Source organism: Hypanus sabinus, chromosome 13, assembly GCF_030144855.1.
Source record: "Hypanus sabinus isolate sHypSab1 chromosome 13, sHypSab1.hap1, whole genome shotgun sequence".
NCBI classification, from domain to species: domain Eukaryota; kingdom Metazoa; phylum Chordata; class Chondrichthyes; order Myliobatiformes; family Dasyatidae; genus Hypanus; species Hypanus sabinus.
Genome location: NC_082718.1, coordinates 41986009 through 42233336, shown reverse-complemented (window position 1 = coordinate 42233336; position 247328 = coordinate 41986009). Strand labels below are relative to the sequence as shown.

At 39.3% G+C, this 247328-nt stretch overlaps 3 protein-coding genes and 1 pseudogene across 10 annotated transcripts; 1 reads left to right on the top strand and 3 right to left on the bottom strand.

The window, feature by feature from the left end:
* Positions 1-4228: 4228 nt before the first annotated feature.
* bltp3b (bridge-like lipid transfer protein family member 3B) lies at positions 4229-143746 on the bottom strand. 7 transcript variants are annotated; one of them, XM_059987496.1, is made up of 23 exons: positions 143566-143746; positions 106259-106421; positions 88606-88644; positions 82402-82493; positions 81967-82156; positions 81031-81171; positions 79386-79559; positions 76158-76338; positions 74829-74912; positions 62224-62400; positions 60934-61091; positions 55448-55589; positions 53970-54044; positions 52491-52681; positions 50298-51832; positions 37109-37284; positions 35711-35743; positions 29540-29706; positions 27976-28126; positions 22443-22702; positions 19910-20045; positions 9578-9759; positions 4229-5061 (listed from the first exon to the last, which is right to left on the bottom strand). In XM_059987496.1, the coding sequence occupies exons 1-23, from the start codon at positions 143607-143609 to the stop codon at positions 4945-4947; spliced, it is 4608 nt and encodes a 1535-aa protein (XP_059843479.1). In that variant the 5' UTR covers positions 143610-143746; the 3' UTR covers positions 4229-4944. The 7 variants fall into 7 exon arrangements, with proteins under 7 accessions (XP_059843479.1, XP_059843481.1, XP_059843480.1 ...); XM_059987498.1 differs by having other exon boundaries at positions 19937-20045; XM_059987497.1 differs by having other exon boundaries at positions 79389-79559.
* LOC132403486 (receptor expression-enhancing protein 4-like) lies at positions 96305-100658 on the bottom strand (annotated as a pseudogene).
* LOC132403804 (cytoskeleton-associated protein 4-like) lies at positions 143570-175244 on the top strand. The gene is made up of 4 exons (XM_059987503.1): positions 143570-143934; positions 156861-156926; positions 157533-157672; positions 173669-175244. The coding sequence occupies exons 1-4, from the start codon at positions 143697-143699 to the stop codon at positions 174902-174904; spliced, it is 1680 nt and encodes a 559-aa protein (XP_059843486.1). The 5' UTR covers positions 143570-143696; the 3' UTR covers positions 174905-175244.
* Positions 175245-180540: 5296 nt separating this feature from the next.
* On the bottom strand, positions 180541-212868 carry LOC132403805 (inhibitor of nuclear factor kappa-B kinase-interacting protein-like). 2 transcript variants are annotated; one of them, XM_059987505.1, is made up of 3 exons: positions 212338-212868; positions 207087-207204; positions 180541-181549 (listed from the first exon to the last, which is right to left on the bottom strand). In XM_059987505.1, the coding sequence occupies exons 1-3, from the start codon at positions 212541-212543 to the stop codon at positions 180791-180793; spliced, it is 1083 nt and encodes a 360-aa protein (XP_059843488.1). In that variant the 5' UTR covers positions 212544-212868; the 3' UTR covers positions 180541-180790. The 2 variants fall into 2 exon arrangements, with proteins under 2 accessions (XP_059843488.1, XP_059843489.1); XM_059987506.1 differs by lacking the exon at positions 180541-181549 and adding an exon at positions 194501-196244 and having other exon boundaries at positions 212338-212843.
* Positions 212869-247328: the final 34460 nt, after the last annotated feature.

The window sequence follows — 247328 nt, the reverse complement described above, 5'->3', positions numbered from 1 at the left end:
AAAAGATTAGACTACATATATAAACTTACTAATAACTGGAAAAAAGGAATATTGAACTCAAGAACAGTGAAAATTTGAAATTAAAAAATGGCAGAAATACTCATGAAGTAAGGCAGCATTTCGAGTCAGAGACTCATTGAGCTAAACAGCATGGACCAATCATCATAGAGGAGTCAGAAGTGGACAGGGTAAGCATTTTCAAGTTCCTATGTGTCAATACATCTGAAGAGCTATTAAGAAGGCAAGATCACAGATAGATTTCAACAGGAATTTTTGGAGATCTGGTTTGTCATGTAAAACACTTGAAAACTTCTACTGTGGAGAGCATTCTGACTGGCTGCATCACTGTTTGGTATTGGGGGGGCTGCTGTACAACATCAAAGTAAGTGGCAATAGGTTGTAAAATTAGTCAGCTTTCATGGGTACTAGCCTCCGTAGCAAATAAGACATCTTCAAGGAGTGGTGTCTGAGGAAAGCGGCGTCATCATTAAGGACCCCCACAACCCAGGACATGCCCTCTTCTCATTGTTACCATTAGGAAGGAGGTACAGGAGCCTGAAGACACACAATTCAGGAACAGCTTTTTCCCCTCTGCCATCCGATTTATAAATGGACATTGAACCCATGAACACTAACTCAATACTTATTTTATTTCTGTTTTTTGCACTACTTATTTTAACTTAACTATATATACAGTGGCATTCAAAAGTTTGGGCACCCCGGTCAAAATTTCTGTTACCGTCAATAGTTAAGTGAGTAGACGATAAACTGATCTCCAAAAGTCATAAAGTTAAGATGAAACATTCTTTTCAATATTTTAAGCAAGATTAGTGTATTAGTGTATTATTTTTGTTTTGTACAATTTTAGAATGAAAAAAAAAGGAAAGGAGCACCATGCAAAAGTTTGGGCACCCCAAGAGATTTGAGCTCTCAGACAACTTTTTACCAAGGTCTCAGACCTTAATTAGCTTGATCGGGCTATGGCTTGTTCAGTCATCGTTTGGAAAGGCCAGGTGAAACAAATTTCAAAGCTTTATAAATACCCTGACTCCTTAAAACTTGTCCCAACAATCAGAAGCCATGGGCTCCTCTAAGCATCTGCCTAGCACTCTGAAAATTAAAATAAATGATGCCCACAAAGCAGGAGAAGGCTATAAGAAGATAGCAAAGCATTTTCAGGTAGCCGTTTCCTCAGTTCGTAATGTAATTAAGAAATGGCAGTTAACAGGAATGGTGGAGGTCAAGTTGGGGTCTGGAAGACCAAGAAAGCTTTCCGAGAGAACTGCTCATAGGATTGCTAGAAAGGCAAATCAAAACCCCCGTTTGACTGCAGAAGACCTTCAGGAAGATTTAGCAGACTCTGGAGTGGTTGTGCACTGTTCTACTGTGCAGTGACACCTGCACAAATATGACCTTTGTGGAAGAGTCATCAAAAGAAAACCTTTCCTGCGTCCGCACCACAAAATTCAGCATCAAAAGTTTGCAAAGGAACATCTAAACAAGCCTGATGCATTTTGAAAACAAGTCCTTTGCACTGATGAAGTTAAAATAAAACTTTTTGGCCACAATGTGCAAAGGTATGTTCAGAGAAAAAAGGGTGCAGAATTTCATGTAAAGAACACCTTTCCAACTGTTAAGCATGGGATGGATCAATCATGCTTTGGGCTGTGTTGCAACCAGTGGCACGGGGAACATTTCACTGGTAGAGGGAAGAATGAATTCAATTAAATACTTGCAAATTCTGGAAGCAAATATTACAGTCTATAAAAAAAAGCTCAAGATGAAAAGAGGATGGCTTCTGCAACAGGATAATGATTCTAAATACACCTCAAAATCCACAATGGACTACCTCAAGAGGCGCAAGCTGAAGGTTTTGCCATGGCCCTCACAGTCCCCCAACCTAAACATCATTGAGAGTCTGTGGATGGACCTCAAAAGAGCAGTGCATGAAAGATGGCCCAAGAATCTCACAGAACTAGAAGCCTTTTGCAAGGAAGAATGGGCAAAAATCCCCCAAACAAGAATTGAAAGACTCTTAGCTAGCCACAGAAAGCATTAACAAGCTGTGATACCTGCCAAAGGGGTTGTTACTAAATACTGGTCATTCAGGGTGCCCAAACTTTTGCTTCGGGCCCTTTTCCTTTCTTGTTATTTTGAAACTGTAAAAGATGAAAATAAAAAAGTAATATTGCTTAAGATATTAAAGAAATGTCTTCTTTAACTTTATGCCTTTTGGAAATCAGGTCATCTCTTACTCATCATAGCAATAGTTTGCTCAGTGCTTGATAAATAATCTGGATAAAATCACAAATTGTACAAAACATAAAAGTAAAACAACAAATCTTATTTATGAAGTAATTTTGACTTAATATATCTCGTACTGTATGGTTCAGTTAAAATATCCATTAAAATAGTGGCTGCAATTAGCAAATAATTATAGGATTAATTTTTAAGCTATTTTGCATTAATTTTATATGCACAGTTTACAAACATGACAATATATTAATCAAATTCTCATTACTGCATCATGGGAATAAATTTCCTTCCATTTAGGTCATTTTGGCTGTTACTTAAGTCTCCATGTTTACATTTGTTTGACAGTTACTAAATAAACTGCTAAATTAGGAAACAGATAGGAACAATGAAACATGGGAAATGTTTTACAAACCATATTTAATAGATTAGAAAGGTAATAACTGCCTATGTGACAGAGAAATAAATAAATGAACCACATCTCACTTTGTACAGGAACAGTGCACGTCACTAATTGTTCTCTTTCGTTAATTACATAAGTAATTCTAGTGACAAATTAAATTTGCATGTGCTTGTATGGAAGGAATTGCATCACTATTGAAATCTATCTATCCTATCGATCCATTCGATCTATCTCTTTAAAACAGCATGGAACAGGCTCTTCCTATTCACTGAGCCACACCACCCAGCAACCCACATACTCAACACTAACGTAATCACAGGATGATTTACAATGACCAATTAACCTACTAACCAATATGTCTTTGGACTGTGGGAGAAAACCAGAGCACCCAAAGGAAACCCAAACACTCATGGGGAGAGTGTACAGTCTCCTTACAGACAGCACTGGAATTGAACTCCAGAGCTCCTTGAGCTCTAATAGTGTCAGATAACAAGATGGCGCCGGAGATCTTCGGCAATGTTCTGTGGGCTGTAGACTTTGAACTAACTACTACACTAACTCTATCTCCAGAAATATGTGGCATCAAACCAAGGTATATTTTCACTGATTTGAATAAAAACATTATACAATGATACAACAATCACAGGGAAGGAATAGAAAAAAATTAAATAGCTTCATGATATTTTGTTATCAATTTATAGGAGGTGGATGCTGCAAGCAAACCTCAGTACTGCATGTGCCTGTCTAAGTGTTATTGGGTGGAAAGCTCTGCTTAAACAATAATCCATTTGGTGAAATTACTCCCAGAAAGCTCTCGAGTGGTAATCAGTTATAAATGATGATCATAATAAAAACAGCAATATGTTACCAAATCATAATTGTGTGATCTGAAGCAGGGGTAAAGAATGGGATGTGCAAGTGTTGTAAATAGCATAAAAACTTACATGTGATTGTTCAGATAAATAAATGCAGGTACTAGATGCACCCACAATACACTAATGGTAGAGGGAGTGAATGTTTTGGATAGTCATTGGTATGCAGACTGATTCAGCTTGTTGTTAAGCTTTTTAAATTCAGTTGGAACTACATACTGAACCCACGGTAAGTATTGTAACAGACCGTGGCTTGTTCTTTGCATAGATGGAAAAGCTTTCATGAATCGGAGTGATTAGCTCCTGCTACTACAGTACATATTTGTTCTAGCAAGTTTCATGTCATACCACAAGTCTCCCCACCATTTCTCCCGAGGATTTTAACAATAGGACGCCCAATAGTGGCTACATTGAATGTCATATGAGAGTTATTTTTCTTGGTAGCAATGGTATAGACTTGTGTTCATGATTATTATTTGCCATTTCTCTATATTTAAGACTTCAATTGGTCTCCTAATTTTTACATCAATGACAAAATCAATTATTATGAACAAACATGGACTTGGGGGCAAGGAGAAAAGTATATTAGACACAGAGTACTCAACATTACAAAATAAAGGAAATGTGTGAATGTATGCAACTATTATGTATTTTTAGTAACAATTCAGTAACATGTAAAAAAAGGTTAAAATGTACTGAGTTAATTTTGCTGTACTTTATTTTGAGTACAATTTTAATACAATTATTTATGGAAGAATTAAGATGCTATGTAAAGATGTGCATCATTTTTTGTTAAATCCATCATTACATGTAAAATGACATGTTAAATCAGATGGACTTTTGCAGAAGTACAAAGTTGAGCAACAACAGTGTCTTCCGTTAATGCATAAAGCACACACACTTAATGTTAAGCTGTACAAATTCTATATCACAGATTTTACACAGAAAAAACAAATACATGGTTGTTAATTACAGTGCAAATTCAGACTCCTCTTCTCCTGGAACAGGATTTTGTTTTAGAAAACAATTCTTGATGGCATAACAAAACTCAAGTCAGTTGTATGAAAGAAATTACTTACCCACAATATTTTATTTCAAACTTTATTTCAAACCCCTTTATGACAGCACTGATTCTAGATTTAAGTGAATATAAACACCATTAACACATGGTGCAACACCTATGCAGCTCAACAATTGTACTATACTTGCCTGTACCGTTTGAATGATGTCAAACAGACCGGTAAGATTTTTTTTCACATTCAAAAGTTTGTCTTCAGCAGACATACTGTTAAGTTTCTCTTAATAAAGTTTGTTCAATGCTCAGCAAGAAGACCGCAAAGTTAAAACAGTGACAGTTTCAAGAAACTTCTGCTTTAATGCAGTCCACAAGGAGTTGTAACTCACTATGATTAGAGTTCAGTTAACCCTCTTGATTTGTTGCAACAAGCTGTCGTTTTCCATCTGGGCCTCAGCAAGAGCCAATTTAGTTTTGGCTAGTTCCTGTTTTAGGCATTCGTTTTCCTCCAAAAGTAACTACAAAAAAGAACAAAAAGGCAATCATGACTTATTTTTCTTTAACTTTAAGTTGTTCGCTAATATCTTCTTCTTTTCCAGTTTTTTTCTTCTGTGTTAATATGTTTTTCATGGTCAGTGTGCACAAACAATTAATTGATTAATTAACATTTCAATGGTTTAGGTAATACAAAGCACATGAAAGTTGACTGCTGATTTTCATTTGCATGCTCTTTGAGAAAGTCAAGAATCAGTGTAAGCCTCCATAATTGTAAATTAGTGGAATATGAAAGCAGAGAGCCAACTGTCTCAACCTGAATAATACTTATCAAATAAGCCCTGTGGTCCAACACATTCATGCTGAAACTTACATCGCTTATCTCTGCCAATGGAATTTGTTCACATTAGAACAATAAATTTCAATGACTTGCATTTCTAGGTGTTTAATGCATCTTAAACTTGGTAGCATATCCCATCACATCTTCTGAAAGCATGTTCCAGATATCAACTAGTGTTTAAAAAGGTAAAAACTTACCCTTAAATCCCCTACCTCTCACCTTAAAACTACCTCCTCTTGCTTTTGTTACCTTAACCACTGGAGAAATATTTTCTTTTTACAATATTTTTATTCAGAAGAAGAAAAAAAAGATTTACAGAGTGCAACACATAGACACATCTCAACATAACTTGTGTACATTCATATATTGTCATAAAATTGATCAAAATGTTATAGCATAACACATAAAGGTATATCACTCCGTAATCAAAAATTTTAAAGATAGGTCATACTTCATAAAATAAATTTTTTTATATATATAAAAAGTCAACCCCCTACCAACTACCAAAGAAAAAAAAGCTGATGGATGATAATGGATAATTAGAAAAAAAAATTCACTTAAGAAGAGAAGTTAAAAATATACATAAAAGTCTGTGCACTGTTAAACTTTATAAATTGGAAAAGTAATTTAGGAAAGGTCCCCAAATATCATAAAAAGATTGTTTCAAATTTAAGACTGAGCAGCAGATCTTTTCTAAATTTAAATACGACATAATATCACGTAGCCATTGAAGATGTGTAGGAGGGGTAGACTCCTTCCATTTAAGCAAGATTGCTCTTCTTGCTAAAAGAGAGGTAAAAACTAAAACCTGTAGGTTAGGAGTATTTAAAGTTATATCTTCATCTGCAATAATACCAAACAAGGCAGTAAGGGGATTTGGGTCAAATTGGACCCTAAAAAGTTGAGAGAAGGTATGAAATACTTCCCGCCAAAACTTTTCAATTGTAGGGCAAAACCAAAACATATGAATTAAAGAGGCATCAGCAGAGTTGATTCGGGTAAAAACTGGAAGAATTACTAAAAACTTCAAGAATTTATTCAAAGAAAACTTAAACCCCTTATTGAATTATGTGAAAAAGACGCTGTCTAAATGGTCCCCTCTTTCTTTATCCCTAATTGGCCGAATTAATTCGATTAAAATGAAGATTCTTCCTAAATTTTTATATCTTTTTCAGGCCTTACCTATTTTTATTCCTAAGATGTACTTTGATTCTTTAGATTCAATTTTAACCTCTTATATTTGGAATAATAAACAAGCTTGTTTAAGTAAAGTTTACTTACAAAGAAATAAAGAGATGGGTGGACTAGCCCTACCCAATTTTAGGTTTTACTATTGGGCTGCCAATATGAGGAATATTACTTTCTGGTCCTATTATATTTATCGTAAAGATTGCCCATCATGGGTCTCCTTAGAAGTTAATTCTGTAAAAAATTCCTCGATTGTCTCTCTTCTTGGATCATATTCTGCTTTTTCAGCAAATAAAACAACAGATAACATAATTGTTCAGCAAACTTTAAGGATCTGGTCTCAATTTAGAAAATTTTTTGGTTTAGCGTATTTTTCATTATCATCTCCCATTCTCCTTAATTATTTTTTTATCCCTTCCATGACTGACAAAGTCTTTAAAGATTGGGATGAATTAGGTATTAAGTGTTTTTGGGACCTGTTTATCTCAGGATCTCTTGCTTCATTTGACCAATTGTCAAATAAATTTGCACTCCCAAAATCACAGTTTTACAGATACCTTCAAATTAGAAATTTTCTACGTTTCCAATTAGCTACTTTTCCTATAGGTCCTGATAAAAATTTACTGGATGATCTTTCAAATTTAAAACCTTTTGTTGATGGTTCTATTACCGGTATTTATAACTTGTTGATTGATTCTAGACAAGACTTTTTAGATAAAATAAAAAAAAGCTTGGGAGGATGACCTAAATTGTCAGATTTCTGATGATAGATGGAATAAAGTTCTTAAATGGGTTAATAAATCATCTTTCTGTGCTCGTCATTCTCTTCTACAATTTAAAGTGGTTCATAGAGCTTACATTTCTAAACAGAAGCTCTCCAGTTTTTACTGGATAAATATTTTGAGCATTAGCTTGTAATCTTATTTAATTCTATTAGGTCATATTTCAGTCTCTTCCATTTCAAGGAAAACAAGTTCAGCCTGTTCAATCTTTCCCCGAAATTGAAGTTCTCCTGTCCAAGCAACATCCCAATGAATCGCCTTTATTCTCCCCAGTCCAATCTAGGCAACTAGAACTGCACACAATACTCCAAATGTTGCCAAACTATTATTTTGTAAAATGAAAACACAGGAGTCTGTAGATGCTAGAGGAAGTCAATGAGTCAGGCAATTTTGTCCTAATCTTTAAGTACTGATGAATGCATTGCAGCATGTTAAGATTACAGGAGAACACTGTATTTGAACAGATGTTAAAAAAAGTCTCCTTCCTCAGAAAGTTTACAGGAGTCAACAATGAAGTGGCTAAAAAGGCCAGTGAGATCTGCAGGTTCTGTCACAGGTAGAGCACAGAGGTTCTTGATGTGGTGGGTGGGTGGGGAACATGGGATGTCTCTCCTGTAGCTTCAGGTGGTCTTCTGTATACTTGCAAAGGGTCCTGAGATTCTCAACACAATCTCAATTTGATTGGTCACAAGCCAAGTATTCTCATAAGACAGCAAAAATGTTATTTTTTTTCCTGAACAGGCTTTATGAATATTCTAAAGTGTTGACTTTACCTTGTAATCTCTTTCTGTGACAGGACTAAAGTAGTTTCAAGAGTCTGGTGTCAGGCATGTGGCCCTTTCATTGGAGCCAGCTGATTATAATTTATAAACTCTCTGCTAGGGCTGTTGGACTGAAAAATTAAGATGATTCTGCTTGTCAATTTGGAGGATTTTGCAGAGATGGTACCTTGAAGTTTCTGCTGTCTGTAGCCATTCTCCCTGGGGTGTATATTAAGAGGGGTATCATTGTGAACACATGTTTTTCCGAATGGAGAGAAGAATGAACTATGGTGCCCATGAGGCTATTACTTCTCTTGCAATGAGCGGTTTATCTGGAACACAAGAGACCCTCCAGATCCTGAAAATGCAGAGCAACACACACAAAATGATGGGGGGAAATCAGCAGATAAAGCAGCACCTACAGAGAGGAATAAGCAGTTGACATTTTGGGCCGAGACCCTTCATTAAGACTTTATCTGGGTACAAGAAACAGTGTTTCAAAGTGGATAATGAATTGTCTGAAGATAAAATTATGATATTCTGGTCAATGATTACATGTAGTATTGCACACTTGAAGGTACAACATATAGCAACACAGATTAGATGGACTTAGTGTTAGTTATTTTCATCAACATTTGAAGAGGGCAAAATAAGTTTTAAAACTTAGCTTAAAAAACTTTGGGACAACTGATTTTGTAAATAGGTTCAGTGACACAAATCTATGACTGTGATTATTGGTTAGCCCTTGGTTAGAGTACTGCCCTACTTGTCAAAAACCTTGGAGTGGATACTGAAGAATTTCTGGAATAATTACAACTTAATTAGATGGAGAAAGCTAAGATAATTTTTGAAAGATAAACAGTTCTCAAAATGAGAAAATCTGCAGATGCAGGAAACCCAAGCAACACACACAAAATGATGGAGGAACTCAGCAGGCCAGGCAGCATCTATGGAAAACAGTACGGTTAATGTTTCAGGCTGAGACATCTATGGCCAAATTATTTATTTGGCTGTCACCTTCATGGCATAAAAAATACAATTGACAGCATGGCTAGAATTTATTTTGTGCCCTGTGCTTCCACTTTCATGTATAAACCTTCTGTCACAGTTGTATTCCTCCATTCCACTCTGCCTTTGTCCATCAACTGTAGTAATCCCTCTCTTTCTACCGGTCATTCTTTCAGTTGTTCAGTTTCAGGTTTTCGAGATTCCTCCCTCTTCCTCTCGCTTGTTTACAATATTTCAAAAATAAACTTTCAAAAATATGCTGTTGGCCATCCTCCACATCATATCCTTACATAATTGTTTTGTTTGATAGTGCTTCTATGAACTACTTTGGGCAGTACTTTGTAAATGTATTTCATTATTATACATTGTAAATTTTACTGTCAGTTTTTACAAATTAATTAAGTACAACTTCTGGTTTTGGTGTAGAGAAGATGTTTGATTTGTTCTCATGAGTGCTTACCTTTTCTCTGGTAGCTGAATTCCCAGCCTCTGATTGTCCTGGTACAATCTGATCCTTTGGATCTGTTTGAGTAGATTGTGACACAAATCTGTCTTCTTTTGATTCATCACTTTTTAAGCATGATAATATTGTTTGCTTTGTACTTCCACTATTTGCTTCAGACTGACTAGAAAACTGGGCGCCTGGGTAAAAGAAACAAATGTAAACAAGAAAGCATCCAAATCTAATGTAAAAAGGTGAAGTAGCTTGTTAGAAAATAAGCAAGATATTACTTTGATCCAGTGATTTAATTTTACAGTTCCAAACCAGATACAAGGTACAAAATATGCACAGCTTACCTTAAATACAATGAAACACTGACCAGCTATTACCATCTATTGGACAAGAATTATTAACTTACACAGACTTTGTACTTGTGCTCAATGTACAGCAAATATTCAAGCCACCTACGAAAGCTGAACTAAATACATACAGAAAACCTGCAGAGTCGTATTAACTCAAAAGATCTCAGCTAAACTGGAAAAAAAACTGATTTCATTAAAAAACGTCTTTTGTATTTTGCTGACAATGGTCATTACTTTTCATTCTCTGATTTTTGTAAAATGTTGAAACAGTATGCAGAACACAGAGATTTGGTAGCATTTCATGATAATCTAAGAGGATGCTGTGACGTGTTCATTAAGTTTCACTTATATTGCAAAGCTCATGTTTATTTAAGACAGATCTCTATTTAAATAAGCTAAAAATTTAGTATGATTAGTACCAATCATAGTGATGCTAAAGTAAAATGTTATCAAATTTGATCACCATTGAAAATTATAAACAACAGAAATAAGCAAAGCTTGTTACAAAATGCACACATTTGGGGAAAAAATAAAATGAATGAATTCCTGTAGATAAACAAAATTGCCAGATGCTTAACAACCAATGCATCATCTTCAGCTCTGACAAGACCAAGTCAATAACGTCCTTAACAAATGAACTTGCATAGCCAGCTCACTTCTAAAATGTCAAACTCTAACTGTGAAAACTATTGTCTGAATGGAATGTTGAAATATAGTTGGTGTAGGAATCATGTATTTATTTTCTGTCTGCTGTATTTTATGTTGAGTGTTTATTATGGGTTGATAGTCATGTGGGTTGGGACATGGTAGAAGTGAAGAGTTTGGTTATGTATTCATGTTTTCTGTCTTTAGTTACATCTAGTTTGGATAGAGCTCGGGAGCGGGCTAGGGGTGGTATCATTTTGTTGACCACTTAAATACATTTGGCACGCTTGGCTAAAGTATGTTTAAATATGCTAAGACTGCTTATTTTGTTATATCGCTAGTTTTAGTTCCATTAGTTTTTATTGTTTCGCTCCTTTTGCTGGTTTCTAATAAAAAATTGAATGTACTTCCTTCAACTTTACAAATTGCTTATTGTGTCATACTGTGTCAACCCCCATGCTTTGTTACTGCGTGGTTTTGGTTTGTATTCGAGTAACTGCTACATTTTTGTCAACAAAAAGATAGTTACATCTCCAGTGTGTTCTAAATGTAAAGTAAATATTGGAACTTTCACCCACTGTTTATGGACTTGTCCCAAACTTCAGGCATACTGGAGTGATATTTTGGGTAAAATTGTAAAGATTCTGAAGATGGAGCTTGAACTGGACCCAGTGTCTTTTCTCTTAGGCTTACCCAGCAGTCATATTATTAATGCACATCAGAAAAAACTTTTTAAAATCCTGACCTTTTATGCAAGTAAGAACATTTTACTTTGTTGGATATCCGATAAGGCCCCTGGACTTTTTGGTTGGCGTAAATTAATCATGGAATACCTTCCTTTGGACTTTTTGACATGTACTGTACACTCAAAAACAAAGAGTTTTTATAAAACATGGCAACCTTTTCTGCAGTATATAGATGCAAACCTGTCTGCTATACTAATAAGGGCTTTTGTATAGGATGTTGTGGTGATGCCTATACTTTGATGGAAGTGTTCTGATAGCTGATACCTGTGAGGGGAAGAAATGTAAATGTAAGTGTATCTGGAAATTGAAAGTTTTGTTAAAAATTTTTTTTAAAAAAGATAGTTACACCAAATGAACACCACAGTCTACGCCAAAGGACTGCATTGGACCCGTTGGCGAAATTGGAATCACAACACTGAGGAGCCAGAAGCAACTTGCAGTAACAACCTTTTATTGATTCATGCCGTTTATTTACGGCTTGAACACAGTTTGGGATGGTCAGCAGTACCAATATGCTCATTGGTGTGCCGCTTGCCTAGGGGTTCGTTGCTTTCTTCTAATGAAGTGCTGAAATATTCTGGTTGCTGACATTTGAATTGAACGCTGTTTGTTTGGTCTGGAGTGATCGCAGCTGGAAAGCAACATGAGTGGAACTGATGCCAGAGACCTTGAAGTCAGGACTAAAAGAGAAATTAAACTTACTGAGAAAGTTTTAAAAAATAGAATCAAAAGTTCTCAAAAGGAATATGAGAAAAGTGAGCAAAATTAAAGATTTAATACCATCAATTATATATCTTATGGGAGATTCAGAAAATGTATCAAGTGCAGTCTCATCTTAGAGTAGAATGGTTTCCATGAAGCTATTGCTAAGCAATATTACATTCTGTTGTCTTTAGTTCCTAACCCAGAAAGAGATAAGTAAACTGAAAGTTTTACCGATAATGAATTTTTTATTAATTTAGACACAGCAGATGCTAAACAATGGCTGAAACAAAGCAATGATTAAGGTTTAAGGTCGAAACAAGTAAAAATGTTTCTCAAATTTCAAGACATGTTTTGACTGTGCATAAAGCTGAGGATCTACAGGATGACATACACCCGAGCATCAGTGCATCAAATGTCCATGCTCCAAGCTTCGCTGCTAGCAGAACATCTTCCTTATTTCATACCTCTTCTGCATGCATTATAGAGGCTAATGGAGGCTAATATAGCTGCATTAATTGCACAGCAATAAACAATGAAGGATAAACCTGTGTTTGAAGAGCAAGAGGAGCCACAAGAAAGAAAAGAAGCAGATAGAAGAACAGCTTCGTAGAAATGAAAAACAGCTTTGTAAAGAAGCAGCTATGAAGGATGGAGCAGCTTAAGTTGCTGAAAGAAATTGCAGCACAGATGGCCAAAGCTAAAATGTGCTATGGGCCTCAAGTACAGTGGATGCTAAAAGTGCTCCAGCAGGACAATCCTATGGTATGAGTTCCTACGTTGATGCGGCACAGAGAACACTCAATGTCAATGTTGATTCGTTTGTTCCTCAGATATCTATGAAACAAGAGTTAGAGCCCTCAAGGGGTAGTTCAGGGTGTTCACTCTCAGCCTGCACTACGGAGGCACTCTGAACCTATGTCATATTCAACAGCTCAAGGTGCTCATTGGGGTTTTATGGAGACACTCGTGCTTTAGATGATAAAGGTCTGATTAGTATTATGGAGGCCATAAGGACACAAAATGAAAATAACAACCTGATTGGTACAATGACAACCCTTTGCATCTTTGCCTAAAAGAAAGATTCCAATCTTTATGGCGATCCATTGTAATATCATGCATTAATAAGAGCTTTTAAGAATAGTGTTGAAAGAAAGACTGACAATTATGGTGACCACCTCTATTTCCTTGAACAGTACACTATAGGTTGCCCTAGAGAGCTTGTCAGAATTTGCCAGCATGTTAATCCTAAGGAAGGATATCTAAAAGCTAAGGATCATTTTGGTTTTGAGCAGAAAATTGCATCAGCCTACATTCAAAAGGCTTTTTCTCGGCCACCTATTAAATCTGAAGACGTGAAGGCTCTTCAAGACTTTGGTCTTTTACTTAAAGGCTGTTGTAATACCATGGGAGAAGTTCAGTACATGAAAGTGCTGGACATGCCTGTCAATATGTTGATTGCTTTAAAGAATTTGTCCCATATGCTTAGGGATCTATGGAGAAGGGTGGTCTGTGAAATACTAGACAGGTACAACTTTGAGGCTACTTTCACTGCCATTGCTGATTTTATCGAAAAACAAGTAAGGATTCCCACCTGATGTTTGGGAATATACAGGATACTACATTACCTGCAGTAAGCAGGGTATGAACAAAACTAAGTTACAACTTTGTTCTAAGACTAATGGAAGCAGCTTTGCCACTACTGTGGCCAATGAGAAGCAAATCTAAAATAGCCTGGAGCTAATGAAAAGGAAATGGTCTCGTCAGCCACAAGGGTTTGTCTGTTCTGTGGGGGTGAACGTACAGTGGATTTGTACCCTCACTTGGAGAAAAGGCCTCATAATGAGAAGATTGCCTTCCTAAAGGAAAGTGGTGTTTGCTTTGGTTATTTGTGTAGAGGACACAACAGCAACGACTAATGGAAGCATCTTTCATGCAAGGTAGGCAGTGGCAAGCGTCCCAGCATGCTTCATATTCGCTGTGACAAAAAGGGTGCAGAATCGTAACAATCTGTGAAAGAATCAAACACAACAGTGAGTAATGCCCCAGTATCTAATGGCCTTATAGGGGCTGGTGATCATGATTGTAAACTACCTATAATTCCAGTACAGGTGAAGTCTAAGAAGGATAACAAACTAGTTACTCATATTTTCCTACATCAAGGAAGTACTGCAGTGTTCTGCACAGTGGGCTAATAAACAAGCTCAACCTAAGAGGAAAAAGAACACACGTTCTCTTATGCACCATGGATCAAGAGAAGGTTGTGAGTAGCCACATTGTTTAAGGATTGGAAGTTAGATGTGAAAACTATTGTGAACTACTTAACATCTATATGCAGGAAAGTACGTCAATTCACAAAGGGAATATTCCTTGTCAGAGGGATCTCCAGAGATGGTCTCACTTAAAGCATGTCCATTTGCCAGAGATTGATTCTGAATTTGAACTGCTGATGGAGACAAGTGCGCCTAAAGCATTGGAGCTTATGGATTTTGGGCTGCTGATCATGAAAAGCACCTTGAAATTTCCCTATCATGCACGATGGTTTTTGTAATTGCCTACATTTATTTCAATTCATAATTCAAGTCAATTAAAATATTGCACACAATGTAAGCTGAAACGTTTTCTATCTTATCCAGGAATGCCTGGGAACACTTAGACAGGGTGGATGCTGCATGGCAGGACAAGTTTTAGAAAGGCTATAAAAGTATCACGCACACACCATTCTATGCATTATGCTTTCATTTATATCGGTTTGCGATCACGTTGATGCACTTGCTCCACACGCATAGCATATTGTGTGTACTCATTATAATAAAGTAATTGAATTTTCAGGAGTATTTGAGATAGCAAAATGCCTTGTCAACATTGCAACAACTGTGATCATTTCTCTTTTATGGCGAGTATACACTTAAATCTCAAAGACTCCTCTTATTAAGAAAGCTTATGGGCTCTGTTTTGGCTGTAAAATTGATGACCAAGACAAATCCTGGGCTCCTCATGTTTGTTGCGCAACATGTGTTGTCGATTTTGAAGTTTGACACAGGTACTTGGAAGTCAATGCCTTTCGCTGTCCAATTGATATAACAGAAGGATCATGTGACAGACTGGTACTTTTATCTGACCAATGTGTCTGGTTTCTCTGCTAAAAACAAAAAATCCATTGAATACCCTAATCTTCTTTCAGGCGTGAGACCTATGCCACTTGATAATAGTTTCTAATACCAAAGCCACTAGAGACACGGAATCTAGAGGAGACAGATGAAGATGCCATGATGCACAAGCCAGGAGTGGAAAGCAACATCGATACTGATACAGATATTGAACCCTTTATGTTGACTGAGCCTCATCTGATGGCTCATTCTGAGTTAAATAACCTGGTCAGAGATTTGGGTTTGTCAAAGGCAAAAGCAGAACTACTGGGTTCAAGACTGCAAGGAAGGAATCTGCGGTCACTAGGCACAAATAAATTCCATGAAGGATTTTGATATTTGAGATAGATGTTTCCCAGAAAAGCTGATACTAAGATAAAGGAAGGCATGTTTGTTGGTCCACAAATCAAACAGGTCATCAATGACAAGCTAATCGAAGAACTTTGAGTGGGACTGGGAAAAAATGCATAGAAGACATTCAAGAATGTTGACGAAAAGTTTCTTCACAACTACAGAGCACCAAACTACATGTAGCTGGTTGACAACATGCTTCAAGCATACAAAATCATGAAGTGCAACGTCACTAAGATTCATTTTTTGCATCCTCATTTAGACTTCTTCCTTACAAATGCTGGTGCTGTCATTGACAAGCATGTTGAAAGGTTTCACTAGGATATAGAGAAATGATATCAGTGCAACTGGAATCCATTAATGCTGGCTGATTATTGTTGAACACCTAAGCGAGAAGCCTCAGACACCAAGTACAAATGAGAATCACCAACAAAACATTTTTTACTTAGTTGAACCATGGCAAATTGTCAGCACTGTTATGCAATTAAGTGCGTTATATTCAATAAAAGTTAATTTGTTTCTTCAAATTCCTATGAGATACAAGTAGTCAGAAATTATATTTGTGCTCAGCTTTAAGCAACACTTTCAGAAAAAAAATACTGTCCAATGTAATGCAAGATTGCTGAACAGTGTGCTTTGAACGTAGGGAAGAGGGTTAAGAGGATTTGTCATCTTACACAGCTTTCATGTAGGATGTCACCTCGAAAGAGTGCCAGCAGAGCATCTGGAACATAGTGTTGGGAAAATCTGATATATTCCACATCATGGTTTTTATCACCCCAGAAAAGGAAAACAGTGTTATGTTTGATTGTGCAGCAATTTTTCAGGGACTATCTCTTAATGCTCAGCTTTTACAAGGAACAGATATTAATAGTTCACTGATTGGAGTCATGACCAGAATCAGAAAAGAACCATTGCTGATCATGATGGATATTGAATCAATGTGCAGATCTACTGAGGTTTCTTTGGTGGCCTGATAATGACCTCAGCCAAGATATGGTGCACTTTGGAATGGTGGTTACATCAAGTTACACCTCTCTGAAGCAACTTCATCACTGAGTTGTGCCAATTTCAATCTTAAGAAATGTGCAGAAGACAACGAAGAATAGTTCAGCTGCAAGGTGGTGGACAAGGTCTTGTATTGCTTCTATGTTGATGACTGCCTTGTGTCAGTGTCCTCTGAGGAAGAAGCCGTGTTACTCTATCATGACCTTGTATCCATTTGTGCTAAAGGTAGTTTTTGACTCACAAAGTGGATAAGCAACACACATAGAAGCTATCTGTGATATCGGAAGAACAAAGAGCAAAAGACATGAAGGATTTGGATTTGGATTAAGATATTCCTTGGGTGGAGAGAGTACTGAGTGTGCAATAGTGTATTCAGTCTGATATTTTCCAGTTTAAGATCATGATCCAAGATAGACCACTTACCAAAAGGGGAATCCTCTACACCATTAGGTTCCATCAATGATCCATTTGGAATCTTGAGTCTAGTGGTGTTATCTGCTAAGAAGATCCTACAAGATCCATGTAAGAATGGGCTTGGCTGTGATAAAGCTATACCAACATCAACTGTTCATCAGTGGACAGGTTGGCTGGAAGACTTCAAGATTTCTGGATATTTGGAGAAGTTACTGCTGAACAGTTACACCACTTTATAAACAAAAGCAAAGATGTCTATGGAGCAGAAATCTACCTATTGTTGCAGTGCTTTTATCATGGGAAAATCTAGGGTAGTTCCATTGAAGTTAGTTTCCATCCCTTGTTTGGAGCTGCTATGATGACAAGCCATATGGACAAATTGTAAAGAAAGGAGTTGTACAGGTAGCTTCAGGGCTCAGTTTTTTGGACTGATACTACTTCTGTGAAGTAAATCAAGAATGAAGCTTCCAGATTCCGAACATTCACCGCTAACAGAGTTTCAGACATTCTTAAGGTCTCACAAGCATCACAATGGAGGTATGTAAACATTTCAAGCTACCCTGTGGACACAACCTCTGGAGGGTTGAAGGTGAAGTCTTTTCTGAAGAATAAGGTATGGGTGTCAGGGCCTCAGTATCTTCTTCACCCTGAAAGTGAATGGCCTGTGAATCCTGATTATTCTGGAGAACTTTTGGTAGATGATCCAGATGTCAAGCAGATTGCTTCAATGAATATCATGCAGATTGAAGAGGAGACGGACATGGTAATATATATAATCCATCACTTCTTGACTTGGATCCATTTGAGGAAGACAGTAGCCTGGATTCTTAGATTTAAGAATCTGCTCTTACTTCTTAGTCAGTAGAGGAAGCAACTGAATATCATTCACTCTCAATCTGACTTGGATGAAGAATACCAAGGGTATTCTTTGGCGAGAGAAAGATTGAGAAGGCCAAAAGTCATATTTGCTGAGATTGCCTCTCAGCGGAGAAGCTTAGAAAGGAGATTGTTGTTTTTTGTCAAAGAAAGAGGTTTCCAGATTCATTTTTGAGTTTACGAAGGGGAGAAAGTGTGAAAAGTAACAGTCATACTTTCAAGCTCAATCCAATATTTGAAGACGGTGTCTTGAGAGTTAGTGGACAGCCCAGTAGGGCAGCTATGCCTGAAGAGTCTAAACACCTTGTTATACTGCCAGTGTACCTTTATATCTCAGATCTCATTCAGCGGCATGTACATCAAGAAGTGGGTCATGGTGGCCATAGCCACATGTATCCAGGTCGCACCAAAAATTTTTGGATTCCCAATGCTAGTACGGCTATATGAAGAATCCTGGCTAAGTGTGTTGTTTGTCGACAGTTGAGGCAGCTCCAGGGTCTCTCCAGATGAACCTCCGTTCACACGTGTAGGAGTGGACCACTTTGAACCTTTTGAGGTGAAAAGCAATAGAAGAAAGAGGACATTTGTATTAATATTAAGATTTAATGTCTTCTATGTTTTAGTAGTATGTAGCTGTAATTATTATAGTGTAATAAATAAGGGGCTGTGATGTAAGAGCTATGTACCTATGTTGTATTGTATACTTATTATGGGTAGTTAGTTATGTGGGTTGGGGCATGGTAGAAGCTCAGAGTTTAGTCACATATTCATGTGCAATCTAGATTGGGTAGAGCTAGTAAGTGGGCTGTGGGTGATAACTTTTTGCTGACCACTTATATACTTTTAAATATGTTTAAGAACGCTTAGCTTAAGTATGTTTAAATATGCTAAGACTTTTTACTTTGGTATATCACTAATTTTAGTTTCATTTGTTTTTATCATTTTGCTAGTTTCTTAATACAGGATTGGAAGTTTTTTCTTTGACTTTACAAGTTGGTTATAGTGGACAGCACATCATAAAGTGTCTACCACCCGTGCTCAGTCTCTGAGCGGTTTTGGTTTGTATTCAAATAACTGCTCAAAGGTCTGGTGTACATTTATTCCTATAAATATCAGAATTAGTTTCTTTCTTTCCCCCCACCCCCACTGCTAATTGATAGTTAAAATTACAATTAAAGCAAACACAAGAATATTTATAGACAGTGAAGTGCACACATAACAGTCATTCTCAGGCTGCATTGTCGCCTGGACAAAGTGCAGCTCTAAGATACTAAGAGCATTGATCAGGATGAGATTGGCTACAAATCTGGAGGTAATCTTTGGAATTGTGGTAATGACAAATCCTTCACAAAACCATAATTTGAACAAGAATGCTATATTCCATGTATATATATTTCATCAGTATAACACATTAACATTAAATAAATAAGGCAGAGAGAAATTTGTTTTGAATGTTCTTTTCAGACGTTGAATGTTCTCTGTGGCCACCAAAGTACTATTTGAAAAGTTGATACTGTTATAATATTGGAAAATGTAACCGCTACAGTTGGGAAAAATGATTAAGAGTTCAATGTTGTTCAGAGGATTAGGAACAAAGTCCATGACCTTTGCAAAAATTGTACTTTTTTTCATCTGAGAAAGCAGATGGAAAATTTGGTTTCACGTTTCATCTGATGAACTTCATATCTGCAAAGGAATATCAGCTTAGATTTTTGGCTCAGGTTTATGAAATGAGCATCATAAAATTTAGCTTCATCTGTGAAGCTTTCATATAAATAGTAAACTGTTTTATTCCATTTAAATACAACAAACTTTGAATTTTCTTTTTTTAATGGCTATATTTCCAAAAATATAATTTTCATGTTATTCTCACATCAGGTGCGTTTGGTACAAATTATCCTAAACAACATTTTAATCAACAAAAAGTCAATGTCAAAAATTGCTGAGAAATAATCACAACCTGCTGCCTTAAAATTGGGCAGGTAAAATTCCAACTACAGTAGTGATAGGCAAAGGAGTTTTACAACAGCAATTGATTAAAAAGTATATTATGCAAATCAAATCACAAACAAATTACAAGCTCATTCTAGATCTCACCTTTCTGCAAAGTAAACAGTTCCTCACCTCCAATGCAATATCTTCCATCATCGTTTCTGCTCACAATTAGATGATCAATCATCAGTTCCACTGGCAGTGGATCGTGGGTGGGTTGTTCACGGCATGGATTGTCATCCTTTGAATGAAATTGTAACAAGTTTTTAGAAGCTTTTATTATAATAGCTAGTTAGTGGAAATATTCCAAAACAACTTCTGCACATTTCCAAAACTACTCAACCAAATTGATCTGGGCTTTATAGGAATAAACCTGATTTTGATTCTAACAAAGCTGTAATCTGCTATTTGCACTGCAGATCACTTTGCCAATCATGGCTTGGTTAGGGATAGTTCATCGTGCTTTCAAATTAATTTGCTTCCACAAATAATGATATAATAAAAGAAAAAAAGAAAACAATTCTGATATACTTTAAATTCTTTGTCAGCAAGATTATCTGCAAGCTAATTACCCATTCAAGAACAGAACACATATTTCATAGTTCGAAGTAAATTTATTATCTAAGTACATACATGTCACCATATACAACCCTGAGATTCATTTTCTTGTGGACATCCTCAGTAAATCAAATAACCATAATAGAATCAATGGAAGACTGCACCCAACTGGGCAGACAACCAATGTGCAAAAGATAACGGGGCAAATACAACGAAAACCTGAAACAATCCAACACATTACAGGATCCTGTTGCAGTTTAACACAATCTGATTACTTACAAGTGGCAAACATCATTCACCAAAATCTTGCTTTAAAATACAAACTCATAAAAATCATACCTTACTAATAAATATAAGCCTGATCCAGTTTTAGAGTAAGAATGCCAGAAATTATATGATGACTGATCCTTTATTACACATAGGACAATCCATAATAATCATTTGGATATAATAATACAGGATAACCAAGCAAAAACAACTTACTTAATAGATGTAGCCATTCTAAACACACACAACTTACAGAAATCAGTAAGTGAAAAACACCAGAAATATGCTAAATTTAAAGAGGAAATTAAGACTTTGGAACATGATCAGGGTAGACCTGGTCCCAATAGTACAAGTGGTATCTAATTACAAATGGTATCATCCCAAAGGCACTACTCAACAGCATTAAACAACTAGGGCTACACAACAATATCTATGCAAATCTTCAGAACGCTACAATACTGAACACCACTAGAATAGTCCGACAGTTCCTACCAATTGAGAAATTGGGTATGCCTGCACCTCACGTTTTACCAGTTCGAGCAGAGAAAAAGAACAATAAATAATAAATAAGCAATAAATATTGAGAACCCAGGATGAAGAGTCCTTGAAAGTGAGTACATGGTATATGTCCATGACACACACCAAGAAGAGCCTCTCCAGGTTATTCAGTATGCTTCATCCTTGAACAATAGGGATTAACTGGGTCTCAGTTTCAAACTCTGATTTGTATTAAATTGACTGATCTCACAGAAAAATAAAGAGCTACAATCCTGCACATCTCCAGACAATAGCCATGTTTTGTATCAGCAGCCACTTCACCTTCCATTCAGATAGTTGCCAGTATTCTTTATCCAGACTCTGTTATAAATAGTAGCCACAAGATGAAATATTAAAACGCATGCAGCTTCAATACAAAATCTGGTGATAAACAGTACTGAGCATTTACTTTAATTTCTTTAGACTGATATTTTGCATTGGAATTCATTAGCCAAAATAGTACAGGATCTTCCATACAATCTTAACAAACAACGTAACCAAGGGCAAACAACAGTATTGCTCAAGCCAGCAGATTAAAGAACTACACTCAGTATAAACAGAGAAGTGTCAAGTAAAATATTTTAAATTCACACAGCAAATTGCCTAGAAAGCAACTGGGGAAAAAGACATGAGAACACAAAAGGGAGGACTCACAAAGAACTAAACCATGAAACATTATCTGATCTAAATAACCGTAACACTGTGATTACCATTACAGACTTTGAAGAACCAACATCTAAGTTTCAGTGCCAAGATTGTCAATTGCAATTAAGATATATAATGCTGTGAAAAGACTCCAAAAGCTAAAACGTTTACTTGTGAACTATTTTCTAAGTTAACTAAAACTGCATACCGTGCAATGTAATTCAATGAATCATGTACAGGTAATGAAATGCCATTTTATGATGGTTTCTGAAAGTAATGTGGCAGTTCATAATCTTTGTTTAACCATGCACATGATAATGGATGCAGCTCCTTTTTCTTTAAAAAAACATAAGTAAATGCTAGTTTGATATTTAGAGTACAAATCCAACCCCTTAAATTCAGCAAGGCAGGCAACATACTAAACCATCAATTATGCCTGTGTAAAATCAAGATCACCATTTTCTAATCCTGCAGAGACTGTTTTCCATAACTTTGCATAAATACTAGCTTTTCATAGACATGATGCTCTGGGAAAAACACAATTTTTACCGTCAATTGTAAAGAAAATGTTAAGGGGGCTCTTTACTAACATTTCACTATACTGTTGGGCAAACGTTTTTGCAGAACATACCTTTAGTTTAATCTTAGAATCAGTGATTTCAATTTTCATGGGGATAATGTCAGCAGGTGCTTCATCTTCCAAAAATATTCCTAAATTTGTGAGGGAAGATATCAGGAACTCTGAGTTGAAGTCCTTAACAATGCATTGCAAGAAACCATTCCGGACTGCAAGTGGTGAATGGACAGCAGCACTAGGCCCACCTTCAAGCCGTAAACTCACTTCAGGTGATTCTTTCTTGCATTCTTGTATCAATGAAGACTGGTGTCGATCTAGCCACAAAATAGAGGGGGGGGGAAGAATCAAAATACAACGTCAAAAGAGCAAGTTCATTGTTTAATATAATACTTCAATAAAAGCCAAGTCTGTGGTTGTATACTCATTTTCTTGCAACCATTTTTTAAAACACTATTGCTTAGGGATGCATTTTCCAATCCAAATCTAGTTTTTGCTTAGTTTACTGATAAAACACAAATTGTCCATTAAATAACGTTTACTTTTCCTCAAATTAGACAAGCACAAATTTCTTGAGGAAGTATGACATAAATTCTCTTACACAATTTCTCTTTTCACGTGGGGTCCCATGGGGCTGACTGAAGAACAAATAGAATGCAATGTCGATCAAAAGCTACCAAAAAATTGTATTATTTAAGTTCAGCTGGTTGTATCAAATCTGATGCCATGGCATTTAAACGTAATACAAAGTGCTGTCGCTTAGAATTTATGACAAACACGAGTAGTAAAGAAGTGAAAAAACATTGAATTATTGAATGATGTTAGATCCCACTAAATATTCTTATTAAGATAACTGTAGTTTTATTCTTTATACAACACTGAAGATCTGAAGTGCAGTTACATAGTAATTCTATTCAATTTGCATGGCTGATGGTATTTTTACAAATTTTGTCTTAAAAAGATAGCAAAAGGTTTGATGCCTAAGTACAATACAGACCATCTACAGGTAATGAAGGGATTCAGTTTTTACAGACTTTCATGACAGTTTATCCATAAATAAGAGAGTAAACAAAAATAGCTCCCTGGTATCATAATTGTAATGAGTGGCATTAAAAGTGCATGATTCCACTTGTCCACTTACTAAAGTTGTGGGGGGGGGGGGGGAAGAAGAAAGAATGGAGAGGGGTTCAGAAGGGGAGAGAGGGGAGATGAGGAGTGGTTGTGGGAGCGGGAAAAACTAATTCTGATGTTTATGGGAATGAATGTATATCAGACCTTTGAGCTTAATTAACGTTACAGGAGCTCATTTGTGTGTTGGGATGTCTATAAATTGGGCATACATAACCTATAACCTGGAGATGGCCTGCGATGCAAAATAGTTTAACATTGAAAGGCAAGTTAGCTTTTCGGAAGACTCCTGATTAATCAGCCGCTGCTATATTAGCTTGTGGTTTTCAATGTCCTGTGGTCTGTAAAAGACTGCACTTAAAATATTTTAAAGGCCCACTCAAATAACTCAATGGAATATGGAAATGACAGACAGGTGCCTGTAATTTAATGAAGGTCAAGTTGACATTGATTTCTTATGTTGTTAGATCATGTTTGAGTGATGGGCCTGCAGTAAATCAACAAAGGAGACAAATTACAAGGATCTGGACCAAGCAATGCTGAAATGGTTCAATCAACAGGAGGGCATTATGACAAGAATGCATGTGTGCTAGGCAGGCCAAGTTCCTTTTGATGCTCTGGAAATTGAGACACGCTTGAGGGGTTCATTCTGTTGGCTGATTCAGTGGGAAAAAAAGGCAAAATGTGCATACAAGAGAAGTTGAGCACAGACAATTCAGCAACTGATAATTATGAGATAAATTCATTGTATTTAATGAAAAAGTTGGAAATCAAACAAACTTAAGATACAAAAATGTAAACATATCATGGAAATACTTACAACAAAGGCTCAATATTCAAGACTCATTGTCATGTTCCAGGCCATAAGAACAGACTAACAAGTGATATACAAATCAACTGGTAACCCAAGACTGCTAAAATAGGAAAACTGTTCTCTTTTTTGAAAACTGAAGCAATTAATATGCACCAGATTATTTTAACTGCAAATAATGGAAATGGAAGAACTGTAGCATTTAATAAAAGTGGTTGCCAAGAAATCTGTAATTTACCTTCCATTGCACCAGTGATCAACAGATTTTGCTGAAGAAAACTGTCATACTGGTTAATAGTGTCCCTCATCATCCTCACAAAAGCATTCTCGTATCAGTAGATGCTAAAATTTTACCAATTTGTTTTACTACCGAAAGCGGGTTCTATGTCCATCTTGGCGCAGAGAGTGATTCCAGCAATTCAATGGAGTTATTAATGTAGTCCAATATTAAAGCAGGTAACCAATTTGAACGTTTGTGAAAAAGCTGATTGTAATTTAGGAAATGTCCAGAGGATGGAGTTCAGTGAAACTTATCATACTGATCAGATCATAATGAAGAGTCTTCCCAGAGTTGAGCATTAAATAAAACTAGGACAAGAAATTTCAGTTGCACACCCAGCAGAAACTGAGTAACAACTGAGGTGAAAACATCTTGTTTTATTTTTATTTAGAAATACAGTGCAGAACAGGACCTTCCAGCCTAACAAGCAGCACTGCCCAGCAACCCATCCAGCCTAAGCAGAGAGGATAATTTACAATGACAAATGAGCCTACTAACCAGTACTCCTTTGTGGGAGGAAACCAGAACACCTGGAGGAAACCTACACACACTCAGGAAGAGCATACAAACTTTCTTAGAAAGGATGCTGGAATTGAACTCTGAACTCCAATGTGCTGAGTTGTAATAGTGTCGTGCTAACTGCTACACTACCATGGTGTCCCTCTCTTTCATGAGATAGTATGTGAAGGCTGCACATTAATCATCATAAACCAAGAAAGTAGTATTGAGCAAAGGGAGAAAAGATCATATTTAATGGTATTGGGTTGCTCAGTGTGTTGAGACACTGCTGAACTACCTCAAGCAGGAAGATACCATCTTCCTGAATAAGGAACTGATTTGATTCATGTAATTAATTTGCAAAAATCAATCATTGAAACAAACCAATATGATCAAATATTTTAATTAGTAATAAAGAAAGCAGCTTGTAGTAGTTTTTATGCATTTTAATTTTTTTACATTGGAAAATCCTTTCTATTCCCCTGTATAGCAGAGAGGAGTCTATTCAGATATACAAACTCAGCATTTTAATTTCAATATGCAGTTAGAACACCCCCCCCATGCATCTAAAAAGAAAAACTATTGTACTTGTATATATACAGTATGTATAAACACTGTTTGACCATAATATTGCACGATGGCAGGGATTTGAGTGCAAATGATTACTGATATACTTCTACTGCCCCACCCTGGAAATTCCAGGGACATGCAGCATTTAGTTACACGTCTTAAGTTCAAAAGTAATACTTAAGTAATAAGTAAAAAGTAATAATGCTTCCCGTCTGGTTAGCAAATTATGCAAGGAACTCTGCCAAATATTAGCTCTTTGCAGCCAAAGAAGTGTACAGTCATACAGCAACACAGTACAATACAGGCCCTTTGGCTCAACGAGTCCACGTAGACCAACAGGCCTACGCAGATCAGCCCAATTTCCTGCATTCAGACCATAATCACTCTAAGCCCTATCCCTCCACATCCCTATCCAAGTGCTTCTTAAACAAAAACATTATACCTGCTTCAATTCCTTCCCCTGGAAGCCAGTTCCATATACTCACCACCCTCTGCATGAAAGGTTGCCTCAAAGGTCCATTTAAGTTGTTTCTGTCCCACCTTAAATATATGCTAGTTTTGGACTCCCCTACCCTGGGGAAACTACTGTTACCTTCCACCCCACCTATGCCCCTCATAACTTAAAAGTATTTATTTAGAGATTCAGCACAGAACAGGCCCTTCTGGCCCAACAAGGTGCTCCAGCAACCCACCTATTTAATACTAGCCTAATCACAGGACAATATACAATCACCAATTAACCTACTAACTGGTACATCTTTGGACCGTGTGAGGAAACTAGAGCACCAGAGGAAACCAATGCACACACAGAGGAACAAAATAACTTTCTTACAGAGGATGTCAGAATTAAACTCTGAAGTCCAATGCTCTGAGCTGTAATAGTATCATTCTGAACATTACACTACTATAGCGCCCCTCATAAGTTTGTCTCTCATTCTTTTATGTTTTAAGGAATAAAAATATATCCAACCCTACTTCTCCCAATAACTCAAACCCTCCAGTCCTGGCAACACCCTTATTATTCCTTTTCTGCACTCTTTCCAGTTTGAACACATTTTTCATATAAGAGGGTGACCAACACTGTACACAGTATTCCAAGAGTGGTCTCCCCAATGACTTAGATAATTGCATCTTAATGTCTACACTCATTGCCTACATTGTAGACACGCAATCCCCTCTGTGATGAAGGCTAGTGTGCTAAATACCTTTTTCACCCAGCTGTCTACAGTGGTGCTAGAAAGTTTGTGAACCCTGTAGAATCTTCTCTATTTCTGCTTAAATACGACTTAACTGTGATCAGATCTTCACATCCTAAAACTAGATAAAAAGAACCCAATTAAATAAATAACACAAAAATCATTATACTTGTTCATTTATTTATTGATAAAAATGATCCAATATTACATATATTTGTTGGAAAAAATATGTGAACTTCTGAGGTAATGCCTTCTACTAAAGCTATTCAGATTCAATGTGTTCCAATCAATGAGATGAGATTGGAGGTGTGGGTTGTAGAGGTATCCTACCCCATAAAAAAAGACAAACAAAGTCAAGGTTGCTGGCATAGCCTGCACTTCTCAAGAAAGATCTGTTAAGTTCGACTAAATATTAAGCACAAAACCATGAGCAAATATATGGAGCTCACAGAACAGGAACAGCTGAAAGACAACTTATTTCAATGATGGAAACAAATCAACATGATGACATACTTGTAAGCATCCAAGAAGAGGAAAAATCTTTTTGTAGGATTTGGAGGGTTGTGTGCTTCAATGACCCAGAGAGCTATGTTGGCTGGAGTTGGGGCCTTGTGCTTTGGCTCTTGGTCCGGCCACCCATGCCAAACAAATCAAAGGATAGAGGCCAGACTAAGATAGGTCCACCGGCTCTCCAGGTTCAGAGATTCAGCTTAGAGCTAACAACCTTGACTAGTCAAAAAAAATTGTTTTGGAAGCACCAACAGAGAATCCTTCTATACAGACTGAGATGGAGGACCTTCATTGCTGCCCTAAACATTAGCACCGTACTGGGCAGGAAGTAAGTATGCTTGTAAAATAAATATGCTTGATACAAATATCATATGGTAGTTTGATAAAAATATAAACTCCATATACAACATATTACACAAAATACATAGAATAAATATGCTGTCCATTAGCAGACCAAACAATTGCAGCTCAACTTTAAGGAAAAAATGTTCATTCCTAAAACTACATTTAACTAATTGTAACTCTATTTTATTAACAGCTTAATGTTAAATACCAAATAATTCCCCCACTTTTGTAAATCCAAAGTATACTACATACCCATGCTACGGTTGCTAAGGTATTGCCGAACACTGATATTTCCATGTTGGCTTGGTACTACTTGATTTATCTGTAAAGACACTGATGTATCCTCGCCCTTCACATCAAATGCACAGCTCACTCCAAAGACAGTGAAAACCATCACTGATACCTGTTCAAAGAAAATAATAATGGTTATAATGCAGAGCTCTTCATACCGCAAACATGTCAAGTTTTTGACAAAGCACATAGAGCTCTTGTAGTGATTGCATGCATCTCTGAATGGATGTTATAAAGAGTATTCAAATGGGAGTATCATCAGAAAAACACTGATGTATTGGGTGGGAGGGTCTTTGGGAGATGTGGAAAAGTGCTTGGTTACATCTGACTACTTCTGCTTAAAATATACACTTCTCACATAACTATTAGGTTTATTGCAAAATATAATATAGCAAATCTCATCAGGCTGGAGTCTGCAGTTCAAATTGTAGGTAATATGCATACAGAGCTTGCAACTGTGGGCAAATGGGCTGGATCAAGCCCATTGATCAAAAATGGCCAAATAATCATACAATCTGATCAGCTAAAATTGCAATGTTAGTTTAACAGTAGAATTGAATACCAATTGAACACCTGGAACTTTTTGTCACACTAACAGTATAGCTAAACATATAAAATTCTAAAGGGATTGAACAGGCTAGATGCAGAAAGATTGTTTCCAATGTTGGGGAAGTCCAGAACGAGGGGTCACAGTTTAAGGATAAAGGGGAAGCCTTTTAGGACCGAGATGAGGAAAAACTTCTTCACACAGAGAGTGGTGAATCTGTGGAATTCTCTGCCACAGGGAACAGTTGAGACCAGTTCATTGGCTATATTTAAGAGGAAGTTAGATATGGCCCTTGTGGCTAAAGGGATCGGGGGTATGGAAAAAAAGCAGGTACAGGGTTCTGAGTTGGATGATCAGCCATGATCATACTGAATGGCAGAGCAGGCTCAAAGGGCCGAATGGCCTACTCATGCACCTATTTTCTATGTTTCTATAACAGGAACTCCAGGCAGGGCCCTTATATCAAATTGTTCTTGGCATCTTGAACTGCTGTATCTTTAGAACTGAAAATGGACTTTTATATACACAAATACTACATAGATTCAGGAACAAAAAGTGCTGCTGCTTGCACTTTTGGAAAAACGCATGCAAGAGGAAAATTGTATAGACTTGCTAAAGCAGATTTAGATTAAACTATAAAATGAATAAACATACAAATGTTAATAAAATCATTACTCCAAGATTATGTTCATTTTCTCAGGTTATTTTAGGAGCAGAAACTTTGATTAAACATGAAAAAGAGTGGAAAGACAGGATATAGATACAGATTGAATGAAAGAGACCTCAAAATTTAAAAAATCGCAAGATTTTAACAGTTTTGACAAATTTTGACACTTTTAATTTGTGCTGGAACAAAATAAATCATTTCAGTTTTTGAACTCTAATCTGCTGAAAAATTTTATTCGAGATCTTTACAGCATTTAACTGACACAATTCTGTACATGAAAATACTGCAAATTCAGAGCTGCTCATGTTTACCAAATCTCCAGGGGCCTGTTCCACACTTTGAGATGCAGTACTGCAGACATCTGGTGATATTCTCCCACAATTCTCAGTCCCAAATGCCCCATTAGCACTTTCTGCTGGACTCTGATCAATACACGCTTCTTTAAGACTAACGACTGAGGTATCATCAATACCAGCATCTGAGAAGATGAACACATACTTTGTTTCAATTAAGCTAAACAAACTTCAATAAAGAAAGTAGCATAGAACTGATTGGAAATTTTGATAGGCAAATTGGAAATGTTAACCCTGAAAGGAGTTATGAAAATTTGAAATGTGTATACACAACAGATTTTTCAGGTCAAGAGCAAGCCTGATCCACAGTTAAACCTAAGTCATATTCAATTTATCACTTATTGTACAAGCAAAATGCACAAGGCAATTTATCATTTTATCTCAAACTTATTCTATTACATAATAAATTCCACAAAGCACATATCGGATCTGAAAGGCAGTATCAATTACATTATTGAAACATGAGTGTAGTTCCAGAAAGTTTACTAGAATGTGAAAATTGAATTCATAACACAAAAATAACACAGTTCTCTTTTCTTACTATCCACAGTGGCTCCAAACTTTTTAAAAAAAAACACAACAGGATGCTACGTATTATCCAGGGAAATTGAAATTTGGATTAAAGTAGCTCAGTGATCAGCAAATTAGCAGCAGTGGATGAGGTGTTATGGATGAGCTGGCCCTTGCGAGGGGGGTGGAGGGCTGGAGGGAAGAAGGTGAATGTTAAATGAAATGGAGGTGATCTAGGATTCTGTCATTGAGAAATTATCCAGGAAGCATTTTGGGGAAAAGAAAATCTCCAAAATTGAAAACCAGGAATGAAGCCTACTAATACACAATAGGGATCCTTGAATTCCACTCAATTAAAAGTTGGCTTTAAATATTTATGGATAGGAGGGTAATTAGGTGAAAGCTGCTGGAGAAATTTGGTATAATTGTTGTAGGCAGAATTGCTTTTTGGGAAAGTAGTTCAGAACGTTGTACTTAAGTCACACTTCCCACAGGTCATCTATACTCCCACAAGTCCTTTTTTCCCTTTTATTACTAAATAATGCCTTACCTACTGACATTTAACTTTATGACAATGTCCCCTTTTGTCTTAAAAATAGTTTTGAAGCAATTATAGTAACAGAGCATATTTTAAATCAATGAATACAAAATAAAAATATGCTTAAAGTGGACAATTTTGATGTTTTGCCTTTTTAAGATGAAAGAGAATAGCTTAATCTGCTATTTGTTAATTCATACTGTTCAAAAGGTTTAGATCTCTGTAAACAAAAATGGTCATGTACATGTCTTATTACATGACAAAAGAACTATCAGAGCAATTAATTGTAGGCAGAATGTCCTAAGCAGCTTCAGAGATAACCTGAAAAATCAGATGTCGACCAAAAGGAATTGATGGAAGAGATGGTCAGTTGAAGAATAGGTGTATTGATAAACACATTGTAATCCCATTGTCATTCTGAAAAATCATTTCCAAAGCTTCTATAGTTGCTCCTCAGTTAAGCTGCTTAAAGGTAAAGGCAGTGTTCTGAGTGTTTTGTGTATTTTCAATTCATGATATCTATATCCCTTTGCAACTTCAATCTCCCATCTCCCTCCTCCTAACTTACAGACTGCAATCTAAAACTTTGTATTTCTTCATTGAAATCTGGAGCCCAGCTAAAACACTGTTATATATTCCTAAAGTGCACCATTTGTGATATCCTATTTGGAGTAAAAACTTTATCTGCCCACTCCTAACCTCTAAACAATACACTGATTAAAGCCCATCTCTGAATCAGTCTTCTATTGGCTATAAGGGAAGGCTTGCAATTCATAAATCTTATTCAAAAATTACAGGCAAGTTAATGCACAATAATATAATGGCTAATAAATAAATTAAATTACTACCACCCCTCCCCTACCCCACCACTGCATTCATATCCTGATTGGAAATTATTTATGATTAACGTTCCCAACAGCATGCATAAATGGGCAAAGAATATTCTCTAACAAGTAGCTGAAACCTGATCAAAAATTCAAATAAGCAACGTGCCCTCAAATAGAATGCAGCTTCAAAACAGTATATTAGATTTCCTCTTTTGTGTTATGAGTACTATGAAAAGGTACCATAAAAAACAATTTTTCAACCACTGAGGACACTGGAATTTTTTTTTGACCTAGCCATCATTCTCCATGGCGGAATAAATATTTAGATGCCAATTTTTCTTCTGCAGGAGCAAACACCATCTGCAATGCAAAAGATCCTGCCACAGCTCCATACAATAAACATAGCCTCATATTTTCACCTGTCGACTGGTGCAAGGCTAGAAGAGCTGCAAGTTGGTAAAAAAAAACCTTTGCCCGCTAGGAAAAGTATGAAATCCAAAGCAAATGAAGACACCTGGAGCTAAACCCAAGTCCAGAAAAGACCTTTCCTTATCATGGATACATCTTAATGATAGTGCACTAAAGGTTTGCAATCTGATAAAAGGAGTGAGAATAAGTTTCATGTACTAGACCGTCGTGGCTGTGAAACAGGCATCACAGCATACTAAGCTGCCAGAGATGCTTTCTAATGTCCTTCTCCCCCCCCCCCCGCCCCCCCCAGTACTGTTTATTTAGCCATATGGCTCTGATTATATGATTACATCTGCGTTGGTAAATAACAAATTTCTTTGTAGGAACTTTTATTGCTGGGTCTTTCTCACTTCTGTCATATTTCAGTCCATCAGCGTGTAGTATACACATTTAACGATATTTGAATGATCTTCATCTGGATATTTTGTATCTTTTACCTAATCTAGGATTTTTATTCTGCTATATATATGAGGAAATTTTTGAATCAACATTGTCAAAAAAGGATTTCGGAATAAAAATTGGTACCGCTTGAAATATATACAAGAACTTGGGTAAAATAATCATCTTAATAGCATTAATCCGACCTATCAAAGATAAAGCCAATGGTGACCATTTAGTAAACAAACATTTAATCTGATCAAATAAGGGTAAAAAATTAACCTTGAATAACTCCTTATGATTTTTTGTAATTTTAATCCCTAAGTATATAAAAAAGTCATTAACTAATTTAAATTTCCATAAATTGGAACCTGTCTATTTAAAAGGAACAATTCACTCTTATTAAGATTCAATTTATACCTGGAAAAATTACTAAACTGAGCCAATAATGATATAACTGCAGGAATGGATTTCTCAGGATCAGAAATGTATAATAACAAATCATCTGCGTACACTGATAACTTCTGTATATCCAACCCGCGAGTAATGCCAAAAACGTTAGGTGATTTGCTAATAGCAATTGCCAAAGGTTCCACAGCAATATCAAATAATAATGGACTAAGAGGACAGCCTTGCCTGGTACCCCGAAATAAACGATAAAAAGGGAGATCTTTGATTGTCAGTAAAAACCGAGGCCACTGGAGTATGATATATCAATTTAATCCAGGATATAAATGTCGGACTAAAATTAAACTTCTCAAGCACAGTAAATAAATATGACCATTCAACTCTATCAAATGCTTTCTCCGCATCTAATGAAATGACACATTCTGTGGTGCTGCGTGAAGGAGTATAAACAATATTCAATAATCTCCTAATATTGAAAAAAGAATAGCGATTTTTAATAAAACCAGTTTGAGCCTCCGAGATAATTTGAGGTAATATCTTCTCCAGCCTGGTCGCCAATAACTTGGAAAAGATCTTGGAATCTACATTCAATAGGGATATTGGTCTATAGGATGCACAGTCAGTAGGGTCTTTATCTTTTTTCAATATTAAAGAAATGGAAGCTCTATAAAAAGATTGTGGTAGTTTACCCAGTCTAATTGCTTCTTCAAAAACACTGCATAACCAAGGAGAAAGAGTAGAGGAAAAAAAACTTTAAAAATTCCACTGTATATCCACCTGGACCTGGTTCTTTCCCGGAATTCATAAAGGAAATAACACCTTTAATTTCTGCATCCGTAATAGGAGTTTCTAATATTAAAAGTTCTTCTGATGATAATTTTGGAAAATTCAATTTCCCTAAAAAATCATGCATGGTATTATGATAATGAGGAAATTCAGAATGATACAGGGAAGTATAAAAATCTCGAAAAGATTTGTTTATCTCATCATGATTAACTGTCAGTTCACCATTCTGTTGACGAATCTTAATAATTTGACGTTTAACCGAAGCATTCTTCAATTGGTTTACCCAATTTATCACTATGTATATAAAAATTGGCATTGCCTAATTTTAGATTTTATTATTGGGCAATTAATATTCGATATTTGAATTGTTGGTTAAAGGATTTGGATTTATCTCCTAGCCCTCATTGGGTAAATCTGGAAACTAAATCTGTACAAGGATTTTCATTGGGTTCTATTTTAGGGACTTCTCTTCCCTTTGCTCTTTCTAATTTGCATAAACGAATTGACAATCCGATAGTTAAACACACTTTACATATATGGTTTCAATTTTGGAAATTTTTTGGGTTGAATCAATTTGTTTTCGCAATTTCTATTGTACCCAATTTCTTTTTTCATCCCTCTATTATGGACCAAGCTTATTCAGCTTGGAAGACTAAAGGTATACTATGATTTTCTGATTTATTTTTGGATAATTGTTTTATGTCTTTTGAACAATTATCTAATAAATATAATTTGCCTAGATCTCATTTTTTTTTAGATATTTACAGATTAGGTATTTTTTAAACACTGTACTTCCTACCTTTCCAAATCTTGTTTCTTCGGGTATTTTGGAGAAATTGTTAGAACTAAATTCTTTTCAGAAAGGTGTAATATCAAATGTTTACAATATAATTATGAAAATATGTTCAGAGGCCTTTTATAAGATTAAAAATGACTGGGAAAGAGAATTTAACTTTACTATCCCTATTGAGAATTGGGATAAAATTCTTCAATTAGTTAATTTATGCTCTATATGTGCTAAACATTCATTGATACAGTTTAAAGTTGTGCACAGGGCTCATATGTCCAAGGATAAATTGGCTCATTTTTATTCCCATGTAAATCCTATATGTGACAGATATCATTCTGAGATTCTTTAACTCATAGGTTTTGGTCATGTCCGCTTTTGAAAAAATATTGGAAAGACATTTTTGATATTATTTCCACGGTATTGAACATTGATTTACAACCACATCCTATTACTGCAATCTTTGGTTTACCAATGATAGAGTCAATTCATTTATCTTCTTCTGCTTGTCAGATGATTGCATTCCTTACATTAATGGCTAGAAGATCATTTTGTTGAATTGGAAAGAAATTAAACCCCCTACCATATTTCGTTGGTTTTCTCAAACTATGTTATGTCTAAATTTGGAAAAAAATTAGAAGTGTCATATATGACACTTCTATTAAATTTGAAAAGACTTGGAGGCCACTTATTCAATATTTTCACATGATGTAATTTGACCCTGTTCCAATCCTACTTATTTTTCCAGTTTTGATTATATATATGTGTTGAGAGGATCGGAGTTGGGGACACTGATGATTCTTCGTCTTTTTATAGATACTATAAACAGCCCTTTTTTTTCTTTCCCTTTTTTCTTTTTTTTTCTTTATTAGTTAGTGGTTAGTTTGTTAGATTAGTTTTTCTTAGGGTAATAATCTTTTTTCCCCTCTTTTTCTCTTTTCTGTTTTTTTCAACATAATATACCTAGTTTTTTTTTGTTTCATTTATATGATAGTTGTATCATTCATGATTTGGGAAGACTTAACTATATTGTACTTATTGCTTGTGTATCTTTTTATGTTCATTTTAACTTTGTAATTTTGTAATCCCAATAACTATGTATTAATCTTATCATGTCGCTATTAATAAGAAGATTGAAAAAGAAAAGGATATTTTGTATCAACTGATAGAGCTAAACATGAGGTTGCACATGTCTCCATTTATAAACTGAGTTGGACAATTTTTTTTTACCAAATCCATAATAGAGACAATACTGACTGATTAAACAAGAATAAGACCGAAAATTTGCTAACAAAAAATTTCTATCTGGAAATATGTAGCATTTTTGGTGAAGAAATGCTTCCTGTTTATTCTGAGAACAGCATCATACATTGATTATTCTGTAAAGGTCACTGTAGACACTGTCCACAATCTTGGATACTCACTCTGATAATTAAGATGTATCTTTTCATCTGTTTCTGGAAAGGGCAGACAAACATTTTTAACCTATATTTTAACCTCCTAGAACAACTAAAACTGGACAATTAATTGCATGCTTCATACTCCATTTAATATTGTGTACTCTTGTAGTAAAGCTAGAGTTTATTCAGAGACATTGAATTGGCAAAGTGGTACAGATACTTGGAATGTACACATGGCAGCAATAAGAGGCAGTGAGCTAGGGGCAGTGAGCTGTACAATAATTGTACAGAATTTAGATTTCATTATATGTAAAGGATAATCAGTAGCTATTTAACCTCTTGAAAACATTCCTCTCTCAAGTTAATTCATGACTCATTTGTGACCTAATATCATCCAATCATCCCACTCATTACATCACTTTACATCCTTGCTTGACAAGATCAATCATGTTCAAAATTAACAAGTGACTTAGCATCAAAGAAGTTTCTACTGTGTCAGGGGTTCCCGACCTGCATTTCACAGAACCCTCCCAAAATGGTAGAGGTCCATGGCATAAAAATGGTTAGGAACCCCTGAACTATACAGTGTATTTTCTAATTTCAGAAAGAACTGGGTTTTTGAAAAAAAATAATACTGGTCTTTCCAACCAGCTTAAAGATTTTTATTTCCTCTGTTAATTTTGAAAACATCAAATTATTCCTTAATCTACCAAATACCAGAAATTGAAACCATTTACAAAGAATCTATTGCTAATAATCTATCCATGGAGCTGATGTTTGATTCCTATAAACCTTGAGATTTTAATTAATTGTTCACTGTACCCAAAACGGGACTCTGCAGCTACAGTATAATCCTGTGCTCCAGTCCACTAAATACAAAAGCTGGCCTTCATTTAAGCTATCAATTTGCTTCTCTATCTGTCAACATTTCAACTTTGCAGACGATTTTGCTTCTAGCTTTTTCAGCATTTATGAAGTTTTCTAGACCTAACAAATAATGAAAATAATGAAATCAGTGTGGACACAGCAATTTTAGGCTGCAAAATAAACATTGAAAGCAAAGATTTTGCCACTGTACTATATATAACACTCATTTTGAATGGACTGTAAAGGCATTAATTGCAGATTTAATGCTTTTTGCTTTTTCTCCAGCCCTTTATCTTTCCTACCCACTTGTCTTCACCTATCACATTCTAGCTATCCTACTTCTCTTCCACCCATCTTTATATTCTGGCATCTTCCCCTTCCTTTCCAGCCCTGAAATGTTGACTGTTTACTCATTTCCATAGATGTTACCTCACTTGCTGAGTTCCTCCAGCATTTTGAGTGGTTAACTTTGGATTTCCAGCATCTGCAGACTTCTCATGTTTACAGTTTTAAAACAAAGCCAGAATAGTCTGAATTTAAAAATAAACAACTTACCCTTTACCAACCAAAGGAGGCTTTCATTTCCATCATTCTCTAATAACTGTTCCTCAAGCAGGCTGCTGTCAATTGATATGGTGTCCAGTGAAATTTGGGATGGGCTTCTTCTCACATTTTTATATGCCACTGCACAGTTAGGTAAAGAGGGTTCTACACGATCCTTCAATTTGCCGCTGATTCATATGTAGAAATTTAAAGTGGAGATTTTAAACACGGATTAACAGAGGTCAAGCTTGTTAAGCATATGAACATTTATTTCTTTTAGAAAATAAAGACTTCTGCATGAATTACTAAGATTGCTACTACAGAAAAAAGTTCCAAGGTAAAAGAAAAAACTGTACTACGCCTTTCTTTTTAGCTTTGCATTCTATGTTATTCCTCAAAATGCCAAGGCACAACCTTCCTTCAGAATTCTGATAACACTTTTCTAATTCTATTCCACTTTTCAACAATCACCAAGGAAATGCAAAAATAGCTTGGCTGAGATATTAGAAGTAAACTCCACTTTAAAACTTTTCCATGAGTAGGATTAACTCGCACCAAATTCAAAACAGGCTACGAGTTCAAGAAAAGACAATAAATGCAGTGGGATCATAAATGAAATTTGAAAAATTGTCTTGTGGTCAATGCAACTTTTCTAAAGCCTTCATTGCTATTTTGTAATAAAAATGGCAGTTCCTGTAAATGCCGATCTGGATGAGTGAGAAACTGATCAAATCAAAATTACTGAACAGAACTGCAAAGGTTAACGTGCTGCTGTGAACTGTTGTCCCACTGCAGTGCTCGAGAATAAGCATTTCCAAGTGCACTCTGCTTGTAAGGACCTCAGAACCACAAGCAGAAAATAATTATCTTCACACTAAGTAGGAGGTAGCAGTATGGTGCTAATTAAATCTCAGAAATGTACCAAGTGCTAGCTTCTCATTTAATCACAATAAAGACAATGTTTGTGTGTTTGTCATTTAGTCATTAATATACTTTCTTTTCAAACACGTTGTCTGTAATAAAACTAAGCAGTATGCCTGCTTTATGGTGACAACCTCATCGCTGGAATCTGAGGCTAAAGACAAGTTTGCATGAACAAATTGCTCAGAACTTTGCAGTGGTCAATAAAATAATAACAAGATTACAGAAGCATTTAGCCTATCTTCAAATCATAGCTATGTCCTTTGTTTCTGTAATATGTGGCTATAAATTACAATAGTTTAAAACCATGCATCTGAATATAGACTCCAATAAATTGTTATATATTTTAATATACATGATCAAAACTATTTGTGCAAATTTATTCTTCATTTCCAACTGGTGATATTACTTGCTGAGAGATCCATTTGCAACATGATGACCAACAGCAAAGAATCAAATAATTTGCGATGCTTATACTGTAATTGCCCAGTAAATTTTGAAAGGTTGTTCAGCAGCAGCATCGCCATGAAACGTGGGGAAAAATGTAACAGTATTTCTCTTCAAACACAGGAGGAGTCTTATCAAAGCACATATTTTACAACAATAGACAACAGACAGTAGGTGCTGGAGTAGGCCATTCGGCCCTTTTAGCCAGCACCACCATTCACTGTGACCATGGCTGATCATACACAATCAGAACCCTGTTCCTGCCCTCTCCCCATATCCCTTGACCCCACTTTCTATAAGAGCTCTATCTAACTCTCTCTTGAATGCAACCAGAGACTTGGTCTCCACTGCCTTCTGGGCAGAGCATTCCACATATCCACCACTCTCTGGGTTTTCCGCATCTCTGTTCTAAATGGCCTACCCCTTATTCTTAAACTGTGGCCTCTAGTTCTGGACTCACCCATCAGCGGGAACATGCTTCCTGCCCCCAGTGTGTCCAATCCCTTAATAATCTTATATGTTTCAATCAGATCCCTTCTCATCCTTCTGAATTCCAGTGTATACAAGCCCAGTCGCTCCAATCTTTCAACATATGACAGTCCCGCCATTCCGGGAATTAACCTTGCGAACCTACGCTGCACTCCCTCAATAGCAAGAATGTCCTTCCTCAAATTTGGAGACCAAAACTGCACACAATACTCCAGGTGGGGTCTCACCAGGGCCCTGTACAGCTGCAGAAGGACCTCTTTACTCCTATACTCAATTCCTCTTGTTATAAAAGCCAGCATGCCGTTAGCTTTCTTCACTGCCTGCTGTACCTGCATGCTTGCTTTCATTGACTGATGTACAAGAACATCTAGATCTCGTTGTACTTCCCCTTTTCCTAACTTGACTCCATTTAGATAGTAATCTGCCTTCCTGTTCTTGCCACCAAAGTGGATAACCTCACATTTATCCATATTAAACTGCATCTGCCATACATTTGCCCACTCATCCAACCCGTCCAAGTCACCCTGCATTCTCATAACATCCTCCTGATATTTCACCTTGCCACCCAGCTTTATGTCATCAGCAAATTTGCTAATGTTACTTTTAATCCCTTCATCTAAATTATTAATGTATATTGTAAACAGTTGCGGTCCCAGCACCGAACCTTGCGGTACCCCACTGGTCACAGCCTGCCATTCCGAAAGGGACCTGTTAATCATTACTCTTTGGAACTATTCCTGAATCTACAGAACATTGGAAAATGATTACCAATGCATCCACGATTTCTAGAGCCACCTTTTTAAGTACCCTGGGATGCAGACCATCAGGTCCCGGGGACTTATCAGCCTTCAGACTCAACAGTCTATCCAACACCGTTTCTTGCCTAATATAAATTTCCTTCAGTTCATCCTTTACCCTAGTTCCTTTGGCCACTATTACATCTGGGAGATTGTTTGTGTCTTCCCTAGTGAAGACAGATCCAAAGTACCTGTTCAACTCATCTGCCATTTCCTTGTTCCCCATAATAAATTCACCTGTTTCTGTCTTCAATAACATAAGTTATTATAATAACTAATATACCATAAAATCATTTACATAAACCAAAATAATGAATGGGAAAAGTGTGATTTCTTAGAAAAGATAAAGGATAGAATGAAGTAATTGTTTTATAAGTAGAACAAAATAAAACCTGAAGAACTGAGACTCCACACTTGTAAGAACAATTTTTCAGTACCAAAATGTCTGGGTCAAAAAGTAATTAGCAAGAGAACCTCTGGCAAAGCCCTTTCCACTGATCAGTGTATTCCTGAAGATCAGAATGCACTGCAGGTTAAATATTGGTTTCTGCTCCATCAGCAGATTCAAGTTATGCTGAGCTGAGAGGCCCCTCTGCTTTGGCTGGATTTATGGGTACAGAAGCATTCATTTGAATGGGGTCGCTGACCTGGATGCAAAATGCAATTGTTTTGTTTTCTTTTTAAATTACTATTAATATCTGATAAAAGTATTTAAAAATGTTTTTAAAACTACTTATAATTTTGTAATTCAGTTGAAATGTGTTCTCAGTTTAGGAAGTTAAAGGAAGACTTTTGACAAAAGCAAGCTATCAGAAGGTTATTAGCAAGTCTGGCAATGAAATCTCAGAACTCACCACTTAGAGTCTAATCAGTACTTTTGAACTGATTTGGAAAAGTGGCTCTCTCCCAGAGGGTCAGAAAAAGTAGTAAAATTGCAGAAGTAGGAGAGCAAACTGGAGGCACGGGCCAAATCAAGCACCATATGACAGGTTAGGCCATTGAATCCTTCGCCTAAGAACTAATGTGTAAGGACAGTGCTCTACACACTGTCCTTACACATCTGAAGAAACATGCTTATGTGAGGAAACTGTCCTTGGACTACAGTTCAGCATCCAACACCATAATTCCCTCCAGGCTTGACAAGAAGCGCAGAGACCTTGGCCTTCACCCTGCCTTTTGTAGCTGGATCCTGGATTTCATGGGATCCAGCCTCAGGTGGTAAGAGTGGGCTCCCTCACACCTTTACCCCTCTGACCCTCAACACAAGTGCCCTTCAGTGCTGTGTACTAAGCCCCCTCCTTTACTTTCTGTACACCTGCGATGGTGTCGCAACCCATAGCTCCAATCTGCTAATTCAATTTGCTGACGACACTACATTGATTGACCTAATCTCAAACAATAATGAGGCAGCCTACAAAGAGAAAGTCATCACTCTGACACAGTGGTGTCAAGTAAACAACCTCTCCCTCAACATTGCAAAAACAAAGGAGCTAGTTGTAGACTACAGAAGAAATGGATCTGGGGTTGAGAGGGTGAACAGCTTTAAGTTCCTCGGCATAACCATCACTGAGGATCTCACGTGGTCTGTATACACAGGCTGTGTGGTGAAAAAGGCACAGCAGCACCTCTTCCATCTCAGATGGTTGAAGAAGTTTGGTATGGGCCCCCCAAGTTCTAAGAACTTTTTATAGGGGCACAATTGAGAGCATCCTGACTGGCCTGGTATGGCAATTGTACCTCCCTTAATCACAGGACTCAGCAGAGAGTGGTGTGGACAGCCCAGTGCATCTGCAGATGTGAACTTCCCACTATTTAGGACATTTACAAAGACAGGCATGTAAAAAAGGACCTGAAGGATCAGTGGAGACCTGAATCACCCCAGCCACAAACAGTTCCAGTTGCTACTATCCAGGAAACGGTACTGCAACCTAAAAGCCAGGATCAATGGGCTTTTTCCACCAAGCCAGGATCAACAGCTTTTTCCACCAAGCCATCAGACTGCTTAATTCAAGCTAACGCTGCTGTATTTCTATGTTATATTGACTATCCTGTTTGTACATAATATTATGAACTACTACAATTGCACACTTGAACAAAGATGTAACGTAAAGATTTTTACTCTTCATGTATTTGAAGGATGTAAGTAATAAAGTCAATTCAATAATCCTGATCTTGTTATGATTGGTAGGCAATTACATATACCTGTACAGGCTGCAGTCACTCAGTTCGCCAAGGCTGCAGAGGCTTTTGAGTTAACAGTCAGTCTGAAGAAAACAATGATCCACCACCAGATGCCCCCTCATGGCGTTTACAACCCACTTCAGATCACCACTGATGACCTTTCACCACAGTTCACCTACCTGGGCAGCATCCTCTCTAACAATGCCACATTAGCAAGGAACATTGACAATCAACTTTCCACAGCCAGCCTTGCCTTTGGGTACCTCTAGAAATGTGTGTGGAAGACCAGCTGTGACTGTCCACAAAAATGAAGGTGTAGAGGGCTGCCATCGTCACAACACTGCTGTTGGCTCCGAAGCTTGGGTCCTGTACCCTAAGCAAATCTGGTTGCTTGAACACTTCCATCAGCACTGCCTCCACTCCATCCTGTATATCAACCTACAGGATCATGTCTCCAACAATGAGGTCCTGGAGAAGGCTCAACTTCTGAGCGTCGAAGCCACTGTGCTGCTCAAGCAGCTCCACTGGCCAGGCAATGTGTCTCACATGGACAACTCCAGGTTACAAAAGCAGTACTCTACAGAAAACTCTCTCAGGGCAAGAGAGATGCCCGAGCCAAGAAGTACAAAGACCAACTTAAACAGCAGCTCCTTCCGGCGAATATCGAGGTCAACAGGAGGCAGCAGCCAGCCTGTGACAGAGGCTGCAGGAGAACATTGATCCACGGAGCAGCCAAGAATTTTGAGGAATCCACAAGAGCGACTGCTGAAGAGAAAAGAAGATGCAGGAAGGATTCTACTATCCAAGTGCCCATATCCCAGCTTTCCTTGTGTCCCTACTGCTCCAGAGCTTGCAGATACAGAATTGGTCTCAGTCAAAACAATCATGCCTTTGCTCCTGAGGACTCTCCTTCCCTCCTGATCTTCACAAGCGAAGAACCAGCCATCATCATCACTAGTATGAATACCAAACGATTCTCATTGACTGAGATCAAACTGAATAGCAATTTCTAGAATTACACAAGTGCACATGGACTGAATCTGGAATCTGTTCCTTAAGGACATGCCCCATTCCTCCTACCTGCAAACTTCAGGACGATTTATATTTTCCTTATTAATTCCTTCATCTATATTTACCAATTCAACAAGAAGCTCAAAATAACAAGTGATCTACTACAGGTATCGGTGATGGGATGTTTATTATTTGTTGTGTACATTAATAATTTGAATAAAATATATGAGGTATGATTCATAAGTTTGCTGATAGCATGAAAGAAATCATTGGTAGTGTTATTGACAGCGAGGACAGTTACAAAAATGATGTTCATAAGTTGGTAAGATGGTCAGAGCAATGACTGATAGGATTTAATTCTGACAAGAAAAGGGTGATGCACTTTGAGAGCAACAATAACGTTAGGCTCTACTATTTGCTGCCTATGATCTTAGATCAAGGGTTTGAATTGATTTGGACATAGAACATTGCAGCACAGTTCAAGCCCTGGTTAATATAATACGGCATAATTTTAAGGTGACTGTTGGAAAGTATTGGGTGGATGTCAGAGGTAGAGTTTTTTTTTAAATACACAAAGTGGTAGACATGTAGAATGTGCTGCCTGTGGTGGTGGTAGAGGAAGACACATTAGGAACTTTACAAAAGACTCTTAAGTAAGTACATGGATGAAAAAAAGGAGGCCTGTGTTAGAGGGAAGAATAAGATTGATCTTAAGAGTAGGTTAAAAGGTTGACACAACATCACTCTCAACTTTTTTTTTTGCCATGGACATCCATCATTAATTGAGGGGTCCATGGACCAGGTTGGGAACCCCTGTCTAACAGAGTATGAGACCTTAGTGCACAAGTCCAGGATTTCTGAAACTGCTAACACATTCAAGGTGCTGCAGATTACAGCACCTGGCTTCAAGGATACTTGGCTTCACAAGGAGGTGGTTATGACACATATTTATCAAACACTTGTTAGGCTGCAAGTGTAATAGCATGGAGACATTTGGTTGTTATGCATCAGAAGGATGCCATGACACTCGAGAGGTAGTAGAGAACATTCACCAGGATGCTGCCTGATATTGGAGTCACAAGCAGAGGCTGGATCAGCTGGGGTTGTCTTCCTTGAGCAGAGATAGCTGATGGGAGTCCTGCGATAGGTTAGTAAAATTCTGAGAAGCATAGATAGGGTAAATACAGAGAAACTTTTCTCCATTGCAGAGCATCTTGATCCAGGGGGCAAAGATTAGGGCAAGCAGTAAAAGGGAATCAGAGGGAGAATTTTCTTGGCTCAAATCTGGAACACATTACCCGAGTGGGTGATAGAGGCAGATACCATCACAATATTTAAATATTTAGACAGGCTCTTCAATTAGCAGGATGCAGATTATGGACCAAGTGCTGGTAAATGGAATTAATATTGATGGGTGCTCAATGGTCAGCATGGAGACAGTGAGTAAAAGGACTGATTTCTGTGTTGTATGACACTAGATCTTTGACTATGAAGTACATATTGAAGTGAGGGATAAATTTATGTCTCTAATGGCTTGATCATCCATAGTTCCTGAGCTGAACAATCCTTAAATGATTTGATAATTTTTCCACACACTTCAATATCCTTTCCTCATTTTTCTTAAGTCTATATAACCATTTTCCCATTCCTTCTCCATTCTCTAAGCTTCTTGTTGGTTTACTTCCACTAGACCTAGGAACAGAATTAGGGAATTCAGCCCAGTGAGTCAGCTCTGCATTTCATCATGGTTGATTCAATTTCCCTTTCAATCCCATTCTCCTGCCGTCTCCCTGTAACTTCTGACATCCTGATGAACCAGGAACTTAACCTCTTAAATATACCCATTGGCTTGGCCTGTACAGCATCTGAAGCAAAAAAATCACAGATTCACTACTCCCTGGCTAAAGAAATATTTCATCATCTCTTATCTAAATGCATGCCCATCAATTCTGAAGCTGTGCCCTCTGGTCCTAGACTTCCTTACTATGGGAAACATCCGCTCAACATCCACTCTATCCAAACCTTTCAATATTTAATAGGTTTCAGTGAGATCCCCAACATTCTTCTAAATGGCAGCAAATACAGGCCAGAGCCATCAAATGTACCACATGTGTTAACCCCTTAATTCCTGGGATAATTATTGTGAAACTCCTCTGGAACTCTCTCCAATGCCAGTACATCTTTTCTCAGACAAGGGGGAATAAAACTATGCACAATACTCCAAATGCAGACTGATTAATGCTTTAGAAAGCCTCAGCATTACATCCTTGCTTTTCCATTCTAGTCCTCTCAAAATGATTGCTAACACTGTATTTGCCTTCCTTGGCTTGGCCTGCAAGTTAACCTTTAGGGAATCCTTCACGAGGCTTCCTGGGTCCCTCTGCACCTCTGATTTTTGAATTTTTCTCCCCAGTTACAATATTGTCCACACCTTTACTCCTTCTGCGAAAATGCATGACCATGCACTTCACTACGTTATATTCCATCTGCCTCTTCTTTCCTCATTCTCCCAAGTCCTTCTGCTGATACCTGCTTCCTCAATACTACCTGTCCTTCTACCTATCTTCATATTATCCACGAACTTAGCCACAAAGCCATCAAATCATTGACACACAATGTGAAAAGACACAGTCCCAACACCAACCCCTGTGGCGCACCACTACTCAATGACAGCAAACTAGAAAAGGCTGCTTTTATTCCCTCTCTTTGCCCCCTGCCAGTAAGCCAGTCTTATATCCATTTTATTAGCTTTCTCATAATACCATGGGCTATTATTTTGTTAAGTAGCTTTATGTGTGGCATTTTGTCAAAGGCCTTTTGAAACTCAAATTATCAACATCCACTGACTCTCTTTTGTCTATCCTGCCTGTTGTATCCTCAAAGAACTCCAACAGATCTGTGTTAGGCAAGATCTCTCCTTTAAAAAAACCATGCTGACTTTGACATATTTTATCATGTGCTAACCGGCCTATAATTTCCTTTCCTCTGCCTCCCTCCCTGCCTGCAATTTTCCAGTCGTCAGAAACGATTCCAGAATCTCGTGATCCTTGAAAGATCATTAATAATGCCTCTACAATCTCTTCAGCTAACTTGTTCAGGACCCTGGCATGCAGTCCATCTGGTTCAGGTAACTTATCTACCTTCAGACCTTTCAGCTTCCGAAGCCCCTTCTCCTTAGTAATAGTAATGATACTCACTTCTGTCCCGACACTCTCGCAATTCTGGCATTCAGCTAGTGTCTTCCACAGTGAAGACTAATGCAGAATACTTAAAGTTCCTCTGCCATTTTTTTATCTCATGTTACCATCTCTCCAGTGTCATTTTCCATCACTCTGAAATCCACTCTCATCTCTCTTTTACTGCTCATATATCCAAAAAAACTTTTGGTATCCTCTTTTACATTATTGGCTAGTTTACCTTCCTATTTCATCTTTTCTCTCTTTATGCTCTTTAGTTGGCTCCTGTTGGTCTTAAGCTGCTTCCCAATCCTCTACTTCCTACTATTTTTTGCTAAATTATATGCTCTCTCATTTGTTTTTATGCTGTCTTTGACCTCCCTTGTCTGTCATGGTTGGTTCATCCTCTCAAGAGTATTTCTTTATCACAGTGGATTTAATTTAGCTTTTTGACACTGAAACTAATCAACAGAAAAAGACTCTTTGGTGTCAAAGTGAAAACAGCTCTCTACAAAGTGATCTAAATTAACTACAGATATAGAACACAAAATAATTGATTACTAAAGTATTCACCCCTTTAATATGAAACACCAAATCATCACTGGTGCAGCTATTTGTTTTTAGAAGTCACATAATTAGTAACATGGAGACCTGTTTGCCATCAAGGTGTTTCAATTGATTGCAGTAAAAGTACACCTGTATCTGAAAGGTTCATCAGTATCCTGGCAAGAACTACACCATGAAGACAAAAGAACATTCCAAGCTCCACAGAAAGGTTATTGAAAAGCACAAGTCAGAAGACGGATATAAGAAAATTTCCAAGTCACAGAATATCTCTTGGAGTACAGTTAATTCAATCATTAAGAAATGGAAATAATATGGCACAACTGTAAATTTGCCGAGAGCAGGCCGTCCTCAAAAACTGAATGACTGTGCATGACGGGGACTAGTGAGGGAGACCTATGACATCTCTGGAGGAGATACAGTCTTCAGTAGCTGAGATGGGACAGACTGCACATACAACAACTGCTGCCTGGATGCTTCACCAGTTGCAGCTTTATGGGGGAGTGACAAAGAGAAAGTCATTGCTGAAAAGAAACATGCATGAAAACTCAGCTAGAGTTTGCCAGAAAGCACCCGGGCGACTCTAAAGTGAGCTGGAAGAAGATTCTATGGTCTAATGAAAGCAAAATTGGGCTTTCTGGCCATCAGACTATACACTATGTTTGGCATAAGCCAAACACTGCACATCATCAAAAATACACCATCCCTACCATGAAGCATGGAGCTGGCTGCATCATGATGTGGGGTTGCTTCACTGCAGCACCAAAGGAAGGCTTGTGAAGGTAAAGGGTAAAATTAATGCAGCAAAATACAGGGAAATCTTGGAGAAAAACCTGATGCAGTCTGCAAGAGAATTCAGAATTGGGAGAAGATTTATTTTGCAGCAATACAATGACACCAAGCGTAAAGCCAAAGCTACATAGGAATGGCTTAAAAGCAATAAAATTAATGTCCTTAAATGGCCAAGTCAGAGTCCAAACCTCAATCTAATTGAGAATTTGTAGCTGGACTTGAAAAGAGCTGTTCACTCATGAACCCCATGCAATCTGACAGAGCGTGAGCAGTTTTGTAAAGAAGAATGGGGAAAAATTGCAGCATCCAGATGTGCAAAGGTGATAAGAGACCTATCCACACACTCAATGCTATAATTGCTGCCAAAGGTTCATTTACTAGTTTCTGACTTGAGGGGAGTGAATACTTACGCAATCAATTATTTTGTGATTTATATTTGTATTAATTTAGAACACTTTCTAGAAATGTTTTGAGTCCTTTCCTGTAGTGTCAAAAAAAAGCCAAATTAAATCCACTGTGATTCAACATTGTAAACAATAAAACATAAAAACTTCAAAAGGGAGGGTGAATACATTTTATAGGCATTGCATTTTTCCTGCACTTTCCAAATATCCCCCAGAAACACCAGCTTTTGCTGCTTTGCCGTTGTTCCTGCTCGTATTCCCGTCCAATCAACTTTGGTTGGCTCATCTCTCATGCCTCTGTAATTTCCTTTATTCCACTTGTAAAACTGATAGTTCTGACTTTAGCTTCTCCTTCCCAGACTGCAGGGTGAATTCTATTGTATTATGATTACTGCCTTCTACTTTAAGGTTCTTAATCAAATCTGTGTCATTATCCAACACCGAATCCAGAACTGCAGTTCCCCTAGTGGGTTGCTCTAAAAAGCCATCTTGTAGGCATTCTACAAATTCCATCTCCAACCAGATTTTCCCAATCTCCCCGCATATTGAAATCCCATATAATTATCAAAAAATTGCCCTTTTTATATACCATTTCTATCTCCCATTGTAATTTGTACCCCGCATCCTGGCTATTGTTTGGAGGCCAGTATGTAACTCCCATCAGGGTCTTTTACCCTTGCAGTTTCTTAACTCTACCCACAATCCAATCCTATTTCTTAGGATTTGATTTCATTTTCTTTTAACCAATAGAACCATCCCACCATCTCCCCCTCCCCACCTACCTGCCTGTCCTTTTGATACAATGTGTATCCTCGGATGTTAAGCTAAGCTCCCATCTGTGATTTTCCTTCAGCCATGACTCGGGGATTCCCACAACATCATACCTGCCAATCTCTAACTGCACTACAAGATCATCTACCTTATTCTGTATACTACCTTCAGTCCTGTATTCATCACCCTTGATTTTAGTCCCCTGTTACACTTTAGCTCATCCCACTGACTGCAATTTTACCTAATCATCTCCTGTTCTTCCTCAATCTCACTACACATCTAGTTGTATGCCAGTGTCCCACCATCAGCCCCTACCACTCCCCTGCCAGAATAGTTTAAACCCACCATAGCAGCTCTAGCAAACCTGCCCACAAGGATATTTGTCCCCCTCAAGTTCAGGTGAAATTTGTCCTTTTTGTACAGGTCAAACCTTCCCAGAAGGGATCCCAGTGATCCAGAAATCTGAAACCCTGCCCCCTGCATCAATTCTTCAGCCACACATTCATCAGTCAAATCATCCTGTTCTTACTCTCACTGGCACGTGGCACAGGCACCAACACCCTATATTCTCTCTTCAGAACCTTCTCCTTTTTCCAGCCAATGTGGTTGGTACCAAAATGTACCACAAATTCCAGCTGTTCACCTCCACTTTTAGAATGCTGTAGACACAATCTGAGACACCCCTGACCCTGGCACCTCAGAGGCAACATAACATCCAGATATCTCTTTCACGTCCACAGAACCTGCTTCCTTCTCCTTCAATTATGCTCTCCTCTAATTATCCCTTATCACTACTACATTTGTCTTCTCCCCACTTCTGTTCCGAGCCACAGAAAAATTATAAAAGTAAGATTTTTTAAGTATTATCCCTTAAAGCACTTTGAACAACCTTGTGCTTGAAAAGTGCTATACAAATAAACTTGCTTGCTTGCTTTAAGGTTTCTTATCCATTAGTATGTGGATTACCATTACATTTCATTCACTACATTTTGGAAGATTTTGCACTGTTGATTCATCATGTTTGCTATGTTCTCCATCAAATTTGAACCAGAACATTAATTTCCAACAATCAACTTTGACAAGGATGATTTCAACTGAAAGTTGCTGTGCATAAGCAACTTAATTAATTCAAATATGTGCTTTACACAAAGTGGCCACTAGATAGAGCCTGCATACTACTACTATACACAAAGCTACATTTAAACAAAATAACTATTTAAATAAAACAAGAAATCACAGTTAATTAGTCAAAAAATATAGGCCAAGAGTAGAGATTTAGATACTGGTAATAGAGCTATTCACAATGAACACATAGACTTCCAACTGGTTCTCATGGTGATTTGTTTAGACTTCTTGAACATTACCACCAAATACAAAGTGGAAATGTGTGCTTTTAGAAATGAAGCAATAATGTCAATTTAGCAGGAGACCAAATTGTTTTCCTTCCTATCCTGAAACCAGATGACATCAAACAATTTATTTAATAATATTAAAAAGGCATAGTAAAGGCCAATTAAAGAAAACATTCCAGATAATGGAAAATAGTTAATAATAATAATAATAATAATAATAATAATAACAACAACAATAATACTGCTCATAATGCATTACTTCAAAGATAACATATTGGTTTCAAATAGTTACATACCTTGATAATGACTGAGCTAACATGAACTTGGTTGAACTTTGTGTTTCTTTAATGTAATCTAAGCTTTGCATAGGATTCACTTCGTCATGACCTGGTAAATCGTTTAATGAACCTACAGTTACATTTCTTTTGTCCTCCAAAGAGTTGGAAATTTCTCGTTGGCAATTCTCCTTCAAAGAAAGTGTACTACATTCACCTTTGTTTATTTTACAAACATTCAATGGGTCCATACTTTGAGAAACATTGAGATCTTCAACATTCAATAGCTTTGTGACTTCACTGTGCTGATCTTTATTTATCAAAACAGTTCCATCGATATCCCCTGAGGTATTCATCAATACTGGAAATTGACTAACAGAAGCATGAAAAGGAGATTGTGAGTTCATTCCCTTAATCAAAGCTGAATCACTATATGATTTAGAAAGTACAGAGTCTACTGGCCTGACAGTACTTTTGTGTGTGTTTTCAGATTGAGCATTTCCAAATTCATTCAGTTGTGTTTGGGAAAGATGATCAGAACTCAAATCACCTTGCTGTCCTTCATTTTCAGCTACCAGAGTTTCTCTGCTTTGAGAAGGTGAAAGGTTAGATTCTACATGACTTGTATTTTCAGCCAAAACCTTATTGTTTGATTCTGCTTGAGGCAGTGGGCGAAGCAATAAAGCAACTTCAGCACTTTTAATCACCAATCCAACAGAAATCTTGGTTTGCTCTGCTGGTTTTCCTGTTACTTTCTCAATATTCTTCTGAAATTGTTCCTGAAGACTTTTAATTGAATGCTGAAGGCGGAGCAAGAAACAGTACTGATAATGATTAATCTGCATGCTCACATGCTTTTGAGCATGTACAAGAACATGTATATCTGCATCTGATGACTGCAAGGATTTCAAAGGTGTAGTAAGAGCATCTAAAGAATTTGATTTACCTAGTCCATTAGTGAGTGGCTCAGATTCTGTACTGTAATAATCCCTCAAGAGCTTCTTATGATGTAAGCGGATACTAAAATCACTGGATTCACTTTTGCGAATTTGAGAGGCAGACTGTCTGGAAGATGGAACAGATTCTTGTGATTTTGCAAACCTATTGGGTTGGCAAACCCAGATTGAAAGTGGGAAAGAATCCACAAATCCCACAGGTCTCCCTTTTCCACTCTTCATCCCTTCATAATCAATCCAAAACTGTGAAAAGTATACAGCCCAGACATCTGTAGCAGCAAAAGTTTTCAATGCATTTGTACTCAACTTTGGAGTAACTAAGCCCTTATAAATATCATGCAATTTGGTATCCTGCTCATGTGCATGTCTCTGAAATACTGGGTGCAATATATTGAAACTATTTTCACTTTTGGGAAAAGTTGTGAATGTTTTGCTAAAAAAGCTATCATCTTTGAACTCTTGTAGTATGGCTTCCAGATCCGTCCGTGTACAGTGTAGCGAGAACCTTGTATTTGTAGCGATTACTTCAGATGTCTGAATAGAAATTGATTGTGGCTGGTCTTGATGGCCATTTGGTCCCATATCAGCTGGAACAATAAACTGAAAAAAGAAAGATATATTCAGTTCAAACAAGAAAGATAAATACTTAAGAACAATTCCAATACTTTTTAAATATGTTGCATGTAAAACTACTATTTTGACTGATCAAAACTAAATCAGTTTGCATTGGTCAGCGTGATAGGTTGAAATCTGATTTAATCCAACCGAGTGGGGCATTACAAGCAATTTAAACATCTTTTATTGTCTGCGTGCTTCATAGTAAGGGGAGTTGTAACAATGGCCTCAAGTAACCAAGTCAGTTGCTATGCACTAAAAATATTTCTAATCAATACTTCTCTACACAAGTGTGAGCGGCAGATGTTGCCAGCAGAATATCATGTACACGACTGAAAAAAGTGTTTAACATGCTACGTGATCTGAAGTAAACAGAAATGATCTTCAACATCACAAATTTTTATTTTGATTCACAGTAGACTCATTAATTTGTTTCTGAGATCATTTTGACTTTTAGAATGATAGTTAATAAAACCAACTCTGGCCTTGAACTTAAAACAGTTAAAATGCTGGATTTAAAATCTTCACTTAAATATGAACATGTTAAGAGTCTTAGACCAACCTGAAGCACAAAAAAAATCTTCTAATGATGATTAATTTTAATGTTTACATACTGTTACTACAATATTACATATTAATATACCTTGAGCATTAATCCATCAACTCGTACATCAACATGGTCATCTTCTTTCCCGCTATCAAGCTTGTAGATAGCCGTGAACTGTTCCAGACTCTGTCGTAGATCTAGTATAAACTGGTTCAACCATAATATGCTCCTGGTATCTAGCGTCAACTGTAGTGCATTCATCTGTACATAAAGATTTGGGCAAGGAACTGCAGACAGGAATACAACATTTTATTTCAATCTGTACTTATCATATTACCACAATATTCAAAGCAAGGTCAATTATGTTAATAAATATAGATTCTAAATTTCACCCAGCTAATCACAGCATTTATGTGAATTATAATCAGAAATTTAATCAGTATTTCTCATGGAATGTGATTACAAATTTCTACGAAAATTTTACCAAAAATAGATTTTGCGATTTCAAAAGAGATCAGATTTATTCATCCGTTATAAAAGGAAAACAATTTAATAAGCTGCAAAATTTAAAGAATACATATTTTCACCATATTGATTTGCCTTCACTATCTAATGTAATACATTACATTCAACATAATTTAAAAGATATTATTTCAGTCACTTTTGTAAATTAAAATCAAGTGCAATTTCAAGTAATCAGAAGCTTGTAGTATGTCAACCTTCAATACAACTACAGTTGAAGTGTTCAGGATGTTGGGTTTTTTGTTATTGATTTAATACCTGTTGAAATCTGTAAGATGAATGAGTAGAGTTTTACATACTGAAATAATCAAGTGACGTGGAATTAGTGTTAGTTAAAGTGGTGCTGAGATTAAAGATCACTAATCTCACTGCATGAGAAAGCAATCACATGTTGAATGGCCTATTCGGCTTTAAATTCTAATGTTCTTATGTCTCGATCAACAGGCTGTCAATATCAAATATTTACTCTGCTTCTTTCTACAGCAAATATATTTTGGACATTAGCATTTTATATCAATATCTTTCAATACCTATAGAACCTTATTCAATACCTCTACTTCATTAAAGAGAATGAAAGGAAACTTTTCCTACACTTCCTTCCAACTGATTGTTGCAAATTATATTTCAATATTTTTGATCAAAAGATTCTGTTGGCTATTCATGATATCTGAGGTTCTAATTTCACTCTTTAATATCCTAAATATGATAACATTTTTATTTAAAAAAAATAAACTTTAAATTAAACATAGCATGTTACTGGATGCATCATATAATTTGAGCAGAGATTTATTCAATTAACATGCCATGATTTACATTAATATTATTCCACGGGGTAAAGCATCTTTTAAATACACAAATATAATTCTCCACCTTTAATACTTCATTGGTAATTAAGCAATGATACAATCTGGTGAAAATCCATTTTAAAAAGATCCAACTAAGCACATAATATATTCCTCCAGATCAGATATAGTCATGCAGAATCATAAATGATACATGATTAACAATCAGCCCACAAACCAAGAAATTACTTTACAGTAATGATTGTGTAACCTGTACTGCAAAGGAGATCTAGGGCAGAACTTTGTTGTAGATTCTTTCCCAACCTGTCCAACACATTCCATAAGGCTATAATGCAAGGTTACGAAAACCAATTTAAAAAGGAATAATAACTACCTTTAAAATACAAGTCATTTTAGTCAAAATATAATACACATAGATAGTATATCAGCACCAGACACGGCCAACATTATCTGCTCAAATAAAACATTTTTGCAATATTTAATCACTTATGCTTATAAAGCATTAAACGCATGTCACAGGATAGCTATATCTAGCAAGTATAGAATTAACAATACAAGTTCATTTCACTTCACTGATGAATTAAAAATATGACACCCCAATCATATTTGTGTAGCATTTTGAAGAAAATACAATCATATTATCACTAGCCTCCGAGTAGGTGTTTGCAGTGAAATGGTGAATGGTGACCACCTTGAAGATCAGTGCAAGGGATCACCTTGAAGTTGTTTGCCAAAAAATAAGTAAGATTTATTACTGCTAGAAATCTGGGCTTCTTTACAGTATTTTTCAGTGGAGTCACAGCATAAAAACAGGCTCTTTGACCTAACTGGTCCATGACGATTAAGACACTCAACCAAGCCAGCCTTATTTGCATACTTTTGGCCCATACATCTTAAAATATTTCCTATCCATGTATCTGCCTAGGTGTTATTAATTGTTACTGTACCTGCTTCAATCACCTGTTCTGGAAGTCCATCCATTTACAGATCACTATGTGAAAGAAGTTTCCTCTCAGGTTAATACTAAATCTCTGCCCTCTCACCCTAAACCTATGCCTTCAAGTTCTTAGTTTCCCTAGGAATAAGGATTCAATCAGTCTATGCCCTTCATGATTTTATACACCTCTGTAAGATCTATAAGATCACCCCTCATTCTCCAATGCTACAGTGAATGGAAATAAAAGGTAATCTTACTAAAGATACAAGCTCTTAAAATGTTTATTGGCTCATTGCATTGAATGGAGTAAATGTTCTAAAGTTCAATGAACAACTGCAGGGGACAGATTAGATTTTATTTTTGTGAATAATAAATAAGATAGTTTTGTTTTAAAAAGGAGTTTGTGGAATATTTCTGAGCTTTGAGGAAAGTCACAACATAGTTTTCAGTAAACATTGGAAGGCTTTTATTTTACTGCACTGTACTCAAGAGGAACTTCAAATCTAAGCAAGGGGATTAAATCATTTCATTCAACAAAAATTAAAGATCCAATATCCATCCAAATATTCACAATAATCTCACTGCTTCTTTCTCTCTAGACGATTAAGGATTTCTACTGGATGTCATCACATTTAAAGGCTGCTGAACAAACTCTTGATAACACCATCTTAGAGTCATCTCAGTCCAATTTCTTCTCCCACCTCTTCACCCCTCCTAAACAACAAGCAGCTTTAAAGGAAAATTCTTTCCATCCCACATATTTAATAAAACAATTGAAAATCAACTCTTACTAGGAAAGTCTTTTCCATCTGGGAAATAATATTCAGTGAATTCAATGTGAATAGCTGCCATTTCTGATGGAAGATATAAAGACTTCTTATTGCAGCAAATCATAGCTTTGGGAGAATCTCTTCGCTGATCTGCTGTAGAAACCTGCAGAAGACCAAGTGAAGAAGTTTTAGCAAGTTAACAAAATGACAATTTCACCATTATAGCAAGGCTTTGGTGCACTACACAAATTCAAATCCATTGAAGAAAATTATGAAACAAAATGAACTAAAATCAATGATTAGTGGAGTAGTACCACTAAAGCTTTGACTGACAATAAAAAATACTGGTCACTAACATCCTTCACTCTTACCCGGTTATACAGAATTCTAATTATGTACCACATGATTGGCCCTGAACAATGTCTAATGATGGAGTGGAAATACTTCACCATGTTCTAAACACTAGCAACAATTTTAATATTCCTATTTATAACAGATTAATCAATGCAAGAACAAGTTAAAACATTCTGCAAATGGCTATTCTTGTAAATTTTAAATAAAACTTCAAGATACAAAGCTACGAGCTGCAGTCTCCAACAGGGAATGTTCTTCAGGTAGGGGGAAACCTCTCCCTAGACAAAATTTCACAAAAAGTTTTGCTTTAAGTAAATAAGCTTAACTATTTTTGGACACCTTATAATATGCAATGGTAAAATTGTAAATATTAACACCAAAATGTCAGTTTCATAGATCTGACTTTGTTTTGAAAAGTAGTTTTCATATTTCCTTCTATTATGTTAATAAATAATTCATCTTATCAGATGTAGTATCTTTAAATATTTAATCATGACATTCCAATGTACAAGAAATCCAGATTAACTATTTAATTTTGTACTGATCCAAGGTATTTCAAGTAAGGTTTTAATTTCTTGTATTGTGCAGCTACTGACTTTTTTTTACAGGCACAAGACAATTGAGTCTATATTCAAGTACCTTTTGTTCAGTGAATGTGCGGGTTCTAGGGGAAATTCAATTTCAACATAAATGTAGGCTAAAAATTCTCTTGGCTGTATTAAAATTGGATTAGGGAGCCATATTGTTTTTCACCTTAAAAATATTGGAAAAGAGATGGTAAAAGCCGACTAACTATACTAAATTAGTTGAGAATACACTTTCCTACAATTAAGCACAAAAATTCTGATTTGATTTTATGTAGAGTGAACTTTGGTTAAATGGGACACATCAGGACCAGTACATTTTGGCCCAATTAAATGGATGCTCCATTAAGCTGAAGTTCCATGGAAATTAATTTAAAACATATATAAAAGACAAACTACCTTTTAACTGAGTAGTAAATTATGTATTTAAATGAAATACAGAACAAATTAGAACAGTAACAATATTACTACATTACTATAAAATCTACAGTTCCTAATAGTTATCGAAGATGGATTCATCATTAAGTGCTGGAGGAACTCAGCAGGCCAGGCAGCATCTATGGAAAAGAGTAAACAATCAACATTTCGGGCTGAAACCCTTCATCAGGACTGGGGAAAAAAAAAGATGAAAAGTCAGGAAGAAATCCCTGCGAAACGTGGAGTGAGGTGGGGGTAGGGGGGGAGATGTACTTCGTCATGGGATACCTGGACTATACCTCTTCCCACCCTGTCACTTGTAAAAAAAAATGCCACCCCCTTCTCTCAGTTCCTCCGTCTCTGTCACATCCACTCTCAGTATGAGGCTTTTCATTCTAGAACTAATGAGATGTCCCCCTTCTTCAAAGAATGGGGCTTCCCTTCTTCCAGCATCGACACAGCCCTCACACGCATCTCTTCCATTTCATGCACGTCTACCCTCACTCCATCCTCCTGCCACCGGGTTCCTCTTGTCCTCACTTATCACCCTATTAACATTTACAGCCAGCGCATAATTCTTTGTGCAACTTCTGCCATCTCCAATAGGATCCCACCACCAAGCACATCTTTGCCTCCCCCCCACCTTCCACATTCCGCAAGGATCACTCCCTACACAACTCCCTTGTCCATGTGTCCCTTCCTACTGATCTACCTCCTGTTACACTTACAAGGATAAGTAACAAATCCCACATCTGCCCCTACACCTCCTCCCACACTACCATTCAAGGCCCCGAATAGCCCTTCCATGTGTGCGACACTTCACCTGTGAGTCTGTTGGGGTCATCTCCTGTATCCGGTATATCAGAGAGACCCAGTGTAGATTGAGAGACCACTTCATCTAGCATCTACACTCCACCCACCAGAAAAAGTGGGATCTCCCAGTGGCCCCTTTAATTCCACTTCCCATTCTGAATGCGATGAGGCCACATTCAGATTGAAGGAGCAACACCTTGTATTCCATCAGGATAGCCTCCAACCTGATGTCTTGAACTTCCAGTAAATGCACCCCCCGCTTCACCATACCACATACCTGTTTCCCTCTCTTTACTTGACCATCACCTCCCTCTGGTGCTCCTCCATCTTCCCTTTCTTCCATGGTCTTCTACCTTCTCCTCCTAGATTTCCCTTCTCCAGCCGTTTATCTCTTTCACCAATCAACTTTCCAGCTCTTTACTTCACCCCTTCTCCTCCCGGTTTCATCTATCACCTACCACCTAGTACTTCTTCCTCTCTCCCCCCATCTTCTGAATGATTTCTTATCTTTTATTTCCAGTCCTAATGAAGGGTCTCAGCCTGAAACGTCAACTAGTTACTTTCCCATAGATGTTACCGAGCCCTGCTGAGTTCCTCCAGCATTTTGTGTGTGGTCTGCACACAGTTCCTTACTGTGTGATTGGATTAGAGTGATGATCTTAATATGAAGCTATCAACTGCATCAGGCTTGTCAACATACAATTTATTCTAATTATATTATTGCAATTCTTCATCCGTGAAAGGAGGAACTCTTAAATTGTTGAAACTAATTTGATTAAGCATGGCCTATTGAGCATAATGCATAAACATTCTATCACAGAATTATTTTCTACAAGATCCCCTAAAAATCAACAAGTTATTTTCCTCCTATCGCTTGAAGGAAAAAAATAATCTGCAGTTTCTGCAGCTCTCAATTAGTGACAGTTATGAACACACTCTTCATAAAGTGAGCATCCCAAAGTCGTTGTTTTTGTTCTAAGGGTCTCTTAGCACATGCACACACTTTCATTAATTATGTATGTGTTCTTGGGGTTGGAGAGATGTTGCCAAAGTGAAGACAGGTCATGTGTGTGAGGGAATAATGTCCACCCATCCAAAAACAGGCAGCTCTGAGAACGGATAAGTAGACTGACATCATCCAGATGACCCCATTCACTCAATCCCTCCACCGTTGGCACACCAAAGCTGCAAAGTCATCCGCAATGCATTTACACACTTGAGTTACTCCAGCAGTACATCCCCAACATTCAATCTTTACCAAAGAAGAAAAGGGTAGCGGACAGATAGTAATGCAGGTATTCTCCAAATCACACAGCAAACTAGCGTGGGTATGAACTGTTTCCCCTTCATCTCAGCAGCCTAACCATGGGACTCTTTACCTAGCAGTAACTTGAAGCAGCTCCACAGAAGGACTATAATTCAAGACAGGAACTTGCCATATCTTTCAAGGTCAATTACAGTGACAACAAATATAGGTTTTGCCAAAAATGGAATTAATACTGAAACTTGATCAAGCCCATTTACCAGTGAAATCACAAAGCATTTTCTGTAAATAAATCATGCACAGACAATGATAATATTTTCCTGAGACAAGGGAATCAGGCCACAGGAAACAAAAACATTATGGGTTGTACACGTCAACCATGATTTAACCCTGTGGCAAAATGGCCTTAATAAGTTCTTAATACACTTTCCTATCATGAATGGACCAGAAAAAGATGGAGAAGGGTACAACAGATGACTGGAAACCTCAAGAAACAGTTATGATGCAAGACAGTTATGAAACCAAATTAAAGATTTCCCTTGAGTAAATTTTCTAATCAAACAAATTATCCCTGACTCAACCATTTGTTTGTTTCACTTATTGTAAAAACATATCTCATCTCCACTTCTGTCTTTTCTCAAAGGAACATTTTAATTGGATTGTTCTAACCTCACTTCATAACTGTCCTTCAAAGTGTCAAGTCACTTGGTGCTCCCTTCTCCAAACCTTTTCTAATGCATCCATCTCCTTTCAAAGGCCAGCATAACAAAAATGTCACACCACATTTCCAGAATAATCCCTACTGTTTTCTATAATGTTATAATTATCTAATGGTATTACCCATTCTGGATTTATTTTATCAATCACCTTGTTATTAAAAGAGTAGACATGAATCATTATCTTGTTTCATACACGGAACAGTACAGCACTAGTTAGATCATTCAGCCCACAGTGTTATGCCAATTTATACTGTCTTCCTCCTCTGCATCATTCCATTCCCTCCATATTTATATGTCAATCTAATATCTTCAAACTGCCTGCTTCCACTATGACCCCTGATCACCTATTCTGGACACCTATCATTGTATGTAAAAATAAAACTAGCCTTTCAACTTGCAACTGTAAACTTAAAACTTAAAAACTGTAAACTTAAAAGCACGTCCTCTGGTGTTTGACATTTCCACCTTACAGAAAAGATTCTGACTGTTTACCCCATCTATGCCTCATAATTTTAACAACCTTTAGATCTCCTGTCAGCGTCTGGACTCATATAGCTTCCTCATATAGCTTATATTCTCTAATCCAGACAGCCTCCACCTCTGCAACATCTCCACAGTCTCCATATTCTTCCTATTACAGGACTACCAGAACTGCATGCATATTCCCAGAGCAGACTGACTAAAGTTTTATATACTGCAGCTATTTACTGTTTTATGCAGCTAAGTGCCTTTGCATCTATTTATATTAAAATTTATGAGACATGTCAACCCACCTATGTAATCTGCTTAGGTTTCTGTAAACACAGCAAACGATTTAAGGTAGAGCAGACAAATGTTGTGTCATGGGTAGATTTTTTTTAAAAACAGACATCGGTACAATGTCATCACACCCAAATATGATAAATTGGATACCACATTGGTTACACAAACTTCAGTTTCCATTTAACATCACCTCCATCTTTTGCTGCCAAGCCCAATGTCAATCTGCAGAGATTATTTAAAGCAATTACCTCGTGAATTTCCCTTTTCACCCTTGAAAGAACATTGTCAAACACTGTTTGAAAATCCAAAAGTAATTCTCCATTTCTATTACAAGCAATTGCAGTCGATTTGTATGACTCAAAATATTATGGGTTAATTAAGATAAATCTGCACTTACTGTAACAGCTTATTTTTAAAAAAAATTCTTAATAGCACCACATTGTAACAATTAAGTGTATGATGAACTGAAATACAAAACATGGATTCTTTAAATATCCCATGTAAAGTTAAACATTTAAGCGATTAAAAAATCACATCAGAATTTAATACGAAACTTGTGAAATATGCATCAGCTCTAAGACAACAAATTCTCACCTGATAAATATTTAGATCCTCCACTCTTAAAACAACACAACTAGATAATAGCTTTGTTCTTGACTGTGGACTAGCTGAAGATGAAACATTAGCAGGACTTGTTCCTTTTGACATCTGTTCTTTCCCTGTAGTAACAGGTTTATGCCTGAGTGTAGTCTCTACATACAGAACAAACAATTAACATACCGGCCAAAAATTCAGTTTCTGAAGTAATAGGTACTGTTCAATAAATTCAATTTTTGTTTCGAACACTTTCCAGACAGACTAGGCAAAGATTGTTCAATCAAGACACATGAAATAAAATGTTTGCCAAAAAAGACAACTCTTTTGGTTGAGATCAACTATCCAGGTGAACAATCTGCAAAGAGAAAATTGTTGTTTTCAATGGTCCTGTTCAAAACCACCCATTTTAAGTTGAGCAAACCAAAGAAAAAGAAGGGTATCAACTTCAAAATAAGCTTTGGTTGCAATTGATCATTCAAATTCTCTATGATGCAAAAAATATCTCAAGTCGGGGAATCAACAAGAGTAATAAGTAGACAGTTCAGATCTATTTTGAAATAACAAATATAGCCCAATATTTACTATTCTTTTTTGGACATTTTTCTTCACAAAAGCACATTTTTCTTTGTTTAAAAAAAAAGAGGAAAATCCATTGTTGTGTCATTACAAGTATATCTAATGGCACATTTGAGCGATTAGCCTTTAATGGGCCACCGGACCACAAATTGGCACAACAATTCACACTATTGCTCTATAGCTCCAAAGATCGAGATCTGGGTTTGATCCTGATCTTGAGGGGCTTTCTGTGGCATATTTTTAGCCTTCGCGTGATTGTGGCACTACCACCCAGGTACTTTAGTCTTGTCCCCATTCTCCAAAACTGTGCTACAATATAGGTTAAATATCTACTATAAATTAACCCCGCATTGAGAGGAGTATTGGTGGGATAGGGAGAGTGGGGTGGCTAATGTTAATGCAAGAGAAGAAAATGAGTGCTTGATGGCCCACATAGATAAAATAGGGTAAAGGACTATGGCTCAAATACTCTCTCCTATAGCTTAAATAGTTAAGCATTCCTATATAAAGCAAACACATTTCATCCTGCCATACCATGCACTGCAAATTACAAGTTGGGTGCAAATCTAGAGCACCATTCCACCCCTCCCCCCCACACATAGGTAATTGGAACTTCGTTTCGTCAATCAAGAGTTTATAATCCCTTTCCCCTACAAACACAGAAAATTCAATTCTTATAATTAACCATGAAAGCATACAGAGAATACTGACCTATTAATATGTGTGGAGGTGAATCATCTGGTGACGGAGGTTTGCTTTTACTATAATCCTTCACAGCTTGCTTCAGCATATCAACATTAGACTTGAATTCTTTCAGTAACTCCTTTGCCCAGTTTGATCTAGTTTTTGTAGACTCATTGTAGTGCATCCAGTGCTGACAGCTGTCCCCTGAAAATGTTAAAAATCAAAGTCATTCATGTTAGTAATCTCCAGTCATTTGATTATGTGTTATTCCCTGCCAACACTCAATAAATGCAAACTCTAAAGGAGACAGCAATTACAACTTCTGAAAGGTCACCAGTATCCAACAGAATTTAAGTGCCTTTCCCACCCACTTCAAAAACTGTAACAGTAAAACTTCTGTCATCATTTCACACCATACTAAGTAACTTACAAATTCACCATCCCATATGCTCCATAGCTGAATGTCCAACCCTGTGAACTTGAAAGCACAAAGGCCATCTCCTTCCATGCAATTGCTCCTAGGTGTGCCCAGGTCCCAGTGCAAGGAATGACTTAATGTTTGGACGATTTAAACGCTAGGCTAGATGGATTGAAAAGGCAGGGTATTAGGAAAAGAAGCAAGAGTTGGGGCGTTTCTGCTCGCTGTTCCACAACGCTTACTCAGCTCTGAGCTGAACTCAGCCTGAGGCCTGCTCCTGGCTCTGTGACATTTACTCAGCTTTGCGCTGAACTCAGCCCAAAGCCTACTCTGTGACGTTTACTTGGCTTTACGCTGAACTGAGCCTGAGGCCTGCTCCAGGCTCTATGACGTTTACTCAGCTGGTGATGAACTGAGCCTGAGGCCTGCTCTGGGCTCTGTGACATTTACTCGGCTCTGTGCTGAACTGAGTCCGAGTTATGGCCAGCTCTGGGCTTTGTATCAATGGACTCACCTCTGTTCTGAATGCTATTTGCTTTCTTTTATTCTTTCCAAGATTTGCATTTTTTGGGCTCTCTCTGCACATTGAGTGTTTGACGGGTCTTTTTTTTATGGTTCTTTAGGGTTTCTTTGTTTTGTGGCTGCCTATAAGGAGATGAATCTCCAAGTTGCATAATATATACACACTTTGATAATAAATGTACTTTGAAAAGTAGTGGCAACTCATTTTCTTACAACTATATTTCTTCACAGAAATTTTTGCAAAGATCTTACAGCAAAAGCTTACCTCAGGCAGTGTTAAACAATCTGATGACTCCCTCAGAACCCAGACAACACAAAGATCCACTATAATTAGCTCATGTTAACAGATTCCTTATTTCTCCAGAAGAAAACACTTGTTGTAATTAACCACAAACGCAAGTTGCTCTCTCATGCCTCAAGGGAATATGTTTATCTATACATGTACCTAGAAGTATCCTCAACAAAAAAAAAGCAGACCACCTCAATTACAATGAAAGTGTGACAGATCCAGCAACTGGCCAATGACCGTAATGTGTGCTATGTCTCAGTGCTGTCAAGACAACCAAGGACCCACACTGTTGTGAGCCAAAAACAATGCGGAACCCAAAGAGAGTAATCAGCTTTTGGAAGGAGCACTTGAATGAACTTCAGCCAGGCTGACAGGAGCTTGAATAGACCACATTATCAACAGAGAAGCAGCAACATCTCCAAAGCCAATCAAGTCCTAAAACAGGGGTCGGCAACCCTTTTGCCTCTGTGGGCCAGATCAAATATTAATGAGCAGATGTTGGGCCAGATAAATGGCATAAAAAACTTGAAATATGGGAATTATCCATTTAAAATCATCTAGTTATGTTTGGCCTCAAATTAATGAATAACGCATGCTAGAAAATCAGTTGTGCTTAACCAAGGATGCCAATTAGTAATCAAAGAACTCAGTTTAGTTGCAATTTATTTCAATCAAGGCATCTTTTGAATCTACTAAAAGGACACAAAGAATCTTTAAACATTAAACGTATGAACATGATGCATAGAATGGTGGTAAATTAAGCATAATAAAATAAAGATAATTTTAATGCAAACAGTCGATAAATCAATGTGAAACTTGATGCTATTTGTTGCTTGAAAGCTTCTCAATATTGGGTGTCAGACTTGTTGATGCCAAGAGCAAGACATTATCCAGATGGGCATCAGTCAATCTTGTTCTCAAATGTTTCTTGTTGTGCTTCATTTTTCAAAAATAATTGCTCACACAGATAAGTGCTGCCAAAATATGATGCCATCTTTTTTGCATGGTCCACTATGTTAGGATACTTCCCACTTGGATGAATATATTTTCTATGGAAGTCAAGCACTGACACATCTTCAGAATGAAATTTCTATCTCAATATGTCGTCACACTACATCTCAATCAATTCCATTTGAAAAATTTCTGATGCATTGTCCACTTCCACATCAAATGGAGTAGCAAACAGCTTGAACTCATTTTAAATCAGGAAAATGAGATGAAAACTCTTTCCTCAATTCTTGGACCATATTCACAAAAATGCCTGGATCTTGTGCTTTACTTTTTTGAGAAGTGAGAAAATGCGCACAATTTTCTTCTTGAAGCTGGTACTCTCACAATTGCAGCTTTCTTTCAAAGGCCACAATATGACCATACATCTCATGTATCAGCTGATTTTTTTCCTTGAAATTGTAAATTCCAGTTATTTAAATGAGGTGTAATGTCCACAAGAAACGCCAAGGTTGCAAGCCAATCAGGATCATGAAAATCTGAAGCATCCTCATTTTTGCTTTCAAGAAATATTGCCACCTCTTCATGCAATGCAAATACTCTCTCCAGTATCGACCCTCAGCTAAGCCAGCGTACATTGCAGAAATAAGCCAGGTCCCCATATTCTGCCTCCGTATCCAACAAAAACTGCTGAAACTGGCGATGATTCAATCCACAAGATAGGATCAGATTCACTGCCTTCACAACAATGTCCATAACATCCTTTAATTTCAAAGACTGGGCACATAATGCGTCTTGATGGATAATGCAATGAATTTTAACCAGTTTCTATGCAATTCCAAGGTTTTCCATTTGTCCTTGCAGCAATGCGATGGTACCTTTTTACTGTCCCACCATTGCTGGTGCCCCATCAGTTGTGATGCCAATTAGCTTTGACATATTAAGTTTCATTTCTGACATATTTTCAACAAAGCTTCAGAAATGTCTGCTCCAGTAACCATGTCCTTCATAGGAATTAATTGAATAAACTCTTCAAAAATTTGAAAAGTTGAGGTCACTCCTCACACAAACACTACAAGTTGAGCAGTGTCTCTCAAGTCTGTGCTCTCATCAAGCGCAATTGAAAAAAATGGCAATTCGTTGGAGGCATCCCTTAAACAACTTTTAACATCTGCTGACATTTTTTCAACTCGCCGTGTGATCGCTCTTGCTGACAGGCTTATAGATGCAAATAAAGATTTCTTTTCAGGACAAACAATATCCACCACTACCAGTAAACATTCTTTGACAAACTCTCCATCTGTAAAAGGCTTCATCTTTTCTGCAATACGTTTTGAGACTTCGTAGCTGGGTTGGGTATTTCCTACATTTTCACTGCTTTTCTTGGCAAAAAATAATGTTTGTTTTCCAAAACTAGCCTTCATTCGCTCAACTTCATCTTTCCTTGCTTGTCTGGTAAACTTGTTAATATTTCCACTATGACAGGTCTTGTAATGTCGGCACTCAGTGTCTACCTTCCTGTGTTTTGCATTCATTGCCATTGGAATTTTTTTCTCGATTTTATTTTAAAACATGAGTTATTCAACAAGTATCATAGCACATGTAAATATCTGGATATTTAGTGTGGATTTCTTGTTAAAGCACAGTGACATTGTTTCTGTTTACACATCTGAACGATCCCATCTGAAAACCTGCGCGTGCTCGGAGAGTATCTAATACATATTAATAAGGTAGTCTGCCTTCCCATCATTCGTATATAACAGCGTTTGGTTTGGAACAAAACAGAACTTGGGGCCAATGTCACAAGACGCCATGCATGTCCATCAGTATGGTCGCGTGAAACACTCAGAAGAAGGAAAAATCGCTCATGGGCCGGATATGCATAGTATCCCAATATTTGGCCGCAGGCCGGTCAAGATACCTTCATGGGCTGGATCTGGCCTGTAGGTTGCCTAACCCTGTTCTAAAACATAGTGAATAGGCACAAATTTTTAATCATATTTCCCATGCAAAGCAGCTGAGAAATGACTCAATTGAGACTATTCAAGAAAAGGGACAAACAAAATTATGGTAGTTAGAGGCATTTTCCTGCTGTCTGACATAAGTAATTATTACCACCCTCTACAAATGTCTCCTTCCAATTGAAGAGTTGCTCCCACAACATGCAAGGTGGATTTTAGCTAATCAGCAGCTCAATGGAGATCATCTTCACCACTGCACCATGGAATACTCCAAGAAAAGTGCTCGAAGCAGCATCAACCAATACCAATAGGGTTTTGTGTAATTTTATTCTTTCAATCAGTTGACTGAAAGACTGCAGAAAACCTTTAATCAAATATGGTTGCACTCAGAAACTTTATTAATTGTATGTAAGTCATGATTCCCACCCAAGGACTGATTACAAAACCTATCTCAGTCCACAACGTGGTAAATCATAACTATGTCAATGCTCCTGTGATTATAACAATTATTCTTGTTGCAATATTACATCTTGTCTCCAAAAAGATTCCCATGAGGTTGGAGCTGTTCCACAAGACAAAAGCAACACTCTATAAAAGACATCACTGATTTCAAAAACATGTTTACCATCAAAGGAAACAACATTCCTCTGGACCAAGGTGCATAACATAGTATATATAACTCACACACAACACATTTTTAAAAATTACTGCGATAAAATTAACGAATAATAAGGTACATTGTGACACAAATTTAAAAGTATACAGTATAACGCTTCTGGTGCTTCATGAGTGTAAAACCTGGGTGGAGGCAAGGAATTCTGTAGTCCTACAGTGAGTTTTCCATCTCAACAATTCTTGTCCTAATGCTATGGTATCTCCTGCCTGATGCTAGGTGGTCAAAGAGATTGTTGGATGGATGGGAGAGAATATTGACAATGCTAAGGGCCGTCCGTGCACAGTATTCCTGATAAACAGCTCCGATGGATGGAAAAGAGACCCCAATGATTCTCTCAGCAGTTCTTGCAATCCTTTGAAGGGACTTGCAGTCAGATGCCTTGCAATTCAAGTATCAGACAGTGATGCAGCTCGTCAGGAGTCTCATGATGATGCCCTGTAAAAACCGGTTGGAATGGGGGGTGGGGGGCTTGGTGACGTCATCATTGAGAATGGCAGCTTAAGTCACTAGCTTCTCCGGAAAAACGCATATTAAACCCCGTTATCCCATCAAATATATTTTTTGAAAAATATTTGAACGGAGAAGAGGGACAAGAATGGGGAAAAAGAACGGAAATAAAAAAAGTGACACTGCGGAGCCTGCATCCGAGAGCAGTGCAGCGAGCGGCTCTCCGACTCGACTGCATGCTAGCGAGGCGGCTGCTGGGCCTCGTTCAGATGAAGCGGCAAATATCTTCGAAATCCTGAAAGAAATAATGGAGGTCCAGGAAGAAATAAAGCAGCAGCTCCATGATATTAAATCAGAGCTCACCAGCGTCAATCAAAAAATAGCGGTGGCAGAGACTCGAATTGAGAAGGTGGAAGATCGCGTTCAAAACGTGGAACGGATACTGAGTAAGACAATAAAAATACTACATCACCAAGAAGGAAAACTGCTTGACCTGGAGGGAAGATCACGGCGGAAAAATATCAGAATCTACAACATTCCCGAAGGAGCGGAGGGCTCGTCTATGACAGAGTTTGTTGGAAAGATACTGCGGGACGCGCTGGATATTCCCTCGGCTATGAAGCTGGAAGTTGAAAGAGCCCACCGCGTGCTCGTCCCAAAACCTACCCAGGATAGAAAGCCACACTCAATAATAATTAAATTCCTTCGGTACAGCACCAAGGCGGAGATTATACGAAGGGCCTGGGGTAAGAAGAGAGTGCTTTTCAACGATAAATTAATATATTTCGACCAAGATTACCTTCTTCCCCCCCTCCCCCCTGCGGTCCTGCAGAAACGCAAAGAATACTCTATAGAAAAGCGAGTACTAAAGCAAAAAAAGATTAAATTTCAAACTCCGTACCCTGCTAAACTTCGAGTGTTTTATGACAACGGGACGCGGTTGTACCAGACAGTGGAAGAGTTGACTACAGACATGAAGGCCAGAGGGTTGCCTGTCAGCGTGACCAAAATGAAGGAAAGCCTGACTGAGGAATTATCCTGCTCCGCTTGGGAAATAGTGCGAGAATCGAGAAGGCAGGAGACGGGAGGACGACGAGATAAATATATCAGGAAGAGACCGGGAGTTTCCTAAAGACAGTCCTCACCCCCTTCAGAAGAGCCATAAAGTTTGGCTAACTTTAAAAATGTTGAGAAGCAAAACAGAAGCAAAAGTACACAGTGATATACCTATCTCAAGAAATACATATTATAATGTGGATTTTATATTACTTAGTTGTTATTCTTTACTTGCTCACTTACTCCCTTTTCCCCACCAAAATGAGAATATATATATGTAATGTATGTGTGTGTGCATATGTGTATATATAGGAGTACACAGGGAAATCTTTTCTGTATAATGGATTTGTTCACTGACTTTTATGAATACTGCAATGGGGGCCCTCAACTCACAAGTAGGAGGGGTTATGCCCCACAGCTAGACATTTCCTCTAGCTCAACACAGGGTCATCTACTAGAGACCTCAGCCTTGGAATCACACGTTTGTTGCCATTTTTGTTATTATTTGCGTTTCTTGGTTCTTATTTGTTCAGGGAGTAGATCGATTAAGTTTTATTCTAATTTCAATGATACACTGACAGACAAATACAGATGGCTAAGGACAAGGTAAAATTCATTTCTTTTAATGTCAATGGGCTATTAAATCCAATCAAATGTAAGAGAATTTTATCCAATTTGGAACAATTTGATTCATACTGGGAAAAATGGTTTACTACATAATGCCTCATAGGCCTGATTTTATTCTCACGAATCAATGAATCTGTTGTACAAAAAAGATCACTCCCCACTTGTATATAGTTCTTTCCTTTGCTTGTTTTTTCTTTCCACTCTTTTCTATAAGTGTGTACCTCAGATAAATACTTTGTGGAGATTTGTGATATATATGATTATATGATATATATGTACAATGTCTGAAATACATCTCATGGAAATGTTTGTTCGATGATGAACTTCAATAAAAAAATAAATTACAAAAAAAAGAATGGGGGGCGGGGCAGGGGAGAGCCTCACTCACCTCAGTCTCCTCAGGAAGTGGAGATGTTGCTGTGCTTTCTTGACCAAAGAGTGGTGTTTAGGGGCCAGGTATGATCATCCATTACGTGCACTCCCAGAAACTTGGTGCTCTTAACTCTCCCCACGGTGCAGCCGTGTATGTACAGTGAGGAGTGGTCAGTCTGCACCTTCCTAAAGTCCACAATCATCTCTCTGGTCTCGTCCACACTGTCTCTCAAGTTGTTGAGACCATTATACCAGTTGCTCAACTTCCTCTCTGTACACCATTTTGTTGTCATTGCTGAGGCCAACCACTTGTGTCATCAGTGAACTTGATGATTTGGTTTGAACTGCAGTGCAGTCATGTATAAGCAGTGTGAGAGCAATAGGCTGGGTGCGCAGCCCTGGGGAGCAACCGTGTTCAACGTGATGGAGTTAGGGATATTCTGCCAACAAGGAGATACAGAAACACCTCTGCATGGCCATCCAGATTGAAAAGCAGCTTTTTCTCCCTGCACTGTCATGCAACTGAACAATGCCCTATTTTAGAGTTGTCCATTTTTAATTCAGGTGTAATTTAGATAAATAACTCAGATGTTATTTTAAATTTAGTTATTGTGTTTTTAGTAACTGAACTGCCATTATGCTGTTTTGCACTGAATGGATTAGCATTGCAATTTCCTTGTCCTCAGCAATGGCATTACAGCTCCAACTAACTAAAACATAGGTCATGTCACAAGCTGAGCAATGGCAGGCATTGATGATGAAATTCATCACATATTCAGTGCACTTTCACAACCTTTAATCATCTCAGGAAGTGTCATGATCAATGCCTTAAAGCTGGCTCAAAACAGAGCTCTTCCCTCCTGAATGACATAGAATACCAACAACAAGCACCTCAAAACACTGCAGAGATACATTAAACCCATCTCCCCAAAATACTCAGAATCAATTTACAGGACGGAAATGCTACCCCTGTATAACATGACCAATACTGAGGCTCGAGTCACAGTCTACCAACTCTGATGTGCAGGCCATATTATACAGACACCTAAAACACGAGGAGTCCAAAAATGAGCACTCGGAATGATTAAGTTGCTTTAGAAGTGGTGGTGTGTGGCCTCCGTCGGTCATGGTTGACCATGGGTACTGTGCCTCTGGTAGTCACTGGTTTGTTGAGCAATGACGACTGTAGCTATTGAGGCCGATCCTGGAACGGTAGGCTCTGCCACAGTTGCTGCACATGTAGAGCTTCATGGAATTGTTATCCGCTGTGCTCTCCATTTAGCTCTCCATTCCTCAAATTGACTTCTCTTGGTGTTGTTGAAGAGTACCTCACCATTTGTTGCGGTCATCTGCTGTATCCTCCCAGCACTCTGTGTTGATTTTTAAGACTTTCCTGTCATGCTTGCAGAGGTCCTTGAAGGGAAGCTGGGGTCTACCAACATTCCTCTTGCCTGTTGCTAGTTCTCCGTAGAGGATATCCTTTGGCAGTCTACTATCCTTCAAACGACAGATGTGGCCCAGCCAGCGCAGTCTGCGTTGTCTTAAAAGCGTGAACATTTTGTAAAGTCCAGTGCAGGAGAGAACCTCAGAGTTTGGGACTTCGTCTCTCCAGATGATGCCGAGGATGCAGCGAAGGCTGCTCAGGTGAAAACTCTCCTGTTTGGAGTAGATGGTCCAAGTCTCGGTACCATACAGGAGGGTGCTGATAACATGTGCATTGTACAAGGCAGTCTTGGTCTTTGTAGCAAGTTTCGGATTCTCCCAGACCCGCGAGGAGAGTCGAGCAAGGATCGATGTTGCTTTGCTGATCGATATGCCTATTGATTTCAGCATCGAGGGAGAGAGTGTCGCTAATGGTCGACCCCGAGTATGTGAACTCATGGATCACTTCTAGATCGTAACTGTCAATGGTAATGACTGGTGTCTCCACTACTTTCTGGGCAAAGACATTTGTTTTCTTTAGGCTGATGGTAAGCCCAAAGTCCTTGCATGCCTTAGAGAAGTGGTCCACGAGAATTTGTAGTTACTGTTTGGTGTGCGAGGTTATAGCAGTGTCATTGGCAAAGGGCATGTCACGTATTAAGATCTTTCGCATCTTTAATCTTGCTCTCAGGTGCGCAGAGTTCAACAGAAACCCATCAGAACTGGTGTGCATGAAGATGCCTTCTGTCAACGTCCCAAACGTAGCATAGAGAAGAAGATGCCAAATAATATTGGGGCCAACACGCATCCTTGTTTGATTCCACTATGAATCGCAAAGGGTTTTAGTGAGCTGCCATCGTACCAAACAGTAGCCCTCATGTCATCATGAAATGACTTGATGATACTTCAGAGTTCTGGGGGACAGCCAATCTTGAGGAGAACCAGAAAGAGCCCATCCCTGCTGACAAGGTCAAATGCCTTGGTTAAGTCGATGAAAGCAACATAGGGAGGTTTCTGTTGTTCCCTACACTTGTCCTGGAGTTTACGGAGTGAGAAAATCATGCCGACACTTGACCTCCTTGCGCGAAAACCACATTAGGACTCAGGGTAGACTTGTTCTGCCAGAGTTTGTAGACATGCCAGAGCTACACGAGCAGACACTTTGCCAACAATACTCAGGAGGGAGATACCCCTGTAGTTGGTGCAGTCACTCCTATCACCCCTGTTGTTGTACAAAGTGACAATTTTGGAGTCGTGCATATCCTGTGGAACGGCTTCTTCCTTCCAGCATTGATGGAGGACCTTATGCAAAGGTTGGAGGAGTAAGCTCTTGCAATGTTTGATCAGGTCTGGAGGAATCCCATTTTTGGCAGCAGCTTTCCCTGGGGCCAGACTGTCAATTGCCTTGCTGAGGTCCTCAATGGTTAGTACAGAGTCGAGTTCATCCATGACTGGTAAACAATCAATGGCATAAATGGCTGAGCTAACAATAACATTTTCCCTCGAGTAGAGCTCAGAGGAGTGTTCCACCCAGCATTCCATCTGCTTGCTTTTATCAGCGATTATTTCATCGCTGGATGACTTCAAGGGTGCTGTCTTGCTCTGTGATGGGCCAAGGGCCTTCTTGATACCATCATACATCAATCTGACATTGCCTGTTACAGCTGCTGTCTGAATGTCCCTTCTGAGCTGGAGCCAATACTCACTTGTACACTGCCTTGCAGTCCACTGCACTTTGCTTGTAGCACCTCAAAGAGCCTGGAGTACTTGGTCAGATGGTGAGCGTTTATACTCTGGCTTCGATGACAGGAGCCATGATGTTGGACTTTGCCTCAAACCAGTCACTGCTCTTTGTGGTCTTTCTTCCAAAGAGAGCGCTGATTTGTGGATGGTGTCGCGAAGGTATGACCATTGTTCTGTTGCAGTATCTCCTTGTGAGGAGGTAGTCATAGTATCCTGTACTGACTTGGCAAACAGGTCAACCTTTTCTGACGGTTTCATCTCTGTTGTGTTGATGTGAGGTTTTCCAGTCTTTGGAGTGGTGGATTTTCTTCGGACGTAGTTTGATCTTGCAGCATACTAAAGCATGATCCCTAGGCAGTCTGCACTGTGGTATGAGCGGGTGATTAGTACGGAGTTGATGAAAGAGCACCTAGTGATGATCACGTCTAGTTGTTGCCAGTGTTTAGACTGTGGATGTCACCATGAGACTTTGAACTGCGACTTCATCTGAAAGTAGGAGCTAGTTACACACAGGCTGTGATAGGAGCAGAACTTATTTATTTATTCATTTATTTTGCCAATTCCAAAATTACCAAGACAAGACGGCCAGGAATCGTTATCAGCTCCCACTCTGGCATTGAAGTCACCAAGGAGTAGGAGATGCTCATCACTGGGAATACGTCCCACTGCATGGGCAACAGATTGATCTCCTTATCAATTTTGCCCTGGCTTGCGCCCTGGAGAGGCCACTCCAGCTTCGCTTTATAGTGCCAGACAAACATGGGAAGCAGCAGTTACCGGTTACAAGTCATAATGCTTAATTGGCATAGAGCATGGCGCCAGGGGTTGCTGACTGTAACTACTGCACCAGACAAGAAAGAAAACAAATCAAATAAGACAACTCCCCTCAAGTTGGGATGTTGAAATGTCTGCACGATGATGACTGGACTTGTCCAAAACCTCAAGGATATTGAAGATGCATGAAAAGCAGCTGTCATTAACAACGAGCTTCTAAGGCACAAGGTAGATATAGCTGCCCTACATGAAACACATTTGGCAGATTCAGGTACACTGAAGGAAAGGGACTACACATTTTTCTGGCAGGGAAAGAACCAAGACGAGCCCCGTGAGTATGGAGTGGGTTTTGCTGTTAGGAATTCCTTGAAAATTCCTAGAAAATGGATCAGAATAACTTATGACTCTCTGCCTACACACCAGTCATGGCCCAGTATCTCTCGTCAGTGTGTATGCCCCTACCTTGAACTCCATCTCTGAGGCAAAAGACATGTTCAACAACAAATTAGAAGTGGTACAGAGAACCATATTTCTTCATTGAAAGCAGGTGGAGTGTTGGAAATTCATTCATAATTGCAAGGGACTCATGATAACCCCACTAGGTCCAAAACTAAATCAAGTCCAAATAAATTCAAATCCCTTTCAACTTTCCTGAATTCCATGAAGCTGGAACTTTGTTTTTGAAATTCCCCAGACCCAAGGTTATAGTTACATCCAGCCTCTCCTTCATTCCACATTTCTTCCATGACAATATTTGCTGTGAAACCACCCACCATTTATATGTCAAGCTTTGAAATTTATTCCCTGAACCTCCCTTCCCATCTGCCATAACAACACTACTTAAAACCCACCAGAATGACCAAACATCTGATCATTCCATCTCATATTTATTTCTTGTTAATTTGTGCCTGCCACACATTCTGGAACATTACTACGTAAAAATGCAAGGCATTTTTGTTTGAAAATCCAGTGTTAAACAATTACATGTTTAAGAAAAAAAATGGCCAAGCACGTTTGAAATTAAATCCCTTTTTGTTGTTTATTTTTAAAAATAGTATGAGAGTTCGCAAAAGGAGGCTTAGAGTGTTTTGAAAATAAAAGAGTAGAGACAGCTCATATTTAACAAACAGTGGTGAAGCATATGGATTTGCAAAAAAAAAAGGGTATAGAGCAGAAGTTTTAAAGAATCATCTCCACAGCAACTAGGTCTTCCCAACTCTTGGTTTACTGTGCAACAGGTTATGGCTCTTCAAGAAATCATTTGGGCAACTTTTAAGATACAGGTATAAAAAAGTTGAAAAGTAGTAGTGTGATGACGGCATTGTAGAATTTGCAAATTCGTACTTCAGATGTTTAATTGCATCTTTACAGTCATACCTGCTCTATGATAGGGATAGTAATCCACTGTAATTTGTGTAAAAGAGAGTTGCATGGCTCCACCTGTGATCTCTCTTGGAAAACCTGCCAACAGATGGTGAAAATTAATAAAGCAAAAGTTAGTATTGGAATTTATGTTCTCCTTGCACATGAGAAAATGGTTCCATTAACTCTCCACACTTAGAATTTAACACTTTCAAATAAAGTGTGAATTAGTCTGCATGCAAACTGCATCTAGTCAGTGAAACCAATTGAAAGTAACAGCCATTGACAATCTGTGACAAAAGTCAGCAACAGTAGCAGAAACTGATAAAATTCATTATCGATTAATTGAAGGTAATGTTCAAACTGAAAGAAAAGATGCTTAGCAGATACCGTCACTGGTGTCAGACCAAGGATATATTTTAAAGTGACTAAGTGGTATCAACTTTTATTAAAAAAAAAGGCCTAGAAATGACGGAGTAGCAATCAACAAATAAATTACTGAAACACACCTTGACCAACCATGGCCTTTTCAAGCACATGGAGTTTTCTGTCAGTTTTGAATCAAAGTAGGGAAAAAAATTCTTGGAACCTTGGAAGAATGTGACCAAGAATCAATCTTATACACAAGACTCAACACATGCACTACTAAACACCATTTTAAGCTAACCTTTGATAGAGTAAAATGTCCACTTCAGACCATTATGGCATTCTAATGATTTGGCATTTCATGCACCAGGTAACATTTCCCATGAATTTGCTGACTCCTGTATTCCTTGGTCCATGGTTCCTACTTTCTAGTTGTCCTCACTGCCCCCTCCTTTGCACAATTGACTATGGCCTGGGTTCTTGCAGTCCTCCACCCATCTGAAGACCTGCCAGTTCTTTGGTGTTCCCCTCACCTTCCCATCAAGAATCACCAGGCCTTTGGTTTCTGTGCTCCATAAAACTCACCAGGATCTGATTCACATGCTCCCCAAAAATAAGCGAGTTCACTGCAGAATTTAATATTCATGTATAATTTCATGAAACAACATGAGGGGAAAAAATAACACCCAGAAGTCTGGAAAATCCATCAGTCTGACATCAGTGCCGCAAAGGTGCCAAATTAAATTATGTACTCTAATACAGGGGTTCCCAAGCTGAGGTCCATGGTACATGGCATAAAAAAGGTTGGGAACCTGTTCTAATAGAACAAAGAATATAACTCCAGCACTCCACTCAATATGATTATGCAGAACTAATGTAATACATTTTAAAATGAAAACACAGAATCAAACAAAAAACATCCCAGTTCTCAAGCTAATAATTTCAACTCTAGCTCAAAAAGACAGTAAAACATTGTACCTCTTTCCTTCACATGAATGTCATCACAAATGTGCAAATCCAAATGAGAAATAATTAAATGATAAGATGTTTCCTTTACATCAAAAGCATTGAAAAGTTTGGCAATAGCATCATTCTGATCAGCTGTTGCTGCAGCTTGCTGTGTTCGAACCTGCTGGGAAACAGGAACTGGAGTTGCACTCTGCAAGAACAATGTATAAGTGTATGTCAATTCCATTAATATAAAATTTAAGTGAACTTTAACTTTAATTTTTAAGTGAATTAAAGATTTTTCATAAAAAGGTCATCAACCTGAAATGTTTATGCTGTTATATCCAACATTTTAATATTTTAATCTAGTTCTCTGCCACCGAACAATTTAAATCTATAAATAAATGAACCTGCTTTCTCTATTCACTATTATGACAGTGTTCATGTTTCCAAATCAATTATTTTCAAGACTTACAATCAACCTTTGCACTTTTTCCTCCAGATTCATTACTCTAAACTAGTTTGTTCAATATTTTCTGAGAACCAGAGCTGAACTTTAAACCACACTTTTAACCCATAATTCATACAATTTCTGTAGCATTAGACATTACCATTCCCCTTCAACATCTGGTGACCAAATCCCATGTACATTTTACACTAAACTTTACATTCAACTTACTCAAATTCTTTTGGTTGATTTTCATTTTCCTAAACTGCTATCAGCAGAACCCTCAAAAATATCCAGCACCAATTCTTTGCTACATACTCTGCCTCTCACCAATAAATCCTATTCAAAATCTTCATCTACATCTTACAAGACTTCCGAAACCAAAATCATTCAACTTTACAACTGCTATGCCCCAGTTCATTAATTTATGAATTTTGGTTTATTCCCATTACAGGTTGAATAACCCACATCCTAAATGCTTAGGGCTGGGAGCGTTTTGCATTTTGGAATATATAATGAGATAGCTAGGGATTGCTGTAATTTCTGACTCTCAGTTTATGTGTTACCACTGAACAGTCTTGTCTTACACTTGTTCATCACACATATGTACTTAACAATGAAAATTATTACATACCATTAACATAATGAAAACATAAAGTATGCAGGGAGACAGAAGCAGCACAGCAGTATTTAGAGAATATTTGAATCAGTTGTTGAACAACAACAAACAATGGTAGGCTTTTCTGCTTTATGGAGTGTTTTTTCTATTTTTCATAAACTTTTGTTCATTACACATGTGAGGCTACTCCTCAGAACTGTGGGTGGTGCACAGGGACCTGCACATTGCCTGGGAGCCTTCCCAGTGCCTTGTGGAATTTTCCAATTGTAATATCGTGTCAGCAGCACTCAAAGGTCTTTGGATTTCAGAGGTTGTCAGATTTTGTATTTTCAGAACTCAATTTGTACAACTTCTACCAGCTGCCTCAGCCCCACTTAAATTTGCTCTTCACCTTTGTGTTTTCAGTCTATTAATAAGCCTTTAGCCACCCCTATTATAAAATGCAAAGCAATCAATGATCATTAAAATGTTATATTTTTATTTGCATCCTGTCCCAATAGTATTGTGCAATTCCTAAAGTAGGAAAATCTAATTTCCAAGTAATGTTGATAATCTGAGACGAGAGCTGGCTTTTGTGGTCTAACACTGAATCACCATTCAGAAATTCAGTCATCAAATTTAAACCGAATGAAATGCAATATAATTACACCATGTTTTTCAGAGGGAAAAAAAAGGATTTTTATGTACAAATAGATTGCAGAAAAACACATTTCAACAGCTCTGATGCAAAATTCATTTTGTATCTGAATAAACCAAATGTTGAGACATCAAGCACTGTTAGTACAGACATCAAAGATTACAGGAGAAAGCAAATGAAGGGGATTGAGATGGAAGATAAATCAACCATAATCAAATGTTGTAGTGACTTGATGGGCTGAATAACTTAATACTGCTCCTATGTCTTATGGTCTTATTTAACCTGGGGAAGAGTTCAGAGTTTACTCTGCCCTCCTTTGTTACGTAGACTTACAACACAGTTTAAGAAATTTGGTTAAATGGGAAGAAGTTGAAGTCTCTGGTGTGTACACAAAAGCCCAGAGCTTTCCTCAGCTTTTTAACAATTCCCAGACACCTGCAAGCACCTGGTCTGGGAAATCTGACCACCGCAAATTTGGTGGGCCTCTTAACTGAGTAGGAAGAAATGGCAGTAGAGGGGATAAAAATTACATTGTTTTTCTATTTTGTGGTGGTTTAAATGTATTTGATTAATTTAAACGTGCTCTAACAGTACAATTTTAAATTTATAATATTTTTCCCTAGTTTGCATATAATTGAATGTCAAAGACTTCAGTCTAAATGACAACTTGGATTACGGATAAACTGGGGGGGTGATCCAGGAGGCAAGATCCAAAATTTATTGGGCCTCAGCACCCTATTGCAGACAACTGTGCTCAGTAACTTGGGGAAAGTTGCAACCCTCAGTGGAAAGAGGATCCATGTACTCTGGGAGATTCAAACTTCAAAATATAATAACAGGTTGCAGCTTTTCCTATGTTTTCTATGTTTCTATGTTTCCTAGTGTGTATGAAACAATGCTGTTTTTTTTCTTTTACAACAACTAGCTGGTTAAATTCTTAACTGACTGTAGAAAATAACTATCAAATTCCAAATGAAGTTAATACCTTACTTACAAGATGTTTAGTCATCAAATAGTAGCACTATTTGAAGTTAGTTCATTCTAATCCACATAAACCTCCCTCAAAGAACTGTTACTTTCACATTTACTAACAACCAAATGCAAGGAAAACAGGTTTTATACTTTCAAGTGAAAGACTAAAATATTTTGTATAGTAACTTAAGGTCAGAGATACTTTTTCAAAGCTCACAACATGCAATTAGTTCATTTTTGCTCTCTCAGCTTTGCTTATTAGCATTTAAAAAATCTGCTATTTCACTGCACTCAGGGTATGAGTAATACTATAAATAGTTAAATCAATCGTCAATTGATATTTAAAATTCAGTAACTTCTAATTAGCATTTGGAATGCTGTTACAATGTTTTCATTCCTTAAAGGTCAATAATATATAATTTACAAATTACAAAGCCCCGTTTGAGCTGAAATAGATGAGCCAATAGTTACGCTTTTACATTTGTGAATGCATTACTCCCAACCCATATCAATTGAAGTGCAATCATTTCCACCTCTATTTGTTCTAAAATAATACTTCATATGGAATAAATCGAAAACAACAACCTGGGTTGGTGCAGAAGCCATACTCTTCCTTTGCTGTGCAGATTTTTCTATGACTTCACTCAGAGATTTTGAATACTGTGCCATTGCCTTCAACTGGGAATCCGTCAAAACCCACAATAAATCATCCAATATAAGCACCAGCTTTGATGCCACTACATTACAATCTTTTAACTGTTGAAACAAGAACAACGAAGAAAAAGATCTCAAATCCTATCCAATACCCAAAACACAGGCTGAAGATAAAACAAGAATTCCACCAAAATGATTTGTAACAAAATATTACCCCAGAATTAACAATGATCTTCAAACAATCAGTATGTCTTCAAACTAACAAGATGCAGTAAAACTCTGATAATCTGACATGTTCAGATCTTGGTGGTGCTTGAATGATAGATTTTTCGGAGCTACAAGATGTTATCAAGTCTGATAAACTGAAGTAACTGTTTTAAAGATGATAGAACGTAATATAACACAATTTTCAGTAAATCCAATTAGTTTAAAATGAGCATGGGAACTTCACCCAGTCAGCCAAATGCAGAATTATCAGAATTTCTGAATAGTCAGATAGTGGTTTATCAGAGTTTTATCAACATCATAAGACAAGATACAAGTTTAATGTTGGGAGCAGAAGTGAAAAATTGGAGGGGGGGGGGGAAGAGTGGAAAATAAGCATAAACAGTACAGTACCAGTTATGGAATGTTTGGTAATTCAGTTAAATATTAATACTCATTATTTTAATCTTTCTGTCCATCACGGTACACAAACATTTTCTATGACTGAAATGACAAACAGCCCCAGCTACAAATATTTGATACTAATACTCGTCTACAATCTAAATAACTAGAAAAATGTCTAGTACACTAATCTCCCACAATAATACTCATCATTATCATCATAATGCACCATGTCATATGATGCGAGCGATCACAGTCTCAATAACCACAATTGTTCTTGACAAATTTTTCTGAAGAAGTGGTTTGCCATTGTATTCTTCTGGGCAGTCTTTACAAGACGAGTGACCCCAGAAATTATCAATGGTCTTCAGAGATTGTTTGCCTGGTGTCAGTAGTTGCATAATGAGGACGTGTAATATGCACCTGCTTTTCATACAACCAACCACCACCTGCTCTCATAGCCCTCATCAGTTGGGGGGGGGGGAGAAGAGAGGGTGCTAAGCAGGTGGCACACCTTGTCCAAGGATGACCTGCAGGCTAGAGGAGAGAATGAGTACCTTACACCTCCTTTGGTAGTGACATATCCCCACCCTGCTACCCTACAAGAATACTACTATTCTGAGCTAATAGATTAGAAATGCAATGCATTTGCATCATGTTGTTGGTAATCTGTCTGACTAATAATTATTTTCCTTATCAGGTCTATTCAACAAGAAAATAAATTGGTAACTTTATAGGCACCCAAGGTTTTATTGAAAAAGTGGTAGAACATTGTGGCCATATATGTCCAGACTGCTCACACATCTGAGAAAAACTTTGAGAAAGTTCTCTATATTGGTCCCTATGAATCAATAGCTGCACTTCTACACTGTATCCACTACAATAAACAACTGCTGCAAGTTCTAAACTGCAAGCATACACTATTGCAGTGAATTTTCTGCTGAAGAAATTACTTTCTATTTCTTACCCTTCGCTTCAAACTGACTTTCAGCTTGGACTGGTTTGTGATAAGCCTCACTGGTGCACTTAATATATCGTGTTCCTCATTCTGGATTGCATCTGCCTCTATTCGGATCATCTGCCAGGTGATCTCCTTGAATGTCAAAACCTGAGTACATAAAAAGCAAGTCAACTACAACCAGAAAAAAAGACACCAGACTTGTTTTAAAATTTACAAAACACAGGGATAAAATTCTATTTCTGTTTTAAACAGAAATTCCGTAGTTATTGGTCTAAGAAAATCATATTGTTACACTGGCTCAATAGGCAAGCTGACTTTGGTTAATGAAGTTATGTTATTCCACTGAGAGAGCAGAAACTGACATATTATGGGCATGTCTCCCACAAATGCATATGGCACAATAGCAACTCCAAATTGCTACACAAATCTTCCTTTGACTTTCCAAAAAGTTAAATAAAATCTCACTCCAATGTTGCCAGATGCCCTGTTTAAAAATTGGATTATTTTTGTCCTCATTACCCTAAAGGTGGGGGCAAACAACCTTATGAAATCAGAGCAGTCTACTTGGTGAAGGCAGCCCCAAGATATGGTGTCAGTTTTCACAACAAGCTGGAATGGTAGGCAATGGTAGTCTTGCAGAGTAGAACTTTTATTTTTGCCTACTCCAAACATGTCATTTATTGGCCATGAGGCAGAGATACTCCAAATTTTCAAGTTCTCATTTCTCAAAATATACAGAGTCAAGAGGTCTCTGCAAACATACAAGTTAGTTTAGTCAGAGACATAGGGTGACACAAATATGGGCCCAATATCAGAATTTTATGATCATTGTTATATGATTCAAGTGCTCTTCGTGCACACAAAATCTGACTGTCATTCATGAGGTTGAACAATAAAATAATGCAAGAGCAAGACAAATTCCAAAATAAAGATATAATTTACCTCGCCACGTTGAGCATCTTGTATTCGGGTGAATCGCAGGTCACTTTGTTGCCAACTTGTATTTACACTATATATTTGCAGCTGGGACAACTCAAAAGATGCATTAAAAGCTTTTGCCTTGATCTTAATAACGATGGAATTCACAGAAAGGGAGATACCTTCTACAACTTTTTCAGCAAAGCCATACTCACTATAGGACGAAGAAAGCATAAATTATGAACTGAACAAATTTAACTTATCAATTATTGGTGACCAGCTTACTTGTTAAAAGTAGCAAAATAAATATCATTAACTATTCTAAAAGTATATAGCTTTGTACTTTTACAAATATACATTTGCATTGCATCTAATCATTTTACATTTTAAAGCAGAAATGCAAATGATACGATTTTGACTGTAGAAATTTTTTCTGAATGATTTGTTGATATATCTCACCTCTGTCCTGAAGCTGTTGCGATAGGAGATGGACCATTAGGAGGACGAGGCTCCTCACAAGTTCTCATCTCCATCTCTACCTTATCCAGGAACTAAATGAAGAGAAAATAAAAAGCTCAATATCCAGATTGAAATGACTAAAAGTTGTTCATTCAGTTCCATGTATATTTCATGTGATATGGAATTCAACAAAAGAAAAACACAGCTCTACCGACAATGATACTGTTACATACCCCGTAACTGGGTCACTAACCAGCAAAGATAGAGAGGTCCGTTGAAGTCTGATGGTACTATTTTTAACAGTATTTATTAATAAAAATACACAAAAATAATATCAATGCAAACATACAGATAATATACGTCGTCAATACTAAAGCTAAAAGCGCGGGTATAATAATAATCAATAAGAAATAGCTCTATCGTTGTCTAGGGGATAATGTATTGTCCGATGGAAATATAAAAGTCACTCAAGTTCATTCAAGCTGCAGCTTTTGGTTGGAGAGAAAGACCGATGTTTAACTTGCCCATTCCTTTTATGATGTCAATCCTTCGAGAGTCGTTGGGGGCTGATTTCCCCTTTGTTGTTAGCTAAAGCCGTGCTTCAGTGGTAAAGGCCCACCAATTCCAAGGCAAGTGGAAAAGGACGCACGTGGGCTTTTCCACTGGCTTTCACTATTATGCTGTTACAGGAGTTCTAGCATTTCTTCTGGTGCGTCTGAAGGGGCTGTTCCCCAGACCCTCTTTTATCCTGACTCACAGGGTCTCAGATGTCAATCAGGTTGGGATGATGCAATCCCTCCACCAACCCCCCTCGGTTCATTGCCTGGGGCTTCGATGAATCGTACAATACTCAATACACAATTCCGTCTCTAAGAGATAATGGCCGTTAACCGTGGCTTTGTCTCTCGGAGGCCCAGGACACATTCCAAACATTGAGGAATCTGCGTGTCTCTCTCTCATTTCCTGGGTCTCCTGTCCCGAATCAATAGCGATCCTGCGATTCTCAAAAAGGAGGGGGCCACGGGCGTAACAATACCAATCCAGAATTTGACTGAAGTGGCATGCTTCCTGTATGATCCCGAACAAAAATGCATTATCTGACTTTTCAAAGGGTGATCATACCTGATTTTCAATGCTACTTAAGCAGTACCTACTTATAGTTGGAGCAGTAATTAATAGGTATGCAAAAACCCTGATAATCTTACAATGCTTAAGAAAACTAATGTCCCCTGTATTTATTTTCCACAACTCAACTTTTCCCAAAAGCTGAATTCGCCCCCAAGTTTGTACAAAATATCACGGGAAATAGCTTCTCATGAAGAGGAAGATTTTTTCCCCAGAAGTGATTAACAGTATTAGTATAGATAATAGTGCAATGGCAGGACCTTTAGAATCACTGAAGTACAGAGGAATCTTGGGGTGCAAGTCTATAACTCCTTGACAGTGGCAACACACATATAGGACGTTCAACATACTTGTCATCAATAGTCAGAGTGTTGAATGTAAAAGTAAGAAAAGCACGCTGCAGCATAATTAAACTTTGGTTAAGGCAACATTAGAGAATTGTGTGCATTTCTGGTCATCATAACTTTGAAGTAAGGTTGTGGAGGCTTTGGATAAGGTACAGAAGAGATCCACCAGGACACTGGCTTTATAAGGCAATTAATTTTTTTTTTAAAAAGCAGAATAGTAGCTGCCCGGAACACATTACTGCAGACCAGTTTCCCTTGCTTGGTGGTGACTGGTGGCATGGGAGCTGCGTGGCCTTGGTTGTAATGAGGACTAGGTCTCAAGCCCACTGTTGCAGTCCAGAAGACATTCGCTGGAGGCTGTGTAGAGTGGCATCCAGGCTCAATTGGGGGCTAGCCTGTCCCATTGCTGCTGCCCTCCAAGTGTTCAATTGGTGGGGTGACAGACTGGCACTGCCAATAATCTGTACAATCAATTTGTGGGACACGTTGCTCAGGGTCTTGGACTATGTGTGTTTTTTATGTGTGACTATGTTTTTTTTTTGTTTGCTGTTTTGAAATGTGCTCTGTATGTTTGCATGTGTGCCCCAGAAGAATGCTGTTTCATTCAGCAGTATTCATGGATGGTTGAATGATAATTAAACTTGAATTTGAATTTGATTTGATCAACAGTGGAAACAGATATGATGGGAACATTTCAGATGTATTTAGATAGGAACATGATCAGGTAGGGAATAGAGGTTTATGGATCACTTGCAGGCAGATGGGATTAGTTTGGACTGGTTTAAAATGGGTGAAATAGAGTCACTGAAGGAACTACAGTTGAGCGGCTGCTTATATGACAAGTGTCCTGGAAAAACAAAGTCAATTAATCATGTAAATCTCGCCAACTTGTGAGAATTCACTCTAAGACCATGACGCAGTATTTACCAGTTTGCTTATCACGCAAATTGGTCCACTGATAATGCCATAGCCTCTGCACTCCCACTCAGTCCTGTCCCACCAACTCGGTGTTCAATATGATCATATCTCAAATGCTGGTGGTAAACTATCCTTGTTTGGTCTCAACACCTCTCTCTGTAACTGGATCCTGGACTTCTTGACAGAAAGGCCACAATCAGTCCATGTTGACAGAAACATCTCCAACTCCATCACACAGACCACTGACACTCCCCAGGGCTTCATTCTGTGGTGGCTATTCACACTGCTGATGCATGACTGCATTGCTAGATACAGTTCAAACCGAATTATCATATTCACTGATGACACACAGTGGTTGGCCTCATCAACATTGATGACGAGATGGTGTACAGAAAGGAAATGGAGCAGATGGTAGAATGGTGCAAGCACAGCAACTACAGTATCACATGGACAGACCAGAGAGGTGATTGTGGACTTTAGGAAGTGCAGGGTGACCACTCTTCACTGCACATACACTGCTCCTCTGTGGAGAGAGATAGGAACACCAAGTTTCTGCGAACGCACATAACTGACGATTTCACCTTGTCCCTCAGAACCACCTTTTTGGTCAAAAAAGCATGGCAGCGTCTCCACTTCCTAATGAGATTGAAGCGACTGAGGCTCCCACCCACCCCTCATTTTAACCAGTTTTTACAGGAGCAACATTGAGAGTGTCCTGGCCAGCTGCATCGCCGTCTGGTCCAGGAATTGCAAGCCATCTGACCCCAAGTCCCTGCAAAGGATTGGGAGGGCTGCAGAGAGGATCATGGGAGTCTCTCTTCCACACATTTATCAGGAGTACTGCATATGCAGGGCCATTAGCATTTTCAGTGATCACTCTCATCCGTCCAACAATCTCTTTGACACTCCCTACCATTAAGCAGGATGTCCCATAGCTTTAGGACAAGAACTGTTAGGATGGGAAACAGCTTCTTGCTCACACCCCCTAGGACACAAGACTACTGAACGCCTTGCCACCACCCAGGACTCATTACTTTAGAAGCCCCCAGTTTCATTATATTGTTTATTTTTTAAAACTTGCATCAAATATGTATTATTTGTTAAGTTACTAGTGGTAATATTACTTTATGTGTTATGTGTGTGAGTTGTATGTACTAATCTGTGCACCCTGGAACGTTATCTCATTTGGCAGTATATGTGTTTAGTTGAATGATATTAAACTTGAACTTGTCACTACCATTCGCTAGCTCTTGCCATTGACTAAGATGGTGGATTAACTTTGAAAATTCCTTTTTGCCACTTGCATTCCAGTTGCCTGATGTTCAGTGGCATGGCCTGGTCCAGTAACACACTTTTGAAAGGTACAAGTTATAATGGATTGAGTTTCAGTGCGACAAGTGGGGGAAAAACCACCATAATGCTTCTTAATGTCTTCTAACATTTATATAGTATTTTTAAAAAATCAAACTGAAAATATTAATATATTTAAAATTAAATGAAACTGTATTCAATGACACATTAACTTGCTCACCGGAATAGAGAAGCTGGGCAGATGCTTCATGCAGATTCTCCAGCATAATCAAAGAGAAACCACACAAGTTCATGTGTCCATATTGGACTCCATGACAATCCACCAGAGCAGTTTTGAAAACACTGGTGAAGAGTGAATCTCCACCTTGGTTTGCAAATCATGAAGGTGGTGGCATCTTGCAAATAGCATGAACTAAGTATTGTTAAGGACCCTCACCATCTGGGACATGCCTTCTTCTCACTGCCACTGTCAGGAAGGATGTACAGGAGCCTAAAATCTGAAATTCAATGTTTTAGGAACAATTTCCTCCCCTTTGCCATCAGACTTCTGAGAAGTCCATGAGCACTATCTCACTATTCCTCTTTTGTGTGTTACGGTACATCTCCAGGAACAATGAATATAGAATTGAGACAGGTTTTTTTAATATAAACAAATAAACATTTATTTAACTCTGCTCAACAAAAATGAAAAGTACACAAACGACTAGCTTAACCAGAAATTAACTGCTATTCAGCAACTCGAACAGTTCTTAAAGTGATAAATGCGAACACAGTTCTTAAAGTGGTAAATGTGAAAGTCCAAATGATTTATACAATCAATTAGGAGATGCTTCCCCAAAGTAACGAATTCCTCAACGGCATGATGTTACTGCTGATCCCAGCCGAAATATGCATTGCCCAAAGGACTCACGATGAAGAAAATAAAAACGGCTTAAAGGAACAGACCTTTTCCTCGGCGAATAACACTGCCCCAACCCTTTCTGCTCTTACAGACATGGGTTATCTCAGATGCAGGTTACTATTTCCTGGACGAAGATCCAATAAGGTCGATCCTGTATTAAACCACCGACGACACCAACTTTACTCGATCCTTCGGGTCTCCGTACTTCGATAAATTCTTCACTCTCTAACTGAATTGCAAAGGTAGATCAAACCAAAACTAGCAGCATTTGGCGAAACTGCTGGCAATCACCTTTGAGACTTAAGATAGAAAGTAAAACTCCAATTTAAATCGAAACTGCGTCATGAAACCAAATACGCAGCATAACGGAGTATACAAATATTTTACTGTCACCAAACAACTGATACTAGAGCGTACAATCATCACAGTGATATTTGTTCCTGCGCTTCGCGCTCCCTGAAGTACAAATCGAAGTAAATATAATAAAAATTTAAATTATAAATCATAATTATAAAATAGAAAAGGGAAAGTACGGTAGTGCAAGTCAGGTCCGGATATTTGGAAGGTACGGCCCAGATCCAGGTCAGGATCTATTCAGCAGTCTTATCACAGTTGGAAAGAAGCTGTTCCCAAATCTGGCTGTATGTATCTTCATGCTCCTGAACCTTCTCCTAGAGGGAAGTGGGACAAAAAGTGTGTTGGCTGGGTGGGACTTATCCTTGATTATCCTGACAGCATGTGCTGTAAAGTGAGTCCAAGGATGGAAGATTGGAATGTGTGATGTGCTTTCTGCTTAACAGAGACTCAAATGATGTCTCAACACAAAAACTCCTGCGTCACAGCAGGCTTTCCAGTTTTATACCTGTTGGAACAGGTCATCACATGACCTCACACTGGCGGGGAAATTACATCATGTGACCTCACACTGGCGGAAAATACATCACCCCACCATCACAAGACCATTACATCATGCTCACCAGATACTCAATTACATCGTGGTCATAAGACAGTCACAAAGATACCCACGGGGTATGTAACATGAGCTACTTCCTTATTTTTATTGTAACTTAAAGTAATTTGTTATGTCTGCATTTATAATGCTACCACAAAACAACAAAGTTCACAATTCACGTTACTGACATTAAACCTGATTCTGATTCTACTGTCACAGTATATCAGTGAATTGCCACAGTGATGTCAAGGGGCTGTGCAAATTGGCTTCCACAAATCAATCATTCCCTCGCTTGGTGATAGGTAGGTGCATTGCATTGTACTGTTGCAACAACAAATTCCATGACGGAAGTCAGTGATAATAAACCTTATTCTGGTTTTGAGGTTTTCTGCCACTCAATGGCAAAATGCTGGATGTAGTTCAGACCTCCATACGCAAATAGTAGAACAGATATATGAACATTATTCATTCTACTTCCTTCAGGAGTACACTGTAATATAGATAAATGCATATTAAACAGTGCCCTGAATAATGAACTTAATTTAAAAACCTAGCTGCTCAATTATTCCTTTTGGTGTCAAGTCTCATCAGAAACTAAAGCACTTAGCACACAATTTATATTTAATTACTGTCATAAAATAAAATTTTACCAAGCAGATTGGATGAGTCTTCAGTTTAGTCCAATGGATCTGAAAAAGAAAAGAATTGATTAATCCATAAACATTTAATTTTTTTTTGGAACTACATAAAGCAGCTTAACTCCAAAAGAAATAATCTCCTTCGCTTCCAGATAGCTTCATTCAACTTTCCCCACAAATTCTGCAATTAATTGTAACAATATTTAAATTAAATGGCAACAGTCATATATAGTTTTGAGAAAAATATCGTAATAAAAATTCACAATTCAGATTATGATGTCCAATGCACAAAAGTTCCCTGAAAAAAAGAATACAGGCATACTTAAAGAACTAACAATTACTTGAGAAGTAGTTTTCAAGTACTGAAATTAGATTTTTCCTCAAAATACTTTAATGGGTGATTCTTCAATCAGGGACACTTTTACCCACTTGAAATTCTGAAAAATGAAATTGCTTCATACTCTGTTTTCTTAATGTTATAATCTTTATTTTAGGCTCTGAAATGAAGACAGATTTTGGCATTGATCAATCTTTAAGAGAGCTTTTATATTTTAAGGTGTTCTTGCAGAGTTTTCATGGATAAGCGTCATTTCCATCATATCATCAAAATTCTTAAGATGAAATGACAAAGATTTCAAAGTCAATCCTGCAAATAAAAACCATGCCTTTAATAAATCTGTTTTAACTTTAAGTACATTAAGAATATATTTTTGAGACACATTTTCTTAAGCATGTCAACATTTTCCTTGACTAAATAACACATTTGTTTACTAATTAGACTATTGGAATTTAACCCTTTTTTGATAGAATACCGATTTTGGCATCAAAGCACTTCACACCGGCAAATGAGTTCAGACCAATATTGCTAAACAAAACTTTATTTCTGAACAAAATATGTACTGTGATGGTAATGACAAAATACTTTTGACATTGGCAAACAACGGTTTTATTTTAATGTTAACTCTGACAAAACATGTCTAATTAGAAGAAGCAAAACTTACAATTAAAAACAAAGTGTCATCAAACTTCACATGGGCTTCAGTGAGATCACAATATTCTTTAGCTCTGTTTGCTCTCACTTTTTTCTGGCCTCTCCTATGACACTTTACACCACGTGGGCTAGGCCTGTCAAAATGTATAAGTGAAGTCTCAAGAAAATGAGGTCATTCTGCTCCTTTTGTTGGCCTACTGAATATTCTGGTAGGGTATTCTCTCCTTTAAAACTTTGTTCTCCCTGTGTTTTCTCTTCAGCAGCCTTTTTCTTTCTTTAATTAACTCTCCACTGTCATCTCCTTAGTCTCTATTTGTGCTTTAGTAATTGTGAGATGACCTTAGTTTTCCTGTCTCCCTTCTTTTTTTCTCTCTCTCTTTCAAGGCATTGCTGATATTTCACTGGGTCTTCTTTAATTGTGTCTCTATTTTTTGTTGATCAGTCTGCTTATGAGTTTGGGGCCATCTTGACAAGTTCACCACCAGCTGTATGACTGTAAGGACATTTCTCACTTTTTAAAAAGTTGGCTAAGTTTCACACTGGCTAACTCGACCAGATAACTAACCTGTAAATGAAATTTAGATATACAGAAATAAAGTGAAGTTACTTTTATCTTCAGTTAAAACACTCAAATAGTAATTTAGTAATGACATTTTACAAACATACTCTCAGATCAGGAGGTACAAATCTATATTACTCACATTTCTTAACATCAAAATGTCAGTCTTCTACCATGACAGCCACATGCTCCCCTGACCCCATCTCACTTCCTTGGCAACCACATAAGCAGCTGTTTGAAAAAACTTGACTGGATGTGTTGCACATTGATAATGTTGGGGACACCGGTTCATCATAAAAAATGTACAAATTGTATAACTCACATGAATTTGACATATGTTTAAAAGTCCTTGTGAGAAGATATAAACTAAAAAATTTCATGAATTGCATACTTATTAATACTTTATTTTGAAGACAAAGTTACAGAGTTTGGGTAAGGTGCAAGCTCAAAGTAGTGAAATTCTGCCACATTTAAGTTTTTAACTCACTTAAAAATTCAGAAAATATAATTTATGAAGCATTTTGAAAAAGTTTAGAGCTACTATTACCTAACTATTTTTTTTCCTGAAAATCTACCCCAAGGACAGAAAAGTTATCCTAATTAAAGAATCACCCTAATATCAATCAACCAGTGTTATTCTTGCTTTGAATGTTCTTTAACCTTGTCAGCTGCAATATAGATTATGCTTCCATGCTTGACAAAGGTGTATAACCAACTAAATCAAAGAAGGATGTTTTTTTTTAAATGTAGAAAATTTATTCACCTGTTAAATTGATTTCAATAGTCCAATTAAATAAATGTAGCAGATCGCAATATGGAAATAGTTACATATTATAAAGGGATATCTAGCAACCCTCTTTTTCTAAGGTCAGAATAGAGCTTCATTCTGAAACACTCTTAAAGGTGAATCCACAGCCAACAATCATCTTCAGCATCATCATTAGTGGACACTTTGCACTGATGAAATATACCCCAAGGGGCACAGCATCCTGTGTGTAAATGTCTAAAGATATTTTAAAAATCAGAATGCAGTAATCCCACATTACTATAATGAGCTTTAACAACTATATTAAAGGACACAGCCCTTCCAAATTAGTTAGACCACACCTTGTTGCAATAAAAACCAAGTTATCTGGTTTGTCTTCTATGCAAATAAAATATCAAAGTTGATTAACTTTGGTTGAAAATATATAGTTCTATTATAACAATCATTCTGTAGTCCAATCAGCATCATATATTTTTTAGAAAGGTCAATGTTGATAAAAATTTATTTGCACGCAGATTTTCAAAGAAATAATCCAGTCTTTTTAAACCAAGATTGTAAAATGAAACAGCAAATGTACATGAAGTGGGTATCATTATGCCAATTGAAAAGCACCAAGAATCTGGTGAGAAGGCAGAATACAACACTGCATGTGAAGAGCATTGATTCATACTTGTTCTATGGGTCCTGTACAGTTTGCAAACATTTTTCTGGATACAGGTTCAGTAAAGGCAGCCGCAAGATTAAAGAAAACAACAAAACATCTTGCTATGAATGAACTTTCAACGTTCAATAAAAGAATAGTAATTTCAAACTTTTGATTCAAACACTTTCTATGCCCTTTTCTGCAAAGCATGTCTTCTGCAAATTTTACATCTATAATTTTAACCCATTACTTAATTAAGAACACCATCAGATAGTGGAAAGCAGAAAAATGCAAATCAGTCATCCTGTATCTAAGAAAGAAATTGAGCTGCCGACATTTTGAGTAGATTTTTTTTCCCAAAAAAATCACTGCCCGTTTCAAATTTTCCTTGTGCTTTCAACCCTGCATATCTTAAAAGAAACAAATATTCATAAATATGCTCTCGAGCACTTGATTCACTGCCCTGTAGCTCTTCAAGTACATGTGGTGAGGATTTCAGACCATCATTCTTTCAGACATCAAGTCCCAGACCCAACCAGCCTCAATTTATTTTTCAGCTCCATTTTAATCCTTCTGTGAATTAGTTTAAACCTTGGCTTTTATTGCATCTTTGCTGAAGGAAAAGGATCCTTTCCCTTAGGTCCCTTGCAACACCTCAGTGATAGTCTTCCCTCTGTAATATCTGATCAAAGGAAACAACACAGTTGATGAAAACATCTGCCAACGCTGCAAGAACCTACGGAGGGTTGTGAATGCAGCCTAGTCCATCATACAAATCAGCCTTCCCTCCATGGACTCTGTCTGCATTTTTCATTGCCTCAGGAAACAGTCACCACAGTCAAAGTTCTTTGCTACCTGTCATGCTCACTTCACTGGTTGTGCATGAGATAAAAGCTCAAAAACATGTTCCACCTGACTTAAAGACAGCTTTTATCCAGTTGCTATTAGACTCTCATATGAACCTCTCATATCTAAAGGCAAACTTGATCTCCTAATTTACCCTGTCATGACCTTGCTCTTGTTTGTTTACCAGCATTACACTTTCTCTGCAGTTACACCACTATATTTTGGTCTTGCTTTGCTTTTTGCTACCTCGATGCATTTATGTAAAACATGGTTTGACTGGATGGCATACAAAGGTACTTCATTGTATCTCAGTACATGTGACTAGAATAAACCAATACCAATCCTCTCCTCATTCCCTCTAGTGCAATCTAGCCTTTCCTGTAATGCAGGGAACCAGAACTGACAAGTGAATAAACAAGCAATAAATACAGATCAAGTTTAACATCCAAGCTCTAATGTCCTATGTCTCCATAATAATGGAAATCACCCTGTATGCCTCTTTAACTAATATATTGGACTGCCATGTATCTTGACCTGTGGACATACATTCAGTAGGTCCACTTCTTGTCACAAATATTCTGATATCTTCCCATTTGGTCTATATTCCTGTCTTAAAACATATTATTAATCTAATAGGAATTAAATTCCATGTTTCCATTTTTCTGTCAAAAGTTTTCCATTTTGCAGTCAACCATATGGCCAATTTCAAATAGTACTTAAGTAGTTTAAGTAAATTGTCACTGGAATGATTAAATCAGTTTCTTTTGGTCAATGGTTTTCAGACCTGCATTTCTCATAATAAAAGATGCACAGACAATCAATATACTATCTCAGAGTTATCAATTTTAGGCTTCATCTCAACTTATATTAAGTGTAAGCAATTTCCAGAATGGGGAAGGAGTTGGATAGTGGGTCAGTTTCTGTTTGTACATTGCTGTTCCTCTCAGCTATGCATCTTTTTCAATCCAAAGTGCTCTTGTTGTTTCGTTTGTATCCACAGAAAACGCCAGTCACATCAAGTCCAGGTTGCTGTGGTAATTTTCTGAAGAACAGTGCTTTATTGTGTATGGTCCAACAAGTATATTACACTACTGTTACTTCACTGGAAAACAGTCTGATATTGTTTGTTTTCCCAGATCCTTTGATTTTGAAATGAAGAGGTATGTAAAGAGTTTACCATTTATAGAAATGTCTAATACAATTAAAAATAGCAGCCTTCATCAAATTACACTTTCATTAAATAACACTAAATAAGTCGATGATCTTTCTAATGACCACTGTCACAATTTCACTAAAATTAAGCCACAGTCCAAGAGAAGCTTGAGCCAGCAATAGAGCATGCACATTCTAAGTCCAATCATATTAGCAGCATTCCCACATGGGGCATTGCTAATTGACAGTTCAGGACCATACAAGCGGAAGTCATAATGGTGAATTTAATGGACACCTGCTTGTGACAACTGAGAAACTGAGAGGCTGGTCATGGCTGGAATCAACACCTGTCTCAGGATAAACCTGGACCTACTGCAATTTGCCTTTCGCCACAATAGGTCTACAAAAGCTGTGATCTCAATTGCTCTCCACACACCCTTGGTTCACAAACAATGCAAATACCTATGTCAAAGATGCAGTTTACTGACTATAGCTTAGCATTAAACATCATTCCTATAGTCTTAATTGAAAAACTACAGAACCTAGGCCTCTGTACCTCCCTCTGCAACTGGATCCTCGAATTCCTAATGGGAAAAACACCATCTGTGTGGATTAGAAATAACATCTTCATCTTGCTAACAATTAACACAGGCACTCCACAGGGATGTGTGCTTCCCCCATTGCTCTACTCCCTCTCTACACCCAGTGTGGCTACTCATAGTTCAAACAGCATCTATAAATTTATTGTTGGCATAATTTCAGATGCTGACAAAAGAGCATGCAGGAGCAAGATATACCAGCTAGTTGAGTGGTGTCACAGCAACAGTTTTGCACTTAACATCTGCAAGAGTAAAGAGCTGATTGTGGAATTCAGGAAGGGTAAGACGAGGGCACACAAACCAATCATCATAGAGGGATCAGATGTGGAGTGGGTGAGCAATTTCAAACTCCAAGGTGTCAATATCTCTGAGGACTTAAACTGGACACAGCATATTGGTGTAGCTATAGAGATGGCAAGGCAGCAGCTATATTTCATTCGGAATTTGGTTTATCAACTAAAACACTCAAAAACTTCTACAAATGTACTACGGAGAACATTCTGACTGGCTGCATCACCATGTTGTACAGGGGAGGGGGGCAGGGCAGAAATTACTGCACAAGATCAAAATAAGTTGCAGAAACATGTAAAATTATTCAGCCCTATCATGGGTACCAGCCTCCATAGTATCCAAGACAGCTTCCAGGACCAATGCCTTAGGAAGGAAGCGCCCATCATTAAAGATCCCCACCACCCAGAACTTGCCCTCTTCACACTGTTACCATTGGGAAGGAGGTACAGAAGCCTGAAGGCACACAAATTCAGGAACAGCTTCTTTCCCTCTGCCATCCAATTTCTAAATGGACATTGAACCCATGAACACTACCCCACAACTTAATTATTTCTGTTATTATGCATTATTTATTTTAACTTAACTATTTAATAGACATATATACTTAATGTAACTCAGACTTTTCTCTATATTTATCTGTCATGTATTTCATTGCACTGCTGCTGTAAAGTAAACAGATTTCACAACGTATGCCAGTGTTATTAAATCTGATTCTGATATAAACCTTACATGCAAAATACCACTGACTAAATTTGCTGCAACATTTAAGAAATAAAGAAAAATAAGGTTTATAGGGAGACTTTAAACAAGACTGGCAGCCAATTTTTACAACAACATTGAAAGAATTTTCAATCAATATTTATTTTAAAAAACTGAAAAATAAAATCTACCAGAGCCGAGAATATTCTGTCATGCAACCAAAACTGAAAGTTGCAATTTGTATTCTATCATAAAAATAAGCTTTTCAAACATGTTACATAGTATGATTAACTATACTATTAAAGTTTTGAACAAAATATGTAATTATCTACATGGGTTTCATTCACACCTATTTGCTCATTGCACATTCATATATTTCGTGAAAATGCAAGGACAAGTCTAATTTGACGTGTGCCTATCTAAACACAAAACCTTTACAAAGCTCCACTCTGAATACAGCAAAAATATTGCTTTAGGAAGGACATAAAGAAATCTAGCAAAGCACTCAACTTTCCACTAGGATCAGCTTGCCTCTTCCTCAGGATGCAGAACATCTAAAAATAATTACTGCTAGATACTCCACTTTAAACCAGGAAACCGGATTAACATCTGAAGGTCGGTAACATTTTCAACAAGACTTCAATAAACAAACAGTTACTATTACTTCCAGGGGAAAAAATCTAGGAGATAGTAAAGCAAAAGATAAATTAACTGAAAATAAAGATGAGGAGAAAAACTGATCCATTGATTCAGATATATTGTATTGTGCTTTTCCCTTCAGATTTGCTGCCACTGGCATGTTGATAACATTGTTCCACTCAAATGGTTATGCAAACAGAAAGTAAGTTACACTTAGATAGCATTTTCACATTCCTTTCAGCACATCTCAAAGTCTATCAAATGTTTCTGAAATGTCCACTGTGATGGAAGGAAGATTCAAGATTCAAGATTGTTCAATGTCATTTCCTATACACAAGTGTAAAGGAGAGTTAAATAATTATTACTCAAGATCTGATGCAGCATGAAAACCCACAAAAGATAAAGAACACAATAATAATAAAAACACAATAAATATAAATGTGTACAATAGTTAATATACATAGATTGACTGTATGCCCACAGAGTGATGCTAGGCTATACGTACATAAGGTAACTGACAGGAAATTATAAAGTAGTGGTGGAATTAGTGGGTGGAGGCATCGATCAGCCTTACTGTTTTGGGGAAAGTAACTGTTTTTGGTCTTGCCAGGATACTACATAGCCTACTACCTGATGGGAACAATCCATGAGCAGGGTGGGTAGGATCCTTCATGATGTTACTGGCCTTTTTCTGACACATTTCTTTATATACGTCTTTGATGGCGGGTAGGCTGGTGAAAATGACGAGTTGGCCAGTTTCAACTACCCATTGTAGAACCTTCCTGTCCATTACGGTGCAGCTTCCTTACCAGGAAGGTGAGGCAGTTTGTCAGGATGCTCTCTATGGCACATCTGTAAATGGACGCAAGTATGGATGTGTGAAGTCCAGCTCTCTTCACCCTCCTCAAAAAGTAGAGACTTTGGTGAGCTTTCTTTACTGTGTAGAATGTGTTCTGGGACGATGAGAGGTTCTGCGTGATGTACACTCCCACTAGTTAGTTTCCACTGCTGTGCTACCGATATAAAAGGGCACAAGGTACCGGAGCTGTAAGCGATTGGGCTTTAGAAAGCAGTTGTGACTTCCAAACATACAAACTGAATTTAAAAATTAGAAATATTTGAATAGAAATAAGATATAAATAAACTCAGATTGTCCATTTGAATCACAGATTAGCCCATCACGGCTGTTCTAAATGCTGACCTTTGAGTGACTGGCAGTCACAATACCTTTCTGCTCTTTCACTTAATTCTTATTAAGTATATGATACAAGAGTGTGACTCATTCCTCTTAAATAGAGTTTTCATCATTCAGTTTCTCCCCCTAGCATACTCCACATTCAACAGGTCATCCTTTGCAATATCCACTACCAAGATTCCATCACTAAACACCTTCTTCTTCAGAATCCATGCTGAAAAAGCCAATCCCTTCAATTCTCTGATCCATTCTTCCATCTCCATCAACCATTCTTGTTCTCCTATCCCTTGCAATTAATGATTTAATACCTGATGTCCTACCTCACTCCTTCCCACCATTCAGGAAGAAAACAGCCCTTGCAGGTGAAGTGATGAATCAACTGCACATCTTTCAGACTTGGTGTATTACATTTGATGGCCACTATGTAGGCTCCTTTGTGACCACTTCCATTCAGTATTCAAGAGTAACCTTGAGCTTCCATTTTCAATTTTTCATCCCACACTGAACTTCTTTGGAGCATCACATCTTCCATCCAGACAACTGTAGACTTCAGGGCTCAGTTTCAAATTCAACAACTTCAAATTATTTCCTTCATCTGTACCATAATTAGATAATTCTTCAGTAAAATTATTCATGTAATATTGATGTAATAAACACAAAATATTGGAAAAACTCAGCAGAATTCCTCCAACAGTTTATTGTGTATTTCTTAGATTTCCAGCATCAGCAGATTTTCTCTTGGTCATGAAATATTGACTGTTTCTTTTCTCCATTGACATACCCTGTTTCACTGTTTCTGTCATTCACACTTTTTTTTTAACCACAGACCTCTTCTTTCCTCACCAAATGCTGCCTGATCTGCAGTGTTTTTCCATTTTAAATATTTTAAATCTTCTCCCTGCCAATTTTGGCTGAACTTGTTGATATCCTTTTTCTTTTAAAAAAACATTACAAATACCTATTTAACACTACATATTTTTAAACATTTAAACTTTTATTTTTATACTTGAATGCTTGACCATTTATTAAAAAAAATTGTGAATATCCTTTGATTGGCCAACAAAGACAGGACCACCCAGTGACCAACCATTTTAAGTTTAATCCCCATTCTGATACACCAGTCCATGGCCTTCACTGCTGGCAAGATGAGGCCACCCTCAGGCTGTAGGAGCAACACCTCATATTTCATATGGCATGCACATCAATTTCTCAAACCTGGTAATTTTCCTCTGCTTTCCCCTTCTCTCTTCTTCCATTCTCCATTCTGGCAATCCTCTCACCTCTTCTCTTCTCCTTACCTGCTTATAACCTCCCTCTAGTCTGCCTCCATCTTCCCTTTCTCTTATGGTCCACTCTCCCCCTATCAGATTCCATCTTCTTAACCCCCTTTACCTTTCCCACCTCCCAGCTTCTCACATCATCCCAGTCCCCCACCCACCTAACTTCAGCTCACATAACTTCACCTATCACCTTCCAGCTTGCACTCCTTCCCCTCCCCACCTTCTTATTCTGGCTTCTCTTTCTTTCTAGCCCTAACAAAGAGTCTCAACCCAAATCGTCAAATGTTTATTCCTTTGCATAGGAATGCCTGACCTGCCAAGTTCCTCCAGCATTTTGTCTGTATTGTTCTAGATTTCCAGCAACTGCAGAATCTCTAGTGTTTATGATATACTTCTAGCTGAGTCAGTGGTACAAACACACTGTTTCTTTTTAAACTTTTCTTAGTTAGAGGCTCATTTGACCACCACACAAAATGTTCCTTACAATATGATACTTCCAAAATATATAATCGTCCTTCCAACAAATTCTGCAGGCACCCAATGAACAAATCTTACACTACTAAGACCATAAGACATTGGAGCAGAATTAGGCCATTTGGCCCATCAAGTCAGCTCCGTCACTTCATAATGGCTGATCCAATTTTCCTCTGTCCCAATTTCCTGCCTTCTCCCTGTATCCCTTCATGCCCTGACCAAACTAGAATCTACCAATCTCTGTTTTAAATATACATAAAGACTTGGTCTCCACAGCTACCTGTGGGAAAGAACTCCACAGATGCACCACTCACCGGCTAAAGAAATTCCTCCTCATCGAAAAGGACGCCCCTCTATCCAAAGGCTGTGTCCTCTGGTCTTAGATTCTCCCGCCATTGGAAACACCCTCTCACATCCATTCTGTCAAGGCCTTTCATCATTCAATAGGTTTCAATAATGTCACCCCCCATTCTTCTGAATTCCAGTGAATACAGGACCAGATTCATCAAACGCTCTTCTATGACAAGCTATTCAATCCTGGAATCATTCTCGTGAACCTGCTTTGAACCTTCTCTAGTTTCAGCATATTCTTTCGAAGATAAGGGGCCCAAAACAACTCACAATACTCCAAGAGAGGTCTCAACAGAGCTTTATAAAGTCTCAAAATTGCATCCTTGCTTTTATATTCCTCTTGAATGAATGCTAACATTGCCATCCTCACCACAGACTCAACCTGCAAATTAACCTTTAGGGAATCCTGCACAAAGACCCCTTTGTTTTTTGTATTTTCTCTTCATATAAGAAATAGTCAACCCTTTCATTTCTTCTACCCAAGTGCATGACCATACACTTCCTGACACTATATTCCATCCGCTATTTCTTTGCCCATTCTCTTAATCTGTCTACACCCTTCTGTAGCCGCTCCACTTCCTCAAAACAATTTGACCCTCCACCTACTTTCATATCATCTGCAAAATTTGCAGCAAAGCCATCAATTCCATCATCCAAATTATTAGGATAAAACATAAAAAGAATCAGTCCCAACAATGACCCCCTGTGGAACACCACTAGTCTCTCTTTATTCCCACTCTCTGCCTCCTGCCAATCAGCCACTGATTTATCCATGCTAGAGTCTTTCCTGTAATACTACGTGCTCATAGCTTGTTAAGCAGCCTCATATGGCACCTTGTCAAAGGCCTTCTGAAAATCCAAGTACACAACATCAACCAATGTCCTTTTGTCTATCCTATTTGTTATTTCTTCAAAGAATTCCAACAGATTTGTCAGATAAGATTTTCCCTTGAGGAAACCACACTGACTATGGCTCATTTTATCATGTGCCTCTAAGTATCCTGAGACCTCATCCATAATAATCAACTCCAATATCTTCCCAACTACTGAGGTCAGACTAACTGGCCTATAGTTTCTGATGTTTATAAAGAGTCAACATTAGACTGCACCATCTTCTTCTTTGACCCCAACTTTACTGGTTTTATCATTCCCACTTTGCCTTATCCTGTCTTTCTTGTCACTTGCCCTCATCTTATTGATTTGGAACTCAGCTGTTCACGGCGTATTGAACTCCTTTGGTTTTCTGCCTCCCCATCAGATTTGCAGTCATTTTCAAGTCACTCTCTGCATATTGGTGTTTTAGTGCAGTCTCTAGAGATCTCTCGGAATACTCTCCTATTCCTACCATGATGGGATCTCTTGCCATTTGCTCATCCTCAGGACAAAGAGGATCTCTGTAATGTGCTGGCTCATCGACAGGGATGGTTGTTAAATCCTGCATACTGAAACTCTTCAGGCATCCAGCAGGAGTTCCCTGACTCTTTGCAGCAGCACTGACGGCAGCAGTTGCAGCCATATTCAACCCCTTCCTGCCAAAATTTTACTATGGTTCCATAGATATGCTCTTTGGCTTGTATCATGTAAGAAAGGTCAAATATGATGGTAGAATATAGTATTAATGGTAAGACTCTTGGCAGTGTGGAGGATCAGAGGGATCTTGGGGTCCGAGTCCACAGGACACTCAAAGCAGCTGCACAGGTTGACTCTGTGGTTAAGAAGACGTATGCCTTCATTGGCCTTCATCAATCATGGGATTGAGTTTAGATGCTGAGAGATAACGTTACAACTACATAGGACCTTGGTCAGGCCCCATTTGGAGTACTGTGCTCACTAGGTTGCCTCACTACAGGAAGGATGTGGAAGCCATTGAAAGGGTGCAAAGGTGATTTACAAGGATGTTGCCTGGATTGAGGAGCATACCTTATGAAAACAGGTTGAATAAACTTGGCCTTTTCTCCTTGGAGCGATGGAGGATGAGAGATAACCTGATAGAGGTGTATAAGATGATGAGAGGCATTGATAGTGTGGATAGTCAGAGGCTTTTAAGAGTCTTTTGGATAGGTACATGGAGCTTAGAAAAATAGAGGGCTATGGGTAACCCTATTAATTTCTAGGGCAGGGACATGTTAGGCACAACTTTGTGGGCCGAGGGCCTGTATTGTGCCGTAGATTTTCTATAGTTTCCTTTCTTCTGCCTCTCTCCCTTCTTGAAGAGTGAAGTGACCTTTGCAATTTTCCAGTCTTCTGGAACCATTCCAGAATCTAGTGATTCTTGAAAGATCACTACAAATGTTTCCACAATCTTCTCAACCACCTCTTTCAGAACCTTGGGGTGTATACCAGGCGACTTATCTACTTTCAGAGCTTTCAGTTTCCCAAGAACCTTTTCACTAGTTACGGTCACTTCACACACTTCATGATCCCTGACACCTGGAAATTCCATCGTACTGCTAGTGTCTTTCACAGTGAAGACTGATACAAAATACTGACTCAGTTCATCCACCATTTCGTTGTCCCCCACAACTACCTCTCCAGCATCGTTTTCCAGTAGTCTGATAACCACTCTTTCTTTTACACTATGTATCCGAAAAAACTTTTGGTATCCTCTTTAATATTATTGGCTAGCTTGCTTTTGTATTCCATCTTTAGCTTCCTACTGAGTTTTTTTTAGTTGTCTTCTGTTAGCTTTTAAAAGCTTCCCACTAATTTTTGCTCTAATATATGCTCTCTCTTTAGTTTTTATGTTGGCTTTGGCTTTTCTTGTTAGCCACAGTTGTATCATCTTTCTTTTAGAATACTTCTTCCTCTTTGGGATGTATATATCCTGTGCCTTCCAATACTAAGGTCCACACTGAAGAAAATCTAATCCAATGTTTAATGAAACAGAATATGTTGCACATTCCCTTTAGTCATTGTCCTTACACAGGACATTCAACTCCAGCAACACCTTTTCTGAACGTGCCTGCACTTGAGGTATATTACGTGAATACAAAATGCTACCTATTGGAAATATCAGAGCCAAGACTATCAGCTTTAAGTTATATGTCCAACAGGTTTATTTTTGTCTTTCCAATGTGGCTCAAAGTTAAATAGTTGTGCAGCATTATCCAATACCTCAAGACTCAAAACAGATAAACTGATGTGTCCTTAAACAACCACATTGAACTGCTCCCCTAATTATACATTGTATATTTGCTTTGTTAAAAACATGTTCCAGCAGCTTACGAGATCATGTCTATCATAAACTAAATATAAATACTAGCTTTTGTTGCCTTTTCTCCATATCCAAGTCTACTGCAGAACTCTCATATTCAAAATGAAGTTCCAAACCTACAATATTTGCAAAAATATGCACTTTTTATCTTCACTTCTGTAAGACTTGGCTCTAAAACTAATTTCCAAGTTCTCAACCAGCTGAAATACTTCCCATCTAAGCCGTCACCTCCCTTTAACATCTGGATTACTCAGAAACACAGACAGCACTCCAAATGTTTACTAAGATGCAGGAGAACTTCTAGCTTCTTGTTCTCTCCAAATAGCAATGCAAACCAGTATTCTATTAAACATTTCTTAAAATTTCAGCTCCTATTCATTACATTTTCATGCTGTACTCCACCAAGTACACCTCCCCCTCCAAGTCTCTCTGCTTCTCCATTTCAGCTTTCCACTAATTAGAAAGTTCCTCCAATCTTTTTAAGGTAATCAAACATGAATCCCAGTTACTCACATTGATATCCATATACAAAGATAACTGACATTGAAATAGCACACACAAAATGCTGGTGGAACACAGCAGGCCAGGCAGCATCTATAAGGAGAAGCACTGTCGACGTTTCGGGCCGAGACCCTTCGTCAGGACTAACTGAAAGGAAACATAGTAAGAGATTTGAAAGTAGAGTGGGGAGGGGGAAACGCAAAATGATAGGAGAAGACCAGAGGGTTTGGATGAAGCTAAGAGCTGGAAAGGTGATTGGCCAAAGTGATACAGAGCTGGAGAAAGGCAAGGATCATGGGACGGGAGGCCTCGGGAGAAAGAAAGGAGGATGGGGGAGGAAAGCACCAGAGGGAGATGGAGAACAGGCAAACAACTAAATATGTCAGGGATGGGGTAAGCAGGGGAGGAGGGGCATTAACGGAAGTTAGAGAAGTCAATGTTCATGCCATCAGGTTGGAGGCTACCCAGGTATATAAGGTGTTGTTCCTCCAACCTGAGTTTGGATTCATTTTGACAGTAGAGGAGACCATGGATAGACATATCAGAATAGGAATGGGACGTGGAATTAAAATGTGTGGCCACTGGGAGATAGTTTATTTTTGGCTTTCTATTCCATCATGTTTCATCATGTTTCTATAGATATGGCCCTTGTAGCGAAAGGGATCAGGGGGTATGGAGAGAAAGCAGTAACAGGGTTCTGAGTTGGATGATCAGCCACGATCATACTGAATGGCAGTGCAGGCTTGAAGGGCCAAATAGCCTACTCCTACACTTATTTTCTATGTTTCTATCATCCAAGTTAATAAATATATGTACAGTTGAACTCTTACCAAAAATGTTTGTAAAATACCATTTCAGTACTGTTATTGCTACTTCCGGCTATTCAGTTAATTTTACAGCTGGATGAATAATTTGACATAATTTATAAACTTCATTTTTAGTTAATAATCATAAATTACTTAATTAAAACCCTATTCAATAAAATGTTGTTGTTTCACTCACTAGCATTAAAATTGCAAGTTGTACAGAATATTTAAGTAAACAGATCCCAAAACTTATAAAAAAGGAAAAATATTTGATTGGGAATTACAATGATCTCAATACACTCCAATAAAAAAGTTTTGAGATGTTTGTCACATTAAATGTTAATATTTTCTTGATCACTTACATTACTTACAATAATTTTGTTTAGATACTATCACATTTCTCTACTGCAAATGCAAAATGAATTATTCAGAAAGGAACAACTTGAGAATTTTTTCCATTAGCAGCCCACTTCCTCTCTTCCACCACAGTCTCCTCCCCAACAACTATAACTTCTGTTTTAACGAACCACTGTTAAGTTAAGTTGAAGAAAAAACTGTCATGACTTGACAGAAAAGAACTCAAAGAGCAAATTTCAATAATTGTATTAGTATGTTCATTTTGTTTTAGTTATGCTGTTAATTGTTTATTAGCTAAAAGTGCAACTTTATTGCATAATCACAAATGCCTCATCTTTTATGGACGATCATAGTCATCAATCTACAAGCAGGCCGACTTGTCTGCTCCAGCCGCTACTTCATTTGGACAAATCTTCTGTTTGTCTTACACAGCTCAGGTAGCATTTTTGAAGAGAAAAACTGTATTAACAATTTAGGTTTAAGACCCTATCAGAACTGGTACTTTCAGAAGACCCACTGTCAAAACCATCAGAAAAGCAGGAATTGTTTCTAGCATTTCTGGTTTAATTTCAGATATCCAGTACATACATTTTTTTGATTTTCTCCTTCACATTACAGTAGCATTTTGATAATTCACTATCTGACCATTTGGAAATCACAGTGATTGTGCTCATGTTTTACTGAGCCACAGTCCCCACACTCCCTTTCACATGCAGTCTCCTGTTGCCAAATGCTCTTGAAGCTTGCCTGATTCCATCTCCCACATCCCTTTTACACTCAGCTTGTTCACTGGAAAGTTTATTTTTCTATAACAGCTGAAAAGAAAGCAAATTAAAAGTGTGTTGGAGTATTAAAAAGGAATGATAGCCAACAGTGCAGAAAATCTATTAATTCTGCATCATTGTCACACTGTAAATGTTCCAGGTTACTCCAACACTATTCAATTTCAAGATCATGGTTACCCAGTGTTACCAGTCCACATTACAGAGGATCAGGGGTAGACTTTCCATATTATAGTTTTCCTTTTCTATCTTCAGTTTGCATAACTCATTCAAAGATAATGTAATTTATACTTGAAAATTCCATTACTCAAATTGAGATCCTAAAGTATTTTGCACTGCACAACAGTGTTATAAGATAGCCAAGCCCAGAAAATAAATCCATCTCCAAAGGAGTCTCTGTTCATTCAACTTCCTTGCCTTTGAGCACTCTAAATTTTAACCTAATTCATTTAGGCTATGGTCATCACAGACACATTGAAATATATATATATATATATATATATATATATATATATATATATATATATATATATATAAATATATATAAATTTACAAAATAAACTGATTGTTCTTCAGTTTCCCCAACCCCACAAAAGCAATTCTTAGCAAACAAATCAGATGACACAGGTGACAAATTGACATACAATTAAATGAAAATTAACTCTTTAACAATAAAATTATTAGTTGTACAACATCTTTAATTATCACTCATTAATACATCAAACAAATTATTTACATTTTATAAGCACTTGGTATTCAGGTTTTCAGAAAAATACAAATGTTATTGAGAAGAAATTCTGGGAAAGGAAAGAATTCAAAATGCAGTTATTTGTGTCAGTATTGCAAACTGCACCCAAAGCAAAAAAAACTCTTCTCCCTCAGAAATGATGCTTGACATTGTCAATAAAGACAAATATAACTTCATTAAGGCAATAAAATTGAATTGAAAATGTTGAGAACATTGTTTTGCAAATGTATAACAATTCCCAGAAAGTGATTTCACAAAATTCAATCCCCAAAGAGTAATACGTAAATCACTTAGTAGTACACTGGTTCAAATCAGTGTAAAATCACTGTATGCTGAATGTCCAAACACTGGAGGTTATAGACAGCCAATTCATCAAGTCATAATTGCCATTAAAATTAACCTTTACCCTCTATATTGATGCTAAAAATGCCAGAATTCCATTTCGTGGGAAAAAACAATACCCTAAAACACTCAGATAGACAGTGCACCATTCTTTATTTTTCTAGTTCATATTATTGTCATTAATAATACATGCTAAAAAGTTGTTAACATCTCCAAGTTCAATTGTTTATTCACACTGATAAAATTATCTTGTATTATTTCCACCTGCTTGGCTCAGTAATTGATTTCTGATCCTTTACACACAAACCATTTGATTCCACAAAACTGGCAGATTTAATGTTTTCACCTCAGGGAAGTGTTGCACATAACACACTTCAAAACCTTATGCCTTCAAAGTACAATTGATGTAGTTTAGTAATAAGTTTCTTACCCGAATTGCAGCCTTGTTACAGAACACTCTGGTGATTGCCAACCACGTTGGCAAATCCAGCATATTTTGCAATACCTCTTCATCGAGCTCCAAGTTCGTCAACTGACCTTCACCTTTCAAAGTACTCAAATTAATCTTATCTGGTGAAAGATTCTTGGTGAACCTTTAAGACAAGAAGAAAAATAGTTTTGTCAGGTATTGGTGATAAGGAAATTTAAAATCTATTCATTGAAATTTTATTGAAAGCCATGTTGGGGGGGGGCAGCAGAAAGAAAAACTTGTTGGTGTGTAGCTTTATTTCATCACAGTTCAAGTATTTTGTTTCCCACTGTTGCTCAATTAAAACATGTTAGAATCAGGTACCACCAAAGACTATATAATTTTATATACTATAATTTTATGCACTACCTACAGATAATAACTAAGGTAAATTCAAGACAATGGGCAAGATGTCAAAATGAAAATATGATTCATGAAAGAAACTAACAGAAAAACAATAGTGCATCTTTCTCATCTACTACAGTACTATTATCTTTAAGCAGCTAACAGTGCCAGTCTTGTGGGAAGAGCAGAGGAGTTGAAAGAATAATTCCACTTGGTTTTTGGAAAACTAAGAAAACTCCCCAGTGCCTCAAAACACTTTAGCTAAAAGATATTGCACCACACACAAAATGCTGGAGAGACTCAGCAAGTCAGAAAGCATCAATATTGATGTTTCAAACAGACCCATGCTTTGTATTTCCAGCATCTGCAGAACTTCTTGCATTTAGATATTGCACATTCCTTTCTTATTTACTTGGTAAACTGGCTTATTATTGCCATATGCAGTGAGGTACAGTGGAAAGCTCAACTTGCATTCTATCCCTATAGATTATTTCATTACAATAGCATGTTGAGATAGCACAAGGCAAAACAAAAGTGCAGAACAGTACTACAATCCAAGTAGTTAAGAGTACATCTTATTATACTAGGGAATCATTCAATAGACTTAAAACAGGGGGAGAGAAACTGTCCTTAGGGCCGATGGTACAAGCTTTCAGGACTTTGTATCCTCAGCCCAATAGCAGTCGGGAGAAGAGAGAACACCTAGGGTGGGTGGGATTTGATCAGGGAATGAAGTACATGACTTGGGACATCATGTTACAACAGTACAAGTTATTGGTTAGACTGCGCTTGAAGTACCATGTGAAACTATCACAGCAGGAAAGGGTGCAGAAAAATAATTCACAAAGATGTCACCAGGACTACAATGCTTGAGTTCAAGCAGGGGGTGGAACCTATTCCACCTGAAGACTGGGGGGGGAGGGGGCTAAAGGGTGATCTCAGAGTATGGAACTGAAAATACACATGGACTAAGATGTTAACTGTCCTGTGCTATCATCAGTGGGATCATTAGTTGATCTGCCACCTGTCTTCAGGAGTTTCGGCCCACTTATGATCAAGACTCCCTCGAGGTGGTGGGCCATCAGTGCTAAAGCACCACCTCCCACTGATGAGCTTAACAACTTGGCATCTGCCTCTATCAGAGTTGTTGGTTGCTTCCATCCAACAGATAGTCTACTCTTCAGGTATCTATGCAGCTACTGAAGAGTTTGCAAAAGATGGATACACTGTCCGACTATCTGCCCCTCTGGACGTACTTAGTCCACACCCATGATGATCCTGCCTCTGCTGCCTCAGCTACAGCCCTGCTGGTTGACTTGATCTCTCTTCTAGTAAAGCCAAGGTCACGTAGCCACTTTTAGAAAGTGAACGCAATAAAGCCACGGCATCCTACTTCGAATGGATAGCATGAGACCTTCCACCCTCTGATCTTAATACTGCATACTTGGTTTACTTGCGCTCATGGGCTTCATCGATGTTGTCTTCCCAGGGGACTGTGAGTTCACCAATAACCACTTCTCTACTGGTGTCAGACCAGACGATTATATCTGGACGCAATGTGGTGAAAACTATTTGCTCCAGGAAATTGCCTTTCCCATCCAGGTCGGCCTTGACACACCAATCATTGGCTGAAGAAAGTATGCTTGATCGTGGGCCTGCGCTGTACACCCTTGACTTAGAGCTTTCTTTCACAAATGATATGCAATGTTCTGTGCAGCATGGGGCATGAGATAAGTTGTGCTGCAGTACTCCCTGCTCAACCGCTTCTGTTACAACTTTGAGAACATTGTTAGGTCTCCAAGTGTACATGCCACTGTAAAGATTGACTCTGCATGCACTCAAAGTATGCTGAAGTGTTCCCTTCTCACCACAAGCAGCACAGCTGTCTGTCTTATCTTCATACCAGGTGCTGAGGTTGACAGGTGTTGGGAGCAGCTCATACATTGCTCTAGATAGAAAAGAAATGCGGAGCGGTTCCATCTGCCACAGGACATTCCAAGATAGATGTCATTGTTCAACACTTTCCCACCAGGTCCAAGCTCCTTGTTTGGTCAGGCCAGCTGCTTTAGCTAACCTCTTCTCCTCTTCTACCTCTCGTATTTCATGTGTTACAAGCCCATGACGCTCCTCACCTGTAGAAGATGACCACCACTTGTGGGTTGTCCATCCGAGTCCCTGGCGGCCCAGCTAAGTAGCCCCAACCGTCTCCTTGTGCTTCAATCTAGACTCTGCCTCATCAACTGCTGCCCGGGCTGACCACTTCCTGCCTGATCTCACATCCAGCTGGATGTTCTTGATGACAGAGTCTTTTGAGTCTCAAAACATCAAGAATGATCCTACCTTGGCTACCTTGACCTCTTCAACAAGGGATTGCACTGGGATGGTAAGCTTTGTCCGGCTACTGTGGATTGCAATATTAGTGAGGCTGCTCGGTACTCCAAGCCACTTCTTAACATACTTGTTGATCTTCCGTTCCATTGCCTCCACATGGGACATTACCACTTCATAGACAGTTAGTGGCCACATTATCCATGGCATCATTCCGTACTGCAAGCGGCACAACTTCAACTTGCCAGGCAAGCCACACTTGTCGACAGACATCAGACCTCTGCTGATCAGTTCTCCTGTCTCTTGAACCCTCTTGGTGTCTCTCAGTTCCTCTGTGTACCATCGCCCAAGGCTCTTAACTGGTTGGTCCTGAATGGATGGAATCTCCTCTCCACAAAGGGTGAAATGAAAGTCAACTAGTTTTCCTCTCCTAAGAACAAGGCTCCTTGACTTCTTGGTCTTGAACTTCATTCTTCCCCAATCCATTAGCTCCTTGAGTCTAGATAGTACACTTCCCACTGCCTCTGTGCTAGGACCCAAAGGGTGAGGTCATCCATGAATGCATGTATTGGTGGCAACTCCCCTCCACCATCAAGTGCAACACCTGGTCCCACTGATTTTGCAGCCCTCACAATGACCTCCATGGCTAACACAAAAAGGATAGGTGAAATCGCACATCTCATTGGGATACCAATGTCCAAGCTCTGCCACCTAGTTGTAAACTGCTGAGTGGAAAAACTCATCCAGAAATCGTTGTAGTACTGCAAAATGAAGTTCCTCACCTTAGCAGGAATCCATAGGAATTCCATTGCAAACTCAATCAAGACATGGGGAATGGAACCATACGCATTTGCAACATCAAGCCAAACTACAGCCAGATTTCTTCTCAACCTTTTCGACTCCTGGATGGCATGCCATGTCATACTACTATGTTCAAGGCATCCCAGGAAGCCTGGTATTCCTGCCTTCTGCACAGATGTATTTACCACTCCATTCTCTATCACAAATGAAGATATTCTTTCTGCTAGAATGCCAAACATAATCTTCTCCTCTACATTCAGGAGTGAAATTGGTCAGAACTGATTCAATGTAATAGAAATCTCTTCCTTCGGGATGTATACTCCTTCAGCCTCACTCCATGACAAAAGAACAACACCTTGTCTCCACACCACCTTTAAAAATCTCCACAAGTATTTCCTCAGCTCTTCACACTTCTTGAACACCTTACATGGCACTCCATTAGGTCCTGGCTCTGAACCTGACCTTGCCTTTTTGATGAACCGCTTGACTTCTGCAAGTTTGGGGTCTGACAGATCGAACTTCACTCCTGGCTCAGTAGGCTTCACAAGCCCAGAAATGTCAAGCAAAGGAGCCTTCCGCTGTTCGTTAGAGTAAGTGCTTGTCAGGTGATCCTCAAGTTCTTGTTGAGAGATGTTAAGCTGCCCGCTCTTATTTTGTTCAAACAATCTCTTTGTGAACTGGTGAGGGTTCTCAAAGAACGCCTTTCTTGCCTTCTCTCTCTTTTTACGTTGTGACTCTGCACGACGGAATGATGCTAACTTTATTCGAAACTGCTCTCGGAGATCTGCAAGCCCTGGCTTGTCACCCTCACTTGCTCCCTTCCACCTCTGTCTCAATGATCTAAGCTCTCTCCTCAACCTACTAATCTCCTTCTGGCACCTGCTTGGTTGCTGTGTAAGCTTTGCTTTCTTCAACTCAACTAAACCAAACCTGTACTTTCCAACATCTTAAATCATATCGCTCATCACTTCCAACTTTCTCTTTGATGTTCCCCTGAGAGTATATAAAACGATAAGGATAACAGATTGAGATGAAAGGTCACAGTCTTTTTCTAGGTAGGGGAGTTAAAAACTAGGGACAATAGATTTAATGTGAAAGGGGAAAGATTTATAAGAGATCAAACAGAATTGTTTTCCTGCATGAGTAGATTTGTTTGGAGCACTGCTACAAGAAGCAGCATCCATTAAAGACCTCCATCATCCAGGTCGTGTCCTTTTCTGCCATCGGGCAGGAGGTACAGCAGCCTCAAGTCCCACACAACCATGTTCAGAAATAGTTATACCCTAGGATAATCAGGCTTCAGAACTGACGTAGATAACTTCATTCACCACCACTCTGAATAGATTCTATGGCCTGCAGATTCACTTTCAAGGACTCTGAACTCGTATTCTCTGTATTATTCTTATATTTACACAGTGTCTTCTTTTGCATATTGGTGTTTGTCAGTCTTTGTTCATGTACAGTTTTTCATAAAATTCTATTTTATTTCTTCCTCCCCATAACTGCCTGCAAGAAAATGATTCTCAGGTAACGTACATATACTTTGATAATAAATTTAGATTGAACTTTGAAAATTTTTTAAAAAACTTATTGCTTCCTCGTCCATAGCTGACTTTAAAAAAGATGTCACAAAAAAGCTAAGTAATCATTTCATTTCTCTAGCATTTTCTTATTTAGTATTATTCCGCAGGCACACCCAAGGCTCACATCAATAGCCATGAATGAGTCATTAAAGGGCAGAGATTGTGAATACATTCAGTTGCAATCTGTCAATATTTCCAGATGGAGGGAAAGGAAAAAGGGATTGACCAGTCCAGATTTTGCATTCAAAAACCTGACTGCCCATTAAATTATACTCACCTATGTTCAAAGCAAATTTATTTTCAGCATCCATATATATCATCATATACAACTGAGATTCCTTTTCTCGTGGGCATTCACAGTAAATACAAGTAAAGCAACAGAATCAATTAGAAAACCACACCCAACAGGACAAACAACTAATATGCAAAAAAAAACTCACCGCAAGTACAAAGAGAAAAGAAAATAATAAATAAGCTATAAATATTGAGAACACAAGGAAGAGTCCACTGAAGTCCACTTCAGTGAGGACAGTTCAGTGATGGGGTGAGTGAAACAATGAAGTTCTCCCCTCTGGTTCAAGAGCCCGATGGTTGAGGGATATTAACTTGGAACCAAAAAAGGGGAAAGAGCTTAAAATATTTTTTTTGCATCTGTACTTACTCAGTAGACAGCCACAGAGTCCATAGAAGTGAGACAAAGCAGCATCAACTTGTTGGATCATATACAGAGTAAAGAGGAGAGGTGTTTGCTGTCCTGAGGCAAATCAGGGCAAATCCCCTGGGCTTGACAAGGGGCTTCCTCAGACCCTACGAGAGGCAAGTGCAGAAATTGTTGGAGCCCTAGCAGGTAGTTTAAATCATTCTTAGCGACAGGAAAGGATTGAAGAATAGCCAATGTTGTTCCACTGTTTAAAACAGGCTGTAAACATAAATCAGGAAATTGTAGGCTGATCCATCTGACACCAGTTGTGGGAAAGTAATTGAAAGGTATTCTAAGGGACCAGGTATACAAGGTATTTCCAGCATCTGCAGATTTTCTCTTGTTTCAGATATACAAGTACTTGGGTGGACATGGACTAATTGAGGATAGTCAGCATGGCTTTGTGTATGGTAGGTCATGTTTAACAAATATTATAGTTTTTCAAGTAAATTGGATAATTGGATTAGACAACAGCTTTGTTGTCTGTCATCTAATATCAACAATCTCAATGATAATGTGGTTAAAATGGATCAGCAAAATTACAATTGACATCAAGACTGGCAGTGTAGTGGACAGCGAGAAAGGCCATCATGGCTTGCTGAGGAATCTGGACCAGCTGGAAAAATGGACTGTAATTGGCAGATGGAACCTAATGAAGACAAGTGTGAGGTATTGCACTTTGGAAGGCCAACCAGAGTAGGTCTTACCCAGTGCACGGTAGGACACAGAGGAGTGTAGTAGAACAAAGAGTGTGGTAGAACTGTATGCAGTTTTGGTCACCTACCTACAGGAAAGATGTAAATAAGGTTGAAAGATTACAGAGAAAATTTATAAGCATGTTGCCAGATCTAGAGGACCTGAATTATAAGCTAAGATTGAATAAGTTAGGACTTTATTCCTTAGAACATAAAAGATGAGAGGATATTTGATAGAGCTATACAAAATTATGAGGGGTACAGACAGGGGAAATGAAAACAGTGAGGTTGAGTGGGCCTACAACTACAACAGGTCATGGGTTAAGGGTGAAAGGTGAGAAGTTTAGGGGGAACATGAGAGGAAACGTCTTCACTCAGAGGGTTGTGAAAGTGTGGAATGAGCTGACAGCACCAGTGGTGCTTACAAGCTCATTTTCAATGCTTAAGCAATGTTTGAATAGGTACATAGATAGTAGGGATATAGAGGGCTATGGTCCTGGTGTAGGTCAATGGACGTAGGCAGTTTAAATGGTTTCGGCATGGACTAGATGGGCTGAAGGACCTGTACTGTGCTGTACTTTTCTCTGACTCTAAGATGTCCTCCATGCTGTGGAGGCTAGTGCCTATGATGGAGCTGGCTGAGTTTGCTAAAGAATCAAAAAACAGAAAACAAAATAAAGGGAGGGAAAGAAAAACTGGATCAACATAAGAGAGACAAGGGCCAAAAATAAAAATAACTTAATAACCCTTGAGGAATTTGTTTGACACCAAATGAAAAATCAATGCAGAAATAAAAACAGAAAATACTGGTAAAGCAGGTCCAGACAACATAGTTGATGTAGACGTAGATGTAGATCCTACTAAGAATGTACTTATAGAGTAAGCCTCAACTTCTCACTGAACAACAGGATATTAATACCTTTCCTCTAGTTACAATGCAATCTTGCAGCAAGATCCCAACTTTGGCTGGCGCTGATCCACTCTTTGGATGAAATTTCTTTTCAGTTTATATTTTAATGATGGAAGCAGCGATAATCTTACTTGTTCTTTTCAATATTAGGGCTCTCTATAAATGCAATTTACTTACATAGATAGAATAAATAAATTTAAATTCGGCTAGACAGAAATTATGAAAGGCTCACTGTAAGAATAAACCTCATTTCCTCCATCACCCTCCCCCCCCCCAGAAATCCACATGTAATCACTCCCTCAGTAACAGGAGAAAAGAATGAAGGGTGCTAGATGAATGGGAACCTTGTATATTCTCCTTTGTAATCTCACCTGCAATGAATAAAGATTTGTCATAGCTATACTTCTGGATCTGAGTGGTGACTGGTCTTCAGATCCATTTATCTCACTGTTTTCTATTTATGGTCAATCGCTAGCAATCCCCTAACCCTATTAATACATTAACCACACCCAGCACATTTTCATCTGATGCAGAAACCTTTTAAGTGTTATCTTAACAAATGCTTTTCAGAAATCTAAACACATTTTCTCCACTGGTTTCTCTTTATCCATCCTGGTCTTTTACTTCTCAAAAGTACTCTATTCAGTCTTTAAAATGATATGCTGACTGTACCTATTCCAGTCAATGCAAACATTCTTATTGGAAACAAATAAACTATAATAATGAACATACAGCAACTCAAAGTCATAGAACATTATAGCGCAGAAACGGACCTTTCAGCACATCTAGTCTCTGCCAAATTATTAATCTGCCTCTTTTCATCAACTTGCACCTGGACCAAACACCTCCATACCCTACCATCCATCCAAATATACCTATCTAAATATCAATTAAATCTTGAAATTGCATATGAATCTTCCACTTCTACTGGCAGTTTGTTCCACACTCTCACCACCCTCTGAGTGAAGATGTTCCTCCTCATGTTCCCCTTTAAACACTTCAACTTTCATATTTAACCCATGACCTCTAGTTTCAATTTCATCCAGCCTCAGAAGAAAAAGCCTGCTTGCATTTACCACTCATAATACCTCTATAACACTCAATTTTAAAAGGGAACTCCCTTCCCTTCTGAGCCACAGAGCCAGACTTAATCCCAGAGACCTGACCGTTATGACTTCCCTGTGCAAACTCATTCCCCACCCCCACCCCCACATCCAACAGTATCTAAAGCAGTATACCTGTTGTTAAGGAGAATAGCCACAGAGGTATTCTGCGCTGGCTGTCTAGCCCCCTATCCCCTTTTCGCCTCCTGATGGTCACCCAGTTACATATGTCCTGAACATTTGATGTAACTATCTCCTCGTATGTCTTGTCAATCAACCCCTCAGCTTCATGAAAGATCCAGAGTTCATCCAGATCCATTTCCAATTCCTTAACACAGTCTGGAAGAAGCTGCAGCAGGATGCCCTTCAAACACGTGTAGTCATCAGGGATACTGGTAGTCTCTCTGTCTTACCAATTCTGCAAGAGGAGGATTCCACTATCCTCCCTAGCATCACCACTGCTCTAACTGTACAATAAAAAAGAAAGAAAATTTAAAAGAAAAGAAACCTAAAGCCTCCACCCCTTCTCACTGAAGCCTCTGTGAACCAAAGCCTCAACTCCCACTCCTAACACTGGCCCACTCACACAATGGCCTATCTGTTTAACCCAAACTTCTTTTTACTGGCCCTTGCCTGACTACACAAAATCCAACGTCTCCTCTGAAACTGTGATACATAGACTGCACAAGTCTAATTTTCTGCCGAATACCCCCACTGGCTTCTTTTCAACTCTCTCTCCAACGACACAATCCAATGTCTCCTCAGGAACTGCGATGCACAGAATGTTCTTCATTACAACTCAGCGAGATGCTTTTATCCCAACATTTTTCTTCACCTTTTAGATGGTTATAGATATAAATTCTAAATGGGATGTTACTTGGTTCACAAATTCCTTTTTTTTAAAAAAAAGAACTGGGAATACTCTTCTCATTTACCATTTTCCAATTCACAATATAGTTGGGATCTTCATACTTACAAACTGGCTTTAAAGTTTAAGACTGCGGTTTCTGGGGTATCTGAGGGAGCCTGGGGTCCGAGTCCATAGGACTCTCAAAGGTGTTGCACAGATGGACTCTGTGGACAAGAAAGCATATAGTGCATTGGCCTTCATCAATCACGGGATTGAGTTTAGGAGCCAAGAGGTAATGTTACAGCTATATAGGACCCTGGTCAGACCCCATTTGGAGTACAGTCGGCCCTCCTTATCCGCGGGTTCCACATACACGGATTCAACCAACTGCGGATCCCGAAAACCCAAAAGTTCTCTCTCCAGCACTCGCTGTTTGAGCATGTACAGACTATTTTTTTGTCATTATTCCCTAAACAATACAGTATAACAACTATTTACATAGTATTTAGGTGTTATAAGTAATCTTAGAGATGATCTAAAAGTACAGGCAGTCCCCAGGTTATGAACAAGTTCCATTCCTGAAGTCCGTCTTTAAGTCGGATTTGAAGACAGAACAGATACATCCAGTATTATTTAGCGTCAGTTAGTGAAACGTTTGTCTTGGTATATAGTATATATTTTACCTTTCTATGCATATAAAACACTTAAGAAACATATGTATTTCAATAATTAAACCACTGCGTTGCTTAGTAATAATTGTAGCTTTCATTGGGGCAGGGCCTTTCACATGCTCTATTAAAATTGTACCGATCGTTGACCGACTGTAGCCTAATGCTTTTCCAATGACCAATGGCGTTTCACCTGTTTCTGATCTACTTCCACTTTATTTTCAATAGTGATTGTGATTATTTTCGTGAACAGAAACACTGCGGATTCAGAACTGCGCCAGGTCCGAAAGTCCACCGCACTAAGACAGTTTAAATAAGGGACTCAAGCATCTGCATTTTTTGATATCCGCGGGAGGTCCTGGAACCAATCCCCAGCAGATAAGGAGGGCCGACTGTACTGCGCTCAGTTCTGATCGCCTCACTACAGGAAGGATGTGGAAACCAAAGAAAGGGTACAGTGAAGATTTACAAGGATGTTGCCTGGATTGGGGAGCATGCCTTATGAGAATAGGCTGAGAGAACTCAGCCTTTTCTCCTTGGAGCGAAGCAGGATGAGAGATGACCTGATAAAGGTGTACAAGATAATGAGAGACACTGATCGTGTGGATAATCAGAGGCTGTTTCCCAGGGCTGAAATGGCTAGCGTGAGAGGGCACAGATTTAATGTGCTTGAAAGTAGAAGAGATGTCAGGGTTAAGTTTTTTTTAAACACAGAGAGTGGTGCGTGTGTGGAATGGGCTGCCAATGACAGTGGTGGAGGCAGATACGACAGGGTCTTTTAAGAGACTCCTGGACAGGTACACGGAGCTCAGAAAAATAGAGGGCTATGGATAACCCTAGGTAATTTCTAAGGTGAGGACATGTTCTGCACACTTTGTGAGCCGAAGGGCCTGTATTGTGCTGTAGGTTTTCTATGTTTCTGAATCAAGAAACATGAGATCATATTTTATAATCCTTTTTACAAAATAGTACTCATTACATGAAATCACTGTTTGTTCCATGGATTAGGCCATTGACAAAAGTTGTCTGAAAGTCATTCCAGGAATATATGCTGCAGCTGACCATTGTCAGCTTTATTTTTCCAGCATCTGATGTCATCTGTGTTACAGTCACCACTTTTTAGTTCATTCCTCACTTTTCATAACTCTAGGAGAGCTAAATATTGCATATAACATGGATCTAAAAACTTTTGTCTGGTAATTTAGACTTTTAAATTATAAGTTATAAAAGTTATAAAGATTTTGAATAAAATATTTCAGAAAGATTACATTTCAGCTACACACACAAAAATGCTTGAGGAACTCAGCAGGTTAGGCAGCATCTATAGAAGGAAATAACAGTCATTGTTTTGGACTAAGACCCTCTATTAGATAACATTCTGACTTTTCTTTCAACTTGCTGGCAGAATTCATCATTGAGATTGCCAATTTAATAAGCCTATTTTCATTAGAATCACAGGACAGTTTGCAACAGGCACCTAAGAAAATTGATGAAGACAATACAATAAATGTACTTTAGTGAAGCTTCTTAGAAGGCCCCACATAGAAGTCTGGCCCAGAAAATTAAGAAACTAGAGATCCAGAACACATCCAGAAACTTAGTAGAAAATGGGCTTGGTTATAGAAGGTAGAGTAGAGATGAGTGGGCAATTTTCTGACTGGAAGTTTGTAACACATTATGTGATGCAGGAATCAGTGCTGGGACATTTGTTATTTGTAACAGATAAATAACTTGGATGAGAATGTATATGATCAGAGTAATAAGTCTGCAGGTGTTGATGAGATTAATAGTAAGCAAAGGTGGTTGTCTGAGGGTACTGCAGGACTTAAATCAGATAAAAAGTTGGGCAGAACAGTGGCAGATAGAATTTAATCCAGACATGCAAAGTGATGCACTTTGAGGAATCAAATTCTGGAAGGACATATAGGGTAAATGACAGGTACACTAACAACATTGATGTACAGAGGGACATCGGGGTGCATTCACAGCTCACAAAGTGGTGTCAACAAAGGTGTTACCAGTGGAAAAGATAGTGAAGGCATCCGGTATGCTTGCTTTTATAGGCCAAGGCACTGAATACAATAACTGGGAGGTAATGTTACAGCTCAACAAAACATTAGCCCAGGCCATACTGGGAGTAGTATGTCACTACACAATAAGATAAAGAACATAATATTATTTCATAAACATGATGTTACTTGCTGCTTTCCAGACCTTTCCATATACATGTCCTTAATGGCGAGAAGGCTGGTGCCGGTAATGTATTGGGCAGTTTTGAACTTTCCAGTCTGCTGCAGTGCAGTTACCTTACCAAGCAGTGATTCAGCTTCTTAGGATATTCTGTACTGCACATCTGAAGAATAGCTTGAGTATAGATGTGTGTAGTCCAGCTCTCTGCAGCCTCTTCAGGAAGTGGAAGAATTGATGAGCTTTCCTGGTTGTTTAAAAATGTGTTCTGGGACCATGAGAGGTTGTACAAGATGTGCACTTCTAGGAATTTGAAACGACTCACTGATTTCTAAAACGCGTTTTCCTAAACACTGATTTAAATCAAGACTATAGTTCCTCCTCCAATTGAGAATATAGCAAAAATGTTAGTCATAATCAGACAGCACAAAAATAAGGAAGACAGTCCTATACTAGCTATATTTAATTTTCCTCTCATTCCCATCAACTCTGCCAGATGCTCCCATTCACCTACTCTGTAGGGCTAACTGCCTCACCATCAGCCCAGGTGTGCAGCTTGGAGGAAACCAAAGCACCAGGAGGAAACTCAATTACAGGGAGAACATGAAAACAGAACACAGAGAGCATGGGGGGGGGGGGTGGGGGGAGAGAGAGTCAGGGTTGAATCCAGGTCTCTGGAGCCATTAAACAACAGTTTATTACTTCTATCACTGTGTTGCCCCAGATGGGCTTTCATCAAGATCTTCAATATTTACATTTTTCTTCACCTATGTTCCCTATGGCAACCCCATCTGTAGCAAAGCAACTCATGACCTGACTGACCACCAAATTATGTCATGTGAAAACAAAAATTTGATATTAAAAACACTTTGGTGCAGTAAAAGAAAAATCACTAACATATACCTAATGATTCAATACAATGGTACAGCTCATTATCTGGAATGAGACCACATTGAGAATAGTACCAAGAGAAATTCCTAAAATTTATATGGTTGAATGCTTTTATGCATTCTGCAGCAGTCTTTTACCTTTATACTGTACAGGCGGATTTTATTTCATTTTTAAGGATATTCCACATCAATTACAGCATTTCTTTTTCTCTTAACTACACTATTTAAATTATCTTTCCAGATAACTTAAATTCCAAAGCAACCATTCAGGTGTGAGATAACTTGCTTCCACTGTGGTTTAGTGGTTCTGAGATGGCTGATGAAACTAAGTTCTTTCATAGATGAGCCACTGTTGCTTATTAGGATATAATGGGAGAACTGATTAAGGCGATGGAATCACAAACAAGAGAAAATCTGCAGTTATTGGACGGTCAAAGTTTCAGACCAAAACCCTTCAGCTGGTCAGATATTTTGGGCTGAGATGTCAACTATACTCTTTTCCATAAGATGTTGCCTGGCCTGCTGAGTGCCTCCAGCATTTTGTGTGTGTTGAGAAGGTGATGGGATTGCTTCTGTCATTTATACATGGTTTTCCCACTGAGGTTCCAAGAAATCAAAGGAGATGTTATTTTTTTCTTCAAAGCGGCCTCATTTTTGAACCACCTTCTGTCTGATAGCCAGAATCAGCATCAGATTTAATATTACTTGCATACATCACAAAATTTGTTGATTTGCAGTAACACTACAATGCAATACATAATAAAAAACACAAGTTACAATACAAAATACAGTGAATTGCAGTTTGTTGGGACACCCACTTATTTGGGTCAATGCTTAAAGAACAAAACCAAATCGAGAAAATAGCCAAGATTCCCTTTGTTTATTTGGGACACTATGCCACTTAACTGGATCAGGAAATTGTTCTTAAACAGACTCAACACAGTGTCAGTTGCATGAACTTGTGTGGTTGTTAGATGCTACACTGTGCCTAGAAGGGACAGTTTTTGAACAGCTTCAGTTGCATGTGTTTGAGTTTCCAAAAAAAAACAGTGATATTTGGTACTGATCGTTCATGAGAAATAAGCAATAAGACAATTCAGAACTGTTTTGTTCACTGCAGTTTCAAGCATTCAGACTTGGAGATGCCAGAAACAGCTTGAAGTGAAAATGAAACAATTTCACTTCTTCAACAAGATAGGAATTATGAAGATATTGACAATCATCTTTAATGAAAATGAAGATTTGGAAGATGTAATCTTCAAAAGCATTGTGTAAAGGCAGTCCATTATCTGCACTAGGTGCCTTTGCTGATTTTGTTCATTTACAGTCAAACAAAAGAACACAACAGGGTACACTGGATGAATTCCTCCATCAACAACTATTAGAAACTAATAGTGCTGTAGTACTGTAGGGTAGTATTAGTATTCTAATTTGTTCTTTACTTATTTAAATACATAATTTGTTACTCAGTTAACGGTAGTTTGTCTTTTTTATACTTTTAAGTATTTTCATGAAACTTGGGCTAATTGGGGAAGCCACCTAATTGGGCCAAGGTGCAAAACACAGTACCAAGTCACACACAACACATATAGCATACATAAGATAGCAGTAAACATTGAGCCGCACACAATAAAAACATAGCCCAAGTCCCTGAGTCTATGGATGTTACAACAGTCTGCAGTCAATCACAATGCAGCTCATCTTCCACCAAACAAATACTGGAGGACATCACCACCGCCAGCCTGGATGACCTGCCACATCATCTGCAAACAGGTGACACCATGGCTTGGGGCCTAGTCCTTGCTACAACCAAGGGCATGCAGTTTCCCTGCCATCTGTCTCACCAATAAACCAGTGACTTACAGCATTCACATTACCAATGTCCAACAGGGTCTTGCGATCACAAGAAAGGCAACTAAGACAATCACTCGCTGTTAAGCTGCACACCACCTTTGCACACAGACACCTCGCTGTAGCATTGTAGCACAGTCCACACAAAATTCAGCTCCTTCCATTTCTCCGCCAATGAGCAACTTGCTGATGGAGTAGCCTTAACAGTACTTTAAGTTATTTAAGTTTAAGGTCTTGCAATCATTAAAAAATACATTTAAAAAAGACAATCACATTTTTTGTAGGCCCAATAGTAGCTAATGCATCTGAGCACGCTGCCATTTTACCAGAAGTAAAATCTGTTGTTTCATGGGAGCAGGACAGTGCAAGGCATAAAAATTACTTTATCTATTTTGTAAGTAAATGGTGCAAAACAGAATAATGAAGTAGTGTTTATGGTGCATATAGTGCATATTGTTCTTGACAAACTAGCTAATGAAAGTAAGATATTGTTGATGTTACGAACATGGTTCATTGTTTCAGTACCCCATTAAAGAGAATCTGACTTCAGTTTCATTATATAACAAAGACATGGCCAAAGGATTAGACACAAAGAATGTGTCCTTATTTGCACAAGTGTTACACTTCTGTAAGCATCACTGGAGTCACCAGGCACCTGCATTTTGACTGTCTCTGCTTCTTTTCATGAAGACTGTTTTAAGGCCTGAAATTACATGGATTAGAGAGGAAATTTGTAGTCCTTCAGGGTTTCAGAGGATTTGTCATCATTTGAAGCTTTTGCAAATCCATTATTTACAACTCTGCAAATGACAATTTTAGAATCTTCATAAAGCTAAATAGCAAATCTTTTTGAAAATCTGACCACATATTTCAATGTCAGAACAGTGATTATCAACTTTCCAAGATAGCTGTGCAAAACAGCCAAAATCACAAAAAAAACATAATTGTGTTGCCCTTAAGGCATTTGTTTAGTTTATTATATTTTCGCTTCAGTAATTCATTTGTAATCGTTTTCTAGTTAAAGTTAAGGTTGTTGAAAGTAAATTTGTTGTCTGTGATATATCGCGGCATGTGATGACGTCACACCCGGTTTCGCCGCGTCCTGTGGGAAAATACCGGTTTGGAGAAACGGGAAGGAGGGGGCTTGTGTGTGCAGGATCAGCGCAAGAAAAGTTTTCTTTCTACGCACTAGAAACATCATAAAAGCAACGCCGTAAGTTCATAAGATAATCAATATGTTGAAGTAAAAGTGTTAATGTTGATTCTGTTAAAAGTAATGACGGTTGATAAAGTTTGTGTTCTTTGTTATTTAAAGAGTTGCGGATAGTTTGTGTTGAAGTGTATTTAAAGCAGTTGATGGCATAGGTAGATTCTGACTGTGTTGTACTTTAATGTAATATAGTTTGTTGTAGTTTTATTTTTGCAAGTATTTATGATGTAAATGTGATTCCAAGAAGGAAACAAATACACTACATATTTTGTATTGTTTTATCAACAGTTTTCACCATACGTTAATGTGGAAGAGTGAACAGTAAACAGTTAATCTTACTGGGATCACACCTCATTGACTGGTTTATACTTGGTATTTAGTTCAGAGTTTTTACACTACAATAATCAAAAATGGTTAAATTACGACAGTTTCACAAAATACCAAGCGTCATTTTGAAAAATGCCAGAAAAGCACCAAAAATTAATGTTTTCTCAAATATTGATCCAAGTTTAAGTCTACATGCGTTATTGTTCAATGCGATGACACATATATTACCCAAGATGGATTAATATTAATATGTTGTCTGGTTGGTTTCAGTAAACTTAATGAAGAACATAAAATATTTTAGCTGCTGTAAGATCAAGCTGCTATTAATTTCACCCAATTAAATGGTAATAGTATAATGATCCACGATGTAATTGCCTATTTACAATTAACATTTCTGCATTAATGCAAATCCTAAGATGAACTTGAAAGCTGGAATTGGGCTTGTGTTTTGACTTTGACATTATATCTACCATTTATCTGAGCAGCAGCCTAAATCTGCATTTCAAAAGCATACATATTATATCAAAACTGGCATCTTGTTACAGAAATTCTAACTTGTTTTGATCCTTTAAAGATGCATTGCAACTCTTGGGGAAAAATTAAAAGAGTCAAAATGTTTCAGGAAGCTAAAAACTAATTTTAATTTAATAACAGCTTATTATTCTCCATTCTCATTTAAGTTCCTTTTCAACAGCATTTCCAAAAGTAACAGGTGTTACGAACCCTGTAACTGGGGATCTTACCAGCAAAGATAGCAGTAGCCGTTGGAGTCTGATGATATTATTTTTAACAGTATTAGTAAAAATACACAAAAATAATATCAATGCAAATATACAGATAATATACGTCATCAATACTAAACCTAAAAGTGCGGGTATAATAATAATCAATAAGAAATAAGCTCTATCGTTGTCTAGGGGATAATGAATTGTCCGATGGAAATATAAAGTTTGTTTCAGTTCACACAGGCTGCGGTGTTTGTTTGTTGCTGTGTTGCAATTGTTGGAGAGAGAGAGAGAGAGAGAGAGAGAGAGAGAGAGATAGAAGAATGGGAACAGTTACCGCTATTGTTTTTGCCAACCTTCCTTTATGATTTCGATCTGTTGGTGTCTCGTTGTTGTGGCCATTCAAGTATGACCTCTCCTTTAGCTAAACCGTTCTTCCGTGATGAGCCCGCCACCCAGGCAAGGGAGGACACACACGAGCTCTCACCGGCTTTCGCTATAAAACGCTGTCCCTGGATTTCTAGCGTTTCTCCTGGTGCGTCTGAAGAGTGTTCCCCAGACCCGACTTTTATCCTCACTCACGGGGTCTCAGATGTCAATTAGGTTGGGATGATGCAATCCCTCAACCAGACCACTCTGGTTGTCCCCTGAGGGGTTTCAATGAATAGTACAGTACTCAATACACAATTCCTCCTCCAAGAGACAATAGCAGTAATCAGTGGTTCCATTCCACTTTTGTTAGGAGACATTCCACTTTGTTGTGTATTCTGCGTTGTCTATAACAACTGTCTTTGCTGTGATCCTGCGTCTCCCTCTCTCATTACTGACATGATGTGTATCTCTCTCATTTCCTGGGTATCAGACCCAAAATAATAGCGATTTTGCGATTCTCAAAAAGTGGGGGGAGGGGGGGACTTTGCTCCCTTCATTCATAACACAGGCAAACTAGTGGAAAACATGGTGCCTTACACATATTCATAAGATGATAAAACAGCTTGTAATTTCTGAGATCCATATTAAGTGCACTCATATCAAGGATCGTTGTAGTTGTGTACACCAAATTCTTGAGATACTTCCTCAGAACTAAATGTGTATCATCCATATGTCCATGATATACCAAAGTAGCTTGACCCTTAAATTGGATTCAGTAACTGATATTAAGGCAAGAACTCAAAATATGTTAAACTAAGTGAAACATATTTTATTTTAATGAGACACACAAAGCTATTCCTTAAAATCAAAAGGCTTTGCTGTGATATTGGACACAAATATTTTAGCGCACAACAAGGGCATTTTCCATGATACCATAATGGCATGAGTCTTTAAGCCTTTTCAGGCAACACTTGCATGGTAACAACTAAAAGATATGCAGGAGCGTTCTTCCTCTGTCAACCTATGGTCACTAATTTCAGGGTTATGTGCTGGTTTCTCCACGATTAATTACAGTGACAGTGAAAAAAGCACGAAAGCATGGCAGGGCCTCTACTTCCTTGGAAGTTTGAGAAGATTTTCATGACATCTAAAACCTTGACAAACTTGTATAGATATGTAGTGGAGAGAACACTGACTGGCTGCATCACAACTTGGTAAGAAAACACCAAGGCTTTTGATTGGAAAATCCTACAAGAAGTAGTGGATAGTTCCAAGCCAATCACAGGTAAAACCCTCCACACCTTTGAGCACATCTACATGGATTGTTGTCGCAGGAAAATAACAAACATAATCAATGAACCCCCACCACCCAGGTCAAGCTCTCTTCTTGTTGCTGCCATCAGGAAGGTGGTACAGGAGCCTCAGGACTCACACCACCAAGTTCAGGAGCAGTTAATAACCCTCAAGCTTCAGGCTCTTGAACCTGAGGGAATAACTCAACTTAGCTTTGCTTGCCCCACAACTGTTCCCACAATCTATGGACTCACTTTTATGGACTCTTCATCTCATAATCTTGATATTTATTTAATATTTCTTTTTGTATTTGCATAGTTTGTTGTCTTTTGCATACTGTTTGTTGTCCTTTCATTGATTCTATTATGGTTATAGATTTACTGAGTATGCCCGCAAGAAAGTGAATCTCAGTGTTGTATATGGTGATACTGATAATAAATTTACTTTGAATTTTAAATTGACAATTTTGACAACACTTTACACCATCTACTGAGAAACACGTGCTATATTAATGCATGGGCGCAGAGCTCACTGGGGTATGGGCAAAGGGGGTATAGTCCTGATGAAGGGTCCCAACCTGAAACATCAACTGTTTATTCATTTCCATGAATACAGCCTGACCTGCTGAGTTCCTCAGTATTTTGTCTGTTGCTCTGGATTTCCAGCATCTGCAGATGGCTTGTGTTAGTGGAACTGTTTCTATTGAGGAAAATACAACAAACTTGTTGAGGTACATGGGTACTCAGTATTAAAACTCCACTATGTATATTGTGAACCCAGCAAAAACTATTACAAATGTGTCAAAAAAAACTAAAAATTAATTCAGTCTTTGGGAAAATGCAAGAATACTAATCAAGGGCTTTCAGTGCATTCACTCCACACTGCAATACTTCTAAGCTGGCTTCACTTTGGTTGATCTCTTATTTCAAGTCTCCCTTATTTGTTTATTCTTCAAATCTAGTATACTCTATTTGGAGTTAAAATCGTGACCTTCTCTACATCAGAGTTCAAATTCAGATTGAGTGGTCGTTTTGTGGAGCATCTGCACTCAGTTTTCAGATGTTAATCCAAGACTCTGGGTGGCAATCATTTTCATTCACCATCCCACTCCCACTGATTCTCTCTGAACATGGCCAAGCTTGGGGATGATACAAAAATAACTGAATGAGGAAAGAATTCAGAAATCAGAGGTGCAAAAGGAGTTGGGAGTCCCACTGCAGGATTCCCTAAAGGTTAAATTACAGGTTGAGTCGATAGTAAGAAAGACAAAATGCAACAGACTCAATGGTCCGAAGGCCTAACTCTGCTTTGTTGTCTAATGGTTCAGCATTATTACAATGAGGCCCAATGCAAGCTCAAGGAACAATAGCATATCTTTTGTCGGTGTTCCTTACAGCTTGAAAAATCCACTTTTGAACTTTCCAACTTCAGACAGCTATCAGAATTGGGTATTTTTGCTTGTCATTTCTCTCTTCTTTTATAGTGCAAATTCAGCTCCAAAGTTTTATGGTCTTATTCATTTATTTATCTATTCTGGTCTACTGGAAACTTCCCAGAGGTTAGACTATACAACATCACCCAGACTTCACAGCAACACATTACATAAATAAAGGAACTGAACTAGATATGTTATTTGACCCTATCACAGGAATTTCCTTTGATCCACCTGCTGACACCCTCCCCCAATACCTTTTGGAGTTTTAGAAGAATGAGGGGGAATCTCATTGAAACCTATCAAACACTAAAGGGCCCAGATAGAGTGGACGTGAAGAGGTTGTTTTCCTATAGTAGGAGAGTCTAGAACCATAGGGCTCAATCTCAGAATAGTAGGATATCTCTTTAGAACAGAGATGAGTTGTTTGTTATGTGTCCCCTCTCGCTGTGAAACGGGGACACCTCTTTTTCCCTTATTAGGGAGAGAGAGAGAGAGAGCCTGTGGTAAGTTAAATTACCAGGCAAATGAGTAGTCTTTGGGGTACTGCAAGTGTGTGTCTTTATTGATGCTTTGATGTGTGCTTGAGAGTTTGGTGGGGGGGCAATGTTTTTGCTGGTTGGAGGGGGGGTTTGTTGCTTTGCTGCTGTTTATGCATGGGTGGGGGGTGCTGGGGGGGGACTTTGGGGTTCGAACATTTAACTGTCATTCATTCTTTGGGGCAGTTCTCTGTTTCCGTGGATGTTTGTGAAGAAAAAGCATTTCAGGATGTATATTGTATACATTTCTCTGACATTAAATGTACCTTTGAAGCCTTGAGAGGGGGATTTCTTTAACCAGAGGGTGGCGCGAATCTGCGGAATTCAGAATCAGGTATAATAACGCCAGCATATGTCATGAAATTTGTTGTTATGTGCCAGCAGTACATTGCAATATATAATAATAAAACTGTGAATTTAAAAGTTATAAGTTGAATTAAGTAAGCAGTACAAAAAAAGTGAGTTAGTATTCATGAGTACAATGCCCATTCAAAATCAGATGGCAGAGAGGAAGAAGTTGTTCCTGAATCATTGACTGTGTGCCTTCAGGCTCCTATACCTCCTCCCTAATGGTAGCAATAGGAAGAGGGTATGTTCTGGGTGATGGTGGGTCCCCAATGATGGATGGTGCCTTTTTGAGGCATTGCTCCTTGAAGATGTCATGGATGCTGGGGAGGCTAGTGCCCATGAGGGAGCTGACCAAGTTTACAACTTTCTGCATCTTATTTCTATCCTGTGCATTGCCTCTCCCCACCCCCCCCCCCCCCCACCCATTACCAGACTCTGAGGTAGCCAGTGAGAATGCTCTCCACAGTATATCTGTAGAAATTTGCAAGCATCTTTGGAGACACACCAAATGTGCTCAAACTCCTAATGAAATATAGCTGCTGTCATGCCTTCTTTGTAACTGCCTTGATATGATGGGCCCAGGCTAGATCCTCAGAGATGCTGACACCCAGGAACTTAAAATTGTTCACTCTTTCCATTTCTGAAGAAGTACTCTCTGAATCAAAGTGTGGCTTCTGCACATCTAGAGATACTGCAGACTTGATCTTCACAGACACCAATTACAGGAAAAATGCTGTGAACAAAGCATTTGTACTTGACTTTCGTAAATGAAAAACATCAAGCACTCTGGCGTATACTATCAAGACATGGTAGTCCAGACAAGTAACTACTGCATGATGGCATGTCAGCCGTAGTACTCAGCAACACAGCGCTGAATCAGAATCCTTCACTGTCAAGGCAGGAGTTTAACAGGACTGTATCATTACACCCACTCTATTTGCTGTCTTTTTTGTTCCTATCCTTCACCTCATTGGCTAATCATGTATAGAATGGACAACAGGCAACCTCAACAGGTTCAAGGACAAGAATAAGGTCAGCACCACCACTATCATGGAGCTTCAGTATGTAGAAGACAACACCATCACAGCTCACAGCATCATCACAAAACGTTGAATACCTTTGCCAAGGAATATAAAGCCCTGGGTTTTGTTCTAAATATTAAAATAAGACACAGGTCCTTTATCAGCCACTGCCCAACCAACCATTTATCCAGCCCTCCATATAGAATGACAATTTCACCCCTAAAAATTTAGACTACTTTAGCCTACCTTGATAAAATTCTCTCCTCAAAAACAGACATTGACTTAAAAGACCAACCACTGCCTGAGAAGTGCTGTTGGAGCCTATGCAAGATTAAGGAAAAGAGTCGCTGAAGACCGAGACCTACAGGTCCATACAGAATGTTTGGTCTACAGAGCAGTCATCCTTCCTACATTATTGTATGGAGCTGAAACATGGGTCACCTACAGTAGGCACCTGAAATCCCTGGAACAATACTACCAAAGAACCTTATGAAAGATTTTGAGGTTCAGCTGGAAGGACAGACACACTAACACCAAAGTACTGGAGAAGGCCAATATAAACAGCATTTCCACCATGATAAAGCAAACCAAACTCTGACAGTGGTGTAGTGGCATCAGCACCAGACTTTAAGGCGAGTGGTCCTAGGTTAGAATCTGTTCGGCTCTATGCATGCTTTCCATCTGTACTGGGTTGAGTGCCAAGCTAGCAACTTGGCCTTGTAAAAACCAGATAAAATGCTAAACAAACAGTAAGGTTGCCACTCGATGTGCTACAAGGCACAGAGAGGAACAACAACAACAACTCCAATGGTTAGGTCATGTCATTCAGATCACATCCCCCTTATAGACCCCTACTTCCAGTTGAAGGAAAGTCAGCGAGCCCCTGATGGGCAAAGGAAATGCTTCAAAGATAGCATCAAAATCAGCCCAATGAAATTAATCATTACACTAAGAACTGGGAAGGCATTAAACTCAATAGATGCACCTGAAGGAAATCTGTTCAAGAGGGAGCTGCACTACATGACAGTGACCTCAATTGTGCCACAGAGAACAAGTGGCAGCTGCAAAAAGATTGAATGAACAACCAAAATACGCAACCACTAACCACAGTGACCACCTACTCGTGTCCACGATGCATCAGAATATGTGGATTCCAGAACAGCCTCTGCAGCCACCTGAGGATGCACCAATGTACAACCCCTTAGGAGAACATCTTACTCGACTCGAGTGATCACACTACCACATATTATACGCACGTCTATTAACCCTTTCTGATATGTGCAATATGGTTTAAAATCTTTGACCTCTCTCATTAACATTTTTGCCCACAGGACTGTGCTGGATGCTTTTAAATTTTTTTTTGCACTGTTCTCTGTAACTGCTAGGGACAGTTGTCTGTGAAAATACCAGTGAATCCGTAGTTTCTGATATAGTCAAACCACCCCACCTGGCACCATCAACCATTTCACAGCCAAAGTCACTTGGATCAAATTTCTTACAACACTTTGATATTTGATTTGAACAGTAACTGAACCCCTTGACTATTTCTGCATGTTTTTATATATTGAGTTGTTGCCACATGATTGGCTGATTACATATTAGGATTAATAAGGTTAATACAGGTTAACCTAATAAAGTGTTACTCAGTGTATGTGTAATGTTAATTGTAACTTTTCTGAACTTAAGTTTGCATTGCCTAATAGTTACTAGGTCCACAAAGGTATCAGTTACAGTTAGTATTATAACATGGTAAGTAGAAATGGTTTATATATAGTTGGTCTTTAAACAAAAAAAATCTTAACCACATGGCCAAGTTTCTAAAACAGCTGTTTTTGACTTTAACAGGGCAAACTGTTTTCTCATTGTTACCAATTGCTCAATAAAATAGTTTTCGCATACACATTGATTGATCAGAATGCACTGATAAACCAACCACACTATTCTCTGTGTGAAAAATGTGCCCCTCAGACCTCTTCAATATTTCCCTCTCACTTTAAACCCATATCCTCTAATATCAGACGCCCCAACTAAGGAAAAAGTCTCTGACTATCTGCACTATGCCCCTCATAAATATTATAAACTTCAATAAGGTCACCTGTCAGCATTATTGAAACCCAGCCATTTACTCTCTTCTGTACAAAAGCACTGCATTCCAGGCAATATGCTGGAAATCTCCTCTGCCCTCTTTCTAATACCACACCTCCTTCTTATCGTGTGGCAACCAGAAATGAGCACAATACTCCAAGTGCTGAATAACCAATGTTTCGTGCCACAGCAATGTAGTAGTTAGCACAATACTATCACAGTTCAGGGCATTCTGGAGTTCAGAGTTCATTTCTGGTGCTGCCTTTAAGGGGTCTGTATGTTTCCACATGACCAGTATTGAGACTTGCATCATCCAAATCTTCACTTTCACTGTAACATTCAAAGTGATTGTCAACACCCTCAACTTCTTTGTAGTTTCTAACTTGAAGTAGTGAAAGTTTCATTTTCACTCCCAGTTGTTTCTGGCATCTCCAAGCCTCAATGCTTGAAACTGCAGTGAACAAATCAGTTCCAAATTGTCTTACTACTTATTTCTCACCAACTATCAGTGACAAAAATCACTGTTTTTTTAAAAAACACAAACACACATAACTGACACTATTTAAAAACTGTTCGCACAAGTGCATGACTGATGACAGTTAGAAATTGTTCAACAACAGTCTTCTATCCCAGTTAAGCAGCACGGTGTCCCAAATAAATGACTAGTTTCTTGATTTGTTTTTGTTCTTTAAAAGTTGTCCTAAATAAGCAACTGCCTCGATTAAACAATGGCCCAACTAACTGGAATGTACTGTCTTCAAAACTGTAGCATTCCAATATCCAACTTCAAAATGAAACCTTGCAAATTAACAGTGATAATCAAATTGCATGCCATATAACACAAACTCCACCTTTGTTAATAAAAAGGAGTACATCACTTCCAATTGGCACAACCATGACTAAGAATTTTTTCCAGCAACAAAGGTAAAGACCTAATAACAATTAGATTTCTTCAGGAGGAAGATTTTTAAAGTGTATGTATTTGCAGTTATGCAAGTCTGTCTTACACGTATGCAAATAGCAATTAAGCTCTAATAGTTGGATCATTTATTTGGGCTAGATTTTCTTAAAAGATTTTCTTAAAGAATTAAATTTCAGTCAAGATAAATTTAGTGCTAGTCAAGTACCTGAGTGAATCAAGTTTGTCCTCTGATCACTCTATTCAGCTTCTCATCATGAAAACCATCCAATTAATAATGGATAGCCAAAGCAATAATTGATGTGATACATGCAAATTTCATTATGTGTTAGGTCAATGACTAATCAATTACTTTTAAGTGCAATAACCAGACCACTTCTTTACATTTTCAGATTAATACTACAAATTATAAGTAACAATATCACAACTAATGCTGTGTAATCAGACAATAATTGTAGAATACTGCTTAAGCAAACCCAAAACGAACCCATCTGCATTAGGGTCATAACGTTGATACAGCCTCACATTGTGTACACACATTATCAGAATCAGAATTAATATCACCAGCACATATCAAGAAATTTGTTAACTTTACAGCAGCAGTACAATGTCATACATCATAAATATAGAAAAATGAATTAGATAAGTAGCACAAAAAACAAAAAAATAAAAAAGTAGTGAGGTAATGTTCATGGGTTCAATCTCCATTTAGAAATTGGATGGCAGAGGGGAATAAATTGTTCATAAATTGTTGAGTGTGTGCCTTCAGGCTTCTGTACCTCCTTCCTGATAGTAACAAAGAGAAGGCATGACCTGGGTGGTGGGGAGTCTTTGATGGATGCCACCTTTTTGAGGCACCACTCCTTAAAGGTATCTGGGATACTATGGAGGCTAGTACGCATGATGGAGTCGACTAACTTTACAACTCTCTGCAGCTTACTTCGGTCCTGTGCAGTAGTCCCCCCAGTGATACAGCCAGGCAGAATACTCTCCAAGTGTAATAACTTGATGATGTGGAAGTGTAAAATTTAATGCAAAACTTTACAGCACCAGCAATCAGAAGATTAGAGATCAATTCCCACTGTTGTACGTTCTTCCCATCAGTGCATGGGTTTCCTCCCATATTCCAAAAAAATGGATGGGTTAGGGTTAGAAAGGTTTTTTTTTAAAGATTAGCTTAACATTGAAACACTTCTACATTGAAACATACAGTGAAATACACTGCTTGCATCAAGTCAAATCAGCAAGGATTGTGCTGGGCAGCCTGCAAATGTCACCACCCTTCCAGCGCCAACACAGCGTGTCCATAACTCAATAACAGCAACTCTAGAACATGAAGGGAAATTGGAGCAAATAGGGGAAACCCACATGGTCATGGAGAGAATCTGTAACATTCTTACAGTGATGGGAATTGAATGCTGGTGCTGTTAAGTGATTGCACTAACTGCTACAGCCCTGTGCCAACCTGTTGGCACCGGAAGCAAGGTGACACTTGCCCCCAGCACATCCTCAGATTGTGTAGATGCAAACAACACATTTCACTCTATGTTTTGATGTGGATGTGACAAACAAAAGATAATCTTTATATTTTTCTTTCAGACTGAACTTGAGGCCTTATCATGTCCACCCACAAACCTCAATTCAGTTCCCACCCAAATTTTCAGTATGCAGTTTGCAGTCATTAAAAAAGTCATCTCTGAAGCAGTCTGGATCCTAGCCTACTGAAATCAATTTCAAATGGGAATTTTCAGTATTTTCACTTATACTTACAACTGATTTTCCCTGAGAGATCACGACAAAGAGATTTGCCATTTACTCAGTACCATCTCTAATTATTCCTGGTTGCTACTGGCATTCAGATCTCCCTGTGCCAATGGCAAGTGCATACAGTTTACACCGCTTCCACACATTGCTTTGTTTAGATTATGAGGCATTCGTGAAAAGGTATCTTGAGTATTTTGGCCTTATTCAAACAATGATGGGATGCAGTATTGACTGAGTCTATCACAAACAAATACAAGTTAATATTTTCACTCTTTATGTAATGCTATTTTTCTAACCTCAGGATGGCTGAAAGTTGTAGATGTTGCAGTGTATAGTATATCAACTTTAGTAAAGCACTTGACATGACACATTTATTCAAAAAGACATGAGACTTGGGATCCAGGGAAACTTGGTGGCTTGGATTAAGAATTGGATTGTCCACAGAAGGCAAAGGGTGGTAGTAGCTGGGTTGAAAAGTGGCAGATAGAGTTCAACCCAGAAAAGTGTGAAGTGATACACTTTGGAGGCAGAATACAAGGTTAATACAGGCAGGATTCTTAGCAGAGTGGAGGAACAGAATGATTTTCAGGTCCATATCCATAGTTCCCTCAAGAGGCCTTGTAAGTTAATAGGGTGGTTAAGGCAGCATATGATGTGTTGACCTTTGATAGTCAGGGAATTGAGTTCAACATTTGCAAGGTAATATTACAGCTCTATAAAATTCTGAATATTATTTTCAGTTCTGGTTGCCTCATTATAGAAAGGATGTGGAAGCTTTTGAGAGATTTACCAGGATACCGCCTGGATTGGAGAACATGTCTTATGAGGATAGGTTAAGCAACCTAGAGCATTTCTCCTTAGAGTGAAGGAGGATGAGAAGTGACTTGCTAGAGGCGTATAAGATGATAAGAGGCATAGACAGAGTGGCAGCCAGAGATGTTTTCCCAGGGGGAAATAATCTGACTGTCCACCTTTTCCGGGAAATGACTAATATAAGGAGGCATAATTTTAAGGTTATTGGAGGAAAGTAGAGGGGGCATGTCAAAGGTAATTGGTTTTTTATTTAAAAAAACAGAGTGTGGTAGGTTCCAGAGGTAGTGGTAGAGATATTTAAGAGACTCTTAGATATGCACATGGATGGAAAAAAAAATGGAGGGCTATATGGGAAGTGTTAAGATTGGTCTTAGAGTGAATTAAAAAGTTGGAACGACATTGTGGGCTGAAGAGGCTGTACTGTTCTATGCTCTATGAATCCAATTAATTATTTTGCATTTATAGCACCATTTTAATCCTGACCAGCACCTGGAAAACAAAGTTTCTCAAACAAAAAAAAGGATAGTTAGGATCACTTTTGGGATGCATGATGAGTGATGAATCTTATGGTCTGCTCACTTGCCACAGAACCTTCTCCAACCACCTAATCATGTGGACAGTTTCAAACTGAAATAGAATGACAAGAACTGCATAGTACAGTTTTTTATGGTTGTTCTCAATAAATACAATATCAATAGACGTAATACCCCGCATTGCAAGCGGACACATTGTTTTAGACCTGAACCAGGCTTGCATTTATAACTTTCAGGTTTCAGAGTTAAGTGTTATCCCCATAATAAAACTAAACAAGCATTACAAACATAAAAAGTTCAACTGTCTAACTCCAGGAGTTTCTTCCTTTGCAGCTCAGCTCAAGGATTCTGGTTCACTGCACTGACTTCAGATATCAAACTCCATTTGTATAACTGTTACTTGATGATGTTTATCAACTTTAATGGAAGAGCCACTCTTACCCTGGTACAACACCCACAAGAACAGTTCATTCAGATCCAGTGTGCCATTCTATTAGGTACTTCTTTCTTTGACAATTTTCCACAGAGGCACACTGATAGGAACCAGCTATTTACTTCCTTTATCCCAGCTCCACCATCATCAGATCACAACAGAATGGTCAAATTCCACGTACCCATTTCCCCTCAGAGCTTTGAACTTCTTGATTAATATAAAACTATAAATCCCTGATTTAAAGTGAGCACAAAAAGAAAGAAACATCAATTGCCATTTTCAGGAGACACAGACCTTCCCCTAATTGTAGACTGCTCAAATAGCAGAAATTCTTTATATCCATTCTGAAAATTTCAAATCATCTAATTCAAAACTTCCAGAAAAAATAACTATACTTTCAATCAAGTAGGAGCATAGGTGGAGGCTGCTATGATGGCTCTCAATGGCAACTCCTTTGAGTTCATCTGCAATTAATCTGATTCACAGCTTAATTTCTACCTTTGATGTCTCTCTTTTTTTCTTTTCAGAGTGGATGGTGTTCTGTTGAAGACCCTGACCTGGAATTACACTCACACTTCAGCTCTCTTCAGTAGTGGGACCTGTTCTCGGGTGTTTTTGTTGTACTGCAGATCATGGTCTTTCTTTGGGGGGGGGGGGTTGCAATTGCTTGTTTGATGGGTAGAAGATGGGTTTTTTTTGCTAAAGTCGGTGGCGGAGGGGAGGGTCATTGCTTTGCTGCTGCTTGGAGGGGGGAGTAGGGGGTTTTTGGGCTCTAATGTTTTTACTGTCACTCATTCTTTGGCGTACTTCTGTTTTCATGGACGTCTGCAAAGAACAAGAATTTCAAGATGTATATTGTATACATTTCTCTGATATTAAATAAAACTATTGAATAATCACTTTTTGCTCCCTAACCACCATGCCCCATCATTTCCAAGGATGGGTATTGCAGATACATATAGCTGCAGCTTAAATTCTATTACTTTGCATTCTAACTAAAAGGGCAAATATTGCAATGGTCTTTTAGCTTATTTTGTAAGTCTATATATCTTATAGATATAATAGATAATTCTTTGGCAGGTCCCCGACAAAGAACAATCCAAGACCTCAACAGTGGAACAGGCAGACGAAGTTACTTCAAACTCAACAGCTGTGAAGGCGGATGAAGGCTGCAACAAATCCATCAGCTCCAATCGCCATGGTTTCTATGCCATTGGAATCAGTTGGTTGTTGTGAAGTATTATGTGCTTCTTGGAGTGCAACATCAAGTACACATTAAACAAATACACACACAGGCGTCTTAGCTCTGTGGAAATGGAATGAAGACCATCATCCTCGACCTCGAGGGATAGCCATGACGACGGAATATCTTACTGATAGACCTGAAAGCAGCTTCAATGTATATAGCCTCTCACCATTTAGTAAGTAGTCTGTCCAACGTATAGGATGAAAAGGGATGAACTCACATGTTGAAAACCAAATGGAATACTTTGTCCATAATTTTAACTGCTATGATTCCAGCACTTTTACCAGCAAATTTGTATATCCTGTTATAAAACTATATCAATAAAATTTAATTCAAATAGCTAAATGCTAATTCTTTGTACTGTAATGCTCCCCAACCTGGTGTGAGTCAAATTAATTTAATAGAGTAACTATATTATAATTAAGGTCAAGGACTAATTAAGAAATTCAGAATGTTCAGTCTTCTCAGCCTCTGTAGTCAGTCAGTTCACCCCACTTTATGTTGGAAATCAGGTCAGGATTATAACAAGAGATTTACAGATTTAAGATAGTAGATGTCAGGAAATTCTTCCTTGGATTACACTGTAACCATTCCAAGTACCTAGTATCTCCTTATTTATTCATTAAAAGGTTTGTGATGTCATTGGCAAAATAGCTTTTATTCCCCTTGAGAAGATGGGGCTAAGTTACCTGTGTAAAGGTTCTCCCACAGGTACTTGGCAACAAGTTCCACAATTTTGAGAGGATAGCGATGTATTGTTTAAGTGAATGTGTTATGGAGGGAAACTTGCAGCCTTCAGCATTGCAGAGGTCATGGTTAAGGAATTCAAAAAAGCATTACTAGCTGCTTCAATACAATGCATGGACATTACACAATGCAAGCCTGTTCTTAATGGGAGTCTCATCAAACAAACTTGCTCTTGGTGCTGCACTCACCCAGGAAAGTAGAATGATATTAATTCATTCCCTGACTTGTAACATGGTGATAAGAAAGAATCAGGTTCAGTTAGCAACTGGCAGTTGACCACATGCCCACCCACTCATCTACTCCCATGTTCACAGGATGTTGACTGTAGGAAGATTCATTGACGGCAATGCCAGTAAATGTCAAGGAAAAGTGGTTAGAATCACCAATTGAACTAGTCAGTAGCAGCCATGAACATGAGAAACAGCAAGAGTACATTGTACACTGTATTCCAGGATACAATCTCCTTGTTGATACACCAGCTATTATCTACTTTCCACACGATCTTAGTGACTGAAAATCTATATACTTCAGCCACGAACATCCACAGTCTACTGTAGAATTAAATATTTATAACCTCTATATGAAGCAAATTCTTATCCCTACTCATTCTCATCCATCGGGTAGATGGATCTCGTCAGCCTGGGAAGGCAGTCCATCTAAGAGAGGGAAAACTCTGAGTTCAAACCTCCGCTGCCTTGCAGCCATACCAACTTATGGGAAAGGCTTCGGGAGTAAACCCTGAGGACAAATCCGGAGCTGCAGTCCCTAAGGCAATCTGACGTTGCCTTCAAGCTCGTTATGGCAACCCCGACGACAACACTGGTGCCAAGCTGTATCGGCCCTTGCCCTTCCCTTGGACAATATCAGTGGCAAGGAGAGGGGAGACTCACTGCATGGGCAACTGCCGGTCTTCCATACAACCTTGCCCAGGTCTAAGCTCTGGAGAGGGCGCAGATCCATGGTCTCATGAGACTAATGAATGCCACACAATCATACTGCAGATGGGGCTTGTCAACCCAGGTTGGCAGTTCATCCGGGGGAAAGAAATGTCTGATCTCAAACTTCCACTGCATTGCAGCTATACACATTCATGGGGAAGACCTCAGGAGTAAACCTTGAGGAACAGTCCAGAGTTGGAGTCGCTATGGCAGTCCTACACTGATTTCACCACTGACCAGCATCTCCTGTGACAAAGGTGGTGTCAAACTGTATCAGCTTCTGCTGTTCCTTTGGATTCATCAGCTGCATGGAGGGGGGGGAGGCTGCAGTATGGGCAACAGTTTGCTCCACATGTTGTACTGCCCTGGATGGCATACTAGCTTTTGTGTATCAACTTTGACAGCTAGGATGCAACATCCACGGTTGACCCCAAACAACAGAGGGTCGAAGTCATACCACTATCTCAAGATTCAGCCAATCATCATCTATTCCACAACTCTTCCCAAATGACTATCTCCTTACGATCATCTCTCATTTTTCCCCACTCAAAAACAGGTTAACCTCCTCGCTTAACACAACAACCATCTTTTTCATGTGATCGATCACCTAATTCTATGCTGCAACTGTTCTAAAAATAAAAGCCATATCTTTACAACAGGTACAAAGGACAAACTTACACACAATGGTTTGGGTGTGTTGTCCCACCATGTTTTCTACAAGTGAAGCAAGACAGTCTTTCCTTTGTGCTCTAACCCTACTGAAATAGGGAGCTGCACATTTACATACTGTTTCACAATCCAGTGTACCGTGATCCTGCTGTGCACCAACCACTTTCCCACTATTTGCAAAATATTTCTTTTTCTTATTCTTACCAAAATGTGTGTGATCTGGAGTTTGGCTGATTTAAGGGCTGGGCCAGATTGAAAAAGTCAGGCTTTTCGGGCTGGAAGAGAGGAATGGGCCAGTGCTCAGCTCGCTGCCAACAAGGTTTACTCACCTCTGCGCTGAACTGAGGGCTGTGGCCTGCAACTAATGGGCTCCTGGACCAGCTGCGACGGGCTTCGTGGCTGTCAGTCCACTTTTGTGAACTTCAGTTCTTAATGTAATGTGCTTACTTTTATTACTATAACAATTCTGGCTTTCAGTCCAATGAAAAATATAAAGACATATAAATATTTCAAGATTTTCCAATGATGTGATTAATAAATACATTTAATCTAATCTAAGGCGAGAACTGCTTAAGGGTCACAATACCTGCAAACTCAACCCAAAGCTTACCAACTTGAAAAGACCCATTTATTACCAATTTCTTTACAATACAACTAAGCCTCCATCCATGCCATATGTTCATCAAACTAGCATAAACATTTATTTTAACAAACCAATGTCTGCTAATTCATGGGGTATCTTTTGAAACTCCAGATATACCCTGTGCAGTTTGAACTTGCTAGTTAGAACTTCAATAAAACCACACTAATGTTGATTACTGATAAGAAAGCTTAAGTGCTTAATTTCTTTCATGATAATGAATTCCACTAATTGGCTTATCATGCCCTTTTCTCTTACTTCCTTTTCAAGAGAGCAATAATGTTGCTTTCTATTTTAACAGCCCAAGCCAGAATGTCGTCCAGGTCCTGCTGCAAAAAAATGCTGATGGATTATTTCATTTTCCGAGTTTCACTTTACTTTTAGTTCTGACCTCATGATGGAGGGTTTATCACTGATTAAATCAGCTGAAGATAATGCTTTACCAGAACACATTACCAAGGCCAGACTCTGGAGCCAAGAGTGGCCTCCATTAACCATTAACTAGATTTTGATGAAAGCTGAACTCTTTTGATGTTGCCTGACCTGCCTCCAGCATTTTGTGTTACTCTGGATTTCCAGATTCTACTGAATCTGTTTTTGATGTAAGCTTAATGGCCTGAATCAGTAAATCACACACATTTTCTACTTCTATTACAACCCTCTTCTTTATCAAGAATCAGGGGAAAGATCCTTCACATCAATGATTCACAGACACTTAAATACTCCTGAAGTAACTAACAATCAGCTGAAGGAGCTCAGCTGGTAGAAAAGCATATATGGAATGCAGGGAACTGTCAACTTAACAAGTCAAAACCCCACATCAAGACAGAGTGGAGAGGGCAGATGGCCAGTATAAACAGAAGAAAGGGAGTGGTTAGACAGCAGAAGAAGATAACAGGTGAACTGAACAGGGGGGAAGATGGTAGGCAGGCAGCACCAGGTGGGGAGGAGTTTATTTGAAGTTGGGAAACTACCAGAGAAAGGTGAAGAACAAAAATGAGAGGCAGATGGAGCAAGGTTGGGGAGCAAATTATATAAACTGGATACAGCTCCTGCCAACTCCAACATACCTCTCATCATCACCCTCTTTTGTCTACCTCCATCTCATATTCACCTGCCACAGTCTCCCAACTCCAAACAGTCCCATACCCAGCACAACTTTAGTACTATATTTTTAGTAGTCATTATAATTAAGCAGTGCTTCTTTTAATTAATAACCATAATGACTGTACTAAAACAAGTAGTCAAAAAGAAGAAAGAAGCTTAAGGTTTAGGAAGCAAGAGTCAGACAGGGTTCTAGACGCTAGAGATTTACAAGGTAGCCAGGAAGGAGCTAAAGAGTGGAGTTGAGAGTTAGCATGAGAAGGCTTGGGCAAACAGGATTAAGGGATACCACAAGGAATTTTACACATGTGAAGAACAGGAGGACGATTAGAGTGAGTGCAGGAATGATCAGGAATACAAGAGGAAACATGTGCCTGGAGTCAGAGGAGGTCACAGGCATCCTTAATGAATACTTTGCTTCAGTATTCAACAGTGACAGGGACCTTGACATCTGTGAGGACACTGTAAAACTGGCTGATATAGAAGAACATGTTGGCGTTAAGGAAGAGGATGTCAAACACTAGTATTGATCAGTCCCTGGGACCAGATGGGATATACCCCAGATTACAATGGGAAGAGTCTGCTGAACCTTTGCCGATGATCTTTGCGTCCTCACTATTCACAGAATTAGTACCAGATGAATGGAGGAAAGGAAATGTTATTCCTTTGTTCAAGAAATGGAGTAGCGAGAACCTGGTAACCCTAAGACTAATGAATCTTACTTCAGTGATGGGCAAATTACTTGAGATTTTTAAAGACAGGATTCACTAGTGTTTAGAGGACAGTTTGATTAGTGGTAACACACAAAATGCTGAAAGACCTCAGAGTAAACTCCGACTCTTCATCTTTTTTTCCTTCAGTCTTGATGAAGGGTCTCGGCCCTAAATGTCGACTGCACTCTTTTCCGTAGATGCTGCCTGGCCTGCCAAGTTCCTCCAGCACTTTGTGTCTGTTGCTTGGATTCCAACATCTGCAGATTTCCCCTTGTTTTTGATTAGGGGTAGTCAGCATGGATTTCTGGGGAGTAGGTCATATTTTACAAGCCCGATTGAATTATCTGAGGATGTGACAAAGCAACAAATGAAGGCAGAACAGCGGATATGGCATATACAGATTTTAGTAAGGTGCTTGATCAGGTTCCTCAAGTCAGACTCATTCAGGAAGACAAAAGGCATAGGATCCAGGGAAATTTGCCTCTGCAGATTCAAAAATGGCTTGTGCATAAAAGATGGTTGTGTATGGAACGTATTCTGCCTGGAAGTCAGTGACCAGTTGTGTGGAGGAACAGATAGATGTTGGGGTCTACCATCAACAGATCCCTCAAAGTTGCAGCGCAAGATGACAGACTGGTTAAGAAAATGTTGGCCTTCATGAATCAGGGAATTGAGTTTAAGAATCACAAGATAATGTTGCAGCTCTACAAAACCCTGGTTAGACCTCACTTGGAATATTGTATTCAGTACTGATTGTCTCATTATAGGAAGGATGTGGAAACTTTAGAAAGGGTGCAGAGGAGATTTACCAGACACCATGTTTTATGATGATAGTGTGAGTGAATTAGGGCTTTTCTTTTAGGAGCAAAGCAGGATGAGAGGTGACTTGATAAGTGTAAAAGATGATAACAGGCATAGATTGAATGGATAGTCAGAGACTCCCCCCCCCCCCCAAGACAGAAGGGGGTATAATTTTGAGGTGATTGGAGGGAAGTACAGGGGGAGGGATGTTGGAAGTAGTTTATTTACACAGAAAGTGGTGAGTTGCGTGGAACTTACTGCTAGGGTTCATGATAGAGGTTGACACATTAGGGACATTTAAGGAATTCTTAGATAATCTCATGGATCACAGAAAAAATGCAGGAAGGAAATGTTAGATTGACGTTAGAGTAGGTTAAATGTTTGACACAATATTGTGGGCCAGAGGCTGCACTGAGCAGTAATGTTTTATGTTCTAAGCATGGAACACAAAGAAATCTTGCACCACAATGAGTCAGAGAAAGTACACAAATGCATTAGTTTTCCCAAGCACTTACCAACCACAACACTGATAAACTGAAAGAAAGGCAATCATGAACTTTCAAACACATTAGCCTTAGATGTACTTGGATTTATTTGCGTATGTTAACTCAATCTCCAGCCACCAACACCAAACTATACAGATTAAAATAAAATCCCGAATTTTCTTGCGGATTTCAAATGTACAGTTCCTACACGTGTTAAAAAACTAGTATGTCAACACCGAGTCAGCATATTACAGTAATATGTACAAATTACACAAAGTATTGCGAAAACAAATTGCTCTATTGGCCCTGCAGCGGTCTAAATCAACGATTGTATCTGCTAAACACAGCAATTCAGTTTCAAATCAACATCACCCTCAACCGTCCACTTCTCTGCAGTTTCATACTGAACACCCAGGAGTTAAACTTTTGTATTGATTCGTTTCAACTAAGCACGCCGTTTCACTGAAAGCCCTGTTTTAATATATGGTCAAAATCACAGTTTGAGATTATTCCCTCTTTATTGCTATGATGGACACTATCACAATGGCAAAATTCGTTGCTGCTTTCCTCCCCTTCAATATGGTTCTCTGAGACAACTCGGAGCTGGAAAATCTGACCCGAACAGACTGTCTCCACCCCGTCTCGACGTGTCAATTAGTACAGCATTAAACACTTCTCTGCTCAATTAATTCAATTTTCACCCGCAATGCTCACATGGCTAAACAGTTGACAGTCTGCAAGTGCAGGTTAAAAGAAAGCCGATCTCAGTAGGAAAGAGGACGTGAAAAGTTTTCTCTACTCCCGCTCTATTCTCAGCTATCAGTTAACAAAAAACAAGGAAACGTGTAATTTTCTCCTTCACTCCGGCTGAAATATCAGAACCAGCGACACATCTCTGGTCTTGTTTCTGCTGTAGGTTCGCCGCTATTTCCGAATCCTTGTCAATGCGCGATTAGCCCATCAGTGTGCGGCTCAGATTTCACTCAACATAACACCGGAGAGGGAGAGGGAGAGGGAGCGGGAGCGGGAGGTTTCCGCGCATTGTGTCATAGTGCGGGAGGGCTCCGGGGAAACAGGAGAGGCGACCGCTGTCGTCCACACTTTCCGGGCAGGATAATATAGGAGCGGCGAGGCCCGGAAACATCCTCCTAGTCAGAACCAAAAGCAGTAATCACCCTCCCACATACCGCATCGCTCACCTGGACAAGTGCTTCAGGATCTGCTTCTTAATGAGTCCCGCCATCACTCACGGTCCTTCAGGAAGACATTAACGAACCGCTGCCATATCAGACAATCCTGTGCGGATGTGGCATCAGGCGGACTCTCCTTCATGCACCCCCTCACTGCCGAGCTTCTTCCATTACTGTCATCGATGGACACTGGATCAGAGCGAGGTCTGCGGGGCAAAGCGCGGCGCCGACCAGACCGAGATCTGCGGGGCAAAGCGCGGCGCCGACCAGACCGAGATCTGCGGGGCAAAGCGCGGCGCCGACCAGACCGAGATCTGCGGGGCAAAGCGCGGCGCCGACCAGACCGAATCTGCGGGGCAAAGCGCGGCGCCCACCAGAGTGAGGTCTGCGGGGCAAAGCGCAGCGCCCACCAAAGTGAGGTGTGCGGGGCAAAGCGCAGCGCCCACCAAAGTGAGGTGTGCGGGGCGAGGCGCGGCGCAAGCGAGGTGTATGGGGCAAAGATCAGCGCGGATCAGAGCAAGGAACAAAACGGCTGGAGGAACTCAGCGAGTCGAGCAGCATCTAGATTGGTGCGGGGGTGGTGTAATTGCCACGCTTTGGATCGAAACCTTGCATCATCTTCTACAGTTTGGTTTTTTTTTGTCCCAGTATCTAACATCTGCAGTCTCTTTGTCATCCATTTGCGGGGCAAATTGGCGTCAATCAGAAAGGGGCCGGTTGAACAGTTTGCGAGGGGAGTGTGTCTAAGCACCAATCAGAACGAGGACAGGTAGAGGAGAGCACCTATCAGAGCGAAAAGTTTCGGACAGAGTAAGTCTTGACGTTTGGGGAAGAACCTGAATTGAAATGACGGAATGACCAAATCAAGGTGTAAAATATAGTTCCAATATTTGTCCTCTAAAACAGTGCAAACATTAGTAAATGCACCGCATCACTTCATCAGAGGTGTATGATGCCGAAATTTGCTTCTACTGTGGGTGCTAAGGTAACGGATCAGACCAATATGGGACCCGCAGATTTTGCCGCAGGGTGGGGAATGCATATTGCTTGTTTGTGAATTGGTATACGCCATCCACAATTTATAAACAAGAGAAAATCTGCAGATGCTGGGAATCCAAGAAACACACACACAAAATGCTGGAGGAATTCAGCAGGTCAGGCAGCATCTATGGGAAAGTGCACTGTACAGTCGACGTTTCAGGCCGAAACCCTTCGGCAGTACTGAGAAAAAAACGGAGGAGTGGATTTTAAAAAGGTGAGGGGAGAGGAGAGAGAAACACAAGATGATAGTGAAACCTGAAATAAAGAGCTGGGAAGTTGATTGGTGAAAAAGGTTCAGGGCTGGAGAAGGGGAGTCTGATAGAAGACGACAAAAGGCCATAGAAGAAAGGGGGGAAGCACCAGAAGGAGGCGATGGGTGGGCGAGGAAATAAGCTGAGAGAGGGAAAGGGGGGTGGGGAAAGGCTTTACCAGAGAAGTTTGAGAAATCAGTGTTCATGCAATCAGTTTGGAGGCTGCCCAGACAGAATACAGGGTGTTCCTCCAACCTAGGGGTGGCCTCACCACGATAGTGGAGGAGGCCACGGATAGACATGTCTGAATAGGAAGTGGAATTAAAATGGGTGGCTGCTGAGAGATCCCACTCTTTCTGGCAGATGGAGCATAGGTGCTTTGCGAAATGGTCTCCTACGTTGGGTCTCACCGATGTACAGGAGGCCACACCGGACACAGTATATGACCCCAACAGACACAGGTGAGGTGTCGCCCCAACAGACACAGGTGAGGTGTCGCCTCACCTGGAAGGTCTGTTTGGGGCCCTGAATGGTTGGGCTTCCGCGTATTCATGGTACATGAACTGGACAATAAATAAAAAGCTGGGGATATGCCATCTAATGCTCCAGTAGCTTTGTGGTTCATTAAGATGATGACTGATCTGCTTCAACAGCAATTACATTCCCTTAGTCTCTGTACTGAATGGGCATAACCTTTGACTTCAGTTGACCTCGGGAGTGCAAAATTCCAAAGGTCTACCATCTGGCATTGGAATTTCTTCTCATCTCAGACATAAATGATTGACCTCTTATTCTCAAACTCTGCCTTGGTATCGATCTCTTCAGCCAGCTCAACATCATTCTTGCATCTCACCTGTCAAGCCCTTCAAGAATGAAATCTCTCATTTTTCTAACCTTCAAGGAATACAGGCTTAAGCAACTCTATCCTATGGCCAGCCTGAAATAATCAAGTGAACCTCTGCGGCACTCCCTATGTGGCAAAGATATCCTTTCTTTCATAAGGATCACTCTAGTTGTGGACCCATCAATGCCCTATACACTTTAATCAATCCTACTTGCAATCAGGGCTAATGTACTGTTTGTCTTCCCAATGCCTTGCTGCATCTGTATGCTGGCCTTCAGTGACTAGAATATAAGTACACTTGGATCACTTTCAACAACAACATGATCCAGTCTTTCACCATTTAACAAATACCTGCTTTTCTCTTATATGCACCAAACTGGATGGTATCGTGTTTTCCTAAATCATATGTGTTGCAGTGTTGCAGTCCATTCACTTGGCTTGTTCATATCCCCTAGAAGCCTCTATTGTACTCACAATCTCACCCAGTTTAAGAAAGATTGAGAAAATTCAAAGTGACCCATGAGGGATGATTGATAAGTTTGTGGCCTAAGGTAGAAGGAGTCAATTTTAGAAAACCTAGCACATTTATTTTTCAACATAGTCCCCTCCCACAGGTGCACACTTAGTCCAATTTGTATAAGTGGTCCACAGCAGGGGTGATTGATAAGTTCGTGGCCTAAGGTAGAGAGATGAGATACAGCTCTCTTTACATGCACGTGCAGTTCAACTGTTTGAGTCAAAATGCAGAAAGTTTGAAGTTAATAACTCATCACCTTCTACCTTAGGCCACAAACTTATCAATCACCCCATGCTGTGGACCACTTCTGGAGGTCCAAGACTCTGACTTCTACAAAGAAGGGATCGGTATGCTTCACGACCGCTGGCCTAAGTGTGTAAATGTAGGAAAAATAAATGTGCTAGGCCACAAACTTATCAATCACCCCTCGTAAGTAGTAAGGTAGAAGCAATGTCACAATGATGCACCTCAGCTTCTGCAAGCTTCCCGCTGGAATGGAATTACTCTACAAGGCCAATGGGAAATTGTTCAAGCTACTTTGCATGCACTTCAAAGCCAGGGTAATCTCCATGGGTGTGGTTTCCATGTTCAGTGCTCATCCATGCTAGTTTATATTATCTCTATTTATTCAGGCATAAATTCCAAGACCAAAATGATGAGGCCTCTGTCAGTCAGGGTCGACCTTCGATGTTACATCCTAGTTATCTAGATACGCAAGCCAGGGTGGTACAATGTGGAGAGCAAGCTGTTGCCCATGTAGCAAGCTCCCCCTCGCGATGCATCTGATGAACCCAACCCAAGGGAATGGCAGAGACTGATAACAGTTTGGCACCAGCAGTGTTGCAGGAGTTGCCAGTCAGTGTTGAATTCAATGTAGGGCTGCCTTAGGGACTCCAGCTCTGGATTTTTCCCTCAGGGTTTACTCCCGAAGCCTTCCCCATGAGTGGGTATAGCCGTAAGGCAGCGGAGGTTTGAGATCAGAGTTTTCCTTCCAGGTGAGTTGCCAACCATGGCTGACAAGCCCCATCTGCCCGAAGCAACTGGTTTCAAGGCGCCGGTAACCTGCCTTTGCCTGTCAGTAGGAACAGTTCCACCAGGCTTAGTGAAGGCCTGGAGCTGGACTTGGTTGACAAAGACTATTTGAGTTGCCTGCCATTGGGAGCATTTAACAGGTAGTGGGAGTTTGTCCCCACTATCACTCTGGACTATAAGAACCATTATTTCATGTGAAATGAGTCAACATTCTCATAGACCTCTATATCCCCACCTGCAACTCAAGCATCCAAACATCACAAAATCCTTTGATTCTGTTAACCCTGAGACATTATGGTGAGCCCCTTTAAATATGACTACGCTCCAAGGAAACAGATTTTGTTTTGTTTTGTGAAGAAATTGTACTTGCTGGAAAATGGTTCATCTTCAACATTTTATCACCCTAATGAAGTTAAATCACCTTTAAAAAGAAAAGAAATTTACATTTGTCTACTATTTTTGAAATCTTTTAAGGATGTCTCAGATCACTTCATAGACCATTAAGTAACTTTTGAAGGCTAATCGACTAATCACTGTTGTTAAATAGAAAATATGGCAGCCAATTCCTGCTCCACAAACAGCAAAGTAATGAAGATCAAGTAATCTGTTTTAATTAAAATGGTTGATGGATAAATGTTGGCCAGGGCATTTGGGATAAGTTGTCTGTTCTTTGGATTATTGCTGAGAGTTCTTTAATCAAACAACAGAGAGATCAAACTTGATTGTTCTTTTTAGTTAATTCCAAGAATAATGCATCTTCAATGAATTTCATTCCATCGGTAGTTCACTGACATCATACACTATAGTCAGTTTGATGGTCGTGCAAATTCCTGACACAGAGACAAAGCTGCTGGCAATTGGATGGTAGTTGGCAATAAAACATTGGATCTGTTTTCCTTCCATAGATACTGTCATTTTCTATTTTTAATGTAATGGTATATTTCTACGCTCAGTCCGCCAGAGAAAGCAGGATCTCCCAGTGGCCACACATTTTAATTCCACGTCCCATTCCCATTCTATCCATGGCCTCCTCTACTGTCAAGATGAGGCCACACTCAGATTGGAGGAACAACACCTTATATACCGGCTGGGTAGCCTCCAACTTGATGGCATGAACATTGACTTCTCTAACTTCTGTTAATGCCCCTCCTCCCCTTCTTACCCCATCCCTGACATACTTAGTTGTTTGTTTTTGTTTCTCTCTTTCTGCCCATTAGTCCGCCTGTTTTCCATCTCCTTCTGGTGCTCCCCGCCCCTCCCCCTTTCTTTCTCCCGAGGCCTCCCATCCCATAATCCTTTCCCTTCTTCAGCTCTGTATCCCTTTTGCGAATCACCTTTCCAGCTCTTTATTTCATCCCAACCCCTCCAGTCTTCTCCTATCATTTCACATTTCCCCCTCCCTCCACAACTTTCAAATCTCTTAGTATCTTTCCTTTCAGTTACTCCTGTCGAAGGGTCTCGGCCCGAAACGTCGACTGTGCTTCTCCTTATAGACGCTGCCTGGCCTGCTGTGTTCCACCAGTATTTTGTGTGTGTTGCTTGAATATTTCTGCTGCTTTTTGTATGAATATTGTCTTGTGCTCTGCTTATGTTGTATCTGGGGATCAATACTATAATATTTACCCTAATATTGTGTATTTATACATTATTTACAAATATATTTTGGGGATAACATCAGTTATCAGTGTTTCCTTTGGGAGTTGACATTCTGGAGAAATTGACTTCTACGGTGAAAACCTATAAATACCTGGTGCAAAAATGATCTTGATCATTTTCATCACTAGACTTGGGCTATATAGACATCAAAAATATATCCCTTCAAAACAAGATATGGTTTAATTGAAATTGAACTGTAGTTCAGATGTAGTCTTGATAAAGGGTCTCGGCTCAATATGTTGACTGTTTATTCCTCTTCATAGCTACTGCCTGGCCTGCTGAGTTCCTTCGGCCTTTTGTGTGTGTTACGCTGGATTTCCAGCATCTGCAAAATCTGTTCTGTTATGGAAGTTAATGTGTATAGTATTATTATAAATCCATCACACTACACACAAACAAAGGCTTTCATAAACCAAATAATTTTCAGTGCAAGAAGGTTGAATAATCTGCCAGAATACATAATAAAATTAAAGAATCATCTTTCTTGAACAAATTTAACATTGATTCTCAGAGCTGAGGAAAATGATCTTCTGAAACTTGCATGATTCTGTAGGTAGGGTGAGTGTGGCAAGCTGGATAGTGAAGATATTTTCCCCGACAGGAATCTCAATCAAATAAATATTCAGGCTACATTCGCCAGAATGATGAACAACTGTGTTTGGTAGACCATGGGATGCATCTTTGCATTTCCACTCATTTCTTCTTCCACCACACGCCGCCCTCCTAAACTGTAACAATTAGGACTGGGTTGAGCAGAACATTCTGTATAGACTCAGTAACTCACTCCCCACACCTGCTCACATTTCTTCTATTACAGTTTTGCTCTGATCCTCTCCCACATTCTTCTTGTTCATTCCCAATGTACAAAAAAAAGGGGTTATTAACAGGAACAGAACCTGTTGTAACTTGAGGAATGTCTGGAGACTCCCAGGATAGGGGTCAACTGCTGAAGGAGAATATAAGGTATTTTTTTCTCTCAGAAGGTTGTGGATTTCTAAAATTCACAACCCCAGCAAGCTGTAGAGGCAGAACAAAGTTTCTTTTCTGGCTATGAATATATTTAATGACTCAGCAACTACAGTTAACTGGGATAATGAATTCCTCAGATTCACAAGTCAGAGGGAAATCATTCCTCCTTATTTTAGTCCTTAAATCATTGATCCATTTTCATTCTTATTCAGTCAGGGACTATGGGTTTCACAAGTTAAGCCTGAGTTCAATTGCCCATCCCTAATTGCTCTTAAGAAGGTGGTGGCGAGCTCCATTCTTGAATTGCTGTAGTCCTCAAGGTGAGAGTTAGGGAGAGAGTTCCAGGATTTTGACTCCGCGATGGTGAAGGAACGGCGATATGTTCCTGACTCGGGTGATGTGCGGCTAGGAAGGCAACTTCCAGATGGTGATGCTTCATGTTTTTGGTGTCCTTGTCTTTCTAGCTGGTAGGGGTTGCAGGTTTGCAAGATGCTGTCTACGGAGTTGCTGCACAGCATCTCGTAGATTGTACAAACTGCTGCTACTGTGTGTCAGTGGTGGATTAAGTGAATGGTTGTGGATGTGGTACCATAGTGGGGGATTCTATGAGAGTAATGCTTTGGTTCCATAACCTATAGATTCACTTTCAAGGATTCTCCAACTCATGTTCTCGATATTAATTGTTTATTTGTGTACTATTACTACAAACCTCATTTCCAGAAAAGTTGGGATATTTTCCAAAATGCAATAAAAACAAAAACCTGTGATATGTTAATTCACGTGAACCTTTATTTAACTGACAAAAGTACAAAGAAAAGATTTTCAATAGTTTTACTGACCAACTTAATTGTATTTTGTAAATATACACAAATTTAGAATTTGATGGCTGCAACACACTCAACAAAAGTTGGGACAGATTTAAAATAAGATTGAATAGTGTACAGAATATTCAAGTAACACCGGTTTGCAAGACTCCACATTAAGCAGGCTAATTAGTAGCAGGTGAGGTATCATGACTGGGTATAAAAGTAGCGTCCATCAAAGGCTCAGTCTTTGCAAGCAAGGATGGGTCACGGCTTACCCCTTCGTGCCAAAATTCGTGAGAGAATTGTTAGTCAGTTCAAAAGGAACATTTCCCAATGCAAGATTACAGAGAATTTAGGTCTTTCAACATCTACAGTACATAATATTGTGAAAAGATTCAGAGAATTCAGAGACATCTCAGTGTGTAAAGGGCAAAGTTGGAAACCACTGTTGAATGCGCGTGATCTTCGAGCCCTCAGGCGGCACTGCCTAAGAAACCGTCATGCTACTGTGACAATTATAGCCACCTGGGCTCGGGAGTACTTCGGAAAACCATTGTCACTGAACACAGTCCGTCGCTGCATCCAGAAATGCAACTTGAAACCGTATTACGCAAGGAGGAAGCCATACATCAACTCTATGCAGAAACGCCGGCGAGTTCTCTGAGCCCGAGCTCATCTCAGATGGACTGAAAGACTGTGGAACCATGTTCTGTGGTCAGATGAGTCCACATTTCAGCTAGTTTTTGGAAAAAACGGGCGTCGAGTTCTCTGTGCCAAAGATGAAAACGACCATCCTGATTGTTATCAGCGAAAGGTGCAAAAGCCAGCATCTGTGATGGTATGGGGGTACATCAATGCCCACGGCATGGGTGAGTTGCATGTATGTGAAGGTACCATTGACTCTGAAGCGTATATTAGGATTTTAGAGAGACATATGTTGCCATCAAGGCGATGTCTCTTCCAGGGACATCCATGCTTATTTCAGCGGGACAATGCCAGACCACATTCTGCACAGGCTACAACTGCGTGGCTTTGTAGACACAGAGTGCGTGTTTGACTGGCCTGCTGGCAGTCCAGATCTATCTCCTATTGAAAATGTATGGCGCATCATGAAGAGGGGAATCAGACAACTGAGACCACAGACTGTTGAGCAGCTGAAGTCTTGTATCAAGCAAAAATGGACAAAATTTCCAATTGCAAATCTACTATAATTAGTATCCTCAGTTCCAAAATGATTAAAAAATGTTATTAAAAGGAAAGGCGATGTAACACAATGGTAAACATGCCTCTGTCCCAACTTTTGTTGAGTGTGTTGCAGCCATCAAATTCTAAATTTGTGTATATTTACAAAATACAATCAAATTGGTCAGTAAAACTATTGAAAATCTTTTCTTTGTACTTTTGTCAGTTAAATAAAGGTTCATGTGAATTAACATATCACAGATTTTTGTTTTTATTGCGTTTTGGAAAATATCCCAACTTTTCTGGAAATGGGGTTTGTATTAAGTGTTTCTTTCTAGTTTTGTATTTGCACAGCTACTGTCTTTTGCACAATGTGGTGTTTGTCCATCTTTGCTGCGTTTGGTTTTTCATCGATTCTGTTGTGTTTCTTTATATTTACTGGGATTACCCACAAGAAAACGAACCTCAAGGTTTGTGAGATTCATTTTACCATCTATTATATCACATGACCAGACAGGATTTATTAAAAATCGCTACTCACATTTTAATATACGTCGGTTGTTGAATGCGATATATTCATCATCCAAAAAATATCAGAGTGTACTTTGATTATAAATTTACTCTGAACTTTGCCTGACTCCTTCACAAGGGGAAACATCCCCACGTTAAACCCTGTCAGAATCTTAGATGTTTCACTAAGAATCCCTCTCAGCTTTAACTACAGCCCAACCTTCCTTCATAAAGTCGATCATGGGTAAAGTTCTCACCACCATTGAGAACATCTACATGAAGCGTTGTTGCAAGAAAGCAATCTTCATATCAGGGTCCCCCACCACCCAGGACCATATGACCATAAGACAAAGAAGCAGAATTAAACCATTCAGCCCATCGAGTCTTCTCTGCCATTCCATCATGGCTGACATGCTCTCTTTTCACTGCTGCCATCAGGAAGAAGGTACAGGAGCCTCAGGACTCACACCACCAGGTTCAGGAACAGTTATTACCTCTCAACCATCAGGCTCTTGAACCAAAGAGGATACTGTAACTTAATTTAATCAACTTCACTTGCCCATCATTCAAATGTTCTCACAACCTATGGACTCATTTTCAAGGACTCTTCATTTCATGTTCTTGATATTTACTGTTTATTAATTTATTATGATTGTTTCTTTCATTTTGTATTGTTTATTTCAGTCTGTTGTCTTTTGCACACTGGTTGAATGCCCAAGTTAGTGTGGTCTTTGATTGATTCTACTATGGTTATTATTCGACAATGGATTTATTGTGTATGGTCGCAAGGAAATAAATCTCAGGGTTGCATATGGTGACATATATGTACTTCGATAATAAATTTACTTTGAACTTTAAACAAAACTCTGAACTCTGGAATCATCCTGGTAAGCTATAGCCATACTGTTTCCAAATCTGGTATCTATCCATCCCCAAATAGGGAGATCAAAACAAACAGGAAGATCATTGTTCCACGTCTGTCTCACCACACCTCTTAGAGGTTTGCAAAATTTTAGAATTTGGGTGCAATGAAGTTGTTAATTCAATGCAAAGTAAATTTTTTGAACTACAAGGGTCTGGGGGCTTGTGTGTTGAGGCCATCCGTCAGTTATTAATGATTTATTGATTTCAGGAACATGCTTGAGGACCATATGCCCAGCACCTCACTCTTGGTCGCTAATCAAGGAGTTTCTCACCTTTTCTTGGACCCTCAATTGAATGATAGTTTGTTATTTTTATACCTTTTTAACTATGTCCATGAAACTTTGGCTGATTGGGGTAGCCACTTAATTGGGCCAAAATATACTGGTCCTGATATGTCCCTTTAACTGGGATTCACTGGAATTGTTGGATTATCTTGATCTGAATCTTGATTTGACAATGTCTGGTCATGAATGTACATGCTGCAGAAAACAATAACGAGCCACATGTATTTTTTCATACATATTTCAGAAGGTGCTTGTAGACTGCAATGAAATTACTTCAGTTGTGCTTGCCCTACTAAGCATTGTTTGTCTGCAGATCAATGATTTCCATCTGTGGAGGTTCTTTTGCTTAATGAATGCCAACAATAAAATAGACTGTCAAAGTAATAGAAACGGGTCGCATTGCTCACAGTGACTGGAGATCTGTTTGGTGATGTCTATCTGGAGCTTTCTCTCTGTGACCCTGTAGATTTCAATGAATGCTGCATGTCTCAAAGTCGCTATGCTTGTTGGGGGGTGGTGGTGGTGGTGGTGGTGGTGGTGGTGGTGTGTGTGTGTGTGTGTGTGTGTGTGTGTGTGTGTGTGAGAGAGAGAGAGAGAGAGAGAGAGAGACTGTATTTTACTGCTATTTTATCTGGGCTTGTTATATAAAATATAGTGAGCTCCATCACGGGCGCTTGCCTCATAGCATCCAGGACATCTTCAAGGAGTGATGCCTCAAAAAGGCGGCATCCATCATTAAGTACCCCCATCAGCCAGGTATTGCTACCATCAGAAAGGAAATACAGAAGCATGAAGGTACATGCTCAACGATTCAGGAACAGCTTCTATCCCCTCTGCCACCGGTGATATAAACCTAATTCTGAATATATGTGCCTTCTGTTGTGTGTGATTGTTGGTATTGTGTCTAGAATAACGTTCTTTTGTATAGTTGTATTCATGGGTATTCGTGCACGATTGAATGGCCATTAAACTTGAACTTGAATTTGAACAGTAGATTGTCCTCAGTCGTGGTGTCAGAAAATGGTTACAGGGAAATACCTGGGCAAATGGGGTTGCTCAGCTGACACTTTATATGCTGGCCAAATTGCCTCTCTTTTAGGGGAATGTGACATTTCTAGCGATGTATTTTGTTTTTGCAGTACAAGTCCTTTGGAAATTACATCGCCAGAGCTTAGTTCTGTCTGGGAGTTGTACAAGTTGGAAAATAACCGAATCTGCGCTCCGCTAATGGCTTACAAAGCAGCTGCAACGTTATCTCGATCCTTTCATTTTGCTTTAAAATCGCAGAGTACCATTCCTATCTTCAATAATTTAATGTTAAAGTCACTTAAATACTAAATTAGATCCACTGAAAGAACAAACTTCCTTGGTTACCTACGTTCTTTCACAGGACTTCCCTTTTCAGCCCTGAATGTGATTCCTTTGGTGCATAATATCAGAAATCTTTTGAGTACAGTGCTCTGCCGTAGCTGAGCCAGGGAATATCAATGTGGCCGAGTTTATTGCTGCAATGTTCGTCAATTCCTTCGAAATAGCTTTGGAATTCTCCGAGTTGAGTGCATGAAAATGGATGAATACCACCACTGACACAATTTTCAGAACATCACGCTATCTAGCCCCTATAAGGGCCACGAAGCCCCTATTTTTAAATAAGACCATAAGATAAAGGAGCAGAATTCGGCCATTCCGCCCGTCGAATGCTCATCGGGGCTGATTTAATATCCCTCTCAAACCTGTTCTCATGTCTTCTCTCCGTAACTTCTGATGCCCTGACTAATTAAAAACCTCTGCTTTAAATATACCTAAAATGTGCTGTATAATGCAGAATAATCCCATTCATTTTAATTTGCCAACTATTCCAAATTAATCTTACCAATCATTATCATGATGCCTGCTCTGTCAGTGACAATTCACTTCGAGATTTCCACTTTGAATCTCGACCCTGGTAAAATTACCGGCCCCTTTCATGCTATAGAGATCTGCTGTGTCAGCACACACAAGATGCTGGTGGGACACAGCAGGCCAGGGTCTCGGTCCGAAACGTCGACTGTGCTTCTCCTTATAGATGCTGCCTGGCCTGCTGTGTTCCACCAGCATTTTGTGTGTGTTGCTTGAATTTCCAGCATCTGCAGACTTCCTCGTGTTGGCTGTGTCAGCAATGTCTTCCTCACATTTCTAGCAACTAAAAAAAACTTGAAAACCTGTTGCTGCGTCGACTGTTCATCGCCTAAAAAAAATTCTGGTAACTGCTAGATTACAAAACTTTCTGTAACATTGTCTTTCTGGATATATTTCCTCGAATACTTTCTGAACTGCACTGCTTGATAAACTCTTCCGTAAAATTCTTTCTGCCCTTTGCTATCAACTGAGACACTCAACGGAGGCAACATTTTTCTTGTACTTTCATTAAAGAGGTTACTCTTCAAGTTTTGATTTCTTCCTGAAATTACGCGTTCATTCAGAGAAACTACCCTAGTGTTTTCTCTCATTAGGCTTGTTTGTTATATTGTCATGTTATTGTTATATCATATTAAGTTATTGCTTTTATAGAGACGCAAAAATATTCATCTGGACACTTTCATCAATTGGCGATATTTTGACGTTTCTTTGACACAATGGTTTAGTGATGTGGTATGTGAACAGAAATAGTAAAGTCGGAAATAGAAGGGGGACCGCAGCCGCGACGATACAGTCCTTTTATTGGGCACAATCACAACTTGGTTTTAATCGTCTGGCCTCAATAGTCTGTGTCGGTATTTCTTCAAACAAAGTTGTTGGCGCGAACAATGAATGGGCTCGGGGTTTAATTTGGGGAGAGCTGCTCTGTGCATTCATATTGGTTGCGTGTATTATCAGGTACGAAGTAATCAGGATTTCATCGAGTGGTGCAGCAGAACTAGAGCTTATCTTTAAAAGACTGAATTGCTACTTCTAATTCTCATCTTATACTAGCAGAATCATGGAAATGGCGCAAAATATCTGTACTGGCCGTACAGGAGTATTATAAACGAGGAGGAAGGAAGCAAGAACACCAATGCCTATAGGCAATAGCACATAAAAATCCTGCAGATGTTTTAGCTTTCATAGGTTTGACTGGTGTGTGTCTTGAACTTCCCTGAACTTCTAAGCCAGACTGCCACGTCGTATGGTTCGGGTAATGGCAGCGGAAAGTGATCCAAGCAATAAACGGGGCTGGTGGTCCCGAGGAGGCGAACGTCAGAAGGAAGTTCAGCTGATTCGATTTTAATCAATGGAACGTAACCGTTTCAACTGTTATTTAATCCCTAGGACCGGTCTACGGTTTGAAAACAAAGATCAGCTTCATTCGCATGCGGGGTGTCGTCGATACCAATTGTAAGTGGGGATGTAACTGTCAAATCGGAGTAAAATATTGCGTCTGAAATGTAAACGTTAAAATGGATCCCGTTCAGAGAAATACGAGAACAATTTAAAACAAAAGGAATGAAGAGAGAGGTTTAAATTCCAAGTTACCGATAGTTTCAGATACCAAAACTGTGTAATATGGTAAGAAATGTAACTGAATTGAGCTGCACCACCCTAATGAGCCCGTTCTCCTCCCAGAGTACGTGGCAACCTCAAGTCCCGCCATTCCAGAAAGCCCGAAGCTCTGAAAGTACCAGAGTTAAGTAACTTCTGGGGCTGGGTCTCGCAATAGTGCTCCTCCTCCGCGCGTCTCGGAGCCCCCGAAAGCGGCATTTAGTGCCAAGCACTGTGTGCACACAACTTGACTGCAGCCACTAGTACCACGTCGCCGGGCTTGACTTCTTTATCAGATCTTCTTTATCATGTCTTCCACCAAGCAGAGAAACAAAAGCCACCCCGATCGCAGTTCGTCCAGTTTGCAAGATGACGTGGCCAAGAGGAGCCTGAAAGGGGGTAAGGGGAGCACAGAGTCGGCATCGACCGTTGGAAAAGTGCTGAACGTTCTGCTCTTTTTAGTCCTAGCCGCAGCCGCTGCAGTTTTTGGCTGGTATGTCCACAGCCTCTCGGAGCAGATCAACCATTTGCACCAAAGGAACGAAGAGACATCCCTTCGGAGCGACGACCTGGCGAAGAAGACGGAAACTCTTCTTCAGGAGGTAAGAGTGCAGCCCGCCCCAATATCAGTTTCGGGAAACATTCACTATTGTCAAATCCCCTGGTTGAATTGTCTCGCTTACACATGTCTAAGAATGATTTGCTTCCCCTTAACACGAGTTGTTTTTTTAAGAAGTTTGAAACCACTTACTGGTTATGTGGCGAAACTCCAGGATTCTCCGTTATTTCTGCACGAACTCTCATTAACAAATATTTCTTCATAACTGCGGTTCTGTGGGAATTATATGGGTGCAAATTCGTGTAGTTGGTATCCAGGCAGGAATAATATTTTTTTTTCCTCTGTAAATGGCATCTTAACACATCGAGATATGGGGAATCTTGCCATTGTTGTAACCTGCAGTCTGGAGTAAGCTATTTCTCTTGGATAGCCTTATCAAAGATGACAGGTTGGTAAAATGGGGAACCGTGCCCAAAAGATATGCTTAACACGTATCAAACATTTGTTAGACCCTAGAATACTGTGTACAATTCTGATCGCCACGTTGGAGAGGGCGCTGAGCAGATTTACAGAAGAAGAGAAATACTAGCCTGTACATATCAGGATATTATGAATAGACTTGCCTCTTGAAGAAAAGGAGCCCGAGTAAAAACGAATAGAGATCTCTCGGTTTAAGGTTTTGACTAGAGTGGATATGGAGAGAATGTTTCCACGTGTGGGGCAGAGCATAACTAGAAATCATAATTACATTTAAAAAAAATCTTTGGTTGGTTCAGTTTCACTTCCAATGGAATGAATTGTTTTCTGTGTTCATAACGTGATCCCCTCGACATTGGAGAAATCAAACAAAGACGGGGTGGGTTACTGTGAGGAGTACTTCCATTCAATCTAATGAATTAATGGCCACCTCCATCCCACTCCCATGTTAATCTGTGGCCTCCTGTACTCTTGCAATGAGACACAACATCGGCTTGAAGTAGAGTATATTTCAGCCTTCTGGAGGAAATTCTTGTTCTTAAGGTAATTTGATTTCAAGTTTATGTTTATTATCATCTGACTGTACATATATACAACCAAACAAAACAGTGGCCCTCCAGACCATGGTACACCTTCAAAACATATGGCACATGGAGCACCTAAACCAAAATATTACTATAAATAAGTTAATAAAATATAATTGAACCTGCTGCAGTCCAGGTAAGTAGTGCAGTGAGCAGCTTGCTGTCCTAGTGACAAGATCTTGGTGGTAACAGGGCATTCATTAGTCTCACAGGCTGGCAGAAGAAGCTATTACCCCAGCTTGCAGTCCTAGTCCTGATGCTTCTGTACCTCCTTCCTGATGGTAGTGGATCAAAGAGATTGTGGGATGGGTGGTAGGGATCCTCAACAATGCTTTGGGTCCTTTGTCTGCAATGCACCCAGTTAATATCACAGATAGGGGAAAGGGAGACACCGGTGATCCTCTTGGCGGTTCTAACTATCCTCTGCAGGGTCTTGCATTCTGATGCCTTGCAGCCTCTGTACCACACAAGGATGCAGGCAGACATCCTGCATGGGGTTCTTGTAGAAGGGGGTGGCGAGCCCCCTCAGAAAGTGTAGACACTGCTGTGCCTTCTTGACCAATGAGGAAGTTTGTGGGTCCGGGTTAATTCGTGTGCACACCCAGGAACTTCGTGCTCTTCACTCTCTCCACAGCAGAGCCATTGATGTGCAATGGAGAGTGCTTGACCTGTGCCTTTGTGAAATCCACAATCATCTCTTTGGTTTTGTCCCATATTAAGACTCAGGTTGCTATTCTTGCACCATTTGACAAGGCACCACCTCCTCTCTTTATGGCGACTCATCATTGTTGCTGATGAGGCCAACCACTGTGGTGTCATCAGCAAACTTGATGCTGCGATTTGAGCTGAAGCTGACAGTGTATCTGTGAGTCAGCAGTGGACTGAGCACACGGGCTTGGTGGATACCAGTGCTCAGCCTGTTGGAACTTGAGATGCTGCTGCTGCAAATTTGGACCGACTGGGGCGTTCTGTTAAAAAGTCCAAGATAGAGTTACAGCCGAGGGTATTGAGTCATAATGAGGGCAGTTTACTCACCAGCCCGAGGGATGACCGTGCTGAATACCGAGCTGAAGTCGATGAGCAACATCCCGGCAGGCACAGCATCATTTTCTAGGTGGGACAGGACAGAGTGGACGACCAAGGCTATGACATCATCAGTGCACTGGTTTGAGCCGTAAGCTACCTGGACAGGGTCCAATGTTATTGAGTTCAGTGCCATTGGCCACCGATATGAAGGTGGCTGCCTCAGCTTTGCTTGGGTTTATTCTGACTTGGATCCTCCTCACCTCAGCTGTGGCCAGGGAGGGTACCTGTTCCTCGGGGAGAGGGGACTTTCCTCAATGTCACATTGTTTAATACATCCAATTGTGCATAGAGGGTGTTTAGTCTGTCAGGAAGGGAGGTGTCACTGTCATTTCTTGTGCAGGGTGGACTTGTAGTATGTTAGGGTTTGAATATCCTGCTGTACGAGCCGTGTCCCAGTTGTCACAGAGGGCGCAGATCTTGCTGACCATAGAGTTGTCCTGCCCCCCTGATCTGAAGGCATTGTCCTGATCCCTAAGCAGTGCACAGTCAGCCATGGTTTCTGGTTTGCCCTGGCAGTGTAGAGTTTAATCACAGTAATGTCCTCAAAGCACTTTTCTACGTAGCCAGTCACTGATCCCACTGGGAATGGAGGACATGCCCAGTGGGTCACATCTTGCTGCTCTGTATTTTAAATGCGAGAACAAGCATGGCTTATGAGGGGCAGGTCATGCCTCTTTGGCCTCATGGAAGTGACAAAACAAATTGATCAAGGCCTAATCCTGTTCCGATATCTCAGAGAGCAGTGGATGTGGTGTGTATGAATTTTAGTAAGGTGTTTGACAAGGTTTCCCATGGTAGGCTAATAAAGAATGTCAGGAGACATGGGATGAAGAGAAACTTGGCTGCATCGATTTGGAATTGGCTTGCCTACAGAAGGTAGAGTATGGTAGCAGATGGAGGGTATTCTACCTGGAGGCTGCTGGCTATGTCTTATGTTCTCGCTCTCCAACTGCTCCCATTCACAAATGACCAGATAACAATGTCTACAGTTTATCACCATAGTGTTTATCCTTTTAGAGGCATCCCCCCTCCACCCGTGAGGCTCCTGAATTCCATGGTGTAATCCAGCACAGAGTGTGGGCCTTGATGTAGGATAAGTATCAGATCCACTGCCTGCTTTCAACTTCCCGGATGGTCAAAACCCCAGGGCATCTCAGCGGTGAAATCCTCATATTTGTTGCAAATGGTGATTTCAGCCCAGGTCAGAGTTCACCCAGTCAAGATCCAGATGAGGAAGGCAATCTTGGCTTGGTCTGCAGAATACAGAGATGGCTGGAGCCCAAAGTGTAAGACACACTGGGACAGGAAGTTGTGGCATCGGGTTGGGGACCCGTTGAAGTTCCTGACTGGAAAGAGGATATGTTGGAATTTTTGAAAAAATTTATTATAGGTAGGGGTCCGGGACTGGACAGGATATATCCCCGCTTACTGTGGAAAGTGATGAAAGAGGTTGATGCTCCTTGCAATGATCTTTGCGTCCTCACTGGCCACAGACATAGTAGCAGAAGATTAGAGGGTAGCAAATGTTATTCTTTTGTTTTTGAAAACTAATGGGGATAATCCTGAGAATTATAGACTAGGGAGTCTTTTATGTTTAATGGAGAGTATTCTTAGAAACAGGATTTGCAAGCATTAGGAGAAGCTTAGGCAGGTTAGGGTTAGTAAGCATGGCTTGTGAGGGGCAGGTCATGCCTCTTTGGCCTCATGGAAGTGACAAAGCAAATTGATCAAGGCCTAATCCTGTTCCGATATCTCAGAGAGCAGTGGATGTGGTGTGTATGAATTTTAGTAAGGTGTTTGACAAGGCTTCCCATGGTAGGCTAATAAAGAATGTCAGGAGACATGGGATGAAGAGAAACTTGGCTGCATCGATTTGGAATTGGCTTGCCTACAGAAGGTAGAGTATGGTAGCAGAAGGAGGATATTCTACCTGGAGGCTGCTGGCTAGATCTGTTCTGGGATCCCTGCTCATTGCGATATTTATAATTGACTTGAATGAAGAAGTGGAGGCTGGGTTAGTAAATTTGCAGATGGCACAAAGGTTGGTGGTGTTGTGAATACCATAGAAGGTTGTTGTAGGTTACAAAGGGATATTCATAGGATACAGAGATGGGGTGAGAAGTGGCAGATGGAGTTCAATCCAGGAAAAGTATGAAGTAATACACTTTGGAAAGTCAAACTTGAAGACAGAATATAGAGTTAATGGCAAGATGGAGTTAATAGCAGTGTGGAGGAACAGTGGAATCTTGGGTCCACTTCCATGAATCACTCAAAGTTGTCGTGCATGTTGAAAGGGTGGTTAAGGATGCCTTTGATGTGTTGGTCTTCATTAGTCAGGGAATTGAGTTCAAGAGCCACAAGGTAATGTTGCAGTTCTGTGAAATTCTGGTTAAACCACACTTGGAGTATTGTGTTCAATTCTGTCGGCCTCATTATAGGAAGAAGGTGGAAGTTTTAGCGAGGATGCAGAGGAGATACCAGATGCTGCCGGGATTAGAAAACATGTCTTATGACAATAGGTTAAGTGAGCTAGGACGTTTCTTTTTTGATTGAAGAGGGATGAGAGGTGACTTGATAGAGGCATATAAAATAATAAGAGACATGGATAGTGGATAGTCAGAGACTTTTCCCCATGCATAAATAACTAATACAAGGGGTCACAAGGTGATTGGAGGAATTATAGTGGGATGATAGAGGTAAGCCCTTTACACGGAGAGAGGTGGGTGCATGGATCATTCTAATGGGGGTGGTGGTATAATGGAGTCAGATATATTAAAGACTCTTTGACAGGCACATGGATGAAAGAAAATTAGAGGGGTATGCGGGGAGGAAAGCATTAGACATATCTTGGAGGAGGTTAAAAGGTGGCCACAACATCATGGACTAAAAGCTTGTACAGTGCCATACTCTTCTACCCTTTGTGAAAAAAGAAAATTATTGTGCAAGTACAGGGATAAAAATGTAATCAAATTAGGCTCAGCAAGGTAAAAGAAAAACTCGCCAGATTATATCTGAAGTACTTCAGTATCAAAGTGATTGGATCATTGAAATTACAGAAAATGGCCACTTGTCCATTCAATTGGATTAGAACAAGATTATTCTGCTGTTATCTGCTCCAATTTCCACTTCTTATTCTCTTCACTCTTGTATTTTGTTACATTAAATTTCCTTCTAAATGATTTTTCAGACTGTGTTTCCACAGCCAGCTGTATTTAAGAATTGAATGAACCTGAGTTTATTCCTTCTCCTTACCAAACTGCCAACAATTGGGAAAATGTACAATTTATACCTTCAAAGCTTTCATAATTTTGAAAACTCCCATTTTTTAAGTTTAAAATTTATATGATGGATTATATTAATATATTATAAACCTTTGGCTTCGGTTCTTACCAATAATCAGAGATCTTTTTTTCAGTTATCCCATGGTACGAGGCAAGGCTGTCCTTTAAGTCCTTTATTATTTGACATTGTTTTGGAACCTTTAGCCATAGCCGTTCGTGAATCACCTAATATTTTTGGTATTACTCGTGGGGAAGGGACTTATAAGTTATCATTATATGCTGATGATTTGTTACTATACATATCAGACCCTGAGAGATCTATTCCTGCTATTTCGTCCTTGCTTGCTCAGTTTAGTAGCTTTTCTGGTTACAAACTGAATTTTAATAAGAGTGAATTATTTCCATTGAATGTGCAATTTCCAATTTATAAACACTTACCATTTAAACTTGTTACAGATCATTTTACTTATTTGGGTATTAAAATTACCAAGAAACATAAGGATTTATTTAAAGTTAACTTTTTACCTTTAATTGACCAAATCAAGCAACTTGTTACCAGGTGGTCCCCACTATCTTTCTCATTGGTTGGACGAATTAATGTTATTAAGATGATAGTATTACCCAAATTTTTATATTTATTCCAAGCATTACCAATTTTTATTCCTAAATCTTTTTTTTGATATTATTGACTCCATAATATCATCGTATGTGTGGCAGAATAAAAATCCTAGATTAAGTAAAAAATATTTACAGAAGCCTAAGAAGGAAGGTGGTTTGGCTTTGCCAAACCTGAGATTTTATTATTGGGCAGTTAATTTTCAATATTTAATATTTTGGACACAAGAATCGATTATAGTATCTTGCCCACAAAGGGTAAATTTGGAATGTAAATCTGTACAAGACTTCTCATTGTTTTCTATTTTAGGATCTTCTCTTCCTTTTGCTTTATCTAAATTGAAGAAACAAATAACCAATCTTATAGTTAGACATACATTACGAATATGGTTTCAATTTCGTAAATTCTTTGGCTTGAATAAGTTTATCTTATCAAGCCCTATTATATCTAACTTTTTTTTTTCGGCCCTCTTTTATGGATCAAGCTTTTGTATTATGGAAAACAAAAGGTATAACATGTTTTCCTGATCTTTTTTTAGACAATAGTTTTATGTCCTTTGAACAGCTATAATATAATTTGCCTAAAACTCATTTTTTTTAGATACTTGCAAATTAGAAATTTCTTGAATAACATGTTACAGTTTTTTCCTAAATTATGTCCAATGGATATTACGGAAATTTTTTTAGCTCTGAATCCTTGCCAGAAGGGTTTAGTAGCCATCATTTATAATATGATCATGAAAATACAGCCAGAAGTATCAGGAAAAATTAAGAAGGAATGGGGAAAAAGAACTTCATTGTCTTATACCCACTGAGCAGTGGGAGAAAATTTTACAATTAGTCAATTCTTCTTCTATTTGTGCTAAACATGCCTTAATACAATTTAAGGTTGTACATGGGGCTCACATGTCTAAGGATAAACTTTCTCTATTTTATTCTTATGTTAATCCAACCTGTGACAGATGTCATTCTGGAGTTGCTTCATTGACCCACATGTTTTGGTCTTGCCCCTGCTTGCAAAATTATTGGAAAGATAATTTCGGTATCATTTCAAAAGTTCTGAATATTAAATTGCAGCCGCATCCTATCACTGCAATTTTCGGTTTACCAATGATGGATAATAGTTGTTTATCCCCCTCAGCTCGGCGGATGATTGCATTTGTTATGTTAATGCCTAGAAGATCTATCCTATTGAATTGGAAAGAAATTAATCCTCCAACCATACTTCAGTGGTTTTCTCAAACTATTTCTTGTTTGAGCTTAGAAAAAATTAGAAGTGTTGTTTTTGACCCTTCAGTTAAATTTGAAGAAACTTGGAGACCATTTATTCAACATTTTTGTATGAGTTAAACTGACTTTTCCAAAACCTTACTTTTATTATCCTTAATTAATTGGATGGAGGTTCGGAGTTATTGACACTGTTGTGTATATTTGACATAATGCAATGGCCCGTGTTGGTTAGGTTTTTTTTTGGGAGGGTTTTTTTTATTTACTCCTTTTTTTGTAATCACTATGAGTTTGGGAGGTTATTATATATGGATTATCATCCATTTGTATTTATACTTTAACCTACTAATTATGTATTCTCAAAAAAAAATTCCCTTTTGATCACTTTTTCCCTCTTTGCAAGAAAAGAAGTTTTCAGAATTTGTTGACTTCAGAACCATGAATGGTGAACTTACAAAATGTAAACAAATCATTACTTTTGACAGGGGTACTCAGTGGTAGATTTAACTCAGTACTACCATCATAGCTACCGATTCACTCCAACATTCTTTCATTCTGTTATCAGACAAGTTGCCTCTTTGGATACTCGGTGTCAAAGGATATGGTAAAAGGGCAGGAAGATAGTGTTAGGATAAATGAGCCATGGTTTTGTTGAATACTGGAATAGGCTGAATGGTTTACTCCTGATCCCATTTCTTCTACTGTTTTGCGCTCTAAAAGAGCTGTAAAACCTTACTCAACCTGTACAGGACACCAAGCACAGTGCTGAGCCAAAGGTGCTCACCCAGCTTTCAGGAACAATGCAGGAACCTCTGCTTGTCCAAGATGTCATTGTTTGATAGAATGAAAACTGAATGGCTTGCAACATCTTCATCACTGAGGACCCCACACAGGAATTACCTGCCTTATTCTTTTTTTTTTTGCAAGCTTGGGTTTTACCTAATTCATTACAAACAACGTACAGCTGGTGAGTCAAGTGGAAAATGAAAGCATCACTCTCAATGAACATATTAAAATGGAATTAGTTTATTATATAACTGATTGCTATGTCACAGATGCGTCCCTATATTCACTACACATATTAAATTTTTTTGCCAAACTCAACATTTTATATAACATTTTGTCAATTCTTTTTTATAGTACATTGACTTGTGCAATTTGTGTTACTGCATTTGGGTTGCTGTGTTGCTGAATTACTAGAGTTTATCAGCAGGTGAGTATGAAGAAGTGCAGAAAAAGATAGCTTCCTTCAGATGAACACAGCACGTCTCAGATTTGCATTGTAATTAGTTAATGCATTTTCAAATGCTGTACTCAAGAATGAATTAAGTATCAATTCTTGGCATAAATATTATTGGCGTGTAGTGAATCTTTACAAATGACATTTGTATTTAATAGATCCCAGAATCATGCAAATAATCTCATCTATAGCCATCAAATGTTTTACTTTACAAACATAATTTATCTTATTTGCTCTTTTGATTCACTGTGCCATTGTAAAATCTTAAACCCAATCTCCCAGCAAATTTCACTCTGGAGATTATTCACTCTAGACATTACAAGACAGTCGTTTTCTTTCAGTTTATTAAGAATATTACTATATAAAGATCATTTCCCTTTATCCCCACTCTCTTCATTTTTCACAGCTTGACAGTTCTGTATTAATCTGCATTTGTGCACTTTGCTCATGTATCTACATGTCCAGTAATTTATGTATCCCTCGTCTACACAGGTTGACCTCCTTGGAAAAATTAAATTAGGCAAGGGTACCCAATTAGCCCATGTCCCTCCAAGTTTACTTTAACCTCATCTTGTACACCTTAATCTTGTGATTACAGTTGTAAACCTTCATACTTATTTAGGTTGGACAACTTGGCATTGAGATCTGTGCTTCCAATTCACCAATTGATTTTTTGCTATCAGTATGCCGTCATTGGTGGACATCTAATTGCACTATAAAGTGCCTCAGCTAATTAGTATAATTTACATTTCAAAATGCTTTTTATTCATTGTTGTTGTCTCTTGCAATCTCAGTGCTCTGTGATGCAGACCACTCATCTAATGAACTCAAGTCTTATTGGCTGCCTTATTGTCCATTTTATATACTTACAGGTTAGGAGTGGCTCAGTAGATGCTTTCTTTAAGACGAAGTGCTTTCAAGACTCATTGTGGGCAGCATCTTGGCTAGTACTGCAGCATGGGACTAAATGACTTCTTCTTAGACTGTCACTCAAGATTGAGGATGACTTGCTTCCATTTGGTTTTGTGGTTGATGAGGTCAGTATGGGAACCATGGACTTAGACAGATAGAGCAAGTACTTGGGTACCTTGTGAAGTGGGTGCACTCCTACCATCACTTACCAGAGTTGAGTGCTGTAGATGCATGGACCTGAAGTCCCAAGATCATTATTGAAGTTCCTACTCTGTTTGGAATTGTGGTCAGCCAGAGATTCTGAAATCCTCAGGATGTTGCACTTCTTCCAGAGATTCTGAGCACAACTTTGTATCTTTTCCTGGCAATCTCTTTCCATGACAGAGCTCATTCTTAAGTGTCTGTTGTGGGAGTCTGTTGTCAGGGAAATGAATGACATGACTAATCCAACTGAGTATAACAGTGGCCTTAATGCTGGTGATTTGACCTGGGAGGGGACATTGATCCTTTCACTAAATTTGTCAAATTTTGTTGAAGCTGCATTGGTGAATCGCCCCAATGCCTTGAGATACAGGCAGTGCCAGCTTCAGAAACATACAGAAGGCATTGTTGCCCAGTGGATGATGATGAGTGTAAGTGCCTGATGTGATGTTTTGAGCTTCAAATATTCTTTTTCTGAATTGGCCTAAAGCTATTGCATTGTTAAAGATCATTAACAAGCATTGCTAAATGGGCAAATATTTCAGATCTTTGCACCTGGTCGATCATTTGGATCATGATTGATCTGTCTTCCAACTTCATTGCTTGCATTTCCCATATCCTGTAATGCCTTTGGAAGGGTAATATCAATCAGTCTGAAGTTCAACATGAATAATTGATCAAGCATTAAGTACAGATTGAGGATGAGAAACTTCATGCATACATTATATATAAGTCCACTCTTCAACAATTCATCTCTGAATTTCAAGATGTTTTACAAATCTAGATTCTGCAACCAATGAATATAGTTCCCCCACCCTATTCACTACATTAACAATCTTAAAAGTTTCAGTTTTAAGTTTCCAAATTTCTCTCACAATTAATGTTACTTTAAGCAAATATTAGTCATCTAAGGAGTACATAGCAACCTCACGGCAGATCTTTTCACAAAAAGGCCAAGAAGTTTTCTCCCATACCTAAAACAATATTTCTTAAGCAAATATGATTTGTCAATTAATGATTTTTTTGTTTGTTTGTGGGATCTTACTGAGTTTGATTGCATGCTGTGCTGCAATAATACAGCAGCAATTATAGTTAATAAAACAGAATTAAAATATAAATGGTTCTATCCTTCCACAATTCCTGAAGCTGTGACGGATTGCTCTATAAACATGAGCTTTGTCTCTCTTGGGAGCTTATGTAAGAATTTCCTCATGCATTTTTCTGCTGAGTGCCAGTCCTTTCATATTGTTACACTGAGTCCTATTAATTTCTCCATTTCTTTTCCTTTCTACAATTTATTCCACTAACATTTTTCATATAGTTCATTGAAGATTACAGTGGAGAGAGAATTTTGAGAGGTGTGGGATAATTTTTAGCTATAGAGAAGGAACAAGTAGAAGAATCTAGTGTTTTCCTGACATAGATGACAAATGAACTCTTCTCGGGCTTCCATCTGGGTGCAGATTTTGATTTTAACTGACGTTTCAATGACAAACTCTGCCATCTTCATCAGGGATGATGCCTGGGCATGTCTAGTCCAGTGGTATTTATACCCCTGTTGCCCATCCCTCCTGATTGGTTAGTCCTCATTCAATCAGGTTTCCGGTGTCCCACCTTATTTACAATCAAATTCCAGTTCTTACTCAGAACGAGACCTTCACCTTTGTTTAAAAAAGACAGCGGAAACCTAATTGGATGAGGACTCACTAATCAGGAGGGAGAGATGTCGGGGGTATAAATACCACCAGACTAGACATGCCCAGGCATAATCGCTGATGAAGATGTCAGAGTTTGTCATTGAAATTGATACCTGTACCCGATTGAAGCCTGAGAAGAGTCTATTCAAACAAGTAGAATGTTTTCATTTTAATAAATTTCGTCAGTAATGGTTTGTACATTGTACTTTAATTTCAAGAGATAATGTTGTCACCTTCATCTAATTCTGCTCCATCCTTCCAAAACATAATGGATCATGTATCTCTTTTATTAATGACTCACCTCTCCTTTGTCTCATGAAATGTTCTGATAAAAAGTCTTGGACCTGAAAGATTAGCTCTGTTTCTTTTTCGTTGGAAGCTTTTTGACCTGCTGAATATTTCCATAATTTTATGCCTATATTTCTCCTGTCCAAATAATCCAGATTGTTTCAGAACCAAATCCTTACCTTTGACATGGATCACTGTAAATGTTAATTCTGTTACACATTCTGGAAATACCAGCATGGCCTTTCCACATGACATTACATAATTAGTTTGTGTATAGAGGCAGAGCAGCTGAACTGTTTTGCACTCTATGTATCCCGAGTCTACTTTAATTAATGATGAACCATTCAGACCTTTTAATTTATCTGTGGTTATGATACCTTTCCCCCAAGAGTATCATAATTAATCACATATTTCACTTAGCTTTGTCATACCACAGTTGCGTATTTTACTGAAACTTTATCAGTAAACCCCTTCAAATATTAGGGCTACATTTCTTTCAGTAGTCATGTTCTATGGCATACTTATTTGTGAATGCAATATCTGAGGAAGATTTTAATGAAATGTTCCAGAAATATTTAAAGATGTTCACAAATTTGTCAAGGTACTTGCAGCATTAATGCACACCCTTGAAATAGCTAACTTCGATCCATTCATGGAAAGTGCTAGAACTGTGAAGGAAGCCACCAGGGAGACATAGCTGGTAGATATAAAATCCTTTATTTGGGACACACACAAGCTGGCAACCTTTGGAGTTGGGAGAGAATGAGAGAGAGGAAGAGGGAGAGGGAGAGACCTAAACACATTACAGCATATTTTTACATGTTAATGGACAAAGGTGACAAGATAATTTCTATCTAGTTAAAATGCCCTGATAATGCTTCTTTTGAGTTACATGTAAGTTTTCAAATGCCTGGATCTTCCCACCAACTGTGGCCTCTGTGTCATATTGATGCAATGGGGTGGATTGCATTCATGAAAATGCAGACATCTCAAGTCATTTAGATGTTTCCTGTTCTGCACAGCATTTAAAATTTAATCTACAATCCATATTCAGATTTGAAGATTGGTTGCTGGTGAAATTAGTATTTGCTATACAGTATACCCTAACTCCAGAATACACCCTAACAGAAAGCAAGAAGGGAACAACTCTCTTTGCATTAGGTTCATAAAATAAATGATAACTTACAGCATTCAAGCCTGGTAGCATTGGATTATTAACAATAGGATATGCAATTAAATTAGTTGAGGACATGTAAAGAATATGTTAGAATCCAAGAATCTGGGCATGCTGGAATGCAACAATTTTCCTTTTACATGGAATTTGAAAAAGCAAATCTGTATATGAAATGCTAAGTCATTAACCTATGTACTAAATATGGGTACTCATTAATATATACACTGAAAACAGTAGCAGACTTGTTTACAGTTTAGCCTCTAATTGAGTCAAAATTTTACTAATTGACATTAACAGTGGGTCATTGAGTGTTTTCTGAATGATTTAGGCACAGCCAAGCTTTACACAATTTTAGTTTATTATTCCTACGACAGATTGAAAGCAGCGCAGAAGTGTTAAATGCCTTGGGATGTTTTATCAGTGTCAAGGGAACCACATAAATATTGATACTGTCGTCTCAGCTCTGCTGATAACTGTTAACATTTATAAAGGGATTTACACATTTAGTGCCAGCACACCTGTACTGTGAGGCAACATGAGCATATGTCAGCAATAAAACAAATGAAGCATTTGTTTCACATTTCTGTTGTTTGTGGCATTTTATTTATTTGACGTTAGTAGACTTCAATAAAGACTTTGCTTATGAATAGAGGTATTAATGGTTGAAGTAATATTGTTGTTGTTCCTTTCCACACCTTGTGGCACATGGGGTGGCAGCTTTACTGTTTCTTTAGCATTTTTGTCTGTTTTCTGATAAGGCTGATTTGCAAGCTCAATGCTCAAAACAACATAGATGGAAAGCATGGAAAGAGCAGCCGGATTGAAACCTGGGACCATTTGCCTCGAAGTCTGGTGTGGATGCCACTACACCACTGGCTGGCTTGAAGTATATATCCACCTTCAGTTATTTGCTAGTTTGACTCAGTGGGTAGCACTCACATGCTGGAGTTGGAAAGTCGTGGCTTTGAAAGCTCTGTCAAGATGTAAGAAAATACGGTAGGCTTACAGACAAATTGAGCATCGAGGAAATGGTACATTGTCCAGGATGTTCTTCAATGAATTTGCAAAACAAGCCCCTGATTACCAATTCAATGGGTACAAATGATCAATTAGTTTGATTGAAAGAATCAAGCCAAGTGCCCTTCAACACAGTACCTAAATTGTCTCTTTTGAATTGCATTTTTTTTATCTTTGTCCAATGAGATTCAAAGAAATAGTCCATCTATAGATGTATTTTTAAATATGACAGTCAATTTGTAACCGTTATTATGACAATTGGTGGGAAAATATTTAACTTTTGACCATGAAAGTTTATTGTAAGTATAAGCCTACAAAAGGTAAACGTGATGAATTAATCCTTATTTTCATCTTGTATTGCCTAACTGTATGCAATACAATTTAAAATTCAGTTCCCATATGACCTTTCCGAATGAGTGACTGGATCCAAATGTGCATGCAGTCACGCTTCAGGCACTGCATATAATTAACCCTATTTGAATGGCAACACATCACTAAGATGGGTTTCTTGAGTTTTAGTATTATATAATTTCCTCACCTTAATAATTATCATTTACATAATATGCAAGCTTCCATTCTACTGGGCACTATTGTAATCTGAGTTATTATAAGTGAACTTCCAAATAACAATTATAAGTTACATGAATGTAAACAAAACTGTTGGTAGTTTGTTTCTGCAGAAGCTATTAAAAGTGTTGAAGCAAACTGAATTTCTCCTGCATTGTGCAGTGTTAAAAACAGAAATGCTCAGTGTAATGGCAAGAATTCAACCACAATTGTTTGGGTAACAGGCTACATATCAAATCTAGGAGTTAAAAAAATAAATGTAAGACAGTGGTGGTCAGGTAGTTGAGTGGTAGTGCAGTCTGGTACCCATTGCCAGCTCAGTAACATGGAGTAGCTTGCTACTTGCATTGAAGATGATAGTGACAGAAAACCTTGCAATGCTAGCAATACTGTTTATTAACCTTAGGTATTTTTGGACATGTTGGCATAATCTTCTTTTGTTACTCTGAGGGTATTACCCCCGGGAACAATTATCATTGCCTAGTAGGGGTATTGGTACCTTACAACAGTGAGTGGTCATTTGTAGTGGTGGGCAGTTTTTTTTCTCTCATTCACTTCTTGAGATTTAATGAGTACCTCACCCTTGAGGATGTGGTGTAGTGAGCCACCTTCTTGACCCACTGCTGTGTTTGTGGAAAGTTCTCAGATAGGCCATTCCAAGACTTGGACCCAGTTACAAGATTGTGTGTGACTGCTGGTAGTGGTATTCCTGTTGGCCTCTTCCTTATTAATGGTAGATGTCACAGGTTTGGGAAGTACTTTTAGACTTGGCAGAGATTTGCAGTGTATTTTTCAGATGTAGTGTAGTGTAGTGAGAGTGTAGTGTTACTTAATTGTAATTGGTGTTAAACTTCCTGTTTGAGCTACATAGATCCAGGTAATGGAAAGTATTCCATCATGCTTCTGCCTTGTGCTTTACACTTGTTGAAAAGGTATATTTAGCCACAAAGCCATCAATTCCATCATTCAAATCATTGACATACAACATAAAAAGAAGTGGTCCCAACACTGACCCCTCCGGAACACCTTGTCACCAGCAGCCTTTATTCCCACTCTTTGCCTCCTGCCAATCAGCCAATGCTCCATTGATATTAGGGTATCTTTCCTCTTATCTTCCTGAGCAGCCTCATGTGTGGCACCTTGTCAAAGGCCTTCTGAAAATGCAAATAAGTCACATTGACTGACTCTCCTTTGCCTGTCCCGCCTATTATTTCCTCAAAGAATTCCAACAGATTTGTCAGGCAAGATTCCCCCTTCAGCAAACCATGCTGACTTTGGCCTATTTTATCATGTGCCTCCAAGTATCCCAAAACCTTATCCTTAACAATCAACTCCAACAACTTTACAACCACTGAGGCCAGGCTAACTAACTAATAATTTCCTTTCTTCTTCCTCTCTCCCTTCTTGAAGAGTGGAATGACATTTGCAGTCTCTGGAACCACTCCAGGATCTGGTGGTTAAGACATCACCCATAAACAACTCAGACAGAATTGACTGTATATTATTGAATTAGTATTTGTTTTTATTTAGCTATATGTTTTGTAAATATACAGTAATATACGAAGGAATGTCAATGTATTAATTGCCTTTAAGGTTCAGCATTTAGTGACATTTATGCAGTTTATGTTCTCTTCCCATTCACTAATATCTCTGTAATGTTCCATCTATTTCAGGTGGAATCAACAAAAGTCATGATGAACAAACTGGAATCAGTGCTGCGTGGCAATCAGCAGGAAATGCAAAAAAACAACAATGCAGTCATGAAGGTTGAAAGCAAGACAAACCAAATTGGTGAAACTCTACAAAAACTACAGACTGAAATACTGCAAGATCTCTCTGACGGCATCCAAGATGTACGTGATGCAAGGGAAAGGGACTTCACTTCTCTTGAGAAAACAGTAGAAGAAAGATTAACAGAGTTAACCAAATCAATCCACGATAACATCGCTGTTTTTACAGAGCTTCAGAGGAAGAGTCAGAATGATATTGACGCAATTAAATCAAAGATTGAGTCATTAGAATTAGCAGTTGAGACAAAGAGTCAAGAAACTACATCTTTAGTCGATAAATATAACCGGTTGGAGAGTACATTACAGTCACAGCAGTCTGCATATGGTACACTGAAGGAATCAGTCTCCAAAACAGAAAACATTCTCAATGGTATATCTGAAGAGATTCAGCAAAATAAGCAGGATTTACAGGAAGCAAAGAAGGAGTTGAATGAGCAAATAAAGACAATGATTTCAGAAGCAAGTAATGCTATAGAGACTGCAGAGAAGAACAATGAAAAGTTTGAATCCCGGTTAATCACCACAGAAGAGAACATTATGGCTTTGAACACAGCTGCTACACACCTGTCAGAAAAAATAGAGTACTACAATTTTGATTCAATGCAGGGCAGCGTGAAGAGTGTTCTTCAGTCTCATGAGTCACTCAGCAGTGACCTCCAGGCACTAAAATCAAACCTGGAAGATGTGCAAAGTCTGGAAACTGATAGAGCACTTAACCTTCAAAGTGAAATGCAAGCTCTTGAATCACATCAGCAACGGCAGTCTGAGGAAATTCAATCCGTATATAATGAGAGGCTAAAGCAGCTGGAACAAAATGTGGATGGAATTGGTGAAGAAACTAGGAGAATGGCAGCTGTGCTGAACTCAGTGGAAGACAATGTGCAGTCTGAGTTCCATGAGAAATTATCATCATTGGAAACATCCATGGATGAACTGAGGTCTTCAATCAATGAAGTCAAGAATGACCTGGAGGTTTTAGGGGCCTCTGTTGAGAGCCTGCTCACAGAATCTGAAAACACTAATACAGCTAAGGATGAATTGTCATCCCTAAAGCTGACTCTGAATGAGTTACAATCTGATGTTGATAAACTATCAGTGTCGTTAAGCAGCTTACGATAAGCCACCAGGGAGGCAATTTTAATAAAACTCAGCCCTTGAGAAAATGGAAAGTAAAGAGATTTGTGTTAGAAAGTTTTTATAATGAAATACAAACTTACATAATGTACTGCTGCATTTTGCAATTAAATAATAACTTTGAAAATAACCTTAGTTAATGCTAGTTTGCTTCTCAACTGAAAACCAGTGAAACCAATCTTTAAACAGTAATGACTGCTCTTCCAAATAAACACATTGTCCTTTGCATCCTTCACTGTAAAAACTCACGGATTACAGATGCAGACTCTGTGCAGGTATAGCAAATACAAACTTTCTGAAATATCACTCATCACAAATTAAAGTGTTAAGCCATCATTAAACCTTTGAATATACTGACCAAGAATTTATTTAAATTGTGCAGTATAGTAAGTTGGCTTAGAAAACTTATAACCCATTAACTGTGACCCTCGTCACTGAGTCAAAAAGTCTGCAAATCGTACGTGATCTGAACACATAATTGAGAATGTGTTTGTTTTTTTTAATGTGTTTATTTTTTACTAAACACATTATTCAAGAATGCAATGCTGCTGGAGGTGTAACTTCTCAGAGACATTTGAGTTCTTGCATACGTCAAGGGAGAGGTATAAAATACCCTGCACCTCAAGTTCAAAGAAATGGAGGTGAGCACTTCCCAGTGACCTGTCAATTCTTCCTCAACCAAAATCACTGAAAATAACTATCTGTTCATTATCACATTGCTGTTGTCAGATTTTGCTACAGACTGTCCACCTGATGTTGACATTATCATTTATTTCAAAATTACTTCTCTGTTTCCAAGCCTCTTCGAGTTGAACCATATAAATTATCATAATAAGAAACCAACAGTAAATACAAGCAAAATGGGCAGATTATAAGCCAAGGATATTTTGTTGGATGAATGCTCCATCTCCCTTTCATATAAGGAACCCTGGTTTTATTTTCCCTCCAATTCCCTCTTGTAGAAAAGTAATTACCATGGACTAAAAGATCTCCTGAAGATCACAGACTATTTCGTTATAGCCTTTCCTATCAATCTTTGATTTCACTTTCCTTCTCATCGCATTGAAAATTACTCTCTTCCAATGTGGAAGTTCTAGATTGTCCCCCATCCTTTTATGTTACTGAGCTAAATCTTATGATAGGATAATCACACTTTCCCACTAAAAACATGTCTACCTTATTCACAAGCACCAGATCCAGCAATGCCCCTATGCTCAGGGCAAGATCATATTAGACAAGGAAATTCTCCTAAATTTCCCAAATTCTTTCTCGTCCAATCTCTATTCTAATCTTACCTCAATAAATATGTGGATAATTAAAGTTTTCTAGCTCATCATTCCTGTATTTCTCAGTAATTCCACTCTGAATTTTTTATATATGACTCTCATGATGGGATACCCCAAGGAGCAGTTTGATTTTCAACCCCTTGATTTCTAATTCTGCACAACAGAATTTGTCACCGATGCCACAAGAATTTTTATTTTTAATGTTACAATGTATTCTTTAATCATAAGTCAGCCCATCCCTCTTTTTCCCTTCCCTTGAAATTTTTTATCTGTGATTATTCAATACCTGGCATTTCTCACTTTTAAGCTCTGATTTGTTATTATAGCTACATTAATTTCACACACATGGTTTTGTCCACCACATGTACAATGAATTTTGAGATATCATATCCAAATAAATATGGTGTCTGCTATCCATTTTAATTTTCTAAACAGAAATGTAATTAAACAAAAGGCTAATAATAAATATATTGGACAACACCTTCCAAAAAGCTTTCAAGAGGACCACAACCTTGACACGTTTTGGAGTCTTGTGTGCCTCAATGACCCAGAGAGGTACGCTGACTGGAGTCCGAGCTTTATGCTTTTGCTCTTAGTAGAGTAACCCATGCCAAATAGGTCAAAGGGTAGAGGCCAGACTAAGAGTGGTGCACTGGGCAAACAACCCTAACTAGTAAAACAAAATTGTTACAGAAACAGCAATGAAGAATCCTTCTACATCTGTGTGTGACGTATTCCTGAGATTCCACCCGGGTCTTGCATGACTGACAGTAGTGAAAACCGACAGGAAGCTACTGATATGAAGAAGGAAGCCCTGAACGCCATCAGAGATGGAGGACCGTCATTGCAGCCCTAAATGCCAGCAGTGTAATGGGCAGTAAGTACTGTCCTAAAAGATGAAGTGTATAATATACAGAAATGCTGAAATTAAAATGAAAAGTAGATTACTAACATTAGCAGCTCAATTAAGTGGGGGGATATGTTGTCCTTTCTCTATATTTGTCATCCTTCCTAAACTTGTCCATTAGAGGCTTCTAAAAAAATAGTCGAGTCATTTTCAGGGTAACATATTGAAAATAGGTGTTGATTTGGTCAGGGATTAAGTATCTGCCATTTGTAATTGGCATTGCAAAGATGAATCACAAATATTGGCTGGAATGCTCTTGCCTAACCTGTCAAATATATTCAGTTCCTGCAGCTGAAATTAGACTGAGTTGGAACCACTACAACCTGCCTGTCATCCCTTGATAAGGCTCACTGACTCCAAAATCATGTTCACTGTTTCAAAGAGTTCCTACTTAGATACTTAAAAGGTCAAAATGAATTCAAGTAATTAAAAAAAAAGTTATGAAAGTCTTATTGAGTTAAAGGCACATTATAATACCCTTAAGTAAAACATAAATATATTGAGAAATAAAGAAACAAAACCAAAACTTGCCACTTTTTCAGGAAGATCAGTGACTTCATTGAAACTGCTTAAAGATGGGATGGGGAGGGGTTGAGATCTGCAGAAATCCTCAGTGATGGTTACAGTGGCTGCAAAGTCAAGTGCTCTGACATCTGACCTCTTGTGAGCACCCCAAAGTCAAGAAATTGGCAGTTCCTTTGGAAGAAGTGTGAAGTTGATGACTTTATTGAAGGAGGTGAAAAGTAGAATGATTTCTAAAGGAAATCAAAAGGACTTGCGAATATGTGTACTGCCCTTGTTACAAAAACCACCCATAAGCAGTAGCTCCAGCCAGTAATTATGGAAGCAATGGCTAATTAGTTTTCTTTGTGAGAGGACTGTAGTATCATTGGATGTCTTGGTAGCGTCGTGGGTAGTGAGAATCTATTACAGCTCAGGCCATTGGAGTTCGGAGTTCAACCCTGTAGGGATCTCTATGTCCTCCCCATGCTATGTGTGGGTTTCCTCTGGGTGCTCCAGTTTCATCCCACAGTCTAAAGACGTATCAGGTAGGTAGGTTAAGTAGTCATTGCAAATTGTCCCATATAGTTTATGGTTAAATCAGGGTTGATGGGGGCTGCTGGGGCGCCATGGGCAAGGGGCCTGTTCCAGGTTGTATTTCTAAGTAAGTAAATAAATATGGCTGAGAAACTTTGCTATATTTATATAAAAGTTAAATTTGCAGTACCGTGTCGATTTTTGATTTTCTTGTGCCTAAAACGTAAAAGTATGGAAGATTCACAAGAAAGGGCTGTTGATAATGAGGGTTGGGAGAATATGCTGTAGTCTAAGGAGTTTAGAAGAATGAAAATTATTACTACTGAGGAAACATCATCAACAACCTTTACATGGAGAGTATTTTTAAGATAGAAAAATTTCCAAGGCACTTCATAACAGCTTTATCAAATATATAATTAACTTGCCCTTTGTGAAAATACCAGATATACAATGACTGCGATATTTTTTCAATTACATTAAATTAAATGCATTAAAAGATACTCTTTTCAGGTTTAAGTACTTAAACAATTAAATATGAGATTGAATATATCAGTTTTAGCAGCTACACTTAAACAAGTGTATACTAAATTACATATTTTTTGAACGATAGTACAGGCAATAACTGTGCCATGATTTGTCAAAGAATATAGGGCAGTTTAGATCAATATTACCAGAAGTGTGCGACAGGTCATCCATCAGCACTTAGATTTACAGTTCTTCACCTGCTGGGTTCCAGCATTTAGCAAAATCACACTGAGAAAATAAAACAACTTTGGGCATTTTACTACAAGAGCACATCGAGGACTAAGTGAACAATCATGCTTTCATATTTCTTAATGAAATGGATGATGAAGGATGGTAAAAATCCAACCACTGTAATAAGTTAAGACACAATCATTAACAACCCTGGGTGCAGAAGCTACTCTATGAAGTTCCAAGCACACAGAAATCAAACATATAATCACAAGAGATTCTGCAGGTGGTGGAAATCTAGAGCAACACACACAAAGTGCTGGAGGAACTCAGCAAGTCAAGTAGCATCTATGGAAAGGAATAAACAGTCAACATTTTGGGCCGAGACCCTTCCTCAGGGCTGGAAAGGAATGGGGGAGACGGCAGAGCAAGAAGGCAAGGTGAGTCGAGGGAAGGAGTACAAGCTGGCAGGTGATAGGTGAAACCAGGTGGGGGGAAAGGTTGGTGTTTAGGGGAAGAGGGTTGAAGTGAGTAGCTGGGAGATGATAGGTGGAGAAGGTAAAGGGCTGAAGGAGAATGAATTTGATAGGAGTCTGGATCATGTGAGAAAGGGAAGGAGGGGTGTCAGAGAGAGGTGATAGGCAGGTGAGTAAAGGAGAAGAGGTAACAGGCAGCCAGAACAGGGAATAGAAAGGGTAGGGGATAAAAATTACTGGAAGTCATTGAAATCGATGTTCATGCCATCAGATTGGAGGCTTCACAGATGGAATATGAAGTGTTGCTCCTCCAACCAGAGAGCAGCCTCATCTTGGCAGTAAAGGAGGCCATGGACTGACATGTCAGAATGGTTTTGGAATTAAAATGGTTAGCCATAGGGAAATCCTGCTTGCTGCAGACATCAAACTCTTTTGTCTATATCTTCTCCCTACAGTTCTAACGCTAATGCTACTATTATTTCTTTAACATAACAACCTTTTATGTTATTATAACAGAAGAGAAGATTCAGGAATAAGGAGGAATTTCAGTCAGAGTTTGAGGAAATTTGGTATACCACCAAATACCCTTACAAATTATCCTAAGTGGTTGCATCACTGTTTGCTATGGAGGGGTCACTGCACAGGATCAGGAAAAGCTGCAGAAAATTGTAAACTCGGCCAGCACCATCAGGGGCGCTAGCCTTCCCAGTATTGAGAACACCTTCAAAGGGTGATGCCTCAAAAAGCCAGCGTCCATCATTAAGGACCACGTCATGCAGGATATGACTTTCTCATTGCTACCATTAAGTTACATGAGCCCGAAGACACTCAATGTTTTAGGAATATCTGCTCCATCTTGGCCATCAAATTTTGGAATGGACAATGAACCCATGTACACTACCTCACTATTATCTTTTATTCTCTCTATCTCTCTTTGCACTTATTTAAATAAATATATATATATTTATAGCTTTTTAAATTGTAAAGAATTGCATTGTACTACTGCCACAAAACATCAAATTTCATGACATATGCCAGTGATATTAAACTCGATTCTGAGTCTGATTGTGAATTTTTATGCCAGTACCTCATGGTTTTGTTTTTATGATGCCACAACACATGTCTAATTTCTAAATCAAATGTCAAAATATACTTACTAAAAGTGCTTAATTATCACCAAATAATAATCTAGGATAAACAAAATGATAGTATAAAATAATACATTTTAAAGAAACATATTTTATTCAGAAATGTATCCATACGAATATCAATGTCTGTAACAATGTTGCATACTTATTGTTTTCTCTGAGATTTTTATCATTATACATTAACATGGTAGAAAATGAAACAAATCTGCCAGATATCAGCATATTTTCAGTAATAAAAGAAAAACAAAAGCTTTTTCGATAATGCAAACTACAGACAAGTTCAAGTAATTCTGTAACTTAGCCTCTTGCTATAAAAAATACAATCATTGACCCATAGCAGTAAACTGACTTTGTCGATCTTTTGCCCCCTGATTTTCATTTGAATTTGCAGTGCAGTTAGCTATTTCTTTTCTCAAGTTGGCAATTTCCTCATTTCTTTCCCGTAAATCAGAAGAAATTTGACCAATTCTTCCAATGAGATCATTCATTTGTGGTTCTAGGAGAGAGAAATCCTTTTTTAAATTGAAAACTTTAGGTTTCAGATCATTGGCAAACATAATTGCTTTAAGAAGTTTGGCTCGACTATTTTCCAAACTAAAAAGTTTGTCGGACAGTTTATCATCTTCGGCTTTTAATTCAGTCAACTTCTTCTGCAGAAACCCAATTTTGTCCGTATTTCCAGAGACCAAATTCTTCAGTTGTGTGACTCTTTCAACACTGGATGCAATTAAGTCCCCAATGTTGTGGATGGCTGTCTTCTCTATACTTGTCACTTTGCTTTCCAATTCTTGCAAAGAATCTTTCAGTGAACTAATATCTGAATCCAGACCTGATATTCGCCGAATATCAGTTCTGACACCCGAGAGTTTTGTGGTGACATCATTTGATATTTGAACTGTACTCTTTTCTATCCTTTCTATGGTATCAGAAAGAGAAACTATTTTCTCATCCAACTCATTTCTCTTCTCAGTGATGGTGGCTGACCAAATCTTCATTTTTGTCATCTCCGTCTGCAGATTTTCCACTTGTTTTAGCAGGGAATGGTCTTTCAGTTTGTCCATAACTTCCTGTGCACTTTCACACTACAGATAGAGAAGCAAGCCATTTCAGTGGCAAAAATTAAATCTAAAAATCACTAACAAAGTATTTTTCTTTTATGTAAACACTAAGAATATACACCATCATGTCTCTCAGAAACATTCTTGCATTCAAATACATGGTACTAATTATTATTTTCACAACACCAACAATCATTCTTGCCACATAGTTCCCATATACAAAAATAAAATAAGATAAAAAATTAATTAGTTTATTGCTGGATTAATGAATGACCATATTCAGGGAACACCTTGCTTGTTCTCAGATAATCAGTCTTTAACTTCATCTGGTGGATGGCATCTGACCTCAAGGACATAATTGCAGCACCTGTACAGTACTAGATTACACACTCAGGTCTAAGGAGAAAGGGCTGGCTGATTCATAGATTCTACTTATATAAATGGTCTCTAGCTAGCAAATAATTAGATAACAATATATATTACAATCTGTAGTTACCTTTGTGGGTTGAGAGATATTAATTCTGGAAATACCAATTCAAGCATATTCTGAACAGGATTTTAAAGCATACATTTGTTCAAATGTATGTAAAATATAAATGAAGTGGGAAAAAAAAATCACAAAATTCTAAACAAGCCATTTTCCATTCTCATCTATTTTTTAGGTAGTTTTAAGTCACAATGAAAGCCTGTTTTAGGTCATAATATTCCTAGGTTACAGAATGTCAACAAACTTCACATGGAGGAAGTTTCCCATTCAAATGGATACATGCTCTTGTTTTAGTTAAAACTGGGGTCGCTAATGATTTCACTTGAACACTTCAGATTCCTTGCCACTCCAAGTCAACTGTATTGTCTCTGCAACCTGTTGGTAGTTAGTAGAGGACAAAAGTTGGGGAGAGGGTCTATGTGAGAGAGAGTGAGAGTGAGTGAGACTGTGGGGGGGGGGGGGGGAGAGAGAGAGAGAGAGAGAGAAAGAAAAATAAGAATGTACCATGACTACTGCCACCATTGACTTTGAAGGCAGAAAGTAAGAAAGCGAGAGAAAGAATTATCAATACAGAGAGCAAATTCTGAAAAATTTTGGGATGTGGTTGAGCTGAAACTGCAAAGTGTGGCGATTTGGAAAGAGATACCACACACCCAGCTGGAAGACAATAGGGCTAAATGATAGAAGCCGCCACATATTCAACTTATTTCAATAGGATACTGTTAGCAAAAACAGAAACAAATTATGTTGAATCATGTTTTGTTATTCTTTTCCCTTTGTCAGAACTCAGAACAAATCACATTGATTTTTCATTTAAATAATTGTATAACATACAATTGTATAAACAATTCTATCACTATTTAGAAATGGAAAAATTGAAAACACTCCTACAGTGTTCCACTGGTAATTGGGAATATCAACATAGCTTTTAATCGTACTTTTTGTTACACAGTACCAGCATTTTCAGTAAACTATCAGTTTCCATCTCCATGATTTCAATGTGAAATTGCAAGTTTTTAGTCAGGCGGGCTAGGATTTTTAGTTGATGTACCTGGGCTAAGGGAGTGAAACATCAATGAGTGGTGGTCTCCTGCAGTTGACTTAAGGGCACTGCTGGAGGTGAGGCAGGCAGCAATGTCAAGCTGGAAACATCTTCCTGTAAATCTCACTGAATAAATAAAATTAAAAATAAATTTGAACTTTGAACTTTGAGTAGGAGTAAACTCTAAAAAATGAGAACATTCTGCTTTCAATCTGAATCATCTTCATCATTTATGGAACTATCGTCTAGTCACTAAATGACAAAATGGGCCAAGAATCCCCAGCACAAGAGGTAGGAGAAACCACCCCCCCCCCAAATATTCATAAGTTGGAATTCTGAATTTATGGTGAAAGAAAATTTGAATTGTGAAAAGGAAGTCAACATGTAAAGGGAAAGTATCTGCAGTGTTACAGAGGAAAGAGCTGTTGAAGGGACTCCTAAATTCTCTAAACAACCTAAAGCCAGTGTGACCTCAATTGGTTGATAAACCTCATCCTGTGCTTTAAGGTATTATTTTGCCTATAATAATGTCATAAAAATAGTTCTCATGAATATAAGGGACTATCAGAAAGCTGCTTCAGTAGATGCTAATCTTTAGTCATTTTAAGGAACGGAAATGATCTATTAATCGGCTGTAAAAAGTATCAATTCACAACATTAACATTACTGTCACTCCCTTCTGGAGGATATGACATATTACACTTGGCTATTAAATTGAAGAACTCTATATGTCCAAGCACAACATCCAAACCCCAAATCAAGAAATAAAATGGAGCTCATGAGCACCAGTTTGGATTCCTGACCATTTTCCTCACCGGGGCAAACTAGAAACCCAATAAAATTGAAAAACTCTTGACTTTTGATTCCATTTCATGTTATATCTGTTATGTCCATAGCCCCCTCCTTTGTGAGAATCACAAGATCACTGTTGGGTTGGGTCAAGGGGCCCAGGAAATGAGAGAGAGACATGCAAAATGCCTTGTTTCTCCGGCGATGTAAAGCTACGGGACATGGCCATTGTCTCTTGGAGACCAATCTGTGGATTGAGCTACTATACTACGTGAACGCCCTCAGGCAAAGTGGGCTGGTTGAGGGAGAGAGTGCACACCCCCAACCTGATTGATATCTACGACCCTGCAAGTCAGGATAAAAGAGGGTCTGTAGGAACAGTCCCTCAGACGCACCAGAAGAAACATTAAGTGACCACGTAACAGCAGGAAGTCATCTGAAGGAGGCCACGTGCGTTCAATTTCGTGGCTGGAACCACGGAAAACAGCTTTCAGCTAACAGCGGGGGGAATCCGCTCCCCTGACTCAACGGATTGGCATCATAAAAGACCTGGGCAAGTTTAAACTGTATCGCTCTTAAACCCAACAACACTGCAGCTTGAACGAACTGATAGTGACTGTTATCTTTCCATCGGACAATACATTATCCCCTAGACAACGATAGAGCTATTTCTTATTGGTTATTATTATACCCGCGCTTTAGATTTAGTATTCACGACGTATATTATCTGTATGTTTGCATTAATCTTATTTTTGTGCCCTTTATCAATAAATACTTTAAAAAATAGTACCATCAGACTTCAACAGACCTCTCTATCTTTGCTGGTAAGTGATCCAGTTACGGGATTTCGTAACAAAATTGGGGTTCTCGTCTCGGGATTTGACACCAAATTGGGAGGCCAGTGAATCGGGCTTGTAAGTCCACACTTGGATCTGGTTACGCGGGTAGCCAGACGGGAAACCAGCAAAGATGGATGTGGGTGAATTTATAGAAAACCCGACTCTGGAGGCGCTAGAGGCGGCCACCAAATCAGACTTAATAAGTTTGGTGAAGGGGTTAAACCTCGCAGAGGTGAGGTTGTCAATGAAAAAGCGGGAGGTGCGAAGGGCAATAACTCAGTATTATATTGGGAAGAATGTGTTTACAGATGAGGTATTGGAAAATATCCCTGAAGAGGTACCAGCTAGTGGGACAGCTCAGTTAGAGTTGGAGAAATTAAAGTTGGAACATGCACTTCAGTTAAAGCAACTGGAGGCAGCTGAGAGAGAGAAAGAGAGGGAAAAGGCTGAGAGAGAGAAAGAGAGGGAGCTTCCGCTCCAGCTGAAGGAGTTAGAGGAGAAACGAGAGCGTGAAATTCAGTTAAAACAGCTGGAAGCAGCTGAGAAAGAGAAACAGAGGAAACATGACTTGGAGATGGAGAAGTTACAGCAGGAGCCACGAGTTCCAGGGTCAGACCGAGAGGAGCGGTTCAATGTTAGTTGAGAGTTGAGGTTAGTACCTCCGTTCGAGGAGATGGATGTTGATAGTTATTTCTTGCTTTTTGAAAAGGTGGCAGTGAATCAGAAGTGGCCCAGAGGTCAGTGGGTGGCGCTGTTACAGAGTGTGTTAAAGGGGAAGGCACAGCGGGCATATACGGCATTGGCCATGGAGGAGGGAGAAGAGGAGAGTTATGACAAAGTAAAGGCAACCATTCTCCGGAGTTATGAGCTAGTACCTGAGGCGTATAGACAAGTTTAGACATTTAAAGAAAGGGTGGAATCAGACATATACCAAGTTTGCCTATGAGAAGGGGGTACTCTTGGACCGGTGGTGCACCGCAGAGAGAGTGGAAGAGGATTATGGGCGTCTCAGGGAGTTAATACTGATTGAGGAATTTAAAGGTTGTGTTTCGGAGGATATCTGGACATATTTGAATGAGAAGCCGCATAAGTTCATCTCGGAATTTGCTAGGTTCACAGATGAATATGCCCTAACCCACAAGACAAAGTTTTCCTTGAATAAAAGTTCCCAGAGAGACCGTGGGAACGATCGAGAAAGTCCGCCGGCTGAGGCAGAGGTCCCACCAGAAGCTAGTGGTAAGGTTGAGGGGGAAAGGCCAGACAGCCAGAGATTTCCGGGCTTGACCTGTTTTAATTGTGGATGGGAGGGGGGGGGCATATTGCATCTCGGTGCTTTGCTCCGAGGAATGAGACAGGAAAAGGGACAGCAGCAGTCCCTATCGGATGTGCCGTGGTAATCAGTATATCGACAAGAGAGCCCCGGGTAGACAGAGTACGAGAAGGATCTGAGACTTGTCTGTCACACGGATCCGTGTCTGTGAGGGAGGGTGACACACCAGTTCCCGTACGGATCTGGAGAGACATGGGGGCTGAGCTGTCATTGATCAGCAGTAAGGTACTAGAGTTTGGTCGCAAGACTGGAATGGTAGCTGTGAAGGGAATAAGTAAAGGGACGGAAATGGTGCCCTTACATAGGGTCATTATGGATTGTGAGCTGGTGTCTGGACCAGTTGAAATTGGGATCAGAATTCCCGAGAACTGACGTGGATGTCCTTCTCAGTAACGATTTAGCAGGTGGTAAGGTTTGGACAGCAATAATGCCGACCCGCCAGCCGGTGAGTGTTGTGGCCCTGCCCCTAGATTCCAAGATCTACCCCGCATGCGTGGTCACTCGCAGCCTGCCGAGAGAGGCAGCTGAGAACGAGAGCAGTTTAGATCTGGCCGGTTTTGATTTGGCTGAGACGTTTCTACCGACCCTGTACCACGAGGGTTTAGAGGGTGGTAAAATGAAGAGTAGTAAAGTGAAAGAGGGTAAGGGAGCGGATGTAGATCTGCCTTTAGCGAGGAGAAAGGTCCTAGAGGCAGAAAATAAAGATGAGGAACCGATAGAGCGGTTAAGAGGTCCAGGGTTGGACATGGATGATCTGTGTGGTTTGGCAGAACTATTTGAAGAAGTTGAAACTTCTAAAGGTGTTCCCGATAATGAAATGAGGGCAGTCCTAGGTGAAAAGGATGCCTTTGCCTTGAAGAAGTCTGTTGAGTTGGCAGATGAGGTTGTTTCAGCCCGCGGGGTTGAGTTTACTCCGGAAGGGAGTTGCCCAGAGAGTACCTGAGAGGATCGGGGGAACGTAGAATTTGAAAAGGGTACGGGTATTGAAAGCCTGGAAGAGGCCAATATCCTGTTTGAATGTGTCCAAGATGGGGATGCACGTGGTACTGAACATAGTAACGGAGCTCAGAAAAAGTCTGAGGTATTTGATTCAGTGGAACGAGACGGCTGTCCTTGTGGGTCAGATAGACTTGGTTCAGTGAAGAAAGGGTTAACCTTGGTAATAGTGGGAAGTGAGAGTTCCCAGGTGTTTGTGCTCGAAGGTGTGTTGAAAGTTAATGCGGAGTTCAAAAATGGGGAGATAAATATTATCATTGAAGGAAACGGGAAATCTGTAGTTCCCAAATCGAATGAAGAAATTTTAAACCCTGCCGATCACTTACAGATTCAGCCGGAAGATGACGGGGGGGGGGGGTGGGGGGGGTGGGGGGGCCATGCTATTGTTATTCCAGAGTGTGGTGTGAAAAGGCAGAATTTGAAATGCTGCTTGAGCAAAGAGGTCGAACTGAAAACAAATAGCCTGAAGGGTCCTGACGAGAGGGCTAGCCACCTGTGTAAAATTAAAGAGTTGGGTGGAAATTCAGAAGATGGTCTAAGTTTGGGACACGGTGTTGATAAAATAATTTTACCACATTACCCAAGCTCCCCACGTGGGACCTCACCGGAAAAGAGGCGACGGTTCAGGGGGACGCCATTTTTAAATAGCAAAGCCGGTTGTACGGGATTTCGACGCAGCCTGTGAATAATAAAGACAACCCCCTTGAAGCCTGCCTGTTCAGTTTGAAAACGACCAAAAGATTTGTAGTTCCATAAACTTTGCATGGAAGCTAAGATCACACCTCCTTAGAGTTGTTGCTAAAGGAAAGAAATAAAAATAGGTGGTTATTAAATTGAAGTCTGATGCTACAAGACTTTAGTACGGTACACGATGTTAAGGTATTTAAGAAAGTGACACTGTAATCGTTAACTGTTTAGATACTGAATTGAATGTATCACTGTATTACTCAGTAGAAAAAATCTTTGGTGTTGTGTTAAATTCTAACACCCTGTAAGACTCTGTATTATTTTGTTTTTTTCCGATGGTAAAAAATGCGCTGAAGAAAGGGGGTGTTACGTCCATAGCCCCCTCCTTTGTGAGAATCGCAAGATCACTGTTGGGTTGGGTCAAGGGGCCCAGGAAATGAGAGTGGGACGTGCAAAATGCCTCGTTTCCCCGGTGATGTAAAGCTACGGACATGGCCATTGTCTCTTGGAGACCAATTTGTGGATTGAGCTACTATACTACGTGAACGCCCTCAGGCAAAGTGGGCTGGTTGAGGGAGAGATTGCACACCCCCAACCTGATTGACATCTACGACCCTGCGAGTCAGGATAAAAGAGGGTCTGTAGGAACAGTCCCTCAGATGCACCAGAAGAAACGTTAAGCGACCACGTAACAGCAGGAAGTCATCTGAAGGAGGCCACGTGCGTTCAATTTCGTGGCTGGAACCACGGAAAACAGCTTTTAGCTAACAGCGGGGGGAATCCGCTCCCCTGACTCAACGGATTGGCATCATAAAAGACCTGGGCAAGTTTAAACCGCATCGCTCTTAAACCCAACAACACTGCAGCTTGAACGAACTGATAGTGACTGTTATCTTTCCATCGGACAATACATTATCCCCTAGACAACGATAGAGCTATTTCTTATTGGTTATTATTATACCCGCGCTTTAGATAGTATTGATAATGTGTATTATCTGTATGTTTGCATTAATCTTATTTTTGTGCCCTTTATCAATAAATACTTTAAAAAATAGTACCATCAGACTTCAACGGACCTCTCTATCCTTGCTGGTAAGTGATCCAGTTACGGGATTTCGTAACATATCATTCAGTATCAGATGGATGTGCAGTGGAGATGGCTCCCCACTTTATGAAGAGAGTCTGAGATAATAATCTTGGGATGGATCATGAAACGAAACTCCCGCCTACTCCAATGAAAGAAACATCTCATGGCATTAGTCCAAGGAGGTTTTCTCTGTGAGCTCTTGTCAACAATAATCCCTCAGTTAAAGTTGGCCATTATCACATTAAGGTCTGTGGCATTTTGCTGGGGGAAACTGAATGCCACATACAATAGAGATTAGATTTCCATTGTACTTCCTTCAGGATCATCTAATTCCTCTACTTTTCACACACCGGTGGCTGTCTCCTGATTCCATCCCTCCCCTCCCCTCCCCCACCTGGCTCCAGCTGTCCATCACCACCCTCCTCACCTGCTTCCAGCTATTGTCTGCAGGCCCCTGCCCCGCCACTTCCTCTCTCCTCTCTATCTCCGCGATGCCGGACGCTTGTTTTTACTCTCGACTCTAGTCTGCAGTCTCACATGTTCTTTTTTAAAATCTATTTGCAGATGTGTTTTCTCTATTGAATTAATCTATTTTTTCTCTTAGAATGCTTACAAATGCAGAGAACACAATTTTCTGACCATACTTAGGTGAGAACTATGCAGCTACTTAGACAACTCACCATCAGCACTTAACTCCAAGTTAGTTTATAAGATATACAAATGAAAATTAACTTTATGTTACTCTTGGAGCTCCAAAGAATATACCTGGTGATAACATAAATATAGAAACACTGACATTTTATTTATCACTCACTAGTGTCTATTTCAGTTGCTATTTAGTTAGAGTGTGTCTGAATGGAAAACAGGCATCAAGTCAAATCTATCTTCTGTTTAAATTTAGTCAATGCATCTTAATGGAGGATAGATTTTCATTGTTATACCTGTTATGTTTTCTAACTTCAAAACATCAAACTAATTCAAACAAAAACACAGGAGTCCAAAATGCAGGTGTAGGTTCAAATTTACTTTAAGCAAGTCGTTTGTGAATGTATCACGTGGTAGTATGATGATGAATGCAATTCATATATTTTTATACTGTATACATCCCATAATTAGTGATTTAAACCAACAAGAATGCTTAATCAAATAATATATTTATAAACAAGATTACTCAAACATTAAATACATAATATTTGTGTTGTGCATAACACATTAATGCAGATAATTGAAGTAATCTAGAAATATCCACTAACTCAAACATAGCTGCAGTTTTTATTTAAACTATCACATTTTCTATAATATTTTCCCTCTCAATATATACATGGGGGATTGTAATGTAGTTGATTGTTGAAATGGCAGTTTGTAGGTTAACTAGGAACTGCTTACAACTGTGGTAATAATTCTGTGGGATTGTGCTAAGCTTGTGCATTATACAGAGCAAGTCCAGTAATGAACTAATAATAATCTTGTTACAGTGGAAGTTTAGTAGTCAGGATCTGCACTTTTATTTTTAATTTACAAGCAGTGAAATCCAGTGTATAATGCCAAAGTGTATTTTCCACCTCTCCTGCATTCTGGAAGGAGGAGGCGATGTTTTGGTTCAGTTCCAGATCAATGAACTGCTATGCTGATTGTATCTATAACCCTGTATTTACTTGTGAAGGTGACCAAATGCTACAATTAAAACTGAATACTAATTCTAGATTGCAAACATTAACAATTATATTTAATACTGGATTTTATTTAGCACACTAGTAACTGTGATCTTACAATAATAAATTTACCAATTTCTTAGAAACTAAAAATTTAAGAGAATTTGCAATTCTACTGTGTCTTGTGTTAAGAGACTCTACAGGCAAGATTTTTTAATATCAAGTTTATATAGTTACAGACGAAGCTTTTCATGGGTCATACAGTGCAGTAGCAAAGCCATGCCATTAAAGGGTGTTTAAAAGCATGGCATTATGGACGAACCTCTCTAAAACAGACAATTTCATTTATAGACTAAATAGTCCAGTTTGAATAAATAATTATAGCAGCATCAGCCATAATTAATAAGGCCATAAATATTCCTCTAGAGAACAATCTGGATAAATCTATATTTAGACATCTATAGTGGACAAGTAAAAACTGGAAGTACTCTGCAGGTGAGGCTACATCTGTAGAAAGAGAAACAGGTTTAACTTTTCAGGTTGAGTACCCTTCATCAGAATTTTAGCACTCTACATTTTCCACAGCAGATCGCTCCCTCTGTGATTCCCTTGTCCCACTCATCCCTCCCTACTATTCTCCCTCCTGGTGCCGAACCCTTCAAGCGGCAGAAGTGCAATACCTGTCCATTCACCTGCTTCCTCACTTCCATTCAAGGCCCCAAAGTGAGGCAACACTTCACCTCAGAACCTGTTGGGGTCAGCCACTATATGCAGTCCTCATCTGTCAAGCACCTCATCTCCATCCACAAAAAGCGGGAGTTCCTGGAGGGAACTTTTTAATTCCTATCCATGTCAGTCCATGGCCTGCCCTTCTGCCACTACAAGGCCATTCTTAGGGTGAAGGAGCAACACTTCATATTCTGTCTAGGTAGCCTCCAACCTGATGGGAATAAGTATTGATTTCTCCAACTTCATGTAATTTTTTTCACTCTCCCCCTTTTCCTCTTCTTCAATTCCCCCCTCTGGCATCTTACATTTTCTCCTCACCTGCCATCACCTCCCCCCGGTACCCCTTCTCCTCCTCTTTCTCCCATGATCTACTCTCCTGTCAGATTCTTTCTTCTCCAGCCCTTTACTATTTCCAAGTATTTTTCCCAGATTCTTATTTCACCTTCCCCCACCTTCCCCACCCACCTGGCTTCACTTTTCACTTGTCTCCTTCCCCTACCCCACCTTCTTATTCTGGCATCTTTCCCAGCACTTATGAGGGGTCTCGGGCCAAAATGTTGACCGCTTATTCATTTCCATGGATGCTGCCTGACCCGTTTATCTCCACCAGCAGTATGTGGGTGTTGCTCTCGAATTTCAGCCTCTGTAGATCGTTTAAAAATCTATACTGATTTGGATGCAAGTTTCATTACTAAATAAACAAAGTAATTTGTACTATCACAAATTATTACTATGAAGTCTGCTCAACTATTGTTCATGCTGCCTACATTTCAAAATATTAATGCATTCAGGCAGATGGGAGTCTGCAGCTGTGGTTGGCTGCTCATCTAGGAGAAGGAAAACTCTGATCTGAAACCTTCATTGCCTTGCCCACTGATGGGGAAGGTTTTGGGAATAAACCAACAGGAAAAATCTGGGGCTGCAGTCCCTAAGGAAGTCCAACATTGAGTTCAATGCTGCCTGACAACTTCTGCAATGCTGCTGGTGCCACAGTGCATCGGTCTCTGTTGCTCCTTTGGATTCACCAGTTGCGTGGAGAGGAGGAGCCTGTGACATGGGCAACAGCTTGCTCTCCATATTGTACTGCATGGGTCTGCATATCGTGTACTATAGACAGCTAGGATGCAATATCCGTGGTTGACTATGCCTCAAAAAACATTATTCCAGTTCAACTCTTTTTAAAACTTTACTAGGTGGAATTAGCTCGTGACAACAACTTTACTTAGTGATTAGTTAGAAGATCCCTCACACTGGCACAAAGAATGTCACCATATAATTGTAATGCCAGTATAAATAGCAATGGGGAGAGGGAGTGGGGGGGGGGGGGGGCAGAAACACAACAGACAACTCTATACTGACTCTGTAATGTACCCAGACAATAAAGAAAGTTTTCTATGTGTCTTCTCCAGGAATTCTTACTGATTTATGCCATTAAAAAAAAACATTGCTTGTCATGTCAAATTAATTATTTTTTTATTATAATATTGATAATGAGAAGTAAATTAATACATTTTTTAAGAAAGGTTGGACAGAAATGACAAAACTAGAGTGCAACAAAGTGATCAATTGCAAGTAATATACCTGCCATATTTTGGTTCATTACCAATGTTTATGAAATCTGACATTAAGATTACTAAACTGTTTCCTTAATTTAAAAGAGCAATAAAAAAGATTACTCATTTCTAATTCAAAATTAGTTCAGTGTGAGGCATGCAGAATCATTGATCCATGATCGTTTATGAAGACAGAAAGAAATTTAATAGTTTTTTCAGTGAAAAATCATAGTCACTTACTCCAGAGTTAAATTCTTTTTAATATAAAAGAAATATCAGGAACGCTCAGCACGTTACAAAGGGGCAGAGTGTGGAAGATTCACCAGCTCAGGTCAATGACTAAACCCATTGTGTTTAAAAGCACATTTTTTCAAATATCCAAGGACTACAATTTTTTTTCTTAATCGGTTACAGAGTAAATATTACCCAAAATATCATTATGATAAAACCCATTTAGCACCTTCCATTTGAAAGAGAATCTATGAGGGATTTAAGAAATTTGAGATTTTTATTCTATTTTATCAATACTGGAAATGTTCCAATCAAATATAGGTGAAGAATCTATCAAATCCAGCTTCATCCGTGGCAGATCTCTGTTTTTCAATTTCACAAAAATCATGGTTGCAGGTCTAGATATACAAAAACAAGATATTGCTGATGTTGGAGATCTTAAATAAATCCAGAAAATGCTGGAAACGAATCAGCAATTAAAATAGAATCTCCAAGGCAAGAAAAGAAAATTTCAAATCAGTGATCTTTTATCTGACAGAAGGCAAGCTTCAGATGGCAGAAAAAATGGGGAGCGAGTGGAGACCTAAAGGGGTAAGTCTGACATAGCATAAAGGACTGAATGATAAAACAAATGAGCGTGGAAGGTAAGAGTGTTGTCTCAAGTTTCCAGGGATACGTAAATGCAGCAATTACTATATCTCTAAAAGTAAAATGTCTGAAATCCCAATTATGTGCAATTATTGTAACTGATATTAAGCCCCAGAATGCTGAAAAGCACAAGGTTGGAAGAGGATAGGAGGCTGGTTAAGTCAGAAAAAACTTGGAACAGAGAACAGTACAGGCCCTTCAGCCCATCATGATGTGTCAATATATTAACTTATTCCAAGATTAATCTGACCCAGGGATTCCCAACTTGGGAACAACTGACTCCTTGGTTAATGGTAGGGGCCTATGGCATAAAAAAAAGGTAGCATACTCCTGGCCAAAACTTTCCTCCCACAGCCTTACATTTTTCTTTCATCCAAGTGCCTGAATTAGAGTCTCTTAGATAAAGGAGAGTAAAAAAATGAGATGAAAAATTAAAGTTTATTGATCAGATTCTTGTACATGTACTCCTTTTGATTACACTCATCACTATCCAAACTTTCTCTACCTTAGGACTCCACCTAGCTCTATCTGCCTCCCACCGTATTTCCCCTTATCTGCGTCCACCTGTCATCCACCTCCCTGTGTCCCCCAACTTCACCCCTTCCCTCTCCCATTTGCCTTTATCTGCCTGTCATCCTTACACCCCTTCTTGATCTAACTTTCACCTAATAGCCCGACTCACACCTTTCACTTTGCTCTTTACACTATCTTCCTGCTCCACCCTCAGTCCTGCTGCAGGAACTCGAACCGAAACACTCAAAATTCCTTTCCCACCACTGATGCCGCTCACCCTCCTGTGCCATGTGAAAGGCTGCAACTTCGAGTGAGTTATGAGTTAAAAAAGGCATATAATATTCAAATGGAAGAACATTATCACTGATAGATGATCACTGATACAGAATCTATTCAAAGTTCAAAGCACATTTATTATCAAAATATGTATACATTATATAACCTTGAGATTTGTCTCCTTACAGGCATCCACAAAACAAAGAAGCCCAAAAAAACCCATTAAAAAAAAAGAAGACCCAATGTGCAGAGAGAAAAATCAAATCGTACAAGCAATAAAAGTAAGCAAACAGCATTCAGAACAAAAGTGAGTCTGTAGACAGGAAGCCCCGAGCAGCCAGAGCAGGCCACAGCCTCGGCCTCAGTTCGGCATAGAGCTGAGTAAACGCTGCCAAGCACCAAGCTGAACCCCAGTCGAACCCTCACCTCTGGTCCCAACAACCTGCCTTTTCAATCCACCTGGCCTGGCATTTAAGTCATCCGAATACCAGGTCATTCCTCACACTTTTCATTGTGTGTGAAAGCATTTTTGTTAATTACTTGTGCAGAGCATCTAACACTGGAAGTGAAAAAACAAAACAAGTGGCCTAAAGTGCACCACAAAGATATGTTAATCATAGCAGCTCTGACTCACTGCAGCCACCCCTCCATCATTATATACAACATTCCTTTTGCATTCTTTCCCAAAAACAAACTTTTCTGTAAAAAACAAGTCTGATAGATAGGATTTGCAGTAAGTGAAGCAGAATCAACCATTCATGTCCATAACCTTCGCCTGTAATGCTTCTCAATCAAAAATATAATTTAAAAACCTTAATGACTGCATGATCTTTAATTATGCGTTCAAAGACAATGAACATCAATACTGTCTCCTGTTGATTATTTGCAGAAGTCGGGTGCAATCTTCATTTGTACTCTAAGCAAACATGGAACATAATGTTGTTCATCTTGTGGAAAACAGGAATGGTTTGTCCTTTCAGTTATCAGCAGATTATGACTATTTAACAGCACATAGCAAAGATGATTAAGTTTGCATTGACAGAATATTGCTTTCCTGCTCAAAGTGCAACATTAAATTTAACTGTGGAACGATTCTTCTTTCTCACATCTTGTTACATTCTATGACAGAATCCTTCACAGCATTATTGAGCTTTAATAAGCAGAGTCAGACTGCAATAATTCCAGTTGTTTTTTTATATCTAGTATCTCAGTTATGACTTTGAGCATATTGTCTTCCAAATTAAACATCTGAACGGTCATGTCATCCATTTTCTTTTCTGTGGTTAGAAGGTCTCTGGTCACCTTGAGGAGGGAGTGGACCCCATTATCAATTATTGGAAGTGCTTCTTCGCATTCCTTAAACTTTGCTTCAAATTCAGTCAGTTTTTCCATGAACTCCATATCCTTTGAGATCAGACTCCGCTGTTGTTCAGCTAGGCCCTCGATACTCTTTGTATTCCAGCTTGCTTCTTCGTCCAGGCCACCCAAATCTTCTTCCTCTTGTTCTTTGATTGCTCTTGTATTTCCCAAAGTACTAACTCCTAATTCTTCCATCTTTTCATTGAGTTCCTTCATGCCTTGTTCGACAGTATTAATTTCCAATTTAATGTTATTGTGCATGTTCTTTGACTCTGACTTCAGGTTTGCAATCTCGCTGTTTATTTCATTTAAGCTTCGTTTCCAAGTATCTGAAATATTTTGGAAGTTTTTGTTGACGTTCTGCATTTTTCTTGCTATTGTCTGTTCTTTATTTTGTAAGCTATTCATACTGCCTCGCAACTCTGACATCTCCTGTTCAAAGAAAGTCACGACCGAACTAGATGACAGGGCTTTCTGCAGGACTTCTTCTGATAATTCCAGCTGCATCCACAACACAAAACAAGTGCAAATCTGCTTAATCATCCATACAAGTTTGGCCAACATCACTCTCAAATAATTAGTAAGTGCACGTATAGTCAATCTCCATGCCACTATTTCAAAAAGAAAATTATTTTTTAAAGTGGAATGCATGATATCAGTTAAGAAATTCATTGAGGTTCATGAATTTTAAGAATACACTAGAAGTTTGAAATGTAGAATTGTCTTATCTCCATAATTCAGGTGAACAACAGTCTTCTGATGTCTAAGATAGGCAAGCTACCTCTCTCCAGCAACAACCCTCAGGTAGATCCTAGGATAACTGGATGAGGGGCAAAAGCTGGTTAATAGCAAGTCACATGTGCAAGTAGGTAAGAGAACAGTTCTTGAGCTTTTCATAGTAGCTTCAAGCAACACACAATCAATAAATGTACACACCAAAAAGAATGAGCACAGTTTTAGTGCCGAGAATTTTTAAATGGATGAACGTTAGTGGTGGGAATAGGCCATATAGTCCCTTGAACTTCCTCTGTTTTTCCACAAGATCATGACCATTTCCCTTTCCTGTCCTTTTATCACTTGATTCTATTAAATCCAGAAATTTTTCAATCACTGTTTTGCATGCTATCAATGACTGGGTCATTTAAAGATTTACCATGTTTAACTGAAGAAATTTCCCTTCATTTTGGTCCCACATGACCTACCCCTTAATTTGAGACTGTGACCCGATGTTCTGGACCTCTTAACAGGAGCAACACACTCCACAAATACTCTAAGAAGGAGATCACTTCTCAGTCTTCTACCTTCAAAAGAACAGAAGCCTCATCTACTGAATCTCCCTCATATGATAGACCTGTCACCCCAGAAAACAGTCTGCTGATTCTTCACTACACTATCTCTAAAACAGGGGCTCCCAACTTGAGGTCCACAGACCCTTCGCGGAAAGGTAACGGCCCATGGCATAAAAAAGGTTGGGAACCCCTGATCTAAAACAACTTTCTGTTAAAAGATAAAAGTCCAAACTTTGACACGATTCTTAGGGAGTGGTTTCACTAAATGCCCCAGATAATTGTACTCTTTACTCTTTTACTCAAATCCACTAGCACCTTATCAGTTTGCCTTTTTTAAAATAATTTGCTCTGTCTGTATTTTAGCTTTCAATGACATCTATACAAAGACACACAGCTCCCTTTGAACATCATCTTATCAACATGATACCAATGTGCAGGTAACACATTGTACTCCAAGTTGTTGTGTATTCATTTAATAAGTCACCATATGATTTTTGAAGCAGTGATCTATAGAATAAAGACTGCAATGCTCACAAAATCTATGTAAGTCTACAATGAGAAGTAATCCTGGGGAAAGCTGTAACAGAGTGCTGTTGTCCACAGAAGGCTCCTGACCTAATATTTGGAGAAAAAAGATCATACAATTTTGCATAAATAAATACTATTGCAAAATCATTTTATTTGTTTGTTCATGGGTGAGGTGACAATTTATTTATTTATTTATCTATCCGTTTACTGAGATATAGGGAGGAGTAGGCCCTTCCGGCCTTTGAGCCATGCCACCCAGCAATCCTCCAATTTAATCCTAGCCTAATCCCGGGACAATTTACAAAGACCAACCAGTGCGTCTTTGGACCTACCAACCTATGGACTGTGGTTAGAGATCGGAGTGGTTATGGGGAGATCGCACAAACTCCTTACAGGCAGTGGCAGGAATTAATCCTGGTCATCTGCACAGTAAAGTGTGGTGTACTACACTGCCTTGCCACCCCCATCCACTTATTGTCCGTCCATTACTAACCCCAAGCAAAAAAGCTTCTTCAGCCATTTTAGAATCAACACCATACTCAGATCTGTCTGAAGTTACATGTATGCAGACCAAATAGATTTCCATCCCTGAATGATATGAGTGAACTATATGGGTTTCCTATAATCTGTAGAATTTTATAGTTATTGAAAAAAGCCTTTTCCTTGAATTAAATTCCAAAGGTGCCATAGTCATCTATCTTATTACAGGCTACTGGAAAATTATCTTTAGAACATGAAGAAAGTCTTGGCTTACAGCATAAGAAAACCAGCAGTAACGTGTTTGTTGCATGGAAAAATACTGTAAAAGAAAACAGAATTGTACAGCAACACACATAAAACACTGGAGGTACTCAGCAGGTCAATCAGCATCTACGGAAATTAATAAACAGTTGACATGTCGGGCCAACACCCCTCACCGTGACTGGAGAGGAAGGCGGAAGATGCCGAAATAAAATGGTGGAGAGAGGGAAGGAGGGCAAGCTAGATCGTCAGGGGCAAGCACACAAAATGCTGGAGGAACTCAGCAGGCTAGGTAGCATCTATGGAAAAGAGTAAACAGTTGACGTTTCAGGCTGAGACTCTTCATCAGGACCGGAAAAAAGATGAGAAGTTAGATGACAGGCGAAGTAGAGCTCTGGATGCAGAGGCTGATGGACTGGTGGGTGATGAAAATAGGAGCTCTATCCCTATTAAGGCATCAGGAAGACAGGTGAGCATGAATGGAGTAGATGTAGGTGAGGGCTGCATGAACGGTAGAGAAAGAGAAACTTTGTTCTTTGAAGAAGGAAGATATCTCTGTTGTTCTGGAAAGGAAAACTTCATCCTAGGAATAGATGCGGCAGAGACAAAGTAACTGAGAAAAGGGAATGGCATTTTTATAGGAGACTGGGTGGGAAGAGGTAGCCATGGTAATCGGTAGGTTAATAAAATATGTTGGTAGACAGTTTATCTCCAGAGATGGAGGGCGAGAGATCTAGAAAGGGGAGTGAGGTATCAGAAAGGGAGCAAGTGAATATAAGGGCAGGGTGGAAGTTGGAGGCAAGGTTGATGAAATTGACAAGGTTAACATGGGTGCATGAAGCAGCACCAATAGAATTGTCTACGTAGTATAGGAAGAGTTGGGGAGCATTACCAGGGAAGGCTTAACACATGGATTGTTGTCCATAGCCAATGAAAAGGCAGGCATGGACCCATGTGGATGCCCATGGCTACCCTTGAGTTTAGAAAAAGTAGGAGGAGCTAAAGGAGAAATTGTTGAGGGTGAGAACTAGTTTCACCAAATGGAAGAGGGTGGTGGTGGATCTGTTGGGTTTTTTGTTGAGAAAGAAGTGCAGAGCTTTAGGCCTTCTCAGTGAGGGATACAGGTACATAGAGACTAGACATCCATGGTAAAAACCGAACAGTTTTTTTTGGTTGTTTAAGGTTAAATCAGAGTACAGGCAGTCCCAAGATTACAAATGAATTCCGTTCCTGAGTCCATCTTTACGTCGGATTTGTATGTAAGTTGGAACAGGTACATCCGGTATTATTTAGCATCAGGTAGTCAAATGTTTGTCTTAGTATATAGCGTATATTTTATCTTTCTATGCATATAAAACACTTAAGAAATGTTTGTATTTCAATAATTAAATCACCTCATTGCTTAGTAATAATTGTAGCTTACATCGGGGTAGGGCCTTTCACATGCTCCATTATTCTCACTTTATCCTTTAAAATTGTTCCAATCGTTTTCTGACTGCAGCCTAACGTTTTTCCAATGACCGATGGTGTTTCACCTCTTTCCGATCGCTTTATTACTTCCACTTTATTTTCAATCGTGATCGATTTCTGTCAACGGAACAGAAGCACTGCGGATTCAGCAGCAGCCCCGGGCGGCAGGTCCCAAGCTCCTCCGGGTCCTAAAGTCCACCCGCACTGAGACAGATTAAATGGGACAAGTGGGGTCGATGCTGACTGGAAAAGGGGGATCAGGGTGAATCTTGCTAAGAAAAATTTAAGCCAAATGCAAAGTTACACACTCAACACAGTGTTAATGGCAACGTGATCTGACTTAAAATGGCAGATGCTGACAAATTTTTAATATAATGGGCTTTATGGCAGGCCGTTTGTAAGTACGAGTTGTTTGTACGTCGGACGTTCGTAACTTGGGTACTGCCTGTATTTAAAAAATGATTATATTATAAAGAATCCAGCAAAAGTCATAACTACAGTTGAAAACCTGAAGAGAGAAAGAATTATCTCAGACTATAACGATCAAAGCAAGAATAGTGACCCACAGAGTTGAACCTCCTCTCAAACAGAGATTAATGTTTTAAATTATGACACTTACTACACTTCACAGGGAAATTAGGAAGGTTATAAGAAAGCATGAAGTTGTTTTGGCAAACAAGGTGAAAGAGACGCCCAAAAGCTTCTACAGAGATATTAAAAGCAGAAAGGATAGCAAGGGACAAATTGGACAACTTATAGATCAACGTGGCCATCTATGCATGGAACTGAAAGAGATGTGTAAGATCCTTAATAGAGCTTTTACTCAAAAGACGGTCACAGGGTCTACAGAACTAAAGCATAAGGGTAGAGTTCATGACCATACCAGGATTACAGAAGAGGAGGTGCTTTGCTGTCTCGAGGCGAATTAGGGTGCATAGGTCCCCTTGGACCTTGAGGGAGGGTAGTGCAGAAACTACGGAGGCCCTGGCAGAGGTAACACAGGGTGGCGTGGTAGCGTAGTGGTTAGCACAACGCTTTACAGCACCAGTGACCGGGTTCAATTCCCACCACCGCCTGTGAGGAATTTGTATATTCTCCTCGTGACTGTGTGGGTTTTCTGCGGATGCTCCATGGTCCAAACACATACCGGTTGCTAGGTTAATTGGTCATTGTAAATTGCCCCATGATTAGGTGAGGGTTAAATCGGGAGTTGCTGGGTGGCGCAGTTCAAGGGGGTAAAAGGGCCTACTCTGTGCTGCATCTCAATAAATAAATAAAGAAGGTATTTGAAACATCCTGAGCCAAGTTGAGGTGTGAGCAAACCAGAGGCCAGACAATGTTCTGTTATTCAAGAAAGGCTCCAAGAATAAGCCAGAAAATTATAGACCAATGAGCCTAACACCAGTAGTGGATAAATTATTGGAAGATAAGTTAAGGAACATATCATAGGGCCTGATTAGTGATATTCAACATAGGTTTGTGCATGGTATATCATGTCTAGCCAATTGTGCCTTTTTTTAAGGAGGTTACCAAGAAAATTGATCAAGGAAAGGCAGGAAACATTGTCTGCACGGACTCTCGAAGGACCTTTGACAAAGTCCCACATAGAAGGCTGATCTAGAAGGTTCAGTCACTTGGCATTGAGGATGAAGCAGTAAATTGGATCCAACATTGGCTTAGTGGGAGAACTCAGATTCTGGTAGTAGATAGTTGCCTCTCTGATGGAGTCTTATGACTAGTGGTGTGCCGCAGGGCTCGGTGCCATGTTATTCATATTAATAATTTGGATGATAATGTGGTAAACAGGATAAACAAATGTGCGATAACACCAAAATTAATGGTGTGGTGGACATTGAAGAAGGCTATCAGAACTTGCAGCGGGATCTGGATTACCTTGAAAAATGGCAGATGGACTTTAATGCAGGCAAACTGTAATGTATTTTGAGAGGACAAACCAGGGCAGGCCTTGCAGAGTGATACTGGGATACTGAAGAGCACAAGGACAAAAGGGACATGGAAATATGGAGTGGTATCACAGGCAGATAGGGTAATAAAGAGAACTTTCGGCACATTGGCCTTCATAAATCACAGCACTGAGTACAGAAGTTGGGATGTTGTGTTGAAGTTGTATAAAATATTGATGAGGCCAAACTTGGAGCATTGTGTGCAATTCTGGTCACCTACCCAAGAAAGATATCAATAAAGTTGAAAGACTGTAGAGAAAATTTACAGGGATGTTGTCGGGACTTGAGGACCTAAGTTATAGGGAAAGATTGAATCGCTTGGAACTTTATTCCTTGGAGCGAGCGGAAGAGAATGAGGGGAGATTTGATAGAGGTGTAAAAAAATTAAGTGGGGTATAGATGGGGTAAATGCAAGCTTTTCCCAGACGTTGGGTGAAACTGGAACTAAAGCTAACAGGTTAAGATTGAAAAGTGAAATGTTTGAGGGAACACAAGGGGAATCTTCTTCACTCAGAGGGTGGCTCAAGTGTGGAATGAGCCACACTTAAGAGAAGTTTGGATAAGTACATGGAAGAAAGAGAGATGGGGGGGGGGGCCTAAGGTCCACGTGTGTGGCGGAATAACAGTGCAGCACAGACTAGATGGGCCAAAAGGCCTGTTTCGGTGCTGTGGTGCTCTATGACTCTATGCCTTTATATTTATTCTGACCCAAAGGCCAATCAAAGTACTTTACAGGCAAATTTATTACAACAGCTCAAGTACAGGAATAAAGATTTTTTTTTCATGGAGCATGGGGTAGAGTATAGCTCTTCAGATCTATATTGCAGGGAACTTCTTTAAAAGTCCCCCAACTGACTTCTGTAGCTTCAGCTGAAATCCCATTACTTGTCTGGACCAGCAGATCTGGCAAATTACAGAAACTATTAAAACAAATCCACATATACTCTTATTATGAATGAAGAAAGGTAACACATACCAAATACTATATCTAGCCGACATAGCAATTATCAGAGATTATTCCAGAAATCCAGCTGTACACAAAAACTTCAAAGCATTTCATTCCACTGGAGGGTATCTTTGACAAAAGATAGTAGATCACCGAGACAGTAAAAGATTTCCTTTGATTCTTTGTTGGTAGCAAAATTCCAAACAGGTTTTTCACTTGTACAGTATTCGATTGAGCAGAAAAAAAAATTACTTTCATTATGCCTACATCCAAGGAAGGGATTTGCTACCTTGACCAATTATGGCACAATTTTAAAGTGAAGTGCAAAATTAATAAAGCTGAAGCAAGTCTGGACAGATCGTTTATAACATGGCTGATGAAAAGACTTGACTGCTTCAGCACATTTATGACCTTTCAGAACCATCAGAGGCTTCTGATATAAATTGCCAATTATTAAGGTAACATAAATTAATAAAAGTACCCATCCAAAATCTCTGCTCACTGCAGATAATATTATAACAAGGACCTCCTGGGCAATGAAATGAGAGAAATTTATCAGTAGCATCTCTGCCAGTTTTCATAACATGCTATTTATAGTTGAGTCAAAAAATATGCAGAAATTACATATTTAGGAATTTACACAATTTTCCCACTAATGGTGTTGCAGAAGGACCGTTGGAAAGCCTAGATAATGACAGCAGAAACCAGACATTTAAAGATTACAGAAGTTCCTAAGAAACTGCAAAGGAACTCAAAACTTTGCTGTTAAAAGGACAAAGATGGTGCCTGACAATGTAAATTTTAATCTTAAGTTCTCTGGAACCATAGAACATTACAGCACAGAAACAGGCCTTTCAGCCCTTCTTGGCTGTGCCGAACCATTCTTCTGCCTAGTCCCACTGACCTGCACCTGGGCCATATCCCTCCAAACCCTCTCATCCATATACCTGTCCAGGTTTTTCTTAAATGTCAAAAGTGAGCCCACATTTACCACTTCATCTGGCAGCTCATTCCACACTCCCACCACTCTCTGCGTGAAGAAACCCCCCCCCCAATGTTCCCTTTAAACTTTTCCCCCTTCACCCTTAACCCATGACCTCTGGTTTTTTCCTCCTCTGGCCTCAGTGGAAAAAGCCTGCTTGCATTCACTCTATCTATACCCATCATAATTTTATACATCTCTATCAAATCACCCCTCATTCTCCTATGCTCCAGGGAATAAAGTCCTAATCTATTCAACCTTTCTCTGTAACTCAGTTTCTCAAGTCCCGGCAACATCCTTGTAAACCTTCTCTGCACTCTTTCAACCTTATTAATATCCTTCCTGTAATTAGGTGACCAAAACTGCACACAATACTCCAAATTCGGTCTCACAATTGTCTTATACAACCTCACCATGACATTCTAACTCTTATACTCAATACTTTGATTTATAAAGGCCAATGTACCAAAAACTTTCTTTATAACCCTATCTACTTGTGAAGCCACTTTTAGGGAATTATGTATCTGTACTCCCAGATCCCTATGTTCTACTGCACTCCTCAGTGTCCTACCATTTACCTTGTATGTTCTACCTTGGTTTGACCTTCTGAAGTGCAATACCTCACACTTGTCTGCATTAACTCCCATCTGCCATTTTTCAGCTCATTCCTCCAACTGGTCCAAATCCCTCTGCAAGCTTTGAAAAGCTTCCTCACTGTCCACTACACCTCCAATCTTCGTATCATCAGCAAATTTGCTGATCCAATTTGCCACATTATCATCCAGATCATTGATATAGATGACAAATAACACTACCCAGCACTGATCCCTGTGGCACACCACTAGTCACAGATCTCCACTCAGAGAAGCAATCCTCCACTACCACTCTCTGGCTTCTTCCACTCAGCCAATGTCTAATCCAATTTACTACCTCTTCATGTATACCTAGCGACTGAATCTTCCTAACTAACCTCCCATGCAGGATCTTGTCAAAGGCCTTACTTAAGTCCATGTATACAACATCCACTGCCTTCCCTTCATCCACTTTCCTGGTAACTTCCTTGAAAAACTCTAATAGACTGGTTAAACATGACCTAACACGCACAAAGCCATGCTGACTTTTTCTAACAAGTCCCTATCTATCCAAATACTTGTAGATCCCATCTCTTAGTATTCCTTCCAATAATTTACCTACTACTGATGTCAAACTTACTGGCCTATAATTTCCCGGCTTCCTTTTTGAGCCCTTTTTAAACAATGGAACTACATGAGCTATCCTCCAATCCTCCGGCACCTGACCCATGGATATTGACATTTTAAATATTTCTGCCAGGGCCCCTGCAATTTCAACACTAGTCTCCTTCAAGGTCTGAGGGAATACCCTGTCAGGTCCTGGGGATTTATCTACTCTAATTTGCCTCAAGACAGCAAGCATCTCTTCCTCCTTAATCTGTATAAGTTCCATGACCTCCCTACTTGTTTGCCTTGTTTCCATAGACTCCATTCCAGTTTTCTAAGTAAATACAGATGCAAAAAACCCATTTAATATCTCTCCCATTTCTTTTGGTTCCATACATAGCCGACCACTCTGATCTTCAAGAGGACCAATTTTATCCCTTACTATCCTTTTGCTCTTAACATACCTGTAGAAGCTCTTTGGATTATCCTTCACCCTGACTGCCAAAGCAACCTCATCTCTTCTTTTAGCCCTCCTGATTTCTTTCTTAAGTATTTTCTTACTCTTTTTATACTCCTCAAGCATTATTTCCTCCCTGTTGCCTATACATGTTACACATCTCTCTCTTCTTCTTTATCAGAGTTCCAATATCCCTCGAGAAACAAAGTTCCTTATTCTTTTTCATTTTACCTTTAACCCTGACCGGAACATACAAACTCTGCACTCTCAAAATTTCTCCTTTGAAGGCTTCCCACTTACCAATCTATTTTAATATTAAATCAATACCTTTGCTTACTTTGAAAATTATCCATGATGATTTTGGAAACATTGGTAGTTCATAGAGTTGTTCATGAGTTAAATCAGTGCTGATGAGACCAAGACCTCTATGCTGTACACAGCTTATTTGAAATACAGCCTTATCAAAACTGAATGTGCTCTTGTACAAAGCATGTTCATCTTTTCCTGTGCTAAGAAATCAAAACATCATCCGCTTTGGCACTGAAAATAACTTCCTCACCCTTTGGGTAAGCTATATACTGTGCACTGCGTAACCCCAAACTATGTAATAGTTTTACATATATGACTAATCAAGCTTAATATGCATTAAATATGCCACTTAAAATTAACTTGCATGCAAATTGAATTTCATGCCATTAGAACACTGAGGGAAGATAGAAGTTTGACAAATCTGTTACCCATGGAAACTCAAATCAAATCTCATAGGTTGAGTGCCTTAAAATATTTCTGGGATGTAGATGTATTAACATGCAAGCTTACACTTAAAATATTCTAATATAATATAAAATAATCATAAGAAAATAGATGCTCATGAAAACAAAGTGACAAAACATTTTTTTTTTAAATTGATAAAACTATTGCTTATAATTTTTAAATGTGCAATATACAAGATATTATCTCATTCCTTGAGAATATTACTAAACTTCACTTGCCCCATCATTGAATTGTTCCCACAACTGATGGACAAACTTTCAAGCACTCTTCATCTAATGTTTTTGATATTTATTTCTTATTTATTTTTTATTATTACTTCTTTCTTTCTTTTCTATTTGTAGTTTATCTTTTGCGCACTGGTTGCCCACCCTATTGGGTGCAGTCTTTTAATGATTCAATTATGGTTATTGGATTTACTGAGTATGCCCGCAAGAAAATGAATATCAGGATTGTATTTGGTGACATATACGTACTTTGTTAATATATTTACTTTGAACTGGGACAAGAGATCTGAATAAAAGCTGTATCCATAGCTTTTAGTAACACCCAAGTGCTTAATTTGTAGGTTTCAGTATTGGATTATTAAACTATTTTCTTGATTTCTTCTGTGAATGAGGGAAATCTGGCATGACCACATTCACTGGCCAATCCCAAATGGCCCTAAACAACAATGGACGATTTCATCAATATTTTAATAAACAAACAGACAGCAATAATTATTAAGTGCGGACTGCTGAATTGATGTCAGATTATCATCTCCTAATAAAACCAAATTATCAATTATAATGATAAGTTTCTGATTTTAGCTCACAAAGTTATCTTTATCGAATTCAATTGCAAATTTCATCAGGACCTGATATGATGATTTGTTGGTTCCCAGAATTCTGTCCATTGAAATTGTGTACCAAAATTGGTTACTGTATTTTATCCGAAATATGAACAATTTTATCATGATTTTTACAGAACCCTATATTTTACGTTTTTTTTATTGCAAGGTACCTTCATTATATTTACCTTTTTTGAAACTTTGCTAACTTCATCTTCCAAGGCCTGGGCAACTTGAAGTTTCGTATAGAGTTGCTGGTACTTCTGCTCCAAATCAGCAAAGTTAGCTGACTGCTGAAACATAACCCTGCAAAAAAGAAATCTGGCATTTATGATCCTGCATCTGTAACTTCTAGATCAGGGGTTCCCAACTTCTTTTATGCCAGGTTGGGAACCATACTAGATAATAATAGTGTAAGCACATAGGAGATCAGATCTTCAAAAGTTCTAAGTTTCAACTAAAAGTTTCTCAGAAGTACCATTTTGAAAGAAACAGAAACATGTAGCCACCAAGTTTTATATTTCTCTGCAGCTGTTGAATATCTGCACTTTAAATGGAAAAGCATCTGCACTGATTTTGCACATCTAACAGTACATACGAGTATACAAGATAATTATGTATATATATAATCTTAGTGTTTGGGCAATATCCTCCCACGTTTCCCTTCCTTATTGCTTGTACATAGCAATGGAGACGCAACGTAAAGATTTTTACTCCCTCATGTGAGATGAATGTAGAAATAAAATGCTAACTCTAATTCTAAAACAATGTCAAAATTTCTGATAATTTATCCAGTTAAATGCCAGCAAGATTAGGACTTCTGTAATGTGTAGTCAAGTGTGGAAATTCTAAACTACAGAAAGTTTCTGGAACCTAACATTCGAATACACTTCATTGTTTCAAATAAATAATAAATTCCCATAAGAATTTGACCATCAGGCTCTTGAACAAAGGCAATTACTACATCTTACTTTAGAGATGTTCCCGCAACCAATTATCTCACTTTAAGGACTTTTTATCTTGCTATTTCATGTTCTTGTTATTTATTACTATTTATTTATATTTGCATTTGCATAGTTGCTGTCTTCTGCACTCTAGTTCATCTTTCATTGATTGTGTTAAAGTCACTATTCTATAGATTTGCTGAGTATGTCCTCAGGAAATTGAATCTCAGGCTTGTATACGGTGACCTATATGCACTTAGATAATAAAATGTACTTTAAACTTCATTAGTGTTTAATCCTGTAGCTCAATCCACTGAAAGGGGAGCTGCGTGTAACACCTGTGTAGCACCAGTCTTATTGTGTGTGACTAGTCGCTGCACTCTTTGAGAAAATCATATTTTACTAGGTGCCAGTAGGCCATCAGAAGATTCTAGGTATTGAAAGGAGGCAGTGAATAGAAACCACATACTTCTAGAGATAAGGTTTGTTTATAAGAAAAAAATATGTACATGAGCAAGAACAATTCAATATTCCAACATTTTGTTTAGGTTCCAAATCTTAGATATCAAACCAAAACAAATTCCTTTTTAAATAGAATCAGTGAGATTCCTCAGAATAACCTTTGTTACCCCAATTTCTCTAACTAGTTTGATCTAGTGTTATTCCCTATTTAAAGGCTTACAGACTAACCTTTCCCTTTTTTACTTATCTTTCGTTAGTTAGAAAACCAAATATAATTCCTATTCTCAAGTATTATAGTAACTGCAGTTTCAGTTCCAGGCAGTAAATCTACAAGTTTAAATTCAAATTCAAAAATTATATATACACAGTTTAACTCCCTTCACGACAATTCTCCAACATCACAACTTTTAACAAAGTAAATCTCATCAGTAACTTACCAAAGTCTTTACAAAAATAATCAGTTCTTTCAGAAAATCAGATGAGTATTATTTGAATGAAAATAACTTATACATCTAACTGTATTATATCCTTTGCATCATTACACATTTTGTTCCCGTGCTGGTTCATCAAATCTTGGGTAGCTCACCATCTTCTTTCTTAGTTCATTGGAATGAAATAGTTTATCATCCACAGCAAGTCAGTTCACAACCTTGTCCAAAAATTTGGTATGACTTTACAGAACTAATTCCCGACTACGTGATAAGGATCTCGGACACTTGTCTCTGCCGATATTGTCTCGTTAAAGTTGCTGCGTGTTATAGCCATAGCTTCAACAAATCTTTTATCGCTATTGCCTCTCCTCCACGGATTTCCCCCCGAGGATTTCAAGTTAGTAGGGTAAAGATACTCACTACTAATTCCACTCTTAATGGTTCATGTCTTCAGCTCTAATCGTTGCTGTGTTTCTCTTCTTGTCTGTGACTGTGTCAGCCACGCCTCCTCTCCCACAACACATTTTTTTCAAAGTTCTCTTTTTTTTAAAGATCAGTAAACCTCATTTTCATCCCTCCACAAGTGGAACTTTCTAACTTTACATCTTTGGGTTTAATTAACCTGGGTTACATGTGGATTGGGGTGGGGCGGGGAGAGTGGGAGAGACAGAGAGTGGGAAATCATGTGCCAGGGTTCATGATCCCAATGATCTCAGTCATTGGGATTGTAGGGTCACAAGGATTGAGGGGCAAGGGAAAATTAAATTACTTACTTTAAATTATTTCAGTTTTTCTTAAAGTCAATTTTATGTGTTATCAGCTAATTTTACTTCACTTTTAAAAATGTTAATGTTTCCATTTGTCAGAATGATTCAGAAACCCTGAGAGTTCAGACAACCAGAAAGGACGCAGGTAAGGCATAGTGTTCAGGGATCTTCTTCTTTGAATAGGGCTTCTGTGGTTCACTACCCAAGATCTTGTTGCTGCTCGAGTATTGCTAAAGTCCAGGGTGCTTCAGATCAACAGGGCCGAGCCTCTACATTTGATCAGAGAAGTTCAGACAAGGGATGACCATGTTACAGCAGGCACATGGGATTAAGATCTGACACAATGGCAGAAAAACAACTTGCCATTGCTCTTGTTGAACTGGAACTGTTATATTTGAGCTTGTGATGGAAAGCACCTCAAGGATCATAGTTACACAGCACAAAGACTGCGTCTTCTATACTGCTCAACAAGCAACATCGGTAATAAACTCCTGATGAAGGGCTATCACCCTAAACTTCTACATAGTGAATATCTTTCTAGCCCACTGAACTCTTCCAGGAGATAGTCTGCTGCTCCATACTATAGCATCTGCACTCACATCAAATTTTTCCCAAATTCCCATTACCTCCCAAGGATTCTCACCAACATACTAAATGGCCAATTAACCCACCAACTTGCATCTCTTTGGGACAAGAGAGGAAATGCATGCAATCAGAGGGAGAATATGCAAACTGTACACAGCCAGTACCAGGTCAGAATTGAACCTTGGTCTCAGAAAATGTGACACAAGAGATTCGGCAGGTGCAGAGATTTAGAAGAACACACACAAAATGCCAGAAGAATTCAGCAGGTCACGCTGCATCTATGGTGTGGAATAAACTGTAAAGGTAGGGTCCCAAACTGCAATTTCATTAGTCCATTTCCTTCCAGCAATGTTGCCTGGGAAAAAAAAAGCCCCATCCTGGGAACAGGTGGAGCAGAGACAAAGCAAATGAGAAAAAAGAATAGCATTTTTACAGGAGACAGGGTGGGGACTCCTCTGACATTCTGTGAGAAATCCACTGCACTCTCTGCTGCCACAGAAGATTGTCGCAACAATATGTAGGTTACAAGCGAACTTGAATACAAGTACACTTTAGACAAAGGAAAAACCTGTCAGAAGATTTTATCAGCAATTCAGATTTAATTAAACTTTGTTTATTTTCAATTAACAATCTATCCAATCACATTAAAAGGTCACTGGAATCAGGCATCAGACATCAAAGTTCCATTTTTGCTGATGGGTTGATAACGTAACAGCAAGTGGCAAATCACAAACATGAGAAAACCTGCAGATGCTGGAGATCTAATCAACACACACAAAATGCTGGAGGAACTCAGCAGGCCAGGCAGCACCTACGGAAAAGAGTAAACAGTCATCATTTCGGACTGAGACCCTTTGTCAGGGCTGGGAAAGAAAGATGAGAAGTCAGAGTAAGAACTTGGAGGGAGGGGAGGAAGAAGTACAAGGTGGTAGTTGATAGGTGAAATTGGAACTGGGAGAGGTAAAGTGCTGGTAAGTTGATTGGTGACAGAGATAAAGGGCAGGAGAAGGAGGAATCTGACAGGAGATCGAGGAAGAAAGGGGAGGAACACCAGATGGAGGTGATGGGCAGGTGAGGAAATAAGGAGAGAGGAAAGTGGTGAAGAGGGCAATTACCGTAAGTTTGAGAAATCGATGTTCATGCCATCAGGCTGGAGGCTACCCAGATGGAATATAACGTGTTGCCTCTCCAACCTGAGAGTGGACTCAATGCAGCAATAGAGGAGGCCATGGACTGCTGCGATCAGGCCACACTCAGGTTCGAGGAACAATACCTTGTGTTCCATCTGGGTAGCCTCCAACCTGATGGCATGGATATCAATTTCTTGACCTTCAGGTAACTGTCCCCCTTCTCCTGCACCATTCCCATTTCCGTCTCTCACCTTATGTGCTTACCTGCCCAACACCTCCCTCTGGTGCTCCTCCACTTCCCCTTCTTCCATGGTCTTCTACCCTCTCCTATCAGATTCCCCCTTCTCCAGCCCTGTATCTCTTTCGCCAAAGAACTTCCCAGCTCCTGACTTCACCCCCCCCCTCCCGGTTCCGCCTATCACCTACCACCTCCTACTACTTCTTCCTCTCCCCCCCCCCCCACACCGCCCAATTTTCTCATTCCGACCTCATTTTTCTAGTCCCGATGAAGGGTCTCAGCCCGAAACGTCCACGGTTTAACTCTTTTCCATAGATGCTGCCCGAGTTCCTCCAGCACTTTGATATTCAGCATCTGCCCACTTTCTCTTGCTCCCGAGACACTCGTAAACCATACTCCCGAGTCTTATTAAAAATAAAACTACGCCGAGCGAATAGGGAGCTCCACGGGTCACAATGCACGCATTGTTCCCTCGGATAACGGACGGGGAGCCAAGTGAAACGGCTCCGAGGCTGACTGGGACGAGTGCGGTTGGTGCTCCCACTCTCGGCGCCAGTAAAACTCTTGTCAGGGGAGTTGCCAAAAAAAAACCTCAAGATTTCGATTTACATTCCGTGACTCGGCAATGTGGTCGACAGAGACTCCACACGCAGAGAAAAACACGGAGAATTTTTAATATTTTTGGATCATCAGAAAACCACAGAGCCTTCGTCTCATTAAAACATTCAAATGCTCGACTTTGCGCAGAACGAAATCTTATCGTTTTTCCATCTATTGGATCAAGTCACCCCCCCCACCCCGAAGTTGTTTGGGGGGAAACGTCCTATAAACGGGGACAACTAACGAGCGCCACTTGACCCGTCTGTCTGTCTGTCCACTCACCCTGCGAGCGCCGCGCTGGCCAACAGCGAGAGCAGACACAGGGCGCTCCTCACGTCTATCGCCCGGCTGTCTTCCCTGCCCGGCCCAGGCTTCGCTTTCTTCCCCGGCTCCTCCGATGTCTTCTCCTTCGCTTCCTGCTCCCTGGCGGAATCGCCTTGCTTGCTGCCACCCGCGGCTCTTCTCCTCTGCTTGAGCTCACTCAGCATTTTGTTGCCAGTTTCGCCCGGAGCGCTCGACCCTCTCCCGGCAGAAGAAGGGCGCTCAAACTTCTCCCTACACCCAACTCCGGGGCCGTCGGCGAAGAGGGGACCACTAGCGCTCCTGCCATTCCCGCGTCTAACAAAAACGGCCCTTATTCTGTTTAAATTTACAGTTCCCTTTGAGCATCTCTGAAGAGTATATTGCACAAGACCTGTGATACCGCACTAAGCGTACAACCCAGTACACCATCAACAGGCTGCCTCAACCTCCCTTGTGTTAATGGTAAATTCCAACAGGTAGCGTTGATATGTGAGCGTTCAGTCCGAACTGGAGTGGTGGGGGTGTAGGGCAAGGAGAGTAACAGCGTATATTCATAAGCAATGCAAGTGTTGGTTGGATTTCCAGCATCTGCATATTGTCTCGTCTTTGTGCATATTTATCAATGCGCTCTCATTTTTCTTGAATACAAGAGCGCCGTTTACCTTACGTGCTACAGCGAAACAGTTATTTAAGGTTGATATGGGGGAGGGGGGGGGTCACCTATTAAATGCTGCGTGTCTCAAATTGCCTCTGACAATCAAGTCCAGCTCCAGGCCTTGATGTGTAGGTTAGCTGCCACGCCCGGCAGAACCGTTTCTACTTGTCAGCAAAAGGGGCAAAGGCGGGTTACTAGCAAGAGAAAATCTGCAGATGCTGGAAATCCAAGCAATTTTACACACAAAATGCTGAAGGAACTCAGCCGGCCTGGCGGCATCTATAGATCGACGTTTCGGGCCGAGACGCTTCATAAGAACCCTTTATAAAGGCGGGTTACTGCAACCTTAAAATCAGTCACTTTGTGCAAATGGGCCTCGCCAGGCGGGGCGAGAAGGAAAACGCGGATCTCAAATTTCCACTGCTTTGCTGTTACATACACTTGGGGAGAAAGCTTCACGAGTAACCTCGTGGAAAAATCCGGAGCTGGAGTCCCCAAAAGGCAGTCCTTAATGTGTCTCCCTCTTCCACAACCCAAGGCAGCCTATTCCAGGCACCCACCTCTCTTTGTGCAAAAATAAATTTCAAAAATTGAGAACAGTAAGACAATCTGAGCTGTTTTGTAAGAATGTTATCAAACATAATTTGATGGTGATGTATAAAAAGATGGATTAGAGGAGAGATGACCAACTCCTAAGGTTTTAAAGGGACTTGGATTAGGAAAGGGGTGATAATGAGGCAGCACTGTTTTGGGGCCAGAGTTTAACATGTTGCCTGTTGAAGTATGGTTGCTTTTGGTGGAATATCTGAAGTTGGGGTGATCAAGAAGTCAGAGATGGTGGAATACAATAAAAGACATGGTGTTCTTGTCAATCAGCAAATTTCAATGAACATTTTTAAAAGGGTTATATAATCAGCTTTTTTAAACGAGAACTTTTTATGTTTATTGGCATACAGCATGGACTAGGCCCTTCTGGCCCTTTGAGATGTGCTGCCCAGTAACAACTGATTTAACCCTACCCTAATCACAGGATAATTTACAATGACCAATTACCCTACAGGGGATTGGCCTATACAGCTTCACCAGATCCTTGTTGGCCAGTCTTCCCCGTTTCTGCCTCTCACGACGGGAATATAGCATTGGACTTTGAGAGGCTTCCTAACGTCAGGCCAGTTATGTGGACACTCTTTTTCCAATGGAATGGGAGTCAAAAGCTACATAGCACACGGTGAGAGGAGAAAGATTTAATAGGAAAGCGAGGGGCCCTTTTTTCATGCAGAGGGGTGGTGCATATGCAGGACAAGCTGCCATGGGAAGTGGTTGAGGCAAGTACATTAACAATAGAGAGAAATGGAACGTGTGAGTGAATGGGACTAATTTAGATGGTTTGTCATCATGGATGAGTTGGGCTACAGGGCCCATTTCTATGCTCTCTCTCTGACTCTAAGTCTAACCTGGAGCCAGACCTGCCTAAGTTAGCTCCTTAATCCTCACCCTAAGCTTCTCAATCCTCCTCCTTTGCAGAGAAAAATGATTCTGCTTGGACAAGCTTAGCAGTGAGTGTTGGTCGGGGTCAACAATGGATATTGCGTCCTAACTGTCCATGTGATATGCAAGGCAGGCAGTATGATAGGGAGAGCAAGCTGTTGCCCATGCAGAGGCACCCCCACCCCTCCCCGTGCAGCTGAAGAATCCAAAGGAACAGCAGAGACCGAGACGGTTTGGCACCAGCGGCATTGCAGGAGTTGCCAGTCAGTGTTGTAAGACAGCCTTAGGGACTCCAGCTCTGGATTTTTCCCCAAAGTCTTCCCCATGAGTGGGTATAGCCAAAGCACACCGAATGCCATGGGATCAGATTTTTCCTTCTCGTAGATGAGCTGCCAACCACAGCTGATGGACCCCATTTGCCAAAGCAACTAGTTTCAAGGAGCCAGTTACCTGTCATTGCCTCTTTTCCTGTTTCACTAGAAACAATTCTGCCAGGTTTAGTAGCTAAGCCACGTGTGAAGGCTAGGAGCTGGACTTGGTTATCAAAAGGTATTTAATTCACAATCCATTGGGAGCATTTAATAGGTAATGCGAGCTTTTCCCATTACCAACCCCCCCCCCCCCACCCCCCACCCAACCTTCCCCAGCTATAGCAACCTTAAGGAACTGCTTAGGTCGGATTGGGTCTAGGAGAACATTTACACTTACAGCTGGCATCAGCATTGAATTCCAAACTCTGATGCCCTGAGCTGTAATGTATGGCATTTGATTTTCTTTGCACCATTGCTAAAAGATTTTCTTTACTGTCATATTCGTAATGGTGCAATTGACGTGTACTAATTTCACAATTTAATGAGGCAAGTTTCTGCCTTCTGGTGTGCACATACTGTTATCGTTTATACAGATTTGCAGTTTATAGCCTTCATTGCGTCTTCAGAGTGAGAGAGATATTTTGTAATGACAAATTCCACCTGGTCATAAGCATTAGTATTTTGTTGAAAACTATGTTCTTCTGCAAATTAATATGAATGATTAGATATTATGTAGTGAGTGCTTTGATCTGAAGTATGTTTTTCATGGCTTCAGTAAAGTTAAGGTTTCTCGGGAGTTGTGTCTCTCACTTCATTGGCATTGTCAGTGCATGAGGATGACTGTGATCCAGCAGTATTTTTGTGCTTCTGTTCTTTAGTTGCAAAATCAAACGCAGCATCATTAGTTCTGTGAATAGTTTTGTAGTTTGACCAGGTTATACAAAAAATAATTCAAAAGTTCGAAGTAAATTTATTATCAAAGTACATATATCACCCTATACCATAGGTGTCAAACTCAAGGCCCGTGGGCCATATCCGGCCCGGCGTACAATTATATCCGCGAGATCATTTTAGATAGATCTATTATTTTAATTATTAATGGCCTGGCGATATGAAGCCTATGATTGTAAGTTAATACCAATCATAAAAATAATACTTGCTCAGCAGTCTTCTTCATAAGAAATGGAATTTGTGAAGTGAAACACTTTGTAGTTATAGCAGAGACTGAGGCACATGAGAACAGGCTGAAAAAACGGAGGCAATGAAAGCTGCGTTCGCTCGCGCCCGACTGATCCGGCCCGCATGAAGCTGCATTTTGCCCAATCTGGCCCGTGACCTAAAATGAGTTTGACACCCTTGCCCTATACAATCCTGAGATTCATTTTCTTGCAGGAATACTATAACAGAATCAATGAATGACCACACCTAATAGTGGACAAACAACCAAAGTGCTTAAGATAACAAACTGAAAATACAAAAGAGAGAACATGCATATCTCAATGTTAGATAGATAAATAAACAAATAAGCAAGCAAGCGATAGAGATCGAGAACATGAGATGAAGAGTCCTTAAAATTAAGTCCATAGGTTTTGGGAACAGTTCAGTGATGGGACAAGAGAAGTTTTTAATGAAGTTATCTCCAGTGGTTCAATAGTTGAGGGGTAATAACTGTTCCTGAACCTGGTAATGTGAGTCCTAAGGCTCCTATATTTTCTTCCTGCTGTCAGCAGCAAGAAGAGAGGATGACATGGGTAGTTATGATGGATGCTGGCTTCCTACAACAGTGCTCAGTGGAGGAGAGGGCTTTATATGTGATAGATCCAGTTGCACAAGGAGGTATTGAGGCCAAGATCTTGAAGCTTTTTGATTAGTTTTGAGGGGATGATAATATTGAATGCCAAGCTGTAATCAATGATGAGCATTCTGATGTATGCACCTTCACTGTGCAGTTGTCCCAGTGTTGAGTGAGGAGCCAATGAAATACCATCTGCTGTTGACCTGTTGTGACGGTAGGCAAATTGGAGCAGATCCAAGTCACTTCCCAGACAGGAGATGATATATTTCATCAACAGCCTCTGAAAACACTTCATCACAGTGGATGTAAGTGCTAGTCGATAATAGTCATTGAGGCAGGTTACCTCATTCTTCTTAGGCATTGCATAATTGCTACAAGTACAACTACAAATACCACATAAGTACAGTAATCTCTGATAATCTCGACACATTGGTGATGGATTAGCAGATTTTCTGGTATTGGGTATTATTAGCATTAATATCCCAGCTTACTTTTAAGAAAATTAATTTTTTTAATAATACATTTTGCAGTTAATCCTCTGGGTTTAAAGGGTGCATAGGAACTGGCGTCCCCATGAATTGAAACACACATGAGAGTTTCAAGGCACAGTGAGTTGAAAGATTGCATGCAAAATGGGTTCCCATAGGAATACACATTGAGAAAACATAAACCAACAAGCCAGATGCTGCACTATCAGGATTTTTATATCATTTGATAGCAGATTATCTGAGTATTACTGTACTTTCAAAACTCCTTTGAAAATTAATCCACCTGTATCATGTACTTTGATGCTATTATGGAAGCCATGAGTTATTTAAGTTCACTCTGCGGCATGCTTCAGATTTGACACCCTGCTCTGACCCTCCCCCCAGAGCAGCAACTTGTGATGTTTCGTTGGCTGATGACTCTGTAGCCTGTTCAACGGGTTGGCAGTCAATCTAGAAGCAGATGCTCCACTCGGGCATCAACCCCTTGCCTGTAAGTTCTGTGGCTTCTTTTCTGAAGTGAGACAATGGACAAGGGCCGCCCTCAGCCTCCCCTGGTTCCTGATACCGATCCACACTCCTACCACAGCCAGCGAATACCCCCCGCAACAAGAACGGTGAGATTTTCAGACTCGTTGTGGAGAGGGCGATTTTTTAAAAGACAAATGAAGTTTCTGTGCTGGGGTGCCCAGCCGGGTATGTCCACCAAGTGCAGAGTTTCTTCTTCTGTTTTGCACGCTGCACAAGCTAGTGATCTAAAAGCAGCAACTGGTGCCAGAGGAAGGTCAGTGTTCAGCTATGAACCAGAGGGGGTATGAGACAGAGGCTGAAGAACAGCAGACATTACAATAATGGGTTATACCCGGTGAAACATCGCAAGCTTTATCCCCCAGCAACTCCTTATTAACTCCTATTTCCATAAGGAGCCTGCTAAACCACAGTCCCTATTAGGATATTTAACACTGATACACACAAAATGCTGTGGGAACTCAGCAGGCCAGGTGGCTTCTATGGAAAAGAGTACAGCCGACATTTCAGCCCAAGAGCCTTCAGTGGTGTTTGTAATTGTTCTTGTAGCAATTACATTGTTCTTGTAGCCTAAGAAAAACTGGTAACCTGCCTCAATGACTATTATTGAGTAGCACTTACATCCACTGTGATGAAGTGTTTTGAGAGGCTGGTGATGAAACATATCAACTCCTGTCTGGGAAGTGACTTGGATCTGCTCCAATTTGCCTACCGTCACAACAGGTCAACAGCAGATGGTATTTCATTGGCTCCTCACTCAACACTGGGACAACTGCACAGTGAAGATGCATTTTGAGCGTGTTGCTTGGATTTCCAGCATCTGCAGGTTTTCTCTTGTTTGTGAACAGATTAACTCTGATATAGTTCATTCTTAATCAGCGAAGCATCCCCTTATTGATACATAATATTCCCTCATATGTTCCTTCTCAAGGAATCCATTCACAAATTGGCCTGGGCATCTGTCTTCAGTAGCATTCAGTTCACCTTCACGTACATTCTGAGGGCATGAAAATTATTATGCACTACTTGATTTAATGGGGTTCATTCATTTGGAGGAGATAGCAGAATTACTGCCAATATCTCCCTGTGGTTGCTCTAATGGACCTATTTTATCTATACCTTTGTCCCTGACAGACAAAGTAATCCTCGTAGTGTTAACCTGTATGGTGAGAATTTGAGATGTTCCTAATTTGATAGGTTCCCTCCCACTGCTCCATTAGATACACACACACACACACACACACACACACACACACACACACACACACACACACACACACACACACACACACACACACACACACACACACACACACACACACATCTCTCCCTCGCTCCCTTCCCTCCCCCACCACTTGGTGTGTATCAGGTCACTGAGCCTGCCCCAGAAAGTAACTGTGGAAGTCCCATTTTATTGCATGATACTGAGAACGAGCCAGGATAGTTGTGTATTTTGCACTTTTTTACTGTTTCATGAGCTTTTGCTGCACGAAGGTTGCTATTTCCTTCCTATCCACCAGAGGGTAGTATATTACAGTCAAACCCCGTTAATCAAAAACACGCTTCAGTGTTGGATTGGCCCTTTTCCACTGTTCTGGATGTTATTCTATCAATACTCCAACACCCTTTTAATTCATTTTTATGGCACCCCAGGGTAAAGATGTGAGAAGTCACATTGTTTATAAGGCTTCAGATTTTACCCTTTATCAAAGTACATTTATGTCACCATATACAACCAGGAGATTCATTTTCTTGTGGCCATTCACAGTAAATACAATAAACATATTAGAATTAATGAAAGGCCACACTCAACAGCACGGATAAAAAAAAGTCTGCAAAAGACAACAAACTGAAAATACAAAAAGGAAGTAAAAAAAGAAATAATAATAATAATAGAAATAGGAGGGCTCCTTGTGGCAATTAACACATAAAATTATCAAAAATAAATAATAAAAGACCAACAAATTCAAGATGGTAAATGTAGAAAATGTCAAGAAAAAAACCCAAAAACAATCTAACACACATTGATTGCAGCATCCCTGTAGCAGTTTAAAACAATCTAGGGTTCCTTCACAGACACAATCAATCATCATTCATCAAAATCGTGCTTTAAAATACAAAGTCATAAGTGAAATCACACCTTACTATAAATATAAGCCTGATTCAGTTTCAGAGTCAGAATACCAAAAATTATATTATGACTGATCAGTTGTTATAGATAGGACAATCCATAATAACTGTATGGATATAATAACAAGCAAGAACAACTTATCTAATAGATATAGCCATTCCAAACACACACAGGTTATAGAAAGCAATAAGAGAAAACACCAGAAATATGCTGAATTAAAAGATGAAATTGAAAGACTTTGGAACACAAACAAGGTATACATTGTCCCAATATTAATATCTACAACTGGTATTATTCCAAAGGCACTATATAATAGCATTAAGCAATTAGGGTAACACAGCAATACCTATGTAAATCTTCAGAAAGCCACTAGAATAGTCCAAAAATTCCTAGCAATTGAGAAATGAGTGTGCTTGGCTATGCCCACAACACAGGCTTTACCAGCTTGAGCTGAGAAAAAAAAATAATATTAACCAGAAACAATCCAACACATTGCAGGATCCTGTTGCAGTTTAACTCAATCTGATTACTTACACAGGCACAATTAAGTGGCAAACATCATTCATCAAAATCTTGCTTTAAAATACAAACTCATAGAACAAACCATATCTTAGTATAAATACAAGCCTGATCCAGTTTTAGTGTCAACGTCACTATACAGTAGCATTAAACAATTAGGCCTACACAGCAATTTTTATGTAAGTATTTAGAAAGCCACAATACTACCCATTAGTTAAGTTAATTTGGTTGAGAGAGAGAGTGAACCAGGGGGCATGATTTTTTTAAATATATGTTGACCGCATAATCATGCTAATTTGAATACTAATTACTATTATTTCACTATATCACTAATTTAGTTTCTTTGTTTTTTTATCGCTATGAGATCATTTGTCTTTGCTGGTTTCCTAATGAAGGATTGAATGCAATTTTTTCGACTTAGAACTCTGTTATTTGGAAGCACATCATACAGTGTCAACTCCCGTACTCGGTCTCTCAGTGGCTTCGGTTTGTTTTCGAGTAACCGCTACACAGATGTCAGTGAAAAGCAAACCTCATAGAGTTAAGGACCCTGTGGCCGTGATGGTTGAAAGCTGAAAAGCGGAAAAGAATGGCAGGTGGACTGAGTGTTGGACTCCAGTGACGGGAATGAGGCACAATATTAACGTTTTAGATGGTGTGAAACGTGGAAATGAATTAAGCTCAAAGGAGGACAACAGCAGACTTCAGCTGGACCAAAACCAATGCAATTTTGCTCAGTAATTAAAGAGAATCAATTCTAAAGAGAGTACATTGGAAATATTTTCATCATAACTCACTAAAATAATATATAAAGTTTGCCATTTACACAGACTTGTTCAGAAACACTGTGTTTTATTTTTGCTAGTTTTTTCAGCAGGAATTTAAGGTATGTCATAGACAAGCCCTCTTAAAAGCTTGTATCTTCTAAAAACTGTCAGCAAGTTTGCTCACTCACTTAAGCTTTTCTTTGGATTTCTCCATATTTCTAGCCAATCAAAACAACAATTACCATTTTAATGATTCCTATCTTTGTCCCCTATACTTAACAACCAAAATTTCATCCAGACAAGCTTTTTCACAAGTCTCAACCATCCACGTAACTAATCAAAGACTTGAAACAATTATTATGTCTAGAATTAGAGAAACATTGAATTTCAAAAAAAAAACTTTTAAAGTTTCCATTGTATTCCTGGACGGATTGAAACTGGAACCTCAGATCTGATCCTGAACCACTATTGCTTTTCCTTTTGTTTTACTTTGTTTGTTGTTGTTGCGTGCCATCGACTCGTGGCGACCCTATGGTTAAGATAGTTGTCCATAGGGTTTTCATGGCAAGATTGCCAGGCCTTACTTCTACACAGGTACTGCTGATGCCCAGGTTGGGACCCTGGCTGGGTTCGAACTCAGCACCATCCACCAGCCAATGCCACTAGACCACCTTTACTTTGTTTAACCATGATTAATTTACTCATATTTACTTTCCATGCAGTTCAAATTAGGATACTTCCCCATCTCTATTTCTCTGATGAAGTAATTTACGTTCTCTGAAATTCCATTGGATAAAGTAACTTACAGGACATCTAATAGAAATGAAGTGATTAGGCCATAACGTTGATATTTAGGTTAGTGTTCCCCTTTCTTTGTTTGCAGTTTAATTAATTAGCTCTTGCGATTTATGCAGAGGATTTTCAGAACCTTGCCCCTCTTCGTACATTAAAGGAAATAGATGGTCTGCACTAGAACTTCAAACAAAATACCAACCAAAATTTTCATAGACTAAATGTGAATAAATTAAAGGCTGTTTTGTTGAATTAGGATCTACCATAAAGAAAGTAGAAATCCTTTGTGTAACCATTAATAGTAATTTTCCTAATGATAGCAGAACGAATGTTTCCACCAGATAAGATGTCCTGTACAGCAGAACTTACTTACTGCCCGTTATGCCACTGGTGGTAAGGACAGCAATGAAGGTCCTCCATCTCTGTGTGTCCTCGGCCATTCCACTGCACGCAAATATAGAAGAATTCTTCATTGCTGTTTCTGTAACTATAGTTTTTTGACCAGTCAGGGTTGGGGTGAACCCCTGAACCTGAAGGATCAGTAGACCACTCTTAGACTGGCCACTAGTCTTGGGCCTGTTTGGCATGGGTAACCCTATCAAGAGTCAAAGCACAAAGCCCCCGACTCCAGGGTATTGAGGCACATGAGCCTCCAAACCCTATGACAAGGTTGTGGTCCTTTTGGAGGGTGCGGCAGAACAAAACTGTCAAATCTCATTGCGTAACAGAAAATTAAGTGGAGAATAACAAATCCAGACAGTAAATTGCTCAATTTCTTCAGCTTTTACTTAATCGTTTAGTTTCAACGTGAGTATATAACATTTACAAAATAATCAACATATCACAAAATAGTTTCACTAAAGTGCTTCAGGAATTTTACAAGGAAAATTGGTGAGTTATTAAAATCCTTGGCTAATGTGAAAAAAAGCCTTACTACTTTCCAGTAAACATGCTTTGCATTTGAATCCTGATATCAAAATTGGAGATTTCACTGTTACCTGGATGTTATAACTTCATATTATTTTTGATGACTCTTCTGTGCACCTGAATGAAACACATCATAGAAAGCGTCTTAAACTTTCCTCATATTCATATTTTGTCTTTCATAATAACACTGTCAATTCTTCCTTATGCTTTTCATCATTTTCTAGCTTACTAACTGAGTTCCATGCCTTTAGTGTGTCATGAGCACCTTGTTTTTGTTAACACTCTCTGGGAAGTTTCAGGCGTATTTGCAATGGGCACTCTATATCTGGGTCACAGTGAAACTCCCCGACTTTAACACAGCAGATTCACTGGGGAAAAGGGAGTTCTTTTTCTCATTAGCAAGGCTTGCAGCAAAAATACCTCCTTTCTAAATCTTCTTTAGCTGTAATTTCCTGCAGTCACATTTTAGAATCTACAGTACTGTGTAAACGTCTTAGGCTCATATATATCGCCATGGTGCCTAAGACGACTGCACAGTGCTGAAATAATTTTATGCATTGCAAAGTACTGATGTCACAAAAAAAATCAACAGATTTCTTGACATATGAGAGTGATGATAAACCTGATTCTGATATGGGTCTCTATTGTGGACTGAGGGTGGGAAGGGGCAGGGAGAGGGGAATCATGTTTGGGGAAAGGGGAAGGGAGAGGGAGTGAGATGCACCAGAGAGACATTCTGTAATGATCAATAAACCAATTGTTTGTAATCAAGTCACTTTGCCTGGTATATCAGGGCTGGATGAGTCTGCATCTGTGCCACCCCCTGGTCCTGGCACTCCTTTTCTGCCACATGTCCCACTTCCCTCCCACAGCACTCCACACTCACCATTCCTAACATTGTTTGCTCCAGCCAGATTTATAAACTCACTCTCCATTCCACATTGATAAATAAAGTACTGTGCAAAAGTCTTAGGCACCTAGTTTTATATATATATTTAAGGGCCCAAGACTTCTGCACCATACCATACCTGTTTTGGATCTCTTCTTAAATCACCAAAATATGTTTTTCCTAGCGGAACAATTTTACATTAGGCATCTTCTGGTCTGTTTCTATAATTGCTTCACCAAATTAGTAGGTTAATTGTTCATAATTTCTGTGAACCAGACACTGCTTGGATGCGGAAGTCTGGAACAGGGATTGGTTCTGAAAAGAACAGCAAAATGCTGACCTTGACAGCAGGTTCTGTCCTACTGCTGAAAAGCAACCTAAGGGTGCCACAATTTTCAAATCCATGGTACAATGGCTGTGTTTATGTAGCAAATGTCATATACTTATTCAGCAAGAGAGAGAAGGGTAGACCTGGTAAACTAGTCAAGTCTGGCTGAAGTGTTGTTGATAGGTTCATAGAATTCATAATCTAAGGAGTATTTGGGAAAGACAGTGGCAAAAGGAATTGAAATTGGTTTAATATTGTCTCATGTGCCGAAGTACTGTGAAAGGTTTGTCTTCCACTTTGTTTATAATGTTCAAATCATTACACAGTGCATAGACAAGGTGCAGGGTAAAACAATGACAGAATGCAGAATTCAGTGCTAAACAGTACCTAAAGAGAAAGTGCAGTGCAGGTAGACAATAAGGTCCAAGGTCATAAGGAGATAGATTGTGAGGTCAAGAGTCCATCTTATGAGGGAACTGTTCAATCATCTTTCAACAGTGGGATAGAAGTTGTCCTTAAGCCTGGTGTTATGTGCTTTCAGGCTTCTATATTTTCTGTCCAATGGGAGAGGGGAGAAAGGAGGAAGTCCAGGGTGAGGGGGGGTCTTTGATTGTACTGGCTGTTTTAATAAGGCAGTGAGAGGTATAGACAGAGCCCACAGAGGGCATCTGGTTTTCATGATGTGCTCAGCTGTGTCCACTACTCTTGAGTTTGTGGCAGTCACAGGCTGAGGAGTGGCCATACGAAGCCAGGCTGCATTCACATAGAGTACTCTCTCTCTGTGTCAATAAGAATTGCTATGGATCAACAGGGACATACAAAATTTCTTTAGCCTCCTAAGGAAGTAGAGTGACTAGTGATCTTCTTTGGCTGTAGCATCTACACGGTTGAACCAGGACAGGGTATTGGTGATGTTCACTCCTAGAAGCTTGAAGCTCTCATCCCTCTCAACCTGAGCCTGTTGATGAAAACAGGAACATGTGCCTACCCCACTTCCTGCAGTCAATGACCAGCCTTTGTGCTGAAATTGAGACTGCTAACATCAGGTAGTACTACAAACGTGAACAATAGCCGTTTTAATAAATCACTAATTGTACAAATAAAGGTAATGTTGTCAGTTGAATGGTGCTTGTGAGGAGGCCTTTGGTCACAGAACAATCCAGGTAGAAATATGTTTAGGACAGAAAATAAGTCATTATGGTGGAAGGAAGTTGCTCAGATTTTGAGTTTGAAGCAGCAACCTCCAGGGACCAGTGTTAGGTTTCCTCCAGTCCTATGTTGTTGGGATATGGTTTGAACTTGGATTGGGCACGGACATGCAAAAGTAAATTTTGGGGAAACAGTTGGGACAGCTCAAAGACTTTAGGGAAACAAGACGGTGAACAAGGCCAAGGGTAACCAACTCGCCCCTTCCCTCAAACAATTGCCAGGCCATTTCCAAAATATAGAGAAATCCCAATCTTGGATGAAATAACCCTAAGATCACTTCTAACCTGGATTTCCCAACCATGCAGTAACAACAGTATTGTACAAGGCCCTACCTCTTCTGTATCATTCACAAATGCTTGTAAATTTTAGAAACATTGATGCATGGTGTATCTAGTTAAGACATGACGTAATGACTTAGTAATATGATTCAGTATTGAATATGAATATCTGTACAATATCTTCCCATTCTTTATTTTTAAAATACCCTCCATTGTTGTGTGAATGAAGTCACTGGAGAAAAGCACTGGTAGGTATGAAGCAGCTTCTTTATTTGACAAAACCAGATACGAAAGAATATGGAGATGCTTTTGGTCGAAACGTCTGCCTGTGCCGAGCACTACACACATTTTATGTGCTGAAGATCAAAGAAAATTCAGGACAAATCCAACAAATCCATAATTACAATCTTACCACTGTCACACCCCAAACAAGTGTTAATCAAGGTAGCATCCGTGCACTGGAATGTTGATTGGACTCGTGCATATGCAGACAATCAGCTGAGTGCCTGTTTCTTGTCTGCCTGGTCTGTGAACCTTTTGTTCAAAGCTGCATTAAAACCAAATCTGTAATCCATATTCAGATCTGAAAGCTGGTGACCGAAGTTACCTGCTAAATTTACTAAACCCTAGAATTGTTCTAACACCTTCTGTAGACTTAATGAATCAGTTGGCCTCTTTCCGCACTATAATCACTCAAAGAAGTGATGGAAACAGAAGAAAGAAAACTATAGTCTAGTTAGTCTGACTTAAGTGGTAGGAAGGTGTTGGAGTCGATTATTAAGGATGAGGTCTCAGGGTACTTGGAGGCACATAATTAAATAGGCTGTAGTCCTCGTTTCCTCAGGGGAAAATCTTGCCTGACAAACCTGTTGCAATCTTTTGAAGAAATAACAAGCAGGATAGACAAAGGAGAATCTGTTGATGTTGTGTACTTGGATTTTCAAAAGACCTTTGTCAAGATCCCACTCATGAGGCTGCTTAACAAGCTATGAGCCCATGGTATTACAGGAAAGATTCTAGCATGGATAAAGTAGTGGCTGATTGGCAGAAGGGAAAGAGTGGGATTAAAGGGAGCCTTTTCTGGTTGGCTGCTGTTGGCTTGTGGTGTTCCACAGGGGTCTATGTTGGGAGTGAATATTATGTTATATACCAATGATATGGATGATGGAATTGATGGATTTGTTGCTAAGTTTTTGCAGATGATATGAAGATAGGTGGAGGGGCAGGTAGTTTTGAGGAAGTAGGGAGGCTAGGTTAGGAGATTGGATAAAGAGGTGGCAGATGGAATACACTGTCATGCGTATTGGTAGAAGAAATGAAAGGGTTGATTATGGATAGAAAATACAAAAAAACTTAGCTGCAAAGGGACTTGGTATTCCTTGTGTAGGATTCCCTAAAGGTTAATTTGCAGGTTGAATCAGTAATAAGGAAGGCAAGTTTTTGGTAAGGTAAGGTAGGTGGCATTATGGATAATGAAGTAGGTTTTCAAAGCCTGCAGAGAGATTTAGGCCAGTTAGAAGAGTGGGCTGAACAATGGCAGATGAAGTTTAATGCTGCTAAGTGTGAGGTGCTACATTTTGGTAGGAATAATCCAAATAGGACATACATGGTAAATGGTAGGGCATTGAAGAATGCAGTAGAACAGAGTGATCTAGGAATAATGGTGCATAGTTCCCTGAAGGCAGAATCTCATGTGGATAGGGTGGTGAAGAAAGCTTTTGATATGCTGGCCTTTATAAATCAGAGCATTGAGTATAGGAGTTGGGATGTAATATTAAAATTGTACAAGACATTGGTAAGGCCAAATTTGGAGTATTGTGTACAGTTCTGGTCACCCAATTATAGGAAATATATCAACAAAATAGAGAGAGTACAGAGAAGAATTACTATAATGTTACCCTGGATTTCAGCACCTAAGTTACAGGCAAAGGTTGAACAAGTTAGGTCTTTATTCTTTGGAGGGTAGAAGGTTGTGGGGGGACTTGATAGAGGTATTTAAAATTATGAGGGGGATAGATAGAGTTGACATGGATAGGCTTTTTCCATTGAGAGTAGGGGAGATTCAAACAAGAGGACATGAGTTGAGAGTTAGGGGGCAAAAGTTTAAGGGCAACACGAGGGGGAATTTCTTTACTCAGAGAGTGGTAGCTGTGTGGAAAGAGCTTCCAGTAGAAGTGGTAGAGGCAGGTTCAGTATTGTCATTTAAAGTAAAACTGGATAGGTATATGGACAGGAAAGGAATGGAGGGTTATGGGTTGAGTGCGGGCCAGTGGGACTAGGTGAGAGTAAGCATTCGGCACGGACTAGAAGGGCTGAAATGGCCTGTTTCCATGCTGTAATTGTTATATGGTTAAGTGTGATGTTAGCATTCATTTCAAGAGAATGAGAATATAAATGCAAGGATGTACTGCTGAGACTTTATAAAGCACCAGTGAGACCTCACTTGGAGTGTTGTGAGGAGTTTTCAGCCCCTTATCGTAGAAAGAATGTGCTGAAACTGGAGTGGGTTCCTGAAAATGATTCCAGAATTGAATAGCTTGTCACATGAAGAGTGTTTGTTGGCTCTGGGCCTGCATTCACTAGAATTCAGAAGAATAAGGGGCGTACTCATTGAAATCTATCAAATGGTGAAAGGCCTTGATAGAGTGGATGTGGGAGGATGTTTCCTACAGTGGGAGAGTCTAAGACCAGAGGACACAGCCTCAGAATAAAGGGGCGTCCTTTTATAACCGAGATGAGGAGGAATTTCTTTAGCCAGAGAGTGGAGAATCAGTGGAATTCTTTGCCACAGGCAGCTGTGGAGGGCAAATCTTTATGTGTACTTAAGCAGAGGCTGATACATTTTCGATTGGCATGAAAGGATATGGGGAGAAGGCAGGAGATTGAGACTGAGAGGAAAATTTGGTCAGCCATGATGAAATGGTGGAGCAGACTCAATGGGCTAACTGGCCTATTTCTGCACCTATGTATACCTTATGGTCTTGTAATCTAATAACTACATGGCATGTCAATCATTTTCCCATTTTAAAAGGAAATCTTCTTAAGTAGATATAGAACTCAATTAGTTATATTTTCAGAAGAACAGGAATGGAAAAATGGTGAAGGGAAGGAAAGAATGAAGAGAACTGTGTTGATCACATACATAATTCTCTAAAAATGCAAATGTTGAAGGATAAATGCATCACATGACATTCGGGGTTTCATAAATAGAGGTATAGAAATTTAATAATCTATGATTATTCACTGATCGTGATTACCCTGAAAACTTCTACAAAAGATCCTGAGGAAGGATCTTGGTCATTTGTTCTTTTCCATAGATGCTGCCTGACCTGCTGAGCTCCTCCAGCATTTTCTGGGTGTTGCCTCGGACCTCCAGCATCTGCAGATTTTCTTCTGTTTTACAAAAGATATTCAGACAATTCCCTGAGCTTGAGCTTCCTTTGAATTGGTGGTCAGTGGAGTTAAAACACTTATCAAAACACTTTCCAGAAGATTTAACAGTACATGAGACTGATGCTGAAGCCACTCTTGCTGTTGATGAATCTACCCTGTTTTGTCATATTTTACATTACAAGAATTTACCCTGTTATCAAATAGATATAAAGTCACAGACACTGGTATGTTTAACCCTTTAATACATTATCACAGGAGCCCTTGCCTTACAACTCCACTAATATCAGGTTACATCTTAAATTTTTATGGTAAATTTTGGGCAATAGCCAACAGCCAAACATACGTAGTCAGTAATTTCAAGAAGCACTCATCAGGTATCAGCTGGTTTACAAATGTTTCCGCATGGCACACAAAATTGGAATTGCATGTCCACATTCAGTTCCTCTATTTGCCAGACAGTCTCGGACAAATGTTAACAATACCTAATCATTGGCATGATCTTTTACTAGCTACTGTTAGCTAACGCAAGCAAGGCAGCATCTGCATCTTATCCTGTCACCTTCATGACCCAAATCTTGAGCTAGTCAAACTTGACAACAAAATTTAACGCAAAATTTAATTTTTCTTCCACACTTGCATTGTGAGTTCCAAGTTTGAACATACCACAACATTCTGTCACCTTGCTCCATTTAAATACTAATTTACTTTTCAGTCCTTCCTTCGAGAGTGGATGACCTCACAATTTCCAGCATTATATTCCATCCTATAACTCCTCACTTACTCAGTCAATCTATCAGCATTCTCTTGTAGGGGTTTTTTGTCCTCAAATCCTGCGAAATCATCTATTTTCAGCAAGCACAATTACAGTGCACTTGATCTCTTCATCCAAGACGTTAATACAGACTGTAGAAGGTTGACGCAACAGCAGTGATCCCTGTGGTATTCCATGAGTTATTGATTGCCAATCCCAAAATGACCCTTTACCTGAATCTCTATTTTCTGTTGTTTAGCTAATATCCTATTCGTTCTGTGCAGCAATCTATTGTGGGGTATATTATTAACATTTTCTGTAACTCCTTAATTCAATGTATTTGTTAATCCTCAAAAGACTCCAGCAAATTTGTCAAACAGTATGCCCCTTTAGTAAAACCACGGTAACTTGGCTTGATTGACATATTATTTTCTAAATGGCTTGCTACGACTTCCTTAATAACAAATTCCAGCATTTTTACATTAACCAGTGTTAGTCCGATAGGTTCTGGTTTTCTGTCCTCTTCCTTTCTCGAATAATGGCGTGATATTTGCAAATTGGTGATGACAAAAGAAAATTAGGAGAAAAGAAACTGAAAAAGATAACTGAAGTACAAAGTACGGAACAAGTACTTGAATGCAGTTTTTAAATATGAAAGAGGCAGAATATTCATCTAATCATAACTAGTGTATTAATAGGCAGGCGGTGATAATTAAACAACGCAACCTGCAGAAACTGCCAAGCAACTGATTTTCTTAAAGACTCTGATGATGAAGGAAGTGAAGAACTGCAATTGCGATCTTAAACGGAGCTGTGCATGCTCAAAAGGAACACAATGTAGCCAGCATATTCATATCTTTAAACATGAGTAACACTGAATGGCTTCCTTAAGTTTCTCGTATTAACATCACTTGAACATGACAAATGTGAATTGTAAAAGATTAAACAATAACCAAGAAATAGAGACTGCTACGTTTATTTAATGATAATTTACTCAACAGTCCTCAGGTTATTTATCACAACCTAGGAATGAGAACTGGATGCAGATGTATTATCATGACATATGACTACCTGGCAAATCAGATACTATGATCAGTGTGTAGCAGCACATATAATGTAAAATGATACACATCTGAATACAAATTTTGTTCAACACAGCAGTATTTCCATGGTGATAGAATGGATTATGGGATAGAGAATCAGCACCATGTCAATTTGCTTTCTTTTACCACAAATACCTGAATTAAGGTAATCTTTGATTGCAAGTGAAATAAGTACAAAGCAATACCTATTTCATAATAGAATTTACTGAGGTTATGAAATATTTCACTTATGCAATTTCACCACCACTCTACTACCAATATGATGTCTGCACTGTAAATTGGGCCTGACAATTCACCAAATGGAAAGAGAACAGAAATGGTTCTGGATTCTACCTATTACCTGGATTTTTAATTAGTTTTCCTCAATTAAATGGAGTGTATTAATTAAAGATATAGCAATGTTCATTGGAATTGAGCTTCTGAATTACCTTCCAGTATCAAACTGCTAGTCCTGGATAAAATTGAAGAAACAATTTTACAGTGGCTTACTATCTGACTTGAATACTAATGAGGACATGATTGCATTGAAAGGCTGGCATTATGTTGTGCAATGCGTGCTTGTGATCCACATACTCATGGGAATACCGGCGATGTGTATCTACTTCTACACAGAATATATTTATCCTTTTGTGTGCCATTTATATTATTGAAATTTGTACTTTGATGAAATTTTGTGCACCAGTGATTATATTATTGAAACATTCTTTTAGATAAAATGATTCAATTCACAAAATATAGGTCAAAAATTATTTTGTTTGTCAATCTTTAAGACCATAAGACATAGGTCCAACATTCAATGATGGCTGATCGTTTTCTCCCCTCCTCAGACCCACTCCCCAGCCTTCTCCCCGTAACCTTTGATGCCATGTCCAAACAATAACTGATCAAGCTCTGGCTTAAATAAGCCAATGACCTGCCTCCACAGCTGCCTGTGGTAACAAATTCCCAAAATTCACCACCCTCTGGCCAAAGAAATTTCTCTACATCTCTGTTTTAAATGGATGCCTCTCTTATCCTGAGGCGGTGCCCTCTTGTCTTGGACTCCCCAACCATGGGAAACATTCTTCCCACATTTACTTTGTATAGGCCTTTCAACATTCAAAAGGCTGCCATGCAATCACCCCCTATTCCTTCTAAATTCCAGCAAGTTCAGACCCAGAGCCATCAAACGTTCCTCATATGATGACCCTTGCATTCCCGGGATCATCCTTGTGAACCTTCCCCAAGGCCAGCACATCTTTTCTTACATGAGGAGCCCAAAACTGTACAGAATACTTATGGTGAAGCCTCACCAGTGCCTTATAAAGCCTCAGTATCACATCCCTGCCTTTGTATTCTCAACCTTTTGAAATGAATGCTAACATGACATTTGCCTTCCTCATCACTGACTCTACCTGCAAGTTAACCTTCAGGGTGTTCTGTACAAGGACTCCCAAGTCCTGTTGTATCTTAGATATTTGGATTTTCTCCTCATTTAGAAAATAGCCTGCACATTTATTTCTAATACCAAAGTGCATGACCATGCATTTTCCAACATTGTATTTCATTTGCTACTCTCTTGCCCATTTTCCTAATCTGCCTAAGTCCTTCCGCAGCCTACCTGTTTCCTCAACACTACCTGCCCTTCCACCAATCCTTGTATCATTTACAAACTTTGCAAAAAACCCATATATTACATCATCTAAATCATCGATATACAGCATAAAAAGAAACGATCCCAACACTGACCCCTGCAGAACAACACTAGTCACTGACATCCAACCAGAAAAGGATCCTTTTATTTCCACTCACTGCTTCCTACCAATCAGCCAATGCTTTAACCATGCCAGTTCCTGTAACACCATGGGCTCTTAACTTGGTAAGCAGCCTCATGTGTGGCACCTTGTCAAAGGCCTCCTGAAAGTCCAAGTATACAACATCTACTTCATCCTCTTTATCTAGCCTATTTGTAATCTCCTCATAGATTTCCAGCAGGTTCATCAGGCAAAATTTTCCATTTAGGAAACTATGCTGACTTTGTCCTACCTTGTCCTGTGTCACCAAGTACTCCTTAATCTCATCCTTAACAGTTCACTCCAACATTGTCCCAACCACTGAGGTCAGGCTAACTGGTCTATAATTTCCTTTTTGCTGCCTTCCTCCTTTCTTAAAGAGTTGAGTGACATTGGCGATTTTCCAGTCCTCTGGCGCCATGCCAGAGTCCAATGATTTTTGAAAGATCATTACTAATGCTTCCACAGTCTCTACTGCAACCTCTTTCAGAACCCTAGGGTGCAGTTTATCTGGTCCAGCTGACTTATGTACCCTTAGGTCTTTCAGCTTTTTGAGCACCAACTCCCTTGTAATAGTAACTGCACTCACTTCTCTTCCCTCACACCCTTCAACATCTGGCACACTGCTAGTGTCTTCCACAGTGAAGACTGATGCAAAATACTCATTTAGTTCATCTGCCATCTCCTTGTCCCCCATTATTATTTCTTCAGCCTCATTTTCTAGCAGTTCTATATCCACCCTCATCTCTCATTTATTTTTTACATGTGCAAAAGCTTTTACTATCTACTTTGATATTGCTTGCTAGCTTGCTTTCATATTTCATCTACTCCCTTCGATGATTCTTTTAGTTGTTCTCTGTAGGTTTTTAAAAGCTTCCCAATCCTCTATCCTCCAGTTAATTTTCACTTTGTTGTATGCCCTCTCTTTTGCTTTTACATTAGATTTGACTTCCCTCGTCAGCCACGGTTGTACGATTTTGGCATTTAAGCCACTACTATGCTTCTGGGCTTAGTAGTTTTTCTCATCCTTTTGCTAGCTGTAATTTTTCTGCGATTTATATTCTGGTTATTAGTGCATGTTCGCATTTGTTTTACACACTACTTATTTTGTAGTAACTGTCGATTTTAATGACTATCCACTAAACACTGAATCAATGGACTGGAAATGGCAAATCACAAAGCAAAAACATCTTTAGTATCAAGTGGAGATCCATTAAAAAATGTAATTGTAGTTTTGTTCCAGCTTAGAAGGGACTGAAAAGATAATACACACATCTCAATCTGGATAAATTTCAATCACTTAAAATCAACTTTACAACATGACATTTCTAACATTTCAAATGCAGCAAATATCTTGTTTCACATGCTTGTTTCCATAAAGGTTGGTTGAGATGTCATGAGCCGAGATCCCGAATTTCACAATTTTCGGGTGTAGCAATGTGTGTGTCCCCCGTTTCTCGAACGTTCGCTTTTATGTCGCTGTTACGAAAGACCTACATTAGTTACTGGTTTTCGCTAACAGAAGGTGTCTTCACTGTTACGAAAAAAGGCAGCGCGCCCCGAGCAACCGAGCTCCTCCCCCGGAACCGCATTCCAACCGGCATTGCTTAAACACGTGCCTGTGAGCATCTGTGCTTTCTGTCGATTTATTTTGTGAATCCGTTAGTAAGATGAGTTCTAAGGTATCGGGAAAAGCCTAAAAGAGCTCGTTAGGAGTGTTACACTTCGCGGAAAACTAGACATAATTAAACATTTTGATCGTGGTGAACGAAGTAAGGACAGAGTGAGTTTGGCTAAGGGTTTGTGGAAGTTGACGAAGATGATGTTGAAGAGATTTTGGCATCCCATGACCAAGAACTGACAGATGAAGATCTGATGCAGAGGAAAGGATAACAATTGAAGCCGAACGCAGTAGCGAACGGCCCAAAAGTGAAGTTGTCGAGGAGATGAGCATGAAGCAATTGCGTGAGATTTTCGCTGCGATTGACAACGCTGCAATGATTACAGAAAAGTTTGACTTTAATTTTGAAAGGGTACTTAGGTTTAGGGCATATTTGCAGGATGGTTTGAGTGCTTACAAGGAACTGAATGATAGAAAAATGCGCGAGGCTAAGCAGTGAAGCATACTGTCGTTTTTCAAGCCTTCCACATCAGCCACAGCAGACGACGGACCTCGACCTTCGACATCGAGGCAGGCAGACATAGGAGGTGGTGAGCTGACTGTCCTGATGGAAACAGACGACGATGAGATGACACCCCAGTGTCCCAGCACCCCAACCTCCGTCGACTCAGCCTAACACACCATCATCACTGTGCTTACTGTCTTCCCGATTCGGTAAGTGAAACTATACTGTACATACATTATTTCTACTTCATATAGGCTGTATATTTATCAGATTATTCCAGCTTTTATTATATGTTACTGTTATTTTAGGTTTTATGTGAATTTGGCATGATTTGGTAGGTTTTTTTTGGGTCTGCGAACGCTCAAAAAAATTCCCATATAAATAAAGGGTAATTGCTTTTTCACTTTAGGACATTCCGGCTTACGAACCATTTCATAGGACCGCCTACCTTCGAATAGCGGGGGAAACCGCACACAAATCTCTCTCTCTCTCTCTCCCTCCCCCTCTCTCCCTCTCTCCCCCTCTCCCTCCCCCTCTCCCTCTCCCTCTCCCTCTCCCTCTCTCCCCTCTCTCCCCCCCCCCACCCTCTCACCTAGCAGGGCTGTAGCTGAGGCAGCAGAGGCAGTATCATCAGTACGTCCAGAGGGGCAGATAGTTGGACAGTGTATCCATCTTTTGCAAACTCTTCAGTAGCTGCATAGATACCTGAAGAGTAAATTATCTGTTGGATGGAAGCAACCAACAACTCTGATAGAGGCAGATGCCAAGTTGTTAAGCTCATCAGTGGGAGGTGGTGCTTTAGCACTGCTGGCCCACCACCTCGAGGGAGTCTTGATCATAAGTGGGCCGAAACTCCTGAAGACAGGTGGCAGATCAACTAATGATCCCACTGATGATAGAACAGGACAGTTAACATCTTAGTCCAAGTTTATTTTCAATTCCTTTGTGCTGGTTACCAGTGGCTACCAGGAATAGTCTGGTTGGCAACTGGGAATAGTCTGGTGGCAGAGTGGAGAGACAGTGAACAGCCAGGAAAAACTGGCACCAGTGGTGTTGGGATTGGCAGTCCGGGCACCAACTCAGAAGAGCACTCACCCCTTGAAGCTTCTAGATTACATGGAGAAACCTACCCTCGGGGTCCTCCGAGAGGGAGGGAGAATGATGGACCCAGTTGGACCGGTACAGTTAATTACAGGGAACGACTATAACCAAGAGGCTCTGAGTGTCCAATGTGTTGGTGTGGGAAAGTGTCTTCCAGCATTAGAGGTTTACAAGTCCACTAAGCAAAGTTGAAATGCTATTCCTTCTCAGTGGATGAAGATGAAATTACTTCACCAAGCACAGATGATGTGGTCTTTTCAACCACTGATTCACAAGCCGCAACGATTCGCTCTGGAGAGAGTCATCATACTCCAGGTCAGACGAGAGATAACCCAGGTCAGGTTGCAGACCACAGTACCCAGGTAGATCCTTCACATGATGGCGGTGGAGAGGTGGTAGAGAAGAGGAAGGGCAAGTGGCCAGCAATGGCAGATGAGAAGGCTTGGCATGTGTTTGATGAAGACATCAGTATGATGTTGGAGAACACTCTCATGGGAACATCAAAGAGAAAGTTGGAAGTGATGGCGATATGATTTACGATGTTGGAAAGTACAGGTTTGGTTTGGTTGAGCTGAAGAAAGCCAAGCCTACACAGACACCAAGCAGGCACCAGAAGGAGATTAGTAGGTTGAGGAGAGAGCTTAGATCGTTGAGACAGAGGTGGAAGGGAGCAAGTGAGGGTGACAAGCCAGGGCTTGTTGATCTCCAAGAGCATTTTCAATTAAAGTTAGCATCACTCCGTCGTGCAGAGTCACAATGTAAAAAGAGAAGGAAGAGAGAGAAGGCAAGAAAGGCGTTCTTTGAGAAGCCTCACCAGTTCACAAAGAAATTGTTTGAACAAAGTAAGAGTGGGCAGCTTAACATCTCTCAACAAGAACTTGAGGATCACCTGACAAGCACTTACTCTAACAAACAGCGGGAGGCTCCTTTGCTTGACATTTCTGGGCTTGTGAAGCCTACTGAGCCAGGAGTGAAGTTCGATCTGTCAGAACCCAAACTGGCGCAAGTCGAACAGATCATCAAAAAGGCAAGGTCAGGTTCAGTGCCAGGACCTAATGGAGAGCCATATAAGGTGTTCAAGAAGTGTGAAGAGCTGAGGAAATACTTGTGGAGATAGTTAAAGGTGGTGTGGAGACAAGGTGTTGTTCCTTTGTCATGGAGTGAGGCTGAAGGAGTGTACATCTCAAAGGAAGTGAATTCTACTACATTGAATCAGTTCCGACCAATTTCACTCCTGAACGTGGAGGGGAAGATTGTTTGGCATTCTAGCAGAAAGAATATAGAACATAGAATAGAACAACACATTACAGGCCCTTCGGCCCACAATGTTGTGCTGACCTTCAAACCCTGCCTCCCATATAACCCCCCACTTTAAATTCCTCCATATCCCTGTCTAGTAGTCTCTTAAACTTCACTAGTGTATCTGCCTCCACCACTGACTCAGGCAGTGCATTCCACACACCAACCACTCTCTGAGTGAAAAACCTTCCTCTAATATCCCTCTTGAACTTCCCTCCCCTTACCTTAAAGCCATGTCCTCTTGTACTGAGCAGTGGTGCCCTGAGAAAGAGGCGCTGGCTGTCCACTCTGTCTATTCCTCTTAATATCTTGTATACCTCTATCATGTCTCCTCTCATCCTCCTTCTCTCCAAAGAGTAAAGCCCCAGCTCCCTTAATCTCTGAACATAATCCATACTCTCTAAACCAGGCAGCATCCTGGTAAATCTCCTCTGTACCCTTTCCAATGCTTCCACATCCTTCCTATAGTGAGGCGACCAGAACTGGACACAGTACTCTAAGTGTGGCCTAACTAGAGTTTTATACACCTGCGTCATTACATCGCGATTCTTAAACTCTATCCCTCGACTTATGAAAGCTAAGCCCATAAGCTTTCTTAATTACCTTATCTGCCTGTGAGGCAACTTTCATGGATCTATGGACATGTACCCCCAGATCCGTCTGCTCCTCCATACTACCAAGTATCCTGCCATTTACTTTGTACTTTGCCTTGGAGTTTGTCCTTCCAAAGTGTACCACCTCACACTTCTCTGGGTTGAACTCCATCTGGCACTTCTCAGCCCACTTCTGCATCCTATCAATGTCTCTCTGCAATCTTTGACAATCCTCTACACTATCTACAACACCACCAACCTTTGTGTCGTCTGCAAACTTGCCAACCCACCCTTCTAGCCCCACATCCAGGTCGCTAATAAAAATCACAAAAAGTAGAGGTCCCAGAACAGATTCTTGTGGGACACCACTAGTCACAACCCTCCAATCTGAATGTACTCCCTCCACCACGACCCTCTGCCTTCTGCAGGCAAGCCAATTCTGAATCCACCTGGCCAAACTTCCCTGGATCCTATGCCTTCTGACTTTCTGAATAAGCCTACCATGTGGAATCTTGTCAAATGCCTTACTAAAATCCATGTAGATCACATCCACTGCACTACCCTCATCTATCTTCATTTGTGATAGAGAATGGATTGGTAAAGATATCTGTGCAGAAGGCAGGAATACCAGTCTTCCCGGGATGCCTTGAACATACTAGTATGATATGGCATACTATCCAGGAGTCAGAAAGGTTGAGAAGGAATCTGGCTGTAGTTTGGCTTGATCTTGCAAATGCGTATGGTTCTGTTCCCCATGCCCTGATTGAGTTTGTGATGGAATATCTATGGATTCCTGCTAAGGTGAGGAACATTGTTATGCAGTACTACAATGATTTCCAGATGAAGTTTTCCACTCAGCAGTTTACAACTAGGTGGCAGAGCTTGGATGTTGGAATCCCAATGGGATGTGTGATTTCACCCATCCTTTTTGTGTTAGCCATGGAGGTCATTGTGAGGGCTGCAGAATCAGTGGGACCAGGTATCGCACTTGATGGTGGAGGGGAGTTACCACCAATACGTGCGTTCATGGACGATCTCACCCTTTTGGATCCTAGCACAGAGGCAGTGGAATGTGTACTAGCTCGACTCAGGGAGCTAATAGATTGGGGAAGAATGAACTTCAAGATCAAGAATTCAAGTCCTTAGGAGAGGAAAACTGGTTGACTTTCATTTTACCCTTTGTGGAGAGGAGATTCCATCCATTCAGGACCAACCAGTTAAGAGCCTCGGGCGATGGTACACAGAGGAGCTGAGAGACACCAAGAGGGTTCAAGAGACAGGAGAACTGATCAGCAGAGGTCTGATGTCTGTCGACAAGTGTGGCTTGCCTGGCAAGTTGAAGTTGTGCCGCTTGCAGTACGGAATGATGCCATGGATAATGTGGCCACTAACTGTCTATGAAGTGGCAGTGTCCCATGTTGAGGCAATGGAACGGAAGATCAACAAGTATGTTAAGAAGTGACAAGGAGTACCGAGCAGCCTCACCAATGTTGCAATCCACAGTAGCTGGACAAAGCTTACCATCCCAGTGCAATCCCTTGTTGAAGAGGTCAAGGTAGCCAAGGTAAGAGCATTCTTGATGCTTCAAGACTCAAAAGACTCTGTCATCAAGAACACCCAGCTGGATATGAGATCAAGCAGGAAGTGGTCAGCCCGGGCAGCAGTTGATGAAGCAGAATTTAGACTGAAGCATAAGGAGACGGTTGGGGCTACCCAGCTAGGCCGCCAGGGACTCGGATGGACAATCCACAAGTGGTGGTCATCTTCTACAGGTGAGGAGCGTCATGGGCTTGTAACACATGAAATACAAAAGGTAGAAGAGGAGAAGAGGTTAGCTAAAGCAGTTGGCCTGGCCAAACAAGGGGCTTGGATCTGGTGGGAAAGTGTTGAACAACAGCATCTATCTTGGAATGTTCTGTGGCAGATGGAACCGCTCCACATTTCTTTTCTATGCAGAGCAGCATACGACCTGCTCGCAACACCTGTCAACCTCAGCACCTGGTATGAGGATAAGACAGACAGGTGTGTTGCTTGTGGTGAGAAGGGAACACTTCAGCATATTGTGAGTGCATGCAGAGTCAAACTTTCCAGCGGCATGTACACTTGGAGACCTAACAATGTTCTCAAAGTTGTAACAGAAGTGCAAGCACGAGGAAATCAGCAGATGCTAGAAATTCAAGCAACACACACAAAATGCTGGTGGAACACAGCAGGCCAGGCAGCATCTATAGGGAGAAGTACAGCCGATGTTTCAGGCCGAGACCCTTCATCAGGACTGCACACACACACACACGTGTCTAAACAGTGCTACATTGAATCACAGTGGATTTAATTTGGCTTTTTAGATACTGATCAACAGAAAAGATTTTTTTCATGTCAAAGTGAAAACAAATTTCTACAAATTGGTCTATATTTATTATAATTATTAATAAATGTGAATCAAATATTATTGTGTTTTATATTTGCAATTAATTTAGTTCACTTTGACATGAAAGAGTCTTTTCATGTTGATCAGTGTAAAAAAAAGCCAAATGAAACCCCATTGTGATTCAATGTTGTAAAATTATAAAACATGAAAACTTCCAAGGGGAATTGAATACTTGTTATAGGCACTGTGTGTGTGTATACACACATGCACACACACACATATATATATATATATACATATACACACACACACACACACACACACACACTTAAGTAATGGCTGAGACAAAATCAGCAGTCTAAGGTGCAGAATGAAGACTTAAACACTGACAAAAAGGGTCTAAAATCTGTACTTTGTAAATTGAGCTACTTTCTGTTATAAAATATTTTTAATAGAATTGGTACATGGAATTTCATTAGAATATATGTTTTTGTGGGTGGTGGGGTGGAGATATGTCTCTACAAAAGGAAGTGTAAGGCACTACTTCCCTCTGTTGGCTTGCAGATCACCCTTGGGCAGGGTGTAGTACCTGTTAGCCCCATTCCCCCCCCCCACCTCCGATCAGGTGAAGCCATGGGAGCAGGTGATGGATGGTCGTGTGAGCAGCTGGTACATATCACATCTCCTGGTTATGGGACCACTGACACCTCCTTCTCTCTGCTAGCCTGCAGTTCACCCTTGGGCAAGGTGTACCACCTGCTTAGATCATCCCCTCCCCCCCCCCCCGATCAGGATCATGTGAAGTCATGGGAACGGGTGGTGGATGGTCGTATGACCAGATGAAGCATTATCACTAGTCCTGGTTTTGGGACCACTGATGCCAAGCAGACAATCTCTGAAGAACATTGGCAATGGCTGGGGTTATTGTAAAGACACTGCCCGGAAGAAGGCAATGGCAAGTCATTCCTGTAGAAAAATCTTCCAAGAACACTCATGGTCATGGTAGGACCTTGATCGTCAATGCCATATGATACAGCAAGTTGGAGAATTAGACAGCATAAATCCTTAGGAACTCCCTAAATAGTATATGGCTGTTATTCCTTGATGCACCATCAATAACTCTCTCTGAGATGTAAAGGCGAGATATCGGCTTTTATTGACTGGAAGAAGGAACAAGCAGTGGTTGACCACCATACTACATCCTGGAGACTGAGAGGCCAGGCTCAGGCCTCAATCACCTTTATACAGGGGTCTGTGGGAGGAGCCACAGGAGCAGTCAGCAGGGGGTGTGTCCAGACAGGTATATGTAGTTCACCACGTTCCTACAAACTTTTCCCTGTATTATTGGACATTGGCTATCAAGCTCATTAGAGAAGCACTAGAACATAGATTGACCACAGAATACTTTGTTGGATATGAAACTTCTGTCAACAATATGATATTCACACTGTGAAATTCACTGATTCAAAAACAAAGGGCTAATAAATATTCCAGAATAATACCTGAATCAGAACTGAAGAAATATTAGAGCATCACTAATAGCATAGGGGTTGTGACAGTCTGAAGGAGAAGCATTTGGAGAAAAGAATGTTAAATCCATTTTAAACAAGAGTTATTAAAACTTGAAATGCAGACTTGTAAATGAGCTCAAATGTGAATATTGACAGCATCCTTGTAATGAGCAAAGGATTTCTCTTATTCCTGCAAATTCACTTATTGCTTAAGTTTCTTTATTGCTTTTTATCGGGGTTTTAGCAAATGTGCAAAAGGTCTGATGTTTAAAGGAAGACCACTTTTTTGACAGCCCAGAAAAGCAACTTTGTTGATGGAAGCCACCTAATGTATCATTAAAGATAACATTATATAAATTGGATTTTATTTGGCTTAGAAAATACATGCAGTGTTTCATACAAAATGTCCATTTGTGATACCCTAAGAAAAGGTTATGAAGTTGGAAAAAAGATTTTTTTCAAAACTTGTTCAGATAGTTTTCACCCTAGGAAAAGAGGATCTTATCCCTGAGGTCTTCATCAGGGAATCAGAGGTAAAGAGGATCAGCAACTTTAAAATTCTTGGCATAATCATTTCAGAGGATCTGTCTTGGGTCCTGTACACAAGTGCCATTACAAAGAATGCACGGCAGCATCTCTCTGAGAAGTTTGCAAAGATTTGCTGTGTCATCTAAAACTTTGTCAAACTCTATAGATGTGCCACTGAGAGTATACCGACTGGCTGCATCAAAGCATGGTACGGAAATATCAATGGCCAAAAGCAGAAGAGCCTACAAAAAGTGGTGGATACAGCCCAGGTAAAGTCCTCCCCGTCATTAAGCACATCTACAAGTAGCAGTGTTGCATGAGAGCAGCATCCACCTTCAAGGACACCCACCCATCCAGAGCATGCTCCCTTCTCGCTGCTGCTAATCAAGAAGGAGGTACAGGAGCCTCAGGTCCCACACCACTGGTTTCAGGAACAGTTTTTACTGCTCCACTATCAGGCTCTTGAACCAGAGGGGATAACTTCACTCAACTTCACTCACCCAATTCTGAACTGTTCTCACAATGGACTCGCTATCGAGGAATCTTCATCTTCTGCTCTCAATATTTTTTGCTTATTTATCTATTATTATTATTATTTTGGCTTTTTAATGTTTGTATTTGCAGAGTTTGTTGTCTTTTGCACATTAGTTGTTTGTCCGTCCTGTTGTGTGCAGATTTTCACAGATTCTATTGTGTTTCTTGTATTTACTGTGAATACCCACAAGAAAATGAATTTCAAGGTATTATATGGTGACATTATATGTACCTTGATAATAAATTTACTTTATTTTCAAGTGTTAGAGTCATGCATTAAAACACTGCCTTTAGCGTTCGCAGTGGCACTTGCTCACAGAAACTGCAGCTGCTGCAGATTTGCCATAGGAAGGCAGGCAGAGCCCAATGGAACAGTCTCCATGTTACCCAGTGTAGCGTAGAAATGCCTGCCAAGGATATAGGGGAAAGGAGGATGAGGAGGACACACCTTCAGTATGTGTACACACCAGCTATCCTCCCCTCTCTCAGGCAATTACAGCAGCAGATGGAGTTCGACAGTGTGAGTGGCCTTAAGCCAATATGTTTTGCAGAGATAGCCGTGTTGTTCAGCTGAGCTTGGCTGCAGTGAGTGGTGAGAGACCCAGCAAAGATGTGCGAAAATATGTGTGGCAATAAACACAGACGACGGCAGACTAATGTTTCAGTGAGAATTATTTAATTGCCGTCTCCTTGACAGTTTGCCAATGGCATTTGTCTTGTTTATTGTGCAAGTTAAAAACAAAGGTCATAGTTTGCACATGTTACTCCTCTTCTGAAGTGAAAGTAGGGCAGTTTGATGACGTTGTATAAAGGCACATTGTGTGCGGTCTAATTTCCTGTTGAACAGACATTGCATCAGAACTAGTTGCTAATGGTTCTGAACATGGACAACATAATTTTTAACACTGACTGAAATAAGAAGTGGATCCATTATCTAGACTTTGGTGTTTGCATGCCTGTTTACCCAAGATAAAGGGAAAACATTTTCCGTATGGTTCTAAAGCAGGGGTGGGCAAACTTTTTGACTTGTGGGCCACAAAGGGTTCTAAAATTTGATGGGGGGCCGGACCAGGAGCAGATGGACGGAGTGTTTTGGTAATACACCTCATAAGAGAAAATAAAATATCATGGGATATGTAGAAAACATGTGCTTTAATTTCAATTGAAAAAGAACAAATGCATTACAACAAAATATCTGTCTTTGAAGTCCCATGGTATTTAGCTATTTATTGAAATGTCTTTTAAAACACTGAAAATTAAATGAATAAAATACAGCTTTTTTTAATAGTAACAGTTATTATTTTAAAGCACTGAAAATTCTGTTATCCTTCAAGATATTATCATCATCACTCTCCTCCTGACTGTCTTTATTTCAAAAATGGTAGGAGATGCAGGTCTACTTGTCCTGCTCCTTCTTATTCAATTGTCCCCTGTGCCAAAACTCAACAACGACCCGCACAATGACAGAGCAGTGAGAGCGCGCCAATATGCGGAGCTCTGTGCTCGCAAATCCCCGCAGGCTATCTCCCTTAGCCGGAACGCTGGCTAATTGTGAGCCGGTTCGGATGTGCCAGGAAATGGGTCGCCACAAGGTCACAAAGTAAAGCGCAAATGTGGAGTAATACGCTGCACCTCAACAAAGGTCAATGTATATAGAGTGCGTCATCTATTGGGAAAACGCCAGAATTGCGGGGAAAAAACGTTAACAAGGTTTATTAATATAATTTCATCAAGTTCTGCGGGCCGGATTAAAAAGCTTAACGGGCCGCATATGACCCGCGAGCCATAGTTTGCCCATGCCTGTTCTAAAGTCATAGAAGTAAAAACTAGATGTAGGTGATAAAACCTAGAAAATGGTAAAGGGGGAAGTGGAAAAATAGATTTTTAGATTGAACGGTAAGATTAATAGTAATGTTAATGGAAAAAACTAAATTAAGATGATTAAAAATATCATAATAGGAAGAAAATGTGGATCAAGAAAACAAATAAATAATTATAGAAGAATATATTATTTTTCATAAAGACCGAATTGTCAACTTTCTTTAAACACTGACGTGATATTACTAGTCACAGTTCACACACTCACACTACACAGCTGAATACTGATCTTGACCTGGTCATTTTTCAAATGTCACAACTGCAAAATGAAATTTTGAAAATATATTTTCAGAGGGAAAAGCTGTGAGTTAAAGAATTTTTAAAAAATGCTTATGAAAGTTTCAGGGGTTAAAATAAAATAGAAAACAATGAAAAAGAATAAAAGATAAATATTCAAAATATACAGAAATGTATCAATAAAATTTAGAATAAAGTTTTGAAGCTCTGGGCATGATAACTGTTAGGTGAAATACATTCAATAATTTAATAAAGTAGGCAAGTTATTCGTTCATATTTCGCACTGGAAATATTTTGGGGAACAGCTTCGTATTGATTCCAGCTGACAAAGATCTAGATGACTCATCAACTTCCACGATCAGTACTGTTTGTGAATCATTTTGGTAATCCCGGTTCTATCCATTACAGGAAGCAATTCTGCTAAGAGCAGGAAATATAGATTACAGAGCATCTGCAATGACACTCATGAGCAATAATATTACAGCACCAAAATAAAAGGGATTAGGATGAATGACTGAAAGATAGACTGAATTGAAAGAGCAGGAGATCTAAATAGTGAAGAAAGAGAAAATGAATAATGAAAAAAAGAAATGGTCAAGAATGGAAATGGAAAGTTAAATAAAGGAAACCAGAAGTACTTTTGTGTGAAGAAATGGAAAAGCTATGGGTGTGATGGGGCATGACCTAAATTTCTAACATGCTGGAAGAGAGCTAGTGAAGGAGCTGATTAGTATAAAGATGTTGAGAGGAAATGCTGAAAATGACTGAAAGAAACCAAGTGAATTGGATCAGAAGAGTAATATCTGGAACTTGGTTGCAGATGTTAGGAAACGTACAGGACGCTTGACCCAAAAGCAGAGCAGCAGAGATGACTCAGTGGTGAATGATAAATTTAATACTAGACTGGGAGCATAACAAATCATGAGGGTCCACAAAATGAGAGAGAACAGGTACTAAATATCACAGGTAATAAGGTAACTGATGGCTAGAATCAGCTGGAAGAAGCTGGCTGGTTTGAAGGCTGAAAAAAGACTGTGGATGAGCGATAAGTTGGAAACAAGTGGCAGCTGACTCCAGTTAGCTGGGTGGAGACTGGAAGGTGCCTGCCTGTGCAGACCTGAGAGGAGCCACTTCCTCTGCTGTGGTGGGTCCCTGACAGCCTAGGACAATCTGGATGGGTCTGGTTGAACTCTTGGATGTGTGATGGATCCAAGGTGAAACTGGAGGGTATCCAGACCTTTCCTCTGGGCCTTACCATTTCCAGCCTGTCAGGTACTGCTCAACCTGTCCATGATGACATGAATCCATCAGCCGGTGAACTGTGTGTATTGGACCACCTTTCTCCACCCTGGAGAAGCTCAGCTGCGTTGAAAGTGGGCTTGAGGCAGGGAGGTGTGATCCTGGGGGGGGGGGGGGGCAGCTGGGAGACGGTAAGTGACTGGATTGATGCGACGGTAATCTTGAAGGGACCAGTGAACTGAGGTGACAGTTTACAGGAGTGGGTGTGCAGGGGCAGATCTCAGATGGTCAGCCTGTCACAGTTCCCAGGTCAGCAATTGGCGTGGTAGCAGTAGGGCACAGAGGTGAGCTAGGATAGCCCTCCATGCCCTCTTCCACATATGCCGGCAGTGGTGAACCAAGGCACTGACTGGCAGGACCTCCACTGTTTGCCCTGTGACTGCAGACAGTTTATCTGTGAGGTAGGTGACCTAGTGAGGGAGGTGAGAGGAGAGTCGATTTGACTACAGTTTCTGATGAAACAACGGTAGAAGTTGGAGAAACTTAAGAGGTGCTGTAGCTGTTTGAGGGAATGCAGTCAGGGGCATTCAGTGATGACATGCATTTTTGCTGGGTCCATGGTTATTCTTTGGGATGAAAGGATATAAACCAGGAAGGAAATGGTGTGGAACTGATCTTTCTCGAATTTGCAGTATGGTTGGTTTTCAAGAAGATGATCAAGGATTGAACAGACATGGTCTTCGGAGAAGATGAGGATGTCATCAAGATAAACAAACACATACCTGCGCAACATGTCTGAAAGAATCTCAGTTATGAAGGCTTGGAAAATGACTGGACTGTTGGAAAGTCCAAAAGTCATCACTAAGTATTTGTAGTGGCCAGTGAGTGTTAACACCATATTCTATTCATCTCTCTGGCAAATGCATATTAGATTGTAGATCCAGTTTGGTGAAGATCTGGGCCCCACGGGGTGTTTCAAATGCACTATCTATCAAGGGGAGGGTGTAGCAGTTCTTAATGGTGATTTTATTGAGTTCATGGTAGTCCATACAGGGACAGAAATCCTCATCTTTCTTCTTGACAAGCAAAAATCCTGCACTGGCTGGGAACTAGGATGGTGGAATAAAGCTATACTGTGGTTCTTTGCTGATGTAGCCATTCACGGCTTGTGTCTCAGGAAGGGAGAGGGAGAACGGATGACATCAGGTAGGGGTGATGCCCGGGAGGAGGTTGATCGTGCAGTCATGGGGTTTGTAGGTTAGCAGGGTGCTGGCTCCCCTTTTACTGAAGGCTATGGCTAAGTTTTGGTATTCCTGTGGGAGTCTGGTGTGGTTGAGAGTTTCCTCTATTTCCTTGGATTTACGGAGTGAAGTCAACTGAGGTTGTGGGCAGGTGGTCCAGCAGGTCCTCAGTTCAGCAGTGAATCAGAGGACGA

What these genes read in the sequence shown, in the direction of transcription:
- LOC132403805 (XM_059987505.1), bottom strand. Translation starts at nt 212,543, where the DNA reads ATGCTGAGTGAGCTCAAGCAGAGGAGAAGAGCCGCGGGTGGCAGCAAG. An exon ending in GCCAGCGCGGCGCTCGCAGG is followed by an intron (nt 207,205 to 212,337) that starts GTGAGTGGACAG and finishes TCTTTTTTGCAG; the next exon opens with GGTTATGTTTCAGCAGTCAG. An exon ending in TTAGCAAAGTTTCAAAAAAG is followed by an intron (nt 181,550 to 207,086) that starts GTAAATATAATG and finishes CTCTATCTGTAG; the next exon opens with TGTGAAAGTGCACAGGAAGT.
- bltp3b (XM_059987496.1), bottom strand. Translation starts at nt 143,609, where the DNA reads ATGGCGGGACTCATTAAGAAGCAGATCCTGAAGCACTTGTCCAG. An exon ending in GTAACAAGGCTGCAATTCGG is followed by an intron (nt 88,645 to 106,258) that starts GTAAGAAACTTA and finishes TTTCTTTTTCAG; the next exon opens with ATCCATTGGACTAAACTGAA. An exon ending in CATTCATGTGAAGGAAAGAG is followed by an intron (nt 74,913 to 76,157) that starts GTACAATGTTTT and finishes ATCTGTTGGCAG; the next exon opens with GTTTTCCAAGAGAGATCACA.
- LOC132403804 (XM_059987503.1), top strand. Translation starts at nt 143,697, where the DNA reads ATGCACCCCCTCACTGCCGAGCTTCTTCCATTACTGTCATCGATGGAC. An exon ending in AAAGCGCGGCGCCCACCAGA is followed by an intron (nt 143,935 to 156,860) that starts GTGAGGTCTGCG and finishes TTTAATCCCTAG; the next exon opens with GACCGGTCTACGGTTTGAAA. An exon ending in CGGAAACTCTTCTTCAGGAG is followed by an intron (nt 157,673 to 173,668) that starts GTAAGAGTGCAG and finishes CATCTATTTCAG; the next exon opens with GTGGAATCAACAAAAGTCAT.